At 40.5% G+C, this 281,901-nt stretch overlaps 14 protein-coding genes across 34 annotated transcripts; 8 read left to right on the forward strand and 6 right to left on the reverse strand.

The window, feature by feature from the left end:
- Positions 1-6,510: 6,510 nt before the first annotated feature.
- Positions 6,511-15,663, forward strand: BZW1 (basic leucine zipper and W2 domains 1). Of its 2 annotated transcripts, XM_066189661.1 has the most exons (12): positions 6,511-6,637; positions 7,051-7,124; positions 8,853-9,029; positions 10,647-10,741; positions 10,983-11,048; positions 11,310-11,445; positions 12,001-12,110; positions 12,227-12,397; positions 12,665-12,811; positions 13,126-13,264; positions 14,130-14,252; positions 14,461-15,663. In XM_066189661.1, exons 2-12 carry the CDS (start codon positions 7,061-7,063, stop codon positions 14,490-14,492), a joined length of 1,260 nt encoding a protein of 419 aa, XP_066045758.1. In that variant the 5' UTR covers positions 6,511-6,637; positions 7,051-7,060; the 3' UTR covers positions 14,493-15,663. The 2 variants fall into 2 exon arrangements, with proteins under 2 accessions (XP_066045758.1, XP_066045759.1); XM_066189662.1 differs by lacking the exons at positions 6,511-6,637; positions 7,051-7,124 and having other exon boundaries at positions 8,860-9,029; positions 10,647-10,652.
- A 3,923-nt stretch (positions 15,664-19,586) lies between these two features.
- On the reverse strand, positions 19,587-26,481 carry PPIL3 (peptidylprolyl isomerase like 3). 3 transcript variants are annotated; one of them, XM_066189667.1, is made up of 8 exons: positions 26,359-26,481; positions 25,565-25,612; positions 24,330-24,404; positions 23,470-23,563; positions 22,779-22,846; positions 22,276-22,394; positions 21,307-21,987; positions 19,587-19,824 (listed from the first exon to the last, which is right to left on the reverse strand). In XM_066189667.1, the coding sequence occupies exons 2-7, from the start codon at positions 25,565-25,567 to the stop codon at positions 21,861-21,863; spliced, it is 486 nt and encodes a 161-aa protein (XP_066045764.1). In that variant the 5' UTR covers positions 25,568-25,612; positions 26,359-26,481; the 3' UTR covers positions 19,587-19,824; positions 21,307-21,860. The 3 variants fall into 3 exon arrangements, with proteins under 3 accessions (XP_066045764.1, XP_066045763.1, XP_066045762.1); XM_066189666.1 differs by having other exon boundaries at positions 26,296-26,481; XM_066189665.1 differs by lacking the exon at positions 26,359-26,481 and adding an exon at positions 26,233-26,325.
- On the forward strand, positions 26,424-32,643 carry NIF3L1 (NGG1 interacting factor 3 like 1). Of its 2 annotated transcripts, none has more exons than XM_066189663.1 (7): positions 26,424-26,553; positions 26,857-27,300; positions 27,999-28,161; positions 28,633-28,759; positions 29,139-29,277; positions 30,602-30,685; positions 31,569-32,643. In XM_066189663.1, the coding sequence occupies exons 2-7, from the start codon at positions 26,865-26,867 to the stop codon at positions 31,751-31,753; spliced, it is 1,134 nt and encodes a 377-aa protein (XP_066045760.1). In that variant the 5' UTR covers positions 26,424-26,553; positions 26,857-26,864; the 3' UTR covers positions 31,754-32,643. The 2 variants fall into 2 exon arrangements, with proteins under 2 accessions (XP_066045760.1, XP_066045761.1); XM_066189664.1 differs by lacking the exon at positions 26,424-26,553 and adding an exon at positions 26,590-26,654.
- A 508-nt stretch (positions 32,644-33,151) lies between these two features.
- On the reverse strand, positions 33,152-101,542 carry LOC136293201 (hyccin 2). Of its 3 annotated transcripts, XM_066189671.1 has the most exons (27): positions 101,492-101,542; positions 100,976-101,019; positions 82,536-82,638; positions 81,560-81,638; positions 80,394-80,495; positions 74,479-74,658; positions 72,524-72,604; positions 71,777-71,892; positions 70,911-71,006; positions 69,936-70,052; positions 69,164-69,251; positions 65,133-65,292; positions 49,470-49,613; positions 49,122-49,208; positions 48,123-48,209; positions 46,856-46,887; positions 45,575-45,632; positions 44,518-44,702; positions 43,813-43,911; positions 42,127-42,236; positions 39,232-39,364; positions 38,728-38,824; positions 37,377-37,523; positions 36,027-36,198; positions 35,679-35,740; positions 34,869-34,987; positions 33,152-34,258 (listed from the first exon to the last, which is right to left on the reverse strand). In XM_066189671.1, the coding sequence occupies exons 4-27, from the start codon at positions 81,608-81,610 to the stop codon at positions 34,172-34,174; spliced, it is 2,610 nt and encodes an 869-aa protein (XP_066045768.1). In that variant the 5' UTR covers positions 81,611-81,638; positions 82,536-82,638; positions 100,976-101,019; positions 101,492-101,542; the 3' UTR covers positions 33,152-34,171. The 3 variants fall into 3 exon arrangements, with proteins under 3 accessions (XP_066045768.1, XP_066045765.1, XP_066045767.1); XM_066189668.1 differs by lacking the exons at positions 65,133-65,292; positions 69,164-69,251; positions 69,936-70,052; ... (7 more) ...; positions 100,976-101,019; positions 101,492-101,542 and adding an exon at positions 50,527-50,747; XM_066189670.1 differs by lacking the exons at positions 33,152-34,258; positions 34,869-34,987; positions 35,679-35,740; ... (10 more) ...; positions 49,122-49,208; positions 49,470-49,613 and adding an exon at positions 51,102-58,963.
- Positions 101,543-101,651: 109 nt separating this feature from the next.
- On the forward strand, positions 101,652-105,252 carry NDUFB3 (NADH:ubiquinone oxidoreductase subunit B3). 4 transcript variants are annotated; one of them, XM_066189674.1, is made up of 3 exons: positions 101,652-101,898; positions 103,170-103,317; positions 104,988-105,252. In XM_066189674.1, the coding sequence occupies exons 2-3, from the start codon at positions 103,172-103,174 to the stop codon at positions 105,142-105,144; spliced, it is 303 nt and encodes a 100-aa protein (XP_066045771.1). In that variant the 5' UTR covers positions 101,652-101,898; positions 103,170-103,171; the 3' UTR covers positions 105,145-105,252. The 4 variants fall into 4 exon arrangements, with proteins under 4 accessions (XP_066045771.1, XP_066045769.1, XP_066045770.1 ...); XM_066189672.1 differs by having other exon boundaries at positions 101,654-101,902; XM_066189673.1 differs by lacking the exon at positions 101,652-101,898 and adding an exon at positions 102,026-102,220.
- A 3,038-nt stretch (positions 105,253-108,290) lies between these two features.
- CFLAR (CASP8 and FADD like apoptosis regulator) lies at positions 108,291-124,850 on the forward strand. 2 transcript variants are annotated; one of them, XM_066189682.1, is made up of 12 exons: positions 108,291-108,465; positions 110,125-110,250; positions 111,809-112,240; positions 113,144-113,249; positions 114,178-114,307; positions 114,470-114,567; positions 115,486-115,537; positions 116,244-116,293; positions 117,248-117,326; positions 120,291-120,786; positions 121,680-121,828; positions 123,317-124,850. In XM_066189682.1, exons 3-11 carry the CDS (start codon positions 111,945-111,947, stop codon positions 121,813-121,815), a joined length of 1,443 nt encoding a protein of 480 aa, XP_066045779.1. In that variant the 5' UTR covers positions 108,291-108,465; positions 110,125-110,250; positions 111,809-111,944; the 3' UTR covers positions 121,816-121,828; positions 123,317-124,850. The 2 variants fall into 2 exon arrangements, with proteins under 2 accessions (XP_066045779.1, XP_066045781.1); XM_066189684.1 differs by lacking the exon at positions 110,125-110,250.
- On the forward strand, positions 123,495-134,814 carry CASP10 (caspase 10). Of its 3 annotated transcripts, none has more exons than XM_066189685.1 (8): positions 123,495-123,578; positions 128,189-128,528; positions 128,672-128,771; positions 129,342-129,477; positions 130,343-130,431; positions 131,881-131,986; positions 132,724-133,228; positions 133,709-134,814. In XM_066189685.1, exons 2-8 carry the CDS (start codon positions 128,215-128,217, stop codon positions 133,878-133,880), a joined length of 1,422 nt encoding a protein of 473 aa, XP_066045782.1. In that variant the 5' UTR covers positions 123,495-123,578; positions 128,189-128,214; the 3' UTR covers positions 133,881-134,814. The 3 variants fall into 3 exon arrangements, with proteins under 3 accessions (XP_066045782.1, XP_066045783.1, XP_066045784.1); XM_066189687.1 differs by lacking the exon at positions 123,495-123,578 and adding an exon at positions 126,842-126,971; XM_066189686.1 differs by lacking the exon at positions 133,709-134,814 and having other exon boundaries at positions 132,724-133,232.
- A 1,684-nt stretch (positions 134,815-136,498) lies between these two features.
- On the forward strand, positions 136,499-147,861 carry LOC136293208 (caspase-8-like). Of its 2 annotated transcripts, none has more exons than XM_066189688.1 (8): positions 136,499-136,590; positions 140,545-140,874; positions 141,082-141,187; positions 142,213-142,351; positions 143,832-143,914; positions 144,578-144,689; positions 145,726-146,215; positions 146,996-147,861. In XM_066189688.1, exons 2-8 carry the CDS (start codon positions 140,564-140,566, stop codon positions 147,126-147,128), a joined length of 1,374 nt encoding a protein of 457 aa, XP_066045785.1. In that variant the 5' UTR covers positions 136,499-136,590; positions 140,545-140,563; the 3' UTR covers positions 147,129-147,861. The 2 variants fall into 2 exon arrangements, with proteins under 2 accessions (XP_066045785.1, XP_066045786.1); XM_066189689.1 differs by lacking the exon at positions 136,499-136,590 and adding an exon at positions 137,693-137,710.
- A 1,331-nt stretch (positions 147,862-149,192) lies between these two features.
- On the forward strand, positions 149,193-155,971 carry LOC136293205 (caspase-8-like). Its single transcript, XM_066189681.1, has 7 exons — positions 149,193-151,658; positions 151,920-152,025; positions 153,125-153,260; positions 153,350-153,465; positions 153,947-154,085; positions 154,611-155,112; positions 155,398-155,971. Exons 1-7 carry the CDS (start codon positions 151,351-151,353, stop codon positions 155,531-155,533), a joined length of 1,443 nt encoding a protein of 480 aa, XP_066045778.1. The 5' UTR covers positions 149,193-151,350; the 3' UTR covers positions 155,534-155,971.
- Positions 155,972-157,144: 1,173 nt separating this feature from the next.
- TRAK2 (trafficking kinesin protein 2) lies at positions 157,145-183,439 on the reverse strand. Of its 5 annotated transcripts, XM_066189678.1 has the most exons (18): positions 183,248-183,439; positions 177,340-177,464; positions 177,144-177,252; positions 175,981-176,175; positions 172,306-172,359; positions 171,452-171,522; positions 170,685-170,801; positions 169,367-169,576; positions 167,525-167,603; positions 165,729-165,859; positions 165,446-165,520; positions 164,685-164,822; positions 163,859-163,938; positions 162,963-163,166; positions 162,531-162,829; positions 161,922-162,200; positions 161,602-161,701; positions 157,145-161,087 (listed from the first exon to the last, which is right to left on the reverse strand). In XM_066189678.1, exons 3-18 carry the CDS (start codon positions 177,178-177,180, stop codon positions 160,406-160,408), a joined length of 2,751 nt encoding a protein of 916 aa, XP_066045775.1. In that variant the 5' UTR covers positions 177,181-177,252; positions 177,340-177,464; positions 183,248-183,439; the 3' UTR covers positions 157,145-160,405. The 5 variants fall into 5 exon arrangements, with proteins under 5 accessions (XP_066045775.1, XP_066045773.1, XP_066045774.1 ...); XM_066189676.1 differs by having other exon boundaries at positions 177,144-177,464; XM_066189677.1 differs by lacking the exon at positions 183,248-183,439 and adding an exon at positions 183,095-183,158 and having other exon boundaries at positions 177,144-177,464.
- Positions 183,440-183,484: 45 nt separating this feature from the next.
- On the forward strand, positions 183,485-193,423 carry STRADB (STE20 related adaptor beta). 2 transcript variants are annotated; one of them, XM_066189690.1, is made up of 12 exons: positions 183,485-183,738; positions 186,241-186,297; positions 186,638-186,718; positions 187,081-187,180; positions 187,801-187,922; positions 188,393-188,501; positions 188,993-189,116; positions 189,565-189,736; positions 190,150-190,254; positions 190,483-190,712; positions 191,292-191,334; positions 191,781-193,423. In XM_066189690.1, exons 2-12 carry the CDS (start codon positions 186,286-186,288, stop codon positions 191,931-191,933), a joined length of 1,251 nt encoding a protein of 416 aa, XP_066045787.1. In that variant the 5' UTR covers positions 183,485-183,738; positions 186,241-186,285; the 3' UTR covers positions 191,934-193,423. The 2 variants fall into 2 exon arrangements, with proteins under 2 accessions (XP_066045787.1, XP_066045788.1); XM_066189691.1 differs by having other exon boundaries at positions 188,423-188,501.
- A 7,326-nt stretch (positions 193,424-200,749) lies between these two features.
- TMEM237 (transmembrane protein 237) lies at positions 200,750-213,233 on the reverse strand. Its single transcript, XM_066189692.1, has 13 exons — positions 213,195-213,233; positions 210,911-210,942; positions 210,003-210,013; positions 209,426-209,482; positions 208,064-208,177; positions 207,582-207,696; positions 206,877-207,034; positions 206,130-206,253; positions 204,969-205,160; positions 203,962-204,035; positions 203,390-203,483; positions 202,493-202,614; positions 200,750-200,987 (listed from the first exon to the last, which is right to left on the reverse strand). The coding sequence occupies exons 1-13, from the start codon at positions 213,222-213,224 to the stop codon at positions 200,920-200,922; spliced, it is 1,191 nt and encodes a 396-aa protein (XP_066045789.1). The 5' UTR covers positions 213,225-213,233; the 3' UTR covers positions 200,750-200,919.
- A 1,089-nt stretch (positions 213,234-214,322) lies between these two features.
- Positions 214,323-235,838, reverse strand: MPP4 (MAGUK p55 scaffold protein 4). The gene is made up of 21 exons (XM_066189693.1): positions 235,784-235,838; positions 235,108-235,229; positions 234,128-234,205; positions 233,343-233,423; positions 232,657-232,788; positions 230,634-230,715; positions 229,484-229,569; positions 228,418-228,489; positions 227,789-227,985; positions 226,622-226,686; positions 225,819-225,836; positions 224,783-224,821; positions 224,041-224,061; positions 222,779-222,793; positions 221,263-221,304; positions 220,293-220,463; positions 219,443-219,523; positions 218,385-218,478; positions 217,474-217,582; positions 215,747-215,881; positions 214,323-214,764 (listed from the first exon to the last, which is right to left on the reverse strand). The coding sequence occupies exons 1-21, from the start codon at positions 235,815-235,817 to the stop codon at positions 214,573-214,575; spliced, it is 1,866 nt and encodes a 621-aa protein (XP_066045790.1). The 5' UTR covers positions 235,818-235,838; the 3' UTR covers positions 214,323-214,572.
- Positions 235,839-242,674: 6,836 nt separating this feature from the next.
- ALS2 (alsin Rho guanine nucleotide exchange factor ALS2) lies at positions 242,675-279,861 on the reverse strand. Of its 3 annotated transcripts, none has more exons than XM_066189698.1 (34): positions 279,795-279,861; positions 275,535-275,624; positions 273,431-273,585; positions 272,060-272,976; positions 269,336-269,696; positions 268,306-268,474; positions 267,742-267,838; positions 267,260-267,337; positions 266,120-266,296; positions 264,317-264,488; positions 263,745-263,925; positions 261,953-262,018; positions 259,341-259,503; positions 258,426-258,557; positions 258,076-258,204; positions 257,701-257,771; positions 257,270-257,336; positions 256,789-256,991; positions 256,580-256,645; positions 255,087-255,185; positions 254,407-254,571; positions 252,140-252,251; positions 251,776-251,853; positions 251,532-251,665; positions 249,521-249,688; positions 249,150-249,267; positions 248,457-248,614; positions 247,607-247,729; positions 246,925-247,101; positions 246,484-246,529; positions 245,908-245,969; positions 245,139-245,288; positions 244,787-244,883; positions 242,675-243,428 (listed from the first exon to the last, which is right to left on the reverse strand). In XM_066189698.1, the coding sequence occupies exons 2-34, from the start codon at positions 275,552-275,554 to the stop codon at positions 243,390-243,392; spliced, it is 4,950 nt and encodes a 1,649-aa protein (XP_066045795.1). In that variant the 5' UTR covers positions 275,555-275,624; positions 279,795-279,861; the 3' UTR covers positions 242,675-243,389. The 3 variants fall into 3 exon arrangements, with proteins under 3 accessions (XP_066045795.1, XP_066045793.1, XP_066045794.1); XM_066189696.1 differs by having other exon boundaries at positions 249,521-249,709; XM_066189697.1 differs by lacking the exon at positions 279,795-279,861 and adding an exon at positions 276,063-276,148 and having other exon boundaries at positions 249,521-249,709.
- Between the last annotated feature and the right edge of the window lie 2,040 nt (positions 279,862-281,901).

Consider the following 281,901-nt stretch of genomic DNA (forward strand, 5'->3'; position numbering starts at 1 on the left):
GGCATCAGATAATCAAACTAGTTTAGAGAGCTGTTTTTACATTTCCACTGTTCTTTTAAAGACTAGATTGTGCTTTCATTGGCATTTTTAGTTGTTTGAAATTTTGTTTGTTTGTTTGTTCCTATAGCAACTCTATTTTTCTGCCCTGGAGTCTTAAACCTGATAGCTTTTAATATATAGTTAGTCATAGAAAATAGGCATTTTTAATGTGTATTTTGATATGTAAATTTTTGGATGTTACTTTTGGAGGAATTGGTGGCTTCAGCTTTAAACCTCCAGTCCAAAAAAATTATGTGTGCCATGTGAAACATGTTAGTGGAACATTTGGGGAAAGATACTAAACCATCACTCTTCGTTGTAATTGCAGCTGTGGCAGCCAAGAAGTTGATTTAACTAAATCAAAGGAGTGATTTGACTAAAATTAAAGATGACAAGACTAAACGAAAAAGGAATTTCAGTCCTGAACCCTCCTTGGGGGGGTTATCCTGATGACATCATCTTTTTTATCTCTTTGGCAGTAAATCTTGGCTAGAGGCTTGAAAATTCTCTGACCTCTTGGCGGTGGTAGTCACTTCTTGTCTGAAAGCCAGAACAAAGGCATGGAGGCAGTTTCCCTCTGGTCTGATCTGTATAAATCCCAACACTTCACGCCTCTCTGAGGCATGGTGGCATGAATTTCACTCCAGGTACTCAGTGAAAATGGTTTTTATCCTAATACATAGGTATGCTCACGTCAGCCCTTTGTTCCACAGCTCTCCTGTGCTTTGACTTCCTTGCCTTTCCCTCTCCTGTCCATTCTTCAGGAAAACTTGCATTTCCCTGTTGAGAAGCTAAAGAGAAAACTACTGAAAAGCTGATTTCCTCTGTTACTGTTGAAAAGAAAAAAAAAAAGAAAAAAAAATAAAAAAAGAACGAGCCAAGAAGAACTTGCTGAATCAGCCTAACCTCAGACATGGTAGGTTAATAAGAAACTAAAGCATAGAATGGGCTGATTTATTGGCACCACTGGGAGTTTGGCCATGTACACGTAATGTCATTTGCAACCTGCATCACGAGGCTGTAATAAAAAGGGATTTTTCAAATGTTCCTTTTAGGAGCAGGTGTCCACTCCATTTTGTCCTGAAAATAGAGATGTGTTGACCACTGGTAGAAAGCATCCTGTCTTTGGAAAACAAAAAGTGAGTGACATGAGAAGGTATCTTGCCCAGTTACTGGGTAATAGTTTCTTCTGAGGCAAATCAGCATAATTTCATTGACTATCAAGACACAGCAGGAAACCAAAGTTCTCCTCCTCTGAAATCCTAACCCAGCACCAACCTTACCCAGTCCTAAGAGTACCCTGATGAAGGCCATGAATCAAAACAAAAGCTATCATCCTAGAGCCCATGCAATATCCAGAAAAAGCAGAACCATCCATCCCTTTCTTTACTTTGGAATACTGCTAACATCCTAACTGCCCTATCTCATCTGCAGATAATAAATATGTAACTCAGAATTGAATATGAGCCACTTCTCAGATATAAAGCCAGCTCTGCAACGTAATGCAAGCTCCAACTTGTAGTAAACTCTTACTTTTGACTTTTAAATCCTCACATTAAAAACAAACAGGTAAACAGGGTCAGCACTGAAATCAGCTTGTTAAGTGCTGGTGGCACGTATATGAATTGAGCACCCTAAACCCCTCTGGGACAGGGTTTATAGTTCAATATGGTTTGGATAAAGAACACTTGAGGAGTTGACTTTTCTGTGAACTCTTGCATGAGTGCTGGAGTTTGGCTGATGACTGTTTCTGGGAGAGATTGCTTTTATTTTTAATTTTGCTGAAGATACTGCTCACAAATATACTGTGCAACTCCGGTTATGATTAGAATAGGTTTAGAACTGATTTTGGAAAAGAAAGGAGGAAAATTTCATTTTTGGTTAAATCTTGTATTAACCATAAGACAAGGAATGGGATTGTGATTGACATATGTCAGTAGCATACGTATTTCACATTCTTCTGGGTATCCATTAGCTGACTATTAGCCTCTCTGGAAGTGCAATACAGTACCAGCTCTGGCTAGTTTTCACATGCCATATCTGCTCTCTCACACAGATGGAACACAGAACCCACAACCAGTGGACTATGCCCTTTTATTCAAATTTCTTCCACAGTCACTGAAGTTATTTGGATAACCACTGGTGTGCTTTGCCTCTGCTTTCTTCAAAAGGAGGATGACAAGAAAATGTACCCTCACCCTTGAGTTCTCTGTGTCTTTCCAGAGTAATGCCTTCCGTCTGCTCTTTCCATGTCCTGCACTTCCCTCACTCCAAGGGTTGGCAGGACAGAGCAGTAGCCTGCTGGAGAGTTCTTATTTTTGTAGAATGAGGCAGGAGCCTACTTCCCGTATCAGTCCCAGCCAACAATGATTACACAAGTGTTTCTGCAGAAAGCAGGGCAAGATGGCAATGATGACATTGTTTCCTGACAATAGCCACTTCACAGGTTTTCCATTACACTCATCCTTTGGCACTGTAAAAGGAGATACATCTAGAGTTGCTTAATATCTTGTCACTGGGCCCAAAGTTCTGTATATTTATAAGTTAAATAGGGAAAAAAGGGAATAAAAAAATAAAGTAGTAAAGCACAGGAGCAATTATGAAATAAAGAGCAAGATTTTACCAGCCATTCTCTCATCAATGAATATCCAGTCAGAAAGCAAACTAAAAAAACACTTTGGGAGACTGGAAAATAGGAAACATCTGATGAAACTATGTCAAGGTCCATTAATTTAAGCTTTCAATTTAAAAAGCTCCATGGGCCTGAGTTTGAACAAATCTGTTGTGCTCTAGACTGAAAATTTCTCTATGAAAAGGGACACAAACTATGTCAGGCAGACCTGCGAGCCCCTCTCTTCCAATAGCAGCCAGCTAGAGACCCCTACCTTAACCTGCCAGGAGGTTGGGGCTGGGAATTCTACATCCATCCACTTCTGCTTCCTTCTGTGCAGGAAATCCAGCAGTCAAAATGTTTCTCAGTGACAAACTTCTCATATCCATAGAAGTCATAACCACAATCAAGAACCTTCATTGGCTAAGCATTGTGCAAAAACTTGGTAACAACTTCGAATTTAAATAAAGATTAATTTGTTATCCAGTCACCAGGAGATGATGTGCTATCTCCAGGAATGCACTGAGAACCGTAGGCTTTCTTTGCAAACGTCATGGTCCCCACGATTCAGTGCAGTCTCATTAAACTGTATTGCATAGTGGAACTCGGATGTCAGTGCCTGTAATCTGAGCCTTTCAGGCTGAGAACTCCCCTGTGCTATGGAGATATGAGCTTAATTACCTGTTCAATTACAAGAATGCCACTGTTCACTAGAGGTAAGCTAGTTGATTTCCCAACCTTTTATAACTTGAGAAAATTGAGATACGTGTGTGCAATGATATTTGTGTGGCTGATAAGGAACGTGCGTTTGTGAATGACAGTAAGTTATTCCCCCCCCCCTTAGCAAAATGAATTTTTATATTTTATTTCAGTTTCCTAAAGACAAACCTGGAACCTGTAAGCCATCGGCCGTTGATATAGATTAGTACTGCTTTCCTAAGGATCAGACAACCAGCTGACTCCTTCAACCACTTACTGACTGCAAACATTCCTGCAAGAAAGAATTAGAACTTACACACACATATATACTTACTTATACACACACACATAAATATATCTCACACCACCTTGGTAGAACAAGATATAAGCACCAGTTCTCTTGTCCTGCCAGGTAAATGAACTGTCATTAATGTGTTTCATGCTACACTGGAACAGTTCTGGAGTTACCTGAAGAACTTAAAAGAATTTGCATGCAATTTTGAAAATATCTGCAATGAAGAGCAGGTCACAAATAGTACCATTTTGTCACTTCTGCATTCAGTTTGAGAGTCACAACTGTTGTTTTCTATTTTTTCTGTTCTTCCAGCATATGAAAATCCCATAGATCAGAATGAGACACTTTACAAATTACTGATGGGCAATGTAACAATATTTTAGTAAAACAGAGATTCTAAAAGTACATACTGCCAAGTATTTCTAGGCACCGATATATTACCACCCCAGTAACACACCAGTTTAGCTCTGTTTCCTGGCAGCCCACCTCAGGCCTGCTGCACATCATCAGATCTCTTTGAACCACTGTCAGCTCTGGCCTTTCCCAGAGCAGCAATATAATCACTGCTATTCACTGCCTTGTCATCGCTCACTCCTCCTCTGCCTTACCCACAGCTTTGCCCCTTCTTCTCTTTCCAGCAAAATGGTGAAGCAGGACAAAGCTGGTGCATTCATCCCTAGGTGAGAAGGCACAAGATGAGGGAGTGGCACTGGAGGTAGGAAGGGTAAGCAGCAGGACAGGATCCCAGTACCAGCTGCTTTCCTAACAGAGGTGAGGTTGCACATAGCAACCATATAGCAACCATGGGCAGGTGTGCAGAGCAGATGTGCAGCACGTGACCAAGAGGGAAAAGTGGAGGGGAGGGCCAAGAGGGGAACCATGACAACACGAGTTCATTGTGGTTGTGGCAGCTCAGTTTAACTCAGCTGTGCCAAACAACTGGCACCGACAGACATTGTTTTGGAAAGCTGGTTTTCAAGTGATCCAGTGGCAGCTGTATTAATCTTGATGGAACATTTTCCCATGAGGAGAGGAGTCTGAAAAACAAGTGCAAAGGTATTCGAGAGGGAGAAAAGGAAATGATTGAGCTGAGCCAGTGCAGACAAATCAATATTCAGCTTTGATAGTAGATAGTTCAAAGCCATAAAATAAACAGTAAGAACACATTTAGGAACATCATTCTGTTCCCAAAACACTAGCATAAGCAACAACTGTGAAGATGCTCAACAGGTATTGGATTAGTTCAGATTCTGTGCTTATTTACATAAATACAAATTTATTTTCATTTATTTCAGTGATGACAGTGCAGGCCTAAATTAGCATAGTACAGAAGAGAGTGTGACCTGCACACATCCTCCAATAAGTCACATTTAATCTAAATCTGTAGAGATACAAAAATATTCCTTTACATTGGTAAAATTTTCCTGTTCCTTTCTCTTGGTAAAGTGTGAGAAACTACAGCTAATGGGAAAGGTTCAACTTTGGTAATGGGCTTTGCAGTTTTGCCATATCAAAGACTTTGGGGAGCTGACAACAGGAACTATTATATCTTTGTGTTTCCTTAAAATGTGATTTTAATAATTACTGATTTTTCTTCTTGGCTTTTTAATTAATTATGATTCAGACAAATGCTCTCATTTTAGAATGAGTACCAGTGTAATCAGTGCCTTGGGTTTAGAGTTAATGGACAAATATTTGCTAATATTAAGGTGAAAATGCTTCCTCTGAATGTGATATTTTTGAAGTTAGTATTTTGGGGATTTCATAGGGCTGTTAACTGGAATCTGCAATAATGTTTCTTGAATAAAATCTGTAAGACAGTGTACTGCTATTTCATGGCACTGGGATCTATCACCAATACTGTTTCAAGGATAAAAAAGTAACAAAAATGGTGATGGAAAACGAGATGAAATCTGGCTCCTTCTGACAATAAGAAAGATCACGTTTTCCCTACTGCAGTCCAGTGATTTGTTCTATTTATATACCTGATAACTGGTCATTTTAAGAGCTTTAGTCACAGGAACATTGCATTTAAATCTGGTGGCAATTTGCAGCTGCATACGGTCTAGAAGGGAGCTTGCGTTCTCTAAGTTGGTTTGGCCGTTTGCACTTTTGGGGAGCAAAGAACTGAGCTGCAACTGCATCTCCCGTCCTATACCAGCACGGGGAGTATTCCCCGTGTTGTCTCCAGCTCTGTGCTGCTGTGAGTTTGGCAGCCCATCTTTTTTACGTAGTACTTAAAGGGCCTCAACTAACACAGTGGGTGTGTTTATGCTGTCTGCTGACAGGCTGCCCTACAGCCTGAGGGTAGGATGAGACCTGAGGAGGTGATTGCTAGTGAAAGAACCCGTGTTTAAACGGCAGTAGAAAGGCCTGTGCTTCTGGAGCCCAGGGACTTTGCTGTGTCACATGGGCACAGCTTCTAACTGGTAGTCCTGTCTGCACAGACTACAGTACAACGAATGCTTACACGGTGCTGTTACCACCAGGATCTGAAAGAAGACATTATTACAACTGCAACAGCAAATCTAGGGTCAAGCAGCACAGCAGGTATGGTACTGAAGTTCGATGCAGCGCAGGTCCCGGTGCTGCCCCCGGCACTCATCAGCTGCGCTCCGTGGGCCGCAGACCAGCCGGGGGGAGGCGTCCCCGCGGTGCCGGGCCGGCTCCGCCGCAGGGCGGGGAGCGCCAGGGGCACCGGGCGCCGGGTCCCGGGCGCGCCAACGCCGGGTAGGGCTGGGCCGGGCAGCTCTGCCGGCGGGGCAGAGACCCTCGGAGCCAGCTGGCGGGCAGCACACGCGGCGCCGAGAGCGCCCGCCCCGCTCCCGGCCCTTCCCTCCATCCTCTCGGCGGGGCGGGGCGGAGCGCGGCCCTCCCCTCTTCCTCTGGCGTCGGTTCCGCTCGCACAGCTCTCGCTGCCGCCGCTCCTCGCTGCCGTTCCTGCCCGTCTCCGCTCCGGGCCGCTCGGGCATTTTCTCTCTGCCTTAAAGTCGGTGAGGAGACGGGCTCGGGCTGGGGGGCGGCCGGCCGGGGCCGGCTGCGATAGTGTGGGCCGTAAGGGCCGGGCCGCGCCGCGCTGCAGGCCGGCGGAGGGAGGTGCTGTAAGCTCTTCCTCCTCCCCTGCACGGGTGCCCGGGAGCGGGGCCGCGTTGGCGGCGGCGAAGGCCCCGGCAGCCAAGGCACGGGCAGCCAAGGCACCGGCAGCCGGGGCCGCGCTGCGGGGCCCAGGGGCGAGAGGCGCGGGCACGGCGCGGGCCCCGGCTCCGCCCTGCGGCCGCCCCCCGCCCGCCGAGCCCGGTGCGTGCCGGGAGCCGGGCGGGGGCCGGCGCCGCCCGCAGCCGCGGGAGCTGCAGGGAGGAGCGGCCCTGCCTGCAGCGTCCTCACGGGGCTTTCTGCTTCCTTCCAGGGTGTCTTTTATGAATAATCAAAAGCCGCAGAAGCCGACACTATCGGGCCAGCGTTTTAAAACCAGAAAAAGAGGTGAGTTACCGCACCGTGCCCGCTGCCAGGACCGGCTGCCAGCGCTGTGTGTTCGGTAAAACGTTGGTTTCTGTCAGTGAACAAACCAGTGTCTTCATACGCTCGCTGTAAATTTTTTGTATGAGACCATGCTTGCTAAGTGCAGAGTCTTGAGGCTGACTGGAATTTTCTCTGCACTAATAAAAAATATTTTTGCAGTCAGAATTGATGCTGAATTTGCTGTGATCACCTTCACCTAAAAGATGGTCATTCTTGAACTGTCCTGAGTGTCTTTAGCCTGCAAACAGAAGGATCTAGTACCCCTGAATTACAGGGGAGCTCCAGCACAGGCTTGTTGCAGGTTAATACATACATCTAAGGAGCACGTAGTAAGAATTTTAGTCTTAGCCACTGGATAAAAGTTACATTGTCCTCTTCTCAGTTTTTAAAAATTGATGGAAAGAACCCACAACAAAATCCCACAAATCCACCCGTCCCCCAGTCAGCATCTAAAAAAGCTCTTAAGTATGGGGTATGCAAAGGCCTGTCTATCTACATGCACAGCTACTTGCATAAGAAGAGTTAGTGACTGAAGAGGTGTGATGAGTAACTTAGTATTTTGGTGGAGCTTTTTTTCCAACAGGAAGAGAAAGAGGGGACACTCTTAGGGTTTCTCTTCAATACAGTTTACTTTGTATACCAGCAGTGTTCCAGCTGTAACAGGCAGCTTTAGGGATGCTGTGCATGCAGGAGCACACTTGGATTTATGGAACCTGTTAGAATGTCAGAGCACTCTTGAATGATGGAGTTTGCTGTGGTCTGTCTAGCATATGAAATGCCAGCAGCCATGGGTTTAGTCTCTTTTTAAGCATTTAACCATAGTTTGCTGTGAAGCAGCTCTTCTGGAACAGTGAACTCCATGGACCTGCCCTGGAAAATAACTGATCCGGTATTTCCAAACTTGCACCCAGCTGTGACCAATGTGTTGGTACTTGCATTGACACTGGACACCAGTATGCCCTACTAGGCTGCTAACAGAATTGACTAAGATGTTGTAGATAGCACTCAAGATCTGCAGTTGAGTTCTCTTATCTTTGGAAGCTTTTCATCTCATGATTTCCATAATCCAAGGACAAATTGAGATGAGGAGAATTGAAGACCTCTTTAAGACTTCCTGTTAGTTACATGGGTGGATTTGTTGCATTTTCCCTGTGCCCTGCCAGTAGTAAAAACAAGGCAATGATCATCTGATGTGTCAGGTATGCAGATACATCAGGCGTGTTCTGCTTAACCACAGCAAAGGATGCTAAATAGAGCTGCAGTTACAGTCCATTAAATTAGTTCTTATGTCTACATTTCCCCCAAGCACTGGAGGAAAAGTCATTGCCTCAAATTCAGCTGCAGATTAAGAGGAGGGGATGGTCTTCATAGCCAAAAAGTGAATTGCCAGGTGACTTGGGTGTGATAATGGTATGCAGTTTGTCAGTCAGATTTCATCTGAAACAGGCCCAAAAAGCTGAGATAAAAGATGAGTAATGGAGTCAAATGTACAAAATTATAGGGGAATGTATTAAAAATTGCTTTCCAGCATGAGCTAAGTCTCTGGTTTTGGGGGGAAAGAGTGATCTGACGTGAGAATGGGGGTATAGGAATCAAACTGAGAAGTCAGGTAAGCTTTATTAGAGCCAAGTAATGATCATCCCAAAGAATTCTTCATGGAAATCTTACGTCAACACTTTTGCTTTACAGATGAAAAAGAGAGGTTTGACCCTACTCAGTTCCAGGACTGTATTATTCAAGGTTTAACTGAAACTGGCACTGACTTGGAGGCAGTAGCAAAGTTTCTTGATGCTTCCGGTGCAAAACTTGATTATCGCCGCTATGCAGAAACACTTTTTGACATCCTGGTGGCTGGTGGAATGCTGGGTAAGTCCCTTTGATGTGGCTGCTGTCAGCTTCGTTCACTTCACTCTGCAAAAGCTATTTTCTTTCAGTGTAAAATCTCTGCTAAAGAGCCCACTGAGTGTGTAGAACAGGGTTTAAGTTAATATGTGGTAAACCACCTGACCATCTTGGTGCTTCAGCAGTTACTGTAGAAACACTCTGTATAACCTGCCTCAGTTCTACTTGAGCCTGTTTGCATTCCTTCAAGTGTAGATTGTACAAACTCTGCTTAGAAGAAAGTACTTTGGGTTTTTGGGTGTGGTAGGTGTGGTTGGTTTTGTTTGTTTGGCTGATTTTTGTTGGTTGGGTTTTTTGTTGGGTTTTGTTTTTTGGGGGTTTTTTACTAGAAGTAGTAAATGATGAGAGATGGATGAATGCTTGTTTCAGGTGTGTGGTCTGTGGTAACAAGACCAGTAGTTGCCCTGAAAGATTCTGACGCGATCCTGTGATTTGAGCATCCTGCCATGTTATTTTGGAAAGGAAACTTGTTTACAGAAGAGTCTGAAGTGCTTAGTTTTGGACATGCTATTACAAATGATTTCTTGTTGACAATTGTGAGGTCATTGCTCTAGCAGACATCAGGGAGTGAGAAAGGAGAGGATGGTTGAGTCAGCAGAAAACACAGGGACTGAGGAAGTGAAATGTGATGATGAAAAGTCTTGTAAACTCAGGTACACACTCTGTGTACTGAGAAAAGAGGAAGAGATGCTCACCAACCTGGTAAGCACATACTGTAATTGTTACAGTATGTGGGTTTGCATCCAAGAGTCTTAACCACTGCATCCTGTTAGGAAGTGTTCCTTCTAGGAACAAGGCTGATGGAAAGGGAGGAAGGCATTGCTGTGGTAGTGGTGATGTGGAGTGCTTTACTCAACTCCCTCTCTGTAACAAGTAGCTAAGAAGACCAGCTCTGATCTTCAGTCAGAGGAGGCCAGAAAAAAGCTGACATCCTGTTGCCATACCAGTTTTTAATATTATTACCAGAAATACTCATCTCTGGTCTTAAAGTCATGTTTTTGACTAATACATAACAAAGGATCTCCACTGTATGTGGTATGGTGTAGAAATTGATGATGAGGTGTTCTGGCACTGAAGCTGGTGACCTGAATGCACCTTCATTCGTGAGGCAGCCTAAATAACTACAGTTTCAAGCTCACCTTTGCAGCACTGCATTTTGAACTGTGTGTCTCTATGTGTTTCAGCCTGCTGTTGTGACTGTCATGTAAAAGGCACGAAGCTGCGCTATTGCAGCAGACACTAAAAAGACACTTGCTGGAATTAAGCAGCTTCAGTGGCTTCCTTTAAAGGAAGAGGAGCTCATACGGCCTTGTTAACTTACTCATGTAGAAACAAGATGTGTTGTCAATCCCCTTAGCAGTAGGGGGCCAGAGTAGTTAAATGTTCAAATCTAAGCTGATTTTAAAGTTCTGGTGTAGCAGTAGAACAGAGGGTACTGTAGGGGTGTCTGTGGTGATCTGGTCATTGAGTTCATCATGAAAGGACAACGTGCTGCGTCTTGTGTGTGTTGGAGTGGTGCTGTGGAGACTGCTCAGTGCCCTCACTGGCACTAACACTTCTAACACTGAAATCCTCCTGCAGCCCCAGGCGGGACCCTGGCAGACGACATGACACGCACAAACGTCTGTGTGTTTGCAGCACAGGAAGACCTAGAAACCATGCAAGCATTTGCTCAGGTTAGTTCTGAAATGGGGACAATTTAACTTCAAGCTGTTTAATGGTCAAAAATTAAACGTTTGTGTAATTTTAAGTTAAGGTAAAAATAATTCATGGCTTTAAGCATACTGGAAGTGGTAAACAGTGTTCCAAGCTGTAAGTGCTCTAAAGAGTTCTGACCTATTTTACTGAACTTAGTTCTTTTAAAATTCTAATCAAATGATAATTCACAGCAAAAGGTAATGTACTCTGTCTTTTTAGGTTTTTAACAAGCTAATCAGGCGTTACAAGTACCTGGAGAAAGGCTTTGAAGATGAAGTCAAAAAGGTATGGAATGGTTTTTTATCAGCAGACAAATAAACCTCCACATTCTGCTAGTTAATCACTCTGTAGAAGGGTTACATCATAACGTGGATTATTAAAATGCAACCCTTGAAAGTTCTTCATAGAAGAATGACAGGCTTGCATGACTACCAGTGACTAGTGCTTCTGCTAGCTTGACGAAACAAAAGTGTTTAACCCAGAGGCAGTGGCCAAAGTTTAGTGAGAAGTGGTAGTTTTGTGCAGCTCTTCTTACTTGTCCTGCAGTTGCTGCTGTTCCTGAAAGGGTTCTCAGAATCTGAGCGGAACAAACTGGCCATGCTGACGGGGATTCTGCTTGCCAACGGGACACTCAATGCATCAATTCTCAACAGTCTCTACAATGAGAACTTGGTTAAAGAAGGTAAGTGTGGCCCAGCTCCTCCCTTAGGGAGACAGACCCATGACAAGTAAGTGGAAACTGTGATGACAATACACCCTTGCAACTGATGAGCTTCCTCTGGTGGTAGATTGACTACAGGATTAGCAAAGGTAAATGTGATGCCCCACAACTTGGAAGATCTTAAGACTTCAGAAAATTAGTTTCTTGAGAAAGCTTGTGTGTTGGACTTCCCTGCATGATGCTGCTGTCACTAGAGCTGCCCAGCAAGGCACTGCTGTATTTTGGAGAGGGACCTTTCAGGATGCAAAAGGTGTGTCATGTCTTCAGGTTGCTTCCCCAATTGCAGCAAGAAGAGTTGAGTTTAGCACAGGGGAGACTTTGTGATGCTGAGTGATAGGAAAAGTCCAGCGTGCTGCAGTGTCCCTGGGCAGGGAGAGGTAGTGCAGACTGTGCTGGGGTTGCCTGGAAGCACAGCTCCGGCTCTGAGCAGTTTGACAAACGAGGTACCCTGTACTCAGGTCTGTGGATCCCTGTGTTCTGAATTTCACTAATAATAGAACTATTCCAACTGCACAGGTGTTTCTGCAGCTTTTGCAGTCAAGCTGTTCAAATCATGGATCAATGAGAAAGATATCAATGCAGTGGCTGTCAGTCTTCGCAAAGTAAACATGGACAACAGGCTCATGGTGAGTACCACTGGAGCTACTCTGTTGCTCCGTGAGCCACTTCAGCGAACAGCATTTGCCAGCAAGGTAATCAGCACACATTTCTTTTACAAAAGAGTTCTAAACTTCCTTTTCAGGAACTCTTCCCAGCCAACAAACAAAGTGTTGAACACTTCTCCAAGTACTTCACTGAAGCAGGACTAAAGGAACTTTCTGAGTATGTTCGGAACCAGCAATCCATAGGAGCTCGGAAGGAACTGCAGAAGGAACTGCAGGAGCAGATGTCACGGGGAGATCCATTCAAGGATGTAGGTGTTTGTAACAGGGTGGAGGTGCTTTCTGTGCCTGTCTCTCTTTCATACAGAACTCAGCTCACACTGGGAGCAAAAATGAGGACTGGAGGGGTTGATACTAGCTTTGTGGTCTTTCCTTAATGTCCTGAATCCTACTGTATGGTCAAGGAGGTTGGCTGTCATTCTGAAACCTTCTGGGTTACCTTTAGAAGAGAAGTTTTAATTTAGCTTAATGCCATATGTGGCCTTTGTGCTGACTCTTTGTGCTGGCTCTCTTGGCAGATTATCTTGTATGTGAAGGAGGAGATGAAGAAAAACAACATCTCAGAACAGACTGTGGTAGCCATAATCTGGTCAAGTGTAATGAGCACAGTGGAGTGGAACAAAAAGGAGGAGCTGGTAGCAGAGCAAGCCATTAAGCATTTGAAGGTATTGTAATTTCAGTATGGACTTCTGCACTCCTTGGTAGAGCTTGGTTTTCCCTCTCTGCAGCTCCCTTTTAAATGTTCAGGCTACATCCATGCTAGTGCAGAGACAGAAGGAGACGGGGGATTCTCCCCCTGGTGAGGAGCATTACAGGCCAAGGGCCTGAGGCAGAGGCAGGGACTGCTGCACAGCTGCTCTGGGGTGGGGCTGTGGTTGCAGATTTCTAAGCAGCGGCTGATGGAAACTGCAAAACCAGCTTTAGTCAGAGGGTAAATGTGAAGTGCTCTGTGTGTGCCAATCTGTTGTTTTTGTTACAGCAATACAGCCCTCTACTTGCTGCCTTCACCACCCAAGGTCAGTCAGAGCTGACTCTTCTGTTGAAGATTCAGGAGTATTGTTATGATAACATTCACTTCATGAAGGCCTTCCAGAAAATAGTGGTGCTCTTCTACAAAGGTAACTTCTGTGGGATTGTAGTTTCAGGGGTTCATGGGGTTTTGGAGGGGTTGGTTTTGGTCGTTTGGGGTTTTTAAAGCTTCTGAAACAGAATGCTTTGGCTCTGACAAATTCTTTGGGGGAGATCACTGCTACAACATTGCACTTCGTACGCTGAAAAATTTTCTACATCCTGTTTGTAAAAATGCAAAGGTGCATGTGGCTGGCCTTGCAGCATCTTTGTCTTGCACACGGGGAAGTGCAAGACAAAGATGCTGCCTGCCTACAGTAGATCTGCTTAAGAGTTGCAGAACAAAGCTAAATTTAGATTTTTAGGGCATTCTGTTAAGTTCCATGATAGTTATTTCTTCTTAGTTCTCTTAACACTGACCGTGAGCAGCTGAAGATTGAGACCACCAACGTGTTCTGGGCTGCTCTAGGCTCTTTTAAATGTCTGATAAAAGGTAGTGCTGAAAAACACGCTGTCCACTCATGGAAACCTGTTAAACTGAAGACTGTATTGTACTTGTAAAATTTAAAAAACACCTTCACCACAGGAAGTGTTTACTTTGGACTTTGAAAGAATTTGCATCAGTTCTTAGCTGTTAACTGCACCTTGGCGTAAAGTGTGCCATCTCAAATAACCCTGCAACGCTCCAGACTGTTAGTGAGAGTGCAGCTCCTGGATACAGTGCTGAGGAAACTCCCAACATGAGGAATCATCCAAAATGCCTGGTTCCGAATTTCAAAACTGAAGGCACTCCTAGTGTAGATCTGTCCAGCTGTTCCCAGAGAAGTACATGATGCTTTTAGAGGAGGAAGCAAAGGCTGCCAGTCAGTTCTCAGCAGTTTGGTGTGTTAATACTGCTCTTGCCCATCTTCACAGCTGAAGTTCTGAGTGAAGAACCCATCCTCAAGTGGTATAAAGATGCACATCTTGCAAAAGGAAAGAGTGTTTTTCTGGAGCAGATGAAGAAGTTTGTTGAATGGCTCAAGAATGCTGAAGAAGGTAACTTAGCTCATATGTGGACCTTGTTCATTTTGGGAAGCCTAATGCAGTGTTTTGAAGTGGGGGATGTTAATTGCCCCTCCCCTGGTCCTGGCTAGAAAAGCTTGCCAGGACAATCCGTGTGGATCCAGTGGCAGCTGTTGTGCAGGGCAGAGCTGAGCTGGGGGCTGGGCATGGCCAGGCTGCTGATGAGGTCTCTCTGTTGCAGAGTCGGAGTCTGAAGCTGAAGAGGGTGACTGACCTGTGAAACTCTGGCCTCAGTAAAGCAAACAGGAGCTGTAGATAAGTGTCATGTCTCATGTGTCCTTCTGATTCTTACATCCTACCTCCCTGTATCAAGCATGATATAAGGGCTCTCATGGCAATTTATTTTAACTGTTTTCTATAGTTAATGAAATACTGGATTTAGTTTTTAAAACCATGTTCAAGTAGCTTACAGGAGCTGTTAGATTTGACTCTTAACCTGCATTTGTCCTTTCAGTTACTTTCTACCTCCTGTATTTTCTACTGTAATAATGTAATTTAAGGCCTTCCACGGTGAAATCCACGTCATCTGTTGGGATTTCTGTCTGTATTGGAGTAGATGTGATATGGTTAATGAGACTTAGGGCAGTCTGCTTGCAAATTAAACTATACAAAAGCCTCCCAAGTGAAGAGGCCATGGCTTGTGTGGCACTGCAGTCTGTACCACCAAATAGCCCCTGTCAGAGGTGGTTGTTCATGTCCCCAGGTACTTTGTCATCCCTTTATCAGACTTCCAGCATAAAGCAATCCTCTTTTCCAACTCCTGGAGAAGGTGGGAGCCTCACTGCTGGGAAGAAGCTGTTGTGGTGGCAGCAGCTGGTTACCGTGGTGGGGCATGAAGAGGCATCTCTGAGCCTGCTGGCTGCCACAGCTGGTGGCCCGTGTTCCTCAGGGGCTGCCAGGTGCCCGTGCAGCTCCAGGGGTGCTTCCTTTTCCCCTTCCCTCGTGGAAGTACAAGCAGTGCTGTTCCACACAGAGCTGGCAGGGCTGGGGCAGGGGGAGCAGCTGCTCTGTGCTGCTCTGTAAAGGCACAGCTGCTGCAACCTAAGGCAGCCAAAATTTCAACCCTCCCCCTTGAAGTTTAGAGATTCTTTTATGCTGGCAGCTCACATGCTAAACCAAACAACTTATCTGCTCCCTGAAACTTTAATTCCTAATAGAAATTCTCAGGACAGTTCAATTCAGAAAGATTGGGGGGAAAAAAGTGAAGTCTGTACTGTTGTAAGCTAACAGTGAGCATTAACTGAAATACTGGTAACCAGAGTACACCTACTAAAATAAATGAAAAAATTGGTCATCACAATGCAATGTGTTCAATACTACAGTGATCTTCCTTACTTTGTAACTTTTTTTTTTTAAAGCAAATAAAGGCCATCCTTACACTTAATGCCAAGGCTGCTCCTTTTTTCTCCCCAGTCCAGCTGCAGAGAGCTGTGACAGTGTGGGTGTGGTTTGGCAGGCATCTGTCACCCAGCCAGGGTTAACCCACCACATCTATCTAAAAAGTTTATAATAAAGTCCGAAAAATATTCTCTGCGTCTTGCACTTAGTACATCTCTACATCATCCTCTGCAGTCTTGCATCTTTTCCTTCTAAGGTTCTGGAACAGCACCAAGACTGTGCAGCCAGTCAATAAACTCAAATGAATTCAGGTCAGGAAAACATTTCATTCAGCAGGGAGTTAGTTACTCAGGCATTCAGATACACACCAGGCCACAAACAGCAGGAGCAATTTCAAATTCAGTCCCTGGAAATACACATAGTTTTATGTTGTAGGGGAAAAACATGGCAAGGAACAGGTTTTCAGATGAGATACTCAAAATAGGAAAGCAACAAAAAATTACAATTATTTTTCTTTTAAAAGATTGGTTCGCTTAATTTTACTTAATGAGTTTAGGCCTCCTATATTTTTCTTAAAGCAAAAGGTTTAATAATTACCATATATATATATGTATATATATATGTTGTGACAGGTAGAATAATTATAAAAGAAAGGTCTCATAAAATCAGGCCTGCTCTATTTAATTAATAGCTAGCCTGTCCTCTCTTTTAAGTGTAGTTAAGCAATTTGCAAGTTCCCATGTGAAAACAATCTTGGTATGAAAGGTTCGTAAACACAACCACCTGTTGTTGGGTTGAGAAGTAAGTGCATCTGTGTAAACAATTAGATCAGGTCCATGAGAACCCATAAAGGAAAAATGTGAACCACCTGAATCTTGGCACGTACACACCAATCACCTGACCAAAAACTGGAGTAGTTAAGAAAACTACCAGCCAGTCGGTGTTGCCCACGGGGTCTGTGGAAACTGTACAGAGTAAGCGATGCGAATAAAGAATTGCCTTTTCCCGCATGAAGAAGACGGAGTCTCGGCTGACTTATTTACAGTTTCTGATGACCCGAGGCGATGGCGGGACTCGAGAGCCGGACTACACAAAGCCAAGAAGGAGCAGCCCGCAGCGGAATGGAACTGAAGCAGCGACACAGAACCAACACAGACACAGAAACAAACAGGGCTCCCGGGAAGGCGCCACCCGGGCGCTGAGCACGGACCCAAAAACGCACCGCGGCCACCGAGCCGGGGGGAGACGGCGGCTCCAAACCCGCGCTGAGCGCACGGCCGAGAACCGCAGATGGGGAAACACGATCGGGAATCCCGGGAGAGCACGGCCTGGAGCCGGGGAGACAGCGGCCGAAACCCAGTCAAAAATACGCAGTGAAAGATCCGCGCCGCGGAGCGTAAAATTCGCGGGATTACGCACACGGGCCGCGGGGTAACGTCCAGAGCGTGAGTTTAACCAAGGGGTAAAACACGGGAAATCTTAAAGAATTTCAGCTGACGAAAAAGCGAGAATACGTGTCTGGGCACTTATATTGTGCAAACGGGATAAAACAGAATAAAAGGAAATCGGGAACTTTATTGCCGTGGCGCAGGACAGAGCAGATGTACAAAACGCCTTTTCTATCCAAAGGTGGGACGAGTCGGGGCCGTTTGTGTGGGCAGCGGCCCCGCCGCGGCTCCAGAGACCTCTCGGTCAGTACCTCCTGTGTCTGCCGCTGCGTTTCTCTTCCCTCGACCCACGAACGACGGAAAAGTTACCTTTTGATTCCGTTTTTCGTGTTGAAAAGACTATTTTAAAAATTACAGCCGCTTTGACACTGCCTTCAATCTCAGCCGCGAGAAGACGCGGCCGCACAAAATGCCCGGAAACGGAATCTGTGTGCGCGCCTCCGCAAAATGGTTCCGGCGGGACACAGTGTCTCCGGGCGGCGAGGCGGGGGAGCCGCTCCCCGGGAAGCCGCGGTGGCGGGCGATGGCGGTGGCGGGCGATGGCCGCGGCGGCTCCGCGCGGTGAGTTTTACCCTCCAGAAAGGCCCGAGCCCCGGCGGGTTCGCAGCTCCGTACGGAGCTCTGCAGGCCGCAGGGCCCGGACGCCGTTTCCCGCTCCCAGCCCCTCCCCACAGCTGAGGCTCCAAGGCCGCCCCCTGCCGGTCCGTGCGGGATTCGCACAGCCCCGGCCGCGCTGCCGGCCCGGCCCGGCCTCGCTCCCACGGAAGCCACGAGCGCTTTTTAACCTTTCCCGGGTTTGTTTTCTCTGTTTTCCCCCTGTAGCAGCCTTTAGAGGGGTTTTTGTGCTGCTTTTCCCCCGCGGGCGTTGGGGGCGGGCGGGGATGAGCAGCCCCGGGAGGCTCCGCTGGGCTCCCGCCGCTGCCCGGGCAGCGCCGAGCTCAGGGTCTCCTCCCCGCGGCTGCGAGCACAGCACGGCCGCCGGTGTTCCCTCCGCCGCAGCGGCGGGGCTGCGAGGGCTCTTCCCCTCCCTCTCCTTCTCCCTGCGGGCAGCACAGGCCCCCGCTCTGTTTAATGAAGCTTTACGCATTGTGTTGGTACGCCTTAAAAACTTGTTAATATAGGTTTTTTGAAAGTTAATTTTGTTTTCTTTGTTTTATTCTTTTTTCAGAAACCTTTCACTCTAAAATTTCCGTTCCCGTGAAATTTGCAGTTGGCATGGGCTTTTCTCATAACTAAATTACTTACAAGTTTAATATGCTTGTTGTGACTTTTATCTCTCCAGTGCACCATCATGCTGTTATTCCTCTTACGGATTGTTCACTTTTTCATTTTGTTTTAATAACAGTAGAATAAGCTATATCTTGTCGTATCTGTGACTTTTAAAGGTATTAATTTGCAGTTATGTTCAGTGTTAAGGTCCTTGAAAAAGTCAGTCTGGCACACCTCCCTTGCTATTTCAGTGATACTTAGTCAAAATCCAGTTTAAAAGCTCGTCCTTGGATTTTAGGGTAGGGGTTAAGCAAATGCTTGTCATAATGGAAATTTTGAAGCCAGGTAAGTGGATGCCTGTATTTCAAGTACTCCAGTTGATGGTTATTGCCCATTAATCTGCTCAAATATATTCCAGTAGAGCAGAACCATGTTCTGTGGTATCACAAGCATGTGTACCAACTATACACTTTCACTGAAGGAAATGCAATCCTAGTAAAAAAGAGTCAGTACTAGTATGAGCCAAAGGAATAAACTTCCACTACCCACAGAACTCCCCAGACCCAACACACAATTACTACTGACAGATGAGAATCTACCTTCTTAAAATAACAAACAAAATTAAAATTGGTCCTATCACCTGTGGACGTTTAGGATGAAATGTATTGTAAACTGTCTTCTATTTCCTACTGCCACCAGCTGTCACATTAGACCAGATCCCCGTGTCGCATCCTTCCTTGGACTTGTGACTGCAAACTTCAAAACTGTTCTTGACAGCAGCCTCTTGCATTCACAGAGCTGGTTTCTGAATCATTGCTACAAAAAGTCCAGTAAATGTAACTAAAATCATTTTAGTGCCGCTATGGAGGCAGCTTTTTGTTTTAAGCTGCAAGACATCTTTTCTTGAAATACCTTCAACTCAAAAATGATCACATGACCCGACCAGAATAATAAAATATTAAAACATGCCTGCTGATTTCAGAAGCGCAGAAGTCATTTACCTGCGAGGAGTTTCAGAAAGATGGTTGCAGCACTTTTTCTCCTGTGCACTTCTGAATGGTGTCCCCTTCCCATTCTTGGCATTGCTGCACCTTCTGCAAAGTGGTGTTTTTCTTTTATCCCTGCCAGGACCGTTACTTTGACTGGAATTCCCAGGTGTAACAAGGGTATTTTACTCTTTGAATTACATCCCACAGACAAACAATTTGGTTTCAAAGCCATTAATTATCAAATTTAAGCGATAATGAAGATTATGTTTTTCCTCAACATGCCAGTTTTTGGCTCTTTTCTCTGCTCCTTCTTCGAAGTTTGGTTTGTTTTTTTTTTTAATTCAAGAGCTTTTTTCAAGTTAATTATTTTTGATAGGGGAACTTGAACCTTTAACCTTCTCCTTAAAGAAAGCCTTTTAAGGACAAACCACGGCTCGGACACTCCTGCCGCGCTACTCGGGCCCCCGGTGCTGCAGAATCCTCGCAAGAAGGAAGGCTTCTGTGTGCTTAACGCGGCCAAATATTGCCCAGTGGGCTTTTCAAGATTTCAGTGAAGTTCTCCTGTGGGAGACAATAAAACGGAGTTACCCCCAGTCAGCGTGCCCCACGAGGAAAAGCCCCGGCTAGAACCTCCCTGCCCAAGGCCAAGGCGAGCGCAGCCTCAGCGCGGCGGGAGCGGCGGCCGCCGGCCCCGGGACGCGCCGGGCGGGCGGAGCGGGCGGGACGCGGGGCCGGCCCCGAACGGCCGCGGGCCCCGAACGGCCGCGGGCCCCGAGCCCCCGCCCCGGTGAAAGGCTCCGCGCTCGGCCCCAGCGGGGCTCCGGAGCGGCCCCGGAACGGCCCCGGAACGGCCCCGGAACGGCCCCGGAACGGCCCCGGAGCGGCCCCGGCCCCGCCGCAGCGGCCGAGGCCATTTTCTGCCCGCCCGAGAAGGCGCAGCAGAGAACATGGCGGCCTGAGGGGGGCGGCAGGGGACCCCGAATGGCGACGGGGTCATTTCTTGGCCTGGGACGGGGCTCTTAATCGTCTCCGTCCTGCCTGGACGTGGTTAGTGGTCCTCTGCAATCAGCTTACCACATGTACAAGTCACTGTTCAAAGATCGTCCGCCCTTATTTTCCTTCTGCACACTGTTCTCCGGCTTAGACAAGTCCAGGAAAGCAGACAGAATACAATTTTGAAGTTTGTTTGTAATTTTGTCACACTAGGATCACTCTCCTTTCAATGCACAACATTAGATTAAAAAAAAAATACATTTGTGTATCCCCTCCAGAGAGCAAAATACTTGGTGCTCCCATGTTTCACATTTTCTATGTAACAGCCTTCTTTTTGTGGAGGGAAAAAAAAAAAAAAAAAAAAAGACCTGAAATTGCTTCCAGTTCAGTGCAATTTAAAATTATTAATTATTGACAATTCCTTTACACTGTAGGAAATTTCCCAGTACGCCCTTCCTCCTGCATGGCAGTAGTGTCAGTCAAGTGTGCCATTGCACACTTCTGTCTACTTGCCACTGCTGCTGATTGTAAGGAAGAGACAAGAGCACAGAGCTAAAAGAATATAATCCTTTGCCGGACTGAAGTATTACACTAAAATATATTAAGTCTGGAAAAAGGGCTGGGAGATTAAAGCAACATTGCATGAAGAATACAGAAACTTTGTCCCCTCTTCTCATTAACACCTCAGTAATCTGTATCTGGCATACCTTTGCTTTCTCCTGGAAATGAGTTCTCATTATTTCAAGAGGCCAAGTCTCGAAATGGGAGATAATGGCCTGATGCAGACTTGAGCCTCCCAAGAATTACAAAGTGTATAAATAAGAATGGGCTTTGCTAAGGGATGCTCACTGAGTGGAAAAGGACTGCGGGAAGAAGTCCAAAATGGCTCTCTTAATCTGTTCAACATCATGTGACCACAGCCTTTTTGGCAGTGCTCTTTGTCAAGTTTACCCCCTAATCTTTGTGCAAAAAAAGTGAGGACAGAAATACTTCCTCTTTCATAGCAACAGTGTTGTGTCAGAAGCCAGAAGAAATTACTCCCATCTATACCTTTAGGGGAGGCTTGAAGAGGTTATCATTCCAACACAGCAGCACAAGAGCAAACATTCCTCTAAATATGTTCTTTCATCTTCTTGGAAGGATAGGTTTCATCTATTTGTGCACTGTTCTCACCTAGGGGAAAAAATTGTGTATCTTACTTTACTCTTTTGAGAAAACTGAGTAAGGAAGATGACACTGCGAGAAAGTTTCACAAAACTGGTAGCATGGAATTATAGCAAAGGACATTGCCTTAACATAACATTACTCAGAAAGAGAATGCAAAAACCAAAGATTAGGAAAAAAATAAAGTTTTGGGTTTTATTTTACAAGTATAAAAAACAGTGTTTAAAAATCAAAACACTAGAAGATACTCTGGAAAACCTGGCTTCAGAAATGTTAAGATTCTGTGATAACTCTCAAACAATGTCACAGCTCCTGAAAATTCTGCATTCAATGAGCAAAGATACAATCCAGCTGAAGTCCCCCTTTTTGATGGCTCTTACACCCCATAATCTGGGAATTATCTGACCAGTCTCTGAAGAATGTGTTGAGGCCTTCTGTGGCTACAGAGCAAAAGGGTTGGCATGAATTGTAATGTCTTTAATGCGAACATCATTAAGAGGTCGATAGGTTTTCTCATTCACGGGCAGCTTCTCCAGCTCATCCAGTGTCTCCAAGCCATCAATAACTCTGTACGAAAAACAGAAGTGCTGGAAATTGCCTTCTAATAATGATTTAAACTTCACAGTTGAGATATCTCAAAACACTTTACAGGTAAGTATTACAAGGCAAGGACTTTGCAAGCAAACCATACAACAAAAGACAACCAAAACATTTTATATAGCAAATAAGGTATTTTGAAAGAAAATGTTAAGCATCCATGATTGACTCTGAGAAGAAGTTCACGCATTTGCATGTGCCTTGAAATACTCAGATCCCTCACACACTCTGACAGAGGCACGCAGTTGAATCACTTACTTTCCAAACACCGTGTACTTCATGTCCAGGTGTGGCTGTTTGCCGTAAGTGATGAAGAACTGCGATCCATTGGTGTTGGGACCATTGTTTGCCATGGAAACCACCCCACGGACACTGTGCTGAACAAGGGGAAAAACCTCAGCATGAATACACACCTGTGAAACCAGGACTAACCAGTGCTCTGTGTCTTAGAGCTCTTCCTCAACACCATTATTAAGAACAAATCTTGGTTGCTAATATATTCTATCACAATCCTTAATTAGCTCCTCAAAATGGCTCTTACAATGAAAAATTACTTCTCTGCCTTCAGTGCAGAAGGAAAAGTGCTGTCAGAAATCCTTTTTACTTCTGTTTTCAGTGATGAAAACCCCCAAACCTAACTTGCCAAGCACAGAAATGCCTATTCCTATTTTAATAATAAGTTATTGTTCACCAACCAAGAGAAAGTTTTGTAAAGAAAACTGAGATGAAAATGTAAGTGCATATCAAGAGTACAGAAATACCTTAAGATATTCACTGAATTCATCTTCAAACTTCTTGCCCCAGATGCTGTTACCTCCTTTCCCAGTGCCTGATAAAGAAGGAGCACAGTAGAAATTACTGGATTTTCAGACTGAAAAATCCAGGAATTACGTTCTGTTACAACATTTTACAACAACAACACTAGACAGCCTGCAATTAGTTTGAGGCAGGTTCTTGACACTGCACTGAGACATAACTATATAAGGAACCTACTAAGTAGCAGAACAAAACACTGACATATCCTTAAATTAAATTCAGTATGAGAATGAACAGACACAACTGAATCAGCTTTTCTCCCAAATAGCTGACACCATCTGGGAGCCAAATCCCCAAATGCTTTAGACTCAGCCTTTCAGGCAGAAACCACACAAAGCACAGTAGCAGCTGCTTCTGCATAAGTCAACAGAACCATCATATTTAGTGGAAACAGCTGCTAAAACTCAAGTTTGTAGAATGCATGATTATTTAAAACTGGGGTAACACCTGCATTTCTGTAAGCCCACCACAGAAAACTAATCTTATCATAAAAACCTGTTATCAACAATATAATGACTCTTATATTTTTACTTTACTTACATTTTGGTTTTAATACCTATAGTTCCTTTTTATTTGCTTACATTTTATTTTTATGTACATTTTTTTCCATAGAAAGACCCCGACAGAAGAATTTACCTAATGGATCCCCTGTCTGAACCATGAAGCCCTTTATATTTCGGTGAAATACGCATCCATTGTAGTAGTTACTAGCACAAAGAGCCAGGAAATTCTACAAAAATCAAACAAACCATATTAACAAACAAGTGAAAAATAGTATTATCTTACTAAAATGACAGCATTGGCATGACCAATGCATTTACCTCTGCTTTAGTTTGTGACCATGCGAATTCCACAGAGTATTGCCACAGAATAGTCATAAACAAATCATAGCTAATAAACTCCTTTGACAGTGTCACACACACAGAGAATAAAAAGCTGTCAGTGCCAGGTTGTCGGACTCAAGGAACAAACAAGAAGGCTAAGGCATGCTCTCAGGTATCATTCCCATTCAACAATTTCATTTTGCACATGTATTTTGTAATCAATAACTTAATGCCTCAGCTTTTTATTAAAATGAAATTTATTTCAATTTCAGTTTATTATAAAAATTCAAAATTGGGGTCCCTGACAAACTGTGAGTGAGTCTCACTCTTTTAAACTGAAATCAAGTCTGTGACGGTATGAGTAAACCCATGGAAATTTGGGAATCCTACACTAGGTGCTGCATTTCCCCTTAAAGGCAAAGGACACTTTGGGGGATGCTGGAACTTCAAGAGAAGCACCCCCTAATTAAACCTTATCAAGGGAGAAACGGGTATCAAACTCTGGGCAGTATGACGGAGTGCACAAGTTCCATGAGTGGAACAGGCACTGCCCCAGCTTAAAATGCTGGTATTCCATTACTTGAAAAGGTGAAATTGCAAAAGCCACAGTCTTCCCTATTTCTACTGCTTTGTTTCACCACCAGGCAATCCTAATTCTGGTACTTGACTTACTTCACAAGTCTTTGGAGTACGCTCACAGAATAGTTCAATTTTAATATCTCCCACATCAGTATGCAGCGTGACAGCCTGAGCAAAAGGCAAAAAAACCATAATTAAATCAGCAATAAAATACTAACACTCTGTTTTATTTCCCAGCCCCACCAAGAACATAAGCAAGTTTACACTGCATATAACCACTGTCTCAACATTTGCCCATAAGCAAGGCTACTGTCACCATCGGCATTTCCAGTAGAATCACAAAAAAGCACTCGGTTTCATTTAGTTTCAGGACAAATCAAGTTTGCCATGGTAATGCAGTAGCTGCTGCATGCTGTTATACTTCAGAAATACATTATTGATTTGCAAACAGGACCTACTCAGTCACTTGAATGTAACAGTGAAAAATCAAAGTTACATCTGTTCTGGATGGTGCACACACTTCGCTGCTTTACAACTAGAGGAGCAACTGATGCCTGCAGCCTTTTGATTGATAAGGCTAGTTCTGAATGGCAGCATTTACAATGTGCCTTCACAGACAAGTAAATCTAAAAATTAACTTACTTTTCATAAGAATTTATAAGCTACCTTCATAAAATTTAAAATCAATTACCCAGTGACCTAAACAAATTTATCTCTAAGGCCAAATATATCACCGTGCTTCTATGGAAAGTGCTGAACTATGCAAAAACAATTACTGTGGGGATAACTGTACAGCAAAACTAAGGAAAATCAGCATCACATTGATACTGGCATACTGCTCCAAAAGTATACAAGTAAAGGAGACAGCTGCCCACAATGTCCAGGAAGATGCTATAGAAGGTGTATGAACAGTTTAAGACATATATAGTCTTATCTCTATTTCTTGAATTGCTAAACTTTTAAAAGCCTGTGAGTGCAGAGGTTTACATACACTGAGGTATATTACATAAGCAAGGTATATTCTCACAATTAGACTAACACTTCTGTGCAAAAGAAACCAAACTAGATTATCAAATACATGCCAAAGTAGCATTAAAATCTGGGGTCTCTAAAGTGAAAGCATCATTATGTTTTAGACTGATGTAAATCAACCTTTCCACAGTATCTTTTTATAAGTTTGAAATGAAAACCCTGAACTTTTCATGACAGATTCCTCACAGCGTCACAGTAAAATATGTAATCCTTTGAGATGGAAAGCAGCTATTAACTTTCCAAGAGATGACGGTTTCAGAAAGAACAAAAATATATAAATGGGCTTTTATTCTTACCATGCCTGCTTATCAAAAAGCTGAGGTAGGCTTCTATACAGCGATTTCCTGCAAAGATAACATATGAAAATCGTTGGGATTTTTTCTGCCAATCCCCATTAGTTTTTTATTCTAAAATTTTTTTTGGTTACATGCTTTTACACCACACAGTTCTACGGTGCCATTCCAGTGACTCTGTGGCTAAATTTTTGCATTAAGCAACTACACAGCATATAAAGAATGAAAAATGAGTAGAAAAAGACCACTTAAAGAAAGGGGAACAGGGCAAAAAACACTCTTTCCTAGGATGAAACTTTATACTAAGCAATCAGTGTTTGCAAATATTATGGCAGTTGGTAGAACAGCAGATGGCAGAATTTCAGAGGTAAAAGCCACATGCCAGTGCCTAACGTAAGTGTGATTTGGGGCCAACGCGTGACAGCTGTGAGTGCCTGCAACAGACAGGTACCTGCACTCAAGCACAGGATCAGATTTTTAAAATCTTTGCAATACTTTCAAATAAAACGCTTAGAATGACGGTAATAAAACCGCGGCTGCGTAGAAGTCGACAGATTTACGCGCTAGTATCTCCTCTATACACCCGCCCTCGCCGGTGAAGCTCCGCAGAGCCCGGGGAAGCGCCGGCTCCGTGTCCCCAGCTCCACCCGCTTGCCCGCGGCTCCCCGTACCCACGGCAGCCGGAGCTACGGCTCCCTCCCCGCCCGAGGAACCGCCCCCGGCCTGCCGCGCACACAACAGGCGCCTCCGCCCGCGCCTCCTCCACCGGCGAGCCCCGGCCCGGCGCCACCGCCCACCGCCTTCGGAGAATGCTTTAACCCGCCGGGGCTGATGCAGACGCAGCCTCGCCGCCGGCCAAGCGGCGGCTCTCCGGCGGGCCTCAGCTCGCTCCCGGCACTGCGGAGGGGCCGCCCAGCCCCGCTGAGCGCGGCGGAAGCGGCGGGGCCGAGCGCAGGTCCCGCCCCGCGGCGCCGGCCCTGCTCCTGCGGGAGGTGAGCGCGGTGCCGGCCCGGCCGTACCCCGAGGCCGCCGGTCCCGGTCGCTCCCCGCCGCCGAGGAGCGAACGCCTGCGCGGCCGGGCTCTGCGGCTTGGGTTTGCCGCGGGAAGGGGGACGAGGCTTGAGCTCCGCGCGTTTGGTGCCGGGCAGCGCGGGGCGGGGAGGGCGCCCGGTGGTGCCGGGGGTGGGCGGGCGCACCCACCGGCAGCGGGGCGGCATCCGCGGTCGGGCTGCCGTGGCCGCTCTTTGGCCGGGGGGTTCCCGGGGCTCACGGCGCCCTGTGTTCGCCCCGCACAGGTCCCCGCATGCCGCTGCGTGTCCCGCCGCTGCTCCGCCCGCCTCTCCACCGCGTCCGTGCCTTGGGCCGCCCGCCCCTACGCGCCCTCATGGACCTCCGGGAGCTCGTTTCTGCCCTGAACGACTTCGCATCCCCCGCTCTGGCTGAAAGCTGGGACAATGTGGGATTGCTGGTGGAACCAAGTCCTCCCCACACTGTGAACACCCTTTTCCTCACTAACGACCTCACTGAGGAGGTGATGGAAGAGGCAGTGCAGAAGAAAGCAAACCTCGTTCTTTCTTACCACCCTCCTATATTCACACCACTCAAGCGAGTAACGTGGAAAACTTGGAAGGAACGGCTGGTGGTCCGAGCCCTGGAGAACAGAATCGGGATTTATTCTCCGCATACAGCCTACGATGCTATACCTCATGGAGTTAATAACTGGCTAACAAAGGGACTCGGTGAGATTCCATTAAGAACAAACAAGTTAAAATTATTAAAGATGTATGCTATTTTAGGTGGGATCTTTCATCCTTTGCCTCCCAGCTTTTACAGGTGTGATTTGAGGACCGTTTTTGTTTTTCCTAGTATTTTTTATAGTACTGTAACCTTAAAAACATTTTAGGAAATTTATCTTGGTGATGTATACCAGATAATAAACGCAAGAGGGTATTTTCAGATGCATGACTCTACTATTGGATGTATCTGGAACTGGTGGAGCGTATTTATTGTCCACTGTGGTTGCAACGCTGAGACCACTGACTTTAAATCACCACCTTTAATTTATAAAGTACAAGATATCAATGTTTACAAAGGATTTAAGCTATGTGAAATTATTTTAGATTTTTATCCTGTATTGCAGCTCACAGATGTGTCTTTTCCATCCTGTCATACAAACCAGAAACTCCTGGTTTTGTACAGTTGTTAGGATAAAATCGATGGCATTAAGAATGGCAAATAATATACATCCATCAGCTTCCTTGGACTTAAAATAGACGGTGCCTAATGGAGGCAGAAGAATGAAAAGCCCACAGTTCTGGTCAGGGAAGAAGGATTTGAGTGCAAAATTTGCATCCAGATCTCTTTAAGATATTTGCTAAATCAGTGTTGTGGTACTTACCCTGCTTTATAAACCAGGAATCTCGTGCTGTTTTCTCAGGTGCCTGTACTTCTGTCCCACTGCATCCATCAACTGTGCCAAGCTCTCCAGCTGAGGGCACTCACCGGGTAGAGTTCTGTGCAGATGCTGAGCATCTGGATGCAGTGCTGCTCAAAATCAAAGGCATCCCAGAGATCTCTTGTCTCACTACTCTCCCAGCCAGGTACCTGCTCCACTCTAATGCTGTATTCTTCCTGTTGTTTGAAACAGTAAGTTGCTGTAATAGTATTTTACTGTTCTAATAATTTTGTTCCTCTGTACATTGCTGCTGCATTTTTCAGCAGCAGAATGAGAAACTTAAGGAATAATTGTCCCTTCTGGTCAGTCTATGTCATGCTAAATGGTAATAGCAACTCAAGTCTATCATCACATAGATTAGGGGTGTTAAAGAAGAGTATTAACAGGAAACTTGATATGGGCAATTGAGTTAAATTCTCATATTTGTTTCTTCCAAGACAAGTCTAGGCTATAACAACGCTGTCTTTTTTTCCTTTCTCAGTGGTAGAACAGCCATTGGGATAGAATAATAATTATTATTATGCCAAAATTAATAATTATAATGCTGTAATACAATAGTTACAATGCCGAAATTTTATCTAGCTTCTTAACAAGCACCAGGCATGTTTTTCCTCAGGGTTGAAGGTGAGGAACAAACACGAGTCAGTTTGAACTGCTCTCAGAAAGCACTGCTGGAGGTGGTGGCATTATTGTCCCAGAACAGCCTTCTTCATCACAAGACAGAGATTCTCTTACTACAAAAGGTAACAAAATCACAAAATTACTTCCTGTGAATGTATTACGTGTGTGAGCTGAGGGCCCTAAACACTGAAATGCAGTAGTCAGTGGCATCACAGCTTTCCAGTGCTACCCTAGTGGTGTGAAATACTGGCATATGGGGATTTGAAGCCACACGCATTTTCCAAAGCAATGAAAACTATTGTATGCGATCTGCACTAATTCTTCAATCAGTTCCAATAGCTGGTATTGTTCATATGTTACATTTGAGAACATCACATACACACTTTTTTGTGAAGTTCAGTGATGTTCCTGCAAGCCCAATATACTCATCCTGTTACAGTATGGAAAGCAGTGCAAGCATGTGGAATCAGCTTTCTGACAGTAATTTTAATTTTTTTTCAGCCTCTCCTTCCCCATACTGGAATGGGACGCCTGTGCACCCTGAGCGAGCCGGTGTCCTTGTCAGACATCATCGAGCGTGTCAAAGGCCACCTGCAGCTCCCGCACGTCCGCGTGGCCGTGGGAGCGGGCAGGACACTCGGTAAACGGGCCTGAGGCCAGGCTGCCTGCTGGGACTGCCACTGCAGGGACACAGGGACCATCAGTGTGTGCATGACAGGGGGAAACGCTGCTGTCTTCAACAGGTTTACTTCCAAGAACTAGGGAGCACTGCTAAGAAACAGCACCTTAGAATTTACAGCATATGAAAAGAATGTCATCTGTATTTTAATGGGATTCTGGATTATGCTGGTTGATGTGGTGAAGAAGGGACAGCACAAGTTGAATGAAAGATACTGTTTTTTGTCATTTATATAATGATTAAGTTTCTTTTTTTCCTGCTCAGGATATCAGGCACAAAGGTGTACTGTTTCATTGTATGTTCCCTTTTGTGACTGAAGGTTAAAATTCAAATTACTTCAAGAGTAAGACATTTTATGGTATCATTATAAACACAGAACTGTGTTTTGATGAAAGATAAGATAAAGAAGGTGAGCTAGCTCACCGTGGGGTCATTAGTAAGATGTGGAGTAAATACCCTCTTGTCCCAGCTACCTATCCTAATGTCCAAGGAGCACACCCAGCAGAATTTGTGAGAGTAAATTTGTTGAGAACTCTTTATAACTTAGGATGCAGAAAGCTCATTAGACTGACAATTGCACTAAAAACTCCCCAAACTACTTCAAAGCCTCTTTTTTTGGTGTGGGATTGAAGTGGTGTGACTCCACTTAAATCAACAGTAATTGCAAGGCAATGTACTGTGAAACCTTAAGAGATTTTGAAAACTCCCTATGTTGTATGTTCCCTCTTTTAGTGAATGTAATGTATATGAAAAATTAAAATTCATGTCCCTGTCATATATGTAATACCCTGGAATTAGAAATCACTGCAAATGGACAATTTTTATTGGCACGGAGCAGCTTTCAGCTTTTGCATTAAGACTGGCCTTCTGAGAGCTGTAAGTTAAGAACCAGTATATCTCAGAGGCAAAATGCTGCCTTAGTGGCATCATTAGTTGAGAAACTCACGGTGGTGGAACACAAGACTCCTGGAAAGAGTAGTGGCCTATTAAAGAGTTCAGAAACCTAACTAACATCACTAGGAGAAAGCAGCCAGCCTCTGTGCTGGAGTTTTCTGCAAAGTTTCTTGCCCCTTGAAAAAAATCTACCCATCACAGAAGATTTTGCTGTATTGTCAGAGGTGTTACAGGCCCATGACTCTTTCAAACTGACACATCTCTTCCTCCAACAAATTTACATTGACTCTAAAATCAAGGTAGTACTTAACTGAAACAATTACTAGCAATTACACACGTGAGGGCTGAAGAAAGGGGAAGGAGTTTAACTGTGGCACCTTCTATCCTGCAGGATCACCAGTGAAGAAAGCTGCTCTGTGTGCTGGTTCTGGGAGCAGTGTCCTGAAGGGAATGGAAGCTGACCTCTATCTCACAGGTAATAGACTGCTGTTTCACTATTTTTATAAAAATAGTCATTAGAGAAAAAAAAACAAACAAAAAAACCCCACTCCAGCAAAAAATAAGAGGGTTGACTGGCTGTTGAAAAATTTGACCACAAAGAATTACCTGATATTTATAATTAAGAAACAGTAAGTTATGGGAATGACAAACCAACATTAGAGATAGTGTGGATCAAATGGCAGTGTGGCACAGTGAAAGACAGTTGAATTAACACATTACTTTGAGCATTTATTTCAACACAAAATCAGTGCTGATGGGAGTGAGTTGCAACTTTCAGTGTGTTTCTCCTTTGGCAACATACATATCCTCTATTCCCCACAGAATTCCCTAATGCAGAACAATATAATGTAGTCTACAGAACCTTCCAAAGAAACTCCATAGTGTGTCCAACCAAAGAGACTCTTAGTCCATTATTCTCTCTTCCAGCAGTGGGACAGTTATTGCCTGTGTCTCAACAGTGTGGAGGCTGCCTTGCATTCTGTAGGAATGTTCCCCTTCTCCCCCCTTACATGAAGCCCTGCAGAGCTGACCCTCAGGCTTCCCAACTGCTTTCCTCCATTCTCTTCCAGACCACTCTGAGCACTTTTTATTTTCTGCCCAAATTGGCAGAATGTACAGCTGTTGAAAGATGGCACGGAATTTCTGTGGTCTGACTCAGCTGCATACAGGGCTATGAGCGGAGTCTTTCTAAGGACCCTGGAGCAGGAGTGTTCCGTGGTCCTATTGAGCTCGTAGTACTGCATTTCCACTTAGGGCCTATATTCCATCACATCACCACAGCTTCATAATTGCAGAGACCTGGTTACCTGAACTGCACCATTAGTGATCTCAGTGACATTTCTTTCTCCAAATGGCAGGAGAGATGTCCCACCATGATGTGCTGGATGCAGTTGCCAATGGGATCAGTGTTATTCTGTGTGAGCACAGTAACACTGAGCGAGGCTTCCTGTCAGAGCTGCGCGACGCACTCGCTGTCCACCTACAGAACAAAATCAACATCATTGTGTCTGAGAAAGACAGAGATCCCCTCCAGGTGGCATAGGGGGAAAGAACTGAAGAGAGAGAGGAAATTCAGTCAATAGTGTTATCTTGCACAGACCTATCCAACTGCAGAGCTTAATGAAGGTGCTTTCAATTGGTCCAGTATGGAATGATTGTATTATATAGTCCCTCAAAGTCTGGGGTATATTTTGTCAGGTCAGAAAAATAAACGTTTGTTTTGGAATACCAAAGGCTCATTTACTTAATTACTGGACTGTACTTGAATAAATTTACTGTTACTGCTTAATGTTATTAGATACAGTTGATAACCATGATACACAGGATTTGTTTGGGTAAAATATATAAAAGCTGACTTATCTCCAGGTTTAAGCTTATGCAGCAGTTCTGCCCTACTACATTTATGTCAAATCATGTCAGTGCAAGTCACTGATATTTTATCTAATAAATTTCAGAAACAGTAGTTAATGGAGATCAATTCTTTGCATTACAGTGGTACTAAGGCACCACTCAGATGCAAATAGAGAACACAAAACAAGTAGTTTGTACTAGTATTCGGTTGCTCAGTCTACCACTAATGCAGCTTTAAGGCTTTTCAAAAGAGGGGCTCTCAATCCAAAAGCAGCTTTGTAAGGTTGAAACTCAATTCCTTAACAAAAGCTGTAAATTCATGTGCCTTTGTTATTGTCTTTTAAAAAGTTTCTGTAACTGTGGCTTTTAATTACAGGATTACTAAAACTGAACAAGTAGTGTTTTTACCACTGATAACAAGTTTTATTTTCCAAGTTAATTTTTGTTGGGATTTTTTTTTTAAAGAAAAAAAATCTCACAGCTGCATACCCTACTATCTCTGGATGGTAAAGATTTCATTACAAATTTGTAAAGTTGTTAGCTCTATTGTTTTAAGCTAATAAAAGTGACTCCCCAAGCAATGTCTCTATTTAATAACTGCATGTGTTGTTCCCCTTAAATGTAAGTGGGAAGAGATGAGGTTTATCTGAAGCTACCTAGGCTATATAAAGGTCATCATTCTTGCCAATACCATGAAGGCACCTCACTGTGCTGAGAAGTGAGAAGAAATTTCTTCTTTCCCAAGTAAGGGGAATACAAAGAATCAAGTTGATAGTGGGGTAGGTAGATGCTCTAGGTTTCTAATACAGAAGTCAGGCCATACATCTCCCTTCTGTCTTTGAAGGGCAGATGAGGTAACTATTACTCCATGGGATGTTTTGGTTCTCTTCAAAAGCTATATATTGGTATTAAAAGGCAGGCAAATGATTCTTGATTTTGATGTAAGAAACAATATAAAATATTTCTGCTCAGTAGTTTGAAATCTGCACGGATATTTGATATCATAACGAAAATGAGGTTTTTGCACGACTGCCACAAGGATCTCTTATCTTCCTGTAACATAAAAAGACTGAAAGACAAGACAAGCTAATGAAAATTAATAAAGTACTTTATTTGATTGATGTGAACTATTACAACACTGAGCTGTAACACAGCCACCAAATATTAGGCAACAGAGTCCCTGAAGTCTGGCTGGCAGACTAGAGACGATGGAACTATAGAATTCCTCCCACATAACTGAGAAAAAAAAGCATTGAAGAAAAGATGTCAAACTTCAGCAGTCTCCCAGCCTCTAAGAGCTTAAAAAAAGGGGAGAGCTTCTACATGGCATTTAAGGCCTCCTCCAGGAACAGTGGACACTCCTGATGTAAAAAATATAAATATACAATCAAGCTTTTTAAAAAATCAACAAAAAAGCTTCATGGCCTCTTCATATTCCTGGACTGCACACTGGAAAGTAGCAGGCAATGACATGAGTCCATCATAATTTTGATTATCTAAATGTTATAGAAAGATGTGGGTTTGGGACAAGTCCTTCAGTTTTATTGCCAGAATTGACTAAGTTACCCGCAGCATCCCAAACCCACTAGTATTCTCCTTTCCTCATGCAGTCAAGGCAGGTGTCATAGCAGAAATCTTGTCTTCATACACTGGAAGCTAGTTTTGTCTAAAGGGTAGAGGAGTAGTGGATAGCACTCAGTTCAGAGAAGTTGCACCACTAGTACAAACTAAAGCTCTTAACCATCCTGTGATTTGCACTTCCCAAGTAAATTGCTCCAATAAAACCCTCATGTCTACTGAGGTAGAGAGCAGAAGGCACAGTCTCACCAAGTTTGTTTTCCTGGCTGTGAGGTTGGCTGAACAGATAGAAAGAAGACTTTGTCTGAGCTAAGGACAAAGCAGACAAATCCAACTAGAGCACAAGAGAGGCCTTGCTTACCAAAGTCATTGTTCCAAACTACCTGAGGTAGTTGAACAATGAGCAAGATTCATGAGAATTATTACTCATCAGTGCAGCAGCTGTGAGGTTGGAGAAAGAGAGATCTGAGCATAGACCCCTCTCCAGCAGCCATTGAGAGCAGTTGCTGTAGACACTGAGGACACAGAGACATTACACATCTTCATCCTCTTTCTCTAAGAAGTCAGCCAAGGTACTCTCATCCACGGGAATTAGTAAGTATTCCGCACCGTCGGCTCCCTGAAAACACACATGCGCAGCCATTGTTAACACAAGTGCCAGGCAAGCCACTAGCCAGCACTGCAATGCTAGCATTTATCTGCAGTCTGGATTAGAACTGGACAGCATCCTGAACAGCTACATTACTGCAAACCTGCAATACTTCACTAGAGCAACACAGGAAATGCACAAATACTGAGAAAAGTCACTAAATGAGAAATCTGCTGGTGGGCTATGCTTGTCTGACACTACAAAGTTCCTCAACACTGCGTTCCTATATCCTGTACTGCTACCCTGCCTCATTATTATGACAAGTCTGCATTCTTTCCTTATAGAAATACAGGTAGTACTATTGGAAGCAGACCGGCAGGCTCCATAGTCTGCTACTTCTCAGTGTCTTCAAAAAGAAGACATGTAGGTTGCTGAATAACCAAAGCACACTGTGTTTCTACAAACCTCCATCCATGTAAAGGGTGTTGACAAATTGGAGGCATGGAAAGAGCTGCAATTACAGAATTTCAGCCCCCTGCCAGTTCCTAGGTGCTTAAAACAATACAGCCTAACTTAGAAGCAAGTAAGTATCTTTTTTATTCAAAGTGGCTGAATATCCCGAATTCTTCCCTGGACTCACCCGCTTGGTCCGAATGAGCTTGTGGTCCCTGAATTCTGTCAGCTGTGCCCTGAGTGTCAAGTCACTGTTCACAAGGAAAGCCTCCCGACACTGCTGGTAAAAGTCTTGGAAAGACAGCCCTGGAGACAGAAAAAGGCAAGACAAGAAACTGAAGTAGTAAGATTTTCAGATTTTTCCAGGTCTCACACCACATGATGTCCACTTGAAAGTCTTGCTTTGGCTTAGACCAGAGTAGCTACAGTAACATCACCTCTTGCAAGTATACAGCCAAGGTAATACTTCAGTAATTAATGGAAAACAGCTGAATTAACATTCCAGTCACCCTGTTGCCTAATGGAATTTTAATTGCACTTTAAATGCACTTTCTACAATCGTTAATGTCTCTTAATTTCCAACTCTTCTATCTTGCTTTCTCTACCATTAAAATGTTATTCATACCCACTGCAGCACCTATTACAGACAGTCACAGAATATTCCACATGTATCCTAGAAAGCAGGGGTACATCAGAAGTCATTTATAGAGAACATTTAAGTGCAAGTTACGCAAATTCAGTCTTCATTTTCATTTTTTTTACTCCACAGCCCCCCACGAACGGTCTCAGTCATGTCTACGCATGTAAGAGGCAGTCCTTCAGAACCAGCCAGTCTATTGATTGCCTGTCTGAGTCACAGTGCCACTAGAAATACAGTGAGGCTCACTGAGACAACTGTTCCAGCACTTCTGTTGCTGGAGATGTAACCTGCATACCAAAACCCAGGGCTGCTGTGAACAGCAACACCCTAAACAGATGAGAAAAGGTGGGTACTTACCTGGATAAGATGGGTTGTCCTTTTTCTCCAGCTGGTGCTGAGCAAGCAGTCTGAATATCCCCCTAAGCGAAATGAGGAAAGGGGAAAATCAAAATAATAATAATTTAAAAACAGCCCAAAACTCCCACCATTAGAAAATATTAACTAATTCTGCCTTATGCACAAAGACCTGGTTGTGAAATCTCATCACTGGACAAGGTTTGCTACCCAAATGCTGCTCATTTAAAGTAACCAATCAACTGGAACCCAGGTCCTACCATCTTCATCTCGAACACTATTATCAGAAAACACAGATTGTAAGGACTGGGTCCTCGGCAAGGGCTACTGTGAAGTGTAACAGTGTCTTACCTGGCATTGAGAGTGAGGCTATGCAGGACATGTGTTAGGGAGCTCAAAGCCAAAGATCCAGACTGTTGTACTAAAAGCGAGTTCTCGTAAGATGTTTCTTCCACATAAGGATTAAATGTGGTTGTTTCATACCAAAGCCAGTTATAGAGGCTAAGCTTTGCCTGATCCCACACTAGACAGAGAGAAAAGAAAGAGCAGACAAAACTGGGAGATTTATGTATTCTAAGGTGTTAAGCAAGCAATATTAAAATGCACATAGTTTTGCTGTACAATTGAGGAAGCAATACATGCTTGTGAAATTCACATTACATACACCCTGATAACTGCAGTTCCAGTAAGATAAATTCTCTGCAACAAAACATTTGCAGGCATCCCTTTTCCATAGATACATTGTAAATGTACAATGTTCCACTGTCAGGAGTGTGCAAACAATTTCTGGCTGTAGCTGGAAGCTCTGCCTAGAGAGGGAGTTAAATAGCTGAAACAAGGCCCTTCTCAGAGTGTGTGGAGATTCCTCCCTCGAGCGGGGATGCCCCTCAAGGTTACTCCTCCAGGCTGAGCTAAAGAGATATTCTCATGGTTGTTGGCATGGGTAACATCAATCTCTACTTGTATAGTTTTTGCTAGCTTTAATATGACTGCTTCAATATTGTTTTAAAAAGGGTGAACTATACTAACAGTTATACCTACCTGTGCTGTGTAGTAAATAATTCTGATGAGGATCTTTTAGTCTAATCATAATCGTAATCAATATAAGTAATTTATTTAAGTATATTTGCTTTGCTATCCTTAATTTTGTGAAACAAAAGTTCAATTACACCTATATAATCCTTTAACATTAAACCGTCAACTATGTCTGGGGCTAAGATCTGGTCCAGCCACACCTAGATCCTGTCTGAGAAGGGGTTTAGAAAGGAAATGGGTCCTTTCTGCATCCCCCGGCTCAACAGGAGGGCTTCTCTAATAAACTTTGTCTGAAGTTCCCATTCTGCCCACAACATTGACAGATAAAAGGAATTTTTTTAGATGCAATGACAGACATAACATCCAGGCTCCAGTTCAGTAAGTTCCTAAAATCAAAGGGGGCCAAAAGCTCAGGGAGTCTATTTGTATATTATGCCTAGTGGTATTTCTCAGTATCTTTATGTAGTTTTGGTTGTATAAAGCACAGCCACACTCCCAATCAGGACTATACACACATCAACAGCTCTGCTCTACACATCAACAGTAACACATACTAAGTAACAGTACTACACAGTAAGCAATACATGAACTTATGAAACATGCTTAGCAGCCCCAAAGCAGAACACAGATCCTTCTCTTGGCTAGATCGGGCCCAGAGGAACTCACTGAGAGGAGCATTGATGTGATCGATAGAGGCAATGAGGTAAATGCTACGCAGGGAGGATAACTGTGCAAGGATCTGCTGACTTCTTTCTCCTCTCAACATCTGGCTGTCCAGGTTATGAATGAGGACATAGAGTTCTAAAGATGAATCTGCAAGATCAGAAAAAACAGCAAAGAACCAATCAAAGAAACTGCACATAAGCTGGTTTCCCATTCCCAGTGCAGCATAGCACAAGTCTATTTCACCACTCTCCATATACATCACTCCAGTATAACTTTCCTTTTGCAGCTTAGTTTGAACCTATACTGGGTGTTTCTGAGCACCTAAAAGGGTTTTTCTCAATTCACTGTCATCACAGCTACAGGGTTGGTTTTTTTCAGTTTAAGCTTTTCTGTTATAATCTTCTTTCCACTTGCTCACAGCTTTACCAGGAATTTCCCCTTCAGCTGTATTTCTTTTGCAATTGAAGATCATTGAAATATATTTTAGAATGGAAGTTTAAGCACAGTTTATTCGGCTGCTTTTGATTTACATGACTAGGATCTTAAAGCAGTAAAAATGCATTTTCTATTCAGGGTTGGATCCAAAGCATAATTTCATTGAAAATTTCAACAGGTTCTGAAAAAAGGAGAGAGACTTAGCTCAGATAATGCAAATAGTAGATATTAAAATTTCCAGCTAGCTTCTTGCTGCTGTACTTATCCCTGGGAACAACCATTCCTGAGTCCAGAAACAATTCTAGAACTGTAACCAGTTTTTGAGCAAATCCATACATATTTGCCTGTCAACGGAAACCAGCCAGATCAGCTGTAGCATACTGCAAGACGGACTTACACACATTCAGGTGGGAACTGCTGTTACCCGGCCTTTTTCACGTAGTCCCACCAGAAACACTCATAAGGTAATGATGAAAAACAGAATGTAAACACTGAAACACCAATGCCATGCACAATTAAGATTCCATGGCAATTTGAGTATGAACATACAAGCAGTAAGACAGACATTCAGATGTAACTCAGCAAGCATTTTGAGGCAATCCCTGTTTAATTTTGCTTTTAATTTAATTTTTGCTTTTAATTCTAACCTGCTTGTTTGACTCTGCTATCCTGTTGCAAAACACTGACTGAGGTAACAGCTTACATGGGGTTGTTACACATGTATGTACACACGTACTCCTGGTGCTTGCATGTTTTCATACATGTTGCACAAATTACAAGCAAGGAAGTATACTAGCTACAATGTACTAAGAAACTGTTAACTGCCTGTATAAAAATTGTAAGGGAAGAAAATGTCCAGGTTCTCTAAACAGTAAGTAGACTTGAACATTTTTGTGCATAAAGTTAGTCATTTTACCTTCTTTAAACCTTTTGGTAATGAATTCAAGTTGGTCAAGGGGGCTACGGAAGGTCCCTATATGGTCCAAAACCTCCTCTGTGATGGAGTTGAGAATCTGAAAAAGAAAACAGGAGTTCCTTATGAAGGGCTCTGATACTGACGTGCAGAAAATCTGAAACTGAGCCCTTGGCTGCCTTCTGAGAGATAATCTGATTATTACCATGAAATCCCTAAAACAGTGAACACAAACAAAAAAAATTATACCCTTTTTCAAAACAGTGACATAAAACAAGGCTTTAGAGTGATGAATATCTATTAATCACAGCAATTACTGCAATTCCTTGGAAAATGTATGGGATATTTTCTTTGAAGTATTAGAAGATAGAGGAGATGCTCTTCATTTAGAGTCTGTTGCTATAGGGTGCAGCAGGTTTCCTTAACATTTTACATTGAAAGGTTCTAGAGGTATCCATCTCTAACACAGGATGATTACATAAACCCACAAGCTTTTCCCACACTTACAGATCTCACAGTGATGCTGGGGAAGTATCCATTAACCACCAGGTGAACAGAATTCTGGAGCAGAGAGGTACGAAACTTCTCCAACAGGTCACGCTTTGAGCCCAGTCCATAAAGCACAATATTGAAACCCAAGCTGCAGAAAAGCCAGCAAATACACTGGATCAAAAAAGTGCAAGTCTGGTTTTACGTCCATACATTCATTAAGCAAAATGATCCATTGCAATCTTGGTTTTAAAAATTTCACGTATTGTCAACTCCAAGCGTACCTTAAGCTTACAGCTGATAAATGAGGTTAGCTACAAGGAGTCTGAAACCTGCCATGTACATCCTAGGAAAAGAATCATTTTAGCAGCCTAGAGGCTCACAAACTTAGTAAAACATCGATGGAAGAAAACGCTATTGACTAAGAACAGCTACAGCTTCAGGCAAGAAATGGTAATCAACATTCACATGGCTCCCCTCACCACTAATTATATTACATGTTTACTACAGGTCACAATAATTACAAGAAAAAAAGGCAAACCCTCATACTGGTTTGCCACTCTGATCCTCAGGCACAATTTCAAAGCAAAATTACTCTATACTCATGTATATTTCTTATCCTAATTGTTCCACAGAAAAAGAGGCAGGAAAGCATAAAGACAGCACGGGATGGAATTGCAGAGACCCAGAAAAGGTGACTTTAGTCACATCCCTCACCCTCTCTCAGGCTGCACTATGATATGGGAAATGCTCATTAGGCCTCAGCCTTGATGAACTGCACCTAGACTAAACCTCTCTCCAGCTTATCAGAAACACTGTCTGTTCCCAGGAACTAATTTTGTCTAATGAGCACCCGCTTTTAATGAGCAGCCTTGGAAACTCATTTCTCTTGTCTGAGTAACAATCCAAGGGGAATAATAATTTTGTTGCTGAACCTTCAAAGACAGTTACTGACTCAAATTGTGGCCAGGATGAAAACATCACTCTGACTGAAGCCCACTGTCTTGTGTGCCTAGAAGAACAGTCAAAAGTGAAACCCTCTGGGCTCTCCATTATTTAAGACCACTCTCTAACACCACTGCAAGCAGTGGTCCAGAGCGAGATCTTTTTGGGCTCTCAATTCCCAGAAGGTGATTGACTGATAGTATGTCTCAAACACCAATAAACTGGTGGCTGTGAAGCCAACCAAATAGTAACAGATAAGAATAATTGGTAATAACCAAGGACTACTGGTACTTACATGCTGTGAGAAAGAACAAATTTTGGCTGGAAGGGGGGCCCAGGTGGAGATAGGGCAAAATCTTTCCATGAGAAAGAACAACAACAAAGTACAGTGCAAGCACAGGAATGATTGGCAGGAAGTGGACATGAACTAGAAGGGGGGACTGTGACAACCAAAAACCTCCAAAGCCCTCTGACCCTCTTCCAGAAAGGCCTAAAAGAACAAACTGTGCATGATAACTAATTAGCACAGAAAGCAACAAACCGGTCTTTGGGGCAGAGACACCTGTCCATAAAAAGGCAACTCCCCTGCACAAAGTCAGGCAGTGTCCCCCAGACACTGAACCAACTGAACCAACACAGCTGGATCATAACTTGTGACTTGGATCAATGCTGAATCCAGGATCAGCATCCCCACAGCTGGCTCAATGCTGGAGCAAGAGCTGGTGATCTCTTTTTTGCTTTTAAATTCATCTCTCCTTTTTAAAATTAAGCTCTTTAGTTTCTCTTTTCCCTTCACCCAAAACCCAGTGCCATGTGCCTATACAGTAGGTCAGAGACTAACATACCAATTTCCATGCCAAATGTGTGATTTACTAATAAAACTCTATGATTGTTTGTGGACCCTCTGCCTCCTGTCATTCCCTTTGACCAATAAGCATTTTTGAATCTTGAGCATTTCTTTACTTTCAGGCGTGGGTCATCACAGGAATCACAAAGCTTGGTTCGGTTTGAGAAGCAGGAAATGCATTATCTTGATCAGAAACAAGAGTATCAGCTTACTTAAACAGCACTGGGCAAAGGTAAGGTGACCAACAGCTGTCACTGCCTTGTCATCAAGGGATTTGTTTCTTCTGCCCTGCCATGTACATCTCTAACCATTTGCCCAGATTACCGGTAACAGAGAACTCTTCCTCTTGCAACTCTCCTACTTTCAAAGCTGATGTCTTCTTCATGCTCTCTGTTGCTCCCCAGGGACCACCAATTTCCTTATACTCCACTTCCTTGCAAAAGCTTCCAAGGGGCTTTCTCATCACCAGTATTGGCTCCAGCCCCGGAGGTGGTGCTCTGCCTTCTTTAAGGTGCTTTGGAATCTCACAGGGTCTCTATAGTTCCATTTGCTTTCCTGAATGTTCACCCTTCTCCTTCCCATGAAGATACACACACAAAGCCAAATAAAATTTATATTGCCAGTGTTTCCAAAAGCATTAGTGTTTCTTCATGCCCAGATCATCAGGTACCATGGGCACTGAAAATTAATTGTTACACCACTGGAGACAGCCACAGACTGAAGATGGTGAGGGTGGGCTACTCACTACTAACTCACTGCTGTGACAAAAATGATTCCTCACAAAAAGCACTTTTCTCATAATTCGTTTTCCCTGTTCTCTCACTATTCATGTCCCCTGTTTGTGAATGCCCTCTACCTTGGTTCAGAGAGGCACAGGCAAACTTAACCAGGTAGAATGCAACTTCACTGCACTTCAGACATTCGGTTCAAGGAGTTAATCAGATATGATTTGGTCTACAGGAAGCAATAAATTAAATTAATGTCACCCGCTTTTAAATTTAAGCAAACAAAGAAAAAAAATTGCTCCTGAATTCATCCACAGGATGGTACAGACATGAGGGTAAGTTTACTGGCAGTGCCTTTTAACTAAGCTTCTTCAGTGATTCTCCTTGTATACTTACTGTAATTGCAGCATCCACTTGGAAAACAAGGATTCATGTTGCTGGTTAAGGTCTCTAATTTCAGCAGCATAGGCAAGGGGAGCATTTTTCAAAAGATCGTGCAGTGTTTGCTGTGTTGAGAAAGAGATGACAGTCATTCAAAGCTGAGAAAATGCAAGAGATATACCTGGAGTCCTTAAAACATCCTCTAGCATGCTCCCTATCTAAAGAGAATAGTTTTATTGTCAGTGCACTCTGTTTGTGGTTAGGTTTTTTTTTCCTTCCCATGAAGACTCCACTAAGCACTGTTTTGCTACTGGAGACACAAAGCAGAGATTAAGTGACCTTTTTTACATTACAAGGAGCTAGACTAGGACTAGAACAGATGACACACTATTTTTCTCTTCCTGCCAAGTATGGGGAAACCACTACAGGAAAAACGGATACACACAAGAGCTCACACAGCACCAAGCACTGTACCAACAAGATAAAACATCACATCCCTGCTCATGGGAACAAAGGCTCCAATCAACGTGCTTAGCAAGGGTTCAGGTGTTTGCCACTACAAGAGACAGCTCCAAATGCCCACCATCTTAAAAAAATACAGCAGAAAGGATATAATTTGCAGCTGATAGCTAAATGTAGAAAAGCATCAAGAATCAAAGGATTAATTCAGCTTTGAAGATATGCTGTGATGCTGATGTTTGAACAGCACAGTAGCATGATAGTCAGCATCAAATCTACACCAGCCTCTCTTTCTCTTCAATTTTAACAGCTTTGCTTCCCACTCCCTTGCAGTAGAAGACAGTTCACACTGGAAAAACAGCTGCAATGTATCAGACAAAGTACTGAGAGACAGAACTGCTAAACCTTCAACTACTTTGAAGCCAGCAGTCATTTTAACACTTTAAGCCTTGATTTCCTTCCACAGCTGTTATGAAAGAATTTGTTAAGAATCCAGACATTACTCTGGGCAGCAATTCCAGGTAACAGCAGGCATCAGGCAGTCTGCATATATGCCATCTTTTAAAACACAAATGGATACAAAAAGAGGCACAAGGGCTCCAGGTACTCTACACAGTTCCCTGAGACCTGTCCTTGTAGGGACACACAACTGCTTGATTTGAACTGTCTTGTGGAAGTGACATGTGGAGAAAAATAAAGTAACTCAGTCACCAGCATCAGACTATTCCTGTCTCCTAGAAACTGCAAGGGAACGAAGTACATCTAACAGACTAGGTGACAACATTTAGAGCTGTTCCAGTTCTGCAAGTGGTTTGACCCAGTAATGTTCAGAGGAAATCAGCTCTCTAGATTTCCTCTATACATAATAAGTCAAGACAGTCTGTAATTCCCCCTACCATTTCATTGACAAAAATTATGTTTTAAAACAAGTCTCTACAATTCTGCCTCTCTCTCTTTTCCTCCCCCAAAAGCACACTTTGACGTTCTGTGGAAACTGCAGCTTTCAGCTGTGAGCTCATCTGATAGTGCTTTCTCCCTGCATTTTCCCTGCTGTCTCAGGTTCAAACAACTGGGCACTGTCCCTGCTCAGAGCAGCAGTAGAAAATTGCTACCTAAATCAGCCCTACCACTGACCACATAATCAGTAGAAATAAAGTGAAAAGAGCAACATCAGAAATTTTGATGAGGGAACTCTCTATCATAGAAATCAAAACCCCCGAGTTGTGTGACTATGAACTGTACCTGATTCAATCTTCTTTTCCTCAACTTCTGCAGTGTTCGGTCTGAAGTGAGCACTTTGGAACTACTGTGAGCTTCAAAATACTCCTCCACTAGGTTGCCCTAAAAAAGGACACCAAGATCAGCAACACTCCTCCTGCCGTCAAGTTATCCCTGTCCCTAAGATGGCCAATGCGACACAGAGCAAGGGTGAATACAGAAAGACAGAAAATATTTGCAAAAATGGCTTCTATAGCAGCATTCTGCCAAAGCTAACCCAGTCAGATGATTCTTTCCTGAAAAGAGAGCCAGAAAAGAGATTCTGAGAGAGGTAACATAACAGTAAATCTTAACTGGAGTGGGGATCCCGGGTGCTGGAAGGAAATAAGATAATTAAGCTGACCACCAAGCCAGAACACTAAAGTGTGCTCCTTTAGATACTACAGGTATCAATTTCTTCATCTTGCCTCAATACAATGTCTCCTGCTCCATGGACATCTTAGACTTCTCCTGAAGCTGTTAAGGATGCCAACTGGATTAGCACACTGGTTCACATGGTGCCCGTCCAACAGTGATTACTCAAAAATACAGCAAAAGCCAGCCCAGCTGGTTTGATCTGAAATGAGTTTAGCAGTTCTTCCCCAGGGTCACGTGTGGTCACTAACACCTTATTGTCACTATACATCCCTTCATGTTTGCTAGCTCAGGGATATATTTTTGCACACTCACCATCTTTTGCTCCTTAATTTTTTTGGCCAGGCTGTTTCTGGGAGGAGGTGTAGATGCAGCCTTAGTTTTGGATGGAGTCTTTTGATTTGATAAAACAGTGCTGACTTCTTTCTGTTCTTCCCCATCCTCCTCCTCTGAGCAGGAAGCAGAATACTCACTCTCACTTTCTAAATAGGGATCTGGAGCTAGAGCATAAATTTTAAGGTTAAAAGCTAGAAATGACTTCTTACACAGAACTCATTTTGCACCATCTCACACACATTCTCTAGATGTTTTACAAGCACATGAATCCTAAATTTATTTCACAGAAAGGTAAAATCAATGCTTAAGAGAACTGCAAACACAGGTGGCCATTTCTTTTGCAGTTCTAGGATCACAAAGTATTGTTAAGTAAAGCTTCCTCCTTGATACCAACTAAGAAACGTCATTGTACCATAAAAAGAGACTAAAAATGAACAATGGAATTCCCTGTTTCTCTTAGCATCTCTGTGTCAGTTTTCCCAAATGCCAACCATACAGGCTGAGTCTCTTCTATGTCCCATTCTGCAAAAAAGTTGTAAAATACCTCTGTTAGCAGCGCTGACTGAAGAGCACAGATGAAATCTGGCTCAGTCTTGGTGTCTCAACACAAAAGAAATTGAAGATGAAATACCATTTACTAAACTCTCCTCTGCATTCATTCTGGTTTAGCCAACCAGTTATTGGAAATACTTTGACATGGATGTCCCCGCCACCATTGAAAAGTTTTATGCCTGGTTCAAGCAATTGGGCTGCACTAAATAGGTAAGAGTACTGAAAGTTTTGTCTCCTTTGATCATGTTACTGAAATTCAGTAACTTGGTGCTTCTAACCCTTCCACCCCTCACCTTAGTAGCTATCAGTTGTAGAGCAAAGGTCTACATAGATTTTCTTAAGGACATTCCTACACTCTCTGCAGGATGAATCAGGTTGTTTCAGTCACACTGCTACCACAGACAGAAGCTCAACAGGAAAACACTCTCCCTTGAACACAGTGCCTCACTGACTGTGGCAGCTGACTGCAAAGGCTGATCTTTACCTGCTAGTCTCTTTCTGAGTCTGTAAGGTGTGGTGGACACAAATTCTTTCTTTTTATTCTGGAACAGCAAAGAAAAAACATGCATTAGAAGAAAACATCTCTCTCCTGTAAATGGCCCTCTGCCAAGCAAAGAGAGGTTACATTTTCAAACTATTTCAGCCCACATGAAACTAGAATAGCAGAGGCAGTTAAGTATAGAGAGAGTTCTTGTTTTCCCATTCAGAGGGAGACAGGATCAAGTTCCAAAAGGGGCTTAATTTTTTCAGTTCAAGATGGAGAGTAGAAAACTGAAATCTCCGACCAAGATGCCAATCTTGGCCCCTCAGGAACAGTCAACCAAAGCAACAAAAAACTGGAAATGCTTCAGTCCCCCCAGCAGTCACCTTCCATACCATGCTTTCTACTCGAAGTCATCTGGAAGTCCTCTATGAAAACTACCAGAACAACAGAAGACCACTCAGCATACTAAGCCCAGAAATACAGTGAAAGAACCCAAGCTGCCTGGGCTCACCAAGTTGTAGTGGCACATCTTCCTTACACATGTGTACAGCACATGCCTGACTTAGACACTGGATCAAGTCTGCAATACTTAGGAAATACTTTTGTTGATCCTGACAAAGTGCATGTGAAATCATCAAGCAGTGAATATGGCATCCACAAACAGCATGTCTTTTACAGGAGTATTTCATCCTGGAACCTCATACCAGAAAAGCTGTGCACACATTGCTGCTACGATGCTGTACCATTTTAGGAAGCCAACTCTTTCACTCCATAGCCACCACAGCTGGCAGTTCTGGACTGTATCTCTCTGCAGCATCACAAAACACAACATCAACCTACATTCGCCCATTACCCCAAATTATTCTTTATAAACCAATGGTAAATAAGAAACTGAACAGCATCACAGTTCTGGAACTCCTGTTTTAACAGCATTTCTTACAATTAGGGTTGTTTCTTCCTTTAGCGAGAAACTGGAAAGCTGTGAGTTTAACTGTGTTTTAAGGGATTGTCTAGCATCCTCACTTGTATGATGCAAGGCAAGAGTTTTCACTCATTCTTATTAAGCTGTCTAACCCACCATTTGCCCACCGACTCCAAACCCCATAGTCCTGGTTAATGGTTCTCACTTGAGTTACTCCTGTCTGGTTAGAATAGAACAGACATCTCTACTGTGGATTATGCTTTTCAAGGTCCATCCTTTCCAGAACTGTAGTAACTGGCCAGTACAAGTGGGGAAGAAACCCAAACATGAAGACCAAGCAATATAAAGTTATTACTCACCCTCTGCTGCACTTTGCTTGAACTTGAACGTTCTGAAAAGGAAGAAGCAACACTGTAGAGAGTATTGCAAATTTTCAACAGTGGCACAAGATGGTCCATTAGAAAAACAGGCATTCACTGTTCAAAGAATATTAGAATATCAGCTCCCTGAATAGTTAATCCTATGAGGGAAGCCTCTAGTTCCTCACAGGTAGGCAAGGAGCGAACAAAGAGTTGCTGGGAGTGAAAGAAGTGAAAGACTGGCAAGGAGAGTTGTAAATATGCTCAAGTGACCATGCAGCTGGGGATAGCAAAGACTCAAACGGCAATGCAGAAGAACAGATATACCATGTCTATTGCTGTTTACCCTGTGTATGCTTTGCGAAGTAGAACATCTGTTTATAGATAACACAGGTGCTTGGCAGGCTTGGAGGCACCCTAAAAGACAGCCTTGAGCACCCTGTCTTGGAACAGAGACCAGACCACAGTGAAGATCACAGCATGGGGATAAACCACATGTGCAAAACTGCTGATAGACCAATGTGAACAGCAGGCTGGTTCTAGCACTGAACCACCTGTAAGGGTGCCTGCCTCTCCACTCATGTCCCTCTGCCCAGGTGTTGCTTCAGGAGGATGACAGAAATAGATTTACTCTTTGCATTCTACCTGTAAATTTGTGGTGGCTCCAGCAGCTTGCCTGTGTCAGCTCACTCAGGAGTCTTATTACCACAGAAGGCAGCTTTTAATTCTTGGTCACAGGTTTGGGAGGCCAGGAATGAGGGAGCAGGCTGAAAACTGAGCTAATGTGCACTCCCTGAGCCCATCAGACTCCATTTCCAAGCACAAATGCACATGCTCTTGCCAGTTGACCTGCACTGACTTCTACCATCAATATTTCTCTCTGCAGCACTAGGTGTTAAATATTATATAACAGAGCGTGAATTTACACATGAACACTCACACAGTCCTACCCAATCGGTGTTCATCACACCAGCCCAGCTCATAACTCTCTCAAGTGCAAGTATTTTTGTTGAATAGAGAGGAAGTTGTTACATGTCACAGCAACAGATGAGAGGGAAGTTCATGTTTCCTCTAGAGCAGCAGGGCAGAAGAAGAGATCTGACATTCAGGTGAAGCACGGGCCAGGCACACCAAACAGTTCAGCCCACAGTGTTATCCTGACTAGAAGCATGACAGAAGCTGGAACTCAAGCATCCACTCCACCACCCAAAGAGAAACATAACCCTGTTCACTCAGCTTCAGTTCCCCAAACCATCACAGGACTTACTGCTTTGAGGGGTTTTGGCCATCTTCTCAGGGCACTTGGAGTGATCAGATGCCACATTCTTTTCTGGTGTCTGGGCCAATTCAGAGGCTGCAGGAAACAGGGGGAAGGGAAGGAAAGACATGTCAGGTACAAAACTTCCAGCTCTGGATAGTCAGAAATGGAGCCTCACACCTGAAATGCTCTCTACATATTAATTCCCTAGCTATTTCAGGAACCAAATACTTCTGGATTTTTCTAACTCTGAAAGTGCCTGTATTCCTCAGGAAAGATTTTCAAAGGCTGAACTCATCAATGATTTAATTTTACAAATATGGCCGATGCAGTGGCAGAGCACATTTTGATCTCTGGGAGATCTTAGAATTAGAGCAAGGTTTGGTCAGGCTCACTTAGTCCTTTAAGACTGCTCAGCTGGACATAACAGATAATCAGATATAGCAAACATATCAGTTCCCCAGGAGGAACAACTTACTTGTGTCTACTCCTTATCAGTACAAGCTGAAGTTCACTGACTGATGTGAATCTGAAAGGTCACCATGTCCTGCTAACTGTCCCTACCATTGTACGACCAACAGCCTATTCCCTGTAACAACACTGGCACTAACAGACTGTCACAGCATGACTTCCCTCAGTTTTCAAATGGAGTCATAGCTCCAGGAGGGAGCACCAGTGAAATCCACCCTGCTGCAGAAGGAGGTCTAAGATAGGAAACACAACTTCCCAAGACACAGCAGAAACTAAGAGGCACCAAAACCAGCTCCTTTATAGTGATACTGCAGGATGAGCCCTCTCCTTCAGATCATCCCTTGTAGGATGTATCATTAGCTGTGACAAATTTACACATAATGAAGTTCAGATGGTGCTGGACACACAAAGATTCTTCAAGTGAGTGACAACCCCGCTCAAGCAGCTTATCTGAACCAAAACAGTCGACCCTCTCTGGAACTGCCACTTTCTGCTTGCTTCTCCTAAGTCCACAGAGAAAAAAAGAGCAAAACATACCCAGCTCAGCCATTTTATTGGAGCGTTTGGGAGTCTGGAACGAGTAAACTTCACCACCACTAATATTTGAGCCATTTCCCAGTGGATCTGTGAAAAGAAATGTTACTTGCAGCTATTTTAAAAGCACTGATATTCCTAACCCAATATTTCACTATTTGGCTTTATATTGCAGGAGTTACAAAACAAATATAACAATAAAATCCTAGAACCGTAATCCTCTCTTCCACCTGTTACCACAAGCACAGAGCAGATTGAGCCCTCAAAAGCAATTTCACCAACACTATACAACCCTAACACTGCAAGAATCTCCTGAAGCCAGAGCTGTGTTAGGTTTTCCCCTGCTAATACCTTGAGCACATATTCCAAGAGCAGCAACATAGTTTTTCTCTTCCAGGATCTCCTGAGCTTCATGATCAGAAATATTCTCAAGCTTCTTCACAAATCTCTTCACGCTGACACTCAGCTGAGCCTTGTCCTTCCGTACTTTAGTTCCTAGAATTGCAATAAAAGCTTTAACCTCCTGCTATTTCATTATTTCTATTGCAGTAGTATGCAGCCACCCAATTTAGAGACCAGGTTCCCGTTATGCAAATTACTAAAATTCAACGCTGAGGTGTCCTACTAAAAGAACAGCTGGTCAGTAGCTACAGCCATTCATCCCTCCTGCACCACAAATGCTGGCTCCTGCAGACCCAGAGGGTTAGACACCCATTTCAGCGAACACCAGCTCCACAGAGAGAAACGGGAGAAACTACAGTGGCTCACGCATTGCAGTATCAAACTGCACGCAAAAGGGAAGGGATACTACTTGGCAACCCTTATTTTTTGTAGAGAAAAGGAGCAATTGGAAAATACCTTGCCTGTAGGCTGTCAGTATAGTGACAAAATTTAGAGAGAATTTAGGCTGAGAGCCCTCTGGAAACCGTCTGCGTGACCTTCTGCTCAAAGCAGCATCAGCAGTGAAGTCTGAACTGGATGCTCCGTGCCTTGCACTGGCAAGTTTTAAGCATCTCCACAGAGGTTCCGACCTTAAGAGCAGCCAGAACTGCTGCATAACACTCCTACGGCAAACACCCGGAGCCTCGTTCCGCTCCGACTGTGCGGCGGTTTAACCACGTCAGGCCCCAGCAGCTTCCCGGCTCCCTGTGCCCCCGGCACCCGCGGCTGCTGGGGGAGCTCGTACCGAGAGCTCGTACCCGCCTCGCCCGCAGCCTGTCCGGTGCCGGGCTGGGACAGAAACACTCCACCGAGGGGCCAAGCGGGGCAGAACGACTCCGGAGGCCTCGTCCTCCTGCGAGGCTCTGCAGCACCCAGCTCCGGTGTTCAAGAGCCCTTTCTCGGGGGCCGCCGCTCGGAACCCTCTCCCCAGCGGCCAGGGCTGGGCGATGCCCCGGGCCGGCTGTACCTGCGTCGTCGACGATGTGCTTGAGGACGTCCTCGTCGGGCACGAACTTCACCTGCAGAGAGCGGCGGCTGCTGCGAGTCCCCTCGGGCCGGCTCATGGCGGCGTCCGTCACGTGGGCGCGGCCCCGCCGCCGGGGGGCGCTGCCGCCGGGGGGCGCGGACCGGCCCCGCCTCACCCCTCACGGCGCCGCTCCCGCGGGACCGGGGCTCGCTCCCCGCGCCCCCGGCAGAGGCGGCGGCAGCGGGAGGTGGAACCGGGCTCGCGTGCCGGCCAGCGGCCGCCCGGAGGCAGCCAACCCGGGCGCCGCGCCTTGAGCGACCTGCGCCACGGCCAACCCGCGCCCCGCTCCCAGCCCGCCTCGGCCGCGGGGCGGGACTTCCGCCGCCGGGCACGCGCGCGCCCCCCGGGCTCGTGCCCGCGGTCGCTGTGGCGACGCGAAGCCGCCGCCAGCCCCCGGCGGAACAGCGGCCCCGCCAGAGCGCCCACAGCTCCGGCTCCGCGGGAGAACGCCCCGCAGCAGCCCGGACCGCGCTTTAAAAAACTGCAGTTCACAAAGTGTTCATTTCTGTTCAGAAACAGCACGATATTTATTTAACATCTTTATATATTTATATATATATATATAATTCTTTCTGCATTGCAGATTGTGTCGAGTTTTATACATCTCTATTTACAACGATTTAAAATAATTATATTTCTTCTCTGGCAGGTATTTACAAAGTCAATAGTAACTACATTTCACATTTCAACAAGTCAACAGCATGAACCAGCTCAGTAAGACAGTTAAGATAATGGCTTACATGCACCAATAACATGATCTTCAATACGTGCCTTCTTCAGGACTAAGAATGAAGAATTTCCCTGGTCCCCAGGTTAAAGGACATCATACAGCAGAGGTCACGGTTATTAAAAACCTGTTTGATTTAGTCCTTCACCAGTACCGAATCTCGAACGTCTGGGGCTCACACCAGCAAGCAGGGCCATGCTGGTCAGGAGGGGCTCACCCGTCCCGGTGCCTTGGCCAGCCTGTGTGCCACAACAAGCGGGCCACGTGCTGCTTATGCTCCTTCTTTGAGATTACATAACGCTAAAGTAGTAAAAATCCTCAGAAACCTTAGTTCAGAGAAACAAACCTGGTATGACGAAAAAGTAAGAAAATAATCTTTTAACCCTTGCAGAATGTTTCTTTTTGCTAGTAAAACAGAGAGCAAGTCCTGTATTCTTACAAGGACAAAAACAGATCAAAAAACTCATTGTCAAGTACAGGAGTTACAAATTTAAAAAATGCAGCATGGGGTATATATCAATTTAGCTGTTGGGGTCCTTTAATAGCAAATAAAAGCTACCATAGTAAATCTAAAATGTATTAAGAGTAGCTGATTATTAAAAATCTTTATTAGCTTTTTCCTGGAATCTTCAATATGAAAAAGTGTTAAATGACTCTGTTTTATTTAATCATATGGTATTTGTCCATAAATAACCAGCTAGTAATATCCACCCCTAAAGTATGTACTATGTGCAAGATAACAGAAGTCTTGTTTCAAAGTAATTGAACACTGACACACACACACACACACACCACACACCCCAGCACTAGGAATCTATTAATACTTTGACATGTTGATTTATCCTGAGTGATTGTTAACTCACATCTACTGTATACTTGAAGCCACAAAGTTTTTACTACTTGCATTTTTCATAAACTAATAACATGAAATTTTAGCACAACAACAGTAACTGTCTGAACAGAAAGAACAGTGTCAATAGCCAGTATTTCTGTTACTCCCAAATACTTGTTTTAGAACTAAAGGTAAAAGGTTGCTCTACTTTTTCTGGTTTGTGATCAGTTCTGGGGAGGATGAGGACTCAAACACAGAGAATTCACTACTGACTTGTAAGGAAGTTTCCATGACAAAGCACCATAGAGACACTTTACCAGCAGATACTTCTAAACAGAAATCTCACCTGATCATTTTACCCTCTAAAATCAAAACCTGTGAGAATTCTAAAACACATTTTAAAGCAATTTAAAATTTGGCTCCTGAATAGATTATTAATCACTCATTTAAAAATTGTATCAGAATGCAAAGACAGTCTTCTCTAAAATGGCTTAAATCTTACAGACTGTAGAACACTGGGAGCTCACAACCAAGTAGCTGGTCAATAAAACTTGATCTCATCACTCTGCTCATCATGCACAAGCTAAAATGTAGGGCAACGTTTTACTGTACAGATACAAAGCTTTAATATAAATCTGTTCCCCATCAACAGCTCCTCACAGGAAAACCTTAGGAATCCTTTATGACAGAAGGGATAATTTATGGACCCATTTTAAATTCAGTTGGTCCCTCAGATATCACCTTTGGTAAAATTTGATGAACACAGTTTAAAAAAAATCAGGGAGAGGTATAGCCTAGAGAAAAATAAGTAAAAGGATGGAAGCAAAACCTGTATTTTTTTTTTCCATTAAATCTCAAATATAGCTGACTAAATGGGACAGATTTTTACGAAGTCCTTTTCTTGAAGCTGTAAGGTACCCTTAGGACTTGCACAGCTTACTTCTAAACTTTTAATATCACAGGCCTTGACACTTGACAAACTTACTAGGCAAGTTTATCTAATATGGTTGGCTGTTGTTTCAAAATCTTGTTCCAAGATTTATTTTAAATAAAAATTCATAATGACTATGTGGAAAAACTTGTAAATATCAGTCTTGCAAAATCAACTTATTGTTTTCAGGAACAAACCAAGTTGCTCACACCTCACCACCATCTTCTACCATTGTGGAAGAGGCAGGAAGTTATTTTGTGTCTTCAGATGGTTGTGACAGAAATTTTGACAGACCCCTGTACTCACTAACACAACACCCATGTCATGATTTACTACCCTGAATCACCTACAGAAAAGCTTTCAACAGCAAAGTTTATTCAAGTTCCAGTGAGGAAAAAACAAAAATAATGAACAGAGATTAAGGCCCATATGCTAGAAACAAATCGCATTTAAAATCCTGAAGAAAATATAAAATATTGGAAAATTATAAAACCCTAAATTATATTAAAGAATGTGATGCAAGTACAGAGGATGTGGCTTGTTTCCTTAGCATGCTTGAAAAGGAGTGATATTTTGCAACTTGAGTCCTGCAATTATCCTAAAGAAGAAAAAAATATAAGGGGCACGTTTACTCTTCTGATGAAAACTATTCCTATGATATAAATGCTTGCTACAAATGACACCTAGTTGATGGCTTTAATGTTATATTAAACATGCCAAGGTAGCAATATCTTTGGCAATGAGAGAATTTAAGGATGAGATTATTAGATCTACTAACATCAAAGTATTTTTGTTTTGTGTGCAGTACATTCATTCAGACATATTCCGTTGTATTTTCCACACCTCCTCTAGGATAATGAGCACAGTATCTATACTGTACAGCTTGATTTTTATCAATTATTCAAAAAGTTATTCTTGATTCTTAGTCTTCAAATTAATTTAGATTTGTAAGCCAAGATAAACAAAAATGTCTGGTTTGTGACCAAAGTTTAAATGCTGAACACTTACAGGAGATAGCCATTGGTTCATGATAAAATAGGACAAATTCAAACTCTTAGGTTAAAATACAGCCATAGCATAGAATTATCTATTCCAAAATTAATTTTTCAAAATATAATTCTCTGAACATGTTATACATTAAATATTGAGGAAAATTTCCCTGGAGCTACAATTTTCCAAGAACACTAATAAACTTCATTAAAGAAGTAAAACAAACCACATCGTATCTGAAGACAAAAAGCAGGGATGGGGTCACCTTGCTGCAGAGTAGCTTTACCACCACTAAGATGCAGGTTTCCCCCTTAATCTTGAAAAATACGTTCCTATTTACATACAGTATACACACAGTTGAGGCAATTGATTGTCAACACGTGACAAATGTATGTACCTACTCACACACAAGTAAACCTCACATGGTGAGAAAAAACCCTGTCCCAGTAAACTCCAGTATTCATAAGTAGTGCAAATAAATACTTTGTCAGAAAACACCTTTTTTTTTCTCATTATTTTGATGACTTTAATTACATTAAAGCTAGCAGGCGTATGTTGGAAATGCATTTAAGACCAATACACTTGCAAACTACAAATACTAGATCTAATGCTTACTGGCTGCAACACGATGTTCAGCATTACAGAATGAAGTATCCTGTTAAAAACCTTCAAATTCACATCAAAAAGGGGGTTCAAAGAAATCTGCACTTAAAATGGACAGTGATACAGAAGTATCCATTTTATGAATTTTTCCAAATGAAAGCTAAAGGGATAATACAGCAATTTAAACAGTCATCTTGCAGCATTAATTTTAATAGGTATTTTTACTTCATCACTTTGCTCTCTGCAGAATGAAAATATGGTTCACCTTTCAACCAAAAAGCTGCTCACAATAAATCCCTGAAAAGGATAAGCAAGCTAGAGTTCACAATCCCAACATCCTGTATTTTCTTAAAATTACAAAGTCCAAAAAATATAGTTGCAAAATGGCAGCCTATTGTGATGTGTATCAAGGAGCATTTCATTTTTCACTACTGATGTATACATCAGAACGCAGAATCTACCCTTCCTCACCTAAGAATTGCATGTATGTGCACGCATGCACACATATGGAGGGAAAAAATCATAGTGTTCTGCTTCTTGTCCTTTTATAATGCTGCAGTTGCACCCAAACAGTGCAGAAATCTAAATCTAGAGCCTCAAGTACCAAATGTTCTAAAAGAAGAGACAGCAGAATGAATTTAGGATAAGGAGGTTTGATTTAAGTCTAAATATTTGTCACAGGTGTCAGAAAATTTAAGTATGTTTTGTACTTTGTTTAGTATTTAGCATATATAATCAGAAACCCTGCAGATGATTCCTTGCACCCATATTCCAGACACTTCTAATTTTATTTCTGCCACAGTACTTTGGAATGTACTGAACATGGTGTACAAAGCTTTGCTACGATCTTGACACACCTTAGCACAGCCTGAGACACGTCTAGAAGCACTAAGGATAAACATGATACACACACAGCACTGCAGAGCCTGGAACTACAGCTGGTTTGTAGATAGATACTTGTGATGACTTGATTTGTAAGGTAAATGTTCAACAGTACTTGGCTGAAAAACAACAAAACAAGCTCCCACAACTGGAACACTGCACTAAAAGGACAATTTTTGAGAAGTCAGAGATGTACCACATCAGCACATAGAAAACATAATTTTTTTACAGGGATAAATTTGAACTCTTTTTAAAAAGACTGATATGGAGTAGGCATACACACACAAGAACAAACCAAAATACAATGAATGAAACCGTAACAAAAGGCACAAGATCAAAATGACAAGTGTAAAAATATTGTAAAGGTAGTTTGACTGAGGTTTTTGCCAATTTGAATTTATACATGTACATTTGACTTCCCTATCTGAAGCCAGTAAAGCTGTCTCACTTTCCTGAAATAGTTTTCATAGTGTGGGACTCCACACAAAAAAACAGTTTTTACAAAAAGGTGATAAAATTTGACCTGATGCCAATTTAAGTGTCCTAAAACTTCTGGAGGAATTCATCTAATGACAAATGAAGTAGAGAACCTTGCTAATGAAAACTTTACTTCTTAAAATACTAAAATTAAGTGATTATTAGGAAATTAGCTGACACTCCTGACCTTTTCTTTCCCAAATATTTAAGCAAATTTGCTTTTTTGACAGTCTCTACAAAGTATAAACTTGGTACTTCCAGTCATGACTTACCAATTGTCTCCATTAGGAAAATTTTATTTTATAGAGAAGAGTTTAACCATATACAGCTTTTGACATTTTTACAGAAATGTAAGCCTTGTAGCCTCATCTCAGCTTTGCCTTAGTTCCATCTGTACCTGACTGGTAGTCCTTAAAAATTAATTTCCATTTAGAAACTGTCAGGATTTCCTTCTGATGAGTCTAATTACTCTTTACCTGAATTTCTACATCAGATGCCGCTAAATTTACTTTATGACTGTATGATATGAAGACTAGGCTACCAAAGTGACTCATCAAACCACAAAAAAACCCTCAAATATTTAATGGTTTTAATGTAAAGTTGAAAAAAAAATCTATTTGAAATAAAGCATTAAAAAAAACCCCACCAAAATCAGCTATCAGCAATACCACACCATGTCATTCATTGTTCTGAATATCTTAAAGAGTATCATTCAAAGAGAGCCTGCTGTTGTAACTGCTTACATTTATCCTTCACAGTGACAGTGAAACCAAAGTGCCCACATAAAAATCGTAACTCTTTCCTGTGCATTTACAGTTTGTAAGCTTCCAGGATCTCAAACAGGACTTAAGCAGAGAGGATGAACTTTCCCCTTTTCTATCAATCGAAAAAGAGACAGAGAGATGGAGAGAGAATGCCAAACATTCTCCAGTGTAACCAGAAATGTGCTTCTAAGCAGTGTTCTCTAACATCAGTACAAGCCAGTGCCCGCACACCAGTCACACACGTTTGAGGCTTGGCTCAATGGCACCAGTTCTGCATTTTCTAGAGTAGGGCCAATCCATGAAAATAAGAGTTAAAAAAACTCAAAAGATTATATATACCAAGGCAATGAAGTGTGATCCTTCTGGGAAAAAAATAAAAGGACTGTCAGTACCCCTTTGCACAAATGGCATTGCTAGAAAAGCATTCCACATTGAAGCTTCAGTGTTTCTAGCAAACTATTGTCTCTATCCCTGAGACAGCACCTTGAGAGTATGGTCTGTCTGGACTGCAGGATTCCTCAAGTGACTCCATCATTGAATTCAGGGACACTGAGAAAGCAGCTGAAATGGGTGGGGGTGTCCCAACAGCCATGACACAAAAGACAGCAGCCTGAGAAATACTCTTTACCCGAATACACCTTTCAATTCGGTGATCAGCACCTCACAACAATAGCAACAACAATAAAAATGAAGCAGAGCTAGCCGTTATTTCCTGGGAAAGCAGTTTCCTTCCCACTTACAAACCAAATTGCTTTAACAGCATGGTGGTGTCTAACTTTTAATCTAAATGCAGAATGACCCTGTGTCCTGGAGGGGAAGACATGTAACAAACATTACAAATGGCTACAACGCCATTAGAAGTGCATTGTAACCTACATTATCAACCTAGAATCCTCACTCCGAGGGAAAACAGCTTCTTAATATGCATGTCTCAGTTGCTGAACATCAAAAGCTTCTGGGATGAGAGACTGGGGGCAGTCAAGAAAAAACTACCCTCATTTTAATGAAAAAAGTGCTGTAGGCAGCCAGGAGCAGCAATGACAATCCCCTCCCCAGAATTGATTGCACAGACTCAGAGAGGTCCAAAGTCACACTAGAATCTCTGAGGCACTCCTGGTTCTGAGAAAGACAAGTCAGGATCCAGTAGTCTTTGCAGTACTGCAGACCGAGAAAACAAACCCGTTTCTATTTCTTAACAAAGCCAAAGCATCATCTCATAGGGATCACATTCACCATTTCTGCCGGTGTCTCCAGTCTCACAGTGTTGAAATGGGACTGATCAGCCTACAATGGATTGCACATCACCCAAGGAGAAAGGAAGGCATGGACAAAGGCATACAGTACATTATATACTGCTTCACAACCATGTTTACAAGAGGGAAGGAGGATGAAGGTGAGGGAAGAATTATTGCTGTTTCAGTAATACAGTATGATAGCTAAACCAAATCAAACGAGATCACAACAGTCAGTATTTTCACACTGTGGGATGGTGGTTCATGTTTTGCTTAAGGATGAACTTGCCAGGGATTAAGGGGAAAGAGGGAATACTAAGGAAGGGAGTCAAAGTTACACCTGGGATATCAGCTGCATATTGAAACTTGGAGATCGAGACTGCTTGGTTAGGGGAGCTCCTGGGGAAAGGAGATCTTTACCTTCCCCAGCTTGGCCTAGCCGATCCTCCTGTAGGCTGATAGTTGAAAAGCGATTGGTGTTGCCAGCTGCTAGACCGGTAAAACCCTCTGTACCAGCTCCAGCACTGGAGCCTGCTTGACTGCCATTCACATAGTCAAACGATTTACTGGAGGAAGCACTGGCGGTCCTGATCAGGCCCAAACTGTTGGCTTTTGGCACCACCTGCCCAGCAGGCAGGCTGAGGTGTTTCTTAGTAGGTGTCATCTCAATTATATCTCCATCCAGGTCAGACGATTGGTGCGTGTACTGCTTTCGAGCTACTGAATCTCGAGGGCTCTCATTGGACTTGGTTGCAGAAGAGGTTTCTTTCTCCTTAGCGGAACGCCCACTTGCTGTTTTCCTTAAGCTGCCCTTCTGGGATACAGAGGATAGAGGTTTGGTCCCAGCTGGCTGGCTGCTGAGGGAAGCTCCCGATGAAAAGCCTTCATCAGCATCATTAAGGTTCACAGACTCCTCTCTTCCATTTACACCTTCCGTATCTATTAAGAAAAAAAGAAGCAACCGAAAAACCCCCAAACCAATCAGAAAACACAGAATGCATTCAAGTTACATGAAGACAAAGACGTGCACAGAATGTCAAAACAAACCTCATTTGCTAATCCACTTGGATTCCACTTGCTTAATTTCGTTTTTTTTTTCTCAGCCAATTTTCCTGCCATATTTAGCAGAGTAACCGAGAGTAAAAGTAAGTTCTCCCTGAGCTTGTCCAGCCTTTAATACTCTTGTCAGTCAGAATACTGGTCCCAAACTTTGTCAATAAACAAGAACTGGGCCCCATTTGGTTAATTTGTTTTAGCTTGGTCTGCAGATACTGCTACCTATTCTCCTATTACATGTCATTAAAAAAAAAAAAAAAAAAAAAAAAAACACAACAAAAAAAACCCCCACCACTCTATCAAACTATTTTTATCCTATATTGAGGCAAGATCTAAGGATCTCTTCCAGTCAGAGTAAATTCTGGTGAGTGCTCAGTAAGCTTCAGAATTAGGCTACTTCCTAGGCTAGCAATCACCATGTTCCAGCAGAGGTAGCAGGCTTCTCTTGTGTGTAGCTGGCACTTTGAACAATGTGACCACACTTTCTCTTGCAGATTATCCTAATTCCTAGTTCTCTCTTCTCCAAAATTCAATCCTCTCTGAATTTACATCAATCCCATCCAGGTGCTTCTACCACATTTGCTTTTATCTTAACATCTATATTTTTTCAGAGAAAAAAAAAAAGGCAACCCTTGCACTAAGAGAAATTAAATCTCTGAAACACTTTATGTTATAGAAGAGGTGCTGTGCCTTTGACTGGAATCTCAAAGAGCAAATAAAAGCATTACAATATTATTTCTTAAATCCTTATTTTTAGGCCTATAATATGATTAGGGCTGCACACAAATACTTTTTTTTTTAATCTTATTCCAGTCTTTTTCTAAGCTCCAAGTTCTCAGAAGAAGTTACTGTTTTAGGAGAAGATTGAGCAGCATTTAATTTCAAAACTGAAAACGGAGCTATAGTTTTTGCTCCATGTATCTCATTTCAATGAGAAAAAGGCATAAATTTTCACCATGTCAGCAAAAAAGGAGTCGCTCAGGCTATAAGAATTTTGCTTTTCTCTGTAAAAGCTGTAGAATCTGATTATTTGGAAGAAATGCAGATCCAGCCCAGCTAAAGCTGCTGTGGTGCTCTACTGTTAAGATTGTTCAATCCAGCCTGCGCCAAGTAAACATGTTTAAATCTTTTTTGTGGAATGGGAAAAACATGGTGGCAAGTATCTGAGAGAGTCCAACATTTGAGTGGAAGCTCATCCTCTCATGCTGAGTGTTAGCTAAAGAACATTTTATATCATGGCAAACGGAACAGACTGAAAGCTTTTGGTGTTGTTGCCACCTCTGTGTAGCAGGAATACAGCCTGATCCAATTTCACATTTCTGAGGTGTAATGCAAATCCAAAACTTTATAATGAGGTTTCCTTACTCTGCTGTACATTTACTACTTCTTTTCAGGAAACTTTGTCTTGGAATTACCATTACTGTGTATCAGCTTACTAAAGATATTTAGGTATCTCCAAATCAGAGCACTCTCAGCCTCTCTCAAAACAATGCAGTGAGAGATGATTCTGTAGTTCTCAATAGTTATATTTGACTCATTAGCCTCCCAGAAGCAGAAGAATTATATAGTTCATGTTACTGCAGTCTTCCTTGGTTAAGCCTTTTGCCTTAGAAAAAGGAGGTGCTTAGGTTCTCAGCAATTATTGAAGAGGGCATTACTTTCTTTAACTTCCTATAACCATATTTAAAATGCATGTACTTTCCCCACTTCCTGACTACCCTGTTCGGTCAAAGTAGGCCTTCCTCTTCTCCTTGACACATACCTGTCTTCCCTTACAGGTATATTACAGTGATATATTTTATCCGCAATCCACACTGACATTCCCCCCTTCAACCTTCCCACACACAGTCAAAGGTACTGATAAAAATCAGACATTACTGGACCATACCAAATGCAAGACCACTTTTTCAATTAACCAACATTTATGTTTCTTTATAAAACCATGCAAAGCTGGATGAAAGCGTGTTCAGCTACAAGCAGCAAGAGAAGCAGCTGAAGCCCCCTCTCAAGCCCTTCTTATTCAATAGAGAAATGTGGAGCTTGTAAAAAGGTATCTCCAGACAACACTGTGAAGTTTTTTACTATTACAAGAAGATCAGTAGTTTTTGAAGTTTATGTTAAAACATTACTGAGTAACAGGAGGCTAAAGCACGTCCTATTCAGGGACAGTGAAACAGAGTAATTACACTGAAAAAGTCGCATTTTATGCATGGGATTTGAAGATAAGACTGAGAGGGGTTGTTGCAAGCTTTTGGATGCTGCAACTATACAGAGGCCCAAGCTGCTCAGCGGTGCTCAAAAATGAAGAAGATAGAGAAGATAACATGCAAGAGAGTTTCTGTCTAGTCAGAACTACATACCTACAGAAGTTCCCAATGGGATTAAAATAATTCTGCAAACACATCCTTTTCCTAATACATCTTATTTTTCCTCTAAAAACTGCCCTCAGAACTGTTTGAGTCCTTACATACTCTGGGAAGGAAAACAGGATGATCTAACAATAAAGTTTTCTCTTTTTTGTTTGTTTGTTTTCGCTTTTATGTTCCAATAGACCAATAAGAAATTTCAAAAGGAAACAAAAACTAAAAATCTACTCCCTTCCAAATACCCTTTATTTTAAGGCCAAAAAGAGAAAGAGACAGTGCAACCCAATAGAAATCATATCCATTGCACTACAGTGTGTATTCAGGACTCTCACTGTTCCTTATCAGAAGAAATCTGTCCTCAAATAATTTATTTGTGCATATACACACCAAGGACTTTAGATACAGACTCAGTGTTCTCCACTGACCCAAAACAGTGCACATAATCACAGCTGCAACCACCCAGAAGCAGAATACCTTGTACTGCATTACTGAGTCATTCTTGAAGTCTTATCTTTTTCTACTTAAGGGGTCAAAACACTGATCTGAAGAAGGGGTTTTATACATCTTTTTAAAATTACTTTTAGCATGTTTATCCTTCAATCCTGCAGATTGAAAAGTCACTAGAAGTAATCAGTCTCTCCTCGTGCTATTTGATATCAAACTGGTATTTATGAGAAGGAATTTTCTGGCTGAAGCTTTCTGTGAAATCAGCGTCAGAAAACAAACAGGACCCTTGGATACACACCCAGAATTTTATGTTGATAATCAAGCCAAACTCCTTTCCTTGGCCTTCTCCCAGATGCTACCAGCTAGAGAACTCAGTTTGATCAAGAATGCAATTATACACTGCTGATGTTGCAGAAGTAAATGGTATTCAATCCATTTGTATTGAAGCAGAGAATGTGGAATGATGCCTTATCCAATAATATGCCAAATTATATCAATGGCTTCGAACAAGACTAAAATGGATCATCTTTATCAGCTTCTCTTCCCACATCCTGTCTGTCCCAGAAGATTCTCTGCAGCTCAGGACTTCTCTATATCCTTCAGGTCATGCACATGCAAAGAGTTATAAAACGAGTAAGATCAAGTGAAAAGTGAATTCAAGAGAAGACAGGATCATTTACTGAGCATGCTCAAATTCATAATGCACCAAGTAGATTAGAAACCTGCACGAAGTTTTATTGTCACTCTCTTCTACAGAAGCGTGAGATCTTAATTAGTGTTTGACAGTAACTTTGTTTAAGTGTGTAATGCTTCTGTGATAACACTACATTTAAGTATCCAAATTCTCCAGATTGTTTCCTGAAGAACAAATCTGAAGAACAAATGTATCTCGTATCTCAATGTGCAAATAAATGTCATTTATGATCAGCTATTATCCTTATAGAGGCTGGAAATACCAAAGCAATGTTCACATAGAAAAGATAGGAGAGTACTTGAAAATATGTTCAGCTAAATCTGTAAAAAATTAATTCTCCTCTTGAGGAGAAATCATGATTCAAGTTCAGTACTTGAAACTATGTCTTTCATCTTTACTCAAAAGTAGATGAACTTACGTAAAATAAAATTCTACCACCTACTCTATCTGCTATTCTTGGCTGCCAAGCAGACCTCTGAAGCCCTACAGCATTTGTGTGGACAGCACAACTGAGAAAGAAAGCAGTAATTGTTTCTAAAGTTTTTAGAAACATGACAACCTCATTTCTTCCTGAAAACACAAAGCACTTTTTTGGTGCTTGTAGAGCAGCCAGCTCTAAATGAATTGTACATATATGAATTTTCAATTAAAGGATGACTGACAAATAAAACACCAGGAATTGTATACCTGTTTTAGATGGGCTTGACTTTTAATGGCAACAGGAAACTTCATTCTTGAAAGTTTAAAAACTGCAGACTAACAAGACACTATTTTAACTAAAATGGAGCCAAATCCATTTATACTCCGTACTGTCTACTTTTCAGGACTAGATTCATGTTCACCCGGTGCATATTTTTTCTTCTTAATATCAGATTAAACATGCTCAGTAATAGAAAGTTTCCAAGCAATCCCAAAGCTCTTGGATATTACCCCTGTCTTTTTTTTTTTTTTTTTTTTGTGCCATGCCAAGCAGTGTTTCACCACACAGATGCAAGCCCCAGGCCAGCCCACATGATAACAAAAGGTAGTTCCTGACCTGATGTTAGGTATATAGGGGATGTGTGTATTGCAAAGAAAGCTAATACACCCTGGGATAGCGGAAACACACACTAGAATGGAAAGAAGTTCTGCTTGGGGATAGGGAGCCAGGATCCTCCTCCAGCAACTGCCTCACTGACTTCTGCCTCCTCATCTCTGTCCTACCCTCTGTTGTGGCTGCTGCCAAGGTGGGCTCCGGGAAGCCATGCTCAGGGGTCCTGCGCATCAGCACCTCCCCCTCTTGCTCACGTTTGATCCCTAGGTCTGTGGAGCCGTGTTGGATCGGTGAGCCAGGAATGCTTGAGTCAGCCTCGATTGAGAAGTCAAAGCCATCTGGGATTCAACACATAACATTTTAGTGCTTTTCTATTCCTTTCTTGGCATTCCAACCCAGGCAGGGAAAATAGAAAGTTTATGCAGACACGGAACAAACACAAAACACTACCCATGCTTAGTTAAAGTGGTGAGAACATCCACAGAAAGGGACAGGCGGGCTGTACTGTAGACCAGAGACCAGCAAACGAATATAATGGCAACTACAGTGGAGACAAACATGACGCAGAGTCCTGAAAACAGGAGACAGCTACTTGTTGTCCTGGATATCCTGATTCAGCTGATGACCAGAGGTCATCAAATCCTTTCAGATGCGATCAAGAAGAATAAAAATAAAAGGGGAAAGAAATGTACCACAGGAAAATATGCAATTCCTGTTTTCAGACTTTTTACTATCAGTCGATCCTTATGTTATTCTCCTTTTTACCTTCATTGATTTATGCAGCTTTTTTAAACTAATGTTTTATACATGAAGCAACAAAGCTTTAAAAGTAGACAAAGTGATTTCAAAGCAAGTTTTTTGCTACACCTACACTGAGGATGTCATCACATCAAGGTAAAGATCACTACTTTTTTTTTCTTCATACAGTCAAGCACACTTCCACACGATATAAGTACTCACTGAGGAAAGACTAATTCTAAACTATCCAAACCTGTTTTGTAGCCCCCCAAAAAACTGGGTCATATGATGGTAGGTGTGATCAGTTTTTCCCTCTCCCACTGCCATCAGTAGCTTTAGGCAGCTGGAATCCTATTAAGATCTAGATGTTAGCATTCATTCCCTGAGCTATTTATAATGGGAGGCAGTTGAGTTTTAGTGCAGATTAAACAAAGAACTCAAATTCTAAGCCACACTTTATCCCTACAATTTCACACTGTGTTACATGGAGAAAAAAGAGGTCTTATTAAACATTTTCCAGTTTCTCCATTTCCTCATCGACCTCACATTTTATCACAAAATCAAAACAAACACCCAAAATATTCATGTTCATGCAGTGCTCTGAAGATGTAAAATACTATATGCTACTATGGAGTATCACTTCCAAAAACAAACAAACAAACCCCCCCCCCCCCCCGCCCAAATTCTGTAAACATTCAAACTCAAAAGCCAGATTACAGTGATGATGATGATTACACTACACTGTAATATGTGCTCCTGGCAGAGAGAGCTCACCTTCTCTCCTCCAGCGGTGACGACGGATAGAAGCTGTTGTAATAGCACTCCGAGAAATTCTTGGAACTGTTGGAGTAACTTCTACTTTCAGTACCTTCTGGCCTTCTTGTGAGGCATCAGGAGCATCAAAAGGCAGCGAATTCTTCATGGCATTTGCAACCTAAGACAACAGAAAGATGCTGTACTACTACTGTCCTTGACTGCACTAATGGCAATATTGGATCTCTTGCTGGATACAGAAAGGGGAACAAGCAAGAATTGGTAATTATGCCAGATTCTCCTCAAGATGGATGACGCCATGCCCAGGACTCAAAGTTGATGACCTGGAAAAGCTCATCACAAACCTATTCTCAAAACCAGAGTTAATTTTCTCCATTTTTTTGAGGCAACCTATTTTGTTCTGTCTTTGCCATCTGTAGTGACAGATGTTAACAACACATACAGGAAGGTCTCCATCCAAAAGAGACTGCAATATGACAAGGCAAATACCATTTATGTTTTATGACAAGAGTGTCAATAAAACTAAGTCACAGCCTCAAGTCAATGCAAACAGCCAGTGGCCTTGTGCACAGTGGGACGAGACAGATTTCCACCACACTGTTCCCCATACCACTCCCCACCCCTCCCTAAAACCAACCCCAACAGAACCTAACCAAGGGGATTAGACTGCAGGTACTTGCAAGATTTATTTAGGAAAAAAAAATATTTGCAACCTAAGCAATGAGCATCAAGTTACTATAATACTCATATATAATAATACTCATCTTTATTAAACCTAGTTTTTTTATTGTAAAAGCCTGTTATAAGTCAGAAGTTATGTTTTGCAGCTTTGAGGAGAACAAGCGACTTCTTTGGCTTTGATGTTTTAATTGCTTCTTTAAGTTTCCCATAAAATGCCTTTGGGATTAGAGGTTTACTTTAAAAAAGACAAAAATAACTTTCAGTAATGTTTCTTACTTCACAAGTAAATTGTCCAACAAAAGTGAATTTGTGTACCAGCTCCAGAAAAGCAAACTGGCTCTCTATGGCATGTGCAGTATCAAGAGAAAAAAGCTGATGCACACAAAGTATCACTTTAAGCTTCAAAATCCCCCCAAAACCACAACCTATAAAATGAACATACCCTGATTTTCCAAAATCTTCTACTCACTGGAGTTGCTACCTCTTGAATAGATACCCTTGCCAGTATACCAAAAAAAAAAAAAAAAAAAATCTACAAATTCATACCAAAAGACTTCTGCACCACGACCAGAATCAAGACAGAGCATTTCTGCTTGTTGAATCTTTTAACAGCTGGCCCTTTCTAGCAGCACAAACTGTACTTCTGGGGACTGAGGAAAACCATATGGAGATAAAAATCAATGCAACAGTAAACCTTTGAAACAATCTAAACAACCAGTCTGAATGAGTCACAGTCCTTGTCTGACAAAAACACCCTCAAAACCATGATCTTTCAGGATGCAAAAACACTTGCTCACGATGTCTAATCCAGCACTGAAAGGCAGGAAAACAAACACACAGCACAATTCAGACTTGGCAAGCCAAGTCTGCAGCTATCACTGACAAAGGAAGGTTGGTTTCAGGCCAGACATCCACTCTTGCCTACCAGAAAGGAGCTCCAAGGAAAGAGTGTTCAATAAGAGCAGTAAGTGCATCAATAAAATATATTGGATAAAGCTGCTGTCACAATAGGGACTTGCTGATCCATGGTTCCTGTGCACTGGACTTGGAAAGGCTGTGTCTCTCTGCTCTGAAGACTGAGATTTCTGTCTGGAAAACATGCAGAACTCCTTGTTCAGAGGAAAAGACTGACTGGAACCAGTCTGCTCCCCAGGTCCAAGGTGCTACTAATTCTGACACTTGGTGATTAGTTTGTCTCTGTAGAAGCTCTCAGGCTTCCTGACCACTACCTAGTATTTGTTAACAGAAATACTTTTCTTTAACCAGAAAAGGCTTTTCCCTTCTGTTACATCCTGCTCTTTCCACTGCAGTCTCTGGGTAAGAGTGACAGATTCTTAGTGACACTTCTACATTACAGGTATGTCATAGCTTTCTGATACTGTTTTTCCATTTAGGTTTTTTTTAAGCTTAGGTGTTTTTTTCTACAGGCAATAAACCCCTATGTAAGTAACAGCATGGATCTACTAAATGGTCAACAACGTTTCTCCAAAAAACAAACACAGGGATCATGACGTTTATCATTGTAATGATGGCTGCTGGTATTCCCATAATTACAAAAATGGGTACTTGAATACAAGCATCTAAAAATAATCCTAATGGGGTGGGGTGGGGGGTTCGCCTGAATATTAGACTTCAAAGAATTTGGTGCTCTTAGGAAATCCTAGGCAGAAGCTGAGCTTAGAAACTTACCTGTGAAGCATCCCATCTGATATTCATTTGGTGCTAGTAGCTTTAGGTTTAAGGTACAGAATTTACACTGCCAAATTATACACATCTCCTGAAGAATGCAAGTAGACCAAAGGACTCCAATCTTTGAAAAAGTTAAATTGCTTGAATATATAGCATTAGGGCAAAGACTTGCACTTAATTTTTTAAATAAAACGGACAATTTCTTAAAGCTACTTTTAAAAAATGTTAGTAAAACAAGACAGGAAGCAAGCAATGATGAGAGGATTAAAAAAAAGCAACTCCCCCAATAGGCCTGCATGCATATGCAGGAAAATCCTGACAACCAGGAAGGGATAAAAATTGGTGATGTCATGATGTCACCAAACAACATGATGGAGAATCCATAGGAGCTTTGGGAAAAAACCAAAGACATTCTAGAAGATTCTTACAACCAGAAGTAATCTCAAAGGACAAATTGATTAAAAATTAATGATGAAAACTAAAAATTGTCATATCATCAAGTTCCAGATCCTCCTACACACGTTTCAAATGTAGTAGTTTGATAGGATGGTCCAATTCAGCAGGTTCAATATTTAATTTAAAACTTTCAATCTAATGGAGTGATGAGTCATTTCCAAAAGGAACCAACTATTATAATAATTCAGTGCATAGCAGGCATTTTAAATGCAGCAGTGTCAGAAAGCCTGTAGATAAATTTTACAGCCAATATTAATACATTTGGAGAATAATTTTATGCAATTTAGTCCAGAAAAGAGTGATCTCAGATTGCCACATAAAAAGATTTTTCGCCAATCTGCTCCTTCGTCAGTTATGTAAAGAGCAATGACATTTTACTGCTATTAGTTCAGAGGAGGACTAAAGGCTTCTACCCACAATTCTGATGCAGAAGCTGAAACAGCAATCTAATTCACTTTATTCTCCTTAATTTTCCTCCTTCTTTTAATTCTTATTCTTACATCTGACAAAAAATTCCTCTTTCTCTCTTTCAACCTTCTCACCCTTCCGAATCACATCCACCTGCTTCCAGACCAGTTTCTCCACTTTCCCCATTTCACTTCTCTCTTTTCATGACTGGAGCAACAAATACAGTGAAAACTAAAAAAATCCTCACCTCAATCAGAACTACCTCATTTTATTGCTGCTCCTCCAAAAAAAGGTAAAGATTAAGACCTCTGTGACTTTTATCAAACAAAATCTGGCATTGACTCTGGGATTGCAGCTCCTTTTCACTTTCGTCTGTATCCTGCTGTTGCTTTTTCTACTTCGTTATCAGTTAAAACCCACAGTTTATTCTCAACCCTGATGAAAGTCTAGAAGCAAAGAAAACACCTTTCTGGCAACACACAACTATTCAGTTAAGCTTCTTTGAACCACTCATCAGTAGCTTATGTCAGAACAACAAACATTTTGAGTCAACTGTAATATATTAGCAAAACCCTAGCTTTCAGTCTCACTGAGTCCTGGAAGATCCCAACACCCTGGCTTAATACTCAGTGGAAAAAGTGAAGTATAAATAGCTATGCTGCAAACACCAGCTGTTAAATCACTTGCATTTGATAGTGCAGTGAATGGACACAAAAGCTTTCATTACCAGGCCACTTCAGAAACACATCCATACTCCTCTTAACCAAGCCCATAAATTACAAGGGATTGTTTCTTACCAGCAGGGGCTGGGAGTAGAGTTCAAGCTGTGCTCTGTAAATTATGTCTTCCAACACCTCCTGGCCAAGCTCCCACTGACCATTATATCTAAAAAGTAAAAACAGATATTTATCTTCCACATCTTATGAAAATAAACTTGTCCTTTTTTCTCCCCAAATCCAGCTTTGTTCTTCGCACCTTATGTAGAAAATTCATCAACTGTATGTACACCCCAGTGTACATTCACTTCTTTTAACACTACAATGTATTTTATTACCTTGCTGGTGTAACAAGAAAGCTGTTGCATGTTCTCTCCAAACAAGACAAAACTGATGCCATAATCAGGACAAACTTTAAAAGAATGGGGTCAATATGCAAATGTTAATGCCACTTAGCAGAACTCAATTCGCACCAGAAACGTATTTTTGCTACTTCAGATGCTACTGACATTTAAGAGGTCTGCATTTCATCAGTTTATCTTGGCATCCAAGCTCATTATGCTTGGGAACAGAAGGTATCTGTGGTAATGGCAAGGTGGAGAAAGCTGAAATCAGAAGCCTAACTCTCTTGAGCACCTACTGCTGCCCCTTCATCACCTAATTCAGCGCTGACAAAAATATTTTCAAATTACCTGTTGGCTGAATAAGCAAGTAATGGCAAATACACTAATCAAGTACAAACTTGTGTTATGAGTCTAACTATTTTTTTCAGTTATAAAACGAGTGGCATTTATATCTTAATTCATGTAAAAGCAGATCCTTCTCTTTAAGTAAGAAAACCCAGTCCACTTACATGGCATAATAGACACCTGTGAGCAGCTGCACCATGAAGTCAGGGTCTAACACCACTCTACCACAGTGCTCTTTCCAGCGCTTCTCATGCTGCCGTGGAAATCCACTCACACACAGCCTAAAAACACACCATTACAAGGAAGTATTAACTCCACAAAGACTACAAATGCCTTCATATCACAGAGATTTTAGTTATTTTCATTTTTTAATGCAAATACACAACATAAAATATTCTTATGTTGCACTCCTAATCATTAGAGCAGTTTTGTAGCAGTGCCTTGATATGATAGTCCAGTGTAACTCCCCCATAGCCAATTACTCCACCTGTTTTCCTCAAATCACAACCAGCTTCTAAAGAACAAGGGTGGCAAGATGTACTCTACTACCAGCCAGGAGACTCTCCCTAAAATTCAGTCACTGAAACCAATTTTCTTTAAAGGAAACATTTCAGTGATACAGCAGGGAAGTATGCCACCTCCCATCTAATGTACGATGACAGCACGCAGTCACCTTACACATGAAGTCAGATAACACACACACCATAGTCTTGAGAACTGCTCTCAGCTGCCTTGTAAGAAATATTTCTGACCCTTGAAAAAGGGGTCTGCTTTCCCATATACTGCCTGCATTAAAACCAGGACAATTTATTATATCCTTATTGCATCAGTTTACTATCTGAATCTTCATGGAAGCAACACATGGCCACCGATACATAGCAACTGTGGCACTGTCTCCAAAATAACAGAAATCCCTTGCATGTAAAATGTCTTGCTTCTCTACTCAAAGAACAGATCTAATTTTCAGATGGAAGAAAATGACACATATTTGGCAAATTTAGCATAGCCACAACTCAAGTGAAAACGATGGAAGCATACCAAGAACCAATCCATCCCCATCAGAAAGCCCTTTTCTTTACTGGATGAATATTGAAATGTCTAGATGACCCTGAACACTACTTCAGAGGCAAGTGTCTCACCTGGAACCCATCGTACAAAGCGACTGGTAAGAAGAAGCAGGCATGTAGACAATAGCTGAATTGTAGCACAGCATAAGAAAGCTCAGCACCTCAAACCTGAAAAGAGAAGAGCAAAATCTGGCATTGTTTATATTCTTAGTATTTGACTGAAATTCAACACAAGAAATAAATCTGCAGTTCAGTCTCAAAAAGTACCCCACAGGAAGAAGTGTCGGAAGTAAACACACAAATCCTTTAATCCTCTTTCATTATAATTCACTAACTTGTAACAGGCTATCAAAGGTTCACCATAAATACCTAAATTTATTATTCTGAAAATCTTGAAAGCCATAAGCATATGCAGTAACTATGAGGGAAAAAGGATACGGAATAATATTTGGACAGTTACAGAAGTGGAAAGGTCTGCAATGCATGCAAAATCATTTTATTCGTTTTCCCAGTGCTGTCTTTAGACACAGGTAAAGCTGGCAGTCATTAAACAGCAGGACAATTTCCCTCACTCCTGGTTCTGTCTATCCACTCAGCTCCATTTCCTTTTTCAGGAAGAAAAAGAAGTCACAGCTCCTGATCCAACGCTGGACTTTGCTACACTTACAGGAAAAAATGAACAGACAGCCATAAAACCAAATATATTCTTTGCAGCCACAGAAATGACAGAGAAGTTATTCGTCAAAATTAACTAGCAGAACACACAAGGATGGAACAAAGAAAAAGAAAATTATACCTCAAGATAACTAAGATTGTTCTCTAGATTTATTTCTGAGACCTTAATGCTGAGAAAGGACTGATCATGAAATATTTTTGTTTTGTTTACGGTGTTGTCTCCCTAGTGAAGGACCTTTAATATATAGAATACATCCACCTACCGGTTCTGTGCTGTGAAGGTTTCTCTCTGAGGATGAAGATCACTGTAAACTACCCTGATAAGATCATGCTGACTTAATGCTCCTTCAGTTAAAGCCATGGATCCAATGGTAGAGGGCTAGAAGTAGGCAATGGGAGAAGGAAGGAAGGAAGGAGGGGGAGAAGTTAAATTTTAAGTAAACATTCCCCAAAAGCACTGAAACTCCCAACTACCTAAGGCAAAAGACACACTTACTTTGTGATCTGTAAAAATGAAGATTACTCCAGAATACAGTAAATCTAAAAAGATTACCTAGTTTCATGGTTTTAAAGTTTACACACTTACAAGTAATACAGTAGGTGAGAGCAATTTTCAACTTTGATTTTTACATATGTACAGTAAGTTTGTCCTGATCACACAGACCTTTTGTCCAGAAACAGTAGTGAAAGAAAAACACAATTCCAAGTTCTAACTGAACCAAGAGTTAAAAGGAAGACTACTTTTATGCTAACATGTGAGAGGCAAAGAAACATAGTTGCAACTACAACATAACTAACTCTATGAAAAATGGGCAGCCAGCAAAGATTTTTTACAGTTATATTCCTGTTCTTTTACAAATTCTATTGCATTCTATTATATTAACCGCAAGCTACAGACATCGAGAACTAACTGCAACAAGAAGCATCTAAAATGGCCTGCGGCATCAAATGGATCCAGTTTCCACTCCTCTAACAGATCCAATTTTAATTTACCACAGCAGCTCTCTTACCTCATGATATATTGAGGGTTTTGATAACGAAGGGATGGTGAAAGACAAAACTTTGTTGTTTCCATCTTTGTCAGCAATTTCCTGCATTAAAAACAAAACCAGAACTCAAACAGAAGTAAGGAGATAGGAGTTGGAATAACTTTCAGCTCTTAGAAGGAATTTAACAAATAAATTAGATGTCCTGATCCAGTAAGACTATTAACACCCCAAGGACTTTGTGCATTTGCAGAATACCAACAATATCCACATACATATTTATTAAGTGGGAAAAGAACTCTATCACAAACGGCTCTGCAGAATTTGTGTGCAATACTGAAGAAACCCCAGCACAGGATCCTTGATGACTAAGACTAAAGATACTGACACAGAAGGGCTGATGAGTCACTTGCTGACAATGGGTAGTATTTCATAATAAATGTGCCACAGAGAAAAGGTGAAATCAAGGGGACTGGCAAAGTTTCCTCAGGAGGAATCACACACAATGTTTTCTTCAAAGGCTTTCAAATTGGTCAGATTTTGTAGTTGCTAGGCTACTACATAAGCAAACCCTGCAGTTTTAAAAGAAAATATACTAGGAGCAATTACATAAGACTACACCAAAAAGGAGTTTAAAATCCTGCCTTTGCACTTTGTACAGCAAATTTTCAAACAATAAGCTCCAGTCATTCCAGTTTATGTAAAAGTTTAGCCCAAGGTAGCTCAGTACTTGTAGCAGGATTCAAGGATTATAAGAGGAGGATAGCTGACAGAATTTGTCAGAACACAGAAGATTTATTTATCCCTTTCATGTTCTAAGTATTCAGAAAACAACTTCACTCTCAGTATATGTGCAGAAAAATATCAGCTTCATTAAAGATAAAAAATAGTGGAAACCACTGTCCATTCTGAGGTCTCTTTCTGAATATGGAGAGAATGGAGAAATTACTGTCCTTAAAAAATATGAATCGCCTACATGACTTTCAACTGAACTGCAGAGCATTCATAAAAAAAGGGGGAAAAGACAAATGTGCTACTTCAATCCAATAAACAGTACAAAAAAAATCAGTTTCCAAGGAGTTTCCAGCAGTTCTTTCTATCAGAATAAATCTAAAATAACTACATATTCCAGTTGATAGAGCTGATCTACAAGTAACTAGAATACATTTTAAAGAATCACAGTTTAGCTATTCTGCGTCTTACATGCAGAAATACAACCCTCAATTGAAAGGAGGGGCTCACGACGACATTAAAGAGAAGGGTGGTATTTCAGCAGAGTATGTTTTAAAGTCCTATACCACAGAAATTCCCACTAGAGAATGTCTCTTGTGGCAGTATTGCTGAATTTATCAAACAGCCTTGTAACATTACAAAAGTAAACATTTCCAGGCTAGGGTAAGGATGTAAAAAACTGCTTTTACCCAACAGCCAAATTTAATAGTTTACAGTTACTTTTACTTATTCTTAAAACCCCAGTTCCCTCAAGACAATGACCTGACTCAAATGTACACATACATGTATCTGGGTGCTCACATGCAGAGTGGCTTCACCTTCAAACTAGCCTTAAAAAGGACTTGCTCAGAGTACATGGGAGGGCAGGGGAAGTGACACAGCAAGACTGACTAAGCATATGAGCCTGACAATCCTAAAAAGACGTATTTTGCAACATTAAGGAGGGCTACCTAATTTCCTTACAAACAGAAGTACATAAAAGTTTGAGAAAGCCCATGAGATGATCCTTTTCAGTGAAAATGTTTTTTTCCAGAAAAGCTAACTATAAACTAAAAAAAAAAAAATTTGCAAACACATCTTTACTAAATCTTCATTACATTATGCTTTTTTCCATATTAAACACACTTTCCTTTAAGTGTATTTTAATTTAAAATACGTTGTTCCAATAATTTACTTTCTTCCCAGCGGTCAGTGATGCAAAACTTCGATCAAAGCTTTCCTCAGCCATTACCACTCATCTCACTTACCAGGTTGTAAATGCCAAGCAGCAATGCTTCAATGCAACCATTACTCTGCCTGTCCCTGCTGGCAGTGAGACGCAGATAAACCCAGATCAACTCTGGCAAAAACTGCAGCGTGAATCTCTTCAGCCGAACTTCAGAACTCCGATAAAGTTCAAAGAGCTGGTGGCAAACAGGCTCCAGGAGCTGTGGAAAGGCAAAAAACCTAATCATTTACCAAAAGGCTTCTCTAACAAGGGAGAGTGACACAACAAATCTAAGGGCCATATCATACAGCAGTCAGTAAAAATTGCATTCCCTGATGGCAAGTGAATGAATCACACTGGGATATGGATTCTGTTTAAGGAGATCCATAAGGACAGACCTGAGGGGCCCTGGTATGCAGTATTTGGACATGTGGCCACTACAGCCATGTGTGCTTTGAGAAGACTCTTCTCTAGGGCTGTCAGTACAAGATTTATTTTCTGCACAGGTACTAATTTAAGGCATGTGACAGACACGTGGTTTGAACTGTGCGCACTGTCAAACTTAAGTGCAGTTGTAAGGTCTATAAAAGTACAACGATTAAAGATCAGCTGCTAATGACAAGTCCATTGACAGAAATATGAATTAATTTCTTACCTACACCTTTTGAGTTGCAAAACCAATACTTGAGCGTGTTCATTACAATGCAAACTGATCTTTTCATTTTGAGTTGCACTTCAGGTTTCAGTACAAGAATGAAAAAAAAAGCTCCTATCAAGTCATTGTGATAAAAGCACGAGGTAAACCTGCCATTTTAAGAGCCTACAATACTAAACCAATACCTAAGATGCATTAATGGAACTGTTAGGGAACAGGAAAAAAAGCAGAATGAACCACACTAAACAGTCTCATTCTTCCCCATGACTAATTAAGTTTTTATTACTAAAACCAAAAGTTGTGGAAAAAAATTGAAAAAAATATTTCAATTTCCAATACAAATTTTTCTAAGGCTTGTGACCACTACCTAATATTGTGTTGTACCAAAATCAGATGATCTGACATAAGGAAAATACTTATGGGATTCACTGTCCAAAAAGACAGAGCCATACCTGTAACCTAAGGCACCTATATTGGCATAGAAGAGCTACAGAGTCAGAAAATAGAGGTCAGAATTTCAAGTCTTCTTTTTAACAGTATATGCTTCATGCAGCTCTCTTACACACACGGACCTAAAGATTAGATAAGGCATATATGACCCCTCTTTCACCCCCAGGCACATGCACCTTAGGACTTTCGGAGCACCAGCAGCATATTTCATGGACTTTGATGCGTTCTTTTTTCATTAATTTGTCTATTCATCATGATCATAGTACCACAAATTTCCTGTAGAATTGAAAGGCACACTTTTGCTACCCAGCACAAAGATGTATTTCTGTGGTTTATTGTGAACCATCCATCCTCCTTAAAAACTTAGGAGTCCCTTGCTAACAGCAGAGGGACCAATATTTCTGCAAGTGAATAGTCCGAATGCTTGATAAATGTGCAGTGCCATAAAGCTCTATGAATGTACAATTTCACATACTTATATTTACATTTAGATATTTTACACTAGTATATCACAAACATAAAACAAATTTGACAGAATTATCTATTAAGAGAGCATCACCTAGGAAACAGTTTCATTTCCAACACACAATATTCTGGTCAATGTAGCACACCATATTTAACCACTGATTACGTAAGCCATAACGTGACATTTACGTAAAATAAAACTCAGCTGTCAGAGAAATCTCTTCTTAAAACAAGGCTCTGGAATAAGTACCTTGTGTAACAAGGCTTCTGATGGACAGACTTGTTACTCTAAGCTAGAAGCCAGCATTTACAACAGAATCAAAAAGAGACTCTACGAGGAGAGCAAAGAAAGATGACATTGACAACGTTGATACAGAATGCAAGAAGTCCAGTCATTTAGAACAAATGGATTTTTACAAGTCATATCTAAACACACACATCTCTATTTATAGGCATGTATAGAAAGACAGATAGAAAGTAACTGACCACTTAAGTTTTGGCTCAGAATCTGAATGAAATTAGAAGTCTGTAAAGCTTCTCTTACAATCATTTTAAGGAAGAAATTGTACAGCTTTCTGGTAGTATATTTATTCCAGTATTTCATACGTGTATAGCACTTTACGTTAGAGGCATAAGTATATCCTTTCTTAATTAATATTTACTTATTAGAAACATCTGTCTAAAAGTGACAATAATTATTAAAACCAACTGCTACAGTAAATGTTCAGATCTCCAGAACTATATCCTTGTTTTAGGAAAGGCCTAACACATTTCAGTTGCTCAAATTTAAAAAGTGGTTACTAAGTAATTTGGATGACACTGAATAAATTTGTAGATTTTTCTTTAAAAGAAAATATGATCAAGAAGAGAACAGAAAGAAGAAAAAGAAACCTCTGAAAACAAAACATACAAGCATATCTGCAGGGAGATGGCAAGTGCAAGAAAAGCTAAAAATATTAGCTGAAACCAGATATAGACAATGGCAATGCTATAAATAGTACTTCTATTAGATTAGAAATGACAGCAGCCCAAAGCTGTTTCCTATTTGAAATTAGCCAGTCTAATCCAAGTCCCATCAAAAGCAGCGGAAAAGAAAAACTTATTTTAGCTAAGTCAGATGACACACAACCAGAGCAGTCACTAAGTTTATTCTACCTACTTTCAAACGAAAATTTTATACAATTAGTTGTTTAAGTAAGGATTAGGGAGACATGCCTCCTAGAAAGATACAAGCAATATCCAGTCAGTGGAGCTGCAAGCATTCAAATTCTCCTTATTTTTAGTAGTTGTAGTTGTCATATTTGTTGTGGAAAATGTTTAACAACTGCAATTATTTAGGTAAAAACCTGCAGCCACTATAGCACGTCAGGTGTGTTCAGAGCTGTAAGAAAAGCTGCCATCATAAAGATGCTACAACATCAATATTTGCAAAAGCACAAACACCCAGGATTTTCCTATCAAAGTACGGTATGATAGTCTCCCACCTGGAAACACAAAACTTGACACTCTGAGAAAGAACAAATGTTTTCCTTGCATCCTAGTTATCTGGCTTTCCAAAGAGCCAGCCTCCTCCAAGTAATTCTCTGAATACACATACTGAGAAGACACTGGATAAACAGAGGAAATGGAGCTTCTGTCATCAGTAGTGGGTGTATACATGAACTGCCACTCATTTTTTAATTCCAAAGAACTTTCAGTCCAAAGCCATAGCAAATTGAATAGCACAGAAGTCAGTAAAAAAACCCAAAGTAAAATATCTCTTATAACCCCCTCTCTTTCCTAACAAACAAAATAGTTTTAATTATAAGAGTTTTCATATTAGCATAAGCAGCAATAAGCATAAAAAACAAATGACATTTTTACTGGCTTAAATATGCAGAGAGTGCCAATGATCTAATTTTCACTCTTAATTTTCTACCTCACAGAGATGCAAACCACACACATTTTAAAGACGATGATGAATAGCTTTCCTTTGGCTTATTTTACAAGTTTTCCAAATCGTAAGAGTCATATCTTGAAGTTAAATATAATGCTTTATAAAATACATGACAAATATGGGAGATGCTTGCCTTTTTGAAGAATTCAATTGCAGAAAATAAAATGTGCTTATTTTAAACTTAACTATAACATACTGGGTGAAACCATTTATTATTTGAAGAGTACTGGGTCTGGACTGCTTGGCATTGCAAAGGTGAGCTCACTCTGCTTCACAGCTGCCCAGAGCTAAACCTAATTAGCCCCACATGACAACTCAGTATTTGAATTTCAGTAGTGCATTAACTTGACATCCATAAAGTATTTTATCTACAGCCATAAACCAACCCTAAAATTATAAAACTATCTGAAAAACAGTACTTCAAAAGCACTTTACTTCTGAATTCAAATACTTCACAAAAATCAATATATTATTCAGTTAAATTAGCTGTTCATGAGCAAGATCACTCTCTATGCTTTATGCAAATCTCTGCCCCAGTCATCTTTACATTTAAAAAAGTCAGGGCACTTCCTCAAAGGCAAGTAGTAACAATTGTATTTAACTCATCTATATGTCTGCCTTCATTTAATAGGTCACAAACTGGTAGACGCCTGTGAAAAGAGAGAAACACCGCAGTTGTCTGGTACCTAGGCATGCTTATTCCATGTTAAATTAATAATCCTGGTCTTATCAAGATAGAATGATGTGACTGTAGAAAAATTCATGTTTGCCCTAAACAGTTTGCCACTTTCCAGAAGTTTTAAAAAAATCAGTCAACTTTATGATTAAGTTGTACTAAAGAATTACTTGCCCATCTAGTTGAAGAATCCAGAAAGTATATTTTTATAATAGTCTACCACATATGCTTACTCTTCAGAAGCCATGAATTACCCTTCTAACAAATAATGCCCTATAAGGCATATTTTAAAACCTCTCTCAGACAGAGGTAAAATATTACTACAGAATTATGTAAAGTAATGAATTCACTTTGGTTATATTCCTCACACGCAAATAACGCTGGAAGAAGTGCAACAAGGAAATACATCCTGCCTGAACAAGTAGAACCTGAAGCTGGACATCTTTGTGCCTAGGATTGCTTATCTCTGGTATCAGAATCAGGCCCAAACAACAACAGCTGTTCCAAAGAGTAATATTCGACAAGCAGCAGTGAGCAATAACATAAGATCACCCTAAAAAGATACCCTTTTTGCAAACCTGGTTCTTTGCTCTTAAAAAAAAAAAAAAAAATCAAATGCTTATTCTGAAAGCAATGAAAAGCTTTTACATTTTCAGGAGTCTACACAAACACAAATAGACAGCAGCAGTGGTGGCTTCAGGTTGAAGAGAGAATAACAGCAGCTTTTCACTACAGAGAAAAAGGTCACTATGCAGGTTATTTATAATACTGAAATGAAGTTGACAGCTATGAAGCCTTTTTTTTTTTTTAATAAATTACATGAGCATTATGCAATCTCCTTGAAGCTCAATCAAGCATTCAGCTTCCTAAAGCAGCTGAGCTGTACTTGGGAAAATAAAGAACTTCCTTGCTGTGTACACTACCCATTTGATTTATAAATCTATGAGAAGTCACAGATGATACATCAAGTATTTGTAAGCATTTTCTCTGAAGTAGTTTACATGTCAGAGAATGGTATGCTTGCACAATTTATTTAGAAGTTATTTTTCACACACTTGCCCAGAAATGCTCCTCGCAGAATCCAATGGGTTGGAAAGCTCAGTTTAACGTCACTTGCAACATGAATTATGTACAAGGGTAAGCTAAGTTTTCTTTGTGTCTATTTATATTTTGGGGCCCCGGTTCTGCTCTTGTTTACAGCAGTGTAAACCAAGTTACACAGAAGCCATACTAGTATAAGCACAAGAATATCTTGTTATCTTAATAGCATTTTAAAAATTGATTCCATCTTCCACTGAAATAAGCCACCACACAAGAAGTACACTGGTCTTTCTGAGTTTCACTGTAAGGCCTACTTTGTCTCAGTTATGACTGAAAGGTGGTTTCTGGGAGTCAAAAAAACCCCCAAATTTTAAAATAAATCCAAACCTAACCCCCCCCCCCCCCCAAAAAAAAAAAAAAACACAACAAAAAAACCCCCCACCCAAACCAAAACACCAAAACCAACTCATGCCAAATAAAATACAACAGTCGGATGTAGTGAGGAGAATCTAGCAGACAGCATAAACAGTATTTCTGGAAGCAGATGAGACTGTGTCTTACTAGAAAGGCATTAAAGTAACTGTCAAAAAACAAGAGATAAAAAGAGGGATGACATGCATGTGTCATTACATTAGAAAAAAGAATCAGTCTTCCTTTCCATTACTTAAGTTTTAGTTGTTGATGTGAAAGATCCAGGAATGAGAATAAAAATAGGTTTTTAAAATCTCCTACCTCATTATTTGGGTCTTGAATGACCTTATAAAGAGCTGGTACCAGTGGTTTTTTTCGGTGCAATGTAGCTGCATAGCTGGAAATTTGTGATTCAGGTAATGCCTAAAGGAAAAAAAAAAAAAAAAGGTTATCCTGACAAATAAATGCTTCCAAGTATCCAGGATCTCCACAAAAGAATGAAGTCTCACCCCAACATCAAAGAGAAGTTCTGAAGTTCAGTAAATATTCAGACTTGTAAGCTAATTGTTGAGTACAAGCCCTTCTCCATACAAATAGCATTTGGGAGCACTTAGCCACTTTCAGGGTTAAATCCAAAAGCAGTCTAGATTCATCTTTCATAAATCATTTGCTCTAGTTTGATATGAGGACTCTCTTTCTTGACAGCCTGTACATAACAGGCTCTTTTTGAAGAGTTTATCAAATCAACTCAACTTATTTAAGAGGTGTGGAGAGTACAGAATGAGCATGGACAGCCTCGAGTCTTCCCCAAGCAACCATGTTTGTGGATTTTGCATCCTTGGAACTTAAACAAATTCCCAATGACAGCACATAATGACTTAGTCTCATCAGTGATGTGAGGAATTACTAATCCTTAATTAAAATAACTGACTAATTTCTTATCAGGCACAAAATCCTGTTTTCTTGTAGATGCCTTATCCTGTATTTCACTCAGCATAATTATCAACACGCAAAATAGCTTAAAAATACTCCAGATTCTTCATGACAAAACCATTATTTTATGCAGATCATGGGGGGAGGGGAGGGATAAAGTATTTTTCTTTAATTTTTTAGAAGTCCAAATTAATATATACTAATTGTTTTTAAATTAAAAAGTTTCTCAGCTGGAAATTCAGGCAGCACTATCCAGCTGTTAGTTAAATTCTATCAGTTTGACCTACACAAAATATATGTTTAAAAGACCACATTGTTTTTGATGTGTTCTGCTCTACAATAATGAACAATAAAAATTACTATTAGAATTATGCATTATATAATATGTACCAGCCAACTCAATTACACAGACCTTTGCATGCTTTATGCATTATAAGAAATTGAAAGATCAAGTAATAGATATTTAAAATGTTAATTATTTAATATTAAAAATCTCCCACTACTATGTTTGGTGGCATTGAGCCAATGGTTTATCATTCATCCTCTCAGTTCACCTTGAATTCTGACAGCCATTCTTCTACAACACCTCGTTCTGATCCCAGCATTTTCTTACTTCTTTTTCTTCTCTCTTACCTTGAAAAGAAAGAAAAGAAGTTTAATATTAGTTACGGCAGGAAAATTCAGTTTTTTACAATCCTACCCAATGAAAAGGTGCTAACATCTTTCCAGCAGAGTTATATAATACAAAACAATAGAAAAGGCTGTATTTTGGGCAATCAGTCCCATTATTTAACAATGATGCACCTATTTTCTTTGCTTCGTCTAAAATGCTGTGCATAAATGGAGAAGGAGGAAAAAGAAGGATTCAGTGCTTCAGGCCAATCGCCTTTCAGATGTGTTTTGAAAATTATTTAGGTTCAACCAAAAATTACATGTTTGACATACAAGTTACATCATGGAAGACCTACAATAAGTGACCATTTAATAGCCAGACTACGTGACTGGAATCACCAGTTCTCTTCTCAGAACATACTTGTTTTGAGCTCTGAAAGATTTGTATTTAAGAACTATCAGTATTTGTTAAATGCAAAGTGAAGTGAAATAAGATAAACAGCTTCCCAACACGATTTATAAGTTAAGGTATCAATTTTTCAATGGCCCTTGGCAGGAAGTCATTAAGAGAATACCAACTCTCTTGTGGGTCAGAAACTGCTTCAGATTTCTAAAGCATGTTGTAAAATACAACAAATTCAGAAATAACATTAATTAAAATTCAAGTAACATTTGAGTGACTTATTTCAGCAGAAACACTGAAAAATAATTCTGTAAAATAACAGAACAACTAATTAGATCTCTGCAAACAAAAGTTTACAAAGACATCTTTTTTGATATAGCGAAATAGATACCATGACAGAGTGAGACATGGATAGAAAAAATTAATTTAAAACATCATAGGGCATGTTACAGAAGAAGCTGAGTTCTAGTTCACTCTGCCTGGAAAAAAAAAAAAGGCGCAACATTCAACTTTACCTCTTTAAAGAAGTCAGTTTTCTAAAGGAGGAAGAGGAGAAGGAATGCAGAAATTTTTCAACCTGGGATGCATTTGTCAAGCCTTCAAGTACTGCCCTGTTTTCTAAAAGATTAAAAAAAAAAAAAAAAAAAAAGATGATGACAAAATAAGGAAAAAAATATAGTAAAGTAAAGCAAACATTCATGCAAACATTTTTTGGCCTTACAAATTGAAGTTTATCAAATCCTCCAAAGTCCACATGAATCTGTCAGCAATAAAGCAACTTGCCATAAAGAAAAAAAAAAAAAAAAGACTCAGTGTTTTAGCAGGAGGAAGGGAGGAATTGCCTTCATCCAAAAAAAAGGCTTCAGTCACACAGCAGAAAGTAGAAAATCCCTCCGTATAACTGGTGCACAGTACCACCGGCACAGTACTTACAAAGAACAGTGTAAGACAAAAGAGGAGAGTCATAATTTTATAAAATGTGAACTGAATTCATACCCTGACTTTGGAGAACATTGAATACATTAAAGACTTTCCCATACCCTAATTTCCTTAGAATCTATTTCTTACAGAGCCAAAGTTTCAGTGTTGTCGTGAGAATCATGTATTACACTAAAGTTCACCTTTTGCTGAAGAATCCCTTCATAGTGAGCATGAGGAAAAAAACACACACAGGAGCAATCTCTAAGTATAATAGTGTTGTTGCCATGCATTGAGCTTCAAGCTTCCCTATTTGGGAACTTCTTTCAGTGTAAAGCAGCTTGAGAACCACAACTGCTGTATCAATGGGGAAGCAATCCACATCTGCTCTGGCTACGGTCACTGCTGGTTCAGTTTTAGGACAAACCGTCTCTCCCATTTAAATTATCTGCCTGGGTACTAAAGACATTTCTAAGGACTTGCACAAAGAGGCAAGACAGGCAGCTGATGGACTCCCAGCACACAAGCTGCACTGACCCTGCACAGGAAGCCTGAGGAGAGGCAGGGTGAGCCCCCCAGCTCAGTGCCCCATCCTGCCCCGCACGGGCTGGGCTGCACCGGGTGCACTCGGATGCTGCTCCAGAGGCACAGGAGCACAGCTCAGCGGGACTGGCTCAGCCTCACACAGATGGCTCTCTGGGATTTTCAAACGGCCATCTGGAAAGCACACCTAACGCTGACACTCACCCCCTGGTTTGCTGTACCACTGGGGGAAAAAATATGAATGTATCAAACACTGTGTGGGTGTGTCCCTAAGGTAAACTGGTTCAATACATTAAGCCCTGTGCGTATTTATTCAAGGTTGAAGTAGCCTGAACCAAGAGTATTGAATTTCATTTCCAGAGTGTTCACATCTCTCCCAAAGCAAACAAAATACAGGGAATATAAGAGATTTCTCATGTTTATTGAAAAAATACTATATTTTCGTATTATGATTCAAAGGTTCTTATAATATATAGGAAACATCATTATTAATCAAAAATTTAGTTATTAGTAACAGTAACAATAAACCAAAATATTTTTACATATGGTCTGATGAAGACTCCTTAAATACTGAACAAGTGAGCAAGTTTGAATTCATACTAAAGCATGGAACAGGAAAAGTTGCAGTTAGGAATGCATTCACTCAATGTTAAAACCAAATGAAAAAAAATCAATTACCAAAACGCTTCCCCATAAAAGCACCTGAAATTATAGTTTAAATGTTTTCTCCTAAACTTACTCATTTGGCATATATGAGCAGAATATGACACATAATGTTGTTAAATTAGACTTGGAATCTTTATGCTTAATACTAAAGCTGTAATACTGTTCTGAAGGAAGTCAGAGCCTTGCACTGTGCATCTGCAATTACAGTTAAGATGTAAACAGGATTTTACCAAGTCAGAGCACTCTCCAAGATCATGCTATGCACACAAATCACGGAATCCTAGAATCATCTTGATTGGAAAAGACCTTTAAGACCATCGAGTCCAACCAATAACACAGCACTGCCAACTCCACCAATATACCATGTCCTTCAGTGCCACATCTACATGGGTTTTTAAATCCCTCCAGGGATGATGAATTCACCACTCCCAATATTTCTGCCTTTGAAAATACAAAAGTCTGAAAAAAAGTTTATTCCAACAATATACTAGCAGAATAATGAAACCTGAAACTCAGGTAACTCCCCAAGAAGTTCGGACTACAGTAAAAGAAATAAAAATGGGTTTAATCAACTATGCTCACCAGAGCTTGTTTTTCACCTACATTTAGAAGAAAGACATACTGAGTACATTACTATTTACCAGTCTGCATTTATACCACTAACCAAGATCAGTCTGCAACAGCAAAATGATTATCCAAATCATCTCAGCCAGTACCACTTGCTACACTACCAACTATAACAGTGGGGATTAGAAAGAAAAATAAAATGCAACCAATTAGATATTCATAATTGATGATATTTAAGAAGATATGATCATTCAAGTATGCAGAGGGGTTTTTGTTGGTGCGTTCTATTTTATTCAGGGTTTTTGTTAGTATGCTTGTTTTAAAGAGGCCAGTAGTTTACACTGGTTTAAACATAAATGGGAGAGATTACATTACAGGACACGCACTTCAAACTGAGTCCAGTTCTTGGCCATTATATACTAGATGGCACGACGCACATAACACAATTTTAGTCCTAGTTGCACAAGGAATGAAAATATGATGCATTTTTTACCTTAAAGGCCATGAGAAGAATAATTTGCAATTAAAACCTGAACTGTGTCAGCACTGACAGGTCTAAAAGAACAGAAAACTCCATTATCAATTATACCTTGTTCTTCCAAGCTACGTAAACACTCCTCTCATACTGAGCACGGAATGAAGCATATTTGAAGAAAGATTTTTCTATGCTGTCTCTGTAAAAAAAGTAGCATGGAAAGCATCAAGAATTTCATCCTTACTCTGAACTAAACATACATTCAGTTTCTTTGATCCAGACAGTTCATAGCTCTATAAGAAGAGCACCTGTGTTAAACGTGATTAACACCCTGGAAAGCAGAAGAGACAGAAGGCAACAGAAGATGAGGTGGCCAGAAGCGCACAGGAAAGAAGCTTCCCCACCACACACCCACACTAACAAGACTGGGAAACTCTGGAGGAAGAAAACCAAGCAACATGCTGATAAATGCAGATAACAAAAGCACAATGTGAACTTCTCGTGATCAGCTATTCCTGAATGCAGAGGTGTAAGAGGCTAAATGGAAAAAGACTAGCTAATACTTTTGATGATGCAATGAAAACATCTGTTCAGGAATGCATCAGCAGCCAGAAAATACATCAAGATGCTTGATCACACAAAGTCATTTAAAGTAAATCTTTAAGAAAACATAAACGTAGAGCATACGAAACTGGTAATATGCTCTTATTTGAAACGCTGGCCTACATTTGATGCAAATAACCTAAAAAGGACTATGTGTAACGTAGAAAAATGTTTAAAAAGCAGTTGAAGACAAGGATTGTGAAAAATAACTTCTAACCTGGATATGGGAATAATTTTTTAAGAACAGAGAAATGAGGAACTCCTTGTCTTAGAAGTACTTAGAATTAAATGGTTGAGAAGGTAGAATGGACCTTTTCTTGTAACACAGTAATAAAAAATAAAATGTCTGAATGCACCAAGATAGAAATCTTAGACTGTTAACAGTGTACTGTTTCTCACACTGTAAGTTGCCTTTAAGTATCAGGAAAATAAGAAGCTATTATAGATAAAGATTGTAACACTTGTTCTATACAGTTACTTCTGTTTTGTAACAGAACAAGAAGAGTAAAGAAAACTTAATTGTGTAAACTAGGACTTCATTGGTATGCTTTACAAAAAAAAACTTCTCTTAAAAGCAACTCCTTGCTTAACCACTCAGTATATAGCTGTAAACAGCTTCATCCAGCTACTCTAGCTATATACCAGAAGATATAAAACAGCCACAGTATGGTCTGTTTCCAACCTAGAAAAGGTTCTGACTCTTATGCTAATCTAATCCCAAGAAAAAAATAAAACCAGCCTTGGAAACGTTTAACTTTGGTGGATGACTTCTTGTACTTATTTAAATGTACATGTATTGTAATATACACCTCTTCTGATAAACATGGTACAAATACCATTGTGATTTCCCTGTATCTATAAACATATTTTTCTAACAGAATCCTATTCAGTAGGCACTTTCATAAACCGTCATTTTGGTAAGAACATAAAATAATAAAAAACTACTGTCCACAAAAAATGAGAGCTACAGCTACAATTTGCCATTAGAAACAGGTTCAAACATTCTGCCAGAATTCTCTTGGGAATACAGCTCCATAGTACAGAGAAACAAGGTAGAAACTGACAAAGACAGGAAGAAACAAAACCTCCTCTGGAGAGTTATTAATTTAAATTATCAGCTCAAGCCTTCTCCTTAACAGAAAGAGCACTCTTCCAACTCTAGTTTTTAGGTAATTTAATTGCAAGCTTCAGCAGACAGGCATGCATTCCAACTTTAAAATATAAATGCTGATGTATTCTGTATGTGGGATTTAGGTTGCCAGCCTTATTAGACAAGCCTTAGTCATGCAAAACAACTTGGATAAGACATTTCTTCCCTGCCCACTCTGACTCACTAGTAATAACCAGGCTAAAAAGCTTTCTTTTTGGATACCAGCAACAAAGAAAGTTATGTGAAAACAATGGGAGAAAGCCTTACCACAGAGAAGTCAAAGATGATTGATAATAGTCTTGTAAACTTTCATGGTGCCATACTTGCACAGTAAGATCCACTTCTTATCAAAAAGGTCACATCAATTTCAGCAGCTGCCAAAAAAAGGGGTAAAGAAAAGGTACAGCCCATCTGTTCCAAAAGCCTTTTCTAAGTCATTTTAAGCTCTAAATTATCTTCTGAGCCTTTTCAAGAACCACAGAGCTCAGCTGCCACCCTCCATCTTTCTACCATTCCAACATTGAAACTGTATTTTTGTATCTGTGCTTTACAGATACAAAATCACTGAAGACAAACAATTAGGGCAGTGGGAATGAAAACACAACACTGAAAATAGAAACTATATAACAGTTTAAAAAACTACTTTAAGGCTGATGTTTTCATAGCATTGCACAGAGTAGTTGTAGAGAGCTACAGAAGTCAGGTGACCCTACAGAGAAAAATTTAAATGCTATTTGCCTCCCAGAGGCAAATAAGCAGAACTTGAATTAAACACAATTCTACACTCATAGCTAAATCCCTCTCCTAGGAGGTCATGCAACAAATCAAGCAGAAAAGAGTTGAGATGATCAAGAATGTGGAGCAAGAAACTCATCTTCTGTATTTGAAGAAAATACTCCTCTACATTACTTACAGGATTTTGGAAACAATAATAATAAAGACATTATCCTGCAGCCTTAAATACCACAAAACACACATTAATTATTCTATTACAAGGACCTGACGCACTTAAAAATATATATACACACGTAAGTTAGTCACAGAAATGTTACCTTATTCTCTCAGCACCAGTTTCCTTAGAAACAACTTCACGCAGCCATCCTACACTAAACCTAAAACATTCTCTTGTCAGGATCTTGGTGATAACCCATCCCACGCCAGACAATACAGGTTTGTCCTCCCTTTGCATCAGTTCATGTGCAATAACTCTTCCTATGCTAGTTTGTCTGCATTAACTTCTTCACTTACAAAAACATTTCCATGCAAATGACTTTCCGTGTAACCCTACCTCTCCCAAAACACCTTCTCCTTCATGGTTTTGGTTCATGAAGTAAATTACTTCAAGATAAGTAAAGATACAAAATGCATAGTAAAAGAAAAAGCCTTAAAAAAAAAAAGCCTCAGCAAACTAACACTTGCAATATCACAGTTAAGGTGGTCTTTTTAAGGCGCTCGGTGCTAAGTACTGAAAAAGAACAGACAGAGGCTAAGAGAAATCTTGAAACAGAATTTCTGTGGGAACAAAACCAAAACAAAATTCAAAACCAAATCAAAACAAATCAACAAAAAGACAAACCATCAAACCCCTCCCAATATGCATTTTGGAATAAGACTCCAAACATTATGCTAAGATCACTATCTGGTCTGTAAAGGAAAGAAATTCATACAAAAACATTCTAGAAATACCAGCTGAAGATCCTAGGCATCTTCCCACTTTTGAGCTGTAAAATCGTCACTTGAGAGAAATAAATGCCTGTTATATTATAAAAATATCCATTAAAAAGTTGAAGTCAATCCCAGACCAATACCTAAATTCCAATACCAGTATATATTTCTCACTGCAGCATTCCCTACCAACTGTAATTCACACAAAATGGAATTTAGGTTACATATTCATTAATTAATTTACCTAACCTCCTTTCTTCAACCCTATTCTCAAAGAGATCTAACCCAGAGGGATCCTCTGCTGAAAGTAATGAAATCCCTTATTCTAATCTTTCCAACTTCCAGATGGTAAAGCCTCCACCTCCGGGAAGAGGAGTGTAAATAGATTAAGCTGAAGTGACAAATTTCCCCCCATCCATACACTTACTTACACATTCACAAATTCTTAAATGAGTGGAATCTCCAAATTTATCTGAATTTACCTCAATTATAGCTAAAATTATGTCATTTTGCTGACTTTTAAAAAATGATGCAATAAGAATACAAAGTTCCAAAATAAACTTTTAAAATGGCAGAGTTAAAATAAAGATCCATAAGAATTAGGACATTGTTTTATTGCACGATGCCATAAATTCAATGCGTGACTCACATGCTTCATTCACATTTAAGATGCACGGCTTTCAAGGATAAAATTAATTCTGATTGATATGCTGGTCTTACTTTTCCATTACACGTTCCCAGACCTTAAAAAGCGAACAACAAACGTAGTTAAATGAAACATCACTGATCACAGCACTCCTCATCAAGATGACACAATTTCAGAACAGCCCAGATCTCTTCTGCTTGACCTAATGGAATACACAAGCAAGTTGAACCCCACACACTAACAAGAAGGACTTAAGTCACATATAGAGGCTGTTCACAATTCAGGGGCAAAGCAGAGTAGCATCAAGAATTCTGAAACCTAAGATCTGCTTCAACATTCACAGCTAAAACTGTAGCTGCCTTTATTACTTCCAACTGTCACTGCAGAGGAAACAACTTGTCTTCTTCCATGTCATCCATCACAGCATCATTTCAGTGTCAGTCATTTTCAGTCTCACACTAGTTTTCTGAAAGCTAGAGAGGGGTTTTAAGAACTGCAAAGAACAATCTCACAAAACATAGAGAAAACCACTGTTAATTTTATATTGAGATTAGACAGACTGTGCAAGTCAGAATTTCCACACATAAGAAATAAAACACGTTCCTGACCAGGTTAATTCTATATAACACAATCCATCAGGAGCTGTGTGAACATCAGCGATCGAGATATTGGACCCAACTGATTAAGGGGATTGTGCTACAGAAACTGATGCTTATGACCAGCCCTACTACTAACTTCACTAAGATTCCTCCACAGCAGGAAATGACATGGCCTTTGTTGGACTCACCTCCACAGAAATCAGGCAAAGAAACAAGTGTCTCCAAAGAGAGGGTAACTCTTTTTCAGCACCTTATTAGAAGCTCTCCTGAAGTTCTGAAATTCAGCTTACTATACCTGGCACTCTGTGGCCTATTACTTGGAAGTATATGCTGCTTCTCAGTGAAATAACTGTGTGAGAATTAAAACAGTAGTAAATGTAAATTAGTGCAACAACTACACCAGGTAGCCCCATTGTCTTGGTATGAGTTTAATAATTAATCTTCACTGCTGAATAGTTAAACACAATGCATATTGTTTACAGTCATTATTCTCCTACTGTTAAACCAACATTACAACAGAATACAAACCGACCAGTCACAAGAAAGGACTAATGAATATTTTAGTGTGAAATGATTCATTTTTCATGTATTTTCTAAACAGTGAGGACACTAAGTTACTAACCTATGCCAGGGTGTTACTTGGGGAGGGTGTTTGGATGGTTTGTTGAGGGATTTTTAATCTGAAATTTAAACTATTTTTTTTCTTGGGCAAAACTTCACATATAATATCTTCAGGAACACAACATAAACACAGCAGAAACAAATTAAATCAACGCAATCCTTCATGCACCATGTTAGGCAAGATTTTTCACAATATTTTTCACTTATCTAAGCTATAGACCAGTATAAAAAATAAAGTAGTGCAAAACCACCACAAACAACAAAACAAAACAGACAAAAAGAAAACAGCCTTCCACAGGTGCTTGATGGCTCCAGCTGGAATACACAGCCTTTTTTCCTCCTCACCTCAACACCCCAGAAAAAAGGGCAAGATCTTAAATGCACACTATTTTCATACATATTTTCTATTTACAGCCTGAACAAAATTAAGTTTTTGTCAAATACTATCCCAATGTCTATTCAGAAAATGTGAGTCTTTCAAGATGATGAAAAATTACAAATTAGACAGGCAGCATTGAAAATCCACGCAGCAAGCTTCATAGGTATGCTTCCTCAAGCTTTTTTGTGTGGACATGAGAATGGTATTTATGTAGAGATGGTTAATTTTACAAAGTTCTACATTTTCAAACATATTTTCTAGCACTCAAAAAAAACTCACTGAGGACTCAATGTTCTAATCTTCAGCCATTTTTACATAACCTCATCCATACACAGAAATACTCTGCGTTTTTGCTAGTGATACTGAATAGTTTTCCTGCTATTAAAAAAAAAAAAAACAAAAACAAAAAATACACACACACACACAAAAAAAAAAACCAAACCAAAAAAACAGAACTTCAAAAGCAGTTGGTAAAACAGTGCTTTTCCTTTCCTCAAGTTTCTGGAATAAATTTACCCTTGGAAAAAGACCAGAGATGGCCTTATGTACCAACTTATTAGGAGTTATACTATTGCATTTTGCAACATTAATCTTCTTTGGGAAATTCCATATATTAAATCTACTTCAAATGGAAATATAACTATACTAAACATAAATAGTTCCTCTAATCTTTTACAGGTACTGCCCACCTGGGTAACATCTATGGCCTTTTACTTTTTTATTAGTTATACTGGCATAGAGAAAATTCAGTTCATCCTCTTCAAACACATCAAAAAATTTTAATCAGAGCCTGAGTTTAATTAAAGTCTGTTCTGTTTCCCTATGCAATTGCGCTGATAGGGATCAGCAGCATTTACCAAAGTTCAAGCAGCAGGCACCTGAAATTGCTAGATTATACATTTTTGGTGTAACTAATACACTCATCTTTCATACAGCATGCTCCACAAAACATGCAATCTTTCAAGGGCAACTTAGACAGAAGGTTTAGAAATACTGAGGTCACTGGAAAGCACAGTGGACCTGCAGAAAGAACGTGGAGTAACTTCTCAAAAAGGAGGGCTGATCAGGTATAAAGCAAAAAAAAAAAAAACCCAAGAAAAAACCCACACCACGAGGACAAAAAACCCCCAAGAACAAGCCAAAACCAATGCACACAGTCCACATGTGACTCCTTCAGCACATGAAAAAACTCCTCTGAACAAAAAACAAACCCAGACCTAACACCCCCGTACTCGCAATTATGTTCAGATTTGCAAGTTAAGATGATTACACCATAATTATTTCTCATCAGTGAGCACCAAGGGTTTCATACTTGGGGGGAAAATCCTCGTGCTTCTTGCCTTATCTGCCAGCTACCCAACTGGCACTTTGAAAAGATTTTCATAACAGATTTTAACAATTTTATTCCATAATCAGTTCTATCTGTTTCATTTAAAGTATTAAAACCAAGAAGATGGCAACTTCAAACACTCCCCTGGAATAAAAAAGGAAATGCTAATAAAAACCTTTTCCATTTTCCAAAAATGCGACGCATATGTATAAACATGAAAAATTTACTTATAGCAACCTTACACATTTCAGAAAGCTCTGAAATCTGCATTCAGAAAGACAAAGAGATAATCATTGCAAACTATTCAGAGTCAGCACACATTACTAAAGCAGAATGCCCCAGCAGTTCACAGAAATAGCAATAAAAATAACTACTACTAGAATTCTGCACAAAGCCAAGGGAAGCCTGCATCCTTTCCCTGTAGGAGATATTTTGTCTTTCCAAAGCTACCCATTGGAATATTAATTTGAAATACATCAAAACTTGATAGAGCTGACACCGGACAACATAGTGATTAAGGTTTCCTAATTAGCATGATAATGTCCATTTAAGATTTGTTTCGTCCTCTCTCTCACAAGACCAAAAAATTCATTATCAAAAGAAGCCATCAAATGCAGTCGTTTGCAATCATGGGAGTATCATCAGCAGAGAAGGGCAATGGACCATCACACCCACACACATCTCCACTGGCCAAGTGTGATAAGGTTCCTGCAAAATGTTCCACTAAAATGACAAGATGCTGTGCTGAAGCAGCTCTTTCCTAGTAGTTGACCAAAAATAAGACACAGCAGTTCTACTTCCCCACTGACCAACAAATATTTAAGTTTTCTGCATTTATAAGAAAAAATTAATATCTACAGGTGCTTTAATTTTCTTGAACTTCCTTCTACTTTTCACGTGTTGAACCTACCTAATTTTTTGTCTTTATCACAGACCAGAACTTGCAAGTCTAAGAAAAAGGGCACAGAGGAAATAACAAAACTAACCTTTGAACATTTAGTAAATTTTAAGTTGCCAAATAAAGGGGGGGAGTGGAGGGGTGGCACAAAACACACTGTGACAATCAGCCCAACACTCAATTACACAATTTCAGCAGCATCAATGCCAATTAGTATTGGCCACTGACCCCTAATTTGATCTGGAATTCATCCACAATCTTAACCTGATTAGGATTTTGCGCACAACAAACATGAACTCTCACTGTTGCACATTTATTCTTCTGCCTTAGCATCCTAAGTTTTACTCAATTTAAACACAGAAGTAGCTAGGGGAAAAAATTACAAAGTTAACATATAAGCATTATTATGGAATTTACTAGAGCATCTTCAACCATTTCCCTAAAAATGTCAGAGTTTAATTTTGGGCTAATTTGGCAAGCTAAAAACTAGATATATAGGGCTAACATGTGAATTTAAATTAAGAAGTAAAATTAGTAGTTTTAGTTATGCCATGTAAACTGCACCATTCACTGTGAAAAACCATATTAAACCTGCAGCTAACTGAAGGGACTTAACCTATAGAGAGGAAAAAGCAAAGCATGGACTCTCTCTCAGAGTTTAATGCCATGATTCCTGGGTCACAAGGTATGTGTGGAACTCGGCTGCCATTTGAATGATTTAAACACCCAGATACCTCAGCAACATTTTATTATGGCTGAGGAGACAAATGCAACAAACTCTCAAATTGTAACAACCAAAAGTTTCATTTCTGCCCCTACAAGGGATGGTTGCATGCCTGTTTTCACCACTGATGCAGAAAAGGTGCATAAGCTGAAGGCAGAAATTGTTCTGACACGACCATCTATAGTCCAAGTCCACTCAACACCTGCACAAGCACAAGGGCATCTCAGTCATTTCTACAATTGCTCCTTTGGAGACACACAAGCAGCCAAGCCTTAACTGTTGTAAAATTTCTATTTGCTGTCTCAACACAAATTGTAGTGAGGAGAAAGAAAGTCTTGTTCTCTCCTTCTCCCCCAAACAAAAAGTAAGCTAGGAAGTTTTCTTACTCAACAGATACACAGAGGCTTCTCAAACTCATGTGGTGTTTACACTAACAGGGGTGAAGGCAAAGTTGAAGACTCAGAACACATGAAGCAAGTCTTGGCAGACACACAGATCTAAGCAAACAGAAAAGGCAGTAGCCTGCTCCTAGCCTTCCTGTTCAATGGAGAATCATGCAATGCATGTGACACCAGTGATTTTAAGGAAAGGTTGCTGTCACAGGATGTCTGTGAAAATAAACAGTGCAGATATACAGTTTATAAATGCTTAGCTTAAATCCATTTAGTATTTTAGGTATTTCTTTTCTATTTGCATTCACCTTACCCTCCAGTCCAAGACTCCTGTATCCAGTTGTATGTCCACAGTCAACAAACAACTGTTTCAGAGATTTTCACTGCCACTCTGACGTGGCATGATTTGCACTGCAATTTGCTGCAGTCCATTAACATGAAGAAAGCTATCAGAATGGCTCACATGAAGTCTAACAAAATTAGCATCTCTCTTCCCAAGAAATTGCCACAAATATGGTTTAGTAACTTCCAGAAGCTTAAGAATGCTACTATTTGAAATTATTGCACAGATGCAACACTGGAGACCATAGGGTGTAGTGCTTTGTAAATTACACAACTACCAAACAGAACAAATGCATAATTAAAAATCTAGAAGCAGCTTTGGAAGCTCAGCAGCCTAAGGCCTGTTCCATGCTAAGAACAAGAAACAAGCACCTTAAAAAACCCCAAACCCACAGGCATTAGGATTCAGTAATTTTTCCATCTCACATTTAACCCCCCTTTGCTCTCCCCTGTGTGTCCATATTTAGCTTATGTCTCTGTGCTGTTTCGGCACAATAAAACATCTTAAAAAAAAAAAAAGGGCAACGGAAAGTTCTTTGCTGTTACACAAAGAAATAGGAGCTTGTGCTGGGATAAATCCTTTGTCAGCATGTCTTACATTTCTATGTAAAAGGGCACACTAATATCATTTAAGCTCCTCAATCACTTCTTGTGTAAGTTCCCTACAGTAAATGGACTTTAACCAATCATCTGTCTATCCCACTGCTGCAGATATTAAGACCAGTACAACACCCATTCTACATAGGGAGCCTTTTTCAATCACCATTTTTCACTGGGTGTGTGCTTCCAACCCTAAGGCACGATGATACACTGAAGAATCAAGAATCCTTTCAAAAGAAGTATACCTCTAACCCAGAGTAATAAACAGATATCAAAACTCCAAGTTGAGCATTTAGATTTTTGTTCTTTGCCCTACTCTGATGGCATGTACCAGGGTGCTTGATAAATTGCTCACTCCACCCCCTTTATAATTAAGTTTACATAAAAGCCTCCTACTTTTTGAAACATGTGTTGTCTATAAGGTTATTGACCCTCATGCCCAGCCACCACAATGCTAAATGGGATGGTGGAAACACCACTGTAGCTTATAAATGGGGCACACACCGGACTTAAGACACCACACCATCACACACCTCATGTTTAAAAAAAATAATTAAATTCCAGCTGATTTTTCACATGCAGGAAATCCAATATTCAAACTTACAGATACAAGCTAATTTGAGCTATTTCTACAACAAAATCTGCTATGCTTATGCCCATGTGTCTCCAAGATCTTGTGCTTAGGACATTAAGGAAAGTTATTTGGGTAACTACTATGGACTTCTTCAGAACCTTTTCTAAATCAACTTTTCTACCTTGTGGCCCTATTCCAAATCAGAACAGAGGCAAGCATGCAGAGAGGCTGCTCTCCAGCCTCTCCTTAAGCTCAACATATCCTCAAACATTAAGGAAACAGAAAAGACAAAGCAGAAATTAAGGAGAGGCAATGCAAAGAAGAAACAGCCACCAGAACTCTCAAAAATAACCTTACTATTTGAATAAAAAGAAAATAAACTAAGAAAGAAAGAAAAAAACCCAAGCAACTTTTGCACATATTTCAGCTCATTATCTTTCAATCCAATATCTTCTCAGCTGAATGGCCATGAAAAATAAGATTATTCTTTTAAATTTTCTCACTGTCTTTCCAGATAGATGTCAAATAATTCCCCCAGCTCACACATGGGTCAAGGCAAGGCAGCAGAGGGGAGGAAGACCCTGAATAAAATTACAATTTAAAATGTATAAACCACTAAATGTAGGGAATGAAAGCAGAGAGATATTCCAGACAAATCAATGCTGCCCTGTGTGAATCAGCAAACTGCAGTCATGCAGGCTGCACAAGTGTCCATGTCACACATCTCAGTTAAGCAGAATTCAGAGGAACAGCAACGTGGAACTATTTAAAGAACTCACGAACCACACACAACACAGACACCACTAAAGGAGATCTAACCAGTTTTCTGAAGAATCACAGTAATTAGAATAAAAACATAGGAAGATTAGCTAGATCAGGGAAATTAAACACAAAAACACACACTTTGCACTTTTAGAATGTTAACCAAATGCTTGTGTAACAACACAATATAAAATGAGATGTCATGAACTACTTCATCCTGCAGAAAAAAAAAAACCCACAGAATATGCAGAAAGAATTCCTGGAAGAGTTTTTTTTACAGATTTGAACTGCACTAACCATCTCCATCAGGTCCTGTGCTGAACAATGTTACACAGCCAGGGAATTTGGTGTTTTTCAATGTCAAATGATAGCAGTGATAATCACTACTAAGAGATAAATAAACAGTTTACCACTTTGCAGTAGTTATACACCGAACATTTTATTTCTCTGCCCTAGCAGGATCTCTTTCCAAATGTCACTGGATCTCTATTTTCAGGCAAAGTTAATAAATTTGACCATAAAATCTATATTTCTCTACAGAATCACACCAAGAGGTCAAGGTGGCAGATCTGAGACAGGCAGTGAGCAGCAGGGGCAAGCTGGACTGCCTGCAGAACAGAAAACAATCAAGGAAGACCAAACAAGTGACTTGCCAATGGTATTGTCTTTCACTAATCATCTGAATTGATTAATAATAAAAATATCTGCTGAACCCTGTGCCCAAATTCATTACAAAAAATGTAACATTAACAGAAGAAAGAAAGATTGCTGTGTGGCCATTCATCATACAATAAAAAGCTTTTACTATTAGGGATAATCAGCAGCATGGACTGAAACAGTTTGCAGACCATATCCTATTTTACCCAGTCCCTGATCTTGGCTCTTGTGTTCTCTTCTTTGCAGCACAGCTGGCAATACAGAATTTTGTTTTACAGTAGGGTTTTCCAAAAAACCTCTATTTTATTTCATCAGAAGTGCCCCTCTACCTCTTGAGTTTTTATTTGGAGCTCAAAATATAAAGTCAGAATTCTATACAAAAAAAGGAGATCCATAGAGTCACTCCACAAATCTGTCCTATGACTAAATTAAAAAAAAAAACAAAACCAAACACTTGAATTATCTGTCTTACTATTAGAAGCAGAAATTATCCAAGCAAAGGTGCAGAGAGAAAAATTCAACCAACCAGCTTGCCATTTTATCTACAGTGAGTTATACAAGCATAAACTCAAACTACTTTCTTACACAAAAAACCATATTGAAAACAGCATTAAATAAGTCAAGAATTCCTTCTCACAATTATTCTGTTTGGAAATGAAAATAACTGACTGAAGTAGCAGTCAAACTGTACTACTTGTGACTGTCTCTGCTCAGATCAGTTTTCCCTGAAAGGGATTTCTTTAATGATTATTACAGGCACAGATGTCCTGCAAGAAGACTCAGCTGGGGAAGCCTCCACCTGCACTTCCTGATAACTGGTTCATATCTTAATACAAGGAAAGAAGCATCAAGGAAAGTAATAGAATCGAAAATTCTTTTCCAGCCCAGACAAGTCTTTGGGTGAACACATGACCCTAATCTTTAAAGATTCTCCACTCATATTAAACTGCTTGGTAAAGAGCCAAACAGGTTTGCCTCTCCTCATAGAGAAAATAGGGAGTATCACATGAAGCTCTCAGGTAACAGGCTCCAAACAGAGCAGAGCAATGACTTATTGACAGCACACATCAAGTGCAGCTCTTACTGACAGAAAACACAATCGCTACAAAAACCATACACGGGCTCAAAAATTTTTATAAGTGTACCCATGAAACAAAAATGCCTAGAACACACCACCCCCACTGAGCCTGGGAGAGCTGACCTAAGGAGTAACCCTATATTCTAGAACAGAGTGTAAGAGTAAAGCAGCTGCTGGCAAACGAGCACCTGCTCAGCTGCGGCAGAACAACGATCCCGTCACATTTCAGGTCTCAGAGCTTCAGGCTTCAACAGAGAAGAACAGATCAGACCAGAGGGGCTGCTCCTGTGAAAAATCGTCTTTGTGTTGCCCAAAAAAACCACCCCAAATTAAAAACAACCCACCAGCAAACAAACACCATAAACAGAAAGAAACTAAGACCACCGCTCCAGCCCATCACTTCTCTAAAACTGAGGGGAAACAGTGACTGCGATACTGTCCATAAAATATTTACCTCTCTAGTGATGCCTGAGAAGAAAAGTTCCTTCCCCACCATTCACAGCTTTTTTTTAAAAAAAAAGCATTCAAAGAAACCAAGGTGAACTAAAGAAAGACCTTTTCCATCCTTATTGCAATTAAAGCAGCATTAACCATTTTATTCAAATGACAAGAGGCTTCCAATGACATAACTGACTACTACTACAACACCACAAGAAGTAACATGCAATTTCAGGGGGAAAAAAGATGCAATATTTAACTAGTTCAAATATGTACTCTGATATTGAAGGGGAAATAACCAAAACAACAACCCCACAACCCTTTCTTGTCATCTCAAAACTGTAAACACTTCAAGTCACTGTCAGTCACACAGCTCTCTACTCCAGAAAACAATTATGAGGAGCATAACACTAAACACTGTCCAGTGCTAGAGAGAATTCTGGATGCACAGGCAGAGAAGAGTGGATCCAATAATGCAGCTCACAATCTGTTAATCCAGAATGCACAGCAACACAAATTGCTGGAAACATGGACTTTTGAAAGCTATCCAAGAAACCCTGCAGCCTTCCTGTAGCTCAACAACACAAGCAGGAATCCCAGCAAACCATAGCTAGCTTGGTTGTATACATGCTAACATAACTTTACCCTAGAACCCTTCATCTTTGCAGTAATTATCACCACCATGAATTAATTAAAAAAAAAAAAAAAAACCTCTGAATAAATCACGAAAAGTACTGATTATTTGTACAAGGAGTTTCAATGACCTTTCCTTCCTAGAGGACATTCAGTTGTTTGTTGGGGGTTTTTTTTACACAATATAAAAATCTCTTTTATGTTATTTCCTTATACATATTACTGATTTCTCCAGACTGACACTGTAATTATGGTGAAGCTTCCTTCTCAAAACACACTGTAGCAACACTTGTAGGCCCCTTGAAATTATGCAGACTCACTTAAGGACACAGCATCAAAGAGCTAACTATATTCCCAAAATATCACATCCCTCATGTTTGCAGTCTAATTTTTAAGAGTATGGTCCATACTGAAAGAAATGGAAATCCAGGAAGCAAAACACGGCAGAGCAGGTCAACTGACTGCACAAAGTTTTTCTTACCATGAGTTTTTATGTACGTGGGGGGTGAGGGGGAAGGTGAAAACAGTTCCTGAAAACCTTGTTAAACCTTCCTCTCCTACAGTTCTGCCCATGCACAACAGATCACACAAAGCCAATGCTCTGTGACCAGACCTGCATGTCCCTGGTGACAGACTCAGCAATGCCAGCACAGTTCAGTGCATAAAACTCAAGTTAGGCTCCAAGCACCATGAAGACAAACAAAACCAAATAATCAAAAACAACCCCCCCCCAACAAATAACAAAAAAAAAAAAGCACCAAACATAAATAAAACTAGGACTTTCATCTTCCTCTCAAAGAATAAAACCAAGGTATCTGGTATGTCACATGTCTATGGGTCACTGAAGAAAAAATCTGAGAAAAATATCCACATTCCTCAGCACCACTGGACTTTGGACACATACACACAAACTTTCAGCCACTGTCAGAAACAAGAAATACTCTGCAAGTGTCTGACAGAACTGCATTCTCTGTAAGACAGGGATTTAAGCTCTTCACGAGAAAGAGCCCTCCTACAATTCCACCCCCCCATGCATTACAGCAAAACAAATGTGTCTTCTCACCCTGAGAAAAGACTGCTCTGAATCTTCCAGACTTTATCTCACAGAGAAAAACATTCAATGCTGAAACCAGACTGAGACAGTCTGGATTAAGCAGATGGCACTCTATTTAGAATAGTTTCGCTGTTAATAACATGATAATGGCATTCCTCCTGGAAATCTTCTCATGCACTTCCAATATCCCTATTAAAAAAAGCCCTGAAACCCAGAAGTAAATTTCCATCAAAACACATTAGAAAAAGGCACTACAGTCTTTCCCAAAATTCTGCTGGCATCATGCTGTAATGTTTCTTCTCATGTTAATAGAGTATCAAAAGTTAACATAACAGCTTGTATTCAGCGAAAAAGAAACAATATTATATTGTAATATACAACTAGGGAATAATTTAAGTCTTTTTAAGTCACCGACTGTGTCGTTAACCTTTACCAGTCTCTTTCCAGATGAAGCAGACTATGCGCTCAAGTTAGACGAACATCAAAATAATTGTAATTAACCAGATACGAAGGCAATTGACACTTCACAGTCACACAGCCACACATGCAAAACGCCGAGCACCCGATAGAAGCACTCGGCGAAACCGAGTCACGACCTCACTCAAGAGGCAGCTCTCAATAAATTCTTCACTTTCACCTACCTTTCTGTGCACTTCCAGGATTTCGGGACGTCTCCCCACTTCTCCTGTGGAAACAAACACCAATGTTGTTTTAAGATATACCCACCAGAAACCCAAACTCGGCTCCTGGCGCCAGCCGGGCCCGCTGGGAGCTCCGATTTCTGCCCCGGCTCCTTCCCCAGCCGAAGCGCGCCCCGAGGGCGGGCAGGGAGCGGGCACTGCCGGGCCCCGCCACCGCTCCCCGCGGGCAGGGCGGGGGGCCGGGGCTTACATAACCGCGGGGGGGAGGACTGGCCGAGCGGAGAGGGAGCGGGAACGGGACACAGGACGGGGAGCGGAGCAGCGGGGACAGGAGAGGGAGCGCCAGCAGCGCCGGCGCTGAGAACGGTTCGCGCCCCCGCACGCACAGACCCTGCGGCGCTTCCGTCCCTGCCCGCACCGCCGGCAGCGACAGACGGCGACGGGCAGCCCGCGGAGGGTGGAAGATGCTCGTTCCCGGCGCCGGCCCAAGCCCCGCCGGACCCGCCGCCCCCTCACCGCGCTCTCCTCCTCCTCCGCCGCCGCCGCCAGCCGCCGCCAGCCTCGCACCTCAGCAACGCGCCCGCCCATTGGGCCACGCCCCCCGCAAGAAGCCGCGCGCTGATTGGCCGCTTTCCGCTCCGCTTCTCCTTCCTCCCGGCCGCTCAGCCCGAGCCAGTGGCGCCGCTCCCGGTGCGGGGCCTGCCCCGCTGAGCCGTGGCGGGAGCGCCGCGGGCGGCAGCGGCCCGCGAAGGGGGTCGGGCAGCGGCTCCACGGCGTCCGTGTCCGCACCGGGCCAGCGGGAAGAGCCGGAACGGAAGCTTCCCGGAACCCGCGTGGCTGGCCCGCGCTTCCTGTAGCGGCCGGTCCTGGCCCGGGTTCCGGTTCCGGGTGGCGGCCGCGTCCTGAGCAGGGTCGCGAAGCGGGCAGGTACCGCGGGCGGGGCTGGCACCGGCACCGGGCCCTGCCGCTGCCACCGGGGCCTCCGTGCGCCGGCAGGGCAGGCGGGGTGGGCGTGGGGGTGGTGTCACGGCGCGCTGTGCCCTCACTGCCCCGCTCCGGCCGACCTCTGGGCACAGTTCGTGCTGGTGCTGCTGGCAGAGAGCGCCCGGCTGGTGCTGCAGCGCAGCCCGCTGGCGGCGGCGTGTGCGTGACAGGGCATTACCTCCCCTCTCATAAAGGTGAATATTGGTACGAGAGAGGCCTTGAGGTTCTGTCACAGGGTTGGAGCCTGGCGTCTAATTTGGGGTGAGCTTCTCGGGTAATGACAGCGTTAATGCTGCTCTCCAAGTGTCTCATTCAGCGAAACCTCTCTGCTTGCCTTCACGGCCTGGAGTCATCTTCAAGAATAAAAGGCTTTGAAGCTGTGTCCTGCATTCCAGTCAATTTTCTGAAAGTTAAGGACAGTGAATCTGTTCTTTGCTACCTGATATGTGTTAAAATGGGAAACCTTGGCTCAAAGAAGATTCAGGTGCTTTGTAAAAATGGAGCCTTAGAAGCTATAATTTTCTTCCAGTCCTTTGTGATCTCGCTGAAAACGTTCAGCTTCACATCTGTTTCTAAAGAGAAACTTAGTATTTTTATAGTTCTCTAGGGTGTATGTAAATAGAGCATACATATTTCAGCCTCATCAAGCAACGGGTAAGGTACATCTCCTTTTCCATGCACCTATCCTGGCCCTGGTGAATGCCACAGTTATATCTGACTGAACTGGAGGCGGCTGAAAAGGAGCTGAGGAGCCAAGTCTTTAGTTTTCTCAGGTTTTTCTTTGGAGCTTAGAATCGCAGCTTTCTGACCCAAGTCAGAAATTTTTATTCTGAACTCTTTGTGATTGTTCTGGAAAGTCTGGAAGTTGGGGGGGCTGGTGTTGCTGAAGTGCATTTACAGACACTGGAAACCATTGGTTTTCTTACACTTTTCTTTGGCACAGAAGGTTGACATAGCTGCTCCATGACTGTAGTGACTTACAGTAATGTTTAAGTTTGCTTTACTGCACATTTTGCTGCACTTTGTGCGATGACCAACATCTGAACCACAGCACACAGTCCCTTGGCTCTTCGTTTTACAGAACAAAGCTCTTTGTTCTCTTTCTTCTTGTCGCCTCCCTGTTTTTTCCTGTGCAGGGGATTGTTCTTTGTGAGTGTTTAAAAACAAGCTGATGCTCTTTGCCAAGTAACCAAGTGACCTTTTCCTGCAGGTATGGGGCACGGCAGTGAGCACGGGCACGGGCACGGCCACGACAAAGTGGAGCTCCCCAACTACCGGCAGTGGAAGGTGGAGGGCACGCCCCTGGAGGAGGTGCAGAGGAGGCTGGCCAAGCGCGGCCTCAGGGATCCCTGGGCTCGGTGAGTGCAGGAGCTTCAGGAATCATCCTCAGCTGTCATCTGGTAGCATCAGCCAGACCTTGTCATTGTAGATAGTTCTTTCTTCGGTAAAAACAGTGAAAATTAGTCAGAATTTCAGTAAAGTCATTATTTCCACTTTTTGCATGAAGGTTGCATCACCTTGACCAGTCCCCGCATTTTATTTTGCAAGACAGCCTTGCACTTTGTGATGTTCCATGCTGACACAGACCAGCAGGAAACCAACCCCTCATTTACCAGAGTACCCAAGCAGTATTAGGTCTGCACATGTGAATAATCCTGTCCTTCTCTGCAAAGAGGTTGTGTGCTCAGGTCCTGGTGAAGGTGGCGGAACTTGTGCTGACATTCTGAGTAGGAATAGCATTCCTCATATGCAGCAGGAGGCCTTTATTTGAAGAGAAGAAATGTACATGTACACAGGGTGGAATTGCATTAAACTGTGAATGACATCATGGAGAATCAGCTTTTACTTCTCCTGCTACCACTCTGCAATGAATATCTCCTTTTTAGATATTTAGGCAGCTGTTAAAACGGGGCTTAATGTATGTCTCCCACATCATGAATTATGCAGTACTTTGTTCAACCACCCTCTCATCTTGGGGAATAAAAATACCAACTGTCTTGTGGTGAGTAGTCTGGTCCTTCTGTAAGGGAAAGGTTGCATGAGCAAACTGTTCCAGGAGTCTTCACAGGAAAGGCTTTACTTTGAATCACTTCAAGAAAAATGGAATAGCAAATAGGTAATCTGTTAAAGTTGCTTCATGCTACAACCTGTGGAAGGATTTGAGGTTGACAGTGTTCTTTGGAATAAAGATGTAAGCATAAAGTAAATCATACTTTTAATGATGAGAGGAATTATTTGAAATATCAGCCCTTAATGAACTTTCTAGGCCTGTGTCACATTTATCTTTCTTCTATTTCTGTGGTGTGCAAGCAGAATAAGCTTGTTTTCCCTTTGGTTCAAACAAAATTGTTTTCAGCAAGTAATAGGCTTGTTCCCATTAATTTTTTTTATATATATAATTTATTATTGGAGGTTTAGTGTAAATTACCCTGACCTTTAGTGCCTACACTTCCAATTTCAGGAAGTGCTGCAAAACAACACAGTGGAAAAGACACTAATATTTGTTGTTTCTCCAAGATAAAAGAAAATTTTTGTTTCTGTGATAAAAGAAGGGGATTGAGCCAATCATATCAGGGGTCAAATAAGAAAAAGGGTCAAACCCAAAGCACGAGACGATTCCTTCTGAACTTTTAAATTTTTTTATAGTTAAGCATTGTATTGTGGAACAGAAGGTGCCTCCACACTAAGATGAGCTACGTCTGGATTTGACTGTGCTGCATACTGTCTAGTACAGTAGCTAGCCTTTGTAGTTAGTCCAGTGCAAGTGCTGTGGGCTCTGATTTGTCACAGAGTAAAAACAGAAGAGTACAATTACATGACTTGGGGAAGGTGATTCTGTTCCTATAATTGTGTTGTTTGGTGGCAGCACTTGTATCACCTTCATCACTTTTTTATTCATATATATATATAGAATAAATATGATGATAAATATAAGAATGATGAAAGTGATGTTAATTCACCTTCTTGTTAATTTGTATCACAGTGGCTCCACTGATCTTTTCCCCTTTGGTTTCGTTTTCCTTTCTAGTAATGAAGTCTGGAGATACCAGGGTGGCTTTGCAAGACCTATCACCGTAACAGAAATCTTCACCAGGGGATTCAAGTGGGGAGCTGCAGCTTTTGTCATAGCTCTGGGCATTGAATATACACTGTTTCCTCCAAAGAAGAACGGAGGCCACCACTGAAGATCAAATATGACAACTTAATACTTACTAATCATAAGCTGAAGCCTACATGCGCCTGCTGCTCACTCTGTACTTATGATATGCACATTAAAGGCTGTCACAGGCAAACCCATGTTTCCTTGATTTTATTATATTTTTGTGGAAAGATCAAACAACATGGTCAGAGCAATTCAACTGGCTTCAATCTGGGGAAGAAAACCAACCCAAGATGGATCTTGGGTTTGCTGTACTATCCTTTAAAGAGCAAGATAAACTATCAGACCAGCTCTTTCCAAGCCCTGCCAAGATTCTGTTCAATGAAACTGAGAGGTTTGTTGCTTTTAAGAGAAAATTTGTACCATATTTATCACAGGTTTAACAACTATTATTTCCCAGTAAGTGGTAATTAATGATTTGTCACTTCTTAGACGTGTTTGTGACTGTTCGCTTTTATGTCTCTAAATAAAAACAAATATTAACTTAAAGCTTTAAAACCAACTGCAGACTGCCTCAAAGTATATGAAAGCTTACCAAAGCTTACACTTTAACATACTGAACAGTTAATTAGCCTGGCAGACACTATCCACCAGAATAATCTGCTGTGTTATACCCAGACATCAAAAATTACATTGCTGCCAAAAGTAGAATAAAATGTGTAGCTCAGCAATAACTGTACCTTATCCTAAAATGTCTTCCACCATATTTGACTGTATTGTGAAAAAAGAGAACATTTTTTTCCTTTGCTCTGCTGTATTTATAGTTTAAATTATTTTTAGATCTAGTCTCTTTTAGCAAATTGTTTTAAATGTCCTGGTTTTCCTTAAATTATCGTAGCAGTTTCTGGAGTGCTTTAAGAATGCCTGGATCGAAGACTGTAGCAGAAAAGGACTTGTGGCCAGTATATGTCTTCTGCAGTACCAGGAATTATAATTGTCAGAATATTCTACTGTAAATTTTGTTATGCCATTAGTAACAAAGTAAGGAGGATATATTACATAGTTTTTCAATCCAAACAACAGGACACCTGTCACTAAAATGAAAAGCAAAATTAGGCAAGTGAGAAATGATAAATGCCACTAAACAATTACACAGTGTACTTCCATGGTGAAGAAGTTGAAATTTTTAAACAATCCTGTCACAAATTGCAAGTTTACAAAAAAGTTGAAGGTCCTACCAAAACATGGCTAAAATACCTTTTTTTTTAACATATATATTCACACACCAGGCTTCTGAGTGAGATTATAATAGAGCTTTATTTTTAGAGCCAATAAGCATCTGTTCCTGTGTGAGTGCAGATGTACTGTTCAGTGGAGTTTGTCATCTTTGTATGACATTGCTCAAGGCACTGTTCATAGTGCAAACACTCATTTTAGTAAACTCTTGCCTAATCCTTTTCTCAAACATTCCTATCCAGTTGCATCATTCCCTGGAAAACAAACCAAGAACCTACGGTGTAAGGTCTGTTGCACAAAACATTCCTGTTGTCCCTTAGGTGTTCTTACCCACAATACGCATTTTCAAAGGCTGGTACTCACTGCTTGTTTTCTATTCGGTTCCAAGACAACTTTGTAAGGAGTACAGAATTTCAGATGATTGTTCAGGAAAACAAGTAACAGAGTTAAACATTACAATGTTAATAATTGTTACTATGTTACTAATGTTAATAATTACATGCAGTAGGAACAGTCTTTTTAAATGGTATAAGCCTGCCACTTCACTGATACAGCAAATATATCAAGCATATTCAGTTAGGCTACACTAGTTTTGGTAAAATTTATGCATTTGTGAATTAAGGTGGTATCATTTGGTGGTTTAATTGCCAGATGGCAGCCACTGTCCTAAATTATTCTCTCTAATTTATGATGAACATCTTTTGCTAAGCTTGTAGAATATGTCTCATCATTGTTACACATACAATACTCAAAAATATTTTCTTTCAGAGGTATAATAATATCAATCCTGCCTGGGGAGGAGTATTTCCTGTGTATTAAAATAATAGTACCAAATGTGTCTTCATTGTAACCATAGCAATGTCTGTTCTTATATTAAAACAGCCTTTCTACCAGCATAGATATTTTACAGTGCAAAAACCAGGTCACAAACAGCAGTGGCACCAGCAGGGCAGGAACATACATGATTTTAATACCAGTCAGGAAGCTCTTTTTGTATCATAAGGTTTGAAAAGTAAAACTGACGATGCTCCACTTTCTGAAATGCAGGTGGAAATCTGTATGGAACAGATCCAAGGAGAAATTGTGCATACTGATTCACAGTAGGTAGCTAGTTTCCTTCTGAATCAGCTAGATATTAATAGCGGGGATACTGTGATAGCCTTGAGTGATTGATATTACAGCGAGAGCCTGACCACACAATTTCAGTAAGAATACAAGTATTTTTTCAGAACATAGAGCTACCACTTGGCACAAATTCTAGTGTGGGGGAATATCTTGTGTCTCCTTTTTCCCTGCAGTTCCAAAGGCAGTGTGACTCTTCATGTGTGCTATCCCAGAGTACTGCGCTTCCGCTGCTCTATTTTTAACAGCACCAAAAAAATGACTCACTGTTTCATAAATGCTTTGAAATCCATTGAGCTGGAAGCTATTTCTGTCTGATTTCACCGTATATGGAGATGGCTTTTGTCTAGTTCAGCAGAAAAATTTTAGAATTTAGGCCTTTTGGAGAGCAGCTCGAGCTGCAATGCGAGCATCCCGCACGAAATACGTTCATGAAAGTTGCTACTTAATGTCAAGGGAATAGCAACACCCAGTTTTCATGAACAAGGCGTTACGCAGTATTTACTTAAGAATCTACAACGGGAAGCATACAACTTTCACACAGCTGTACATTATCCTCACAGCGAACAAATTCAGAGTGAGACATGAGCCATACTGGGGTTACGGCTGAACACGTGAAAACACGTGCCCACACTGACCGCAGCTCTGTGACCGCTCACCGAAAACCCTGCTACTGCTTCACAGCTGGCAGGGCCAACACCGAGCCGTTCCGTCTGTCCCCAGGCCAGCAGCAGGACAAAAACACAGCCCACAAACGCCTGTGCCCGCGCTGAACTCGGCTCCGCGCCGCCGCCGCGGCCGCCCCTCACGGCGCTGCCCCCGCCGCGGCGCCGGCGCCGCAGGCCGTGTCCCGCCTCCGTCGGGAGGTCGTGTTTGTTCCGTCCCGAGTTCCGTCTGCAGCGCTTCAGCCGGAAACAAAACTAAACCCATCATCCCGCCTCGCCCCCCCGGCCCGGCGCTGGGCAGCCCGCCGGCCGGCACGGCCCCGCCTCCGCCCTGCTCCAAATGCCGGACCTGGCTGCCGTGGAGACCTCCCCGCGGCGTCTGGGTGCGTTCTGCCTTCCCCCACTCCTTTCCCGCGCACTTCCCTTCCCACCCCGCGCCCTCAGCACGGGCGGCCGAGGCCCCGTGCTCCGGGGTCGCGTCCCCGTCTGTGCCCACGGGGGAGAGGCGGCCTGCAGAGCCGGAGCGGCCGGCGCCGGCGGGGCCTCGGCCGGGCCCTGGCTCCTGGCGGGAACCGAAACCGAGCGTCGTTTAAAATGACGTACTCAGAAAGATTACTGGAAGTCTGCATAAACCACGCTCAGTAGTGGGGGATTTTTTGTTTGGTTTTGGACTTGTGGTTTTTTGGTTTTTTTGTTGGGTTTTTTTGTTGGTTTTTGGGGTTTTTTTGGGGGGGGGGATTCTTTTTTGGGGGGGGTGTTTGGGGATTTTTTTTTTCTTTTTGTTTTGTTTTTTGGGTTTGGGGGTTTTTTTTGGGTTTTTTTGTTTGGTTTTTTGGTTTTTTTGGGTTTTTTTTGTTTTTTTTTTGTTTTTTTTTAATTAGGAGGACTGGGATGTTAGAACAAATTAGCGTGGTCACACTTGTTTACATCGAGAGAAAACTATTCAAACGTAGCAATGAATGCCGCGGTTCCCGCGGAAATTCCCCGGTTTTCCTGAGTAGGTTGCACAAGTCCTGTTAGAGGGCGTAGGGCAGTGAGGAAATCGGGAGATTCCAAAGCTGTGGAGCATGCTCTGCAACTTTGAAAAATGCCACATCGGCCTTGGCTCCTAGTGCAGTCGTTCCACCACCGCCACCTCTTCAACCAGCGCGGAGCGGGGAAGCACAAAGCACAGCCGGTGCCGCTCCAGCACGGGATCTTCCGCATGACTTCGTCTTGTGAAAGAAAGATTATTTCCCAAATCAGAACGACACCCACTGGTGTCATATCCTGGTTTTGTTGCTGCAAAGATGACTGTGAAAAGTTCAAGATACAAAATGCCAGCAAGGAGTTAACTGGAGCCGTGTGCATGTTTGTGTGAAATTTTAGTATGTTATTTCCTGCTCCTTTGCGTGGATTTTTTTTTTTAAACCAACTGATTAGACATGCACATGAACACCAAAATTATTGAGGCAGCTTTATCTCTGATGACTATAAACTTTTTTTTTTTTTTTTGTCTTAGAAGATAAGCTGATTTTTCTCTTCTCTTTGTAGAGAATTTACATTCAATACATCATCTTGTTGCAGAGCCCAGATAATCAAAAGCCAGGCTGCTGGCTTTATGTTGTGATTAGTTTTTTTCTTTAACTTTTGCAGCTATGCTAACTGTATCTGTGATGTTAAAAAGTGGTCATCAGATGGAAGAGTGGAGCACGATGCCCTTTATCTCTTATGGTGCAGTGGATCTGGCTAAGATGTACACACAGAGACTGTATCAGGCTCGTCCTGGTCCTGTGACATTCCTGCTATCAAAATATGGGATGCAAAGTTACAAACTTTTAATTTATACTAAAAAAATCACTTCCCCTCGTACTCATTCCCCACACAGTACCCAATGAATGTATGTGCACAGCTGGTTTTCCTTTGAGTTAGAGCATCACTCCTGGTTCACTGCAGTCATACAGAAGAATGACCCTTGGTCATTTTCTTTGGTTTTCCCACGCCCATAAAATCAGGATGTAGGCCCCCCACAGCAGTTTGTGATCTTGATATTTGTCCAACAGAGAATGAGTTAATGTAATCTCTGGAAAATCCTGGATGGAAACCAATGTGTGCTGGTTCTGGATCAGTGATTTGGCAATGGTCAAATGCCAGTTTTCCAGTGTTGTTGTGAACAGATTTGTATGCAGGTAAGGTAATTTCAACACTGAGAGTATAACCAGCATTTTTTTATAATGAGCATGTAATGTACTTTATATGAAGGAAATTCACAAAAGAAGATGATTCATATGTGTGTTTTAAAGGCAGACTATTTTTAAGTTAACATATGAATAGTAATTTTGCATGTCTGAAATTCCAACTCGGTAGGAAATTCCTCCCTAACACACCCCCCCCCTCTATTTTCTTAACTTGTTTTAAAAGATTAGATGAAAGTCAACTGGAGCAGTTAAAAAGTTCTTCTGGTATTTCCAAAAATGACCAAAGGTTGTTAAATTCCTGTTTTCACTTTAAACTATGGCTTTGAATTCTTTTGAAAGTCCCAGCTGAATGTACCGGGGAGATACTTTCATTGGAGGGTGCTTTGTGCCTCCCCCTTCTTGACTGCATTATGTGATGAAAACAGTGTCATCCTATAGAATTCTCACAAGTGTTTTATGCTAGACTGAAAATAAGTTAGCAATAAATATGCTTTTCTTCTGATAGAAAACTTTCCAAAACACACTACAGTGCATGAGAGGTTCCTCTGTTTTCGATGAATTTGTCTCACCTGCTTAATTACGGACACAATGTGTGACATTTTTGATTGTAATGTCCAGAATGTGTAACAAAAGGAAGAAAATGCTGTAAAACAATCTTATTCAGGTGCTAGAATCTTTTGGTATATTAGACTTTGAAGTTGAATTGGCCTTTTCTTGCCAATGTGGTTTAAATAAAACTCTGCAGTATAGTGATCAAACCCTGTGGAAGGACTAAGAATTGTCTTTAGGTTTGCTCATCTGCCATTTCTCCATGTATGGAATGGAGGTCAGAGGAGGTTAGATAGAATTTCCATAGTTGGTGGCAGTGGAAATTGAGCACAGCACCCTACTGGTTTTGTTAATCACAAGACTGGGGGTTTTTCTAGGTTTGAATTTTTATTCCAGTTTTCAGTATGATGGTACATGAATGTTGAGTGAGGTAAAGGTGCTCTGTGGCTTATATATAACCTCAGAATTAACCAATTCGCATATTTAAGGTTGGAGTATTTTCTTTGAGTGGCTTTTCAATCCTTTTGAGCATGGAGGGGGTGTGTGGAAAATCCTTTTAACCCCAGGTTGGAATCACTTTAAATGATTCCAAGTGATTTAAATGTTAATAATAAAAAAATCCACACACTACTGAATGTACAGATAATTAGTGTTTTAAAAATTACATGTCATATTGTTGCTCAGAAAAGGGCAGAGTTTTCGGAAATACTTAATCTACCACTCATCAGCAAGCTGATGACTATTGTTTCACTTCCTTTGGAATATACAGACTCATGTTAAGGTAACTTACTCTAAAAAGAGTTTGCATGTCTTTCTGATTAGAATGATTTTCCAAGCACTTTTAGTTTTGTAATGAACAACTAGGACAGTCCCTTGAACAAAGGAGATCTGTGTAGTGTGTGTTGGAGTGTTAGTTGAAAGTGAAATAGTTCAGATAGGAGAGTTAACTGAACTTGTGTGGCAGATCACTGATTTGTTGCCTTTTAATTCTCTCCCACAGAACTGCCCTTGTAAAAATGCACCTAGTTAAGAATGAACACAAGAGAAGTGCTGTGGTAGACACAGGCTTCATGTCATGCTGGTTTCCAGTTTAAAAACCAGAAGGCTGGCAATTTTAAAGCTACAGCAAGAAAGTGATGACCAGGTGCCAAGTGCCAGCTTTCCTTATTCATCAGATTCAAGAAGAATTGGATAAAGAAGAAGAAGAGATGATGGTTTTCCTGTGCCGAGACCTTGCTCCTGATTTGGCCACTGCTGATCTCAAAGAGATCTTGGTGGCTCTGAATGAGAGAGAGAAACTGACTCCTGTTGGCTTGTCGGAGCTCTTGTACAGAGTTAAGAGGTTTGACTTGCTGAGGAGGATCCTGAACACTGAGAAAGAAACAGTGGAAGCTCACCTTGCCAGGAGTCTCAGACTTATCCCTGATTACAGGTAATACATCTATTTCACATTTCAAAGCTACACTATCTTGTTCAAAATAAGTGGTTTGGTTTTTTCCTTTATTTTGGGGGGAGAGGGGGCAGGGGGGCAGTATGGTGAGGGGTTTTTTAAATTTATTTTTTAATACTTCACAGATTCAGAGAATATTTATTGAAGGTAGAAGAAAAGCAGAAAAGGATGTTTTATCTAGAGTTATAGTTGATAGAATATGTCAAGTTTAGTCCCTGATTTAAACTTTAGTAGTTTCTTACTACTCATGGCATTAGAAGCATCTCTATTTAAGGAGCTTGTGCATTTGTGAATAAAACCAGTGATGTTTGTAGAGTTCTAGATTAGCAGCTAAAAAAGACACTTTAAAGGAATATCATTGGTTGGAGATATTTTTTTTTCTGGTTTGCTTTGGGGACATAGCCATGTGGTATAGCTTTTCTCATGGGACCTCTCTGTTACTCATTTTACTCTATTAGTTTTGAGAGGCTTAAATTAAGAAATTCCAGTTATTTTCTTTGAGAGACTTCAGAAAGAAATCCATGTACTATTAAGGAAGATTTTCCTGTATTAAATTCTCACTAAAATAAAAACCCTGTAACCAATAGGTAAAAAAGTTAAGGATGTGTTCTGTTGTCACATCCTCTCACTTCATCTCTATTAAACATTAAGGAAACTTCTGTTTTCCTAACAGTGGCTATTACACTGTCAGTCTGAAAGACACAGTTGCTGATCAGCAAGAGGAGGTATTTTATAATTGGATCTTGAAACAGGGTAGTTTTTATACCTGTTTATTAGTTAGAAATTGTAGGTTAAGACTGGGACATGGAGAGAAGTTGCGTAGTTGGGAAAGGGAGGAATCTTGCTTCAAACTAATCCTTTAGAAATATCTCAACTTTATTCCAGGGTGCTAATGGTAGAGATAAATGAAAATCTGGAAAAAGATGAAGTGGGTTCTCTTGGTTTTCTACTGAGAGATTATGCACCTCGTATGAAAATGGCAAAAGATAAGGTATGTTTTCCTGCTGGCATTCTCCTCTGGAGCAAAGACATTAAAGTGAAAAAATAAGTAGCTAGACAGCAAAGGAAAGGACATAGTACTGCAAGGAGTACTGAGGCAGCACTACACAAACTCAGGAAGCAGATCAAGGAGTTGTGGCTTCTGTTTTATTTTGTTGATTTTCAATTCAAGGAAAGAAATATGGAAAACTAGTAAAAAAAGTAAGAAGGACCAGTGCTTGTCACAGTGTATGGTGATTGAATGAACTTCATGGGCAGAAGGCATTTTACAGAAGTCTTTCTTCAGTATTTCTGACCTGAAAGTTCATGTAAGAATGATCTCAAACCAATAACCATTTGAACTGTATCTTGAAATACAAGGTCACTTTTTGTTTGTGCTCTGCTTCACTTAGAAAAGAACAGATATATTGTAATTACATCTTTATACCTTTGCATACTCAATATTTGTATTAAGTCCTCTGAGAAAGCAGAAATTCAGTGGAGAGGGTTCAGAAACCTTGACGGCTGTGCAGAGAAGACAGAAGATTTCTGTCTTCTTCCTTTGAGAAATTTTTTTCCCTTTCTATCTCCAGTCAAAGAAGGAGGGAGGCCCTGAAAATTCCCCAAAGTTCTTCTTGCCTCTTGCTTTGTGGCACGTGAGGTGACATTCCCAGCGGCTGGCTTTGTAGCAAAAACAAAATGCAAAACTGTTTCCTCAAAAATTTAAGATAGATTTTTAAGAATATCACTTTGTAGTTTCTATTACTCCTGTGAAAATATCAAGGAGTCACATGTCTCTCAGATGATTTTCTTAGAAGGTGTAACGTCTCTAATTGTTTATACAGCTTTTATGACCTATCCGTGGTATTTTCTGGATTGCTTTGTTACCTCTGGTGGAGAAAAAAATTACTGATGTATTTGGGTTTCTGTTGCTATTCTAGAGTTTTCTAGCTCTTATAATTGACCTGGAGAAGCTAAATTTGGTGGCTCCTAATCAACTGGATTTGATAGAAAACTGTTTTCGAAGTATTCACAGGATAGACTTGATTAGGAAGATTCAGAAGTACAAAGGTAAGATGCTCTTTTTGCACTGGTTACTTTTGATAGCAACAATCAGATGTGCTGAAGATGAAACTATGACTTACAAATAAGGGCATTTACATTCTTCATAGATTTAGGTTTTTAAAACAGTTGAAATATCATGGTGTATTTGTGTTTCTGTTAAATTTGCAGCTTCACTGTGCTCCGTTCATTCTCAGCCAGTATACGTAAATGCTCTTCAGGCCTCTCTCCCTAATCTCAGTCTGATTGATCCTCCTTATCATTCAGGGGTAAGTGTACAAGAAGTGAAACAAAACCTTTATTTCTAAATATTGCCAGACTTTAAAAGGAGATCCTTTTTTCAGACCCTGAGGAAGGAGATATGGCTAATAACTAAAATACTACTTGGTTTATTTCTGTTATTCCTGTTATTTGCTGAGTTTAGGGTCTAATTTAAATCTTCTGACTGAGAAAGATGCCCTTTAAAGGACATCTGTGAATTTTTTCCTACTAGTTCAACATATAAAATCTGTATCCTGAAAGTTTTTCTGTTCTACTCTGTGGAGTGAAAAGTTTTGCTTTGACTGTTTTTTGCAAAACATATTTTTCTTCTTCCTTGTACCTCTGGACCTTTCAGGGAAAGTAGCTTTTATTTTTGCAGCTGAAAATTATAGCTTTTTAAAAGAATTTTTCAGGGTTTTGGTGGGTTTTTTTGTGGTTTGTTTTAAACTCAATTTAAGAAGATATCTCAGTATTTGAAAAGTCATTAAATCCGATTGTATGCAGTATTCTTTATATTTGGGTTAGCTCTGATATTGTATTAGTATGATCTTTCTTGAAGTCTTTAACCTTGCTAAATTTGATGAGATTACTTGTCATGTGTTCAGTAAACATGCAGCTCCCTGCTGCTGTAAGGAAACAAAGTTCACATCTTCACAGGCTTTTCCTTGCTGGTGATTTTTTTTTATTTTTTTTTTTTTATTATTTTTTTTTTTTTTTGAGGAGGAGGAACAGTTGGGTGTTTATTTTATTTGTCTGTGCTCTGGGGGTAGGTTTTTTAATCTGTTATGATGTAATTTTATTTAGCTGATGGAAATGAATCCAAATACCCTTTTATTGAGAAAGAAATATTACTGTAGTTTATTTTGCAACATGTTTATTAATTGCTGAAGGAGAATAGGAAAATTATGCCTTTTTCTTAATTTCAGATTCAGAATGTGAACACAGAAAAATTACAAAATGGATCATGTCTTAATCTGGGTAAGAGCATTTTATCTAAATTACATCAAAAGGACTGTTCTTTGATAGCTGTGTTAATGGCTCCTCCTGTTAATAACATCAGGAGCAGAGAGTATTTGATACCTCTCAGAACTGAGCCTGGCCTTACTGTTTGGTCTTGTATTTACTTTGCTTGTGCTGCCACATCTTAAAACATTCTTAAAAGTTGTAAGCTTCCACTGTCAAAACTTCTTAATAGAATAAATACTTTATAGGTAAAACCCTGGACGAGATTGACTAGCCAGCTCTGGAGGCCTGTGTAGTGCAGTTCTGGCCATTAACTCTGGAGTAGGAAGTTTTTGTGTCAGTTCAGCAGTGAACTCCCCAGCAGGGCAGCCAGGAAGTTGTGCATTGGACACCAGGTTCTTTCCATGTGTGTTGTGTTTTCTCTGGAAACCCCACATACCTCTCAAGTATGGTGATTTTTAAAATTAGTTGGCTGAACACTTTCAGTGTAAAAGAGATTCATTGTTTCTTCTAGTCCCAAGCAATGTAGAATGAAATCCAGATAGCATTTTAGAGGTGAATAATTTAGGGATTTTTAAACTTCAGTAGCATAGGAACTTAGAGGTCCCAATGGGTGAGAACTTTGCTGAAGCAAAGTTCTTCTTTATAACTGATGTGATGACAAAAAAAAATGTCACTGGTATTTACATACTGAGATTACTTCTGTGTGTTTTAACTGCAGCAGAACCAGTTCACATGTCCATTCAGGAGTCAGGATCAGTGCCACATAAGGTATGTGCTTATGTATATGCATGTAAATAAATATAACCTCTGTGAGTATTTACCTTAGTTTTCTTTGTGTGTCGTTTTGAGATTTCCTTGAGTTGTGTGCTGACAGAACAATGGGTACATCCTCAGCCATAAACAGGTTCTGTGAATTGCTTTTGCAGAATATATTTTAAATATAAAATATTTGCTGCTGCTCTGGAAGCAGCAGTCTGCAAAATGCATTTATATATGATGTGCACACAGAGCTTGTACATTTATTAGTGGAGGCCAAGTTAAAAACTGTTGGAGTTCAGACCTCTTGCCACAGACATTAGAAATCACAGAGCTTCTTTGCATGCAGTAAGTTTTGTTCTTGACTCCCTCCTCCCCCTTGGTCTCCAGGCAGAAGACAGACATGCTTTGGGTATTACTGGTAAGAATGGCCAACTGCTATTTTCACTAGTTCTCCTATAGGTCAGGAGCCAACCTTTAGCAAATTGATTTGCTTCAATCAATTCTCTTCAGAGGGGACAGGAATTGTGATAGAGTTATTATGGATTATTTAGGAATAAGGAGGTTGTTCTACTAAATAAGGAAATAAATTTTCTGATGAGCAGTGCTTGCTTGCACACTTGAAGAGCACAAAAGTTCTCTACATTTATTGTGCTGGCAGTTTGTGCATGAAGCTTGTGCAGTTTTAGTCTCTGTTTAAGAATCTTTATGGTAGTGAGTTTGCATAACAGGACACAATAACTAAGCCTATACTAGAAATAGAGGGAAAATAATGATTAGTCCCTTTCTCCTGATTTTTGGTTGTGTAGGTAAGACATGTTACAACTCAGTAGAAAGATGTCTGCTAGCTACTTGATGAAAAACAACAGAATGTTATTTAATAGATCTGACATAAAATTTGAGCAAATAATATGGTCTAAAAGTTGAGAAAGTGATGTATTAACTTTGTCCTTTCACATTTCTCAGATGTCTGATGATTCTTACAGAATGCGAAGTCAACCTTTAGGAATGTGCCTGATAATAGATTGTATTGGCAATGACACTGGTAAGTCTCTGGACTTTGAAGTCCCTTACCTTGTTAATCTCGGATAATTAGAACAATTTAGTATAAAGAATCTAATGTACATTTACCAGCCAGATTAGGGGAGTGTTGTCCCAGTCATTTAATCTATCAATTCTAGTAAGACTTCTAAAGCAAAGAGCTGGAAGGGCCAACATCAGGTTAAAGCCAACTGTCCTAATTATTGGAGACAACGTTTGATTTTTTGGTGCAGAATCTCTCAATGAAAGAACTTGGAAGAGGATAGATTAAACTTGGGGAGGAACAAAAAGGATGTTCAGCAACCAACAAAAAAATTAAGCTTACAGCGGTTACACAGTCATGCAGCAGATTATTGGCAGAGATGGTAGTGTTTCCCACCAGTTAACAAAACCAAAACCAAAGCTGCTGTGGATTTGAAGTACAGTCAGATTGGACACGAGAGATTTTGAATAGCCATGAGGTTCTTTGTTAATAATGCACCAGGGCATCTGTCCTATATTGCACAGTTTTGCTGTAAGTGTCACCACAGTGAAACTGAAAGTGTCACTGCAGCTGTCAGTGTAGTCACTGCCATAGTTGAAATGTGGGGGTTTCCTGATTGCCTTTGTAGAATCCTAGAATTAGACCTTTGCACAGTCAAAACCACCCCTCTCTCTCTAATCACTGTGACACATGAGGCTAAAAATAAAAATGAAGAGAGTATTTGCAGTCAGTTCTGTAACAGGTTGGGAGATGTAGGGGAAGGGGAGGCTTTCCAGGCATGTCTTCTGGTTTTCTCCAATGTAATGGTCCAGCAGATGAACTAACTTAGAATTGCTGGTGTAGTTGAAGGGCAGTGGTTGTGGAGCTCACACACAGGAAGTCTGTGTCTCAGATGTTCAAAGTCACCAGTGCATTGTCAGCATTTAACATGATAGAAGGCAAGGCTTGCACTGAACTACATTATGGTGCTGGTGAGATTCACAGCAGACAGGGCATACAGCATTGCTTAAAGGGGTTTGCTAGTAAGGCAAAATAGTTGTGCCACTATTCTGGAGTCTGAGTCCACTGACAAAAAAGAGGGCAGGGAAAACATTAGAAATTCTATCTGTGGCATCCATTAGAATCTGTAGCTGTCCCAAGATTGAATCTCAGGAAGGCGAACCAGTAATAGATACTGTAGGATCAAGACTGACAACACTTTATAATGCCCAGAGTAAACAGCATGAATTTATCAAATGCTGATAAAATTCAAACTGAAATGCACCTTGCTGTTTTGTCAATGGCTGCTTTTGACTTTTGCATTTGGAAATCAGTTTTAATCCTTATATTGTAAAGAATGAGGGGAAGAAAGGCCTGTGTTTTATGTAGAATGGAGATGCTAAAAAGTCAGTGGAGGTTTGTTGGGAGATGGCTAGTGTTGATGAAATAGGTAGTTGCTGATCTCAGGCTGCAGCATGTAAGGCTGGGGTGTGTCTTGCCTCACAGCATCCAAGGCTTACCATGTACAATTTCTGATTAATTGTTAACTAAGGTGTCAGCTCAAAGTTTAGAGTTGTTTTTCTTAAACTGTGACAGTTAGTGTGTGTGGGGACTAAGGTGACACCAGGTTTTGTATTCGTGTGTGTATGTGCATGTGCCAGTGAGATCAGGACATTACAGAAAAAGCATTCTCACTGCTGCAATTCTCATTTTGTACATGTACTGCTACCTACCCCCTGACTGATGGAGAGCTTCACTGAGTGTGTAACTGCTAGACCGTAGCGATACTGAATAGTCTGAATTTTGAGAACATGTTTTATTGCATAAAATAAGGGAGCTTTTTCTTTCTATTCTCAAATAAAAGATGTCTGGACTGTTTTTGAATTATTTTACAAAATCTAATCAAACCAGCAGAACTGGAATGAAACTGTAGTTATTTTTTATCACTTCACTATAGTGTAGAGTTTGTATCTACCCTTTATTTTGCTGAGGAAAGTTACGAGTTCTGTTTCCAGTGTTCACTACGGGCTTTTTGGGGAGAACATTGTGGTAGTACAGCTGCTTTGCTGCCATTACCTCTCAAATAGCCCCTGCTAATTAGGCCTTGTTAAACTTTTGAAGTTAAAGACAGCTATGTGTAAGCTTCCTATGTGTGTAAGGCATTTTACATAAACATGGCACTTGATAATTCTTTTCCTACCAGAAGCTGTGCATGGGCAATGTGTATGTGCTTTATACTAAAGATACCTGTGGTTTTCACCACCATGTAGCTGGTTTCAGTCCCATATTATGAAACAACCAAAGTAATTATTCAGATCTTAACACGTTTTCCTGCAGCACAGGTTAACACGAATACAGTAAGAGTTAAGTCTTGGGCTTTGGCTACCTACTGTTTTCATTTCTAATTCAATTGCAAGAGTTCATTATTCAGCTTTCTTTTTTACCTGAAAATGCCATTCTGTCCCAATTAAGACTCCAGTGCCCATTTTTCACCTGGAGCTCATCACTTCAAATTTTAGGAAGCAAAAATGACTGCAGCAGGTTCATTTTTGACTCGTGAAAGAGAACCTCTGTGTTTCTTATGCAGTTCTGTGTATCTATAATAACCATTCAAAATAATTTGGACAAATTAAAAGGTGAAACAGACTTCCTATGGTGTCCAGATCACTCTTCATCATTTCAAGTGTGTTTTTTCTTGCCTTATATTTTAAGTCGTAGGAACTTGGAATACTGGCTCTAAAGCGTCTAAGTGTCTGTGGAATATGAAACAGATAACAGTGTCTCTACTGTCAGGAAACATGAAACTCACAGGAAAGGCAACATGCATATAGCACTATAAGTATGTAATGTACTGTGATCAACATCAAGTACTCCTGACTTTTTAATTGTTGTGATAAAATAAACTACTTAGTTTCAATAGCAAAACACTCTAAGTACTGTAATTCAAGATAGTTGAGATTGAGCCTTGGTGTGCCTTGGTTTAATTACATCTTGCTTCTCTTTCAGATGTGTTGGAAGAGACCTTCAGAGGCTTAGGCTATGACATTCATTGTCACAGATATTTAAACGTGAGCTCCATGAATCAAACATTGCTTGAGGTTGCAAGGTGGCAGAAGCACAGAAATTGTGACAGCTTCGTTTGCGTATTGGTCAGCCGTGGAAACTCTCAGAGCATCTTCTGTACAGACCACACCTCTTCTGGATTCCCTTTGGAACACATAAAGAAATACTTTACAGCAGACTCATGTCCTGGACTCCTAGGAAAACCAAAGCTTTTTTTTATTCAGAGCTATGTTGTGCCAGAAAATGAGCAAGAATGTACCAGTCTGTTGGAAGTCGATGGGAATGTTGATAATATCAGTGCTAAAGTCACTATCCCCCATGCAGCAGACATCTTTTGGAGTCATTGCAAGGTGGATGTGTCTACACTAGAACAATCCCCAACTTCATCCTCATATTATCTGCGTTGTCTGGCTGAACTACTCCATAATCCTTATAAAAGGTAAATGAAAATAAGAGGAAAGAAATAACCCTTTTTCTATGATAGCTTGTTGTCATGGAGAATGAGAAACCTTAAATTTCATCCCATTTGGTCCTGAAATGTATTTTCTTGCAGCGTCATAAATGTAGCCTAAACTAGGAGGGAAGTTTCTGATTTTGAAGAGTAAAATTAAAGTGTGTTATGGCATTGGAGTTTGCAGAGTGAGAAGGGAAGAACCTGTCCTGGATAATGTATGTTAGTGCTTTAGACAGGATTGGAAATTTTACTTCTCCAAGATAAACAGGCTTCTGTTAAATTGAGGATTGCCATGTACCATTAAGAAGAGCTGTGCTTGCAAATATAAATGGTCAGTGCTTAAGTTCAGGACAAAGGCAGTAGAGAGGGAAGGATTTTCCACTTCCTCTAAACTTAATTAACCCTTTTCTCACAGAGCCAATTGATTGCCAATATATAATCTTGAATTTAAACTGTCACAAAATGTTTGTCTATTTAAAGAGATCAAAAGGAATCTGCACAAAAATCAGACCCATTTTGATATATAACTTACCCACAAAAGTTTTATTTATACAGCTGATCTACCAGGGAACTAAACTGTTTTTCAAGGCAGTCGCAGTGCTAACATTCAGGAGCTTTTTACAAATCCTAAAGCCTTGTCATGAAATCACAGACCACCATGTCAGCATAATTAATAACACAGCAATGTTATAAGAGTCATAAGAGTTTGTCTCAAAATGCATGTACAGCCTTGTGTTTTAGAGGTCCTGCTTCTGCTGTAAAGACTGGAATTGCAAACTTTCTCCATGCTGAGTCTGAAGTTATCTTCTCTCTTGTGAATTCTTAAATGGTGTCTTGCTTCATTCTCTAATGGAAGGCTTTTGCTTTTGTTGCTGCAGGCAAGGCTGTATATTGTCTCTCCATATGGAACTGAACAAAAAAGTTTATGATTGGAATATGACCGCTGACCCAAGCCGACAATACTCACTGCTGCTCCAGCACACACTGAGGAAGAAACTTTTTTTTCCCACTTAACTGCTGTTAGAAAGTACATACCTAAAAGAGTTAACCAGTGGCATTTCCTATGATGCAGTTTAATGCATACTTTTACTTTGTGCATTGTTTTTTCATGTATATCTAAAGTGCCTGTTGCTTCCAAACACAGGAATTCACAAGCATTTTGGTGTGCTAAGACACTAGGTTTTATGTTTATATAGTAATCTCTGAAAGCTTGGATGAGCATGGTAGCTATTGTATAGCAGTGCAACATATCTTGCTAAGTACAATGGGTAAACAGACATATAAGATGGAAAGACATCTAAACTGTATAGCTGTTGAGTTTTCCAAGAGAAAACAGAGTAGTGTTTTTATTGTTTCATTGGTGATTTTTAACCTCTGACCAGTTAATACTTAAATACAAGCCAGCCCAAACCACTGAAACCCACTAATTACTTCACCCTGCATCTTATAGTGGCAAATGTCTCAGGAAAGCTTTCCTACCCAGTAATGCCAGATCTTTGCTAGCAAGTTCCAGCTTGCATGCTTCTATAGACTGGCAAAACAGAAGGGAGAGAGAGATGGTCTTTTCAATAATCTGGATTCCATCTGTTTGCTGCATTCAAGATTGCATCTTTAGAACTGTCCACAGCACACAGGGGTTCTGTGTTAATAAATGAGACAGTCTGCCGTGCATTGGCCCAAGTATGTTTTCTGCTGATGCAAAACTGAGTCTACGCGCGACAGGACATTACAGTTATCTGCCACACAGTTAAAAAAATGTGGGATATTGGCAGATATTGGCAATGTGGGATATTGTGGAAGCTGAGACATGATTCACATTCATTGCACCAGGCATAGTCGTAAAAAGATACTTTAAAATATTTGAACTTAAATGTAGTATGTAGCAGCCATGGGCCTTTAAGACTGGATTATGTTAAACACCCCACCCTCACTGGTTTTGCTTTATGAAAAAGAATATGCCTCTAATAATTATTTTTTTCCCAAGTGCTCTTGTTCCTGTGGGAAAAAAAAAAAAAAAAAAGAAAAAAAAAAAAAAAAAAAAAAAGAAAAAAAAAGGAAAATCGTCCTAAATACAATTTTTTTCTCCTATGTAGCAGTTGCCTAACATGAAAATTTCATTTAACCTACTTGTTGTATAACAGTGTAACCTGGATGGGTTGTATTGAAGTTTATTGTCACTGAACTTAGTGACAATAAAGTGGGCCACTTGTAAACATTTAATTTTTACACCTAATATAGTCTCCTATGCTGGAAAAAAAAAAATTCAAGGCCCTGGTGTGCCTTGCTTGGTTTCTGGTTACGTTTTTAATGGAAAAGGAGAAGGATACAAAATGACAGAAATGGAATCTTAGAAGTTACTTCCTGTGGTGGCTGGTAAATGAACTGAACGGTGAAACAAATGTTTCCTGTTGTTGTAGAACTAAGATGTCATTTCAAGTTACATATATACCTAAGTAATGTTAATGAATTTGATCTTCTTCACTGATTAACTTCACTTTCCCATTTCCCTTACTAGCTTTTGCATTTGACAAGCACTTCCGCTACCCTATAGACAACCAAAAGCAGGGAGAATGGAACCAAGAGAAGGCAGATGAGGAAAAGAAATGTGGAAATTTTAAGCAGGACCAAGAAGGGGGATGGTAGGGAGCATCAAGAGAAGAACAAGTAGGGGAAAGAGGATTCGGAGGAGAAATACAGTATCAATATTGGAAGGAGAAGAAAACAGGAAAAAGGAAGTGAGGATAATAGTGGCTGTCCTTACAGACTCTAATGATGTGGTGAGTTGGTTGATGTTTTGTGGATTGGTTGGTTGGGGGGTTTTGAGTGATGCTAAATGCAACTATTTACTTAAAATATTGGCAGTAGAAAATATTCTGCTTTTACAGTTTTGTGACAAGTTTGGTTTGGGGGTTGAGAAGTATGTATGTTCTTTGCCTTACTGCAAGACACAGTAAGGAAGGTCCGTGTCCCCTTCATTAAGAAGTGATGCAGAAATGCTGTTTTGAAAACTAGAGGCTCATGTAATTAACCCTTTCAGTGGAAAACAAAGGGACTCTCTTTATGTATGGCTGCTTGGTTGGAAGTGGTTATAACCCTCTAGAGAGTTGTGGGGACAGGCATGTATTGTGCAGCATTCATGGGTGTCAGATACTGATTTTTTATGCTGATCCTCAGTAGATTCTTAAACGCAATCTACGCAATCTATAATCATACATCTAAACAGTATTTATTGCCTTGACATCTCTTTCAAGAGTGGTATTCAGGTAGGCTGATTCCCTGTACATGCTGCATAGTGAGTATTTATGCAGGACTTTTGGGATGGCAGTTTTCTGTCACTTGTCCCATAGCTTACAGAATCACAGATTCATAGAATATGCTGACTTAGAGGGGACCCATCAGGACCATCAGGTCCAACTCCTGGCCCTGCACAGGACACCCCAAGAGTCCCACCATGTGCCTGAGAGCGTTGTCCAAAAGCTTCTTGAGCTCTGTCAGGCTCAGTGCTGTGACCACTTCCCTGGGGAGCCTGTTCCTGTGTCCAACCACCCTCTGGATGAAGAACCTCTTCCTAAAATCTAACCTAACCCTCCCCTGACATGGTTTCATTTCTTGAGTCCTGTCAGTGGTCACCAGAGACAAGCAGTTGATACCTCTGTGACGCCTTAAGTTTTAGCTTTTGTATTTTCCAGATTCTGCAATGCATTAGTATATAACTGAACTTCATATAAAGTGCTAGCAAGTTCTCTTCACAGTGTAGTTAGACAAAACAATCCTTTCTCAATCTGAGAACCAAGGACACTGTTACAGCTTCAGGCCCAAAAAGTACAAACCGCAGCGAAGTGAGGAGAGCAGACCGGGAGCATGGGACTTCATAACCTGAAACTGTAACTGGACGATTAACCCCAATACGTAAACGGACCAAAACTTATAAAAGTGTGAAAACGTGTGATCCATCATCCATCTTGGGTGAAGCCTCAGCCAGGCTCTTGTACTGCCCAAGGTGTATTCTTTGGAGGCCTTTTTAATAAATACCTACTTTATTCCTTTCACACTGTCTAGCTCTGTTCTAGGTAACCTCTCAAGGCATCATCTGCCCCTCTGTTTCCCCTCGTGAGGATGCTGAAGACTGCAATGAGGTCTCCCCTCAGTCTCCTCCAGGCTGAACAAACCAAGGGGCCCCAGCCCCTCACAGGGGCCTCCCCTCCAAAACCCTCACCATACACGTGATGGGGACTGTCTCTTCTTGCTGTAGTGCACACATAAAATTTGAGTCTAGAAATGGATGCAGGGTGTGAACTGCATCAAGTTGTCCCTGTATTGCAGATAGTGAAATGATTTCAGGTTAAATGATCCTTTAGCCAAAGGAAAAGGTGGAAGAGAATTTTGGATCCATCATGAGTTTAGGGTGTTAGCACAGGAACAGTGACATGCTGGTGAAATTTCATGGTCTTAGACTGCCAAAATGTCTAGTTTTCAGAACCTACTATTGAAGGAGATAAAACAAGTTATGCTGCTCCTCCATTGTCAGAGCTTGGAATAAGGTAGTCAGAGTCATACTCTGGCACTTAATTACAGTTTTGGTTTCTGATAACTGGAAAAAAAATTCTTGTAGTTCTGTATGTGCTCTATATATGGAAGAGGGAAAAGAGAATTGGCAGAATATGGGTGATGCCTTCAAGTGGGTCGGTACTTATGAGGCAAGAAATTCAGTGGTGTTTTGTACCAGATTTAAGTTGCATGGTTTTTCTCAGCCACCTACAATGATGTGACTGAGCCACAACTGAGTTTACTTTGCACAATTACATATTTGTAATTGTATTACAGTGGTTGCCAACTCATTATCGAAAAAAGAAGTTATGTTCAGGAGGAAGTTACTGTGCTAGCACTCGTGATGGAGCATGTTGTATGGCTGATCTCCCCTTTCAACTCTGCATAAGTAACAGTGGCTCCTATTACAGATACCTGAGTTAGAGAAGCTTTTTATGGGAGTTTCCGAGAACTATTCTCTGCTCTCCAGAGTTTTAAGTTTCTGACACGCAGAACGATATTGTTGAGAAGAGGCTGCTATCTGTGTGGATGATCTATATTCTATTTAATTTAAATCTCCTGCACTGAATTATTTAACAGCTTTTCTGTGGCTGTTTTAAAGAATGTCTATTTTTCAGCTTCTGTATTAGAAACAATAAGACACTATAATTGGATACAAATGCTGGGTTTCAAGCTGATATTCTGAATAAAATTTCTGTATACAGTCAGACTGATTGTCCCTGTCTCCCTCTACACCAAAGAATAACTCTGAAATTCTTGGTCTGTTTATCCTGCAGACTTCTATAACTTGTTAAAATTGGCTGTGAAGTTTACAGTTCTATAAAAACGAGTTGACTTTAAAAGACAGCAAGCTTTATAGTTTCAGCAGGTAACTTGGCTGCTCTTGGTGTGTTGGACAACGACTTTTGGCATGAGACACATCCCATCCTGTCTCCACTGACCCGAGGTTGTGGGGGGTTACAGGTGACCCCGGAGATGCTGAAGGCCCCGAGGAGCCTGCACTGAGCAGTCTGCTCACCTTCTTCCTCCTCCCTTTACTGCAGCAGACACACAGACCCACATACAAATGGCATTGCAGTCCTCTCCAACAACCACTGCTCTTCAAGCTTCCTTCCAGTGGGGACACAAAAACTAATGTACCTAAAATATTCGAGGGGTTTTTTTTGCGGTGTAGCCTGCTTTAAAATGGCTTGGCAGCAAAAGCGAGGCGAATTACGGGTCACGTCTTGCACTTGGTACCCGAGGCGCTGCCTGCAGCTGTTTCCCGGTCCCTGGCAGCGTTCCCCGGGCTCACGGGCGCTCAGGCCGAGGGCGGGCGGGCTCCGGCCGGGGCTTGCCCGGCGGGGCAGGGCGGTGCCGCCGCTCTCGGTCAAAGGCCTCGCAGGCGCCGGCAGCCCCGTCCCGCTCTCCGGGCGTGCCCCTGCCCCTTCCCTGGCGTCCACCTGATCCATCTCGCATTCCGCCCGGCCGCTGACGCCGCCCCCTCGGCTCCTGCCGCTGGCGGGCACTGAGCACGCCTCGCCCGCCCGCGCCAAGCCGCAGACGGGACCGCGAAAGGAGCCGCGAGCCGCCGTCTCGGGAAGCTCCCGGGAGAGGAATCGGGACTGGAATTCGTGTAAGAGGTATCAGCACGTGGGGCTGGAAGGGAGAGGAAAGGAAGGCTCCATCTCCCGAGGCCGGAGCCTTAACTCCCGCTGGCTTTTTGTGTGCGGCCGCCGGGCTCCTCCTCTCGCACGTGGGCCTCGGGCCGACCTTCCGGCGTCCGCGGGCGCCCCGCGGCTCCGCATCGCATCGAAACCCTCGGGGAAGTGCTCCCGGCGGTAAAACTATAAAGAAAAAGAAAACGTAAATTTGCAATCCTTATCCTCTTATTTCACACGATTTTTCTTCTCTGAGGCGATATCTGAAAGCATACATCAGAGATGCGGATTCCTTACTTTTCTGTGTCGATGCCCTGCTCGGTCCACCTGTGGGTGTGCGGGTGAGCCTGGGCAGCGAGCGGATCCTGCACTGATTGAGCTTCCTCATGTAGAAACCTTTGCTTCCAGCTGCTCTCAACAAAAGATTGAAGACCTACCAGCCAGAAGGCACTGAAGCACCTTTTTACCTATTTAACCTTCTTCGGGCAGAATAGAACTGCCTAGGCTACGTGAGAGAAGTTAGTGTAGGAGAAGGTTGATTAGTCTCTATTAAACCTCAGTAAGAGTGAGTTGCTCGTGCAGAGCCTGTATAGACCGAGCATTGAATACGCTTGCCTTTTAACTACCATTTACTTGAAAGGGAGGCTTGGAAGGGTTTTTCTATGCCAAATGTCAAATACAGCCCGGAAGCAAGTTACAGCTGGGAGTGGATGGATATTCCACAGCTTCAGCTTGGGTGTCAGCCTTGTAACAGAGGAACACCTCCCTGCTACAGCCAGAGAACAAGGAGGACTTGGACTGCAGATCAAGGAATATGCATGAAACACTGTGCTGTCTCCATTAATAGTTGTAATAAGTTATTGCAGGGACTCTTCCCAGATACAATGGAGAGAAGCAAAGATCTGAACGAGGAAGGTGTTTAAAACAAAAGAAAATTCAGACCTTGAGGTCATCTAGCACAGGCTTTTGCTCAGAGCAGGGCTATCTTCATTTATAGACTGGGTTGTTCAGAGCTTCTGCCAAATCTGGTCTTTTCTGTAGTCTTGTGTTTAGAGAAGATTTATATTTCAAATTTATTTAAAACCTTTATTTATTAAAAGGTAATTCAGGGCTTCCAAACAGTCACTGGGTAAAATTTTAGTAGAAGGATTGCTGTACTGAAGATTCAAATGTTACTAGTGTTTGTTTTCTGCTTTCAGGCAGAGACACTGTTGGTTCCAGCAACATGGAGAATGATGTCAGCTTGAAGTTCCATCAGCAGCTTTTACTTATTAGTGAAAATCTGGTGACTGAAGATGTAGCAGCTTTAAAATTTCTCTGTACGGACTTACTCCAACTCAGTAAACTAGAAGGTGTGAAGTCAGCAGCAGACATCTTCAGGCTTCTTATGGCTCAAGAATATCTGAATGCAGAAGACACTTTCCTACTAGCTGAACTCTTATTCAGAATTAAATGTCACTCCTTGCTTGAGAAACTTGGTTACACCAAGGAGAAAGTACAAGAACGTCTGCATGAGAAGGGAAGAGTATCTCCATACAGGTAAGCTTGCAGTGGAATTCTCTTCCCTCCATTACTGCTATCTATGCCATACTGTTTTCCTTTCCATTTTTAAATTCTCAGATTGCCCTTGGTTTTTATACCATCTTCTGTTCCACTCTTATCTCACTGCATCTCTGTTACAGGCAGATGCTGTATGAACTGTCAGAGAACATCACCAACGAAATGTTGAAGGAAATCATATTCCTCCTGCAAAACCGTCTTCCAAAGCGATGGATAACTCCTGTATGTGAGGAGTGAGCCAAATGTGTATATGGTGGGAAGGGAAGAAGGAAGGCAGGAAATAGGAGGAAAAGTGTGAGAAGTGTTTGGCAGACTAGAGCATAATATGCAACTAGGCTGGTTGTATTCATAGGGATGGCAAGAAGGAAGATGTTGACAGGCAAGAGTAGAATTTGGTCCCTCGTGCCAAGGTCAGTCACTGACAGTTCACTGTCTAGCATCAGATTATAAAAAGGTGACAAATCGAATCTTTGCCCTGCTTGAGCCATATGCAAGAGAAATCCATGTCCCTGTGTCATTGTTACTGTTTCACAGCGATGAAAACTTCTTGAAGCCACCAGTCATTAACATGGTTTGGGTGAATCTGTTTAAACAAGACCATACCAAATAAAAACACAACCAATGGCTTTCCATGAAGCAACATTACTGCTTTAAAGGTGGTATAGAATTGGCTAGTCCTTGTTGGTAGGAAGCAAAGCAAATAATAAAGTGATTGTTTGAGGCAGGCTAAGAGGCGAGTTTTGATTTCTAAGGAACAATAATTATATTTTACTCTCTCCTTTTGGCTGTCAGTCTGCTTTGGATCTGCTGACTTTATTGGAAAAGCAGGGCCTTTTAACTAAAGACAATGTACAGATACTGGAGTACATCTGTAAGACTCTTTCACCTGATCTCCTGGAGATAATAGACTGCTACAAAAAAGCAAAAGGTGAGAAATTCATAGTCTAGGAGTAGGTTTGCTAAAATGCAGGAAGCACTAGATGGGTCTGGGGAACTGACCTTAAGGTCCTATGTGTGTATTGCTGAAGCAGGAGCTAGAGTGGCATAAATCTGGCGTAATAGTTCCTAGCTTGCATTATTTCCCAGCTGAATCCCTGAAATACAGGGATGTGCTGGAATATCTGAGGCCACACAGAGCAGCCCAGCACACACAGAACAGGCTGGGAAACTGAAAATCTACTTAAAGTTATGTCCCACTTCTCCATTTTCCCACTAATAGTATTGAGATGATCATGACCATCCTGTAAAAGGCACTTTGTGATCTGTGAATGTGCACTACATAAAGGCAGTTGCCTGCTAATAGACTGGCAAGACAAACCGTGTGTGCACGTGTGTCTGATATATGGGCTGTGAGCATACAGATGATTTCTGGTTTTATATTTAAAAAATGAGATTCATCAGCGATTCAGCAGAAAAAAAAATGATAACTTCAGTAGTAAGAATGCAGGTTCTTCTTAAATACAGGTAATTTCTAAGCTGATTTATAGATGAAAAATTCATTTGAATGTCTTGGGTAGAATCTATCCTTGTACCATGGGTATCTTTATTTTGTAATATTGGTACAAATAGAAGCCTTGCTTTTGTCACAAAAATAAATATAATAAAAATAACCAGAAAACGTTCAGAATAGATCTGTTGAACATGATCATGCTATCTCATATGGAGGAGTTATTCCTTTCAGTGAAACAGTATTTCAAATACAAAAAGTGATATGTTGTAGCTAAACTCCTTTTTGGTGCATCCACAAATACTGGATTTATCTTCATAAATATCTATGCTGGGGTTTTTTCTAGATAACAAGGCAGCTAATTTTACACAAGGCTTCCCTGAACTAAATCTGGAGCAGCATGGAGAATTCAGCAATGTAGAAAAGGAATCCAAGGTTTGAGACAATCTCTTAAATCCTTTTTGAATACCTGGGGGTGTGAGGTTTTCATCCTCTCTTGAATGACATTTATCATGCAAATACTTGTGAGGCATCTGTTTGTCTTGTAAAGTTTCTTAATTGACTGATAAATTAAAATGTTTCAAAGACTATTTTAACCTCAGAGGCCAAAAATTTTGCAATATTTAAAGGTGTGTTGTAGGCAAAACAGGCATAATACCTCTGAAGTTATTCACACATCAGTGCATGTGCTTATCTTCCTGGTAAAGGCAAAACATTTTGCATTTGTCTGAGTTGTACATTTTGGAGATGGCAGTAGAGTGTGCAAGACACAGAGACAAATGGAGCTTCACAGTTCTCACTTTTTGAATCTGGCTTAGAAAAGGCCTCAGGGCATCTTGAAATTAGAAATCATAAGGGGTAGCATGCAAAGGCCTTGTTAGAAGGATTAAAAAGAGGCAAGAGCTTTTAGTAAGCTATTGCAGAGGTTTTGGTACATGAGAAAAGATCTCTCTTATGAGATCCCTTCTTAGAGGCCTTAGGTGCACTCTTCAACCACAGCAGTGTAACCATTGAATTCTCCCTCTGGCCTTTTCTTTGCAATGACCATGGATATTGAAGGAGCAAGTTTCTCTCTTTGTTTATAGCTATTTAATTTCTAGAAGTTCTTTGCTGCAACATCTTTTCATCACCTGATGTTCAGACTGCTGCAAAGCTTTTGAAGGAACTTGGAGTGCTGCCTTCATTTTGTCCTAAAATGCACAAAAGGAGGTGTGTAATGCTCTCTAGTGGGAAGGAAGGGACTCCAATGGATGGAGTTTTTTTTTATTTCAACCCAAGGTTGGACTTACATACATGATACTTGCAAGTTTTTGGTACTTTTCAGCTTTAAAAATATTCTTAACAGTGGGAGGTAATTTTAAATCTTAACCAAAAAAACTTGCAGTGTGGTAGGTTCATGCACTTCTGAGATTTCTGTTCTGCTTGCATCCTTTTCCAGTGGATCAGTGTGAATCACCTCCTCCAGGTATTCACTACTGTTCTCAAAAACACCTAACTCAGATGTCTAATATCCTGTAGTTGCACTGTGATCCCTCTGCCATGAAGCTAAAATAATGTTTTGACACTGGAAACAGTTGGGGTCTTCTGTCCCCATCACCAACTCAGGTTGCAGAGTTTGGCTGCTGCATCCTGCCTGTCACATACAGATCAGAACCCAGATGCAAAACCCTTCTGCAGTTTGACAGGGTGGTGACAGTGTGCTTGGAGTTCCATTGATGTTTTTTCACACAAGGAGGCACCATTGAGTTCCAGGTGTTCAAAAATAGCCCACAGTCTTAGGTGCCTTTAACTCCTGGATGCCGATTTTGAGACATGTTAAGGAAATATGAGTAAGTTGAATAAATTAATTAAAACCGTAAGCTTTTTTCCTTCTCCTTTCTACAGACTATTTCAAGCTACAAAATGGATGGGCCACACACAGGATTTTGTCTCATTATTAATAATGTTAACTTCAACAGTTCTCAGAGGAAGGGTTCTTGCAAAGATGCTGGTAAGTTACTGAGGTGAGATTTTTGGAGGATTAGTCTCTCTGTTTCCACAGGTGAGTGCCCTATATTTTATTGTCTATGGTTAGTTAATATTCAGAGAATAAAATGTTTGATATGTGTTAAATTATGTCATTTGTGTATTCTGGGGGAGGAGAGGTTAAAGGATGAGTAACCACAGGGTTTTTCAGTTGGATTATTCTTGAATAATTTTAAGAATCACTTTTTACTTATTCTTTATCTACAGCTATAGTAAAGAACTAAAACTAAACTAAATTAAACTGTCATTCTACCTAATATAATGCAAAATTCCATAATCAAGCAACTTTGTGCATACTTCTTACTTTGTCCTGTTTTCTCTATTATCTTTTTAGAATGGAACTCTTAATAGTCAAAACTGCAACTGGAAAATAATGATGTGAGGAAGGTTTTGAAGGATCTTATCTGAAACTGGGGAAGGGCAGATTCTTTGTGTTCTCAAGTATCATTCGTGTGGTCACTTACAATGACAACGTATGCACTGTTTTGTGAGGCTTGTATAGAAAAATCCAGGAACACTGTGTTTGAGCTGATGCCATCTTTTTTATTCCAGTTAACCTTTAGTTGGTACTAGTATAAGGATGAATCTGCAGAAGTGTCAGGGTGTAAGGTCTTTCCCCCTCCCAGATTAGCTTGCATGGTGACTTCATAGAATGTTTTTCTCTTGCCTTGAATTTTCCTTTTATCTTTCATTTATTTACAGAGCAACTGGAGAGAGTATTCACGTGGCTTGGCCTGGATGTGAGGACTTACACAGATCTGACATCTGGGGACATTATAAATCTCATGCAAACCTGGCAGCATGTGCAAGATCACAAAGACAGGAACTGTTTTATATGTTGTATTCTGTCTCATGGCAAGTCAGGAGCAATCTACGGGACAGATGACAAACTTGTGTCCATCCGCATGCTTACGACCCACTTCACTGCCAAACACTGTCCCCAGCTGGCTGCAAAACCCAAACTCTTCTTCATCCAGGCATGCCAGGGTAACAATATACAGCATCCTGTCTATGTTGATACTGATGGACCAACTCCTGACTCGTGTCCCGTGCCAGAGAGAGTTTCTCTTTTGGAAAGTATCCCTGAAGAGGCTGATTTCCTCCTGGGCATGGCCACAGTGGATGGATGTGTCTCCTTCCGGCACATTGAAGAGGGAACTTGGTATATTCAGGCCCTCTGCAGCAAGCTACAGTTGTTGGTACCAAGGTAAACACTTCACTTAGTGCTCTGATTCAATTTTTCTTCTCAGAAGAAGAGGAACACCCACCCATGTTCTAAGGTGGATGGAATTAAAGTGATGATTTTACATGGATAAATTTGCATTAGCTCTGCTAGTACCGTACATGTAGAATGTGAAGTTTATTGTGAAAAACCACTCAAAACCTCACATCTATAATCTTTAAGACAGCACACTTTCTTGAGTGATAGGTAAAAATATATTTTTCCACTATTTTTCTTTACTGGTTGAATTAAGCAAGACAGAGCAAGAATAGGTCTTTTGTTTTTAATACAACTCAAATGAGGACAAAAGAGAAAATTGGAGAAAAGTGTGTGTTTTCTTTTTTGTGTTTCAAATGTTCATACTCTATCTTCTGTCTGATCAGGAACATGTTAAGTGGATTGCCATCTATTCAATCTGTTCACTAATAATTAATTTTTTTTTTTTTTCTCTCCTTCTGGCTGTAGGGGTGAAGATATTTTGTCCATTCTTACACAAGTCAATGAAGATGTGGCCAAACGTGTTAGCCCTTCAGGGAGAAAGAAGCAAATGCCCCAACCAGCATATACCTTAAGAAGAAAATTTATATTCCCAATACCTATGGCCCCTCCTCCTTCAGAGCAACATCGAGGCTTTTAAAACACATCATTTTGTCATCTCACTTAAATGCAGTTCATCACACTACATGTTTTAAGACAATTAGCCAAAACCCTGAGGGTCTGCTAGCTTCGATGCAGGGCCTCATCAATCTTTTGTCAAACAAACTGTGAAACTGGAGGAGACAGTTAATCCATGTGCCAACTATTTACATCATCTATATATTCAGAGTTATCAGTGCTGGAAGAACCATGCTTCTGTCATGTTAAACATTTTGGTACCTGCACAGGCTGCAGATACAAAAGGTTTTTCCTGGCAGCACAGGGATTGCATGTAAGCTTTCATATTTAAACCAGGATTGTTAATGGTCTGGTTTAGACTCATTGTGTTTTATTTTGCAGGCTAGCAATTTTAAATCCTGTTTCCAAATCCCGTAGCTATCTTCATAGAGAGAAAAAAAAGTGGGAATGAAGAGACAAAACCTTAAGTAGTAAGTGGAAAAGGATTTCTTCAATCTCTAATGAAAATTACATTTAGCTTAATAAAGAACCAGTTACCAACTGAAATCAGCAATTTGTTCCACAGTGCACACTGATACCCTCAAATGGCTAACAGAAGCTTCATGTACAATGAAGTTTTCCAAAACTGAGTAAAGCCAAAATGCTGCTTATTATTCCCTCTGTGAAACCTTGTGAACTGTTATTTCCCCATCACTTCTGAGAAAATTTAGGGTAGAAGATTTGCACTCTATGAAATGTAGCAGTCAGATTAACTTTGTTAAGCATTAGATTTTTAAATTATCATTTGTTAGTTTAGGATCTAAAATGGAGCCAATTTGAGAATGCTCCTATGGACTAAGCTGCTGACAGAATTTTGGGAGTTAACTGAAATAATGCCATGTTGTTTTGTTATAAACACTTATTATGTATGCCAGTGTCTTTCCTGTTTGTTACTGCATTAAATTCATACTGTTTAAGCGCTTGGTGACATAAAAATTTTTTATTGGGGTAAGGGTTTACCCTTGATTCTGACTGATTCCTGCACTTTGTTTGGCTGCATGAATCAGTGAGGTTTTAACTGCTTCAGGGTTTAAGCTGAGGTTAAACTTTATCAAAATACTCATTGTTATATATGACTAGCCTTAAGGTGAAGATAGGAAAGAGTACTGTCTAGTGCTATTGGGCACAATTTCTAGCTTGCAGTATTTTTAGGAGAGGAGTTTTGCATCACACAGAGCATGGAAATGCAGCCAGTTTTCCAAAACATGGTGGTCCCTTTATGATAAAGAAGTGGTACTTGTGTGACCCATGGCATTTTAAGTCTTCTTAGTTAGCACAGCTGCCGCACTTGAAGTCACATTCATGCCACAGATAAGAAAAATGTTTAATCCTTTAGTGGAATATAGAACATTGGGATTGAATTGTGATGCTTCTGACTTGCAGTTACTGTTCAAATTTGATGCACTCATTTTTTGTATGTTTAGGAAACAAATAAATTTTTCTCAGTATGGAGTAACGATTGACTGTTCCTTTGGGATTTTGTTTTCATTTTTAGTTTGGTAGAGAGGGAATGCCATCCTGCTCTCTTGCTTTCTCTGTAGAGACTTCTGCCTGGGTAATTTCCAGTGAAATCATAGGTAGGCAAAGGCAGTCAGAAGAGTCTGAGCTTACTGAGCCTTGAGTTCCATAGGGGGAAGGATCCATGCTTGTGAAGTGTGAAAGACTGGTAGAGCCTCCCTTGCTCAGAAGTTGTTTGTTTAAACAAAGTTTACGCTACCCTGATTTGGACTATTTTGTGTGAGTATTTCACTTGTGTGTGTCGAGAGCTGTGTTTATGTGGCTGCACAGGGTAATACCTGGGTGCATGCAGTGGTACTTGTCAGCACCAGCCCAAAGGCAGGGCAGGCTGCAACGGGAACTGCAGCTGCCGTCCGGCCAGCTGGGCATTTCTGTGTGATCTCCTGCAGGGTACTGTGAGATGGAAGTTTGAAACCCTGGGGAGAGTGAGTCAGTTTTGTACAACTTGGGTATTTATCACTCCTTCCTGCCCACACTGTACACCTTTCCTGTAACTCCAATGATACAGAGCTGTGCCAGAAAGCAACCAGTCACAAACAAACAAACAAACAAACAAACAAACAAACAAACAAACGTGGTTGGTTGCTGTTGAGGCTTACTGATAGCATACAGATCCATGCACGTGTGCACTCTCCACCTACAGAATTAAGGACACAATTATGTCTTGTGCAGCCCCTGTATAGACAGATTTAAGTGGGAATAGTGTAAAAAGTCTTCTGGGGAAGTTGCTATTTTGGCGAGATCATGATCTTAAAGTGGTAATTTATCGTATCCTGACCCTGTGTCATTTTTGTGCAGGAGCTGTGTATCCTGCCCTGTGCCAGTGCAGGCGACAGTCGTTACAGTTGCTGAGCAAGCAGGAGCTGGAGCAGTTTTTCCTTCTCAAGATTGCCCTTTCCAGGGAGATGGATTTTTGGCAGGCTGTACAAGGAAAAGATTGGGTTACTGAGACAGTTCTGGAGGAAACCAGAGTGCAGGGGATCTGAGGGAAATGAGGAAAACCTATTTAACAAAAGGACAGTAACATTTCCAGGAAGGGCGAGAGAAAAAGAAATCAAAAGTGAAACTAATAAAGGGGTGGTCCTTTGATTGAGAGGAGAAGCCATTACCCATTTGTCACAGTGCATATCACGGCACGGTGGCACTTTGAGACTGGAACTGAAGTCTTGGCTCAGGTAAGACACACAAGAAAGGACGGAGGGAAAGATACTTAGACTTGGAAAGACATGGAGACAAACATTTTGGACCTGAAGATGAAAGAGTACTTGTGGTGTTCCTCTGTGCTGTTCCCAGCCTTTGGATGACAGTGCGATTCCTGCCTGTTCAAACGAGGTTTGCTGATCTGTAGATACTAGAGTGTGCCTTTTGGAAGGAATTTGTACGCCTGATTCTACCAAAGGGTATTATATAATTTTGAGTTTGTAAAGATAGGTTGAAATCCATGAATGACTGTTTTCATTGCCAAATTTTAACAAATTTCTGCACTTCTAACTCTCTTCACAATGCTGCCTTGAGGGTCTGCTGAGAGTCTGGCAGCCATACTAAGTGCTGTTTTATTTCCTTCTGCGTGGAAGATTCTGGCAACTTGCATGCTGGGAACCTTTTCATTGAAGGCTGAGTTCTTTACTTTAAAGACCGCGAAGATGTATGAAGTTAATTTTGTTCAAATTCTCCTCTAAATGGGGAAGTATATTACATAAATAATTTCAGAAGAATGCTTAGTTGTCGATTCCCCTGCGTTTACTGAGTGCTGCTACTGAATTTGGTGCTAATAGTTGGCTTTTTTCTTAATTTTAAAAATATCTTCCTGTTTAAAATAAATGGGGGTGAGTTGGAGAAGGACTTCGGAGAAAGGGGGTAAGTCATGGCAGATCAGATCCAGATGGAGACACAGCAGGACAGTGGGACTGAGATATTTTAAATGAAAATATGTAGATGCAGCCATCTCTCACGGTCTTTTAATTAGGGTTTGTGTATGAGAGCAAAAGTGCTGAGCTGTGCTCTATGCTAGAAAGCACTATGTATGCTGCTTAGTTGTCGCCGTAAAACAAAAGCAAAACCTGATTACTTCACGGCTTGTTTACCATTTTTTTCTCACAAGTTCTGTAATAATGAGTTCTCTGAAAATGGAAGTGTGATGTGGCTGAAGTAGGGATCACCTGCTTTATTAGCATTTTATTCCATTGTAACATACTTCTTGGAAGTCACGTGACAATACTGTATCATAAGAAAGGCAGACTTTTCCTGGAACATTAGAGACTGGCTAACTCGCTTTCTTCAGACTTGTCTTCCCATGTAAGTGATTTAAAATTACTACTATTATTAATATTAATGTTGATTTTACTTGTATCAGTTGTGTCTTTAAGTTAGCAAACTGGGAGAGAAAGACAGTGGCGGTTAAATACTGTTTCAATTGTACTCCCTCTAATTACAGACAGGCTTAAATTTAACATATAGGTGGCACATCTCTTCTAACTGCAATAATTTGATGGGTTTGAAACTTACAGCCTGCGAGAAATAAAATGAAAACTCCCTTTACAAGAAAGATTTGTTTTAATAAGCAGTATCTCTTGTATCTTAAATGAAAGGCATGATTTGTGTGAGAAAGAAGATAACTTCATAACTAGCTACCAAGAATATATTATTCTTTCCTGTGTGGTTATAGAAATAAAAAGTCAGGTAGTCCCTGAATCATGAGTTTAAGCACATGAAGAAACTACTGGATTATATGGGCTGAATGATATGGATTCTTGCCTGTTTAAAAGTTTGGTCTGAGTGGATTTAAAGAAAACAGTATTTTGGAGCAGAACACAAATTGTATGTGCTGTGTCACAACCTGTTTCACTGTTTTATCAGTTTACATGAAATTCAAAAGTTTAAGGTTCAGTTGTACATTCACTCGATTCAGTTGTACATTCACTCTTGCTAACCCACACAATGCTGACCTGGGGCATGCCACTAAAAGCTCCTTTGCTGTAGAGAGGTCCTTGGAGGAGAGCAGAATACAATCGTCTGCTAATTATTATTACCAGTTAGTCAGCTGGGCTACCTCGGAGTATTGTTATTGAAACCTTTGCAGTAAGTAAAATGGATTGCAGTATTCCAGTGGTGTAGGAAGTTCTCTTTTGTCATTGTCAACTTTTCTGTCTCCCACTGTGTCTCTGTAAGACACGAGACCTCTTCTAAATGCGTTTATATAATTTCTCTTCAGAGATTCCCAGGTGTCTTAGACCTAGGGCAGAGAAAGTAAAGTGGCACAATGGTCTCTTACCAGAAGGAAGTGGAGACAGGTCCTCTAAGTACCTGTGGGCTGATTTGTCTCAAACATTCTGAGCATTGCGGCAGGAGAGGTGTGATCAGGGGAGAGGTCCTGAGGCAGAGGGGCAGCGCTCTGCTGAGCCAACTCCTGCTCCGGCCCGCAGCCCTGCTCACTTCCCGGGTAAAAGGCTGGCTGTGCACGTGTGAACAAAAAGCACGATCTAATTGAGATAATGGGCATGCACCAGGTTAACTAAGCAGGACATGGGGATTGGCCACACACTCCGTAGTGGTTTTGGTTTGCCAACGCGAGTTTCTTGGGGCTCGTTCCTCTTTAAACGTGATTTCACAGAGGCGGATTGCGCTCTCTTAAGTGGTTTAACAGGGTGTCAATATTCTAAACTAGCCAGCTGATTGGTTCGCTCAGGCCCGGGGGAAGCTGCCAAGGCCCTTGCAGGGAATCACTTTCGTAGCTCGTGGGTTTTTTCCTTAACTAATAAACAAACTACATGAAACCACAACACACCCCTTTCCCCCTTTATGCCCTCTGTGTTCTCTCTGCATCTCCAGACTACCCATGTGGCAGCATCAACACAGGCTCTAAGAACTGGGGATATTCTTTGCTTTCTTCTCTTTTTTGGCTTGCACAGCTATAATGTTTTACCCGTTATTCCTTTTGGAAGTTTATTGTGGTGGGGAGGAGCGTGTGGAGGTTTTTGTGGTTCGTGCGCCAGCACCTTTGTGTAATGGTGGCGTGGCTTGTGAGCCAGCACCTTTGGAGGAATTTGTTGTGACATTGTGAAGTGTAGTGCGCAAAATTAAGGGCTTGTTAGCCTCTCCTCTTGTGGAAGTGTATTGTATAAACCTAAGGGCGTGTTAGCCAATACCTTTTGAGTTTAAATACTGGCCTGGTTGCCGCAGTTGAGAGAACGGTACAATGAAACAATGAGAGCTCCTGACACCTATCTGGTGTCTGTTCACCTTGACAAGAATTTATAACAAGCACCGACATGCCCATGGGTTGTCACATCCGTGGAGGCAGATCTCTTAAGTGTCAGGGGGGAGATAGCTGGAAGGCTTGGTATTTTCTAACTTTCCCTTGTGCTCAAAAGTTCAATCGGTAAGCCGAGTTTAATATTTCTAAAGCTGATGGAGAAAGTGGAGGAGAAGGAAGGTGGTATTCCATGCTCAGCAAAACAGAGATAGTTTGATAAGAGTTCTTCTGGCCTTTTTAAAAGGGTTGATATGATCTGTATTTGTTTTTCCGATTAAAAATTAATTGAGAGCTGAGAACTGAGCTTTACTCAATGCAGATAAACCAAAACAGGAAGAGTGCTTTGGGTATGCTGACCAGAAACAGTCTAAAAAGGAAGGAGAAGCCAGATAGCTTAGAGGAGCTATACTCGTGTAGACTCTTAGTCTTGTTATGATGTAAAAGCTTTGTTGTGGTGTAGAATTTAGCAGTCTCATTTACTACACAGTCTGTATTTCAGACTGGCAAGTGGTTGTTTCTCCCAAATAGTATCAAACTCCAAAAAAAATCCAAATGTGAACAAAACCAGCAGCAGCCTGCCAGGATTGTCCATCCTGCACGTTGGTACTTCCCACTGTCTAGACACACCATAGGAAGCAAGAATGATCTGTGACTTTCTCTGCTAATGACACTTAGTACAGAGGTTTTAATATTCTTTTTAAGTCCAGAGAACTGAGAGAGGTAAGCATCAAAGCTATGGTAGCAAGGCAGCTTCTCTCTATTGAAATACTTCTGCTTGCATGTATTTATTTTGGGCTATTCTACATGATGTGATAACTCATATAAATCATGTTGTTGCACTAGTTTTGCTGACAAATCAATGGCTGTTTGTGTTTAGATCCAAATCCTGATGTGAAATGAGTACAGACTTCCTCAAGCTGCTTTTTGAAGTTTCTGAGGCTTTGGTCACAGAGGAACTGGCAGCTCTTAAATTCCTCACCCTGGAGCATGTCCCCAGGAGGAAGCTGGAAGCCATCCAGGAGCCCAAGGCCTTCTTTGAAGTGCTGCAGGAGAAAGACATGATCGGGGTGGGGAACCTGTCCTTCCTGAAGGAGCTGCTCTACCGGATCAGTCGGATCGACCTCCTGACCGCCCCGCTGGGCTCCAGCCGGGAGGAGATGGAGCGAGAGCTGCAGGTCCCGGGCAAGGCGCAGGTGTCACCTTACAGGTAAACACGGGAGCGTGCAGAACGCAACAGTTCAGTGTCAGCTGTCTTTTCTGTCTGCACCGTTGTCTTGTGAATACCCCAGCACAACTGTATTTATTACACGTCAATTCCTGCCATTGTGAGTTTTAAATTTTGCAGTTCAAATGTTTAATTGTGGTGTTTACTTCTTACAGCTTTCTTGAAGGTCTCTCTGTTCTTTGTTGTCAGGCAACTGCTGTATGGAATTGCAGAGGACTTGAGTCCAGAAGACGTGTCAAGTGTGAAGTTCCTGCTCCAAGAACAATTACCAAAGAACAAGCTCCAGGAAAATTCTGTATGAAAAGTGGTCTTGAGTTTTTTTGCTAGTTCAGAGTCCTCTAGTTCTTGCAAGAAGGGAGGAAAGAGAAAGCAGTTTGCTCTCATGAAAACCTGATTTGAAAGAATTGTGACGTTAGCTAATAGCTGTTGTGTGAAAGAATGGATCCTTATTTTTTGCATTATATCCTTGCCTTTTTTGCTCTCCTGATTCCATTTTCTCTCCACCACCTGACTCCTCAATCTTGTCTTCCTGCAAAATCCATCATGCACTTCCTTTAATCTTTGCTTGGCATTTATAAGGCAAATGTCTTTGTAAGACATATGCTATACCTAAGAAGAGTGATGCTTGCTAAAGGAAAAACAATGTTTTGGAGACAGAAAATCGAGTTCTAATGTGAGTTCAACCACGAATTTTTGTGTGTCAGTGGGTAAATTTTTCTCTTTACTGTTATTTGTATGAACAACATATACTTACTGGGTTAACTTTCCGTCAAAAGTATTAAGAGCTTGGGTGGGCTAGTTTAATATTTGTAATGAGCTGTTATAAAAGTGCTTGGTATTATTAAGAACCTTCCTTAAAAGTCCTGTTTATATTGTGGCACATAGAGGAAAATTACCAGGTTTACCTCCAACTTGGTGGACAATTGAACTTTAATAAACAAAATTAGTGCTGAACAGCTTTTCTGTAATAGAAGATGCCAAATGGCATAGCTGCAGGACGTAGCAGCATTTCATCAGAGCACAAAGGCACAACAGGATGTTATGTTATCCTCATCAGTGCTCTGTACTGCTGAAACAAAGCAGGATAGCCTAGTTATAGGCAGTTTCTAACTGTCCTGCTTTAACCTTCGTGATGATGTGTTTATTCAGTTGCATTGCATCTTGACCCTTGCTTTAATGAGTTTTGGAGGAAAAAGTAATAGGTCTTTAGCTGGTCAGTCTCTGGGAATGAGGATGTTATCTTCTGCCCTGTTGCAAAGGTGCCAGATACTGCAGTCATCACACTGGATGAGTTTGGTTTATGTGTTTTTGTTTTACCAGTCAATGTTGCAGATCTTTCTGGAAATGGAAATAAAGGAGATAATTAAAGAAGATAACCTGAGAATGCTGAAAGATCTGTTCCAGAGAGTTAGACCTGACTTAAAGAAAAAAATTGATGCCTATGAAGAAAAAAAAAAGGGTATATTTATTTAATCTTCTGTTTAAGAACAGAACTGGGGTCTTTTGTGGGTTTTATGGCTTCATCCATGGCGGCTTACAAGTTCAGTGATAACAGAGAGACCTTTTGGTATCCTAGGATAGGCAGAACAGACCTGGAGAACTGTGATTTCTGAAGTTTTCTGCTACTTCATTATCCCATCATGGATTCCTGTATCTATCCTTGAAGTATGTTCTGTGCCTTGTAAATGGTCGTCTTCTGCCTTCTCTTTGCCTTAAATGCAGTTGATCTGTTCAGGAAAAAGCGTGGTGCTGGACCAGCATAACTTCCAAGTCACTGTAAGAGACATGAAGTGACAGCTGACCGGGGGAAACTTGTGTTGGGAGACTGTCGCAGCACTATCTTCTGTTAGCCAGGCCCTTTGCTCTTGGTCAGAGGAAAGGCCCTGAAAACCTGTCCCTTGGCTAAAGTGTACCTTTCTGTAAACAGATGGGAAATCTCAAGGACTTTAGTATATCCGGGCTGTTGCAGCTAAGGTGGTGCTTTCTGGCACCACAGCTGGGTGTTCCTTTGGGAAACAGGGTATCTCAGTCAATAACAACTTCTTTCTGAATGACTCAGCCCTGAGTTTCCTCAGATACATTTAAACAGTCCAGGCAGTACCCTGCAGAGCTACCAAGTAGTTTTCCCTGCATGTGTTTGTGCTGCTGTCCTCTGCTGGTGTCTGTAAAAGAGTAGAAGATAATTACCAAGGGAGGCTAGTGCAAGCAAGTCCTGTGTCAGGGGAATTCTAGTTTTTCTAGTTATTCTTCAGGAATTCTTCAGGTTTTCTAGTAGTATTATTATTATTTTGTCCTCTTGATAAGTAGAAAAAAAGCATGTTGTGTAGAGCTTGTTGCCCTGACAGTTAAATTTCATTTAAACACATTTTTGTAACTTGTAAAATGAGTGCTGTGATTTTGTTTCCTTGGTTAGAGTCATGATTTGATGGTTTCTCCCCTTTTTTCAGGGAGTTGTATTCAAATAAGTGCTCTGAGGAGATCTTTCGTTATGTTGGTATTTGCATCCTTGCATCCACTCACACAGTAAAGTTCTCTGGAGAAGAGAGAGTAGCCTCAGAAGTAAATGGACCAGCATTTTGTACTATTGTACAAAAATGGGTCTCCTCTTTCACTTATATATCCCACAGTGGAGATGCTGGTGAATGGCTTGCCTGGCATGATTGCTCACATTCAACCTTTTATTATCTGCATCCTGCTACCAGTAGCAGAGCAGAGGAGCAGAGAAGCAATAGAGCACAGCCCTGCAGGGCTTCTATAATAATCAGTGGTCTGTGAAACTGGAGCTGTGCTTGGCCCAGCTCTACAAAATGCTGGTGTCTCACTGCTGTGAAAACCCCTCCACGTCACTCCTTGTTCTGGCTTTTTGAGTGTTGAAATATACACAGTGGAAGATTTATCCTTTTAGTTCTAAAATGTTTTGTTTATCTTCTCCTTCTTAGAAAATTATTCTAGGGAAGAGGTCCGTTATCCTGTGTCTGTGCATCCAGAGGAACAAGGAGCAGAGGAGGGGGCAGCAAAACAGGTGAGAAATACCTCAAGATTACCTTTAAAGTGTTTATCCATCTCCTGGGAGAGAGAGCATAAATTCATAACAATAAGCAGGTGGAACAGGCAAGATGGAGGGGTTCTGGCTCTATATGTAGGCCTTGGAAGAATTCCTAACAAATTCTATTTTCCAAACAAGACCAAACCTTTGTGGGGACCTGGTTGTCAGCAACCTTTTAAGCAATAAATGAACGAACAGTTGAGTGAAAAAAAACCAATCCTAATGGAGACTGGGACATTAAAGTCCTGGCCAGGATACTCCTGCATAGATGTGAAGGGAACAGCAGAACCCACTACCTCACTGGAATTGCACAAGGACCTTCAGAGGAAATGGTGGGCTCCAGGAACTTTTGCTGTGCACATGCAAATTTGTGTTTCTGGATCCTTTTTCCCATGTCAAAATCATATCCTGACAGAAGGGAGAGAGCGAGACAATGCAGATACTGCTCACCTGCAGCTAAATTGTATCCACAGAATTTTCCTTTCTTGTTTCTTGGCCTTTGTGATTTTTTTTTAAATTTATTTTTTGGGTGCTCAGATAATGATAGACCAGCAATCTCTATATAGTGTATTTCTCTTTTGAATGCTTGGCTCTGCTTTCCAAATGTTTTTTGTTGTTGTTGTTTTCTTGTTCCTGCAGCATAGGAAAATATACAAGATGAAAAACAACCCCCATGGTTACTGTTTAATTCTTAACAACTACATTTTTAAAAATCCATGTCACAACAGAGAGGGAACATTGCAAGATGGAGGTAAGTACTTTTTGAATCCAATTACTGTTTTTTTTTTTTTTCTCTGATAATTCTCCAAAGCAATTATCTAATCTTTGCTGTGAAGAAGAATCATGTCCATGGTACTCCTTGGCCTCCAGAGACTGGAGGGAGTCACTGTACCAATTGGAAATATGCCACTTCTAACATTTAGCTGATGACTTAAAGAAGGATCTCCTTTTTATTCTAGGAAAAAGGCATTATCTTAATTGGTTATATATAGAAACTAGTGAAAAAGTGATTACTATTCCACCCTTCCAATTTTTGATTGTTTTTTTAGTTCTTAGCTATCACAGAAAAACATGTTAAGTCCTCAAATTCTCTTCAATGCTCAAATAAGTGCTCTGTAACTTTCCTTAAAGCCTGTCTTCCTGCAAGTCACTTTTAAGATAAACAAGAGTAAAAAAGTAAAATCAGATTCCTGAAAGGACATATGACAGATATTTTAACTCCATCCAGTCCATTTACAGGCAGTTTTCTTCCCAGCTACCTTCTCTCTGCCCACACAACAATTAGGCCACCATTTGCTGAGAAGTCTTCATAGCATTTGTGAGCAGGTTACTCTGACTTCCTTCTTGCTGCATCGACCATTCTCACAGAATGAGGGACCTGCTTCATTTAAGAGTGGCAGAATTTGTCATTCTAAAGAGGTGGCACTTCTTTAACTTGCCAAGTGTTGTTCTTAGGCATCTGAGACTACTATGAAATGCATCGTTAAAGCTTGCTTTAACAGAGTAAAATTGACTAATTTGTACACATACAACATAGAATCTGAAACCTGTTTTTGTTTTAGATAGCATGATACTTAACTCAGTCGTGTTTAAAAAAAAAATTAGCCAAATTAGGCATTTGGGTTTTTCTAATAGGATTTAGCAGGCTGAGAGCCAGTCAGGTGATTTTACTGGTGGGATCTGAACACTTCTGCTAATATCTGATCTACCACACAGACACTGATGTTTCAGCATCTTCCTTGTCACTGTATATGTTTAACAAGTTCCTTCTGATTTTTTTTCCCCAGAGGCTGTGAAGAGGGTCTTTACATGGCTTCAGTTTAAAACAGTTGAGTTCATGAATCTAGAAGGAAAAACAATGTATGACACAGTTAAAGAATACAGCAAAAAAGATCATAGAAATATGGACTGTTTTGTTTGCTTCATTTTCTCCCATGGTGAAAAAGACAAAATAAAAGGTGTTGATGATGAGTGCGTAAATATTGAAGATTTAGTCTCCTGCTTCACTGGAACTAATTGTCCTTCTCTTGCTGGCAAACCCAAGGTGTTTTTCATCCAGGCTTGCCAAGGCTCTGTACATCATCCATCTGTTACAGTAGAACCAGACTCTTGTGGACATCTTGAGGTGGATGCTAGTCCTTTGACGTCCATTCCTGATAAGGCTGATATCCTGATTGGCATGGCTACAGTGGAGGACTGCTTGTCCTTCCGCAGTCCTAAGACTGGCAGTGTTTACATTCAATCCCTCTGTCAGAAGATGGAGTTGCTTTGCCCACTGTAAGTTCTAACTCTAATTCTTGTACATTTGAGGTATTGCAGACATGCATACTTAAGTGTGCTGTGCTGAAACACAGTGGTTTGCATTTGTGCAATTAATGCTTTTCACATGCAGGACAGTGGAGAACAGTATTTATTCTGAAATTGGGCACTGTTAGTCTTCTACAGATGAGCCAAAGTATAAGTGACTTCCCCTGGTTTTCCTGTGACAAAACCAGGGTTGTAATGCTGCAGCATTACACACAAACAAGTGTGTGTGTGTAATGCTGCAGCATTACACACAAACAAGTGTGTGTGTATGTGTCTTTTTTAACTTTTTTTTTTGACTGATAAATTATTTTTCTTCCAGTGACACCTGATTAGAAGTGACTTTGTTGAGCGATTATACAGACAAAACCCTCCAGTGTTCTGCAGGCATAATTTTCATTGTTGCCTCCCACCCATCCCCCCATAAACTTCATTCAAAAAGTAGAATTTCCCTTCAGATATCATTTTCTCATGGTGTCCAGAAGAAGACATGGAGAATGTATAGGTTTGTTTCATCTTGGTGACCTCTTCTGGCTGTAACCAAAGCACTGCAGTGGAGGTTGCTTTTATTTCCCCAAAACACACTGAATTGTGTGGTTATTCAATGGAATGTGCAATTTCAGTGGCAGTAGGGTGAGGAAAATACCAGCCTTCCTTGGGATACCACTTTACTGGGGCAAACACACATCACCTTCTTGGCCCAGCTGCAAGTACGATGCGTTTCAATGTAACTTCTCTCCATTTTTGTTCAAGGCGCATGGATCTCACAGCCATCCTGACAGAAGTGAACAATGAAGTGGCAAAAAGAGAATTAGCAGGATCTAAGCAGATGCCAAAGATAACATCAACACTACTGAAGCAATTGATATTTGAAGTTCCACAATGAAAAGCAGACAAGTAAGAATACACTCCATTAGGAATGACATCTGGAGTGGGCTTTGACAGGGAAGAGAATTTACATGAGAAATTATCTGGATCTGTGTAGTAGTCCCAGCCCTTTAAGGAGACATAGGACCTAAACTTCCATATTGAATCAGTCTTCCAACGCCTGGATCTGCAGCGGTCGGGTAAGGCTGTGGAAATCTTCAGATCATCGGGCTTTTTGTCCTGCAGAAGCAGTGGAGAATGTTCAGTCTGGGTTTCAAGTGAGAAAGGACTTTCAAGCAGTGTTGTAAAAGTTATTGGAAATGTCAGTGAAGTCCCATTTGTGTCTGAGTTGTTTTAAGTCCCTAAAATCTGAAAAACTTGAACAGATTCAGAATGCTGGATGCACTCCCAGGCAGCATGCGTAAGGTTGTAACTGCTTTACCCAGAGGTGAATGATTGTCTGTCTCTGGAAGCTATAATTGTTCATGGAAAGTAACATCCTGCTCCAGAAGGACCAAAACCCCATGATGATGTTAATTTGGTTCTTTTCTTCTAAATATTTGGTTTGGTTTATGCCAATCATTTACTTGAATAAGCAGCACAACTGTGTAAGTCTTTCAATAATAAAGGTTCTCGCTTCGTTATTTCCCAGAGCTCTCAGGGCACAGTGTGTCTTGAATGTCTATGGAATACTGGAAGGGAGCTCTGTAATCATGTTTCTGTTAAAATAAATTACCTTGGTTTTTATATCACCTCGGTTTGTGGTTTGTTCCTCTCTTGGATGAGCTTTCTGAGGGACAGTCAGCATGACAAACACTTTTACCCCAGCAGAAGTCATTTTGCTCTTGTTGCAGTGTTTGTTGGCAGCCACCCAAGGGGCAGCAGCTGGAGAGATGGTAGAAAAGAATAAGTCCAGGACTGTCAGGATAATGGCAGCTGATGCCAGTAGGGCCATTCAGTAACTGCCTCCTCTGTGAGAAACTTGCTGGAAGGTGGCAGCTGCTCCAGAAGTGAAGTTGTAAATCTACAGCATTTCTGTTTCTCGTATTTCTGGGTCAGAGTTCAAAACACTCAGACCAAGTTCTTTCAGCTCTTCTACATGAGGAGGAATTGGATGTCAAATTTATTTATTTGGTATCTTTGGGGCTACACAGGATTTTGGTTTGGTAGGGTAAGACAGCTACATAGGCGTGCTGTCTGTCATGACGCTGCACATCCCCAGTCATGGTGAAACGTGGGTGGAAGCCAGCTCAAGCACATTGCTCTTTGCAAAATTTAAATGTTTTATCAGTTGTCCAGGTTTTATATTTTCATGTTGGGCTGGGGTGAGCCACATATCCACACCCTCCATGGTGGTCTGGCTTGCTCAGGAAGACATTATTCCTTGTTAATTGTTTTGGGGTACCTGATGATTCACAGGTGCAAATGTCTTCTCTAAAACTAAGGTCACCCTCCAATCTCCCAGGTGCTGAGGTAAATTGGACACTCTTTATCATCTCCTTTCCTGAGATGGTGTGGTTTTTGTCCTTCTACTCTGAGCTGTCCTCCACTGGAGGGGGGTACTATAGAGGGTGCTGATCCCTCTCACCCTGTGATTTAAAGTGATTTGGTTTTTCATTCTGCCTATTAAAATCCAGCCACCTCCATAGTTTACCATTCTCACTTGTGGATGAAGACCTGCTAGGAGGAAGAGAAAACACCATCAAAATCCTTCAAAGAACTGCAGAAAACAGCCATACTGTGAATTTATTTGTAGGCTATGCAGCAATCAGGGAAGGAGAAAACACACTTTGAGTTTTGCAGTTCTGAGCAAAGTGTGGCTGGTAGGTTTTTGCACGGATTTGTGTCCCTCCCACAGAGCTGAGTGGTAAGAAGGAAGTTGGTTCTGCAATTTCCTGACTGTTTTTTCGCTGTAGTACAAACTAGAGAATGGTGAGGGGCAATCACTTTGTCTCTCTGAAGGCTCTCAGTTTGTCTTTTTACTATTTTTTATTTTGTTTTTTGCCTTTTCTTTCCTCCCAGCTCATGGCTGGGAGGCCAAATCCAGTCAAAAGCCTTGCACTTAATTCTGTTTTGTTTTCAGACACCAGAAGCACTGCCACAAATGAGTGGAGCCAGAAGTCTGGTGGGAAAGAAGAGCTGGTGAGTTGAAGTCCTGCAGACTCAAACAGAAAGAAGAGCTGGTGAGTTGAAGTCCTGCAGACTCAAACTGAAAGAAGAGCTGGTGAGTTGAAGTCCTGCAGACTCAAACTGAAAGAAGAGCTGGTGAGTTGAAGTCCTGCAGACTCAAACTGAAAGAAGAGCTGGTGAGTTGAAGTCCTGCAGACTCAAACTGAAAGCAGGCAAGAACAGCGTGGTGTTATTTGAAAAGGAAAACACTTAGAAGAGCTGGGGAGGACAGTTAACTGAAGAAGAAGAAATAATGCCGTCCAGGGCCATGAGTCCTTGCCCAGTCATTCACATTTTGCTACCTATTCTTTCAGTTTAACAGCAGTTTCACAGAGAGGTCTTTATGCCCATCTGCTGTGGGAAGTTTGTCTTTCTCTCCATCTGAATGGTCTGAGGATGACTTGAAAATGTGCTGCTCTTGGGACAGGCTGGGGGCACCTGTGAGGAGCCAGCTTGTATTCAGCTGGCTGCCAGCTTCTCCCACTGCATGGGCTGCTCACCACCTCTGTGAGGGTTCCTTCAGTTCTTAAAGTGGTGCAAATTCAGGTGCTGATGAGTTTGGATTGATTGAATTGCTGGCTGTACCTGTGATCTCTAAGATCTGCAGGAAATCTGAAGACCAGGGAGAGGTAGAAACAAAATACACACCATTAAGGAAATTAAGTTGTACAGCAGGGAGTCCAGTGTGACATTTCTCCCCGGAGGTGTTGAGTGTTCAGTCTTTTTATTCTAACCCCTAAATAACGTGGGCACATTCTCTCAGAAATTATTCAAATCTGCCTCTTTTCAACTAGAGATATTTCAAATTATGAATAGAGAATGGCATGTTTAATCTGCAACGACTTATTTGCAATGTGCTAAAATATATAAGTGAGATCTTTGGGAATTCCCAGGTATTAATTTGTGTGTGTCCTCTCTGTAAGTGTGCCTTTACTTGTAACTCTGTTCTGTTATTGACAGCCACTGGAACTCCCCAGGCCCCAAACGTGGCTGGCTCTTGTGGATGCCAACCATACATTCCTAGCTAGGTGGAATCTTATCCTGGACAAATCTCCTGAGCTTGGCCTAAGTCTTCTACATTAGTTTTATTCGTGTAGCCGCTTTGTGCTTAGGCCTGATTTGTCCAGGTATGTGAGTGCAAAGATGGATCCATACATCGTTAGAACAAGATAGGAAGATCTTGTTCTAACATGTCTTGAGGAGATGTCAGCTAATGGCCTGTTGAAAAGTGCTTTGCTTTCTGGATTCCTTCTACCTTTGACACAACGTGCCATGCATGTAGTAACCAAATATCTTGCATAGGGTTTTGAACATTGATAAGGCACTTCTAGGATAACAATGTACAGATTTGTTTAATATATTATTGAAGTGTTTTTTACTGGATTTTTGGGACGCTGGTTTCAAATCAGTGCTTAGCAAGAACACTGGTTCTTTATTGGACAGTATGGATGTGCTGAGCGTTGCTCTCTGGTTCAACGTGAGCATTAAGGTGTTAAAGTCCGTTTTGAGAAGGATGAAATTCCAGTTGGTAAAATCTCCCCTCCTGTCGAGAAATACCATCTGTTCATGGTGCTGCACCAGGAGGTGAAGTAGAGATGGTGCAGCATCCCAGGGCCCTACACACGGCGCAGTGCCTGCTCCTGTTGCAGAACTGTCTTGAGCAGGTGCGGGACGGGTGGGAAGAGAACTGTTTTCCATGGCTGCTAGGGGCCGAACGCCTGCAGGGAGCGCGCCGCCTTTCCTGACAGCAGCACAGAAGGCTCGCAAAGAGGAAGGCGAATCAGTGGTGTTACAAAAGTTTCCTTCTCCTTGTATTAAAATCGCAGTGGTTTGTGAGTGCCTGGGAGCCAGCGAGAGGCGACTGCAGGAAAAGCCCGGGCAGAGGGAGACCCTTGCATCCGCACCAGCACGTTCGCTTTGCTCAAGGATGGGCTCAAAACCAGACGGAAAAGCGACCAGGCACGGCGCGTTCCCAAGGAACTGCGGCGGTTCGCTCCGGAAGTTTAGATGCAGAGGGGAGAGGGGAGAGGGGAGCCCCGCCCCGGCGGGCCCGCCCTCCGCCCTGCGCGGCCATGGAGCTGCCCCGGGGCCGGTTGCTGGCGGTCAGCGACGAGCTGGACGAGGCCGAGCTGGCGGCGCTGAAATTCCTCTGCCGGGACCACGTTCCCTGGAGGAGGCTGGAAGCCGTCCGGAGCCCGCACGACTTGTTCGAAGCGCTGCAGGAGAAGGGCCTGCTGGAGGCGGGGAACCTGGCCTTCCTCAGCGAGCTGCTCTACTGCATCGGGCGCATCGACCTCCTGGTGTCCCACCTGGGCTCCAGCCGGGAGCAGGTGCAGCGGGAGCTGCGGGCGCCGGGCGGGGCGCGGCTGCCGCCCCTCCGGTGGGTGAGGGCGCCGGGCTGCGCTGGGCTGGGCTGCGCTGGGCTGCGCTGGGCTGGGCTGCGCTGGGCTGGGCTGGCCTCGGTCTGTCCGGGGCAGCGTCGCCTCCTCTCAACACCAGGCCGAAGGGTTTGACTTCAGGCGGGCCTGGGACGTGGGTCCTCCATCTACAACGGAGAAAAGGGGGAATATGTGCTGGGGGGACAGTGGACAAGAGGAGCAGGAGACACGATGAAACAACGCCCTCCACTTTTTTTCTCTAGATGCTTGCTCTTTCAGCTATATGAAGATGTCACTGAACGTGAGCTGTCGTCTTTCAAGTTACATTTGGCCAAAGAATTACCAAATAACAAGCTAACCCGTGAGACTGTAAGTATCTCTTTAATACGTTTTAAAAATCATTACTATAATTCATAGAGCCTATTATGTTGCTCATGGGAGAATGAACGTCACTCTTCTTTATGGTGTCGCTCTTAAGGTGAAAACACCACAAGAAAAGGGTGTCCCTGGGTGCATATGGGACTTGTTTGTGCTGGTGTCGGGCACAGTGTCACAGCCAGCTGTGCCAGGAGTGCCAGGCATTGAGGCCATCACGTCCAGGCACCACACGGGCCTCAGGGCACTCAGTGGCTTTAATCAACAAAAAACTGATGAGCACATTTACTTATCTTGCCCAACAGACTTTTTTTTTCCTTCTTCTTTCTATGTCATTATCAAATACAGAGAGTGACCTACTATGGATATTATTTTTTTTATTTTCTTTTTAAATGTAGAAAATACAGATCTAAGCAGCAGTTTTCTCAAGGCTAAGTCAAATGAGTTCAAATTTACAAGTAACCTTAGAGGAGATCCAGTGCTTTTATGCTGTCCCAGCCTGGAGTTCTGACTCCTTTGTACTTTGTTCTGTCTAATAAAAGTTCTGAGGATTTTCCTTTTCTTAGTAGGGACACTGTAAGAGCTGTTCTAGTTAATTCCTGGGGTGACCACTCTGCTCTGCCACTCACAGATGAGTTTCTGTCCCTTGTGGTCCCCTTTTGCTTCAGAGCAATCTCTACACCCTTTTTGCCAGTGCTTAAGATGGTCACTACAGTGATTCTTCTGTTTCAGCTGAGTGCAGGATAGCCACTGAAAGTTGAGTGAAAGCAATCATGAAAAATACTTCTACTGTTCCTGCATGACCACTGTTAGATATCCTGGGTTAGATCTTTAGATCTTGGACCTCTGAGGTACAGAAAGGAAATGAGTGTGTTTTGAGAAAATGTTGGTACTTAAATGTAGTACTTGTAGGTTTTGTTGAACTAGGATTAACTGGCTCAGCTGAGGTCTCCCGAGCTCCCAGTCAGCTGGATTGACTCTGTGGGTGACTGTGCAGTCACTACATTAACACTTAGGTGTGCATGCTGCAAGCTTTGCTCCCAGTGGCAGCATGGAGGTGCCCTAAGAGCCAACTGCCTTTCTGATCACCCAGACAATGCTCGACATTCTCACTGAGATGGAGAAGAGAGGCCTTCTGGGGAAAGACAACCTAACTATGCTGAAGAGTCTCTGTGAAAAAGTTAACATCAGCCTGTGGAACAGAATTGAAGATGGATTAAACTTCTTTGGTAAAACGGAACAAAACCACCTTTTCCCCATAGTTATTCTTGAAGTGATGTACAGGTATTGTACAGGACTAATCGTGAATGCTTTGCAGGCCAAGAAGAGATTCTCATCACAGAGGAAGAAAGGGGCAACACAGGACGCCGTGAGGGACATCTGGTGTCATCTGTAGCACCTGATCCTCCTGGCAGTTTTAATGACTCTTCCCAGGTATGTTAATTTCTTAGAAACATCATCCTTTTGTCTTAGAAGAGCTCACCCCTCCATGAAGTGAACAGTTGTTCTAAGACCAGCTTTTTAAAGCGCTGTCTAGAAAAAGAAAAGTGCACAACTCTGCATCCTTTATTCTGAAGCTGTGTCCCAGGCACAGCTGCTGCAGTGTTGTACTTCAGAAACACCTGCAAGGGTAGCAAGGTAGGCTGAGTTTTCCATACCAGCAATTAGGCAGTTGGCAGCTGGCTTGGTACAGAGATGTGAGTGAACAGAGCACCCCGTGTGGGCTGAGCCTGACTTTGGTTGTCCAGCAGGGTGCTGTCCTGCACAGATTGCCAAAGGCAGTGGAGCAGAGCTGATGAGGGAGAGCTGCCTGCAGAGGAGGCCAGCTGGCTCCGTACCCTGCTCTGCCACTCCCAACAGCTAAGCAGCACTTGGAGGAGAGTGCAGGAGTTTCACCAGGAGTCTTTCTTTTCAGCTGCTTGAAGCTTACAAAATGACCAGCCGACCCTGTGGAGTGTGCCTGATCATGAATAATCACAATTTTGCAAAAGCTAGGGAAAGAACGCTGGAACACAAACACATGAAGGATCGGAATGGGACAGATGTGGATGCAGGTACAGTGAATGTTAAAGATGAGATTGTGAATCTTTAAAAATAGAAACCTTGTTTCTCTCTCTATAGGTCTGAATTTCAGTCTTCCCTTTCTAGAATTACTTCTGTTGTAGTGGCTCAGTTGGCTCTGGTTACTGTGCTGGCAAGTCCTTATCAACTCATCAAGTTTTTAGAGCCTGACACTGAACAATTCACTTGCACTTTGCAGTTTTAGTGAGGTTACTGCAACCTTAGCAGTACCCTGTGCCTGGACTTTACATGCTAGGCTAGCTTTCCATCAGCCTTATGCATACTAGTTCTAAAATACGCAGAAATAAGCAAGAAAACCTTTTCATGACAATTAAGGGAACTCAATAGAGATATGATTAGTGATTAGACTACTAGAGTATTTTCAGACCAGGAATGTAACTGTGTGGATGTAGTCATGTAGCAGATGACCAGTTATGTCTAGAAATGCAATTTGCAGTTGCAGAGTTCAACTTTCATATAATGAAATGTCTCCACTTTCCCTTCTTTTTGCTTTCCAGCGGCTCTGAGGAATGTCTTTAGCAAGCTTCATTTTAGAGTAGAAGAATATAGAGACCTCACTGCAGAAGGAATTCATGAGACTGTGAAGAGCTTCCAGAGTCAAGACCATGAGGACAAGGACTGTTTTGTTTGCTGTATCCTGTCTCATGGGAAAAAAGGGATTATATATGGTGTTGATGGGCAGGAAGTACCTATCCGGGAACTGACCACTGCTTTCACTGCACAGAATTGCAATTCACTTGCTGGAAAACCAAAAGTTTTTTTTATTCAGGCCTGCCAAGGTGATGCCTTCCATAAAGGTGTGACCATTGAAACAGATTCTGGAGAGCAAGATTCTTCTGTAGAGCAAGATGCAAGGTTTCAGCTTGACTGCATCCCTGCAGAGCCAGACTTCCTCCTGGGCATGGCCACCCTGCAGGATTATGTCTCCTACAGAAGTCCCAGGGAGGGAACCTGGTACATACAGGCACTGTGCCAGCACTTGGAGTACAGCTGTCCTCGGTACCTATGTTTCCATAAGCTTATTTTGGTAACACCTGAATTTTCCTTTTGGCTGACAGGAATTTGATTTAGATGCAGAGGTAGATGATAGGCAGTGGGAATGCTCGCTCAGAGTGAAAACAGTGATGTAGGACTGAGCAGCACCATGCAAACTGTTCAAAGCAACTTAGGGAAGTGCTCTGAAGCCTATTAAAAACAGGAGTTGTTAGCACTGGTGTATAGCAAGATAGTGAGAATGTTATTTTGCTGGTGTTAAGTGCCTAATACAAACTCATATCTTTGCAGAGGGGAAGATGTTCTCACCATCCTGACAGCAGTAAATCAAGAAGTGAGCAAAAAAACTTGTGATCGGGGAGCAAAGAAGCAGATGCCACAGCCCAGTTTCACACTGAGGAAGAGGCTCATCTTTCCTGTCAACTAAATGGGAGTGAACTGCATGGCAGAGAGCGCTGCTGCAGCCTGGAATTAGCTGGTTTCAGCTCAGAATACAGTCAAATACAACAGACTTTCAGTGCCTGCTCTTAGCAGAAGAGCAGATATTTTTAATTGAAAATACAACTGAGGAGGGAAAGCCTTCAAAAATTTGTATTAATAGGTTAATTTGTATTAACACTTTATACTTGACAGCATCGAAGATGGTCTTTGATTTATCTCTGATTTATTTAGCTGATCTCTCTCAGTGGTTTTCTGGCTAAGATACACTTGTCCTCTTAGCAGCTGTGCCACATTGCTATTGCCTTCCTGAAGTATCTTTACAAGGCAACTTTTAGAAGACAACCATTATAAAGCCTTGTGTACTTTATGCCTAACCTTTGCAAAATAAAGGGAGGAGTGCTGTAAATTTTACAGGACATTTTAATCAGCTCACATCTGTGTGTTTTGTTACTTGTCCCCATCACTTACAGTCATTCATTCTTAGTGGCTTGGTACACTTCAAGATAAAGTTAAACATTTATCATCTGGCATCCTCAGCAGGATTTCAGAATATCCTTCCTCTACTTAGAGTAGTCAACAGTGAAAATCAGTTGCTCTGGTAGAGCTTCATGGCTGAAGATGTCCAGTTATCCTAAGTTCACTTACCTTGCTGATCTCTGAGTCTTAGTTCTAAGCACAGGAAAAGCCATGAGGTAAGTACCCAGCTCCTTAAAGCATTTTATATTGCCTCCTGTGGTGAGCCTATACACAGATCTGCTTCACTGTCTACCTCATTTGTCACAAATCTATAGGGCTGACATAACATCAGCTACTGCGGTGAAAAAACTGTGGTGCTGTTAGCCAATGCTGCAGTGCTAACACTAATGTAGAGGAATGTTGTGACAGGTTGAATTATTGTAAAAGAAAGGCCTCATAAAATCAGGCCTGCTCTATTTAATTAATAGCTAGCCTGTCTTCTAAGTGTAGTTAAGCAATTTACAAGTTCCCATGTGAAAACAATCTTGGTCTAAAAGGTTTGTTAACACAACAACCTGTTGTTGGGTTGAGAAGTAAGTGCATCTGTGTAAACAATTAGATCAGTTCAATGAGAAGCCATGAAGGAAAAATGTGAACCACCTGAATCTTAGCACATACACACAAATCACCTTCTGACCAAAAAATGAAGTAGTAAGAAAACTACCAGCCAGTAGCTGTTGCCCACGAGGTCTGTGGAAACTGTATAAAATAAGTTACTTGAATAAAGAATTGGCTTTTCCCACATGAAGAAAATGGAGTCTCAGCTGACTTATTACAATAGAGGAACACACTAGTTGCTGTAAAAGAGGGAGGAAAAAACCCCAAAGCACCACCCATGCACAAAATCCCTCAAGGTACTAGAAAATAAGAACATTTAAAGTAAGGGTCAACACTTAAATACTGTCTAAATCAATTTACTGGCTTCTAAAGCCACCACTTCTGCAGATACCAACTCACTTCACTAAGCTTGTGTACAGTATAATAATCACTACAAATTTTAGCCACAAAAAGGCCCGATTTTAGGTTATAGAACACTGTAGTAGAGATGACATCTAGAACAAACCACAGATGATCAGCAATATACTGAAAAATGGCATGTTATACATGTTTATTATCAAATTTACATTCCACTATGAAACAACAGTAAGTGCAAAAAGCAGATGGAAAAAATACCATGAAAATCCCAGACTGTTCAAACATTGTGTGTAATCCCCTCATGTAACAGCCAAATGAAGCCCAAACACAATTACTCTCCTTCCCTCTCTGTTGCTATTCAACTGCAGTAGATGTTTAACTTTGATCACAGGTATTATCAGCATGCAGGTATCACTGAGTTGATCAAAAAGTAACAGTGAAACTAGAAAGCTTTATGTTTGTGCTTTAAGACAATTGGAATAAGGTAAATACAAGAATTCCATTCTGTCTCTTGTAACTTGCACAAGCATGGCTAAGTCCTTTCTAGCATTCATGTTTGACTCAAACCTGCAAGATAACAGTACCTTGCCAAAATGTAATTCTCCACTCCATCTAGTTGTACCTCTACTCAAACAAAAGATCTGGTGCAGGATGTCAGCCATGCAAGTTATCACCTCTCTTATGGGAGACAATGAAAGCCAAATCATTCCTAGAATCATGGTAACTTCTAAAGTGTTCTCAGAAACACATGTTATTAAAAAAAGGTTTATCTACTAGGTTTTGGCACAAAATAGTAAACTTGGAAGAAGTATCAATTTTCCCTTTTACTGCAAGCCAGGCACATAAATCCAAACTGCATGACCATCCAAAGGCATAAATGCATGACAGAATTTGAACAACACTGCACCATAGCATCAACCAAGTGGGTAAACACACACAAACACCATGGTATAGCGGTTCTTCCATTTTCTTTTTGCCTTATGTAAAGTATCTGATGATACACCTCAGCCACAGAACAAACTGACCTCTCGGCATCCACAGCACTGTTTGAACTGAGCCAGTTTACATTGCTGGGCTATGGAACAGGGAAGCATTCCCCGAGAGAAACGTGCATTTAATTTATATGCTTGTAGGTTAGTTTTACCTGAACCATGGTCTGCCAAAGGAATTCTGCCTTAGCTGATTTTGCTACTCTGCTGATCCAATGGCTGGAGTTATCTTATGAAGCCAGTTAGAAACACAGTGTAATACTTTCAGGTATTACTCAGGTATTCCTACAATAAACACATAAAATGGACGGACTTTTGACATGCTACAACACTTCTCAGCTGATACCAAACTGTCTAAGCTTTTGCTAACTCATTTCCCTGGAAGTTACAGATATACAGCAGACATAGCCACCTTGGGCCACTGGAGGCCAACACTGCACTCCCTCCTTTCACTCCTACCTTATGTAGCTAGGCAAGACACCGTGTGCAGCTAAGTACATACAAACATAAATACTTACATGAAAAAATTAAATATTTTTCATTTAAAAAACAAAATTAACCCGTATATGGTCTCTTAAATAAAATTCACCTTTTCTAAGTGTAAGATTTTGCTTTGAGAGCAAAGGCAACTCCAGGAGTTCCTGAATATTTCTGTGCGCGGCTGACAGACAAGCTTCTGCTAAGAATCCCTGTGCAAGTTTGAAGTGGTTACTCCTTTTCCTTTTACGAAAAAAAAAATAAAATTAGAGAGTCATGACAAGATCTATAGAACTGTAAAATCAGAAAGGCCACGTTACAAATTTCCTATAAACAAGGTATAGAAGCTTTCTTTTCCTGGCCTACTCCACTCACCCCTGCAGCAACGAGGGTGCTGATTATGGAGGATGTGCCTTAGGGCAAATGCAGATCAGTGTAATTGCACGATGCTTCACACCACACCCCCCGACAGCTGCCAGCTACACCTCACTTACGTGGTAACAGGCAAGGTAAACTTAACTGTTTAATCTAATTGCATGGAAACAAATAATTTTATGATGTTGATAGGTAGAGTGAAAATTTACATAAAGACTAAGAAGCTGCTTCTGTTCAGGTCACTAGCAAAGACAACTTTTTCTCAAGTTACACAAAACATCTGTTGCAGATTGTTCACTTATGATTAGAACCTTGGACAGGAAGGAATCAAAGCAGCAGCATGGGCAGTAATATTTTGATGATTAACACTCAGAAACCAGATTTCTAAAATGAAGTTATTCTTTGAGTTGGAAAGTCTGCCTCAGCCATGTTCAGAACCACACTCCCTCACTGAATTCATTAAAATGCTACAAAGAACACCAGCTTTTTTTCCTTTCTGCTTCTATATAGAGCCGGGCAAATTTTGCTCTTAATGAAATCTTTGAAACAAAATCTTGCTTAAAACGACAAATAAATGAATGAAAGGCATTATGTTTACTGGAGAACTCTCAAATATACAGCATGTGTACTTGGCAAGACAAGAGGCAGTTTTCTGACCTTCCAACACTTTCCTTGAAGTAAATGCTCTCCATTTAAGTCTTTAAAAAGAAACCCTGAATCAAGCACCTAGGGTTTATTTCCTTTTGCAATGCTGAAATGTGCCTGAGATATTTGTGTGTGTGCACAAAACTATCCTCACTTAAATAGATGTACACTGCACTTTGGAAAGAGTTCTTAGCTTGACATTTGCGCCCCAACACACACTTCGCTGCTTCTTAATTCTTATTCATTGCACATTTCTCTGTGTGCTTTGTTCACAAGCTCTGGAAAGAAATTAACTTCCGTTAATACCTCACTAACACAATTGCACTCTTTCAAAATATAAATCCTGTGTTTGTAAACTGAAGTGTTACTTTCTTACACAGAGCTAAAGGTTCTCTCCCCCACTTCTCAAAGTGAGGAGGACTTCAAAACAGCACAGTTTCTGAAATGGAATATAAAAGAATTTTAAAAAATTCCAAGTTTTCGTACTTGTTTGCTACAGAGGGGAACTTGGGCTGATAATGCTAATGGTCAGACTGACTGCTATTTTAATATTATATTTAAACGATGCAGCCTGACTGCAAACAACTAGCAAATACTATGGGTGTATGGTAGAAAAAAATTAAATACCTACACATACAGGTTAAACGGTTAAAACACTGAAAATGTCTGCAACAGTCTTCACTTCTAACTAAGTTAAGACAAGGTGCTGAAGGGGGTCTTGAAATAAAGCTTTGGTTTTACCTTTCTATCTCCCACAAAAACCTTCTTCCTCAAACCCAATCAATGTTCCTTTGCTCCTTGGTCCCAACACTTGTCTCTCCCACATTTTAACATGCACATGCCTTCTCCAACTCTTCTGTAACACACCTAACAATGCCTGTACTGGATATTCCTACCTCCAATTATTTACTGTGCTCTAAGTCAAACACCTTTCAGGCCAGTTAGTCTTCCTTCAGTATATCCATTTTTGGATTTGATGACTGTGTGCAAACAGGAGCTCCCAGTGCTCCAATCATGGCTGGAAGACTCTGGTTTCTTCTCAGTCCTGCCATTAAGTTGCTACCTGCATTTAAAAACCCAGCTGAGTCCTGCCTCTGCAAGCCAGCCTCTGGCCCTTGATTCTTGCCATGGTCCTGCGCTTCAGGGGGCTTGATCACCCTGGCAATGCCCAGCCTCTTCAGTCTGTCCACGAGGCTCATCTTCATCTGCCCGACGTCTGGGCTGTTACGGGAAGGCTTTAGGCCATACATTTCCTGCAGGAACGTTTCTGCTGGTCGAGAAGCCAGGAAATTCTCTGAGTGATGCACTCGAGGCTCAAACAGCGGAGGGGAAGGACAAGGTGAATGTGAAGGAGAATTTGGTGGAGTGGAAGGAATGGGCAGAGTTCGAGAGGGTTGTAGCAAAGGCAGTTGTTCTAACATGGGGCTGTCGTAAACCTTGGCAGAGATGCCTCGTTCTTGCAGAAGTTTAGCCAAGCTGCTTGTGCTGCTGATAGTAGTTGAGTCTCTTCTGTTGGTGAGAAATTCTCCAATATTGAGTCTGTAAGGAACGGCTGGAGTGCTTGCTACTGGGTTTCCAGTACTGTTGCCAGTATTCCCCAGTGAAAAAGGAGCACCCATGGAGCTGAAAGAAAATAAAAATTAAACAGAGACTATACATACCTTAGACATTTTTATATCTGCTTTTCATTTGCCTTTTAGTATCCAGAAGATTCAAGAAAAACAAACTATTGCTACTGGCTGTGAAAGCTTTGGTACTCAGAATTATTGTTCTGCAAAGTACCAATGAATTTATCTTCTGTGATCACCTTAGATAGAGTATTAACACAGTCATCCAGTTAGTTTAAAAAAAATATAACAGAATCAGAAAATAAATTATCATGGAATCTTTTTTTCCACAATAGCTATATGATACAAGCTTAAGAGTTAAAATTTACTGCAAATTACCTTAACCTGTTTTAACTCTTACTCTAGAGAATTCCAAGTTTTCCTTTGTAATTACAACTACTTTTACTAGTAACATTCTACATGTTGCCTAACTGCCTTAGTATTTCTTAAAACCGATCCATGTGTCAAAAGCCAGAAAATAGCTGTTTAATCCTATGCAGCAACATTTAGGATGTTAGCAGTCCTCATACCTGGGAGTAACTTGGGTGACATCAGACGGGTGAAGGATCCTACAGGTAGTGAAGGTAAATGTGGAATTTGTTGAAGATAGACACTTCCCTGGATTTGAGGCTGCAATGTGAAGAATTTACATCCATTGAGGTTAAAAAAAAAGACATAAGAGAATGAATCTAAGTTTAAGACAATGTTATAATCACTGCTAATTTTCTGAGTTCTTTTTTTTTGAAATAAAGAACAAACCAGCAAAGACAGCAACCACACAGTAAAATACTTCCCATAGAGAAAAGGACAGTGCTAAATAGAATCAGGGAGAAACAGTAGTGGTACTTACTGCTGAGTGGTATTGCTGCTGAAGTAATAGGTGGCAGGAAAATCCCTGCCACTGGCTTTGCCAATGCACATTTCGTTTCTTCTGGGAAGGACTGTTGTGCTTGAAATGTTATACCTCCTTCACCCTCTTCCTCATCATCTTCCTCCAGGTCAGAGATGTGGTGCACAGTATCATCAGACAGAGGGGTAAAGCCTTTAGTAACAACACCTGGTCTTGGGTCAAGAATGGTACCTAGGTTGGGTCGAGCAAGCTGCTGCCAATGAAAAAGGGTCTGAGATCCTGGTGTGACAAAAGACAAGAGATTCAGAGAGCCATTACCTGCCACTGTATCGAGTTACAAGAATGCACAATGAAAACCAGTGCAGCTGGCTGGTGCCCACACTGTGATCCACACATCCACTGGATGGGAATGCCAAGAAGCAGCCAAACACTTAGCACCCTCTAGGTAAGCCAAACAGAAAGTGATGCTGATGAGCTCACTGGCATGGAACCCACCAAATACTACCACTTCCTGTTACTACACATCATACCTAGCTGTACACATGATGATTTAGCTGGCAAATATAAAATTCTTTTCTGCTAATGAGAGAAGGAAGATCATCCTCTTACCTTCAATGGGTTTGACAATTTGCAACTTCTCTGGTAGGAGAACACGGAGATTACCAGAGCTGGCAGACAGATCTGTGAATTCTGAGTTTGTACTTGGGGAAAAAGAGTTTTCTGTTGGGGTACTGCAGCCACTAGCCTCTTCTTTCTGCTCAGCCAGCAAATGCATTTTTCGGTCCCACTCCTCCTCAAAGAACTGCTTCTCACTCAGGTAGTTCTGACGACGCAGGGAGAGCCTGTGCAGAGCTGTGACCAGGTCATTGTCTCCAGGGGTTCCCGGCTGGCCAGGACTGTGAGCGTCTCTGTGAGAAATATCAAATAATAATAGATATTAAGCCTATTCAATTCACTATTTCTCTGTTACACAGCAGAAGTCCAGTCTGAGTTTAGTTTTGAATCAGTTCTTTTCATAAGGTAACAGACTGTGCTTCCTACTTCAAATTCTTCTCGGAGCTGCTCCCTGGGGCCATCAGTGCCTGGTTCTCCAAGTGGTGCACGCCAGACTGGAAGGGCTTTGCTGTCATAACAGCACTCGAGCGATTTGATCCAGGGATTGGCAACGGGGCAGGAAAGGAAGAGCAGCGGCCACGGATGATATTAGCAACTTTGACAGTGTCAAAAACTCGTTTCTGTTGACTCCTGCAGAAAAGACAAGCAAACAAATGTGGTTTTCAGAAGCAAAAAAGATACAATACAGAAAAATCTCTGAAAAGCAAACTTTGAAAAGTCTGCAGAGACCTCACTAAAAAGATGTTCAGAAAAACATGACTGCCTGAAACACTCATGTCTTCAGGAGATCTACTCTATTAAGTATCAGAATTACCACTTCTTTACCTGAATCTCTATTGATAACTGCTTTCAACTATTCAGAAGTATATATTTTATTTATTTACTTTGTATATGCTTTCAGAAACACACACTTAGTTAACTACTTCTTGCTTAGAATTATGTGATCCACGAACAGGTCTTCAGGGTTTTGACAACTGTTATGCGTCCTTCAGCTATAATGTCATTTGTCCAACAATTTTTCTATAAGCATTAAAAGAGATAAAACTGGTCCTGTGCATCAGAGAATTTGGATCAAAAAATCTCACAAACTAAAGAATGAAGTAACACCCTTTTGGCAATTCACAGCTTCTTCATAGAATCAAATAAGAATAGCAGGTTTCAAATTGAAGTGACTACCAAATACTACAAACATTTTTTATTTACAATGAAAATGTTAGAGAGGGAATATATGCATTTATGGAGTCCTAGAAATCAGTTTCACCTTAATTAATACAAGTCTATGGATAAATATCAAAATAGCACATAGAGATCTGAAAACATACTTTTGCTTGGAGAGAACAGATTCATCACCCTGACTCAATTCCTTCCGCATTGTCCCTTCAATTTCTGCTGCAAGGGAATCCTAGAGAAAAATGGACACCGTTAGAGTTGACAAATCAGATTCAAATCTTCCTTCTGACAATTTTAGCAGAAAGTATCTGTAAAAATTACTTTTAACAATCTGCATTTGCTTACCCAGCATCAGTATGCTTTGGACAAACCCTTCTGCCTCTGAAGGAAGGGCACATGGGACAGTTTCCCAACATAACTACACCCATGTGTAATCAGGATGGGTTCAGTTTTCAATAGCAACATCAGTGTTTTCTTTGTATTTTGTTATGTCCTCTGTATGTTGGTTCCTTTAGTTAAGCTATAATTTTACGAACATTTCTTACAAGTGTACATGAGTGATTCTGTACACACAGAGCAACCAACCAAAACCTGAAGAATTCCCAGATATGTTGAATACATGAGATGCTCTGTTTCTTCAAGGAACACTGTTGAGTTATAAAATTCACACCAAGATCAAACAAGACACTGGCACCACTGAGCATAAGCTGTAGAGCATGCCAATTCCCTTATTAAACAGAAATGGCATATAAAAAGGAAAAAAAATTGCAGTGTCACAGTATGTCAAGTGAACAGTTAGCTTCCTAACTAATTATCTAAATTTCTCACAAGTGTACAAATTGAAGAATTAAAAGACCAACAGATCAGCTCCTTTGCCTACTACAAAGTAGTTCTGGCTGCAGCTCTTGTAAAGGCTGTTGTGCTCCTAGAGCTGCTCACTGCCACAGCTGTGTGTGCCATGCTAGAGGTGCTGGTTACCACGGGAAATGCTCCACGGGACTGTGGGTGGCAGAGACAAGCGGCAGAGCTGGCTTTGCTGCGCAGCAACTTCACTTCTTCCTGGGACTCGTGCAACATCCCCACACACTCTACATTCCGATCTTGCAACTCATGGAGCTGGAAGAGAAGAGAAGCCATCACATGATCTCTTCAGAGAGAAGACAGAGTGAAACTGAATGAACTCCTACAGTGACCTAGAATGGCTGATTCAACACTGTAAGATTCTTCCAGCGGCAGAGCACATGCCCACAACTGGAACGGACAACAGTCAGCACAGCACCCGTAGCGGTGTTAGTGACAAAGCACAAAGATTCAAAAGAGGAAAAAGTAGAATGAAGTTGAAAGGAAAATACATTGAAAAAATGCAAATACACTAACTACTGATGAAAAAGAAGCAAAAAAAAAGAGAAATGCCTTAAAATCTAATAAGCTACGCTACTGTAGATATATAATCAGCAATATTCACACTAAAGCACTCTTTCTCTCTTAACTAAGAATAGTAAGACCTCTCTGTTTGAAACATGCTCCTTGCCTTTTATACTCCTGTGAACTACAAAAATATTTGTGTAGGCTTAAGTAAAATAATTATTTTTTTCTTCCAATCATATGCCGTAACACAATGAAAGATTAAAATCCTACATGATTAAAAAGCAGTCATTCCCACTCTCTTTGTTTTCTTTCTCCTGTATTCTGCCCCAAACGTTTATCTAAATGTATGTTATAGAAAAAGTCTTAAGTACCTCTGCTGTCAGTTGTCTCTGAGCATCTTTGGAGGCCTGTAAGTGAAGTTTCAGCTCCTCCTTCTCAATCACATTCTGAAAGCACAAAAAGGTGCTCATCATTTTCTCAGCTGATTTCCCCAAGAGAATGATCCTCTGCCAGACTTTCCTGGAACAGCCACTCTCTTGCAGTGCAACCCCGTGGCTTGCCAAGTCAGTTTTTGCCTGCTGTAAGCACTGGCATGCACACCCTGCACAGACACCTGCGTGCAAGCTTTAGGACACTTTATCAGCATTCCCTTACTTCTTTGAGTTTATGCTGAAGATCAACAATCTGCGACAAAAGGGATGAGATCTCTTCCTGGTAGCGAATCACCTCCTCACTCTTCTCTGACAACTCCTCTGTTATCCTGGAAATCTGAGCATTTGTTTGCCCTACAAAGCACAAAAGGAACTTAGTTGAGACCTTCTCTCACAAAAACCAAAAAAACCTCAAACCAAACCTAAACCCCAGAAAGGATGAGTGAAAGTCAACAACAATCTGCAAAAACACCAGTACTCTAAGGAAATCAATTTAAAACACATAAAAGTAGGTGCCTTAGAACATCCATAAGGAAAAGACTAACAGTGGGGAGGAGGAGGAAAAGAGTTAATTTCAAATGCAGGTGTAACATATTAAGAACTAAGCATGCAGAATCTGAAATACACATGACCAGTATGTGAAATGACCACAATAAAACAATTTCAAATGACGTAATGCCTCATGACCAAGGCCAGACTTGGAATATGCTGGAAGAGTCTGGTTCTGAATTAATCTTGTTATTAACTACCATTGTAAGCAAAGGCATTTGGTTGAACCTTGTCATCTGTAACATACACTCTTGATCCTGGTTACTACCTATTCCTATTCCCCAAACACCCACTGAATACAATTCCCTGATTCTTTTTTTTTTTTTTTTTAGAAAGCGCTTCACAAAGTGAGATGAAAAAGCAACTCTAAGAGCTGAAATATTTTTATGCAGTTAGCCTTGTTTGTGCATTTGCCCTGAAAGCATTGCAAAGTCATAAGAAAGTCTGACCAATCTTGCATAAAGGTCACATTACAACTTTAGTGCTTGTTGTACCTCACACACTTACAGCAGAACAAGTCCCTGCTTATGGGCCTGTGGGCATTTAAGCTCAATCAGATACCTTTGTACTGAAAATGCAAATTTTAAAGCTGTAGGCAACACAGCTTTAGGAGAAGGTTCTTTCTGTGAGTCTAAATAACCTAGCATGCCTACTCATGCTATAGAATTGAATAAAAAAGTGAAGTCACAGACATTCTCACTGAAGGTAAATAGGAGAACTCACTCCTAATTGCAAAAGATGCATATTTTCTCAGCAGGATCAGAGTAAAATAACCAACTAAGTATCAATTCATAGTATTTTATGGCCATCTGTAACAAGAAAAATAAAGCAGCAACCCAGTCTTCTTTACAGTGGTTGTACAGAAAAAAATAATCTTAAATATAATTTAAGGTTATTATGCACCAAGGAAGAAGTACACATCAAATGACTACAGATAAAAAAAAGGTATTGTTCTTTATTGTTTCAGAATACCTAGCATGCATTTATGTAAGAGTTGCTGCAATTCTTTGCAAATAAGCAGTCCCCAAAGCAAATACAAACAACTGCCCTAGACAAATTAAGCCACTTACTAATTTAAATGCTTTGCCTCGTAACATGTATTTTAAAACTTATGTGCTCATAGTTTTTAAGAGTCTATACACTGACCCATTTCAGTGTCAAGTGTTCTGAATATACAAGAAGCATATTTTGTTGATTTTCTAGTGTCTGTAGGCTTCAGTTTAGGAAGTTTATGGACATCTCCTTTTGTGTTAATTTTCCCCTTCTAAGCATGACACACACAGAGCTCAATTTGAATGCCGGAGTGAAACTTGCAGAAATACAGAAACAACCTTGCACTTGGGCAAAGGGCAAGACTTCAAAGATTGGCATCAATTACTGAAGCTCATTTTTGGATTCAGGGTTAACTAAGAAGGCACTGGGTATTTCACCTATCATCCTGCCCTTGCAAAATACAGCCTGGATACTCACGGAGTTCTTTGACACAGTCATTGACCAGCTGCTGTTCCTTCTCTTCATATGTAATGGTTTCTGACTTCAGATGGCAAGCCTTTGAGAAAATTATTTGTTTATCAATAACAATTTCAGTTTATCTATAATGTTATAAATTTTACTTCTAAAATTCTTGCAACTGAAGAGTCTCCCCTCTCTCTTTAAAAATTCTACACAACTGTGTTTTCCACCATAACCTGTTTCCCAGAATTTTACAGGTGTTTTGAGTGAAAGACAGACAGACACATGAACAAAGCCTGATCTCTTTGCTGTAATAAAAAATTGTTGCAAAAAGATGCAATTTGGTAGGGAAAGTGAACCAAGACAGAAATCAGAAATAAGTAATTTGCTTCAAAAAAGCTAAAAAAAAAAAATCTTGAAAGCTGACTGATGTTAGCGAATTCTCTCATGGCACTGAAAAGCTCTTGATAGAACAGCTTTTCTCCATATTCCCAACTTGTCTATTTAGACTACATTTTCCAGGCCAGAGACTGAGTACCACAACATATCTAAACAATATGAAGCACTCTAGATTCCCACTTCTCTTCTGATCGTGAGGATGGTAATATTAAATTTAGCACTGACAAGCCTTCTATACTCAGGACTGTTTGCCAGTAAGGGACTCACACTGTAAAACTCAGCAAATGGTTTTAAAGATTATCCCGGCAAACAGTACACTTACTCAAGTGCAGCCAAATACAGTTCTTTATATAGAGCTGTCACATGAAAAGAAATAAAAAAGCAAATAGAGGCTCATTGTAATTGAGGCTATTTCAAGTCACTGAAGGTTATATTATATCACAGAACGATTAAGCTCTGGCTGGTCTGCAAACTTGTGCAATCATATACAGGTTTAGGAGCAAAAAAAAAAAGGCAATTCTATCTTCTCTTTCTTGTCCTACAGCACTACTAATGCATCCAGTTGGTCTTAGGAAGAATGTGCATCTCATGCTGAGTATTTTGGAGACAAAACAAGGGCAGAAGTGTATTTTGTTGACATTAAAGTCAACAAACAACAAAATAATCTAGTCTGGTACTAGTATAACAAGCTTTTATTGGGAAATGCTCACATAAAAAAAATCAGACCACCACACACACACACACAAAAATAAAAAATCCTCACTTCACTTACAAACACTCCCTTTTCTCAAAGGGCACAAAAGAACCTAATTTTAAACAATGTCCCATTTTACAAGTCCTACTCTCCACTACCAGAGAAAAGATGCTGCATCCATAGATTCCTGTTCTTGGAATCTTTGCTCTTGGTTCCATTTCATAGCCATTTTTTGTCTGGCCATTTAGTCTCTATCCTTCTAATGGCACATCTAGTGCCTGTATTCAAGTTTTACACATGCAAGAGACCAGTTAAAATAGAGAAACTAATCATATAGTCACAACTAAGTGTGTCTTTAAAATAATTAAAGTGGAAGCTTATTAACCCTTAAATATCTTCTAACAAAAACAACGGCAACAGAATGGAATTCCCAAAAACTCCTGCTTATTGCAGTCAGATTTATACCAAAACAAACTGCATGAGCTTGAGGTCCTGATGTGTCCAAGTACTTTTGCTGGGTGCTTATGTATGTTCCTATGCTTTTTCATGTATCACAACTGCACTGGGAACAGACTGCTAGAGAACTCTGGAGACAATGAGGAATGGAGGAAACAGAAGGATGTGAGCATGGAGGGAAAGTGCTCGGGAATGATTTGCATACAGTGACACAAAATATCCATGTGCTTCAAGAGAACCCCTGATGCTGGATTTTGAACCCAATCCCTTTCACACCCCGCCCATAGAGCACACGCCCTCGTGGGGTGTACCTTGGATCGCAGAGCCAGGTTCTCCTCCTCCAGTTCTCGGAGTTTGTCCTGCAGGACATCCAGCTGCAATGGGTCGTAGGAGACAGTGAAAGACTCGTTGAAGCGCAGTGGTGTGGAACAGCTGGAATCCGTCTCGCTCTCCTCAGAAGCGATGGAAACAATTCGCAGCAGGTCATCCTTCTTTGACAGCTCGTGCTGCAGCTGGTTAACCTAGCACAAGTGAAGATCACCACCATGTGAAATACACTTTTCATATACAATACCATACTGTACTATTTATGCAGCCTCTAGCACTGCTCCTGAATAGCTCACACCTCCATTTATTTCACAGGAAGTTCGCAAAATCGTAATTTTTCACTGCAAGGGAGACTGAAAATTCAAGACACCACAAAAGTGATCAACAGAACCTACTTTTTAAATAGTTAACTGCAAAATCATTTTCCAGCTGCCTTGATACATCATTTCATTTTAACATGCTAACTATCATTTTGATTATGGTCATTACTCTGAATTGTTGAGTTTCTGGAGAAAAGGCTTGAGAGACAATGACCTGTAGGAGAATTAAAAACAAGAGACAGACCTCATTTAGGTAAAATCTATTTTGCATATCTATATTTTTATATGAATACCTAGGTTTATGCTGTCCTACAGCTGATCATGAGTACATCCTTGTTACCAGCATACTGTTTTATACAAGCAGCTGAATCCATTTCACTGTAGCTTACCCTACATCTGTTGACCACAGGGTTATTTGTCCACTATTTAACTCTTATTTTAAGAAAGAAAAACAAAGAAAAGGTTAGATCAAGAATTTGTGCTTACAGGAAGAAACGGAGAGAAGATCCTGATCAGAATTCACTTTTCATTACATTTTATTTATTCATTTGTTTACCCTTAGTGTAAGCACCCCATTAACCAGCTCATTTTCTGTCCATTTCCTCACCTGTGGAAGTTGTTATGTAGCAGTTCAGGTCAGATACCAATCTCTTACTTTGACTTATATTAGTCCATTTTTAGTTTAATGGTGGGAAATCAGATTGATGGTCTCATACACCCTAATGATATCTAATATTCTCATAATTTCTCAGCAATTACAATATGCTGTCTTCTTATTCAATTCCTGGACTACAAAAAGTGATTGAGCAATGATTAGAAGACTGACATCTAAGCACACTTCTGTAGTGCGAGAGCACCAATCACTACGAAATGACATATTTCTAGTAATCCTCTCACCACCATAAATGGAAAAAAAAAAGAGTGAAAAAAATGGAAAAAAAAAACTAAATAAAGGAAAAAAGAAAGAAAAGTGACCACTTACTCTGTCTAGAGTTTGTCCTAACTGTTCTTCCAGTGCTTCATTCTGTTCCATCAACAGATGGTTTCGCTTAAGGAGGGCTTGTCCAATTCGTGCTGCCAGTTCCAGGTCTCGATCTTTCTGCTCACAAGATGAGAAAAAATGTTTCCTTTTGATCATGTAAGGTTTAAATTCAGAGTAGCTTTAGATTCTCCTAGATATTGCTCAGTGCATCAGCACTCTGAGATCCCCCTTCACTCTCAAATGGATCAACACTGTTAGAAAATTATTAATGCTTCATCACTTGGATCCAGAACACATCCATAACTGTGTTTTTGATACAGCATAATCTCTTCCACAGTCATTTGCAGTAACAGGAAGGGAAAACACCAAACCTGGGCACAGTTTTGGGTTTTGTGCTGAGTGCAAAGATTATATGGGCTCTGTTGAATCATACACACACAGAAATCCCATTTAATTAGGCCTGTGGCATTCCAAGTGACACTTTCTCCAGAACAGAATGCTCAGCTTAAACAGTGGCGAAAGGGTGGAAGTAGAGGAGCAACAGGAAATCAGAAGAAAACTGTTTCTTTCTTATTCTCACTGGCTTCATGGGTGCCCATAGTTTTGTTAAATTTTGTTTCTGAGGTGGTGCAAGCAAATGGGCAGCTTCACGTTACCCATGTGTTTGGTAAGCAGCTCTTGAAGAGAATCAAAATGGTCAGCAGCTGAATAAAACCCTCCCTCAAATAAATTCCCTCAACTGTATTAACAGAGCGAGACAAACATACCTCAGCTAAAAGACGTTTGACCATGTCAGCTTCACTGTAGTCTTTCTGCTCCACATTATCTGTGCCAAGGACTGAAGAGAGACAAACATGCTTACTTTATTGAAGGAAAGACAAGAAGTTTGTGGGAAATGGGAGAGCTGAACTCAGAGGATGTTGTTTATATACAAATACAGTACTTGGCTGATGAAGCTAGCAGAGGCTATGAAAATGCCTCTTCAACTTCAGAAATGCGAAACAATACTCATTTGGGAGACTGATAAATGAGGTATTGAACATTTACACCTTTCAGCAATGTTAACTAAGACTTGACGTGCTCAGACATCCTTCAAATTTAGAACGAAGAGAAAAAATTCCTAAGAGCAACTTCTTGAATACAGCTAAGCAACTGAATCCTCCAGCCTGCTGAGGAGAGGAGGAAGAGTATACTGGAGCATATCCAAATATAGCGGAACACATACTTTAACCCTGAAGCAAAATTCCCACTAGGCTGTGTGACTGCTATATGCAGGAAGTATGGAGACCCCTGAGACTAGTCATGAAAATGCATTTAGTAAGGGCTTGATCATCTTGGAAACAATTAAGAAGAAACGAGATAATATATGCCTGCGTTTTAAATGTAGCAGTAAATGCTATCGTAGTAATCAAGTGACTCCAGTGTTTGAAGAGTTTGTAAAATTACTAAAACCCTGAGAAACAGTAGGATTGGATAAACAGGACTGAGTGAGGAATAAGCAAAGCATGAAGAATTTGTGACACCTCTGGACAAAACACAGTGCAAAAACTACAAAGCATTGGTCTGTCTAGTTCATGTCCTGATAAGAAGAAGATGGTAGTAACAAAGGCATCTTAATTACCTTGTGCCAATTTGTGAGATCCATCCAAGGAGGAGGAAGGAAGTTCAATAAGGGCTAGAGTGACAGATAATGAAAGATATGGAGGAGAAAAAGAGAACAAAGAGGAGAAAGAATTAAAATGTAAGGAAACAGGTGATTTTCTGCCATGCATCTACCACAATCAAAAAATAAATGCATGTGCAAACATAGGGGGTTTTTTTCCCTATTAACACTTAGGCCTTTAAGGGAACCATTTAAACAAAATTTCCTTCAGAAGCAGAATTATACATCTCTCTATGATATGATGAATGTTTGTGCTAAGCTCAACAATAGCAATTTGCCATTTTTGCTTATGAAGTCAGGATCATTAAAGTGAAGAAAGCAGCAATACAAATTTAAAAATTGCAGAAGCACCTGCTTCAGCTGAAGGCTTAAATTCACCTGTTTTGAAACTTATTCCATCATCACTGAACTGCAAAATGGGATTAATAAAGATTTGATCTCAAGATTTCCTTCACTCTTCTACCTTGTTTAAATCTCATTCTTACTCTGAATACACAATGGTATCGATTATCAGCTCTTTTCTTTGTTTGTTTTGTTGAGGACTGCAGACTAAATTATGAGATAGTAAAGTGCCAAGCTAAAGTGCACACTAACATTATTTACATATATTATATAAGCTGTCAATACCCTTTACATACACAATGCCCACAATTAACCTTTAAAAGCACAACACTACAGCTCTGCTAAGATAAAACCAAGTTGCATTTTAGTAACCAAAAAAAACCCTTTTGTAATCTTGAAAGACAGAAGAACAGGAAGAACAACACAGAAGGAAAAGTTTTACTGTTTCTCTAAAAGCTTAAAAGAAAATTATATGAACGTAACAAACCAAATGCTTTTCATCAAGTAGATCAGTAGGCATTAAAACCCAACACATGCTGTTTAAGCATGCAGGAGCTTTGAACTAACAGCACTGTCACTTACTAAATGTATTCCTAAGCAGGGAAAAAATAGAAACTCCCCACTAAATTTAAAGTACATATCTATCAGTAGCATAAAATGCATTTGGAGGACAATTTTGCTGTACTACTTAGTTGCTGATACTGACTGCTGAAAGGGGACTCCAAACTCATCTATCTTATTAGTATTTGGAAAATTCACTGCACATACATAACTAAATTACAGCCCTAACAGGCAGAATATTATAAATATTATAAATATTATAAATATTATAAATATTATAAATATAGTTACCACAGATCTCCTGTGGTAACTGTTCCTAGCAGGTGATTTCAAGTTACAAGTCTCTATCCAGTCCCTTTAATAAAAATTTACACTAATTCCATACAAGGTTACTCAGGTTCCTAAAGTCAAGAGCTTAAGTTCCTAAAATCAAGAGCAAATATCTTTACTCTGGTAACTGAAATCACAGAACCAACAGCTTTGAAACTTAATTCTATATAAATTTCAGTATTTTCTCTCAGTACAGGATCAAAACTATACACATTTTATTAAAATTCTCTCTTGAGAACACATGCACATGCAATACTCACCTAGCAGAGTGAAAGTTGCAAGCAACTCTTCATTTTCCTTAAAATTCTTGTTATGTTGTGCCATGACCTTTTATTCACACATACAAAATAGTTCCAAAGAGGGATCTTTTGTAATTCAGGATTTCTTATGCTACCACAGTTGAAGCAGAAAAAATTCTTCCACCTCACTGAAAACTGCCAGCGTGAACCCAACAGGTTATGGGACAGACCTTCTTATAGGCAGCAGCAGCCATAAAAAGAGGAGGAGCTCAAATGCAAAACTGCTGTGCTGTTTTGGGGCTTTTTTTTTCTCAACTACAAATTCACTCAAACCATATATTTAGCATTCTGTCTTGGGAACAGTTATAAAAATGTTTCCATACATATACACAGGGAGGAAGATACACAGCTAAATGTCATGCTTCATGTCACATTTATTCCCAATTCCAGGCAAAAAAAAGACAGATTAAAATTTCACCTAATAAGTTATTCAACAATAATTATAACTAGAATTTGATTTATATCTGTATTTATCTGGGACCTTCCCAGTATGTCCCTGTAGGTTACTTGTCTCAAAAAACCTACTATGATTTCAAGCATAAAAAATGTCTGGACAGTTTCTAGGAGAAACATAAACCATATTTATCTTGAGTTTATATGACTCAGCAGTTATAAAACTAATTCTTGCATCATTTAAGAATACTTTTGTATGTTATGCTTTACAGCTATCTTTTAATTCAATTTCAGTCACTGTTACAAGAAAACATAGCTTAAAAAACTGCTTTAAAACTCCTACAAGCAGTTTACAGTTTTCACAGGACACCTTCTCTATTTCAAAAGAACTTCCCTCTAGGAGAAACAGGAAGGCAGCCCTTCCTGCAGTATCTTGACAGCCAAATAATACACAACAGGCTTCATGAAAACTTTGTTGATAAATCCCTCCCTCTCCCTGCAGGCTGAAAATGCAAGCTCACGCCGACTGAAGGTCCTTTGGAGCCCTGTGTTTCCTCACGCAGGTGAGGTGCTGTGCAGAAAGCTTTGGCACAGCCGCCTTTCATGGCAAGCTCCATCCAGCACGGATAGACTCTGATCCCACCTCTTTATAACCAACACTTGGAGGCAAGTACACACCCCATCAACTACACAGCTGCTTCCAGTGAACTACAAAACCCTTTACTCCACTATAAAATCATTTATACTTGCGATATTATCACAAGAAACAGACTGAGCAATAAACATTAAGTAGTTTTCCGATTACTTTCCACAGTTAAAAGAGTTCAAAGCCTGCAAGGCCAACTCATAACAAAATCACTCTGAATTGTTGAGTACTACATTCTTGGGAGATACTGTTTTAGTCTTTCTATGCACCCTTGGAAAGCCTAAACTACAAAGAAAAATGACAAAAAAAGAAACCAAACCAAACCAACAAACAAACAAAAAACCACCAAACCCTTTTAGAGGCGGCATGTACAAGGAAGAGGTAATCATTACAGATTGTATATAAATAACAAGTTCACTCTTCTATGTGGTTTGTTCCAATAGTTCCAGTATGTGGAGGAAATAGGACTTGCCCATTTCTCTGAAAAGATTACAATGCATTCTCCTCACATGAAAACATTTAGAAACTACAAGCAAGTAAGTGTTCTGTTCTTTCAGCAACTTTCTATACATTTACTTTTCAACATATAAAGGTTTCTTCAGGTGATTGAAGCTGTCCATTTTCTTCTTTATCATTTGATAGGTTTAGGAGTAAGTTACTTAGTATTTTCAGAACTGGAAGGAAGTGATCAACATTGGTGATACAAAACATCAGGGGAACAACACCAAATCAACCACAGCACTGTTAACATTCCTGAAAACAGAGCTGCTGCACACTCATACCTCTTGTATTACATCTCTTCTAGCACAGTTCTAGGTTCCTGTCTCTTTTTCACTATCACATGTTCCCATTCTTACTTTAGTGTGTAACCTGATGACCAGGCAGTCAAGGGACATCCTAAGTCAGCCATTAGAATTGCAGTTCTGAACTACAAGCACTTTCCCTGAACTCAGCCTTTTCTTCCCCCTGCCCAAAGTTTTCCAGATTTGACCATTTTCTAATATTAATACTGTGTATCCAAATGCTGATCTTTAACATTTGGGGCAATAAATACCAACTCACTCATGTAACGGAAGGAGTCCTCCTCACGAGCAGGAGAAGCCACCTCCGGCAGCCGGCCATGGCAAGCCATGGGCTGAGCCCACTCTGGATTTTCATACAGGTACAGAGAGTCCACTCGTAACTTGTAATCTGGCAACTGCTCTTCCAGCATGCTCACCAACTCCACCTCAGGAAAGTCCTCATTGGAGCAGCCATCTGAAAGAGTAAAGGCCAGTAACAGTGCACTGTTAAATATATGTAAAATTTAAGAGTGTTGCTACAGTACTATACATTTTATGTACTATGAAATACTTCATAAATCTTCAGTAGATTTGGAAGTAATTATTCCGTACCAGACAAAATACCAGAATACTACCTGAATCAATACTTGATTTATACTGCAATACTTGTAAGTTCCTCACTCCCAGCTGACCCCAAAACTTCCTGAAAAGATGGTATACTGTGTCCCTCCAACTTCCTGAATGTAAGGTATGTAATGAGTTTCAATTTCTATCTTTATCTCTTCATTGAGCTAAAACACAAAGCTACATTTTACCAGATATTGATTTCCTAAAGCCTCATTGACTTTTCATAGTTGTTACACTTCCCTTTTCTGAAGGAAATTCATAGTTTTCTTGTTCTTCTGTTTTAGGCATTGGTTTGATAATGAACATAGATGTAAACAATCTTAAAAGTAAAATCAACTGAATACTGCTTTGAAATCAGGGAACAAGTATAAAATTACATTATCATCCTTACAGAATCACACTCTGAGAAATATGATACTAAAACCCCTGCAATCAAAGTTCTGTGTTGTGGGGTGCTGTGTGTGTCCCTTAATCTCTCCACAATTATTGCAAAAAAACCCTCATTAATACTAAATTAGTAAAACATCAGTGTATGCAATTATTATCTTTGCAAGATTTCCACTCAGGATGAATACTACCTGCAGTATCTTTCAATGGAAAAAACACAATGTTGACTATTGACAGTGAAAATTTTACAAGCATTATTTCACAGTGCACATTGACTTTACAACTTAGTCAAATGGACTCACTGTTTTTGTTCCTCCGCAATATCACATAAGCAGCACAAAGACTGTGAAACATAAGGCTGTCTTCAGGTTGGTGCTTTATGTCATGTTAGACGCATTCAAGATTTGTCATAGTAATTCTTCAACTTACCAGGGATGCTCTCCAAGCCCCTGGGATCAAAACTCATGAGTCCTTCCTTCACAGTTCACGTCCTCGGAAAGAGCATTCTGTAATCAAGCTGTGCACCATTCCTTTATTGCTTTGGTAAAAAGATGGCTTTGGTTTAGAGACAGAGTAAGTGAGAGCCATCAAGCCACAGAGATTCAAAAAGCTGGCATCAACTCACTTCTGTAGGCTGTCTCATACTCCAGATCTACTGCCATCTTAGGACATGCCTATTTCATCTGGGCTGCTACTGATCAGTAGAAGTATTTTGTGTAAGCTTCAATAGCTTCTCAGCTCACCCATCACCTAAAAATAAAACAAAGAGAATGCCAAAGTTTAACAGATTTCACTCTTTCAAGGGAGACAGGTAGATTAGTATGACTTTGTCTCTTTCAGTCTGAATTTCCCCTCTGTACTATAATTAATTATTAACATAAAAAAGGCAAACAAGCATTTTATTTCCAGTTTACACAGTACAAGTAAAAGGTAGCATTAAAGTATGTTTTCTCCTTGCAGACATCTCACCTTAAACATGGACTTGGTCAAATATCTCTCTGTCTGTACTATTCCTTTTCTTTCATATAATATTTAGGGTATTCAGGTCATTCATTGAAATGAGATATTTCCTTTTTATGCTAAAAGACAGCAGCTCCAACTAAACAGAGATTTTCTTCAGGCCACTACATTGATTTAAAGTGATGGATTCTAAAGGCAGGATTTTAAAAACATCCCTCTTAACATTTCTATTGTTAAACAATTTAGTTTTATACAACTGTTTGCTTCAGAATCTCTTTTCCTTTTTAAGTCTGTTAATTAAAAATTGGACCTATCAGAAATATACTTTGTGGATCATATAAAATTCGTGTTTTCTCTTCAGCAGGGACTCTTGTAAACCAGAAAATGAAACTACTGTGACAAATTCAGATAAGCTATCAGAGGAGTTTAATAAAGTAAAAATAGGCTTTTCCTTTGCCAAGACTGATTAATCACCTTCCATATAAAATAGTAGTTCTAGATGACAGAAAGATATAAAACTGAAGAGAAAACAAGTCTCCTTTTCCTTCCTCTGGCATTCAGTTAATGTAAAATTCTCTTAAAATCTTTCATAAGTTTAAAATTTACTCTTAACGGTTTCCCCAAGATCTCCAATCATCAAGAACAACAATCAGAGGTTTGTTTTGCTGCCTGTAGCAACCTCTCATTTGACAAGATTAAAATGGACAGTGCAGGAGCTTTTTAAAGCAAGCCTGGAGTCTGCCAGTTCATCTGCTTGTAGACTTTGGCAGGAGATCAAAAAAGAACTTTCTTCCATTAAGGCCAGCTCATACTTGTGAGCAGTATCTTCTAGTTTTGTCATTCATTTCTTTATCTATGTACTAGGCTTATGAGTTGTAATTATTATGCATAGTAAACACCTAATAAAAAAAAAAAAAAAACCTTGAGATTTCAGAAACATTTCTGATCTGAAAGTATAGATGCTTCTAGCCCTTTTAAAAAGGTGTTTTTTTCTAGAGGCTGTTTTTTAAATGGATTGCTGAAAAGCATGAACTATTCATACTCCCTTCTCTAAAACAACTTAATACAGCACACTAGAAGACATATAAGAAAGCTGCTGTAGATACACACATGCAAATGACTTTATTTTGTAATAAGAAGAGTCCCTATACAGCTAAACAAAGTTCAGCAGCATAGGACAGTTTCTTCACAACTCTAATTCAATCTTTTTCCCTTGAGTTTTAAAAATGTAAAAATGAATGCTGCTACTTCTCAAGATAGGTTTTAATCTCTCTTCTAAGTGCAAAGCAGAAGCACTATTTGTTGCAGGTCAATCTCAGTTCAGCCAAAGAGAGGGAAAAAAAAAAAAGACAAAGGTGATTTGGCTAAATGTTTTCTAGAGCACCACGCCAACACCAAGCTATTGAATTGAAAGGGCAAACTCATTCGTAAAACCTTTGAAAAGTCTACTAGATAAGCAAACACCATAAAAGTTAATGCTTGCATTTTCAGCGCTTCTCATGGCTTTAGTTCCCTGTACCACGGGGCAACTTCTGTAGAAATTCAAGCACTGGGCAGTTCCACCCTGAAAGTGACTCCATGACCCTTTTACACTGCAGCAATAAAACTATTTCCTAACTGCAGATTCCTCCTCCAAGTCACAACTATAATTAAACACATTTAAATAAAACCCATAAAATTTATAACATGGCTTTAAAATATATGACCATGCTATAAAAAGATGGACTAGAAATTAAAATTGTTGTATTGTGCAGAAAGACATGTCCAAACGAGAAGCCAGAAAACCTTCTCAGGTATTGATTTTAATCTTTATAAATAAAGATTATTTCCACTGTCAATTTATTATATTCATTCTACACTGATCTATATCTTATTAGTTTTGCCCCCTTACTCCCTCACAGGCCAATTTCCCATTGACGTTCGCATCTTTTACTAACAGGTTCATGAAATATGGAAAAAAACAAGGGAAATTCAAATATTGAAGAACAACCCATATGCAGGGGTGGTGCTCTCAGAAGGCATTTTCAAGGAAGGTTCATAAGATATGGGAATATCAGACAACATTTTATATACACACATACATACCTATCTCAATCTTAGTATTTTTGTACTCTCCAGATTAAATTTTACTCCCCAAGTGTGTGTCACATCTCAGCTACCACGTGGCTCCAAACAGTGAGCTAAAACCTGGGGTCCATACAGCACACTCCTTGTAGAAGTGGGAACTATTCCTACACCTTCTGTATCTGCACTAGAGAATCCAGGTTGCTCTAAAGAGACTTTACAAATTTTTCCTTCAGTGAGTCAGAAGACCCTAGTGAAGGTTAATTTGAAAAAGCAATACTGACTGAAGTCTTAGAGAAAGATAAAATAGTTATAAAGCATTTAAAATTGTGCTTGCCTTTTTAAGTACCACTTTGAGCAATTTCAGATAGATGCAGAAAGATTTGGGGCATCTCAAGATAGAATATAATTCTGAAGATGTTCTACCACTGGAGAACTCTAATTCAAATCTGAATTATGAGAAAGGTGAGGGAGTTGCTTTACAACTGGAAACCACAGATAACTGTACGTATTATTTCTTTGTGCACAAGAAAGTTAAAAACGTATGCAAAACATTGTCATCTATACTGACAATATCTAAACCTCAACATAATTAAACTTCTATTTCTGCTATTTTTCATTTGTTGAGAGCAGCTGACTCCTCACAAGTACTTGGAAAGACTAAACTTGGTCTGCTCCACTCTACAATTCCAGGATGCAAGACACAAGGCCACAAGTAACACAAACAAAATTTTGACAACAAAGAAGATTCTAAGATTAAGAGAGAAGACAACATTTTCCAAAAGCAAGCCAAGTAAATGAGTGTATCATTCTCAGATGCCAAATTTTACTGTCATGTAAGTATGCAATTTAAAAAAATAGTATCAAGTCATTAACACAGTACTTTTTCTATTGCTAAAACTAGAATGCTGTCAAGCCAGCTAATAGCAATCAACATATTCTGCATTTCAAGGTTAATGAAACAGTTCTATTCTTATAGCAAACATGACCACACTGAATTGCTGCCAAAACATTCCTGGGACTAGTACTAAGAGGCACGGGCCAAATTCTTCAACACCATGCAGTAGGAGATGAAGGACAAAGGATTACCAACTGAAAAACAAATCTATGTAAACACAAACTTTGCCTATCACAATTAACATTTGCTGTGTGCCTAACACCTGTTGTTTTCAGCCAGTACTATCCCTACAGAAATCTATTTAGTGCCCGTTTCTCTCATGGAAGGGAAAAAATATTTGAAAGAGTATGCCAACACAATCTTAAGAACAACTGTAATAATCATAAACAACCCTGCAACAGACTTTCAATCATTAAAAAATGGTGTAAGAAGAAACTCTAAGAAAACAAACAAAATACATCCCCCCACCCCCTCCTTCTGGATTAGTTTTTTTTGGGGGGATGGGTTTAAGGCTTCAGAGGGGAAGCTGGAGAACACCTCTTGGAGAATGATGAATCACATGAGGATCATGAAGCCGGCCACAACATTCCCTCATCCTATCTCATCTACAGTTATGCCAAACCAGGCTCACTTCTTCTTCTTGTCTGTCATTTGTAATAGCTCATATTCTCCAAAGTGGGAACACTACCTGTTAAGTACATGTATATATGCTTTACGTACATGTATACATGCACACTGTTGAATACCACAGCTTGTCAGTTAAGATTTATTTAAGCCCTACACGTCTGGAGGTTGTCTCTATCACCCTTAGTACGATACAAAAACAGCAAATGCTGAATTGAAGTCTCCCTTAGTCTGGAACTATGAGTGTTACCTACATTAAAGACACACACTATGTTTTATTAATTCCTAAACTTTTTCTCTAAATGCACAATCAAAACATTACTATCTATATGCATATTTTCTTGCAAATTTTCTTTTTTCAGAAAAAAAGATTATACATATATATGTAGTAATGTTATCATCTCAGAGGAATCAAGAACTATCATGAATTGCCTATTTGCTAGTTAGAGTATAAAATAAATGCTCTTGCACCATTCTTCTAATGCCTCATTCTGCTAAGTTCTCTGCTAATACTTCATTAAAAGGTTGTAATCGGCTTCTTTAAAAACTGAAGCTTGTTTTCTATAAAGTATACTTGAAGGGAACTTGAATAACATTTAACTGAAATTACTAAAACTTCCAGTTGATGCATGGCTGATCACTCAAAAAAGTTTCAATTCCTTGACCTACACCCCAGCCAGTGCTCAGCATTTAAAGTTACAATTCTGTATTAGAATTAACCAAACTGATCTATATGACTCAGTCACCCGAATATCACTAGCAATCAAACCAGAAATAAGAATGTCTTCTTTTTTGTAGTCATCTATGTGAAAATGCTCTATTTGTGCCTTTTTGGAAAACTAATCAACAAATCACGACTATCATTCCTGAAAAACAGCACTTCTACTGCACAATATTCATTCCGGAAGGCCACTATTAGAGGCAAACCACCATCAGGAAAGTCTGTGGTTTTCCAATGCTCTTCAAACTACATTTTCAGATACTCATAACAGAAATTCGATAAATATATACAGCTCTAATAATCACACTGCCACTATAGAGTAGAAAAATTCAGGTATTGGAAAGTTTTTTTCAATTTAGCTTCTGTGTCAGAAGTGTAATTAAAAAGAAGTTCTGCCCATTTTTACTAAGAACTACATCTTTTACAAAACGAACCTAAAATCGACTGTCGCTTTCTAATATTGCTTTAAGGTATTTATTAGTACATCGAATATCTGAATCAAACTGTCATAATCAGTCAACAGTAACTGTGAAACATAACCAAGAAATAGGCACCAACGCAACAGCTGAAGATTGCAATAAAGATAAAAATACGAGCATGCCATATACACTTCTCCACTAGCACGGTCGACAGAGTGAATGGCATTTACCGACAGATATTCGCACTCCAGTTTAATCGGCTGAAAAAAATGTAACAATGTGATTAAGAAGTTGCTAAAAGCTAGAATTTCCTTGCCTTCCGTACACAAGCAGGATAACAACTGAGATGTCACCGAGGGCTGCCTCGTGTTGGCGGTGACATGACCCTCCAGGGAGCCCGCTGGGTGACGGGCGCCCCGGGCCGCTGAAGGTCACTCCGGGCACCGCCTGCGGGCACCGCCGCCCCCGCAGCCCCCGCTTACACTAAAGACGGAGCTCAACACAGCGCTGCGTTACATTAGAGCATCACCACCGCCAAAACAGTCCTGTCAGCTGCCAACCCGGACAGGCGCCGGAATTCCTTCTCCGCCCGGGACCGCGGGGCCAGCCCCGGCCACCGCCCGACGCTCGGGCCCCGCGCTCCGACCCCAACCAGCCGCAGGGAAGCCGCCGCCGCCGGCGCGGCCCGCCGTACCTTCCATCCCGGGCGGTGCCGCGGCCCGGCGGGGAACGGCCCCGGGGGCGACAGGAGGGAGGGTTAACTCCTGCAGGGGTGTGAGGCACGGAACGCGCCGCTCGCCCGTGAGGCGGCAGAGCAGCGCCGGGCCGGTGCCGAGCGCTCGCTTACCCGCCCCACGCTGCGCTCCCTCCGGCGCCGCTCCTTCCCGCCGCAGCCCCGCATGCAACACAGCGGCGCCTGAGGAAGGGCCCCGATGGCTTCCGCTCGGCTCCCGCCCTGAACTACAGCCCCCGGCGGGCCGCCGCCAGTGACGAGCCCCACAATGCGCCGGGCCGCGTGGTGCGGGCGGCCCCCGCCGCTGGGCTCGGCGGGGCCGGGAGCGGGGCGGGGTTCTGGCGGGCGGCGCGGCGGCGGCGCCGGCCCCCGGCCCTCACTCCGGCGGCGGCGGGCAGGAACGGGCGCTGCCGCCCTGTAAGACCTGTCGGCTGCGCCGAGGCTCCGTGCTGGCCGCGCCCTCTGCCCCGCTGCGGGGGAAGCCGGGCGGGCCGGGGAGAGGGAGCGGCGCACACCCAGCTCGGGAGGCGGCTGCGAGCAGCGGAGCCCTATCCCGGCCGCCGTGGGAGGCCAGAGGGAGGCGGGGGCCCAGCGAGGAAGGCGAGGTACGAACTTAACGGAGCGAGTGAGGAACTGCGGAGAGCCTGCGGGGCGTCCTTCCGCACATTCCGGTGCTTTTTGTCACGGACGGATCATTTCACTCGACATACGCGACCGGGAGCTGCCTCAGTCGCTGCGAACGCTGAAGTAGGAGCTGCGGCTCAGCGTCAGCAGAACCCAGTAACCCGGTACCGGGGCTTCGGCTCCGGAGCCTTCACACTGCCCTAGCTCACAGGCACAGGTTTCTGTGGTTTTTTCATGCCCTGCAGTGTTCGCTGGCTGAAGCTTTGGCCAGAGTGCGATGAATGTATCGTTTTACCTGTACAACACTCTCACTATTTACGGTACCAAAAAAAAAAAAAAAAAAAAAAGCGCCTGCAATAGAGAAGGAAAAATGTGGGAACAGGGAAAAGGTTTATGTGAGGACATGATTCAAAGCCGTATTGGAAAATAGAAACAATGTCAAGCTACATAAGAAAAAAAAAAAGTTAAAATTGTAGTGTTATTTGAATAAATGTGCACCACGGATGTTTCTGTTGGCTGGCTATACATCTTTGAACTAAGTCTACAATAATTTGATTTTGGTGTATCATAGTTATTAAGACTTTATTCTTCAGCTTAGCTTTTGTGGTTTCGTATTGCAAGCCGCAGAATAAATTGTCTGTGTAGCAGAATGAGGCATCTTCTTTCCAAGTAGGAGAAGGATGCTGTAGCCATTACAGTGCTGGGCAGTATCTTAAAGCACCTGCATTTGTTTTTTCTACTCTGCTACAAACTTCCTCAGTGAAGATTTTTAAGTCAAGCACTGATCCTCTGAAGGTGCCCAGTACCTGCTAGGGATCGATTTTTTTGTCTCCATTTGTTATCTCTAATAAGGAATTACAGCAGATCTCCAGGCAGATCTTCAGGGTAAAAATGTAACTGGAATGGCTTAGATATTTAGCAGTGAATGAAGTGGTGGGGGCCTGTTAGCTTTTCAAGAGTGTTCCCTTCATTAAGTAGCAGACATAATTTAAATGCGGGGTATGCTCAAGCTTAGCTCCTTAATAAACAATATTAGTTTTTTGGTATAGTACTTCAGCTTTTATAAGTTAACTTTCATACAGAAGTTGCATATTAACATGGAACTACTTCCTGTAGCTGACTTTTTATCAACCACCAAGTAGGATTCCTCATGGTGGCTGGAAAGCTGCCTATCAGAAAAGGGCCTGAGATTGCTGGCACGTGTTCAGCCAGCTGTCAGACAGCAGTGTGCCCAGGTGGTCAAGGCCAGTGGCATCCTGGTTTGTATTAGCAATGGTGTGGCCAACAGGTCCTGGGAAGTAATTGTCCCTCTGTACTCACTGGTGAGGCCAGTTCGCATCTCAAATACTGTGTTCAGTTTTGAGCCCCGCACAAGAAGAAAGACATTGAGGCACAGGAGGTGTTGAGAGAAGGGCAACAGAGCTGGTGAATGATCTGGATCACAAGTATTACAAGGAGTGGCTGAAGGAGTTTAGCCTGGAGAAGAGGAGGCTCAGGGGGACCTTCTTACTCTACAATTACCTAAAAGATTACAGCCAGGTGGGAGTTGGCTTCTTCTCCCAGGTAACAAGAGATAGGATGACAGTACTGGCCTCAAGTTGCACCAAGGGAAGTTTAGATGGATATTAGGGAAATTTTCTTCACTTAAGGGGTCATCAAGCATTGGAACAGGCTGTCCAGAGAAGTGGTGGAGTCACTGTCCCTGGTCGTGTTCAAAAAACATGTTGATGTGGTGCTTAGGGTGGGCCTGGCAGTGTTAGGTTAATGGTTGGACTCTGTGATCTTTGAGGTCTTTTCCAACCTTAATGATTCTACTGCTGAAGACTTGCTTACAGCTAAGGTGAAATAGTCCCATTCTGTACTTACAGAAGCTTCGATACATGTACTAGACATCTCTCTCACTGCCTAAGCTTTCAAAGCATCAGACCTAAATCTGCTAGAAGACTTTCAGAGAGGCTACTCTGATCTGTGAGTTGCTTCTCTTTTTTTTTTAACTGAAAACTCTTACAGTAGTATTTCCTCCCTCACTTGTGAAATGTAAAGTGCAATTGCTTCTGCCTTGCTTTTTTTTGTGAGCTAGTTCAGCTGTACACAGCCAAGCCAAGATCTGCCTAGCACAGCTGTGTTCCTTTAAAACAACAGACAATGCTTTCTTTTCCTACAAACTGCCAAGGATTCATGAGTGTTCTTTTTTACTTTTTGCACTTGTGCAGTTAACTTGCAATTAAATTGTTTGTTCAGAACTGGCAATAAAATTTCTAAACCTGTAAATTAAAAAGCAACACTTACACTACAGGTGTAGTCCTCAGTGTGGAGTTTGAAATTGATATGATACTTAAATAGAAGCAGACTTTCCCTGAGTTGGAGTTCTGGGGTTTTGTGTTTGATAGCTGACAGGAATGCCTCACAGTTCTGATTAAGGAGATTGAAGTTTATCACAAGTTTATGTATCATCTTACTTTGCTACTTTAATTTTTTCCTAGGATAAATGGGTGTGTATGACTTTTCCCCTGATCTAAAGCGGTTCCATGTCTTGTTTGGTAAGTTTGTCTTTAAAAATTTTGGCCGTTGTACCTTGTTACCCAGCTATACCTTAATATGAAAAGCCCTGGTAAAATGTCTTGCTTGAGGGGATTTCCACAGTGCTGAGATGTTTGAACTTCATTGTGTCAGCTTTTGGTGAAGGAGACTTTAGTGTCTCTTCTCTCTAGGTCTGCTATGTGTGTGCTTTATGCTGTTTCTTAACGCCTTGATTGATTGACTTGTAGCAGAAGACTTTCTGAACTGCTGGTTATGAGGCCTACTTTTTTACATTTTTGCACTGCCGTATTTAATAAATTGCAGCAACTCCACCAACATTCACTTGTTTCTGTTCTCAAGGACTGCTCCTGTATTCTGCGTACACCAGTTGAATCAATCAGACCAGAAGAGCTATCTCAGAGCAGCATCCATGAATGCCTGGTAAGAATCGAAACTTTAACTCCCAAGGTTAAATAAAAAGCTGGTGCATATTAAAAATAGCCTAATTAGGGAGTACTTCTTGAAATGCTGACAACGAAAATAAACAGAGTACTTTGGGGCTTCCAACTTTGGTAGGAGACTATAGGTATCTAAGTGTTAACCTTGTGCTAGTGTGAAAATAAACACACACACAAAACTTGTAACTCATAAAACTAAGTCTTAGTAATGGTAAAACTACCAGCTTGAATGTTCTTATTTGAGAACTGGACTTCAGCATTATTAATATTTTTGCATGAATTTTAAAAATATAAACGATTAAAAATTATGTAGCCATTTTGAGAACTGTTTCTTCTTTCTGTTAGGCTGATTCTGATCTAGCCTGGATTCCCCCATCTACAGGAAAGAATGAGATGGTATTTTGCTCTTCTAATGTCTCTCATTATGAACTCCAGCTGCAAATAGGTAACAGAAATGGACCTTAAAATATTTCTTCTCCCTTCTGTCAATAGTTTATTGCTAACTGCAGTAAATATTAAGTTTGGAAAATGAAGGATTATTCTTGTGTCTCTTCAGTTGAGAAAAGTGCAGAGCATTGCTCATATTTTAGTAACCTCTTATTACTAAAGACAAGACAAATCAACAATTACCTGAAATTGTCTCTTGATGTTTGTGCATGTACATGTCAGTTTTCAAAATCTGTGGTATGTGACAATAAATACAGCCTTAAGTCTCATAACTTGGCTACCCAAGTTGATTGTTCTAAGGACGGCTGCCTTAGATCCTTCTATGGATGCATAATGTTTATGTGAATATGCATGCTAAGTGTTGTTCATTTAAATGTATAATTGATGCTGACATATGTTAAAACACTTTTACTTGTTCTCAAAATAGCAGGGCTGTGCTTCAGCTAATTTGCCGCATATATTTTGCTACAATTACTTAAGGTCTTGGCATTCTGAAGGAAAAGGTCACACTGTTATCAATTGCAATTTTAAAACTGGAAAACGATCTCTAAATATGAAGGAAACCATGTGATGGATTATTATGCTTTCCAATGTTATGGCAGCCATTTCTGGTTTCAGGAAGGAGGTTCAACAATTTAACTTCAGTCTACCTTGCACGGCATACACCTACAGACAGGCAAGTTGCTGTAAGGATCACAGACCTTGAAAATTGCTCTGAAGAGCACTTGAGAGCCTTGCAGGTAAAGAAACAGCATTTCTGCACAAAGCCCGATGAAGATAGTGAGGAATACATATGAGATTACTGAACAAAGTTAGCCTTTGTTTGCACTGGGTCATTTCAGTCACGTTTATACCTCCAAAGGAGTAGAATATAATAAACACAATGCAGGTGTAAATTTGAGAATTGCTTTCTGAAGATAGCAGCTGACAATTGTTTTAGAAATATTTTGTAATTGTACAACTTACTTGAAACATGTTCTGTACTCTTATTTAACACCAAAAGTTTGGACTATAAACAAACCAGATTTACTTCAGACAAATGCAATTATGGGCAAGCTCTTTACATTTCTGTTTCAGCCTATGCACATCACCTGCAGTCTTGTATAAATGGAAAGAGACAGTTCTCTTTACTGATTACTTGATGTAGTTAATGCTCTTGGTAAGACTGCTATTCTGTGGTTAACACATCCATTTTCATTTAATTCCATAGAATGAGGTGGTTTTATCGCACTTTTTCCAGCATCCCAACATAATGACATTTTGGACAGTGTTTACAGCTGGAAGCTGGCTTTGGGTCATCTCCCCATTCATGGCCTATGGTAAGAACTGTTAACTGCAGTTTTGGAATAGGAAAAAGGGCTGATACAGGTTGGACCACATGGTCCATGAGAGGTTTCTCTTTGGTCATCTCCTGTCTTGTAGAAAAAAGACTCTCCCAAACCATTTGTTTAGAGAAGATTTCCTCCCCAGTGAAAACTGGTATTTGAACTGCATTAAATCCCACTTAGTCCCAGCACCCACCATGTGAGGAAGATGTATTTGGGAGATGTATTTGACTTTATACAACTTCTGCTAACAGAAGACCTATTTACATTGAATACACGCTGGACACAGATTTCCAGTTAACCGAACCATGGCATGGGGCATCAGTTACATCCGTGCAATAATGCACCAGAGTCAATATAAAGATAAAACATATAAAATATAAAGATGAGAGTGCTGCTCTTGACGAGAGTATACAGTGAGGGAAGCACAGACAAGTGAATTTAACAAGACTTGTTAGGCCTAGCTAGGTTTTTTTCACTTCCAGGTTCAGCTAGACACCTGCTGAAGACTTACTTTCCTGAAGGAATGAGTGAAGCTTTGATAGGGAACATTCTGTTTGGTGCAATCAGAGGATTAAATTACATGCACCAGAATGGATATATTCACAGGTAGGAGAATGTCAATAGGTAAGAACCAGATTATAGCATCTTAAGTATTGTCTCCTTCCTTTTCCTATATACCTTCTTATATCAGACAGTGCACAAGTAACAGTTTTTTCAATAATACAGGAGAACCAAGTTTGTAAAATCTTAACAGGAAATGTATTTATACATTTCTTCAAACCAGTTGTTACAGGGATTATATGTCTGCCTGGCTTTGTCTCTCTGAAGCAGAAGAAAACCAGAGTTATAGAAAGGGCTTCTTTAGTTTATACCCCTTGTAGGGGACAAGGGCCCTTCTCCAATTTCTGGCACCTTTTTCCTGATCACCTGTCTTAATGGAGAGATGAACTCCACGCTACCATCTCACGATAAGTCAATGAAATATGAAAACCTTTCTGTTCTAGTAGTGCTTTAAGTAATTCATATGACTAAAATTTACCACTTTATGTTACAGGAATATTAAAGCTAGCCACATTCTGATTTCAGAGGATGGGCTAGTTTCTCTCTCTGGCCTAAACAACCTCTACAGTTTAGTTAGCAATGGACAGAAGTCAAAGGTGGTGTATGATTTCCCCCAGTTTAGTACATCTGTGCTTCCTTGGCTGAGTCCTGAACTACTGAGACAGGTTAGTATAGATTACACATAATTTTTCCTATTCAAAGTTAGTGGCAGTACTGAATTTCCAGCTTAAGTCTGCTTGTAGAATTGCAGAGAAGGATGATGAACTGCAACTTCTAAAAGTACATGTATGTACTGAATTTTTAATTCTTCTAGAGAGAACCAGCTCTAAAACTGTTGGTAAGGTGATGCTGTACTAAATCTCTTTACTCAGACCTCCTGGAAACTACTGCAAAACCTGCAACTTGTGTTCAGTACAGCCATTAGATTTCTGAGAAATGTCTGAGGTTTCACAATTTAATTGTTTCAATACTGTGTAGGTTATGGGGCATTAGAATCTTGTTTTGAAGCAGGCACTTGTATTCTTGCCAGCACTGCTCAATGGCCTCAGTGATTAGTAGTGTCTTCCTTCTCTCACAGGATTTGTCTGGCTATAACATGAAGTCTGACATTTACAGTGTGGGAATTACAGCATGTGAATTAGCCAATGGACACGTTCCGTTTCAAGATATGCCTCGCACTCAGGTACAATGCTAAACTTTATCTCTAGTTAAAAATGTGCTGAGCATTTTGTTTTGTTTTACTCACAGAAACCATTGCTATTACTGCTGAAATAGAGGGTGCTTTTTGTTACTTCAAGCATGCATGCCTCTTTCTAGAAAAAATAATCCTTCCATCCCTGGAGTTTCATAGCTTACCCTAAATAGGTGTGGATAACTACTGAACTCTCATACTGATATTCCTTCCTACCAGATGCTGCTGCAAAAGCTGAAAGGTCCCACCTACTGTCCTTGGGATATAAATACCTTTCCCCGGGGGGAATCCAGGATGAAGAATTCCCGATCAGGTGTTGATTCTGGAATTGGTGAGAGCATGACACGCACAATGACCAGTGAAAGACTCCAAATGCCCTTTTCCAAAACATTTTCACCTGCTTTCCACAACTTGGTAGAACTTTGCTTGCAACAGGACCCCGAGAAAAGGTAACATTCTGGTGAAAACTAATTTTTTTGTCACTTCGATCTAAGACCAAGTATAGCCCATGGTTTAGGATACAGTAATCAGTTGAATGCAGTTAGAGTCAGAATTTGAGAGCAGATGTACTATGTAAAACAATACACTTACATTTGTATTTTAAAAATTATCTTGTCTGATAAACTAATCAAACTTTTTTTGAAGTCATTTGACCCCTGAATTTCTTGTAATATGACTGTGCTTTGTAACAAGTAAAACTAACTTTCCAACATGTGCTTTGTCCAAGAAAAAAACCCCCAGAAATCTGAAATATATGTTTTCAGTTCTGTGTCTCTTTTGAATGAGGCATTAAATTCCTTGTTAAACAGAAACATAAATAGGCCTTTAAAAATAGATTTCTTCAGTAGTGCCTTCACTACAAATTGAGGCACAGAATGTAGGAATTGTGTGTTGCTTTTCTCATTCTTCACATTTGTCCTGTGGAGGAAAACCCACAGGGCTTAAATTTATTTGTCAGTCTGGCCCATTATCCAAATGCAGTATTTTACTTTCCAAAACATAATTATATTGTTCATTTTATGATTCAGGCCATCAGCAAGCAGTTTGCTTTCGCATACGTTCTTCAAACAGGTGAGTTTACTATATTTCATTAAATGACACAGCTATAACCTAAATAAGCCACAAAAAGAGCTAGATTACAAAATAATAAAGTTACCTGGAGCCAAAAAGTGTCTTGTAAGAGCATACCTGCTTCAGAATTTTTAACAAAATTATATTGATAGAGTACAGGACACATAAGATATATCAATTTCCCCACTGATTAAGTTGATTTAACTTAACTAAAGGCAGCCTAACTAATTTTTAAAATGGTTAATATTCTTTGATTTAAAGCAGAACTGCGCAGCTGATTTCATTAGCCTTGAAAGACTAATAGTGGTGAAAGCAAAACCTCTCATCCTTTTACTTTCAGTATTGTAACATGCAAGAACATGGCTCTGATTTCACATGCTTTTAGTGAAGTCAGTTACAAAGTTACGAAGACCTTTATGTGCAGCTTTAACTTTTTTTCTTTCTAGATAAAGGAACAAACACAGAATTCATTACTGTCCCTATTACCACCTCCTATTCAAAATAACAGATCAGAGTTCCTGGCACTGCCCTCAACAGCAGTTGGGACTCAACTTGGACGTATTGCTACAAATCAAGATGATACAGACTGGGAATTCTAAATAAATACCAATGATACCTCTCCAGTGTTTCAGAGAAGGAAAATGTGATTTGTATTTGCTGCTTTTGTATGGTTAAAATACAGTTAGAGCAAGTATACTTGAAATGCCATGAAGTGGCTATAATTCATTAACTTCCTCTTGGCATCACAAAATGCAGCGTGCCTCACTCTCTGACTGTAAGGAAAACTCTGTATAAAGAATGGCTGAGTGCTCACCTCTCTCTTTCAAAGTCTTTCTTAACAAGAAAGTCCCTGCTGTAATCTTACTCTGTACTGTATTATCAGCTCCTAGTGCTGCAGTCCACATGCCTTTCTGAATTCAGGCCTGGGGTTTGTCTTTGATCTTACCTAAACATCTGTTTGTCTTTTCATTAGGACACAAATCATTTTAGTAAGGAGAAATCCTCCACTTCCGAGTTGAAATGTGAAACTGCACAGATTAATTGCTTATGTAAATAAATGTTTCTCTCTCAAAAGACATTTTTCTCACTTGGCATGCTGTCACATTTGCCAAAAGTTAGCTATGCATCATTTTTCATGCAGTTTTAATACTGCGTGTTTCCCAAAGAAGTTAAGTTGCTTGGAAGTGGGACTCCTGCTCTTGTATCTGTTCACATTTTAGTACAAATCTGGGGTTTTGCACCTCTGTTTATTGTTGTGTCATTTTAGCAGTTTATCTGAGGATGTCTCACTATGCAAAGTAAGTCTCAAGTTCTAGCAGGTACGGGTTAATTTTGAAGAGTCATATTAAATAATCTAAAGTTACTGTACATATTTTTATTTATACTGTATTCCTGTTCACCACCAGAATTTACTAGAACCTAATACTGTTTTCCTGGAAGAAAAGGCAACATGTATTAAGCTTCACTGGCATTGCTGCTGGCAAACAAGCCTCTTCTGCAAGGCACAGTTAAATTCCCGTGGATCAATTCAGCTGTACTGAGAACCTAATAGCCCCCTAGCATCCTACTGAATTTGCCTGTTACAAGTCAGATGAAAAGCAGTCTTCTCCCTCCAATTCAGTAAATTCTCATCTCTCATACTATACCAGGCAACTCAAACTGAACAAAAGCAGCTTTTTTCTTTGAAAAACCTGCATATTCTCATTGTGTTGTGGCAAAAGTTGTGTCCCAATGCCACTAGTACGTTCCTGATGTAATCATGATGGTGGTAAAAAAGTATAAATAGATACTGGATGGATATATTTTAACTTTTCAACCTAAACAACATTCCACATAAGTCTTCAAGTCTTCCATAGCTGAGCAGGCCTGTAGCCAACTTTGAGAATATCACTGCAATGCCAGCAGCTTTGCTACGAGGCCCTGAAGACCAAATGACTGAAATACAGGCCTGAGAGACACAGAAAATTCTAAATGACCACATAAAAGTATCAAAAAAAAAGTTGATTCTACTCATTATGCTGTGAAGAGAGCTCTATATTTCTAAACTTAATATGTTAAACTTGAGATTAAAGACCTGTCAATAAACTTACCCTATCTGCCTCCATTTATATCTGTACTTCTTGGACTTCTGTTTTCACCAACATTCCAGCCATACTAACAGCTTCTTGTTACTAGGAGGAGAAAAAAATCATATTTATGTCAATCATTAGGTAAGGAAGTAGTTGCCGAAACTAGAAAATTATTAAAAAATATTAATAACTTAATTGTGTATTCATGGAGAAGATACTATTTTCATGTGAACCCCATATTCTTAATTCTTAACCATTACAGGTTTGGACCGTTTGCAAGTCAAATACATTAGATAGCATCTACAAGTAACTTTTGACTAACAGTGCATGTAAAAAACAAGTCAAATAAGTGAGAACACACATGAAGTTCTACATATTTTAATTACAGACCTCTGAATAAATATTACTACTATTAAAACTTGTAGAAAATTTCAGGCAGCTTAACTGCTAGTATTTTCAAGCTTCTCTTACAACAAGTGCCATGGACTGTATAAAAATGAATTTGGATACTAATAACAATGTCAGTACAAAGTTATTCAAACCACTGTGTGTTCCTGTGGAGTTACTTTGCTGCCCTCTCTGTGAAAAGAATTAAAAACATTAAAAAATTTCTAAACACTGTTCCAGTTTCTGTACTGACATCAAGGAGAAAATCAGATAGAATTTTTTTAAGTTAAAAGCTCACAAGTCTTTACTCTTAGAACTACGCCTTTCAACAACTGTCTCTCTTCAAACAAAAGCAATTAAGAGCCATTGTGACTTCTTAACCAGAAATAATTGAAAATACTCCCTGGATTATATTTACTGAAACGTTTGATATAATTTTGCTCATTAACTGTGATGCTTTATATTGAGGAATAATGCAAAATAAATATTAGTTAGGAAAGAAGATGTATAATCATATTATTAAGGTTTCAACTACCTGTCACTTAAAAGATGATGTGGGAAACAATTGTTCCGAAAATCTGAAGTTTTTGCATACAGTTAAGTTTTCCAAACCCGAGGTTCATGATCTGCATTGCTAAGATTGGAGTTGCAGAGACTTCCTATTCCAAGCTGACAGTTTTAAGCACAATAGTTTTTTGTTGGATTGTGGTTTTTTTCAGAGCACTTGTTTACTCTCACTCATACCAATGATGTGTGTTATCAGCATGTGAATTAGAACTAAACTTGGACTTGAAATTTCCAAGTATCTTGCGTTTAGGCTCCATGTGATGTATTTTCAAAGGGGCTTATAAAGCCTATACACTTGCAAAATCTCATGGCCAATGAAATAGAAATCTATAGCCTGGTTACTTTTGAAATATTTGTGAAAACAACACAAGTAGTTTTTTTGCAGCCACCTTTCGTTATGCTAGCATTTAGCACTATGTAAAATCAATACCTGTATAATAGAAAACTTCTGTTAATTAACATTATCCTGAATATATGCTCAATGCTGTTGAGTGGCTCACTATCTTGGTCTGATACCACAGCAGTTTGTGAATGACTGAATGGATGAACACAGAAAAAAATGTGATCTACTCAGAATCAACTTGCTCTGATACATGAATTCCTCACTTTAAATAGTCTCAATGCAACAAATACCCAATGAAAAGAGAACAATTTCTTCCACTTGAAGAACAGAAATAATTTTTTTTTTAAATTACGGAGTTTCACCTTACTCTCTCTTTTCCCTACCCCTCTCCTTCTCTTCAAGTGCTATCAAAGTTGTTGTTAATCTAGAGGATGGGTAAAAATACAGGAAAGCATTTGAAAAACATTGTCCTGAACCTCTCTTGACAAGAGGCAGGTACCAAAGCAAGTGACATATATCCTGCCTTTAATGCTATTAAGTAGCTTTCCTAAAGTATATTAGCTTGTCTAATAAACCCCCTGACACATCTAAGGTAGCAGTAATGACCTGTCCTAATGATGGCCATCCCTGTCCTGTATGAATGAGGAAAAACTACTAAAATTCAGAAACAGTACACATTACAGCAAAGTCCTCAAAGGACTTTAAGAACCATACTATGAAACTAAACAATCGGATGTAACAGACAAGCAAACACTTGAGTTTACAAAAAAAAGAAACCACTGAAAATTGAGGTGGTCTACTAATAACCTGGCAGCAAAATAACATTTGGTATTTAACATAATTAAATCTATCCAGAAGCTTGAGATAGGATGAAGGAAAGAATATTAGGTTGAAACAGGTGCCTGTGGAAACCTCCATAATTCTCAGATGAAAACAACTAGTTCTACTCTATAAATTAATTTACATATATGTTTGTTTCTTACCTGAAAGTCCCAGAAACTTCTGGGAAAATGCCCCAAAAGCCCATATGAAGTTAGCTGCAATCAAGTGGTGGTTTTATTTTTAGAAAAGATTATAGACTACACCATTATTGCTAGATTTACCTTCATACCCAGATTCACAGAACTAGGTTGACCTCTCATGAAATACATCTGCAATGGAGGAGAATGGAATGCTGGCAGGATGCAGAGGTTTTTCCTCTGTTTTGTCAAAATTTACATGACATATGGGTCAAGAGTATCAATGCTGAGTTTACCTACTACATTTTATTTTAAAGTTTGCTTATTCTACATTCAATATTAATTATCTAATTCTCATATTTCATGCAGTCAAAAGAAAAATATCCTTACAGGCAGATTTCTTTTTGCCCATGTGAAATCTGGCAAATCAGCTATACGTGAGTTTTCTTTAAATGCTTTCCGGGTTTGAGATGGCTGTTGTTCTACACTAGCCATCACAGACTTGTGGAATGATGTATTTGGCTGGCTGTCATGCTCTTTTTCCTGCTCCGTTTTCTGCTTCAAGTTTTCCTTGTCATGGGAGAACACATGATTTTGAATCCTTGGAGCCTGCAGCATGTAATGTTGAAAAAGGTGGTTCAGCATACTTTCCATGATTTTTCTTTACAACCTTACTAGATTTCCTCAAAATAGTTTTGAAGACAAAGTAGTTTGGTTTTTTCTTCCTAAATAGCATATTTATTAATATTTGACCCAGATGTTGGTGCATATTTCTCTATATTGCTTCTCTTTTGACTTCCAGTCAGGATTTTTTTGCCAACTTTTCTTTTTCCTTATGCTGGACTTGTAAAATGACACATTTTGGGCAGTTTGGTGAGCCATGGCCTACAGAGGTGCTCTGCTTGAATATCACTATCACAAGCATTTAAAACTGCGGAATTTTACTGCTTCACACTTGGTTCTTACTCTTTTATCATGAGACTTTTTAACAATTTAAAAGTTACGGGTGGTTTTGTGTTTTTTTTTTTTTTTTTTTTTCAAAAGTGGTTGTTGGTTGGTTTGTTTTGGGATTTTTGGGGAGGTTGTTTTGAGTTTTGGTTTGAGTTTTATTTATTTGTTAGGGTGAGGAGGGGTGGAGAGGGTGTCTCTTCCCCCGCCCCTAAAGGACTTAAATCTGTTTATTTTCACTAGGGGGATTAACTATTACATCTGGCACAGTGGGTGTGGATTTTTATCCACGAGAAGATCGTGCTTTTTGTCTCTGTATCGCTATTTGAGGCCTGCCTGTGTCCATCTGAGTGGCCGTGCTCCCACGGCTATTTTACTGATCACAGTACAGGAAAACTCCACAGGGAATTCTCAGCTAGGGAGGGCTCTACAACTTCTACACTTAGAAGAAAAGGTGACATAAATTTCAAATACTGAATTATTAAAACGAACAGCTTGGTTCATGTGTAGGAGCACGTGGGATTTTTTCCCTTTTTGACTGGGTTTCCATTTAGATCGCATTGCCCCAAACCACCGACCGACGGCGGCGCCGCCGCTTCCCTCAGGCCGAGTCCGACATGGCGGCCCCGCCACCGCCCCCTGGCGGCCGCTACCGCTGCCAGGGCAGGGCGGGAAAACGGCTGAGGGGAGCGGGGCGGACAGGGCTGAGGGGAGCGGGGCGACAGCGGCGGGCAGGGCTGAGGGGAGCGGGGTGAGCGGGATGGGCAGGGCTGAGGGGAGCGGGGCGGACAGGGCTGAGGGGAGCGGGGCGACAGCGGCGGGCAGGGCTGAGGGGAGCGGGGTGAGCGGGATGGGCAGGGCTGAGGGGAGCGGCGTCAGAAGGGTGGGCAGGTTTGAGGGGGAGCGGGGTGACAGCGGCGGGCAGGGCTGAGGGGGAGAGGGGTCACCGCGGCGGACAAGCTGCTCGGCAAATAAACTCACCGGGGACGGGAGGGCGACACACAGCAGGAAAAAACATCTCCTAAAGCACCTGTCCCCAGAAGCAGCAACCGACGGGTTTCAGGCGAGAGGCTGGGAGTCCTCCCTGCCTTTCGTGAAGGGAGCGAGCAGCCCCGGGGGCACAGCACAAAACTAACACTCAGGGAAAACAGTCTTTCTGCAAGTGTCTGTGGACTTACGCAGCAGTTTCTAGCACAGCCGCCCTGAGGAATGCAATAGCACCTTCCACACCGCTATGAGCAAAAAGGAAGAGTAAGGTAGGAAAAAGGAAGGTAAGGCGTAGGCTTAGCTGTAGGTATTTACCTGATGGTTTTCTCTGATCTCCCAAAGTCTTCAGTCATTTAAGTTAATTCTGCTGGAAATTCGCAAGCGAGTAATTCTCACCTAATCATAACCCTCCTAAAGTTTACCTCAGCAATACCAGTGTCTTTAAAAAGACACTCTGCAAATCAATGTCACCTGGCTTCATGTTGAGAAAACTGCCTTGAGAGAGTAACGTTTAAACTAAATCGAAATTAACCAAATATTAAATTACTAGAACAATTTAAGTAATTAAAACAGTTTAGCTTTGGAGCCCAGCCTCTGATCAGGCTACATGGGGCTTTTTCCACCCAACTCTCTGAAGCAGCCGCAGACAGTCCCTCAGCCTCCCATCCCAAATCCTCACACAGACTGAATAATTTTAAACAGACTGAACAATGGGAAACAAGACAAAGTACTACCATCATTTCTAACTAGTTTACAGCAATTGTTTAATTGTTTCATATATGTAAAAACAAGAACTTGGCACCAACATATCTGAAAACGTTTTTTCATTACCGCAAATGCATTAAAAACAATGATATGGAAATGCACAAAGACATTTCAGTTAAGGCTTCTACAAATATTGCATGTTCTAGAATTAAACATCTATTTTGTAAACTTGTTCTAAGACATTACAATGCAAAGTATTTTGTAAAATAGACAATTAGCCATCAAACTGTTTATTGTGCTTTTTATATGGCAACCTCAAAACTCATTAATTTAAATATGGCTATACTTAGACCCTCCTACAAATATATGGAAAGGCAAGCTTGGCTTGAAACACTGATCACATTAAGTTCATTACTTCAATCCCTGCTCAACCATATAAAAACGACTATATTTCACATCAAGAATGAATCTGGCTCTTGGCTGGCATCACTTTGTCTAAGGGACAGCTGGCCAATTCCTAGTGTTAATATCAGAAATCAGGCAATTATGTTATCCAAGTTTTTCCTGTAGTGATGTGATGTCTTAGCACACTTCTGCTGAGCTCTGTATTTTATGGGCAAAATTATACTTCTGACCATACCAAGATGAAAGAAAAGTCATGCAGCCATGCCATTAATAACCTTGTCTTCAGGAGGTCAGTGACTCTGCAAGCAAACACATAACATCAGGAGAAAAGTGTGGTGGCAAACTATATGGGAACACTTCCTGTCTCGTCCCTCATCTCCTACAGCCAAATTATGGCAAGAACATCCAGTGCACAACTGAAGGAGACCAGCACCCTGAATCTCTCCATTTTAATGTACAACACAGTGCCAGCTGTAATTCAGCTCTAGTTTTACAAAAATACAGACACAAGAGCCACTACAGTTTACAAAAAAGGCTAAGGGCTCCTTCTCACAGCAAACTGAATGCCTCAGAATGCAGCCAACAACCGTAGAACAGCTTGTAGATGTCTTTCTCCTTCCTGTCAAGATTACCACAGCATTTAAAGATGTCATGAACACTGAATTTTTAAATAACTAAAATTTGCTGAATGGACACAGAGATCACAAGTTCTCGACAGGGCAGCAACAGCCCTAGTTATTCACCTTCCCATGTTTGTTTTGAAGCAACTGAGGTAACAGCACAAGGTTAGCACAGAAAAGCATTGAAAGCTTTGACATTTCCTTTCAAGTCTTATCTGGCTCCTCTTAACTTCACTACTAAAAAAAGTTCAGTAACTCTTCAGTGAACTTTGACAAGTGCACCCATTTTACAACCACCCACAGACACACTTATTAAATCAAACAAGGCAAAATCAATATATGCTAGTAACACATATAAACAAGTTTTGGGCTTTAGGTGATATTTTCTTGAGAAATAGTTTTCAAACTAGACCTTGTCTGTGTCCTCTAAGGAGATTGTTTCATTCTGCAAGACATTGTGTTTATTCACATCTGCAATCCTTTTATTTTGCCAGTTTAATGCAAATAAAAAAGAATGTTGCTTCTCATCAGCAAAACCCATCACCTGCCACAATTACTACTATGTCACTGCACAGAAGATGGGTTGCTGCAGACTTTTTGGGTTGATTTAATAAGCATTTTCTTGTAATTTTAGGAAGAAGTCTCCCATTCTATCCTAACACAAAACAACAATTTGGCAGAAAACAATCTCCATTAAATAGGTGGGAGTAGGAATATTTTTTACATCTATGAAATCCAAGTTTGTTTAGAAAGAGCAGTGAGTAAAATGATTGCTCTTGCCATACCAGGTAAGGAGAAATCAGAACACCAGTCTTGTGAGTGGCGCTGGAATAGTTACACTTCCTGACCTTTGAGAAATTACAGGACACGGATACATCCTGTTGGCAGCACAAAAACACCCTGTTTGATGAGAAGACGTATTTAACTGACAAAATGTTGCAACATTAAAACTTCTTTGTTTTGTATCTATATCAGCCTGTAAGAACTTGTTATCATCAAGATTTTTGTCAAGAGAACTAAATGAAGATTTAAAAAAGTGACCTCTTTTGTGTATTATTAAACAAAACCCCTGTCAATTTAATCCTTTATTCTAGAAAAATATTTTATGACAAATTAGATTATTTTAAGATTACTAACTTGGTGAGGTTTATGTTTCTTAACTCTGATTTGTTCCTTGGACTACTTTTGTTGAAAGATTTTTTTTTAATCTCTAGAAAATGTTTAACCAAATCAGATAAGCTAACTGCTATTTGCATTAATAACAAAAGCAGGTTGTTGAAGACTGTAAAGCAGTCAAAAAAGCACTGAACACCTGATCTGCATCCCTCTAGTGTCTTTGGCTATGTAGATAGCAGTATTTACAAAATGACCTTGACTTTATGCACTAGGGATAATCTACTTTATAAAATAAAAAGCAAAAGTATAAAAGTTTTCAATCACGTTTGGAAACTGTAACATACATAAAAAGATCAACATTAAATATATACAATATAAAAATACATTTTTTCATTATGAAAATTATAATACATAGCTATAATACACAACATGTTGAGCCATCAGTCACAGCTACAATATATGCAGATTCTTGTTCCACATTATGGCTGGACTCTGGGTATGATATCTCGGTGAGGAAATTCCTCAATTTCAGAATGAAACATCAATTCTAAAAGAGAAAGGAAAGAACTATGTTTCTTTTGAAAACTTGCACCTGAATACAATTCCATTATTCTTGAAAAGTACCCTGGCATTCCCCCAAGCCTCCTGCTTTTCATCCCAATCATAGCATCAACAACTCAGCGATGGCAAGGGCCACCAGTGGTTTTAGAAAACTATTGCAGATCCCCAAAATTGACGGAATTGGTGACAATGTTAGCAGTTGATCATGTGCAATGCCATCGTACATTCAACGTGGACACTGAAATGCAACTGGGAATTAGACTAAGGGATTGTTAAAATTTTGAGAGTGTCAGGAAGGAAGACTTCTGTTTAGAGACTTGTTCATTTTTAGAAGTCTCTGCTCTGTGTCTCACAGTGTTAACTTAGCATACCCCATCCTTAGCAGACTAAATTTTCTCTGCTATTTGGAATAAGTACTAATGAATTTCTCTCTAGAAATTTCCAAGGTGGTCTTCCAATCTTAGTGGGCACGTGTAAGTATCAAAAAATTTAATCAAAACCTGGGTAAAATTCTGCCACTGGATTCCTTGAGTAAGTCTTTATTGTTTATGGGTTTTAAATATGATTCAAGCATCTATTACAGATTTTACCATTGAGGACTGTAAAGGCTGCCACTAAGTTGTTTGGGGTTTTTTAACTCATTGTTTATTAGAAATAAACATGGTAATTTGAGCCAGCTGAAATACACCCATACATTAAAATTCAAAAGTAATTTGAAGAGGAATGTTGAATCCTCAGCCTCCCAAACACTAATCTGTGCTTCAATTCATGGTGTTCTTAGGATACCTTTTGACTTTTAAGTTGCAACTTAGGATTTTTGTGTACAGCATACCTCCAAGTGACAGGCTGCATGCACTTGACAGGAATGCTGAGTTAGGACACTCCTTTTGGATCCCAGGTGGAACACAAAAGGAAGAAGGCCCAGTTTCTAGCCAAGTTTCTTCTATGAGAAGAACTTGCTTCCCCCTCCTCCAACCTGGACCAGCACAAGCAGTCCTCATTTGAAGTCCTGTTCTGCAAGCACAAACTCCCTTTTCAAAGCCAGGGAGTTCCCAAAACTACTGAAGTGACACACTGGAAATACTACTGAACTTGTAAACCATTTAGCATTTGCAGAAGGAACATTATTAATATTAGGGAATTTTCTAAGACACAAGTAGAATAAATACATTTGAAATATTTAAAATACTGTTAAAGTATTTAATATTATTTTTCTCTTCATTGAAAAGAGACGTTCTGTAATGTTTCAAAATTCATGTTGCTTCAGACAGGACAAATAAAGCTTTTCTTTTTAAATTAATGTTTATTATACCAAACACAGACACCAGCATCCTAAGAAGCATTTGCTGTGAAAGGTTGCTAGGAGATACTTGTTTTTCCTCAGTCACAAAATTTCTCAGGACTGCTCTTGAACACCAAATGCAGAGCACAGCAGATTAAAAAAAACCAACAACTTGAACAAACAACATTTTACCTATTAATGTTTCCTACCTTCACTGTGGTCTAGCTCTGGTCGGGAACTTAAGAAGATCCAACTTGTCCCAACTAGAACAGACACTATGAGATTCACCACAACCCAGGAATGAACAATTTCTGCCTCTGTACCTGCAGTCCTGGGAAAGACACATCAAACCATCAGTCAGCACTGGTGCACAGAAGTTACAACAATAATTGCAGCAGAGTAACACCAAACCAAGTTTGCTAAGCCAGATGCGAAAAGAGAGCTACTTGTACCATTGTGATGGTCTTGTATTGCAAAGGCCTGATAAAGAGAACAATTACCAAAGACCACAGAAACCCTAAACCTCCACCCCTCACAAAAACTAACTGCCCAAACCAGCAAATTTTCACATAAATGCTTTTGTTCTGCTTCTCCTTCGTTTATTTTAAAAATTCGTGCTACCAGAATCTGAGTCCATTAACAGGTACTTCAGAAAGTAACAGTTTTGGATGGGATCACCTAACATGAATTGATGGTTTATATTTAAATGCCAGCTGTGTCTGCTAAACCCATGCATCCTGTGGCAGACTTCTTTAAAAACAGTGTTGACTGTACACAGAATGTCCTGCCCTTGAACCCGAAGTGGTTACCTCAGTAGGGTTCTACTCTCAAGCAAAAGAGATTCTTATGATTCCTGCCAGATGACATTTCCAGCATCATTCCAAGTCGTTGGAGGTATAACGGATTTGCAAACAACATGACTAAACTCATCCTTGAGTTTTTATTTTTCAGTGAAAATATGAAATATTCAGGACAAGCTCAAAGGCAGGTTCAGAAATAAAATGCTTCATCAATACTTTCTTACATATCTTGTACAATCTCTTCAATCTGCCACTTTGACATGTGAGCTGTGTTATAATTTATAGAGGTGGTTCCTTGTTTCCTACCAGATGCTGCCATTTTCTGAAGGTGGTGTGTAGAGGTTGATTCTGTCACATGTCATCTGCTGGCTTAAGGATAAGATAAGAGCAGCAAAGTACACTGGAAGAAATGGAATTAGTAGTGTCAGATAGAAACTCCCAAAATGCTGTTTCATCATGACATGGTATTAATCACTATGTTTTCTTTCACTCTACTGCCTCCAATCATAGTCTGCTTTAATTAATTCTCTTCTCTATAACATTCCCCTGACCTATCAAAATCTGGTTTCTGCACTTTTGCAATCCATGAGCTACATCAAAGCTTGCATCTTGTGATTCTGTTTTTTTCTTAGGTTTGTGTTCTATATCCAGAAATGGAAAAGAACTATCTCACTAACAGCCCCACTAATGCTACTATTGCAAATGCTTTTAAAAATATGGAACGAAGTGTTTATGGCCTTTGCTGTTTTCAACTACTGAGCAAGTAATTTATTCTAAAGCAGAAAATAACCTGGGAGGAAGATTTCAGTAAAAAGAGTACAGAGTTTTCCATTTACTATATTTTCTGGACAGCTTCCTATCCACTTCAAAATACTTACAGAAAGAAGCTAGTGCTGCTGGGTCTAGGGTAAGAAAGCCCCTCAGTGCAACTGATGCTTTTGCCAGATCAATCCTGATAACAAAATCAAGAGTTATTAACCCAGCCCAGCAAGACAATGATATTGTTCCTCTAACATTCTATTGTTCTTTTACTTTTTGCAAGGTATTTTTTCTGCCTCTTTAACAGTGCCTTAATATACAACTATATTCTACACACATGGCAATGGTCCCCATTATGCCAATTCCAAAATAAAGGAGGATGTTCCATGAGGTTTCACACTGCAGACCTTTCTGAAACAGGGAGAACCTGGGGACATCTGTCCCCTCTAATCCTTGCCATTCAGTCCAGTGACCATGCTAATGTAACTGCTTACACTGCTTACAGGAGCAAATGTGAGGAACTTGGGACACCTCCCTGCCATCCTCGCAGGGAAAAAAGTCACAATTTTTTTCATAGCACCATCTCCTCCTCTGGCTTATCCTACCTGTAACTAAAAGAAACATTTGTAACATCCATGAATCTAGGCAATTATCTTTTTTGAGTTTCTGTCTTTTCATTCCCAGTCTTAATCTGTAATGCAGAAGCCCCAGCTAAGCCAGGTCAACTGTTCACTCAGCTGTGTTTCAAACCTGACTAAGGAATGGATTCATATGAAAAGTGAACCTGATAGAAACATTTGCTCTCCACCCCTCTTCACAGTCCCACCTCAAAAAAACAGGTCAGCTCGTGCATTTGTTTCACCTCCTGATCCCACCAACAGCAGCAGTACATGGAAGCAGGGTGCAAACACTGGACAGAAATGAGTACCAAAGGTCTGGATGCACAAGTACACCCATTTTGTGTTTAGTCAGCCATATGAAAAATCATTCTTTGAGTGTATCAGTTAAATCATCAACAGCAAATCAAAATGTGCCATAGAAAGGGGAAAGGAATATAATATACACAAATTTTGTATTTATATTTATATTTATATTTATACACCTTTCAAATACAAATATGTTTTACCTGTCAAAGGCTGAGACTGTACTGATAGACAGCAAAAAATAGAACAAACTTTGAGCTGGGTATGCTATGGTCTTATACTGTTCAAGCAGGTTAGAAACCATGGAAAGCTCATTTCCTGCCAAAATGTAGATAACCACGATGTTCCATACAGCATAACCAGCAAGGAAACCATGGGTGAAGAGGCCCAAAACCCTGAATGGAGGAAAGAATATTAGACCAGTTTTAGCATCTTGAATTGGCTATAGATAGAAAAGGCCTATGAATCCATCTGTTGAACCCTGTTTTTCAAGGCCCTTCAGAGATTGTTTCTGAGTGCTTTTTCTGATCTAGTTCAAAAAGTTCTAAGCAAAAGTTGTTTCCTCCCATCACACCAGACTTCACCAGAACCTGAGCACATAAAGAAAACAAACATGTTTTGCCTTCCCTTCATTACAGCCACAGGCATCAAATACTTTCACTTGTAGCTGCCTGTAGTTTCCCAAGACCACTGCCCCTTACACTTACACCATGTTCTAACTTGTCCCCAAGGCAATCTTTTCAATATTTCCATTGCGAAGGAAAAGCTTGAGCAGGAAGCCCAGGCTTCCAGCTAAAATACACCACAGAAGAAAATGGTTATCTTCTCATTCTCTATCACAACACAACCACATATTAAAAAAAATGTTTTTTGCTATTATATGCAAGCTTATTCCCCCAGTGCAATTTCACTCTTCCCTCTTTTCCACCAATCAGGATTTTTCTTTGAGAACTTTCTGAATTCAGGGTTTTTTATTAAGCTGCTACACATGGTGAGTCAGTGTTATCTTCTAACACATATCTGTAAGTGACTAATGTTTTGGTTATCAGCTGAATCTCTTGCTATTGAGATTTTGTCTGAATCTTTGCAATATGGCTTACTTAGTTATTCTTTTTATAAGCTGTTTTCTCCATGTGATGTCTAAACTAGAAATACATAATCTTGACAACTAGTATTGAAAGCTAGAGGACTGATAAACTTTATACCTTTTGAATCCTGAACCGCCATTTATTAGGAATATCCAAAAGAAATAAAAATACATCACAACTATAGAGGAAAGACACTAATTATCAGGGAGGAAAAAAAATAACCCCAAACCAAACCCCTGATTTATATTTATTTACATCAGAACATTTATTTTTCACCTGAAACTTCGGTGTACTGAGAGGGCAACATCTCTAGTAGTCCATGAAGCCTTCACATCCAGAAGTACATTGATATTTTCAGTGGTTTTAATCAATTCTGCACGGTCAGCTGCCTGGAAACGCCCTGAAAGGACAAGGAAATCAGTTTTAGAGAGTTCTGTTTCCTTTCACCATCATTTCTACATTAATGATTATTAGTGTTAAAAAGCCGTAAGCATCAGAATTTCAATTAGAAAATTTCTTCTCCCCACTTCCTGCCCTTTGTCAGCTTACACTGATACAGGATGCCTGTGAGTAGTGCATCCTGGTGGATCAGGCTATGGAGTTAACAACAAGCCAAGCACTTTGGGAAATTACTCAGTGTTCCTGAGACAAAAAAAGCCAAACAAAACAACAGAAAACCACAAACACCCTGCAAAAAACTTCCACTTTAAAGACTTTTTGTAAGTAATAGTTTCTTCTCAAGGTACTGTGACAATATTAAGTCAAAAAAGCTCAGCTGGGCACTTTGAAACCTTTTTCACCCCCACCATGGAATTAAAAAATTGAACCAAATACAGCAGCACAGCAACAGCAGCATTCACTGTTGAAAAATTATCATGTGTATTTATATCCAAATAATTTTTGTTTCGGAAAACTCTTTAAAAAATTCTTCCCAATACTACAGTATTTGGATTTTAGATACAATCATGCTGCTCCTAATTGCAAGGATGTTCTTAAATTAATTAAATCACAGTATGAACTCACGGTTTTTTTCAACAAACACTTTGCTAACAGGCTGACTAATTCCAGTGGGAGCAGCAAACACAGGCTGCTGATCTGGGCTCTTTCTGTGCTCATCTTCAATGATGTCTTCCTCCTCCACTTCCAGCTCATTGGAGCTCACTTCGGCTGGCCGAGGTTTCCTGTTGGCACAGAACACACAGTGGGTCAGAGAAAGAATAGGAGGTCATGTGTAAAATCCAAAGGCTCCAATGAACATTTAACATGTCTGCCCTGACTAATGAGAACCCATTAGACTGTGACCTGTATAGTATTACCCTGTTTGTAATTTTAAGGGCTAAAGTTCCCATGGAGTTAGTTGACTAAAACCGTAAGACTAATTCCATACCAAGAGATTAACTATTAGAACAATAGGGAAGAAATGCTAACTTTCATAAAATTAAGATAATAGAATGACAGAAAGCAGTTCCAAATTCTAATTTTTTCATGTCTGTGACTGAACTATTAGGCTCATGAAAATGTATTTAGAGCTGTGATGCCTCCAGGTATACATAGAATGAAGAAGTGAAAAAAGTTAGATCTTAACCTTGGAAACAACTGTACAAAGGCCAAATGATATTGTGGGCTTCAAGATTTTACATTGTTGTCAAAGGACAATGTAAAATACTCCTCAGCCACATTCACTGTCACAGTTACTCCAGATTATGAGCGATACTAGTTTTGTCTCACTTTGTTCTTTTTCTCTGTTTGCGGATCACCGTTCCTTCAGCTTCAGGGACATCCATGCCATTTCCATTCTGAAATAGGGATGCCACATTTTGCTGGGTAAAAGAGGTCTCAGAATCTGAAGATTAAAAAAAAAAACCAACTCAACATAAAAGTTCCAGAGCTTTCATAGAAATGGAAATACATTCATCTATAGTTATTACATATATAAAAAGAGTGGCCAAAAAAGTAATGATCTGAGCTTTGAATGATATAAAGTATTACATAATTTTCAAAACTGTCTATACATTATTTTCATGGAGGTTTGTACCCTATGAAATCTGAACCCAGAAAGTGAATACCACTCACCCAGAGATTACTTTTCAGCTGTCTTAGGTAAAGAAGCACATGAAATGTTTTAAACCTATATACACATTCTCCAGTAATATTTCTGTGTTCCCAAGTTTTATTTACTGCTCTTTCCCATCTGCAACTACCTCACGTACCCATCGGTACTTTCTTCTTCTTGCGTTTCCTCTGAGGTGGGGCATCAGGAGGCTCAGGAGTCAGGGGCTCGCTGCTTTCAGACTGCCGACGAACTGCTGCTGGCACAATGCCATCTAAAAACCACAGGAAAAGACCCAGCCTGAACTCAGAGCCACTGAGAAACAGGCAAGAGAAAGGTGCCAGCTCAGCAACAACTGAGATGAAAATGCATTTGCTATAGTAACATATAAGAGTTGGGTATCAATGATGAGAAGTAGAAATATACAAAGGTATTTCACTGTAAAGGTTTCAGGCTCAGAAGGGAATTTAAGTATCCAAGAAGTAGCACAATTCCCATTTGGGCATATAGAAGAGGACTGCCTGAAAAGAATGCATCACCAGAAACAGTGAAATATATCTATTATATTTCTCTTTTCTATGTGCAAAGATTATAATGCAACAGCCAAGAAAAAATTAATAGTTTATTACAAGGTAATCGACACAGATACGGGCTAAGGAAAATGTCACCACATCAAAGGAAAATTTAAATGCTAAACATACAGCACAAGAATAAAGAAAGAGCAGAAAAAATCCACTGAAGAATATTTACTCCAGTCTGAGAGATGAATTGTTATACTGTGGAGGAATTATATTTCCGTGAGGGGTTAATATGAATTCATATTATAGTGCAGGAGGAGGACTCCAATTTTTATGGTAACAACTGAACCTTTGTTTCCACTTCAAACTCAGGTTTACCCACCTTTTATAAACCTTTATTGTGCAAAAATGCAAAATTAACCAGCAAAGTAATGGCAAAAGGTGTACTTGGCACCATCTTTCAGCTCACTGGAAACAACAGTAAACAAAACTTAATCCTTAGGATATCCTGCTGGCAACAGCTCTACTTGTTGCATTTAGAGGTCTGTTAATGAGGCCTCACTTTTAAGCAAATAAAGGAGGTTTACTCGTCAAACTTTTATATGGACGTAAGTCAATTGGTTACAGAAATCCACTAGATTGTATGAACATGTTCTGCTTTATCAAAATAGACCAGACTTACAGTCTTGCTTAAAACAATATATTTGTTCTGCAGATCTGCTTCTTGTAAAAACACAAAGCTCTCATACTAATAATCTTTTACAGTCAACCCTTCAGTGATAATGGAGTGATTAACTTGTGATTTTATTTGGCCAAGGGCTGAAATTGAACTAGACTGCTAAATGAGTTTTATCTTAGTTCATTCAAAAATTCAAGTGCTTAACACATTCAACATAAGCAGCTTACAGCTGGAAATGTCTGTTCAATGAATTATGCAAAGAAGTTAGAAGGGAAAAAAAACTGCAGGAATAAAAGAACAATTTTCAGTTGTGGCAGGACCTTACCTAATGGAGTCTTTCCTTTGGGTTTCCTTTTTTTGGGACGACTGAGTGGAATTTCATCTACATAACATAAAACAGAAATATGGGTGCACAGCAAGGAGAAACCTCCATTTCCTTTTCTTAAGAGCCATCCTATTGCAAGTTAAGAAACAGATTCTTTTTTACAAATGATGACATCCTTTGTTTTTCCAGGTAGGATGGCAATTCACCAGTTCACACAAGGAGGAGAAGTACAGAAGATGGTAGGAAAATAGGGTAAGAAATCAAGGTAAGAAGTCTTACATGCAGCAAAGGCTCAATACACACATGCGTGTATGTTAAGTGATAAACTGAAATACTTTGAATAATGCTCTGGAAAAGAAACTTATTGTTTAAAGCACAGTGGCAACATTTCAGTTACCTTGATGGAAATAGCAAACGGTAAAGAGAGCGAAGAGAAACAACAGTTCTAACAATGCACAGGTGTCCAGTTTAAATAATCAGCCTGCATCTAGGAAAAGTACAAGGCTATATCTTTAAAGAGAGAATGAGTGGCACCAGAAGGTACTACAAATGTTTGTAGCTTTCTTTAATAACTCACCTTGGCTTCCACTTCGTATTGAAGAAGAAAAGTCGTTGATGAGCAGTGCAAAAAGATGAAAAGAAAGTTAATTTTGAATCAATTACAACTCACAACTGTGAAATTCACACTGCTGCTTTTATGGTTAATTTCCTTAACACCCCCCCCCCCCTTTATGAGCAGCTGTGTATAACAGGGTTAAGGCAAGATTCAACAGTTTGTTGGTGACTATGCACAATTTCTTGATTGGCTAGCTGTGATCAGATTAAAAGCTTTAATCACCTGGCTAATTAAAACTTGTCTTACTGCCTAGTATATAACAAACCAGCAAAAGTTATGAAACGTTTGAGCCTATACATCACTAAAAAGACACTATCTGTCAACAATCATAAACATCACATTTACTTGCAGGTACTTTGAAGGAATTCTGAAGTAGCATCTCATAAAAATTATATAATTGCTTTTCCTTTCACACTGAAAAAAAGCCCAATTTTTTCCTTATACTACATCAAACTAATAGATACCTAAATCCCTATTAAAGAATATCTAGCCTAATCCCAGAAATTCCTGTTTTAAAGGATTTGTGATTCAAATAAACTAAAGAACACAAAATAAAAGAAAGGAAGAAGAGATTAAAACAGACAACGATTAAACTATACTAGACATTAAAACTGGAATATTTGTCTACAAGTTTTTAGAAGGTTTATCTCTCATGAGTATTAAAACTGAGGTAATATGGTAAAATTTCTTGGCTTCTATAAAACTTTAAAATGTTTTGCATTCCTTGTAAAGCATTTTGGGACAATAAATTAGCAAGATAAGCAATTTTACTACTCAGATGTTTATCAGACTTATTTCTCCTGATGTTATTACTTTCAAAATCTGCAGTACAGCATCATGACCAGTTCCACAGAATGCAATGATTTTACCTTGGCACTGGAGGAAGGGCACGAGGCGGGCACTGAAAGACAAAAGAGAGACAAAAGTCAACCTCTGCCAGTATGAAACCACCTCTCAGAAAACAGCTTCAGATCAGGACATCCAAGGTATGCTTTGCCCTGTATGCCCCCTAAATGGCCAAACATTCCTAATGGAGATGTTACATAAAAGTATGAGGTAAAAGATGCTGAAATAACATGCCTTTACCAGAGTTCTGATGGGCACTGCAGTAGGAACATACAGCTAACCTCTGTGTGTGGAGCACAGCTTGCATTTCAGCTTCAATAATTTTCATTTTTCATGTAAGGTACCAGTTTCATAAGAAAGCTTATTAGTCATTCTATTTAAATAAATATAAAATCCTGCAATAATTTATGCATTCAATATAACTGTACAGTATACAACGTGAGTTGAGTATTTTCTATTAATGAAGACGTAAATTCAGAACAATAATAAAAACAATAAAAGGGAATAAGCTCACTTATGAAAATACTTTAAAGTATTATAAAATATTATTTTTCCATATAATTTTGAACATATTTACCAGCAGGTCAAACACCTGAAATCCAGAAGTATGTCCTGATAATAATCTGAAACTGAGCTCGTACCTTTCTCTCATCTAGAAAAGGGAGTTAACTTTCAGGTTTTGTACTACACAATTATATTAAAAGAATATACATAAAGAAGTATTTCCCATGCTCAGAAAATTCAGATACCAAAAAGAAAAAGACTGGTAAGACTGAAGGATCCACGAACTTACCACTTGTTTCTTTCCCATATCATTTGAAGTGGTTCCCTGAAAGAGGCACTGTGAACTGGTCTATGCTCCCTCACACTGCTCACATTGAACCTCAGCTAATTCTGAACTAAAAATAAACTTCAGGCAGCCAGGATTAGCTGGATGTGAACCCTCCTGCTCCTGGGTCAGGACCCAGAGCTACTCCCTTTTGAAACAAGGGCAGGTTGTTCAACTGCAGCAAATGTCATTTGCACTAAAACACCCTTGACTCTGCATGCTGGTACAGGTTCCTATAAGCAAATTTTACATTGGTTTGTTTACCCAAAGCAAATGAGATGCCTCATGCAAGGAAGGGTTTGTGGGATTAGACCTCAAATCTCTGACTTGGATTTTGGCCATGCTGAAGACTAACAGCAAATGCCATTTACACAGGTAGAGAACTGCACGCCCTAAGTGGCACCCAGCAAACTGGTGGGGACTGGTCACACTATACTGGTGCACCATAAGGGAAAGAAATATTGGTAAAGGTCAGATCTCATTACTTTTATTGTTTCCAACATTCTAGTGGCAATAAATATTAAATGTTTAAGATACCTGGTATTTAAAAAAACTAAAAGCTAAAACCCCAATAACAAAAGCCACAAATCTTTTACGCAGCATTCACTAACTATGCAGTAGTAATTCCGTACTCTGTAGTACCTCTCTGTTTTATTACCTTCTACAAAACAACTGGCACAAGTGCATTGATTTCTGTATCGTTTATTCCTTGCAACACATGAAACCACATGCAAGCAGCCAGTCGTGAATACTCATCTGTCCATCTGTGTGACAGTCCCCACTCGGCCATATAAGTATCAGCTTTGGTCTATTTGCAGTTTCCCTGTCTGAAGTAACTCACGTCAAATTTCACAGAAAGGGTGAGTTTGTGGACAGGTCCCCATAGACATTTTGTTATGGACAGAAGAGCCACTGAGTGCTCTAACGTGCCCCCGAAACCAAGAGACTCCCACAAACCAGGCAGCCGCTGCCTCGGTCAAACCCTGTGTTTGCACACCTGAGCCAGGCCACAAGACAGTGAGACGCACCTGGAAACTCAGGAGGGAAAAAGAACCACCCAACTCCCCTGTCCACTCCGGGATGCTGAGAAGGAAAAGTTTAAACGTCCAAAATGTTTTAAAACACAGAAGCAGCCTTTACAGATTGGCTGAAGCTTGCAGATTTTCTTTTGAGAGATTTGTGTGAAAAAAACACAACCAGGAAATGCTTGCTTGCTTCCGCAGCAAAGATGGGCAGAAACGTGCCACCCAGCGGCCGGTTACATTCCGCCTTCCCGCGGGATGCAGCACGCCGGGCACCGCAGCGCAGCGGGGATGTAGGAGCCGCGCTACCAAGGCGCTCCGCCACATCCCTTCAGCAACAGCCCTCAGGCGGGCCAAGCTCCCGCCGCCCCCCAAGCCCGCAGCCGGGCTCCCCGCGCTGCAGCCCCACGGAGCCGTTCGCGTCCCCCGCCCGCTCCGGCCCCACCGCCCCCTCACCGCGCCGGGGCGCGCCCGCCGCGCCGCCATGGGCCGCGCCCGCCCGGCTCCGGCTCTGCGGGGAGGAGCCGCTGCTCCTTCCGCTCCGCGCTGCGGCTGCGCCCCCTCAGCGCCGGGAGGTGCGGCCGGCCCGGGCTCTCCCGGCTGCGCCCTCCCGCCGCGGCTTGCTCACCCCAGCGCGTCCGGCCCCGCGGCCCCTAGCGGGAGTCGTGGTCTCTCGGGCTGCAGACAAACAAAATCAAAGGGAAAAGGGTTCTGCTTGTAGCCAGGGTCTCAAACTGATAAATGAAGCAATCAGAAAAAAAACAAACCAAAACACTAAAAAACAACCAAAAAAGTAGGAAATAATACACGGAAAATGCTGGACTAGGCAAAAGGGGGAAAGCCGGTCATAGACCAGCAGCACAGAGCTGGCTGCTATCTCACCCTCTGCCAGAACTTACATCAGTGACACATTGGGGCTCTGGTCTCTCTCCCATTTTACCTTTAAACAGGGAATACAAACCTTGGCTCTAGAACAAGCAGGCATCCTGATGGTGTAATATTTGACTCTAATCACTTTCTAGACTGCTAAATTCGCTTTTGTTGATTTTCCTCCAAGATGAGGTAGGCCAACAAAATAACCATCTGTGTACCTCGGGGCAAGACAGCTACAAATACGAGGTGAAGAGAGTGAGGAACTATTTGCCACAAGCAGTGCACCCTTTGAGGAGGGGACCGTGCTACCACAGACCAAACCAATTAGAGAAAGGGTTTCTGATGATTTTCCTCTTTGGTAAGTCCACTTTCTGTCAGTTTGTACTCACTTGAGTTGATGGAAGAGCAGAAAAGGTATATTACATGTGTTATGAAGATAACTGGGGTTTGGAGTAATTCATATTATGCTGACACCACTCATCTTAAAAGGTAAAAAAGACTAGCAGCAAACCAATGCCTTCATAAATACCACTGCTGATGGGCACCATGCAAAAAACCAAAAAAGCACATTCTGACTTAATGTCATTTGTAAGGCTTATAGAATGTAGAGGCATCACAGAACCAGAACAAGCATAATAAAAAGAAAGGAAAGGACCTTTCTGAACTTTTGTGTAAATAAATATCAGAGATGCATGCAACAAAATAGATTTTTCTTTATTCTTGTAATTGAGTGCTCACAGTATTTCCTTTCTTTTTTGTACAAAAGTGGATGCAACTGTAACATAAAAAGCTCAAGAGCTACACAGAACATAGTATGATTATATCTCCCATAGCAGCTTCTTTCCTAATCCTCTTCCAAATCCCTCACATACAAAGATAAATTCTTGCAATCCTGACATTAGGATTATTCTTGAAGTAAAACATAAGCTGTAATCTTTCTGAAGCTGCCTGCTGCTCAGAATTAGGGCTGAGTGTCTGAGCATATCCATACTGCAGGGACCCACTGGGGCTCGTCCTGGGCACGATGTACTGCAGACAGCAGCTGTGCAGATGCTTCTTGTAAATTGTCATTCACAATCACATGATCAAAGAACTGCCCAAACTGAGCTTCCATTTTCTTAGCTGATTCTTCCATCTCCTGTAAATCTTCTTCCTGTGAGACAGAGTAAGTCCATAAAACTTCAGTGTTGTGTAGAGGAACATACCTGCACAATATCTGCAAAACACCTTTGGCCACATAAACAAGAGATGAATAGATAATGTCAGTCTGTTTTATTTAATTTACAGTTTGCTATAATAAAGCACATCTGCTACAGTCAGTTCTAGGTTTCAAAACCAGAGCTGCCTGCCATTTGCTTCCCAAGGAAGTACCTTGTGTCTCAGTATGCTCCATTTGCCCTAAAAAAGTTTTTCTAATAAGTGCTGGCAGAGAATGTTAGGGACTGGAAGGTAAATCTACTAATGCTTGTGTTCTTATTCCAAATTTTAGTTTATTTCCCCAGTGTCCATGTTACTTTCTGTCATAGCAATCATGAATCATTTCCAGATAGTTAGAGCCTGAGGTCTCCAAAATGTTAAGATGCTAAATTTGATGATGGTTTGCATGGAAACAATTGTGCCAAAGTGGTATATATATTTTAAATATAAGATATGCATTTCCTGCAAGCAGGATCTGTGTTTTATCTACAGAACTTAGTATAGAATTGATACTATCATTAAGCATAGATGAAATAATAACACAATCTTATAACTGTTAATATTAATAATAATAATACTGAGCAAAGCGCATTCCAAGTATTTCAGTGCAAACAGTATATATGTGTTGATTCAAATATTGACACAAGGCAGCTAATTAAAACAAAAATATGCAAAATAGCTTCTCCTTTTTGAAGACATTTTGAAGCAAAATGCCTCAGCCCCCTAGATTACAAATTACAATTGTTTTGCTTCAAAGCCAATCTGGAAGGGGGAAAGAAATCCCAATAAAATCCACAGAAAAACATAAGAATAATTAGATTTGATACTAAAGACACAGTAATATTTTAAGAGTTAACAGTGTAGTGTAGTAGAATGCATTATGTTCTAATAACAGAATCTCAGATTAATAAACTCAATCTTTTATTTCCAAATCTCACCTTGAACTTCATGTTCACATAATAATCTGTAATGATCCTGGCATTTTTACGAGTCTGCCTCATGCAACCTATGCTGGGTGGTTTGATGAATATAATGTAGGGCTTTAACTCATGGGTCCGGGCTATTTGTATACCCTGCAAAGGAAGAGTAAAATGAAATATTTCAAGTGTACTCATCCCAGTTTTACTCCCATAAAAAGCCAGTTGTTTACAACATACTGTTATCCCCAGACCTAGGAGACACTTTTTTCAGGAACACTTACTTGAAAAAGATCTCACTAATAATCTCTGGAGCAGACATTGTTAAGCAACTGTAGCATACAATTACTTAATTCTGCTTGGTAGCCTTTTTTAGGAGATGCCTTTAATACCAGTGGAACAGTGTCATTAACAGATCTCTACAATCAACCACATTAAAGATGCATTTGAAACCTGTTCTTTTTTAACTGTAAGGGAGCTACTTCTGGAACAAGTACCTCTATTGTTCCATGCTGGAAAAAAGTACCCTGCTTTCAGAACTCCATTACTGTGTAACATTTCCTAATGCTAATAAGTATTTTTAAATTACTGCGGAGCAGTGGAGGAAAAAAAAAAAGCTAAAGAAAATCATAGCATGTAAACTTGGTCACCAGATTTCAAGTATGTTACTCAGCACTAGTTCTGCTACCTCACTGGTCTTACTCAATGCTCCTCCCAAAACTTGTGCTTTAAACTCACATCCTAAAAAAATGAGAGTGGTACATCTGTCCAGGTGGCAAGAATACACACCCCATGCCCCAACAACTCCTCTTTTACCCATTTGCTTAAAAACATAACAGAAGAAACCCAAAGGACAGTTTTAGATGTGAAGACTAAGATGTGACCTCATCTGCCTCTTACAGCAGTTTCAGTTTTTGAGTAGTACCCCACAAATCTAGTAACCTAATTTCTGTTTTAAGCAGCACAAACCACTGCCACCCAAAGGCTTGGACACACTGGCTCTGCATAATTAGAGGTAAATATCCAAGAATTACTGAGTTATGGTGTCATTATTACATTCCATTAGAGGAGATGTTGAAACAACATAGCCCAAACAGCTCCTAAGTACTAAATATGCAAGTAATTCAGAGAAGGTTAGCAAGGTTTAGCTAGACACAGCTCTAAGTATCTTAAATATTTATAAGCTCAGGCTTTTATTAACCTCATCTTCATCAGCAAATTCAATGCAAAAATAGAAGGTAAAGTGAAATGAATAGCATCTTAAGTGAAGAAGCAGGTTACTAAGAGCTGTAACTTCTGGAGAGAAATACAGGCACAAAGGCACACTAAAACTTTCAGCCATTTCTTGATTACTTTACCTGTTGCTGCTTTTAACAAAGGGTGTTCTGAGATTGGTAATAGAAGGACAGAACTCTCAACTAATAGGGCTTGGAGAAGGAAGAAATCCCATGCAACAGGTCTTCATGTGAAAGACTAATCCTTACTTTAAGTAAGTATGAAAACTCATTTCCATTCCATCCAAACTAATAATGCAGCTGCTGGCTTGGTAAAAAATGCACTGTCTCAACATACTGGTCACTGTGGTACCACCACCCCCTAAGACACATGAAAAGAATAATCTGCCATTAATAAGCACCATGAGGTAAAGTGAAAAACAATACAAAGCAACTAACACTGTACCAATGGCTCAAGAAAGTAGAGAATATTATTTTTCCTTCCAGAAGATTCCCTGCCCCTTTACCACTCACCTGTGGTTCTAAATCTATTACACAGATCTTCCCTGCATCCAGGACTGTTCGCACTGCATCAATACTGGTACCATACAGGTACCCTTTGTACTCCCCATATTCCAGCATTCTGTAACAGTGGTGAGGAAGAAGGAAAATGAAAGAGCATTTGAGTTTCAAAAAGGTTCCATTTAAAGGTGAAATCTTCAAATATAATCCAGTGATCAGGACTGAGTGATCATAAAATGTAGTGAACACTATTCACCTTTGCTCTTCCCTGCTACACTGGGCACAAAAAACCATGACAGTTCAACATCTCCAAGACATGCATTTTTTACTCATCATGCTTTTATGAATTTGGTGTCTAGAGGTTGTGATTTTACTTGTCAATGCTTGTCAATTATATACTACAAATAACGTCTTAAATCTGAAGATCTCAAAGCACTTGGCACAGCTCAATGAGTGTCGCTTCTGTAGTGCTGAGCTGGTCTGTGTTAGAGAGGTTATTGATGAATAGGAAGGAGCAGACACTTTTGAATATTTAGCCCTTACAGTTTAACTACTCATGTGTCATCACTGCAGAGATCCTGCAACGGAGTTGTAGGTCAAGAACAGGTGTGACTGCTAAATTTTCAAAAGCAGTCTGGTTTCCAGGGGAGTTAAATGCATAACTTACAAGCACATGTAATGAGCTCAGGACTAGAGAGCCCACTTTCTTTTAGAAGGATTCTGAGATTAATTGTGGAGGAGCTATTTGCAACTGTATGAACACAGCATTTGAAGAAATTCTCAAGTAGTTTGACCCAAATTTATACCACACACACAAAGTAAGAGTGAAGGAGCCCAAACTTGGGACCTAACTACAAAACTGTATTTTCTTGAATCATGTTGCATTTTAGGTAATAAAAATGTAATTCATCTCTCGTGCTCACCTGTGGCTATACACCATGTTCTCAAAAGTTTCTTTCGATATGTAGTGATATTCACGACCATTCATTTCATAACTTTTCTGAACACGAGTGGTGTCTGAAGGAAGATATAACACACAAAAGCAATCAGCTGCAACAAAATTATTGTAACTTCGTAAGTAAAAATGAGAACTTAATGAAGAACTATGAATGAGTATTTTCATAAATAATAATATGAATTATTTCCATTTGTTAATCCAGGGCAAAGCCCTATATACTGTAATGGTTTGCCAATGACAAGTCATTGAAAGTTATCAAAGCACAACTGTATTTCTTGGAATGGAAGAGTAGTTTAATCCAAATAGTTGTGATTCAAAGTAATCAGGAACTGCCTTGGAACTGGTTGCACAACTCTTTTTACTCCTAGGAGGCAAAAATTTTTAAAGTTCATTCAGAAAACTCCCACAAGGTTCCCACACTTGCACCTTCGCCTTATCTGGGATCTTAAGTACTAGGTCCTGAATTTTCAGCTAGTTTCAGATACATAATTTCCAGTTTGGTTTTTTAAATTACAAGAACCAAATAAGCACAGGTAGAAATAATTTCAGTTGTTACGTCAGAAGTTAAGCTGCATAAGTCTCATCTGAGACTAGAAGGCTAATAAGGAAAGCTGCAAAGCCTATTAAGCACCAACTTCTGTTGTCTTCATTCTCATATCTGAGCACTTAAACCCTAAGAACTTAAAATATCTCCAAGAAACGTTTTTTTTTTTTTAAATCTAGAAAAAGCAAACACCAAAATTAAAACAAATCATGCAGATAACTTTTCACCTCCATAAAGCCTTTAATGGTTTCAGAAGCTGGAACTTAAGCATACCTTTGTTTGCCAAAATGAGATAGTATTTTAAACTAACCCTTACGAAAGTAAACAGAACTGGCTTTCAGTAGAGCTGAAGCAACACCCATAGAGCAAAGAGTGTATGAAGACACAAAGGCAAGAGGAAGGTACTTGGTATTTCCTATTCATGTGGTATTTCATGTTTGAAGTGGGGTAGTGGAGGAAAGAGGAAAAGCATTACATACGAGGTGTGGCACTTTGAAACTCTCGTGGGTTACTTGTGATCAGCCTCCGCCGTAGCTCATTCACACCAACTCCTGCAGGACCTGGAAAGTTGGAAAAGCAGCAAATAGTATTGACAGAGTATAAATCACTCCCCAGCAATATAGCCATACCCAGAAGGCAACTCACCAGTACTATTTTAAAAGAAAAAACTTATCAAATACTTCCAGACTTAGAAAGGACAATGGATTTGCCTTTACTTGGTTTGCTTTATCAGGACCATAGAACAATGCAGGACAGCAGCTTCCCTTCAGTCACTACAATTAAAGTCTCCTTGAGAGCCTGCAGACCGCTTAATACTCAGCATGTTCTATAACAAGAGTTATTAAAGGCATCTTTTCATACTCTCCATGACTGAGATTGTTCTAGTCTGGAGTTAAATACCCTTATTATTGTCGTATCTATGCATTTAACACTAGTTGTAGAAATGCCTCCTGTAAGGATGTTTTCTATTAAGTTACCAATGTTTTCCCATCATTTTTCAGTCCCAGCTGAATATAAAACTGAACCACTTCCCAAATGAAATCCATTATCGAGCAGCATTCATAATTTTATGGCTTCTTCTAAGGACTTTATTATTGTTGTTTTTAAACACCCACTATCTCAAGCAAAGATGATAACTACATCAAACTTTAACCCCAATAATGGGGTCAAATTACAATAATTCTTGAAGTGTTGCTTTGAGAGCTGCCTACACAGTTAGCAACCACTCCAGTCAGCAGCAGGAAACGCCAGTGGACCAGAGAATGCGTGACTGTTCCCTCTCCTCTGGCAGAGGAGGGTGAAGTGTGCCTGCAAAGGTTAACCTCTTACCCACGAGAATGATGAGTCTGTGCCGGTCTGTTGGGTGCCGCTGGTACCTGACCACCTCTTCATAGGGAGCTGCCAGGGTGCTGTAGCAGCTGCTGGGGCAGCGGGAGTAGCAGGACTGCTGGTTGAGCCGGGCCTTCCTGCGACACAGCCGCATGCTCCTGCGGAATCCAGCTGGAGGGGGCAAAGGCACAGGACTGGAAAATATATCCGACATGCAGGCAACTAGTTCTTTAGTCCAAAGGGGCTCTTTCTAAGCCACACAACATACTACCTTTTCTGAGCTCTTTGCAAGGTGAAGGTTAGGGAATTTCATTGCTGCACTTGATGTGACAGCTTGGTAGAATCTCTGAGCATTAAGTGACAGCTACAGAGTAGGTAAAATCCCGCTGAAAGTCACCTGAAAATTAGCCCAGAATTCCAAAAGAATCCCAGAACAAGCTAAAGAAGTAGTTTCTGACTACCTGAGGCATCCCTAGGAAACAGGTCAACTTTTTTCGATACTGTCGGGGGTTTGCTTTTATGAGGCAAGTCTGCAACATTTGCTCCAGCCTCCAGAACATGTATTCTAAAGGTCACTATAGTTTAACAGCCATAGAGGCAGGTTTGTTGCTCCACTTGACCATCCAACTCTGAAAACTTCACATACAGGTATACTTTTGTTTTGAACGTCCTCATGATTATTCTCAGTGGATGACAGACATTACTTTTAAGCAAAATTAATCATGAAGTCAAGTTTAAATAGCAGTGGCCAAGTCTCTGTAGAAACCTAGCAGGATGAAAGATTTAAATGGAGAGATTGGGCATTATTAGGAGGAAAGAGGCTTCCTGATGTTTGGAAAACAAAGTAAGCTGTATTCCATTTACTAAGTCTTCAGGTGATATAAAGAACAAAGTCTTTTATTTAACTTTAGACAAGCACTTGATCTAGATCAAGCCCCAAACATTTTACTTATCTTTAGTCATTGCATACCAATAAAGACTCGTTGACCAAATTCACCAAATTCTTCCTCTTCTAGAATACAAAGAACAAATATTCATGAAATAAAAAAGAACAGAGAAAGCTTAAAAGCTAGATGGCAAGCAATTATTGCTGATCCCAAGGAAAAAAATGAGTTTCAGTAAATATAGGGAAGTATGATGCCTAATTATTTTAAAAGCATGATACTCCATAATGTGAAATATTAAAATATTTCACATAACCAATGACCAATTCAAAAGGGTTATTGTAAGAAAAAAAAACTCCATGGAAAGTCTTAGTATTTTCTAAATCAAATTTGAAACTTAACATTCTATTTGTTTCATTCACAAGGTATCTAGATACCAGACAGTGTTTTGAAATTGAAATTAGTGAACAAAACCTCCACATAATTTAAGCTTTTCGGGTGAAATCTATCTTACAAGAACTCTGAGTTAAAATGATAACTAACAAGTCAGTAGCTCAAAATCAGAAACAAAAAATTTGTAACTCAAGTTTCTGCCCCATAGCATGTTTAGAAAATGCAACTTGTGTCTGCTCAGACCTTTCAGGCAAAATGAAGACCTGATTTTTTTATTTCTTAATTGGATCAGTGATATTTGTGCTCCAACATGTGAGCGTAACCTGTTTCCTCCAATTTTTTTTTATCCTCATTCTCAAGCTGTTCCTCATCAAGGTTTCACTATTCAGGTGAGACCTCTAAAACTCTGCATGTATTTTTTTTTAAATTATGTCTCTTGTATAAGGCTCAAACGTACCAATTTCCCAATAAATCAATGTTCAGAAAGTTTAGAAACTATTTGAGAAAGGTGTTTAGAAAACAAATAATGAAGGAAAAAATGGTGGCACTGTTTAGCTTTCTTTTAAAAAGGACTCCTTATTTTCCCCTAATCACGCATGTAATTTTCCAAGCTGTGCATTCCCTTTATTTAGGCCTTGTTAAAGCAAGAATGAGATACAGAAGACATAGGCATGTCTTTAAAAACATTTCCTTTATTCCAAGGAAAAACATTATTTTAATTTTCAAAGCTTTGAAATGCTTTTAGCACTAGACTCTTCAATTTACAATTCTCTCATAAGCGTGCAAGTATTGAAACAAAATTAGATGCACGTTAATTGCTCTTTCACGTCTATACACTCTTCATTACTTGTATCTTTACAATAGTTTTATTCCTACATTTCTATATGTACTATCAACTAGTTTATGACTATGAAAAAAATTCTTGGAACAAAACTGCTCATTCAGGGCAATGTTCAGAGTAATGTTCAGCTGACACATGCCCATATAATTTCTATCATCAGGTCTCTTGAGTCATCATTCAAACATATTTAAATATTTCTGCTTTGTCTACCCTCTCCGCTGTAGCATGGAAAGCAGTGTAGAATCCTACAGGAAACAAGCAATTCAGCTACCACATATTGCAAGAAGAGTGCTAAAGCATAAGCACAGATAAATTCTATTAGATTACTGCTTACAGGAGACAGGGAGGGAGAAAAAAGTTAGTGTTACCTTCTTTAAGCTCCTCTGCACAGTCAGATAGAGACAGACATAAAACAATTAGTTTTGAAAAGACAGTCTATACTATGATCTAACAAAAAATCCGACCAGCATTGTCCAACACATTTACAGAATGTAGAAAACAGGTGCTGCAGACATTAAATCTGAAATAGGCTTCTTTGAGCATGAATTCTCATTTCCCAAAGAATGCAAGACTCAACTGCAGCATCTGCATCAGTATCGTAGTGCAAAATACATCTGCAGCTACTGGTTAAAGTGGAATGTAGGATAGCAAATATTTGCACCTTTATTCCTCTGTGTGGATATAGCAGAGCTGACTCAGCACTGAGCAGTGAGCGGGATCTGCAACAGTAATCCCCAAGTGCAGCTATCAGAAACATCCTAGTGTGAAAACAAAAGACTGCTCTGCAGACCTGCTCATTGTGCCTTAAAAACCTTGGGCATTCCTTGAGAGGTAGAAGAGAACAAACCACTTGTGATAAGAGAAGAAGGTGCAGAAAGAACTGGCAGAAGAACTGGCAAGTAGAGACCTTGTGAAGAAGAGCAAATGTAAGGTAAAATGACACTCTTCGCCACAAAATTACCAAATACCTGAAATGAGAAGTTTAGCAGTAGTTTTATTTTAGGGGAGAAATTATTTATTTTAGAAGACTTAAGTTTTGCAGAACTCTCAATGTGCTATAAATAAGCAGCTGCTTCCTAAATGAAAAACAAAACAATCCCCATAGCATCTTGGTTAAAAACCCAGTACTTATTGATTTTATTTTTTATACATAAATAATGAATTTTATAGGCATTTTTCTTTCCTGTATGCCAGCCATGCCCATAATCAGGAATGCAGAAGCAGCTTTCCTCTTTACATCAACTCCCACAGGCACTGGGGATTCAGGCCTCCATATTACCGAAGGCAATCCAATTATCTGCTGACATCAGTGCAGCCCCTGCTGTCACAGCTCGCACGGGTACAACTGACGAGGGCTGGATAAACAGATCTGCTACTGATGCACGAGAAGAAACATTCACACTCATGGGATAAGAGGACAGAAACCTTACTACTAAGGTAATCAGAGAACAAGAGAAAGACTTAAAGCAACAGGATTTCACATAATGGCTTTTCAAGACAGAATTGCTTCTGAAGCTAAAGTGGCATTTTGGTTTTTGCCACCTGCTTGTTTCTAAGACACTTGTCTGTGAACACCCTTCTCACAGCAGAACAATAGCAAGGAATTTAGAGTTAGGTCAGAGGAACTTACCTGACTCAAATGTTTCTTCATCTTGTTTAGTAATCCAGATAGCAAAGATATTAAAATAAATTCAAAATTTAATTCTTTTCCTTCTAATGAATGTCAGAATCAGAAATCAGGTTTTCAGCTTCTCTTGGTCTGTCTCACATATACTTTTCCCCAGCTCCCTCTGTCCTGAGGTGGCAAAATACAGCTCATCATACTTGACTTAACTGCTTCATCTCTTTTCACACGGTGAAAAGGATCGCATCCCTCCATGAGAGCTTCTGAATTACCATGGAGAAGGAAGAATGAACTGCCCTGCTTTAGGGAGCAACCCAAGCTACCAATCTTTACACTCAGTGTTCACAAGTAAAAAACCTCTTCTTGCTCCTCGTTCTCTCAAGATCAGTTTGACAAGAAACTGTGTGGGTTCTCCAAGACCACAACAACCTGTGGCATTAAATATGTAATAGAGAAAAACCTATGGTAACTTTACAGCCACAATCCAACACCTGAATCAAACAGGCTGAATCTCATTCAAGCAGATATTTTTGTGCTGGTCAAAACACTTGACTATAAGCACTTTACACCTGAACTGCAAACAGCTCATTTTAATACACTAATACTAGTTGAGGCTTCCAGGGTATGAAAAATAGAATTTTCTACCCTTAACTTCACTGGTAGAATGAGTGGTTTTATCTAGGAAATGAGGCTTTTAACTAGCTACTGCCTTGAAGCAACTAAAATAATCTCCAGTGAATTCAGTTACCTGTTTCCACACACTTCTCGTCAATCTGCATGTCGTCCTCTACAGATCAACACAAGGGAAAAAAAATTCATCTGAATCAGAAAAACACTGTGGAGGAAAAACTCCCTTACAGATCTTACAAGACTGAACTCAGATATCAGAAACCAGATATGTGAAGCTCAAATTGTCCTTAGACATCTTTAAGGATTTTAACTGTTAACTCAAATTTAGTGAGGTTCCTTGTGTACAGTGAGCAAAAACTCTCAAGTGAGTGCTCTGAAGGGCTTCTGGCAGAGAGACAAATACATCTGACTTGAATTCTCCTCTTGAAATAATGAAAAGTTTAACATGCTTGTCAATCTGTTTGCCCAGTAGATATCTATTTATTAAGTGTTACCATGAGGGAATATAATTTTCTGTCCTATAGCTTTTAAATATCTTTCCAACATGCTACGCTCAAGGAAAGTGTTTTGCTTTTTATTTTTATTATTACTTTTACAAGGAAGAAAAGGAAAAGATCAATTAGGCTCTCTCTCAGTCCTCAGCCCACATCCATTTATGTGATCACATGAGCTTGGGCAATCTCACAGGCTCACAATACAGCAGTGTTTGTGTTTTGTTCTTGCATGCCCTTCCAGATAGGCCCAGCAGGGGCTATATTCCAATTACAGGGCGATTGTCAGAGTATCTATCAATTACATTCTGCCCATATGTATCCTTTAAAGAAATACTTTCTCAGAGCTGCTCCAGGAGAGAAAGAGGGAGAAGAAAAAGGAAATTTTGTCGTTCTTTCCTTTTCCATCCAAACGGTCACTTCCCTGACAGATAATGCTCAGCTAAGGTTTCCACTTTAGGACAATGAATGCATCTACTACTTTAGGTGAAAAAAGGCTGGATTTCAACTGTTAAGCATACAAAATACCAAGAACTTGGGCTTCTTCTGCATGTATGTATCAAAATACCTCATTTCTGACAACTTTTTAAAAAGCCTGTAAAACCATGTGCTGTATTGGTTCCAGGTACAGAAATGCAATGCTGTCCAGATGTGATTTCCTACCTTCTTCCACAGTGCTTACTGCTCACAGCATATCCATTGAAGCAGTTAAAATGCAATAAAATTATGGTGAAAGACAGCCTCAGCTCTAGCAATCAGTGCAAGAAGAATCCTAGCAAATTAAACACATTCCCTCTGGGATTAATCATGAGAGAAAAATTTTATACTTGCATAAAGGACCATAGAAGAAAATGGGGATAGAAAAAACAGGAAGAACATTCTTCTTCTGGGAATAATTGCATATTTACAGAAAATTATATTAAAATTTTATTTGACAGAGTATAATATTTCTGGATTGTTACCATGAATAAATTAAAGGGCAGCATAGCTTATCTTAGACCTCAAGAAAAGAAGTTCTATTATTCTCTCAATAGCTTTGATGGCAAAGAAACATTCTAAACATTGTATGGCACTTCTCAGTGCAGAGCTGGTATCTGTGTCCCTGAGAAGCCAGGCCAGTGCAATTGTCGCCTCAAGACTTACAGCCAATTCTCCTAGAGAGAACCGGCTGGTCTAGTGAGCTCCTAGAACTTAGAGACTTCAGAAGAAGTTGAATTCACAGCTTCCCTTATTCACAGATCCCAAGTACCCTGGAGACAACCATCTCCACCATCAGTACTCCAGGTACAATTATCATTAGATATTTGTTTTTCTGGGCATAGTTAACACACTTGAAAGTTCCAATATGGCTCCAGAAACAATGTCTTTGAATTAAACTGAATTATATAAGCTTCTATTTCAGTATCCCTGAAACAGAGACAAGATCTTTCTTTCCTGCTGTATTGCTCAAGTAACTTTTCACTCACACATTGATGATTTGAGACAGAGATGGGGCTGGAAAGGCTGAGACCACCAGAATTCTCGCTGCTTCCTACACAGAAATAAACTTGTCACAGTTAAAGAAACAAAACAGTCCACAAGCACATTAGGCTCCAGTCAGATTCACTGCTTACATGAAAAATTGATCGGTACTGAACTGAGAGAAGACAGCAAGAACTGAAACATTACCAATGTTTTAGCCCACTACAAAGTCCTGAAATAAAACCAATGTGCTATCAGAATTATTCAAATTTCCAAATCAGCAGCCCAGAAATATAAAGAGTTTATGTAAAAGTCCAGAAAGATAAGCCATACTATGGTACAGACTCCTGGAAATAGAAGAGTACGCTACTGGTAAGGGTAGTAATACTACTGCCTCCATTACTACACAGAGCCTCTTGCTTGCAGCCTGAGTCAACCCAGTTTGATTTCACCTTGCATTATACAGACTGCAGGCAGGTTTATATTTATTACAAAGTGAAGTTTATCATCTGCTATTGCATGGCCTTATGTTATCCTGGGGGTACCACAGGACATGTGGTTAAAGGATCAGATTGAAAAGTTTGCTACCGCAGTGTAAAACCTCTGATTCTGAATGCATGTAGTGTAAAACTAATTGTCTATTTATGAAGAAAATAATAAGCAAGAAATTATTGTTCTTCCTTGAGTGTTTGGGGTTTTTTCTCTGTTCTTTTCATCTGGTCTACTCAGTTTTGACCAAAGCTGAAGAGGTCACTCATGCATCACTGGACATCTTAAAAAAATACGATGCTTTAGTGTCCCACTCTTCCCCTTGCTTTTTTTTTTTTTCATCATAGATGATAGTCCTTCAGTAGTCAGGGCCCTCAATTTCCACACATCTTTCAGCTGCTACACTCCACCAGACGTCTTAGCAACCAGCATGGAGACTGGACAAACGCTGCAAATTCCCTAAATGGCAATTTGAGACTATAGCAGTGCTTTCAAAAGCTTGTGCTCACACAGGTGCTCTTAGGGGGGAAAAAAAGCAACAAGTCAGAGATCAGAAAGACGAAAGATGCTTGCCAGATGTCACTCTGAATCATACAGCTACAAAACTTACAAAAATTTTAAAAGAAGTGTGAATGACTAGCTAATTTTTTAACCAGAAATCAGGAAAATGATGATTTCTTTACCTTTTAAGAAGATGATTTGAGGGTATGAGTCCAGCACAGGCACTGAGATCTGAAACTTTCCTAGCCTGCCACCAGAGAGCATCATTCTGGTCCACAATCTGGAGTATTTCACCCCTCTTAAAAGGCAAACCTGCATCAGCACATGGTATGGCAGGATCTTGCAAGGGCCAGTAATCTGCCATTGCTCGCACATAAAGCTGGTAGAGCAAATACACAAGAGTCAGCAGAAGCCAAGTTTAGAACAGATACAACACAAGCTTTACAATCACAGGGCCAGATATTGCTGCAGCTTCAGTCTAATGATGAAGTCAAGTTTTAAAAACCAGATCAAGCCTTAACCCTCTCTGTTCATTAAATGAGGAAAAGACCCCCATTTGTCTCATACTTTATAAGAAGAACTGACCTTCAACCTGTAGATCACTCTGGAAGTGCCTTCATTACACAGTTACATTTCTACTTACTGTCTTTACTGCTTCAGCAACAACGTATTGATGTCAGCTGAGAGGCAGCCATAAAGGCAAGGTAGCACTTTAGAGATTGCAACAACTTTCCAGGCAACACCATGCCTTTGTATCACACAATTAGGTACTACTGCTACCATCTGGAAAAAGAAAATGAATGTTTCTTACCGTTGTTTGGTTGCTGACAGGCCGATCAGAAACTGGAATTAATTTGAACATAATTGTCCCCTGAGACAGGGCCTAAATTATTAGAAAAGAATTAAAATATGGTTGGTATTCAACACAAGTAATCAAACATAGATATGACAAACTCAAACCATGGCTTTAAGGATACTGCAACGTTGGTGTTACAGATAGAGTTCAGGTAGACAGAATCAATGTGACAATACTGTATTTTTTCCAAAAGGAAACTCAAGAATGAAAGATCAGAGTTTTGCTAAATATTTTTTAATTTAATGCAAGCTATGTTTCATTGTAAGTATATGTAATTTCAGCGGTGATTCACACCAAACTCTTCTACTGAAATCTCATTTAAGTTAGTGGCAGGGTCTGGTTAAATGGGTGATACAAAGGGGGAGGAACATAATTTAGTAATTAAACATTCCAATACAGTTTGTATTTCTTATACCTAGAAATGGTACAACCAGGGCAATAGCACATAGACTTGGTATGATTACACACAGAAATACCTCACTGGCTGGCACTTTAAACTTTGCAGTCAAAAACCCTGAAAAATCTGGGCAAAATGACAAAACAGGGACGTCTCAACAGATTTCTTCATGAGAATTTTGGCAACAGTAATTACACTGCCCTTTTCTTCCAAGGTGAGGTGTGTAGCTTACAAGCTCATTCACTCTGCTTTAGTGCATTTTATAACAGGGACTCTTACTAGAATAGCAGCTTTCCACTACCTTCTTGTGGAGTATTAACTGAGTGGCACTTCTAGAAAAAGTTATGAATCAGTGAAGTCTGAATAAATTAGTATTTTTCCCAGAAGCTGCAGAAGGAATGGTCACAATTAAGTTAATTTCTGCCCAGAAGAGAAGTCAGATTTAATTCTGGTTTCATATATTCTGATTCATGAGCAGTTATGAACTTCATTCACAGAAATTCACAATCTGAGTTTTCTGTTAAAAATGTTAGGCTTTCTCATGTACAAGAGTATGTAAAAGAGCGAGCATACAAATAATCTTAAGGTACAAAGTAGAAAATATATTTTAAAAATATTAAATACCAGAATATTAATGACTTGCTCAGGCTCAAGTCCCTCAACAGGAACTCCATTTACTTCCACCAGTTTGTCTCCAGCATACAGCAACCCTACCATGAAAACAAATATGAAAACAGCAGCAGGAGTTTTGTCACAGCATGATTTATCTTAGATAGGCAAGGCAGGGTCACTGCACCAGGTATGGAGGAAAGTATTTTGGATTCAGGCTGCATTGCCCCTGGATGGGACTGCAGACTGCTGTGGGTCACAAGGAGCTTGCATGCTTCAGCTTTCTTAATCCTTCCCACTCCCCCATATGACATCTTTACAATCTACCGATGATTTGCCTTAAAATCAGCATAAACATTTTAATATTGCTCCATTTCCCAAAGTAACTTATCCTATATTAATAGACCATGAGACTTGGAATAAGACCCCTAAAAACTCCAGATGCAGTGAGAGGCTCTGGGACTCCTCTCTGTCCTTTAAAGTCTTCACAATATTGTTTTCTTTTCCATGTTCCTTTAACTTAATTAAAATATTAGTCAAACTGGGAACTTAATCAGCTATTTTCTGCAAGTTGGGTTTTCTTCTCTATACAAAGGTCAGAAAATACTAAAAGGAACTATTTTATAATGATTACAGTTGAATTTTACTTCTGAGGTTTTACATTTTAGTTACATTTCCTAAGGGACATGGAACACATTCAATTCTAGGATGACAAATTAGTAACATTTCCAAGGAAACTCCTTGCAAGATTGCTTAGCTACTAGTGCTAAGCAAAGTGTTTAGCAGAGTAGTGCCAAAAAGTATTATTATGTGTTCCTTAAAGCACATAATCTTCTAGAATCACCAACTATTGATGTTTATCATTTCTCCATTAGGGAATGTGCTACGTTTCATACTACACTGCAGCTTGGGATATCCAGGTATTGGTGCCAAGAACACAGAACGAAAACTGGATTTCTACCTCAACTCAGTCTAAGACAGCAAATTCATCTGAAAATTTATGAAGCAATATTCCAAGTCACTGCAATGCATCAGTGCTGTCCCATGTGCACATCATCTTGGTCTATAATGGAAGATTAATCATAGAAGCGAAGGTATTATCTTACTTCAAATATCTTATTTCAAGTTCAGTTTTACGCATCACTTTGTTTCAAATTCCACTTACCACTTCTGTCTGCCAGCCCACCATGGATCACACGGGCAACTGTTATGTCACCTGTTATCTCATGGCGTTTAATGGTGGCACCCTGGCAGGTAAGAACAAAGACACTGATCACCAAAGAGGCCCAGTAAGTTTCCTTCCATATCACAAGTCTGATCTTCACACTGACACAAAGTCATTGAGGGTTACAGCCTTTTTACCACGGCATGGATATAGCAATAACCACAGAATCATGGAATAAGCTGAGCCGGAAGTGACCGCAAGGATCACTGAGTTCAACTCCTGGCCCTGCACAGCCCATCCCCAAGAGTCACACCCTGTGCCTGAGAGCATTGTCCTCTTCCTGAATTCTGCCAGGCTTGCTGCTGTGACCACTTCCCTGGGGAGCCTGTTCCAGTGCCCTCTGGGTGAAGAAGCTTTTTCTGATATCCAACCTAAACCTCCCTTGACACAACTTCAGGCCATTCCCTCTGCTGCTGTCACTGGTTCCCAGAGAGAAGAGATCAGTGTCTGCCCCTCCCCTTCACAGGGAAGTTGTAACTGCAGTGAGGTCTCTCCCTTAGTCTCCTCCAGGCTGAACAGAGCGAGTGACCTCAGCTGCTCCTCATACAGCTTCTCCCTGAGGCCCTTCACCATCTTCATGGCCCCCTTTGGACACTCTCTAATAGTTTAATGTCTTTCCTACATCATGGCACCCAAAACTCCCCCAGCACTCGAGGTGAGGCTGCCCCAGTGCAGAGCAGAGGGGACAATCCCCTCCCTTGCCCAGCTGCCCATGCTGGCCTGATGCACCCCAGGACATGGTTGGCCCTCCTGGCTGCTAGGGCACTGCTCATATCCAACTTGCTGTTGACCTGGACCCCCAGGTCTCTTTCCACAGCACTGCTTTCCAGCACCTCATTCCCCAGTCTTTCCATACATCCAAGGTTGCCTCATCCCACGTGCAGAATCTGGCACTTTCCCATGTGGAACTTCACATGGTTGGTGGTTGCCCAGGCCTCCCTGCCCTCAAGGGAGTCAACAGCTACTCCCAGTTTTGTATCATCTATGAACTTGCTCAGTACCCTTTCCAGTCCTGTGTCTGGATCATTTATGAAGATGTTGAAGAGCACAGGGCCAAGGATGAAGCCCTGCAGAACCCCACTAGTGACAAGTCCCCAGTCTGATGTAACACCAGTCACTTACAGCCCTTTTCACCCAACCCATGAGCCACTTGCTCACCCATCCCATAATGTGCTTATCCAGCTGGACATTTTGTCCAAAAGGATACTTTGAGAGACAGTATGAAAAGCTTTACTGATACATCAATTGGCTTCCCCTGATCAGCTAGCTGGGTTACCTTGTCATAAAAGGCAATCAGGTTTGATAAACAGGACTCTCTCCTCATGAAGCCATGCTGGCTGTGACCAATGACAGTGTTGTGCCTCAGGATTTTCAGTATCTCCCAGAATAATCTTCTCCGTAACTTTACCAGGCACTGAAGTGAGCCTGACAGGCCTGTAGTTTCCAGGACTGTAATGTATTAGTACTGTGTCCTTCAATGTCTTCAACTTCCATCACACGAAAATAACCTCACTGAGTGACAGTTAGAAATCTTTTTTATCTCCAATATTACAGCTATCTTTTCCTAAAACAGATTAGCTAAGCTGTACGATGTTTGCTGCTTGTAAGTACAAATGATTTCTTAAGAACTTTCAAAGTCTTTCCTCCTTTCTGTTTTGGCCATGGGAATAACTCTCAATCTAGTTTGGTTTTATCTCATATAATGAAAATACATCTGCCAAATGTTCAAACCCTGAGCAGACAAGGCACTGAACAACCTACTCTAGTCACACCCATACTGTGCAGAGCTAGATGGTCTCCTCAGGCCCTTTCCAACCTCAGCAATTCTTGTGATTCTGTAAAATCTGGACAAGAATGCACACAATCCCCATGACATTCCTGGGAAGAAACCAACATGCATCCAATGCATTATCAATTCTTTCTAAGTTAAAGTAATTTGACAGACACAAGGAAGGTCCCTCACCAGAGGCTGGTTGTTTTTCACTAAGCAGACAATCCTCATAGCTTCTTCATTTTCAGGTATGTTGTCTGGCAGTGGTGGAAGGGTTGGTTCAAAATCTTTCTGGGCCACAGTATCATGAGCAGATAGCAAGGCCTGTTCCAAATGAAAACAAGGAAACAAACCAACAAATCTATAAGCAAAGATAATACAATAGCAGAGCTTTAAAAAGCAAGTGGTCAGAAAATAGAACTCACTGAATGTGTTCCTTTGTGAACACAGATGCCTTGCACATACTGACATTTTCTTCTTTCCACCAGGAAAATAAACCATTAAAGTTTTAAGAACAGTTCCTCTGTTTCTTGTAGAAAATTTACAAAAGATGAAATATTTCTATTTGGAGCTCTTGCATTAAGAATGTACATTTTGCAATTTCAAGGAAAATTTGGTTTATATATCTGCATTAACTGCCCATAATTTAAAACTTTGTAAGAAACATCTTTCAAACACAGCCTTAAGAAAAATGCAGCCCACTGCAGGTACTTCAGATACACAGTCCACATTTGATCTCATGATCAGATTAGTTCATCATTAGTTAACTATGTCTCTTCTGGTTCCTTTACTAGTTGTTGTGAACAGCTACCCGTCCATTGCCATTCCCACTGCAGAGAGCTCCATGAGCAAACTTTCTTTCCTTAGGCGGGACTTGCCTTAAAGTGTGGAGAGCGCAGTAGCCGTCTTAGCTCTTTGATCTCTCCTGACTGAGGGGCTTCACGCAGCAACTCTACCACCTGATACAGTAAGAAAGAAAGCACAGAGATGGATTCTAGAGGACAATTCGTTTAGAAAGCTCTACACTGACTATAAAGGAATATGGTATGGAGACAATGTAAAGCCCCCCCCCCCCCCCATTTTAAGAGTCAGAGGATGTCCGTGGTTTGCTCTAGAACTGGACAATATGACCACAGCTGCACAACAGTCAGCCAGGCTTAATTTAGTTCAGGCACAGTGCCATGTGCTCTAAATTAGTTTTTGCTCCCATCTCTCAACCAATTTCATCACTAGTCTCGGTTTCTCTACTTTGTCATTAACTCTCCCACTAATTAAAAGATTAAGAATTCAGCTATTATAATTAGAAAAATCTAAAAAGCTTTTCAATATCCTCACGTCAGTCTGCTTGATTGTAGCCAGAGCACTGCACCACAGAGTTACATGGGAAAAAAAATACATGGTCAGAGATAAAACAATTAACGTTTGTGTTCATTACACTGGCCAGGATTTGCGTAGTCCAGCAACCACAGCTGTGCCCATTTCTCATCGCCCCCCTCACCACAACAAGGGCTGATGAGTAGTTTCACAAATGTGCAAGGAGTTTCAAGTTTATATACTGTACTTAGACCTGAGACACAGAATAAATACCAGAACACTTAACTGCAGCAGAGCCTGTTCATTTGGTATGAGAAAGTAAAGCAATAAACTGTGCGCACAGTCTCACCTCACGACTCAATGCACGTGCCTGCAGCGTGACAGGAGCTGGTCTTTTTCCAAGATAGTGTTGGAGGCATTCATAAATCTGTTGCATGCCATGACAGACAAAACAAGGCAATGGTGACATTGACCAGTTCACATGATCTTATAGATACATACATGATTGCAATGGACAACACTATTTCTGGAAACTTCTCAGCCCAACTAGAGCCCCAGAGTCTGCAATCTAAATTCTTAATATCTAATGCATCTGGAACTGAGTCTTGAACACAACACCTTTCCATATTATCAGCTAGCTAGCCAGTTGATACTGTAGTTTTGAATTTTCCTAGAAGAAAAGCTGTCTACACAGGTCAATAGTTTGATAGTCAGTTCTCTGATTCGTAGCCTGTTTCCTTCCTCTCTAGTTGAAGGCCTAATTTCTGCATTTAAAATGCCCTTATGGGCATTCCTATCCAGTAAAAGCTCTTCTTTAAAAATCAAAGATTTTAAAAATCCTACTTAAAGAAAAGCAGAATTTGTACAGAATTAGTCTCAGAGATAAAATTCTTCTCAAGATAGAAACACTGGTCAAACTCTGTTCTCTAACAATATAAGATCTTCAATTACACATCAGATGAATGGGCTGCAAAATAAAAAAATACAGTGTCACAGGCCAAGAAGTGGGATGCGTAGGCATAGAGAAATTTAAGAACAGGAAAGAGAACTGAGCAATTATGTGTTCAGTCTCTGTCCCCTGCCCTTAATACAGACAGGTAAGGTAGAAGAGCCTAAATGTCTACCACAATATGGAAGAGAACGCGTTCTTTTCCTTTAAAGCATAAGTGGTTTTGTTGACTGTGACTGCTGATGTTAGAACTGACATCAGGACCATCAGCACTTAGTGTAAATAAGCATTTATTGTCCTGATATGGCAAAATCAAGTAGTTGTTCCCAAGAGATTGTTCTGTAGGTGACCTTTGCTTTCCCAGCTGTGCGGTACCTTACCTTCAGCAGTGCTTGCAGCCAGCGAGATCTGAGCAGGTCATAGAGCATGCCAACGCCATTGACATCTCTCTTACAGAGCAAACTGAGCTCTTGCAGCGCTAGAGTCAGAACATGAGACACACCTGAGCCCAAGAAACAGAAAAGCGCAAGACACTTCAGTACAAAGAGAAGACCAACCAAAGCCAAACAGTGACCCAGACCTTTGAAAGGCACCTGTCCTCAATTTGTACTTCTAAGAAACGCACAGACATTTCCTACCTGCCTTGCCTTTTTTCCTGCAATCAACTCTGTTGCATAAGAGCTATTTTACCATGTTATTAGCCAGCAGGGTTAGGCCAATACCAGCAATTTGCAACTGACCTGTGAGAAAACCATACAGGCAATCTCACACGTAACAGTCTGGGTTCAAGCTCATACTTCCTACTGAGGAAAGGTGAAATGACAAAAAACTCCTTGGCTTTATAAGCCAGAAACAAATGCCAGGTATTCTCCTCTGATGCTCTCTTAAGTTAACTGCACACCACCACTAAACATCAAGAATTATTCCAAGTATTAAGTAGTAATACTTCAGACACATTCATCTTTCTCATGACTCAATGGAAGAAGAGGCACAGAGACCAAGGAATAAAACTTTTTTCAAAGAGAAATAAAACTGAGAAAGAGATGCAAAAGTTACCATTATCTTTACTGCTGACTGTTGGCACCTCCATCTTCTCCTTTATTCAAGGAGATTCCACCCACTTTGAATACTGCATTCACACCACGTTGGTTTCACAAAGATAGACGCTGAACTAGGGAAAAGAGCACCCTCATATCAGAATACTCTCAGGTATTTTGCACTGATAAGAAAGCAGAATTTGAAACAAAGGAAGGGGTAGGCAATAATAATTTGTATTTAAAGTCACCGTGGGTGTCAAAAATAAATTATATATGAGTCCCACCTGTAAATTCAGCTACCCAGTAGTGTCCAAGATGCAGACAGACAAACTTCAACTGCAATATGACATTTTAATCTCTTTATGGAACTGTCATTTGCTTGCTTCATTAAGTCATCTAAAACAGAAAGCTGTTTGGTCCATCTTCTGTCTCTCCATCTTCTTAAGTGTACTACCATGGGAAGTTGTAATTTTTTCTAAAGATTTAAATCTTGTTTTATATCCATATAAATCATATTCAAGGACACATTACATTTAATTCCTCTTAATACTGACACAATATTAAAAATGAAAGACTCATGTTTCTCCTGAATTTACACTGAGCAAAAACATGATTTTGAAAAAATGGATCCCTGTCTCTATCGTTATTAGAGTTCAAGGTTCTTGAAAGATTTGTTCCAGAGAGATTTCATTATTTTTCTCTATTTCCTCACAGTGAATTAAAACACAAAAACCCCAAGCCCAGATAAAAAACCCCACTCCTTACTTTACTGGTATCATCATCTCTCCCAGGCAATTTATACTGTCACTTCTAGAAATGGAATCAAAGAAGTTATTTGCTAATCTAAAGATGTGTTGCTGATTAATTATAAAAAGCAGCATATACTACCTTATTTTTTTCTTTAATTTAAAAATCAGCATTTTTAAGCAATGCAGGAAGACGACACTTACTAATTAATATGTATCCATGCCGCATGATCTTTCCACATATAAAATATGCACCTTCTGAAATTTTCTTTCAAATTCCTTCCCTCCCTTAAAATTTTGTAACAATCTATCACTAACCTATAATGCTCTGTTAAACTAAAACTGGAAGTTCTTCAATCTGCTGTTCATGGCAAACAATGCAGTACAGGATTGCTCCTGAGAATTCTCTGAACTCTTCTTCTCAAAGTATTATGGAAACTCCTCAGGGAACACCACACACTGCATTTATACCCTAAGGCATCAGGAATCTATGTATGAAAGCTCTTATGTAATTCAAAATCTTCATTACATCCTAGCTGATTTAACTTCAGTTCACACCTGATCCAAGTGTAAAGATATTGTCATGATTAGCAGTATTGTAGATTACTCTTAAAGAATTAAATTTTCAACTGTCCACTCCAGAGATGACTTAGACTACAAGTAAAAAAAAACTAACACCAAACATCTGAGCACCTCAGCCAATAGTGAACCCCAGTGCGTGATGGTGAATGCATTACCAAATTCTGTTAAATACACAGTAGCTTATCCCCTGGATTAATAAAGTAAAAAGACAGCCATTTTCCTCTAGATTGCTCTGTAGACAGAAAACAGAGAAGGTACAGGCAGGAAAAGTATTATCTTGATCTGCTTACAAAAGCAGAAGGCATTACTGTCACTTTTACTGCACTTAACACTTATTTTTAGAACATGCTTCCTCTCTCTCCTGTTAAATCATAGAACTGCTTTCAAAAGGCAGTGGAAATTAAGGGAGAAAAAAATCAAACTATGAGATTATGACTCCAACATTTTATTACTGAGTCTGGTCAATTCAAGTTACTTCTACAGGATACTCAATTGAAATTCTAATCTGAAGACTGCTTTTAAAATTGTGATTTCTTCTTTCAAAGATTCACAGAAATATAGTTTGATCCTCCCCCAGTACAGCTGAGGTTTGAGCTGCAATTATTTAATATTTTTCAATTGTCTCAGTTCTTTTCCTTTAAGAATTTGCCTTCCCTGTTTTTAAGCTTAGTTGATCTGCCTAATGATGGATTTAAAAAAGCAAGACATAAATCTAGTCATGAAAACATGTTTCTTAATTGAGACAAAGCACTTGGAAACAAAGAACAACATTTCTGGAGATGCTAAAATAGTTCAGATTCTGCTAAAACACAAACAGTATCATTGCCCCCTTAAAATATTCAAGGGATTAATTTTTCCCCATAGAGCATTGCAGCTTCTGGTATCAGTACAGCTTCCATAGAGAACAGATGTGGGAGCAACTTGATTGTGTTTAGAAATTTTGGACACAGTTTATCTTGAAGGTTAACCTCAGATTTGCCAAACATCTGGAAAAGCTATTGAAGGGTGATTGCTTGCCTTGTTAGGTGAAACCCTCAGCTACAGCTGTCAGAGTTCTAGGAATAAACATGCAGTAACCTTTCTGCCCATTGCTGTCATCTGAAACCACAGAGTTGGTGCTTACACTAACAGAAGCGGCATTTAAACATCAAAATCTGTCAAGTTCTGAACACCACAGCTCACCTCAGCCATAAATTAGAAGCGGTTTCATATTTACACACGATAAAAGGAAAGCAGCTTCCAACTGTGAAGCCTGGTTCCAGAAGCTGTCAGTAGCAACAGATGCTGAAAAAGTCACTAGCAGAAGAGAGGAAGAGTTGCTTCTTTAAAAAGAGACCAACTGGATTGCTTGCCTAAGGGCAAAGGTCAGAGTTCAAATAAATGTAGAATTACTACTGTGCCTTTATTTCCTAAGACTTGTATCTACATAGACACTAAGGCCAGAGCCCAGGGTCTCCTCATCCAGGGATCTAAATAAATTAGATGGAAATTCTTGCTAAAAGGCTTACCTGACTAATCTCTCAGGCAGTAGAAGGGCCTTCCCATTCACGTGTATTGCAAGCAATTACAGATGCTCATTAAGAGGAGACATTTCTCTTTGCCTGTTGTTAAGAGACAGAACTGCATATCCAGAGAGGGTCCCAGAATTTGAGTCAAAATGAGTCAGTCACCTCAGGTCTTCAAACATCACTTAACCCAAATCTGGGCTACTCCTTCAGCAGCAGAGTATAAAATTCCTTGACTCTAAATTGTCAGACAGATCAGAAGGTCTTATTGATACAAGGCTAGAACTGCAAGGGAACTTAAGCCCTGTTTTAATAGTTTCAGAATTGTCTTTAAGTGGACAATTTTGCATCTTGTTAAGCCTCTAAAGGGGACAAACGCAGAGAACCTGACATCCAGAACATCACTCTCCTGCTCTTATACACTGCTTTGGTTAGTATGTTAGACTTGAGCACTTTTTAACAAGGAAAACTACTCCTGTCTTTAAATTTGCCAAAATTAATGATTTGGCATATTGAAGACTGCAAATTAGCTTGAGGGCAGGAAACACTCTGAGAAAGCTTTCATTGGAAATAAGCCACTCTAAATCAGCAAACTGAGTAGGCAAAAAATGGTAGGGAGATACTCAGCAACTCAAACCACATGCCCTGTCCAGGACATTTTTGTTCCGCATTAAATAAGCTTAATTAGGTCAGTGTCATCACTGAAGTCTGACAGCTTCTCTTCTAGTCAGTGTAAAGAACCATCTTGTTTTTTGTGTACTTTTGGAGACCTTAAAGAGTTTTAGCTAAAACAGCAACCCTAAATATTAGTGCAATAAACTGACACATTTTAAACAATTGAAGCCATTTATCCTTATCCCAAGCACCACTTAATGCAAGTCAGAAGCAGTAGAGTTTAAAAAATGAAAGACTGAAAAAATGTTCACACCAGGCATTTGGTGAGATTTCACAGAATCACACCTGGATACATGAGGTAATTTATGTGGTTACTGTCTGTACTCAGATCTATTCAGTGGTTCATTCTGCCTCCCTCTGAAGCACAACCTCAGAGCTGCAGTGGTGGGGCAAGTACCTTGTTTACATGAGGTGAGAACTGCCAAAACATCGCTCCCCAAAAGAGCAGCACTCAGAGGACACTTGGATGCAGCACACTGCAGTCATGGCAGGCACCCAGCTTTACTTCCAGATGTTTACTGCCAACAGCCTGGGCTTACAGAAAAGAAACCAAACAACCAAAAGCCCCCTATAAAAACAACCAACTACTGCATTGATACTAAATCAACTTAGAAGTACGTGGCTAGGTTGTGCAAAGAAAGGATTTGTTTTACAGTCCTGTATCAGTCACACATTCTTTCTACATTATCTCTCAACAACCAGAACAGGTAGTCTCCTAACCTACTTCTAAAAATAAGTACAGTTTTGTGAAGATTAGGACTGAGGAAAAAATTCCCTTTCAAGCTCCTACTCCCCATTCATACACCCCTCTAATGTTTAGCTAGCAAGAATTAAACAGGTCTCAGAAGTTTAAATAGGTTTGCTATAGCATTGAGAGGAAGCTAATTTCACACTTACGTGGGGGAAATGCATCCATGCAGTACAATGGCTTCAGTACAGTGCAGATTTTCTTACCTGCAAACCCCACGGAATACGCCATGTTCAGCTCATGCAGAATTTCCAGAGGGAAAAGAGTATTTGTTGGATGTTAGTACAGCAAGTAACCTCACTGCCCCAGCTAATCTATGGACATCCTCTCCTTTCTAATCCGCAGAAACCTAACCTTAGAACCACTCATTACCAGGGAGAAGAGAACAAATCCCCTTAACCCTTTTCTTCCATAAAAAACTACTTTATATCATCTCTGACTTAAATAGTTTCTTATTTTCATCAACTTTTCCAGTCAATAGGGTGCTCATCACTTGGGGTCTGTCTGCAGCTACCTTGCAATTGCAGTGAGAACCTGTAACACCAGAGTGCTGATCTTCTGCGGCTGGTTACAGGATTTCTGCTGCAGCACAGGAAATATCCGGCTTTCCATTTAAAAAAAAAAAAAAAAAAGAGAAAAAAAGTAATTACCCTGAAGCAATCCAGCTGGAAAGGTCCTGCAGGTTAACTCATTTCTTTGTTAGTTACAGCAACACACAAATCAAAGCTGGTCTGTACTGATTTCCTAACACATCACAGCCCAGATCGGCTGTAAAGTGGAATCTGTGTCAGAAGCACATTTAATCCTGGGATTCTCTTCAGCTAATAACTGAGCTATGTATCAGAAGGACCAAAAATAATCCAGCCCAGACTGTCTGCTTCCCTTAATCAGCCAAGCTAAATTCATACGTGATACCACTACTTTTTCTAAGAGAATGAGTGTATATATACATACCTCTCTCTGTGTTTATATATGTAAAGGCAGATGTATCATTTGGGTTTTATAGTTTGCAAACCAGTTGAGTTTCTCCGCTGTGCACCATTCACAGTAAATGAAGTTACACCATTAAAGTTGCTACATATTTGTAGCTGCACCTTGTTCTTGAAAGGCAGGAACATTACAGAAGCATTTCCCATCTCTAGTTACATTTTTGGTTTAAGGCACAGAATCAACGTAGGACTTAGGTCATATGAAACAAAGTGTAATATTAAAATCCTTTCTTCTGAAATATCCAAATATAACAAATGCTAATTCAAAGCAGTTACAGGGGAAAAAAAACAATCCCAAACCTGTTTTACATGGTTACACTCCCACAAAAGGCAAAATAAATCCTGAATTCAGATCTTCTGCAGATGAAAATTATTGCCATTGATTTACTCTCCACAGCCCCTTTTCAAAGGGAAGTTCTGGTTCCTACAGGCTTCAGTTTGGTTTTTTTACATGGAGTTCCAAGAGCGATTGCATGGAAAGGCTGCATCTTGTGCAAGGTGAAGTGTTTGAATTCTGCCTTATCCTTCATTATGCTCTTCATGCCTAGTCGTCCCCCCTTCTCAAGTTGGCTTTTTATAGCTTCCCTTTTATTCATATTATTGCTTATCTGTCCTTGAATTATTCAGTATAATTTTAAAAATAGGATTAAGCCAACACTAAATTGTTTGTAAACATGAAGTCCACTCTCTAGATTCTCTCATCGCTATAGTCTGTTGCAAGTTTAACAGCAGTTTTAAATATCATTGTTCCAGAATTACTCTTTCCCCTTCTTTGATAAAACTAGAAATAATTTTGAAAGGACCAATCACTTTTACTTTATTATGAAAACTGCTACATTACAGCTGTTGTTCAACACAACAGTATTTTGGCATATGGGTTCTTTCCATTTAGATGCCAATATACAAGCCATGACCACTACCTTCAAACTATGACAAGCATTATCTATGGCAGTCTAACGTAACTTAATATAGAACAGAATGGCCATTATACCATTCTATAAACTACATTTCCCCTCCTTTTCTTATTTTCTGGAGTCAGTCCTGGCACCTACAATACTCTAGTTACCCACCAGTGTTACTGGTATAAATGAAGTTAGCCATAAACCACAGAACACACACCCCCACAGAATCCCCAGGGAAACGACTTCTCTGCAGCCTCCGAGGTGAACTGCTCCAGCACGTGTGGTCAGGATGGCGCTAAGGGACTGCAGGGAGCTTTCCCAAAGCGGGAACACCTTGTAATTAGTGCCAAGAGAGACAGCCCAGTGTGTCCTGCTCCGAGTGGGAAGCATGGAAGCACTGAAGCTCTGCCTCAGAGGCAGCTCTGGCTCGGCACGGCAGAACCAGGAGCAGTGGCAGCAGTTCCAAACCCACTGGAGCAGACTGTGGGGTGAACTGCCCGGGACCTTCCTTGCAGCAGGAAGGGCTTGGCATTGGTGCCAGGAGTTCACCTTGGGCAACGGCTTGGCATGCTGAGCCCTGCCTCCTGGGAAGGGGCTGGACATCACTTGCCGCTGAGGAGGAGTGAGAGAGAGCCTGGTGGGCACCTGGTGTTAGCCAACAGCACATCTGTTCAAGAGCACCCTTCACCCTTCTCACCTCCTACCACAAAGGCTGACAGACAGTGTTCATCCTCAGGGTAAGCAAGCTGAACACTGCACAGCATTTCATTCAGTGCCAAAATCCGAAGCGGTCAGTGCCTTTTATTTATTTCATAAACAGAAAGAACGGTAAATGCCTGTATATTTACAATTCTAGTAAACAGGGAAGTCCATAACAGTGTGATTATTTCCACAACAGCACATGAATACTGCGTTCAGCAATGCTGTTCAACACAGATGCCTCAAAACCGTTACAGCCAAACACACTATAGGTACCCATTATAAATACTAACATATTTCTATTTTCTTAAATTAACAAACATACAGCTTAATTCAGGAAGATCAAATGGTTCTGTGGTGCAATTCATTCCCTTTAAACGTTTCTGCTGACAAACCAGGAATAACAGAAAGAAACCCACTGCTATGGAAGCCATGCGGTCCAGACTCTCACATGTGTTCTGTGTGGATGCCATGCCTTTTTGTGCAGCATGGTTAATTTGAAAGGAGTAAATAATCTTTCTGTTAGAATAGGAAAGTATTTCTTCTTGGTAGGTACTTGACAAACCAAGTCTTTAACTTCATTACCACTTCACAAAAAGCTTCTGGCTCCAGTTTTTGAATCTTAGAACTGAGAGTTCAGAAGAAACGACTGAGTATTTTCATCTGTAGCTGCAGAACTATAACCAAGTATTCTCTAAGGGCCATTTCAGGGAAGAAGTGGTTATTAGTGAAGTTCCACTGAGCAGATTATCTCACAGAGGCAGGTTGTAAATGATGGTTTAGGTAAGCTTTTCGTGTTGAATCTGGTAGTAACACGCCTGAGTTAAAACAAAGTTCAGATTAGCACAATTGCCAGTTCACAGCAAAGCATCACACACAAAAAGGTTGATTTTTTTTTCTATGCAAGAAAACAGAGGACAAGGCTCTCTACAAGCAGTGATGAACTCATGATGAACTCAACACATGAGAACCTTCTGATATGTAAGCTAGCAAAATGAGCAACAGGAGACTAAGTTATCAAGCGAGATAACATGATTTAGGAGTCAAAACTTTCATAGCTCCCAGCTATGCCAATATGAAAGTATATTTTTGGTATATTTTAAGTCTCTCTTTGCCCTTTGACAGAAGGACCCAAAAAAAGAACTTTTTTTTTTTTTTACAGAACAAGGATGCAGGGGTGAAGCATTTCAAAAGCACTCAGACTGAAAAGCAAATGTTTCCATCACCCTGATCTTCTGTTGAGAGTTGTTCACTTCTAAATGGTGGTTCAAATATGCACTGGGTCAGGTCAGCCAGGATCAGAAACTTAATATAAATGTCTCAGACAGCACTTGCTCTCATGACAAATTAGATTCTACTTCTGCTTCCACCATGCAGGTTGCTTAGTAAATTTGAACCAATGCAAACCTACCTTTTTTGCAACTTTATGAAACTAATATATCTTCTAAAAAATCCTCTGGACCAAACTATTTTGAGTTTGCACAGACAGAAAATACAATCATGATGACCTAGTACTTCAGTTTAAAATTTTAGTTAAGTTTCAGATTAACAGCCTCCCTCCAAAACAACACCACTAAAAGGCTCCACACAGCTGAATTGTCCCAAGATCCACATGAAAAACAGTTTTGAGGTACCAAAACAACATATTTCCATTATGAATGTCTTAGCGTACAACAGGATATTCTTCCAAACATACCCTCCTCCTTTTTCCATACTTTAAAAGACAAGAATACTTAATAAAATGTGGAGAGCGACAGTATTTTTACCCTTAAACTGCATTCTTGTAAAGTCTTGATTTAATGTTAGACTTAAACTTTAAAGGAATGGCTAATCTCCAAAGAAGCACTTAATTTCAATTTTTATAGGGAGAGTAAGGCCTGTTAAGTTGCAGGGGAATGACAAGCTCCAGGTGAGCAGAGAAATGTTCAACAGCAACCAATATTACCTTTGAGTAATCCACACTTGCACATTGCACCATTGTTTTTAGCAGTACCTGCAATTAGGAGGTTATCCAAAGCTCTACGTTAAATTTCCCTGCCTATCCTAGTAAAAAAATTCAATTAAAAAAGTCAAAGTAGTTGTTGCCTCATGTTTATACAATTGTCCTAAGATATCTTCTTTGCTAAAAGCTGATTATTTCCAAAGAAAGCTTTTAACAACTGAGTAATTTTCATACCTTCAAGGTAGTGAACATGATGCCTTGCTCCCCATGCTGGAGATAGGGATCCATCAGGTCTTCGATTAAGTGCACCTCAGACCCCAAATTCCTTATCCTGCCACATGTGAGAGTGGGAAATTGAACACGGGAACAAAAGTTGCCAGTATTATCTTTCTTAATTCTGAATTCAGGGCCTTTTCACAATAAACTGTTCAAGAATTTTTCAGGCCAAAGCGAACAGTCAAATTGGAAAATTTATAGTTATGAAAAGCCAGTAACTAACCCTGTAACAAGCAGCAGGAGTGTTTAACACACAAGTACTTGTACTGCCCATGCTCAGCTTATGACTGATGGCACCCTTAGTGCCTACCTGGCTCGTAGCACCACATAGAGAAAAACGGGAAATAAGTCATCCATGGACCACAGGAAATCTTCCTGAAGGGTCTCAAGTACACTCTGGGAGATCTCTTCAAAAGTCTGCTGGATCACCTTCAATTTGTCAGCTGGGGTAAACGTGGTACTATTTGGAGAGCAAAAGCAAACCAGGATAACAGTAAGTAGTGAGAGATGTGCATCTAAATCAGGAAGGGTTTGCTGGCCAGCACGGCCCTCCCCGTGCCCGTGGAGGTCAGTCAGACTGGACACTGCAGCAGCCAGGGCTGCCAAGGCTGCACAGCACCCAGGTTACAATCACCACACCAAGGCACACTACTGCAAGTGAGACTCTCTTCACACTTCTATGGCATTTGAATACAGTGGTGAAAGGGGGAAAATTCCTTTTTAAATATTTTTAATTTCCTAATTTCTTAAGTTGTTGCATAACAGACACAGTAAAGCCTCCCATGCTTAGGTCACTTCACCACAGCTGTTTGGAAATTGACATGTATATCTGATAGACATCCTTATTCCTTTGATTCTCAATGGTGCTCCACAGACACCTTTCTGTCATGTTTATGAGGCAACACTTCATTCCCCAGCAGGAGAAATTGCATTTTTACTCAGAACTGGAAAACGTCTCAGTGACTTCTGTTACAAAGGTGAACAAAAAAGGATGACATGTAAAGGATGCCAGTCAAGTAAAACAGATACTACTCTAGCAGGAACAGTAAAACACTGACAGACAAATTGCAGAGAATTACCTGATTTGCTGTAAACATTCAACAGCAGAGGCAAAGCAGGCGTCTTTTGTGTTTGATGATACCTGTGTAATCATGGTAAGATTTATCAGGCAGGTTCAGCACCCCCACTGTTCAGTGTTGAGCCTCTTTCATCATTTCAAGATAATGATTTAGAAAATAAACTATACATTTTTTTCTAATCAGAAAGTATATAATGATATAACCCTCTTAATTAAGCAGCTTGAAAATCTCCTTGCTAGACTTTTATTCTCACACTTTCATCACTGGAGACCAAACAAAGGTCCCTTGAATTCATTACCAATTCATTATCAGTCAGTGACAAAGCTGGACTGATGGCCACTGTAAGAAATCACAGAATGGCTGGAGTTGGAAGGGACCTCTGGAGACCATCTAGTCCAGTGCCCCTGCTAAGTCATTACCGTAGTATTTAAACAGCAGGTGAAATTAAAGGAAATATAATAACATGGCACATCTTAAGCAAAAAGCCTGACCAAAAATTCTTTGATAATTTTGATGATTTCAGTTTCTTGAAAGAAGCACTGGGCAAAACTTCTAAACAAGGCCCAATGAACATACCTTTCTACTCTCTCCAAGAATGGATACAGTTCCTGGCCAAAATTTCCTGCAAGAAATCCAACACAGTCCACTAAGAGAACATAGTCTTGAAGTATTTTTCGCATTACAGGAATGAAGTCATCATGTTCTGAGACACAACAGCCCTTCCTACAGGATCAACTACACCTCCCACAGCTACCCAGAAAACTGTCTGATTTGAAATGGCTCACTCTGCTTTTGTAGCAATGTCAATCTTTTACCTCCTTCCCATCCCTTCCACCTCCCTGTTTTGCAAGAGGGAAGGTTTGATTCACACTCTCAACCTCCTAATTAGCTCGAAGATTTGTTTAGATGCATTTAAGTCAGAGAAAATACTTTAGAAAACTGGCATTTTCTTTTAGTTACTCTAACTACATGCCATAACCTGTTCCAGTTTCTGTTTTATTGTTGCAGCATACTCACGCCTGCACTCCGAGAAAGCTGAGAAGAGCCATGTCCGTTTGTTTGTTCAGGCGTAAAACACATTCCCAGTAAACGTCCTCCTCACGCTCGTTGTCCAAGGCATACAACATAAACAGAGGGGGATAGAGGCGTGGCAGTAGGACGGGGAGCAGCAAGCCAAAACTGGTGACCACATAGCTGCAACAAAAAAACAGAAGGGTTGGTTTCCAGAGGAAGACATAAAAAATCTAATTATCTATAAAAATTGAATGAAATTAATTGGAACAAATCTTTCATGTAGCACAAGCCTATTCTACAAGGGGTAAGAATAAAAAATAAGTAAAAATCCATCAAATGGCAACTCTGATAAGAAAAGATTATAAATTACCTCCAGTGCTCTTCTCCCAAATACTTTTCTGAAGCCCAAGCCCAAGCCTTAACTTGCTTACCCATAACAGACAAAAGCAAATTTTGAGTAAAGAACCATTTCATGGACAAGCATGAAATGCTTATTACAGCCATAACATGGAAGTTTATCAGAAGTTATCGAAATCTGTCATGAGAACCAAAGGGGAAAAAAGACACTGCTTAGATCCATCAGCTGAATATTGTTTATCTTTCTTCCCCCACCCAAGGAAAAAAAAAAAAAGTAACAAATAAAATAAAGGCTTCATTAGTTTTTATTTGTTTTTCTTTTATGTACCCTGGCTCAGGAGATTCTGATCTGGAATCAGATTTCCCACTGCAAAACGATCGCCTTCCTTTTGGCTCCGTTGCCAGAAATGGAATTGTGCTGCCCTCTTCCGGGAGATCAGGAAACAAGAACCTAAATGGCAACACACGTAACAGCATTTGAGGTCATGTCAACAGCTTTCCACAGATCTCGGCACAAAGGCAAGACTGGAGAGAAAAAAGTCAGCAGAAATAATACATGGTGGGCTAAGACAGCACAGCTAACACACATACAGTACCAGCCCCCCGGAAGAAAACTTAGGAAGGCCAACCCCTCCAATGCCAAGGACACCTTCCCTCCACTGATGTCACTTCCCTGCAGACAAGGCTTCTCATTTGGAGTACTTCTACTTTCAGACTGGCAGGACTCAATTAAAGCTGTAATTATTCTCAAGAATCTAAGCCAGCTCTTCATAGGAAGATCGTTCGTCCACATTGGCAAGAACTTTAATGCCACATTGGTAAGCACTTTATGGAATACATTGGGATTCCCTATGCTCACTAGTGTTCTAATATCCTTTGAACACTGTCTTTGCACAGCACCGATATCCACAGACACTAAACTGTAAATCCATATTCCAGGTGAGTTGCTTACAGCCCCATGCTGAAGTACAATGTAGGATATAACACGCTAGGTGTAAAGAGTTCAGTTTTTCCATTGTTGACAGAATATTCAAGACTCCTTAAAAAGATTAGGAAAATACAAGCAACCCCTAAAATTAAGTAGCAATGCCAGCACCTTTGAACACCAGACAGCTTCAGTACATGGGACAACTTTAATGAATTCTGCAGCAGTTTGATTTGGAAATGAGTCTTGTTACCTGACCAGCTGGAAGATGCGTTTGAGGTAGGACTTGATCTCTCTTACAGCCTCCTGCAGCAGTCGTCGATTTGCTCCTACTCCAACATAGGTCATTCTGTAGACAGCCACCAGTGTTTCCACCAGCTTGCCCAAGGGATGGAGAGGAGTATCACAAGCCTGAGACAAAGGATATTAATTGGCCAGTCAGACAGGTCAATGGCAGACAAGGTAAAAAAAATGGAATCCAAGAGACATGGGTGAGAGACCCAACAACAGGCTTTCAAAAAATATTACAAATATCTCAAAAATGAGCTATATTTAACAAACTGCCATTTGGATTATAAAATTTCTGTGTCAGCTAAACACAATTTATAGGAGTCAAGACAGTACAAGAACTTGTGCTACTACTTGGATTAGTCATCTCTACAGTACTCTTAAAATTAACATGCAAAACATTAGCAAGTATTTCAAGATGCTTTACTGGGATCCAACATTAAAGAATGAAAACAGTAACTGAACAAAAAGTGGTTTTAAGAGAGCATTCATTATTTTAGTCTTAGTTGTGGACTTCAATATATTAAGAAGTGATGAGCAAGCATGAACTATGGATTACAAGAGTGCAAATATATAAGCAATTAGGAAAGTTACTACAAAGTGAGCTTGATGTCACGGCTTGCCATGCCTTATTATGTGAGCATTTCAGTCACAATACCTTTATCAAATATTTTTTTATATTTTCATATTTTTCCAGGGTGAAGGCACCAATGTGTTGTGGAATGAACTCCAAACTTTCCAGTGTCTGAGTATGTGAGCGGCTCAGTAATTCTGGGCTGCAGTTTAAAAAGACAGACATTGTACAGGTTGAGACATACAATGAGGAAAAAAGCCCTGACATTAACAACTCAACTAGTTATAAACATCAGTTTGTCCCTGAAAGGGTTTGTAGTGCAGAGCAGTAAGGTTATGATTTCACTCGCTGTTTTAACTAAAACTTTACAGTCACAGTTTCTAGTTTAGAGCTGAGTGCAATTCCAGCTTCCCTCTCCATCCTGTTTTTCTTGCTGACATTCTCTAGGAGCCAACCTGTCTTTGTGCTGCCGTCGGTTGGTGGTCAGAGCCACCGCAATGTTGTCCCAAGCCTTCCATCTGTCCCCCTGGCCAGGGCTCTCACAACCAAGCTGGTTCCAGCATTCTTCAAATACTGCCTTCCATTTCTCATCCGGGGCCACTGCCAGGATCCCAAGTTTCCGCCTAATAAAATGACCAGCGGGTCTGTTAAAATCAAATAGCAATGAAACAACTCGTTCAGCTTGAAAACCACCCACGTCAATCTAATCTCACACACAGTTTTACCAATAGCTGACAGACTTAACAGTCTGGGGTGAACCAAATTTTATCACTAAGAATGAAGTTAGAGCCCAATACTAATGAGAGAACAGCTATGAAACTTGCTCCTTTTACTCCTTCTTGCGGCCTTCCAGGAAACGGTACAACAAAGGGCTGGTGCTTATCTTCACTACAGCATTCATTCAGAAGGCTCAGGACACATTCACGTAGCAAAGACACGGTACAGGTAAGTCCCAAGTATCTTGCTGTCCTGGAGTGTATAGCTGGCACAGCTACCCATATAAGTACCAAGGATGGGTACACAGCTTCTGAGCCTGAACAGATAATGCTGCATGACATGTTAGGGATGTGCTGATAGAGAGCAAAACCAGCTCAGGCACCCTTTCACTGCCAGACAATGCTCGGGGATCATCTACAGGCCAGAAGAAAACCAAGATTCTTCCCATGTCTATAAAGATATCTCAGATATATAATGAAACTTAGGGCTTTGAAAAGCTTTCTCAAAACAAGTAATTGCTGTCAGGTTAACAGTTCTATCTTCATTTAAATCAAGTGTCAAACTGTCAGACCTTTCATTAATATTTCTTCCAGTACACTTGACGTGAGAACTAGCAACACAGGTATTTCCCCATGCTGCTAGTTTCACAAAGCAGAAAAACGTGGGTTTTAAGCCTTTTCAGAAATTATACCAGAAGATTTTCAACTTGAAGACAGTCAGAAGAGTGTAGATGAAACCCTTATTTCACAAGCAATCCTCAAAAATATGTACATACATTTATTCATAGACTCCCTACTGGGGTAAAATGCAGACAGCTGCGAAGGCTGCAAGTGTTCAGTTCAGCAGGGAGGCCCTGCTTAACTTGCGTGCTGTTGTAGGTGTCAGCACTGTCAAAAGAAATTACCAGTGAAAGCTTCAGGAAGCCAACTGAGAAGTAATCTATGCAAAAATATTAGAGCCACGTTTCCCATTTTAATCTGAAATTTCAGAGTGTGCTTCCAAGATCCTGAATCCCACACAGCAATTGCTAAACCATTACATGGTGCTACCACATACCAACATCTCGCTATCAACTCCTTACTTGGGTTTCTTCTGCTCAAAGATATATCAGTTATACCTTAAACACGCTTTGGTTTTTTTCCCCCAGAAATAATTAAGCAAATTGCTCTAATGCGTCTGCTACACAGAGGAGTATGGATACTTTTCAAAGTATCTTTGCCAAGGTATTAAAATGCTCTTTTGCAAATCAGCAACCTTCTATTTTCTTGCACACTATTTGGAAGAGGTGGAGGATCTAGTCAATTTTGTCCAAATATAGCCCCACTGGCAGTATTGAATGACACACTTAATGAATTAAGTTGCTAACAAGAAGAGAAGGCAGAGAGGCCTGTGATTAACTTAACTGCTCTAATGGAACTTAGTCTTTCTTAGGAGCTCAAAAATCAGCAGCAGCTGTGGACTCCTATCAGTCAGTTCCAATACAAACAAAAAAAAATTGAGACTGCTACAGCACAGTAGCAGCACATCAGCTGTCCTGCAATTTCATGCCTCTATTTGCATATTCAGGTAGTAATTAAAGCAAGAATAACTACAAAATTATGTTTATCTTATTTCCTGAGCAGCAGGAAAGAAGAAAAATGTTTTCAAAACCTCAGTTTCTTTGGAAGATTTTTGACTGGTCTTTGAAAAAAGACAATTGTTCTGTTCCTAAGTATTACTGAACCATATGAGAAATTATTCAACACTCACAGTGCTTTAGGCTTGTCCTTCTCATTCTCATACAAACTAGGTTTGAAATAGGTTCCTGTGATTTTTATTCCTGATCCCCACTCTCCACTGAAGAGACCTTCAATACAATCTCCATTTGGCAAGGTCAGTGTTCCCTTGAGAAAAGATAATAAAAAGATTATTAAAAATCCATTGGGAACCAAATGACAACCTTTTTATTTTCTTAGATGGTTAACAGTTTACAGGTGATAACTGTAATGCTGACCTTTCCACTCAGAGTCCAGTTATCTGAAAATTCCCCCTCATAGACTGTATCATCCTCAGAAAGCAGAATTCCAGTCCCCTACAGAAAGAATCATACAGAACACAAAGCAGTAATTATAACAGAAGGCCAGACCACAGATCTAAAGATGCACCTGTTATTAATTCTTAGCAAACAGTAATCTTTAAGCTCTTTCTGAAGTAGTCCTATGTAAAAGAGAGCAGGGATAATAAAGACAATTCTAAAAACACGGACAATAGAAGATTAGAAGACCAGAAGGTTTCCACAACCTAACACACACTTATCTGCCTCAGAAAGCTGCCACACTTAGACAAGTCCCTAAGCCCAGGGTCAGTGTCCAACTCACCATCATTTTGTTGGTGCTGAAGGCTCCTTCATAATACAGTCCAAACTGAGTAACCACAACACCATTGCCTTGGCAAAGATCATCTTGCCACATTCCCATGTACTTTTCTCCTCTGAAGAAAAATGAAATAGGAAAAACAGAGTCTAAACAGTAGTTCAGTCTTTCCTTGGCTTTACAGCCACATTTGACCATTACAGAAATCATCAGAAGAGAGTCACAGAGCACTTGCTTTGGGTCTGTCCGTTTAGTTTCACCAGCTCCACAGAAATACAGACTCTTTTTGATACAAATAAATTACAGTGAACTTTCTTTCCTAATTCACATTTCAAATTGGCCACATCGAAGCAAGCTGATGAGTTGAAACAGTGCTGAAGCCCTGTTAAGCCCAGTGCACGCCCCAAGGAACCTGAGCAGTTTTTGTTCTGTCGAAGTTTTTTATTTCTTTTACATAAAGTCAGGTGACTCAAACTGAAGAGAACAAAAATAAAAATAAACCAAGTTGTTCTTCTTCGGGAATAGGAGGGAGACCAAGAAAGTCATACATGACATTTTTGAAATATTAAGCGGGCAAATACTGTAAAGAAACACTTCATATTATAGAAAGGTTCTGTGTAACAGCCTAACAAAGGTCATGATATTTAAAAAAAATTATTAGACAATTAAAGATTGCTTACAAATAAACATCAGCCTCTTTCAGACTATTTAAAATATATTCTTTTTCTGTATATAAGTGCACAGATGTCAGGCTAGACTTGTTTGAAACTTGATGCAAGTCCCAAGTATTTTGAAACAACCTTTTTTTCCCAGCTGTTCGGAAAGAGAACATGATGTTTTCACCATGCAATTAATAAAAAATTAACTTGTCAAGGCCTTTTTTTCTGCTTTTAGAAGGAATCTAGTGATTGATGTGATATAATTCTGCTTGTTACCAAGCCTTTTCCTTGAAATGTACTCAGGAAAAACTATGTTTACAGTAAAGAGAGTGAGCCCAACCATTAACCCAAGCTCAGGGGTCTCTCCCAGCTGACTGGCCCCATAAGGTGGCAGGAAGTTTGTCTGATGATTCATCCTGCCAGCTACAGGGGCCTCTGCTGGGTGAAGGCCCTTGGAGAGATTCCGCATGCTCAGCTGCCCGATGGAAACTCAAAGTCCCACTTGTTCAAATACTTGTTTTGCAACAATGACAGCAGGCAACAAAGAGTGTCTGCAGCTATTCCTTGTTTGTCTGGGCTGCAAAACAAGTGCAGAAAACGAATCCTGAGGACACAAAGATACACAGACTACCTCCCCAGGACCTGAAATAAAACTGCATCAGGGCAGCTCACTCATGTCTGAGTAGCTCTGGAGTGAAAAGCAAATGCCACACTCCTTCACCATGAACTAACACTGCATGTACAAATTCTGGAGGTGAGAGGATTTGCAAGAAAAGCTGGTATCTATTTTCCTAGGTAAATAAACGACTGAAGAAAGTATGCGGAGATCTTGGCACTACAGTGTAAGAACAACCACCACCCCTGAGCAAGACCAGATGCAAAACTGACATCAGAAAATACCTGGATATGTTACAACTGCTCTGTTTCCGAAAAATATCCCCCCTTCACACTCCAGACTTTGCTTGCTTGGCTTTTGAAGTGGGCATTCAGTTAAACCAACAACAGTTCCTTGGACTTTTACCAAAAGCTCTTTCCAGAAAAACACCCAAGAAATTGGTGACTGAAAGACAGACTATATTGATGTGTGCTCAGGGTTCATTTACTGCACATATTTAGTGCAAGTCTGTCTCTGAGACCATAATTTCAATAATCTGTCCTGAGAGGAAGCATCTTCCCTCCACTGCATTGGCAGAACAAGCCAATGGAAAAACCTGAGCATGGACTGAAATTCATGAGCACCATCATCTGTCACTGAACAACCCAGTCTCACAGGCCTGAGGTGAAAGATGACTCCTCACATGAATTCATAACACTTTCAGCACATGTACAACACACCACCTCAATAAGACACCATATTCAGAACTAGTTTTTAGGCAGGAGTAGGAAAGAAACGCAACACAGAAAAAAACCAGTGCAATCCCTCCACCATTCACTCCAGAAGCAGCACCAAAAAGCCGTTCCTAGACCCATTTCTTTACCCATCAACCCAGAGAGCCCAGCAATAATGAAGAAAAACAGATGTGCACTATTACTGGTACTAACAAAGCAAATCCTTTCCTACTCTTTTTGCAACTGCACGTCATACCTGAGTTTTAAGATTTGTGGAAGCATTACCTTGTGATATCATCAAAAACTCCATAACCACACTTCTTGTCCATTATCCACTGTCCAATGAACATACTGGGAGAAGAAGAGGTCAGCTTCCCACTGCGCAGCAGCCCGTGCCCGTGACGCATGTTATCCTGGAAACACCCTTCGTACACCTCACCGGTGGCGTAGCTGGGACAGCAACAACAACACAAGAACAAGTGACAGTCCTGTCACATCTACTGCTCCACTGGGGGGCTGGTTTTTGAGTTTTTGATTGATTTTGTTTTGTTGGGTGCCTCCCCCAGATAAACCCTCTCTTTTTCCTTCTAGGAATTGCATTACAACCACACCAAGCAGCAACTACAGTTAAAGTACATTTGGGATAAAAGTGATCCTTTAATACAAGTCTTTGGATGCTTTGTTGTTTCAAAGCCACTCTCTGCCCAACAAGCAAGGCCACGGAGGTCATATTTATCTCTCAGAATAAAGAATCCTCTCTTCTTGCAAGGTGGCAGCAACATTAGAGCAGACATTAATAACAGACCACTGTACAAGTTGCACTGTGAGCAAAGCAGAAAATCAGCCACACTAACTGTGATTTCAAGTCTGCAATGTAAGAAAGCAACACCCAGAGGCTGGGTCAGAGCATCAGCCCTGCCTTCCTGCAGCCGTGCAGGGACAGCAACACAAGTGCCACAAGTTACCTGTACACTCCATGCCCACACATTTTGCCTTCCTTCCAGTATCCCACGTAGTGGTCCTCTTTATTCAGTGCTTTGTTAGGCACTCTGTATTCACCATACCTGCCAGTGCAGAGATGGAACAGAGCAGCTGTAACGCCAATACAGTTCATTAACAGAGCAGATACACATCACAGAGCTATTCTAAAATCAGAATGCTCTCTCTCATTTTTGTGCATCTCTAACTACAGCAGTCACAGATGATATTTTTTTATAAGAGAAAGCAAGAATTCCAGCATCACTAGGTCAATTTAGTCCATACTGCTCCCTCCTGTTTGCTTGTGATGTTGTAAATACTGCTCTCACAACCACATTGCAGCATTTTTCTCAGGCCATGAGTCTTTTCAAATCTTAAGACTGCTTCTACCTTTATTACTTTCTTCAGCTCCTGATAACACAAGTGCACTCTATTCCAGGGAAAGATGAGGACATGTATTGCTACAGAAAAGATTTTTTTAAAAGATGCTAGCTTCCAATTATGCTCAGTGATAAGGAATTATTCTCAACTTCAATATACCTGAAAAGAATGAGATACACAACTGTATTTATTGATTTTAATCTCCTGAGGAGATCAAAATCCAGTTCTGAGGGTTCTCCAGAGAGCATGTCCACCCAACACAACACTGCTGTTAAGTGCTGAGACGATAACACGCGTGCTGAAATACAAGTATACACATTTGATAATTTCAGCAATTACAGCTAAATACTAATCCATTTATTTCCGGCTGGACTTGTTTGCAGTATTTCGATCTCCAGCAACCCTAAAAATCTCCAGGATTAGTTACACTTAGTTACAAATGACCGAAGCTCTAATCTTGTTTTATAGTTTGACATAATACCAATAGCCAAAAGGAATTTTTAGAAGTTGTCTGCAATCAGACCCCATTTCAATCTCCTCTCCAACCCAATATTTTGAAAATACATCTGGAAGCCAACAGATCTCCTCATACGTTTTTATCCTGCCCAGTACAGACATGTCTGCTCACAAGATGATTATAAAAATGCCTTTGGAAAGTTAATCTCTCAGCCTTAACAGTGATCTAAACAGATTCTTAGCAATGAAGTCCACAGATTAATTCAAAGCTCTGTAATACATTAAGTTATTTTCAAGTGGTTTTATTTTTTTCACCAGATAACATGATAAAGTTCAGACCTTCCATTCAGCCTACTTTCAGTCCCCTCTGTACTAGTTATATTCATCATCAAGATCACGTACTCTCATTGGTTTTCACTCAAACCCTGATGTCTCAATTCAAGATTTTGTCTCTGTGCTAAATTACTAAACCTTTGCTCTACCAGCAATATAGCAAAGAAAACGCTAGAGAAGATGCATCACTATGTTGTAAGAAAGGTCAGTAAGATTCATTGCAGAACCTTTAATTAAAAAGGTTTTGTTCTTTTCTCCTACAACAAAAAGTATTTCTTGCCTGGCTCCACAAGTAGTCAGAGTATCTTACCCATCCTCCAGCCCAGCTCGGAAAGTCCCGGAGTACATTCGGCCATCTGCCCATTTTAGGATCCCTCTGGAGAAAAATACAAACCCATGCAAATATCTAAGATAATCAGTTCACTTTGCACTTTCCAAACACCTTCTGTGAGTGAGCCTACTTATTATTAGAGCAACCACTTCACTTTGCTTTCAACAGCTCCATTCCAAACCTTTTACCTTCCATGCGGTTTTCCTGAAAGCCACCTCCCATCATAAACAGCATCCTTAAATCGAGGGTCCTTGTAGAAGGTGTATTTGGCACTGCGATAAATAGGAGGTTCCTGCCTTGGCACATTCCCACCAGCTCCATACAGAATCATGTCAGAAGTCCCTCTAAGGGCCTGATCCACTGCTTGGCTTATTGCCCTCAGCCACTTGGTCTGAAACAGAAAGTGGTTCATAACAGAATTCAGCCAGCACCTGTCTTTGCACCGACTCTCACCTTTAAAAGAAGCACAATCATGTCCCTGGCACTGCTCAGCACACTGCAACACTGCTACACTCAGGCACCATGTACAGCCAGCCTGCACACTCAGCTGCAGAAAGACTTCATTCTTGGGGAGTACTCAGGCAATCCTTCTCCCAGACTGGTTTCACAGGAGGGGAAAAAGCCTCATCTGTACCACTGAAGCCGTGTCAAATTTGTAGAAATGCTTACCTTCTCCTGTGGTGTTGAAGAAACAAGAACAAATTGTTCTTCGGGTGTTGTAATCTTCAACCCATTCCTACATGGGGTAAAAGTATTTTACTCTGTGAAATTCCATCCTGAAGCCACAAGGTTTCTTAGAGCATTGATATTGCATCTTCTCTCCCTTACCCTAGCTAGCATTCCCTGTAAGTTAGCAATAGAAAGAAGCAGCGGCAAAGAAAACTTGCTTCCCTCTCGACAACCTTATTCTTTCTGATGTTTACACAACTTTTTTTAAGACATAGAAACACATTTTCTGAAACATGAAAAAAGGTGAAAAAAGGGTAGACATGGCTACAATCACTGTATTCCACTCCAAGTTCACAATAATTGGTTACAAAATGCTCATCTTCTCTCCCAAAATATCAGATTGTTTCAGTATCACAAGCAAGAATACTCACACATTACCAGCTTCTTCTGAAAGAGCTTCTACCCACAGTGTGGACAAGGGAAAGATATGGTGTGTTGAGAACTGTTGGAAAGGAGAAGGGAAACGTCACCACTTACTGATCCATTAATCCGGCCTCATTTTTTTCCCAAATGTTTTCTTTTTCCCTTTGTTTAAGAACTAGGAAAAACTGAGCATTAGCGACTCTTTCTACCACTTTGCTCCAAAGAAACAGCCAACAGAAACCATGCCAGCTACAGAGCAATGCAATCAGATGTTAAAAAGACACATAATTCAGATTTATTTTTACAGTGCAAAAACTTCACTGTATGAGAAGTATGTGATGAAGCAGAGAAAAGGTTTTGTTCCTGGCTGCAAGCTGGCTCACCTGAGCATGCACCAGAGCATCGTTGAAGAGGATGAACCAGTTGACAGAGAACCTTCCCGCGTGCTGAAGGGACAGGCCCCGATTGCTGCTCTCACAGATCAAACGCCGCTCCGGCTTCCGCAGGGAGTCCTGTGGGGGTCAAAAGCAACGTGACACAATCCCACTTCTCACTGATTGGGACTTGAGGTGGGTGCTTTGGTCTTTCATAGCAAAGGCCCAACCTTTCTAAAGAGTACTACAGCAACACCAGCTGGAAAAAACAGCAAGTGCAACCGGGACAGCAGCATCAGCAATAGACACAGCCACTAAGATCAAGAGATTGAAGCTGCTAATGGCAACCGTCACCATACCGTCATTTTTCCAGGAAAGGTCTTCCAGAAGCCAAGGGTGTATTCTGCTTCTTTCATTTTCCTGCTAAGATGGACAGCAAGGCTCTCGTAACATGAACTAGAATCCTGCAGTTTCTGGTATTCTGGAGATGCCTGTAGGCCACAAGGTAAGACAGAGCTGAGGGTGTGTCTGAACCCCTGTACCAATACCACCAACCAAGCTGCAATACAACTGCTCATTTTATTAAACCAGCACTAAGTGCAGGACAGTTGGTCTGGGCAATAAACAGAACAAAGTCATTTTCTTGGTCACATGTTCTGCTGGTGTGCTGATAGTTTTTAAAAATCACAAGACAGTCCCTGAATGTTACAAGGAGAATGATTAATACACAATTATATAGTCTACTTTCTTGCAGCTTAACAAGTTGTATGAGAAGTAGTGCTCATAACTGCAGGAACAATATTCTAAATTACTATATTGGGCTAAACATACAAGTAGTTACTGCTCCAGTTTAATCATCTTTTATTTCAAAAAAAAGCAATTATATACATCTAAACAGGTGGTAAAGTCTACCTAATATATATATAGTGTTTTTAGTAGAGTATTACAGCCAGGGGTAGCTACAGCAATGATGCCAGATGAAACTGAAAAGCAACAGGCAAACATCAAAACAATGTATTTGTAATTAAGCACTCAGGCACACAACCAAGCTCTGGCAGGGTAACAAGTTTCTACTTGTCATGTGATCTATGCAGGTGGTGTAAGACCATGCAAATAAATCTACAAGATCCTCCCTGTAGCAAGTACAAGTTTGAAGGAGCTCCTCCGAGGAATAAACTGTTTCTTATTACCTGGTATTTGCTTCACCCAGTTACTTCCAAGCTACAAGTTTCATGTGTTTATTTATTGAACTATGGATAGAAAAGCCATCCTACCACTTCAAAACACGTGGCAAGCTTTAGCAAAGTTCTGGCGTAATCATGAAGTCGTCCAAATGGCATGAAAAACAGAGCATTCAAAACTTCCACTAGCTGGAGGTTTTCCTCATTCTTGTCAGACAGTTTCTGTAACAGCTCCTGGTTTTTACTCAAGAAGTCTCTGATGGGACCATTGGGAAACAGAGAGACAAGAAAAGAAAAAGACATTAAGAAATCAGTGATGTTTTATGTAAATGGGCTCAGACTGTTTCTGGAGTATCATAAACCAATAAAAATTATAAGGGCAAATGCATGCTGCTTATTCATCTATTCACAACTTAATTTGAGGAAGTACAGCAGTAAAGACATGTAGGGAAAACTGCAACACAAGACTTGTTTTTTACTTATAATTTCATATGCTCAGTCATCAAACTGGCTGAAGGAAGTTGACTATGCTGCTCACTTGGAGTGTAACCAGTTGCCTTTTTCCTCTTTACCACTTGATTAGTAAAGATCAAACACGTGGAAAGACTTCCCATTTCTTTTAGAGTAGTAGGTTTCTAACACTGCTGATTTATACAAGAAGGCCTGAAGGAATCTTAACTTTGCTCTAGTGCACTTCTCTAAATATAGTGAAATAATTTCTTCCCCCTGCTATTGTTCAAGGCAATTGAGCAGTTCTTCCCCTAACTACAAAAACTACATCCTACCTCAGAAAAAGGCAGGAAATCTGTTCAATCCTCAGTCTGATTTCCAAGAGGGAGAACTAATCTAGTTCAGAGAAGAAGAGGGAAATTATTCTGAAGACTGTATGTTAGCACACAAACCCAGGATTTCATTAAAAGGAAAGCACACCCATTTTTCCCTCTCCTTCACCGTATGTGTGCGCTCACTGGTGCTGGCACATGGGACACTTGCACTGAAACACATCCAGCTGGGAAACATTTAAACCACAAGCTGCAGGAATCAGGTGAGGCTGAGAGAGCAGACCCCAGGGACAGCAAAACAGATCAGAGCTCACAGCAGGCTCCCTAAGAATGCAACACAATTAGTGAGATGACATCTCACACAAAATACTGAACCTACTCCAGGTCTGCTGGTGGTATTTAAGAACTCTATTACTGAACAAGCCTTAGGAATAAAGTCTTCCTTTGAGAAAGGACTGCTTTTCCTAATTTTAAACTTATGCCTCTGGACAGCTTGCTATTTTTAATTTTGAGATCTTCACATGGAGGTTTCGCTGTTGAAAAGCGTCAAACAGTAACAGACAACACTCACTACAGCTTGTCTACTCTTTTAGAGGACATGCTCAAAAACCTGCCAGCTATGGAGACTTTCACTGAAGCTGGCACTTTTTTTGAAGTCAGGACTACATCCAGTGCATTCATGCTGCTGAACATCCGTAAAAGATGGGCTGACACCATTAACCATTTACTTAAGACAGTGCCCCTCAGGGAAGGAGTGGGGGGAAATTCATCAGCAGCAGCAAAGATATTCTTAACTTCCCTTTGCAAGGAGCAGGACAAAACTTGCACGACATCTCTTCCCTGAAGTGTTATTTACCTAATGAGAGCCTGGTTGCAGTAGAAGCTGTGACACTCAACAGTGACAACTGATGTGATGAATTCAGCGTGGACGATTTCAGTATGAATTATAAACAATCTTTTACTTGAACTAAAATTTCCTCTAAGTTACCCTAAAAATCCTGACCAATGAAAAAAGCTTCTCAGGGTCTCTCTGCAGGGGGATTCTGTATTTAGACTTTGGCACTGCTCCTCAAGGGCAGAACATTCTTCGTCCTAGGTACCTGCATTTCCAAGAACGTCCAATACCATAATTTACACTGCATTCAAAGCACTCCATAAACATTAATGGATTTACTCCCAGATTACAGAATTTGTGAAGGAAAGGCAGCAATTCCACAGACAAATCAAAAATTACCCTCAGCACAAAGTGCTTCTTCACAGCACTAGAGTGAGAGATCCAGCATCATTACTTTATCTCCCAGACAAAAATACTATAGAAATGAGAAAAAGAGATCTAGAAACCTCAACTGTACTGTCTCAGGCCTTAAAATACAATTCCTTCCTCACATTTACAGCATCTATGCATGAAATGGAGCAAAGAAACCTTGAGAGGCAGAGAAGATGCACAGGCAGAGATGTTATTTTTTCATCATTTTAAAGTACTTCCATAGACTTCAAGGATTCAAATGAAAATGAATTCACATTATCTACTGTAGCTAATTCTCTTTGGTATTTTCTTGACAGCAACATTTGAAAGAATAAACACTAACACTGAATAATGATGAACATTTAACCTCATTTATTTAAAGCTTTCAAAAAAAATCATTATCTGAATTCCATTTCTTTGAAGGAATTTCCAATAACAAGCTTTTTTCCTCCTTTCTCTAGCTTTAAGATAAACTAGCAGAACTCAGCAGTATTTTAACCTAAATTTTTATCACAGTTAAGAGCAGGTAACTTTATCTGAAGGAAAAGGAATTAGTGTACTCATGTGTGCTCAGACCCAGTCTCCGCATGGTCATTACTACACACATACACTCTCCATTCTTTAGAGTTCTTTGCTAATTGATTAAAATGTCCCAAAAATGGTAAAGGCTTGCTTACATTGCTGGCTTTGCAAGGAGCATAAATCCTCCCATTACGAGGAAGTTGGTTACTGAAGTACAATACCTAATATAGGGAAGAAAAAGATCTTCAGTTACAAAATGAAAACATCTCTGAAAGTAGCAACTGTTGAAATGTCCAAGAGTTTATAATGACATCTGTAATATCTTTTACTACACAAGTTATATAGTACTTGAGCAACAGTCAGTGTTACTGAACACTTGGCATTCACCTTCCACATGGAGCACTGAACACGCATTTCTACACGTTTCTGCTGCCATTACCACAATGCAGAGAGCTTATTTTAAATTTATTTTTGTTTCCCTCAGATTTGGGCATGTACAGAACACACCGCCTGTTTCAACCATTTAGTACTGCTAGGTTCTAATTACAGTCAAGATAGAAATTTCAAGGGAGGAATTTTCTCTTTTCCTGCTATTCAACACTCTATGACTTCTCTCCAACACCATTAAAAAAACAAAACAAAACAAAACACAACACATAACAAAACCACCTTTCTCCAAGGGAAGAGGTCTCTGCTTAGCCCGTGTAACAGCCCATTATACTTGTGTTGCCTGACTGATCCTTGAAAGATGCCCATGGCATCATGCTGAGGTTCTGATGCCATACACACAAAAATATGCAAGCAATAGGGAGCAAAGGGGGAGAGCAGAAAACAAGCAGTAGTGAGAATAGAGATTAGGCATTTCAGTCTCTGAGGAAGGAGAAATCAAAACCTTCTATTCTGAGTAATGAAAACCAATGCTGAAAATCCAGGTTGCAAGAAAAATTCAAGTTGAAGACTAAGTAAAAAAATACATATTTAGAATTATCTACACAATCTACATGATAAACAGAGATGGAAGGTTCTTTTAGGGTGATACAGCACAAGTCTGTCACTGACCTAGCAAAACTGTTATCAGTTGTGCCTGTGTTCAAAAAAAAGTGCAACTAGTTGTCCATTCAAACTGCTACTGCATAAAGAAGTCAACAACTATTGCATAACAACTGAAGTTGATAATCTCAAAAATTTTGTTTCCTAAGATATTTTCAGATATCTGGTAACCAAGTCTACATTCAGATATGACACTTTTAAACTTTCTGTTAAGCCTTTTTTTTTTTTCTCACAAAAAACTGTAAGTATTAAGTATGATGGGACTTCTGTCACATTTAAATAAAAATGTTCAGAAACTGGAAGTTACTGACAGGAAAGACAGAAAAGAGGTTGACTGCATAGATCTTCTCTCCCAAAAGCATTAAGCCAATAAAAACAATAATCAGGAAAATCTGGACTTAATTCTGAGTACTAAAGCAGCTCCAGCTTTTGAGTGACAGGTGTAATGCCAGCTGTTTAGTAGGTATGAGGACAGAAGAATTTTCTTCTGGAAGACGATCTTTGGTTAATGACTATTGAAAAAGCATTTCGTAACCTCAATAAACCCCAAAAGACAGCTTTAATTAGCAGCCTAGCAATGGTAAGCCTATCACATTATACTACAAGATCCTTAATAAGTGATGCGTATTTATAGGCAGCAACCAAGGAAGAGTCTGTACCCAGAGTTTTACACAAAGGAAGGCGATGCCGTTCATGTGCTCCGCTGGCAAAGACTTGGAAAAACATCTTGCTACAAAATGAATCCATTTGTGTAAAACTCTCCATACATTTCTAAATCACAACAATACAACAGTTACACAGCTTTCCTTATGACCTACTTTCCCTTAACTCAGGGCTTGATGCAGTCAGTAGATTAAGCCTGCAGAGACTCAAGATGAGAGGGAATTGGATACTTGCTCAGTGTAACTATCCAAAAAGAGACTGGAATGCTTCAGGATGGCCAAGCTCCTGGCTTCTTTTACTCCATGAAGAAAGCTAGTTAAAGAAGCTCCATGTTGACCAATGAGATAGCACAGCTTGCTGAACCTGCTTGCCATTTCCTGCAACAACTGGATTGTATTTGCATTGCCCAAATTATCTGTAACAGACCAGAAAGCAATTTATCTTACCTTATGAAAGAGGAGCACCCATTACCAGAGAGAATCTCAACATGATGCTGTTTAGATGTTTTATCAGCACTTTCACCTCATGGCTACATTATCCAGAATTAGAAATTCAACAGCTTTGGACTAAATACAGCTCAAACAATGACGGTATTTCAGGTGAAACCATCAGGAAAGTGCAAATATTAATAGAATGCACACTGTTAAAATGCAACTGTCTTTCACCTCTTCATCCAAACAGGGGAGAAAGCAAGACCTTAGTTTTATCTCAAAAATACATTATTACTTTTAAATTTTGCATAACAGAAATTTGTTGTGGAATGCAGGGGAAACAGTGTTGAGGAAAACATTAAAAGAAGGTCTTACCTAAACCTAAAAGAGGCCTAAGAACCTGAGATTTGATCTCGCTCAGTTTGAAATAAAACCTTCTCTCAGTAGCAGCCAACTCATGCAAACTGGCAATATATCCCATTACGTTCTTGTCTACTAAGGCCAGACAGTTGTCGCCACCAGCTATCACATTGCTTATGTGCCCTATCTGAAAGAAGAAAAAGAGAAAAGAAAAAACAGCAGCTTTAATGTTTTGCCTTTTTTTTTTTTACACACCAATTTCAAAACAGAGTAATGTAAATAAACCGTATTTTGAAGAGCACTAAGTGATAGTGAGCATTAATTACCTTCAGTGACAAACAACCCATTCAATACTGGCTTAATACAATACAATGACAAAAGCTGAAGAACATTTACAGCCACTGCTGTTCACTTTCCTGACTCTGACAGAGCCAAAAGACAATAGACCACGTTTTAAGGTGGCCCATACAACCATTCCACGTTTAAGAGACAGTGACCTTAAGTTCAGTCACTTTAGAAATGCAATATGCTTGTATCAACAATGTTATTAGATAGCATCATAATATCATACATCTCTCCTATTAAATACAAAAAGAGAAGAACAAGGTGTTATTAGAACTAGGACTCTGCTCTGGACTGGTCTTTTCTGGACCTGGAATATGTCAATTTATTGATAAGAGTCCAGTTTATTGATACTGCAATATTACTAACGGTAGTATTTGCTTTCCACAGTAGTTCAAAGCAAAATTCTTCTCTGAGGTCAGGAGAATTGCCTCTGACGCATTGTGGTTCCTCACTAATTTTGGCTCCCATCCAATGCCATAGAGTAATTCAGAGTCTGAGCTCTACTTTTATTTCCTTGATTGCTAAAGAGAGGATTCCCTTGAAACACTGACCCAAAGTTGTTCAACAGGCAACCAACTCTCATACGGACGAGCCTTCCAGCCACCCTCGAAGAGAAGGGGATGGCTAACAACAATCTTACAGAAGGAATACAGGGGGGCGTGTGCCTGCGTGCACAGACACAGACCCAGGGTCTACATTTTTGTCCCTCCTCAAAACACTTCCCAAATTGCTATTCTGCTCAGTTTAGGGAAATAGCAGTGATACACAGAGGAGCTAAGGCAGAGACACTCTCTACCCTCACAATTTCTTCTTTCTTACCTTAAACTCGTGTTGGTCTGAAACCACACAAAAAGAACTTGGAAAAGGACGTGCAGTCAGAGTTCACACCCCCACCTCATGCCAACCTCAAGGCATGTGTAAGATTTAGCTTCATGAAAAAAATTGTGTAGGGGCACCTCCTGTCTCCCATTAACATCATGCACATTTTTGCTCAGATCCCCCTTTGCACTGGTGTGAAAGGGAAGGGTAGGGAAGAAGATGGTGCAGAATTCACAGGGACCTTCTGCCCAGTCACAAACACGAGGCAGAACATTGGAATGGAGCAACAGAACAGGGCAGCCAGTGGCCTCAGCCAGCTGAGAGACAAGAAAGTGAAGAGCAATAGCAGTGAACACTGAACACAGGGACTGGCGAAACAGAGCACAATAAAAGAGTGCATTTCTGCAGCACACCCAGACAGAAGGAAATGGATTAAACACACTGGAAACACCTCCTTGTCCCTCTAACAGAAGGGAAGGCCAAGAAACAGACAGAGGTGAGAACAGTAATAACCCAGCCTCCTCTCTGCCCCCCATCCAATGTGCTCCTCATTCGACTACTAGAACCAACCATGTGGCTTGACACCCTCAAGGCTCATTGAGCACTATGCTGTTTCCTAAGAGCACCAGTGTGATCTGTACCGACTGTACTCACCTTACTACATGCTACTAACAAAACTGGACTCTTAGTACAGCTATTTTCATTCAAATTGTTTTCTGTTGACGACTCCTGGCCACAGTAATATAAACCAGGTTGGAAATCTTTCTCATCTGCTAAGAAGAGAGAATAATCTAGTCCTGCTGCTGTAGTCCAAATACCATCACCGCACACCTAAAATTCAAGAGGAAGGAAGACATTAAAAATCATCACCCAAAGCTGGAAGGAGAGAAAAGTACATAACTCTTCTAGTCACACATGCACATAATACACCTGCCAAGGTAAACTACTGCAGTAACCGGCCAATTTTTCAACTTCAGCATCTCATAACAAATAAACTCCTTGTGCATATACTGAAAACTCTTTCTTTCCAGTTTTCTTTTTAACGGCTGTTTTCTTGCCTTTCAGTTACAAATCAGTTTTACTTTTAAATGGGCATCAAGTGGGCTTGATTGAAGTTGGAACACTGTTCTCCTATCTACATTTAACTGGGCAATCTATATAAACTTGGGAGACAGTTAATCTGCTGTACATTAACTTGTATAAGGCCTAAGCAGGAAAATTGTGCAGCTAGTTTTCCATTAAGATGAGCACCAGAAAACATGGGAAAGGCTGTGGTCTAACTCAAAAATTGTTATTTTGCTATTCACTCAATGTGGTGAAAAGTTCAAAACAAAGAGAAAACCCACTGCCAAAACTCTGCAAAGCTCTGGAAATACGGAAATGAACAACAAATGTGGCCGTGGTCCACCCAAGGTAAAAATGTTAGAAACAATTGTTTAGAATAAAAACAGAGTTCTGAAGCATTGAGAAGTTTCAACACTGAAACACAAAAGAGAAACCAAACAGAAGGTAAAAGTGAAATCTGATAGGAAGATACAACCAGTCACACTTCTCAGTTCTAGAACTTCACTGTGGTCAAAAACCAGCAGAAGTTCGTGTAAATGATTTCTTGGGTAGATTTTCATAAGCTCATCTAAAGATCATTTCACAGCATAAGCTGAAAAAAAAATCAAGGGCTCTATTACTAAATAGCACATAGATCCACGAACAGATCATTCTCAGAAATTACTCTGCACTCACTTGTACAAGAAGAGACTCTAAACTGAAAGAAGGAAAACAGAGAAAGCGAAGTACCTTTGCGAGACGAGGGACGGTTGTTGGGGAGTTCAAGTGACCAAGCTGGCCAGAGATATTACTGCCCCAGGAATACACCTGCAAGAAGCAGTGCTGAACATCAGAATGTACATTTATATACATGGAAACATAGTGAACCGTGGTAGTTCAACACATCAAGTGTGCAAACACATGAGTCAAGGCTACAAGATTCATGTACCAGGAAGCATGTCCTTAATTTTCACTGCCTTCCTACATTCTCAGATTGTCTTCCCACATTCAGAAACAGAATGCACCAAAGCAAATCACGGCAATCTTTGAACATAATGTTGATGGTACATGCAGAACTTGGGCAGAAATAGAAATCAGAATCCACACCACTTCCACGCTGCCTCCCGTTAACGAGAACAGAAGTTTAGAAGCAAAAGAAACTAAAAACTAGAAAAGACCAAACATGATAATTATGTCAGAGATAAACAATAAACAGTAACAATTACTTGTACCTGGGATTTGGCAGTGAGTGCTAAAGAATGATGGCTACCAGCAGAGAGGTGAATCACTTCCTTGCCATCAAGGCTTTTCACACAAAGTGGCTGAAGCCTGAAAATCCCCAGAAACCATAAGGTGAGGGAAGAGGGGGAGAAGGTGGGGAGAAAGAAAAAAATATCATCAGAGGTACTGTTAATGCAAAAACACTCAAGGTGTTATTATTATTCCCCAAAACAAATTAGAGAAAACAAAGATATACAGAACATTCTGGCAATAAACCAGCTTAAGTCAAAATGGTCAGGAAGGGCAGAAGTTGATGACAGACCTCATCCCAATTTGGACAAAGTCAAAATATCACCAAAACTGATACTGATTACAAAGGGAAAAGTCGTAATTGATTGATGTTGTAACAATAGAGCATAAAACATGTTACTCGGAGAAACTTGAGTCACAACACTTGAAAGAACCAGAATACAATGCATGGTAGATGTTTAAATTTGAGAAGCTGAGACAGTTCAATACTCAAAATTTTCCGGCAGTCTAGTGAATAAAAACCACATTTATCAAAGAAATCTCACCTTGGCAGAACATCACCATGCCCTAGTTGTCCTTCTTTGCCTTTCCCCCAGCTCCACACCTCTGTTCTTAGAGAGGGCAAAAGAGCATCAGCTTCACCACTGTAGGTTGGAGTCAGAGCCACGGTCCTCATTTTTGCCCGTCCCACCTTCCGTAAGAGCCTTGGGGAAACTGTGCAGAGGCCAAGAATTAGAAAAATTTCTGATCTTTTGGTAAATGTATCACTCAGATTGTGTTACACAGCAACAGCACTGCTTAATAGCAAGTAATCAAAACTGCTTAAAGCAATTTTAATTCAAGCCCAAGAACAAAGATTAACAGGTAAGATAATAGGTTATGAATACGAAGAAGTAAGAGGTGCTAAAACCAGATAGATGTCAAGTAGTTTTTACCAGCTGCTAAAGGAGAGCAGACATATGAGAACCATGCAGTTACAATGAAGCAAATGAACCAGAACAAACGATACATTCAAGTGTTTTGAAAGAAAATATATCCTTGCAATGAACAGAAGACTTCAATGCTTCCTAGAACTCCCCTCAAATCCAAGATCAATACAGAACTAAACCATATACATGTTCAGAGCAATTAACAGCACAAAAATTGGTGAGAGAAAGTGGTCATTAACTGTGAAGTTCAGCAGTGGGAACTGGAATACTTATAGGTTCCTGGCTCAAAACCAGCTCAGCGCAGTGCAGATTACAGACCACACAGATTTTTATCTGCTACAAAACCAAAAGGAAAGATTCCTTAGCATCATTTGGCAATATGACACCTCCGATGTGCTCACTTTACCTTAATTTAACAAGAAGGACCATTTGTAAACCCACTGTTTCTGGCTTTCTTCGCATGCAGTATCTGACAGTCTTCACTCTCTACATGGCTTTCAAGTCCTAAGATACTGTTTAGCATTCGTATGCACCTTTGAGAGATCATTAGATTTGTGTTTAATAAATATTTGGGTTTTTTTCCCACTTATCAACCTCCACGTTATTATAAGTTTTCCAGTGTTTTTTCCCCAGCACGCTTGTTTACCTTGTGACAACAAGCCAGGCAGGGAAAGCCTTCGACTCCCTCCTTCAGATTCCTCTTCTCTAATATCCACTAAACTGGAACTCTTCTTCCCCTGCATGGATTCCAGCCTGACCTGCTCCTCCCGACTGTCCTTCAGCGCTTCTGGCCCCGGGGACCGGCTGCCCGCCGGAGGCCCCGGCTCGCTGGCAGGGGCGCCGTAGAAGTTCATGACCTTCTTCAGGGACAAGGCTCCGGCCTCGTAGGTGGCAGCCACTCTCACCCCAACTGCTGAGGCACACGAGGCCACCAGGCTGTTCAGGGTGGATGTGCTGCTGCCCCCAGGGCCGGGGATACAAGCACTGAGTTGTTCTTCTTGACATGGCTAAAACCAAAGGGAAATGGGCAACTATCAGAGCAGACAGCACAGAACAGTAGGATGGTGATGCACAGTCACTATTCAAACCATGGGCTGAACACCATATCATGTTTATTATAAACGTTTGCTGTAAATTATAGATGTGATTTAACTGATATTATATAAATTATCTACTTTTTTATGCTTAGGTGTACATCCATTGCTCAGAATAGTTTTTTAATGGTAGCACCAAGCACCATTTCTAAACGGACTGGGCTTTGTTGCACCTGTCTTGTAGCTCATCCATAAGAGACTGTCAATCTGGGGTTTTTAAATACCAACGAAAAAAGGATCTTCGCAAATAAATATAAAAAGAGATATAATTTTAAGCTTATTACCAATTTCTTTGCCACCAATGAAAGTGCATCAGTGAACATGCTGTATTTTCAGAGAGAAAAGTTCTCCCTTCAGTATGGTAAAAGGTAAACAGCAATTCACGGATTCATTTTGCAAGGCCTATCTTAAAACCAGCCTGGGTTGTGTTCCCTTACACCATTGTTGTATCCACATAAAGCTTAGTTAATTATCATCAAGTCACAGGAGGGACAAACTGACTGAAGGCAATTATTAGTCCCAGGACACCATTACCTGTAATAGCAATCAGCTGACCCACCAAATCAGAAACAATGCCCAAAATGACCTCTGACAAATAGTTTGAACATTAAAACAAAGACAGCAAAGTCCCATTTTCCCATGTACTACACAGTGCAAAATTACAAGTATTACAGCACATTTTATTCTGCCAAAATAAAAACAATCTGACTTCTTTAAGCTTCTTTAAAGCTTAGGTTCAAGGACTGAGATTGGTTCTATTTACTTCATCTTATTTGTAAAAGGCATACCTAGCAATACAGCAAAGAAAACTTCATTTGTGGAGGAAAGTAAAGAAAAATGCAAGATTTTACTAATGCTGAAACATTACATTAGACCTCATCTCTGCTCTTCACATGTGTGTCAATTGCAGAAGATTCAGTGAATCAGTTCCAGCCTTGATCTCTGAAACTGTGCTAGGATAACAGTGCTCTGGAAATATGCCAGGAACAAGGAACTGAGAAAGGAACAGAAACTCCACGTTTCAGTCATTTCCCAACACTGAAGGTCTTGCAAGAGTCTGAGGAGCCCAAAGCTGCTAGAATGCACTTGTAACAGCAAAAAGCGAAAGAAAGAGCAAATGCATTTACACAACATTCATTTCTCTAAAGTAAGCTTTCCTCAGAGTAACAAAGTATAACTTGCTGAACTACCAAGTTACTGGACAGATTTTAAAACTACAGGGGTTTTGTTGCCATCAGAGGCAGTAACAAAAATCAACTATTTTTTAGGTACTGTGAACTTTATTTCTGAGAACCACTGTGGAGAATGTCTTACTGCAACTATTAAATAAATAAATAAATAAATGTCTGCACAACACTTTAAATGACAAAAGAAATTTTCAGAACTCCACCATCAGTTTTGCAAATGAGGTCACAGAGCAGCAGGACTCCTCAGCAGGAGGACAGCAGCTAGGTAAGGACTGCCAGACTGCGCTGCAAGATTCTGGGTTAGTTTTCTGTCTAGTAACTTTTGGGTTCTATCTTCTTCCCTTTGTCCCTAATTACACTTCCTTTTTTTTCACACCCCCTCCCCCCCAAAAAAAAAACAGAAATCAGTGTTTTTTCAGGGAGCCACAAACAGCTCTTGAACCATCACGCTGAGCATTTTCTGATGCTTAGTAAGAGATGAGTACTTGACTGTTCTGCTATAGCATCAACACAGTGCTGTTGAATCATTTTCCACACCACACAGAGTAGTAATTACACATCTCCTATCCCTTTTTATGAGTTTATGCCACCCCTGCATTACTAACATTAAAAACTTTTTGGTCAAACCTTTTAGCAATTTGCAATTCAGAATTTTTAACTGATTGGGGAATTAGACGGATTTGTGAGGAATCTGTTCCAGGTACAGAGATGAAACCTTTACCTTAAAGGTAAACCAGATGAGTACCAGTAAGATTCACTGACTCTTACTGCCCCACACAACTGGAAAGCCACGCATCAGGAAGTAGCGCACAGAAATTGGCTTACATGGTTCTGGTACTGCAGACCACGATGAGGAGAGACTAAAGCACTGCCAAGGCTGCCCACAATGAAGGCTCACAACTGACCAACAGTGGAGGACAAAAAAATCTTCCACTTAAAAGTTGTGAACAATCAGTGAAAAAGCCACTTGGAAACAATGAAAACACCATAGCTATATTAAAGTAAGTTTTTCATTTGTAAAAAGAGTAAGTATTGTCACATGTGCAAGTGAAGTTATAACAAATTATGAGCTAGTGATTAGGTACCAACCTGTTCAGGCTCTGTACAGATGTTTTTATTCAGGCTCTCATTTAATGGGTTCTCTGACAAACCAATTAAGTACTCTTTCACTTCTTTTTTGTCTGAGAACAGAATATTTCCCGAACTAGAAATTCCACTGTCTTCCTGCCCATCGCTGCTGGAAAGGCCACTTGGTCCATCAGCTTCTAGACCAACAAGCCTCTGTTGTTCCACAGGTGGTTTCTGACAGTCTTCACTTTGGCCAGCTGTGACACTTTTGCCTTCAGAGGTGTCTGATGACGGACAGAAAACGTGGTTTTCTGGTTGGTTATCAGACAGTACTACACCCAGCGGGCAGCAGTGACTATCTGAAATGATGACATGATCTTCCTTGTCCGTCATGGTAATGAGAGGCTGACTGCAGTGATTGCATCTCTCTGGGATAGGTTTCATTTCCTGCACAGGCAGACATTGTACCAGAGCCAGGCTGTGGTAGGCTCCACAAGCAATCTGGAGCACAACACGTCCTGCCAGGTGCTCTACCTTCTGTGGCTTTGTCACTGGGAAAGTTGTTGTTATGAGACCGAGCTGGCAGCCACTCCCCCAGGCCCATATCTCTCTGCTCAGTGATAGTGCCAGCGTGTGTTCCTCTCCACATGCCAGCTGCAAAATCCGTACAGCTAGGAGAGGGCTGGTTTCAGAATCACAGATAGTGACGAGCTGGGGCTCTGGCACGCACGGCTGATGAGCGACTGCGCACTGGCCAGCGGAGTTGTCCCCCCACATGTACACCACCCCGCTCTCCGTCACCGCGCCATTGTGGAAGCTGCCGGCTGCCACCGTAATGATACGATGTCCAAGCAAAGTGTTTTCTAAGAGAGGACTATTAACACATTCCTCAGGTCCTGATCTCCAGGGCAGCTTCCCAAAACTGTAGACCTCTCCACCTGGGAGGGGGGGAAAAAGAAAAACAAATCCTAGTATGAGTGTAAAACCAATTGTTAAAACAATACAAAAATATGAAGACTGCTTCAGACAAACAGATATGAATTGCTAGCGCACTCCAGGCTCAGCAAAACTACAGCTATTTATATAAGAAGGCTGCTTGTTGCTCTCTGCAATTGCTGCTAAGTTCTACACCTCACATTAATGTTACCCTGTGCATGCATGTACCATCAAAATAAGTAATGCTTTTCTGCTAAAAATTCCATTATACTCAAGTCAGGTGAGTTAAGTGTATTTATTGGTCCTTTCTAATTTAAGGACGTACTAAGGACATACAAATGTGTATGAAGAGCACAAAGTACAGTCCTCATCTTTCCAAACACAGATTTACTATCACTTCTAAAAGAAAAAAACTTTGCAATAACTGAAGATCATTACAATTAAGATGTTTATTACCTTCTGTTAGAAGTAACCCATGATGGCTTCCAAGGGCGGCCTGTAACACCGTCTTCCCGCTGAGGCCTGGAAGCCTTTCTGGAGTCACAGAGCAGGAACCAGCCCTCCAAACATAGACCAGGCCTCTCTCTTTGGCTCCTTCTGCCTCTTCTGAGCTACAAAGGTTGGATGAAATTGGAACAGGATCAGGATGAAGTTTTCCGTGGTTCAGAAATGCCTATGTAGGAAGGGCTTAGTAGTTCAGACATTAGTTTTACTTTCAAGCCAACATATTTTAATTACTATTATCAAATTGTAAAGTAAATGCAATTTAAATGGAACAGCAAGTGTCCTCTGTTTGAAACCATCAGCTTTTTTCTCATTTGTACTTTACCGTGTTCCAGTTGCTCGCATTAATAGTGTGTTTAAAACATTACACCAGTAAGAGCTCATCCTTTATACACATTCATTTCTACCGCTAGAGATAAAAACAAGGTTTTGATTGTTTGGGTTTTTCCCCTTTTTTGTAAATTCATAATGAGTGTCTCAGATTCAAATAAGCTAGTTATTCAAATCAACTGAACCATGAAAATAAAATATCCTGAAATAGTGTGCAAGTATCAGGGCTTGCAGGAGTGACTGGAACTATCCAAAACCGGTTTAACACTTCAACGCACTGTGGTTTGAATGCTCAGTGAGCAACTTCTCCAACTCAGCACAAAGAAATTTCTCAGAATTTTGACAAGCCCACAGTTTTAACAATCTGCAAAATCCCTTGATTTAAATACAAAAAGTTATACTAAGCATCAATATAGACTGGCTTTAATTAACACGAGACTTAAAATTAAATTAAGAGTCATGCTTAAATTCTTTAGAACTTTATATAAACTGTTAGCTACTCAGAAAGAAAAAATAGGTTTAGCTCCTTATTTGACAACAGCAAAATCACTCACTCCCTGCATAAATCAGTTCTTGCAGCTTGACATGAACTTGTGAAATGAAATATACTAAGATAGCAAGAAAAGCTTTGACAGAATTACCATCTTTGTCCAGAAGAAAAGGCCCAAGAATAAAACGTACTCCAAACCTGTACCAAACCCAAAAAAGCTATTCTGATGCACCCCACCGCAGGCAAACTCATGCAAGCAGCCCTACTCCTGCAGACTATGGATTTGTTAAACTATGTATTTTGTTAACTGTGGTGCACGGAATGAACATCTTCACACAATCTGCCTCTGAGACATTCAATTTAAGAATAGCTAAGAAATCAAATTATCTCTCTTAGCTCCTCTGCCTATCCCAAATACCTTTATTTTTCTACAAAACAGAAGGAAATAAGAAGAAAAAAAATTAAAAGGTGACAGTTTAGAACTCTTCTAAAATTCAAGTAAATAGTTTATTCCATAACAAAAATACAGATTTAAGATGCAGAGTCCACCTTGCCTTTCGAATACATAGGACTTGTGTTTAGAAGTAAATTAAAAAGGAACCAATCAAGTAACATACACCCAAAGAAAAAAAAAGAGTTAAAAATTTAATATCAATATAAGGATAATTCACTTAAGATAAAAAAATACAGATTTTACACAGATGGGCAAAGCACTTCAATGAAGACAAAATGGTAATATTGAGAGTTTTCATCAACATACCGTACATCAAATCAGTTCAATGCCTGACATTTGCACTTTTATCCATTTAACAGGTCTTCAGAAAACAGTGTAAAACAAATTTGGACATAACAGGATTTGTGACAAAAACATCTGACCTCTATGAAATATCTCAGTGCAAGCAAAGTCTACTGCAGGGCTACAGATCCATAATCAAAATTCACAGGTGCAGGTACCAGACAGGATCTACTGTGCACTTGGCAATGTTACTTTCAACTTTGTAGCCTGTGGCTATGGCTCCACAAATTACAGCCATCAGCTTAAAAAAGAAGTTGCTGTTGCAGCAACTTTAGTGTTCCAGACACAACTGAAGCTGGAGCTAAGATAATAATCTTCCCTTTAGTGTTTTAAGACAAGTTACATAAAAAGTATGCTGATATCACTTCGTTTTGCAGGAATATCATGAGCTGGCCTATTTCAGGGAGCCTCTGTGGTTTCACCTGGCTGTTCATTCTCACCTTCTTTCCTGTGAGTCCATCTGTCAGTGGCAGCACTCCATCACCACCAAATTGTTCCCCTTTCAAAAGGAACAATATAATTTTCACAAACTGAAAAACACAAAAACCAGCGATTTATTTGCAGAAAGCATAAAATAAAACAACAACAAAATCCCCCCAAAGTTTTAGCTCCTGCATTCAATAAATAAACACTTCCACAGTGCTAGGATGGTTCAAGTATTTATATTTAGTTCACTCACACTGAGTTGGCAGACAGAAGAAAAACAGCCAGACTTGTCCTAACTACTCAGCTCACAATGGATCTATTGTGAGGATAGAATGAACAAAACCTCATTCAACGGCAGAAATTTACATCAATCTCTCCATACAATTCTCATTATACCACTCAAGAAACACCAAATTGATTCATTTTCAGTCATAAGACAGAATTCAATACTCAGCTAAATTTAAGGTGAACAGATTTGCATGAGCAGAAAATGATCAGGAGCTGAATTTGTAACTTCATTCCTGAACCAAAGCACACATTACCATTAGAAGGTGTAATTCTGCCTGGGCAGAAATGCAGGAAGCAAAGTTCAAAACATTTCTTCACGCAAACGGGTAGCAGAGTGCCTATGGAGATAAAAGACAACCACGGGAGGCAAGGGGGAAAAGTGGCTGCTCTAGCTACAATTTCAACCTCTCAGATTTTGAATTTTGCACGTTCACCGTCACACCTTTCCATCCTCATGAAGATACCTTTGTATTACTTTTCTTGGAATAAAAGAAAGCTACACTTAATCTTTGCTTCTTATGATCTGTTTGGCTTCTTATTAGTATTAAAAGAACTGTGATTTCTCTGGATCTACTGCCTTACTATATGAAGTATTACAAATTTTAGTTACATTAATGCATGTGTCTAATCACATTTATTCAAACAAAGTTTCACATATAAATGCTTTAGAGCTGTTGCTTTATTATAGCTGCTGTCTGATAGCCACTGTAACAAAATCAGAAAACAACTTAGTTTGTGTAAGTCTTAAGACCCAGAATAAGTAGTCTGAAGCTTTTGCATACAGAAAACAGAAATAAATATGGCCAGTCATGAATATAGGAGACAAAATATATTCAGACCTGTAACTCTCAAAGTTTCAATGCACACTTGGAAACAGTAATCATCAAGTCAATAAATAATTAAAATAACTAACAAAACCTCCAAGACTTTCACTGGAGTGTTCTCACTAATGAATTACCAAGGAGACCTTCACTTTTAGAAACAACATGGCATACAAATAACTCCAGTCTTGCAGATAGAGGACCCTAAAAAGTGATTCGGGCTTCACAGCTGGCAAAGAACAGACCACAAAAGATAAAGATCTGATAACATGGTATTGTGGTAAGTCATATGCACCCTGCTCTAAAAAAACCCCAAAAACCAGAGCATACTTTCTAGGAACACAAAGACACACTTGTCACTAGAAAGTTACTGCGCTCAAGACAGCCTGTCCTTCCTCAAGTACGAAAGAAAAAAACCATTTACAATTGTAAAAGTTACCTTTTAAAATATTAACAAAGGAAGTCTCACAAAGAGAAGGGAACTGTCATGCAATGCTTCGGTAGCAGAGGTGTTGATGAGACATCAAAGGAAAATGGAAACGCATTTTTGGAACCATAAATTCCTGATGTGCTCTTGCTCAGAGCATGCACATTCAGGGTTTGCTTCAGCCTACTCAGAACCACCAAACCCTACAATTCATTCTCTTCAAAACGCTGGCACCTCTCCTTTATGAAGGACTCCAGCTTCAAAGAAAAAGACTCAGTGGGTCAATGAGTCAAAGAGATGAACACTTTGATAGAGAAATTGAAGTATCAACAGATACACCATTTACATTGCATGTAGTTATTTGAGGTGAAGGAACTGAGGCTTAAAATTCTTGACTTCTAGGATTTATGGACTTTTTTAAGGACTCAAAGAATTCTTTTCACTTTCATTAGCCTCAACTGCAAAAAAAAAAAAAAATTAATTGTCATAAAAAACCTCCTGATTGTAACAAAACAAAGTTAAGACAAGCATTTGATTAGCTGTTTTGTAAGATCTCCCTTCAAGGCCAAATTGAAAAACTGTTTACATAATTATGAAGAAAGAAAGTTGCAACAGTGGCGAACTAGAAACGAAGAGCATGATATGATGGCAGTGATAGATTTTCTTTCCTTTACACAAGCTCACACTTAGGGTTGCATTACCAAGCATTTACACAAATCAGGGAAAACAAAAGTAAAACTGTTTTCTTTCCACAGATGAGACATCTTTAAGACTTTTGAAATCACTTTCAAGTTTTCATTCACTCCTACAACAGCACAAAATATTCCCATTTCACAGCTAAGGCAAAATACAAGTTGCTTTGCCACAGCTACAAACTAAGCAAAGTAACTGTAATAGAAACTTTCTTCCTCCCAACAGAAAGATACAATTTTCCTTGCTTGTTCTCACATTACACCTACATTATTTCCTTTCCACTACGATTACCTGAATAGTTACTAGATTTAGCATTCATGGAGGTGAACACCCAGGCACAAAACAACACTCCTGCAGGGAAGCTCAGTGTGATACCAGCACCTTCACTGCTCTGCCCATACTTTTACCATCTACATTTTTCTTTCAGCGCTGCAAGTGGAAAGCAGCAAGGAGTGCCAATTACGAAATGGATTTGTGCTACAGACAGATGGTCACTGGCATGACACTGATGTCATACTCTCCACTTACAAAGTTAATGGCTAATTCTCCAGAAATCAAATGCCACCACACCATAACAACTACCATGGTTGGGAATGATGTGGAGCAAACACTACTCTCATTACCACGGACTGTGCTCTTCACTGACCATTTTTAAGTGATCACCACAGGTATGAAGGTAACCTTACATTCAATGCTGAACAGCAACAGCTGCTATGCCCCTCACTTTGAGAAACACCAGAACTCCCATGAGCCTCATGTGCTTATTTACCTCCTATGTCAATAAACACTGCAAATATTTCTACAGCTTTCATACATGTTTACTTATGTATTTCCAAACACATTTTAATAGATTTGTTGCATCACATTTAGTAGTAACTTGCAGGACCAAGACTGCATGTGTGTTACACAGAATTACCTACTCAGGGTCTGAAGAGGTGATCTCCAAGCTTCCTCATTCAAAACAGAGTCGTCAACACCACTTACTGTTGGCAGCTGTGGCTTACATACAACGTGTGACCAGTTAAGGAAGCCCTTGTGTTTTGGTCAGCACTAACCACTGCTTTTAACATTGTGTGATTAAGACCTGCTCAGAACGAAAAAAAAACAACTGGCTACTGAAAGACGGTAGTGATCCCTTTGGATGAAGATGGAAAGCTTTCAATGCCAGTTCCAGAGAATGCAGGATGGTAGCAAAATACAGCAGTAAAGAAGTCAGGGAAACAAAACCAACACAGCTGAAAATTATTTGCTACAGCAGGCAATTGAAAATGTAAAATTTACCACACTCGTAAAAGACTCAAAAAATTCTGAATGCCCTTCTGCCTCTTTTTCTTTTGAAATTGCACATTCTCACGTGCTTCCCCTTCTGAAGACAGTTCACTCTGCAGAAACTGAAAATGATAAGTACAGCTAGTTTACATAAGCAGTGATTAACTACAGATCATCTACGACCACTCCGGTTGCTCCCCGGGTATTTTGGTGCCTCACCAAAATATTTTCCTTCTGGAAGAGGCGGTCTGTGACAGTGGCCGCACACTGTCACCTGTACAGGATACTGCAGCCACAGTGCTACCATTACCCAACACACTCCAAAAGCTGAACTGCATTTACACCTGAGCAAGCAAGTCATGACAAGGGACAGGACTTTTAAACGCAAGTGGAAGGAAATGAAGGACATGTCAGTTATAGCTCGGGGGTCTCTTTCCACCAAGAGGGAGGAGACCTTACAGACCCTACAGAAATACACCTCGATCTCTCCGCTGTACCAGCCCATCACAGCGCGGTTAGAGCGGACACCCAGGGTCCGTCAGAGCCGCCCTTCAGCCGCACCCGAAGTGCCCAGGTGCAGCCGGGGGCGGCGCGGGGCCCGTCCCGTGTCCCCGGTGCCGCCCCGCGCTCCCGTCCCGCAGCGCAGGTGCGGGCGGTGCGGGCACGCAGCGCGGCTGCCCTCAGGGCGGCTCGCGCCTCCCGCGCAGCCCCGCGCGCCTCCCGCCCCTCTCGCGCCCCTCTCGCGCCCCTCTCGCGCAGCCCCGCGCGCCCCGCACCTGCTGCCGCCGCGCCGCCCGCGGCCCCTCGCGCCGCCCGGCTGACTCACGCGGGGGCGCGGGACGCGCAGGAGGCGGGGCCAGCGCCGCGCCAGCGCCGACGGATCCCTGCCCGGGACAAAACAGGCAGAGACGGGCGCGGCACGTGGGTGCGCGTCAGGAAATGCTCGAGGCGCAAATAAGGAGCCCGGGGCCGGCCCGTGCGGGATCGGTGACAGCGACAGCGCCCGCCCGGCCCTTCCTGCTCCGCAAAGCCGCCCGTGAGCCGCTGCTTTGACGAGGAGCGGCCTGCGCCACAGCTTGCGCGGGGCCCGGTGTAGAGCTTCCCCTCAGGACCAGCCTGGTCTGAAGAGATGTGCTGGCACAGGTGCATGTGCGTGCTGCTGCCTGCACGTGTTTGTGCGAGTCGTGCATACACGTCTGTGTGTGTTTTTCTACAAGCATAGATTTCACAGAATACATTTAAAATATATACACATAAATACACCAATATGTGTATATACACAATATGGATCTACACCTATGTGTGTACACACACACATTATATTTTTATATATATATATATATATATACATACATACATATATATATATATATATACACACACACATACACATCCCTATCTGGGTCTATACATGTGTTTCTATTTGAACAAGTTTTGTAAAATGTACTTTCAATGTTATTTCACCTCTTAGTCGACTATTTTTTATGTTGCCTGAAACTTTCATTTAAAAACCATGGTTCCAAAGACAGGTATAGGCTCTCCTTTATAAATTCTTACATTCTCTAAGGATAGCTATTAAACATTTCTATTAGAGTCTTTCCTCCACTAACTGGAATGATTACTCCATTTATTATTTTTTTCAATACCAACAATCACGAGCTATAAGCATGCAGAGCTTCATTTATCAGCTCTGACTACCCGGGAAAAGTTGGATTACTTCTCTTTATGACAGTATTTCCCCTCTACTCCCTGACACAAAAGATACACAAGATTAAAATTTACAATCTTCATATGAATTTACATATATATATTATACTGACCACTTTTTGTGCATTTATCTTTCAACTTTTTTAGAATGCAAGTATTATTTGGTCATAACAATAAAAACTGCTTTCCAGAATAAAAGAATACATAACTAGTTTGTTACTGTGTGGCATCTAGACAACCTTTCTCATGCCTGGACAGCACATCTGAATTACTACTGTTTTCTGGTGGGTCAAGGAATACTTGGAAAATGAAGCGAAGACCAAAGTCTATGATGATAGCTATTTAGCAAATTATGGCTAACAGGAGTGCAAAAGAAAGTTGTGTGAAGGAAATCAAGCCTTCCACGTATGTTAGCTCCTTCTTGCCGTGCAAAGGCTGGGTGGTTTGGTTGCAACAAGACACAGAAATTGCTCCTGCCTGCCCAAGACATTTTTGGTTTAAAGAAATCCTTTTGCTCAAGGAAAGAGTGTTATTCTTGGACATCAAAACACTGAAGCAAAGGGTAGATTTCACGTGATGCATTCAAATGAAAACTGAAGGGCCTAATGGGTCAGCATAGAAATACCACAGGACAATGTCTGCTCCCTCAGCCCTTGTCATTTTCTGTGTGTGGGTTGGGTGTTAGTCCTAGGAAGCTGCACAGTAAGTCCTGCTCATGCAGGACTGAAAGAAGGGGACTTTTGTCTGTCCACATCCAGGGTAAATCCACTGTGTGTTCCCTGTTCTACAGTAGGCAGGATTAATCAGTTTGCTCTGGTTATTCTGACACATGGACAAGATTGTTTCCTATCAGCTACAGCTCATCACGTCCCTTAGACACGTAATCCCGCAGGGACAGACAGGTCCCCATGCTGAGGTAACTGCCAAAGCAAGGACAGTCAATTTACAGCTCCTCAGAAGGCACAGCTCAGTCACAGTGCTCAGAAAGCTCACCTGAGAGCCTAGAGGCTGAAGTCTGGAGCCTAGAACCGCTGCAGGCAGGGAGGGAAGTCAAGGCCTGTTCCTGTGTGAAACCTATCCCTTCATTATCCAACTTAATACACTTAGAGAGAGTTGCTTAACTGAAAGAAATGTGTACAAGCAGAAAGTTTGGATTTATTAATTCTCCATCTTCAG

This window comes from Chamaea fasciata, unplaced genomic scaffold, assembly GCF_029207755.1.
Source record: "Chamaea fasciata isolate MVZ Bird 193981 ecotype frontalis unplaced genomic scaffold, bChaFas1.0.hap1 SCAF_8, whole genome shotgun sequence".
Classification (NCBI taxonomy): domain Eukaryota; kingdom Metazoa; phylum Chordata; class Aves; order Passeriformes; family Sylviidae; genus Chamaea; species Chamaea fasciata.

Bases quoted from the DNA above. Each gene is read 5' to 3' on its own strand.
- BZW1 (XM_066189661.1), top strand. From the start codon at position 7,061: ATGAATAATCAAAAGCCGCAGAAGCCGACACTATCGGGCCAGCGTTTT. The intron at 7,125-8,852 runs GTGAGTTACCGC...TTTGCTTTACAG, and splicing joins TTTTAAAACCAGAAAAAGAG to ATGAAAAAGAGAGGTTTGAC. The intron at 9,030-10,646 runs GTAAGTCCCTTT...ATCCTCCTGCAG, and splicing joins GGTGGCTGGTGGAATGCTGG to CCCCAGGCGGGACCCTGGCA.
- PPIL3 (XM_066189667.1), bottom strand. The intron at 22,847-23,469 runs GTAAATTCTTCT...CTTCTTTATCAG, and splicing joins TCAGACAGGGGATCCATTAG to GCACTGGGAAAGGAGGTAAC. The intron at 22,395-22,778 runs GTATTTCTGTAC...CCCCTTGTTCAG, and splicing joins AATTCAGTGAATATCTTAAG to CACAGTGTCCGTGGGGTGGT.
- NIF3L1 (XM_066189663.1), top strand. From the start codon at position 26,865: ATGCCGCTGCGTGTCCCGCCGCTGCTCCGCCCGCCTCTCCACCGCGTC. The intron at 28,760-29,138 runs GTAACAAAATCA...ATTTTTTTTCAG, and splicing joins AGATTCTCTTACTACAAAAG to CCTCTCCTTCCCCATACTGG. The intron at 29,278-30,601 runs GTAAACGGGCCT...TCTATCCTGCAG, and splicing joins GGGAGCGGGCAGGACACTCG to GATCACCAGTGAAGAAAGCT.
- LOC136293201 (XM_066189671.1), bottom strand. From the start codon at position 81,610: ATGCTGGGATCAGAACGAGGTGTTGTAGAAGAATGGCTGTCAGAATTC. The intron at 49,614-65,132 runs GTGAGCTCTCTC...TTGCAATTCTAG, and splicing joins TCACCGCTGGAGGAGAGAAG to GAACTAAAGTACGGAAGGAC. The intron at 36,199-37,376 runs GTGAGTTCCTCT...CTCTCTGTCTAG, and splicing joins TCACATCAATGCTCCTCTCA to TGTGGGATCAGGCAAAGCTT.
- NDUFB3 (XM_066189674.1), top strand. From the start codon at position 103,172: ATGGGGCACGGCAGTGAGCACGGGCACGGGCACGGCCACGACAAAGTG. The intron at 103,318-104,987 runs GTGAGTGCAGGA...TTTCCTTTCTAG, and splicing joins CTCAGGGATCCCTGGGCTCG to TAATGAAGTCTGGAGATACC.
- CFLAR (XM_066189682.1), top strand. From the start codon at position 111,945: ATGACCAGGTGCCAAGTGCCAGCTTTCCTTATTCATCAGATTCAAGAA. The intron at 113,250-114,177 runs GTATGTTTTCCT...TTGCTATTCTAG, and splicing joins TGAAAATGGCAAAAGATAAG to AGTTTTCTAGCTCTTATAAT. The intron at 114,568-115,485 runs GTAAGTGTACAA...TCTTAATTTCAG, and splicing joins ATCCTCCTTATCATTCAGGG to ATTCAGAATGTGAACACAGA.
- CASP10 (XM_066189685.1), top strand. From the start codon at position 128,215: ATGGAGAATGATGTCAGCTTGAAGTTCCATCAGCAGCTTTTACTTATT. The intron at 131,987-132,723 runs GTAAGTTACTGA...ATTTATTTACAG, and splicing joins GGGTTCTTGCAAAGATGCTG to AGCAACTGGAGAGAGTATTC. The intron at 133,229-133,708 runs GTAAACACTTCA...TTCTGGCTGTAG, and splicing joins CTACAGTTGTTGGTACCAAG to GGGTGAAGATATTTTGTCCA.
- LOC136293208 (XM_066189688.1), top strand. From the start codon at position 140,564: ATGAGTACAGACTTCCTCAAGCTGCTTTTTGAAGTTTCTGAGGCTTTG. The intron at 142,352-143,831 runs GTATATTTATTT...TCTCCTTCTTAG, and splicing joins CTATGAAGAAAAAAAAAAGG to AAAATTATTCTAGGGAAGAG. The intron at 144,690-145,725 runs GTAAGTACTTTT...TTTTTTCCCCAG, and splicing joins GGGAACATTGCAAGATGGAG to AGGCTGTGAAGAGGGTCTTT.
- LOC136293205 (XM_066189681.1), top strand. From the start codon at position 151,351: ATGGAGCTGCCCCGGGGCCGGTTGCTGGCGGTCAGCGACGAGCTGGAC. The intron at 154,086-154,610 runs GTACAGTGAATG...TTTGCTTTCCAG, and splicing joins TGGGACAGATGTGGATGCAG to CGGCTCTGAGGAATGTCTTT. The intron at 155,113-155,397 runs GTACCTATGTTT...ATATCTTTGCAG, and splicing joins TTGGAGTACAGCTGTCCTCG to AGGGGAAGATGTTCTCACCA.
- TRAK2 (XM_066189678.1), bottom strand. From the start codon at position 177,180: ATGAGTTTTGATCCCAGGGGCTTGGAGAGCATCCCTG. The intron at 172,360-175,980 runs GTGAGTTGGTAT...CTGTCACTCTAG, and splicing joins GGACTCCTTCCGTTACATGA to CCCTTATTGAACTTCCTTCC. The intron at 167,604-169,366 runs GTACACCCCACG...ATTTTCTCAAAG, and splicing joins ACCTGGCTCTGCGATCCAAG to GCTTGCCATCTGAAGTCAGA.
- STRADB (XM_066189690.1), top strand. The intron at 187,181-187,800 runs GTAACAGAAATG...TTCTGGTTTCAG, and splicing joins TGAACTCCAGCTGCAAATAG to GAAGGAGGTTCAACAATTTA. The intron at 188,502-188,992 runs GTAAGAACTGTT...TTTCACTTCCAG, and splicing joins CTCCCCATTCATGGCCTATG to GTTCAGCTAGACACCTGCTG.
- TMEM237 (XM_066189692.1), bottom strand. From the start codon at position 213,224: ATGGCGGCGCGGCGGGCGCGCCCCGGCGCG. The intron at 207,697-208,063 runs GTACGTGAGGTA...TTTAATCTTCAG, and splicing joins GAAGAAGAAAGTACCGATGG to ATTCTGAGACCTCTTTTACC. The intron at 205,161-206,129 runs GTGAAAAATAAA...TCCTCCATTCAG, and splicing joins TCAGTACACCGAAGTTTCAG to GGTTTTGGGCCTCTTCACCC.
- MPP4 (XM_066189693.1), bottom strand. From the start codon at position 235,817: ATGGAGGTGCCAACAGTCAGCAGTAAAGATAATG. The intron at 229,570-230,633 runs GTAAGTGGAATT...TTTTCATGGTAG, and splicing joins TGGGCTGGCAGACAGAAGTG to GGTTGCTGTATGCTGGAGAC. The intron at 227,986-228,417 runs GTAAGAAACATT...TTGCTCTACCAG, and splicing joins CTGTCAGCAACCAAACAACG to CTTTATGTGCGAGCAATGGC.
- ALS2 (XM_066189696.1), bottom strand. From the start codon at position 275,554: ATGGACTCACAGGAAAGAAG. The intron at 255,186-256,579 runs GTAAGATACTCT...CTGCACTGGCAG, and splicing joins CGAGCTGGGCTGGAGGATGG to GTATGGTGAATACAGAGTGC. The intron at 248,615-249,149 runs GTATTGTGACTG...CCTTTGTCTCAG, and splicing joins TAAAAAAATATTTGATAAAG to GCTTGTGATACTCCTCTCCA.